General features: G+C 42.3%; 1 protein-coding gene across 1 annotated transcript; it reads left to right on the top strand.

Moving 5' to 3' along the window:
* The first annotated feature begins 110,784 nt into the window (after positions 1–110,784).
* On the top strand, positions 110,785–288,105 carry CDYL (chromodomain Y like). Its single transcript, XM_065399416.1, has 7 exons — positions 110,785–110,911; positions 189,450–190,116; positions 270,833–271,089; positions 271,816–271,988; positions 281,851–282,061; positions 286,012–286,155; positions 287,947–288,105. The coding sequence occupies exons 1-7, from the start codon at positions 110,888–110,890 to the stop codon at positions 288,103–288,105; spliced, it is 1,635 nt and encodes a 544-aa protein (XP_065255488.1). The 5' UTR covers positions 110,785–110,887.
* Positions 288,106–288,358: the final 253 nt, after the last annotated feature.

Here is a 288,358-nt window from a genome sequence, read left to right as displayed (position 1 = left end):
TAAATGTTTACATTTTTATTCATGAAAGAGAGATGAATACAAATATTTACATGCCAAACATCCTTTTCTGCCAGCCAACAAGGAGTTTAAGCTCTTGTTGGCATCATTCCACAGAGAAAATTGAGCAGGGGAACTTCCTCTAAGAAACCTCTTAATTCTAGTCCACCACCAGTTTCTATAGAGACAGTATCCTCAAAAAAATCATCTTTATTTGTGGCTATAAATAACTTCCACAGTGCAGTGCAGAAGTGGGGTTTAACCATAGATTCCACCATACATAAGTTGGACAATGCTTTAGAAATGAAGCTGTAAATTAAATGCAATGTTAATTGAATCTTGTTAATGAGAATATACGCACTCATGGGAAATGTGAAGGACTGCAAAAGCAATCTGTCCCCTAGTGATGCTGCCTCATTCTGAGATGATTGTACCTACTGCTGACATAGACCTGAGTGTTCTGTGTCGCATGCTTTGGCAACACTGTAATAGCTTCTTTCTATCTTAGGTACTTATATGCTCCCCGTTATCATAGTATTTGAGCACCTCACAGTCTTTTGTGTACTTTTTCCTCATAACATGCTGTAAGGTAGGGATTATTATCCTGTAGAGGAGCGGACTCACCCTTGCGGCGTCTCCTGCTGCTTACTTCCGGGAATTAGCTCTTCCAGCGTCTGGAGCGCCCCCTGCAGGCTGGTGATCCGCCTTACCTGTGGCCCCGTGTCCCTCCCAGGACCCTGGTGCCCTTGTACCTGGGGTGCTGTCCCCTGGCAGTAACCCCTCAGTCTTAGGGTCTCCCCTCCCTGGGGAACCCCCACCCACTATTCCCACCTCACCTCAGTATAAGGCTACTGCCAGTCATCGTCTAGCCCCACGCCCTGGGGCCTGGCTGCTGGGAAGCTCAAGGTACCTAGAGTAAGGCAGGGTTGGGGAAAGGCCAGAGGGGCTGGGGAGCTCCAGGCTGGCAACTCCCCAGGCTGCAGGGCCTTGTCCAAGGTCCCATAGAGGTACTGGGTTGCAGAGAAAGGCAGCAGGTCCAAAAACCCCTTGCCTGTGATGAGTGGCTTATACTGCAGTCTGCCCCAGGGAGTGGGGGCTAGTTGGTGACTGGCAGTAGCTTATGACTGAGGCGAGGAGGGGATAAGGTGTGAGGGTTCCCTGGGGAGGGGAGATCCTGAGACTGAGGAGTGTACTGCCAGGGGGCAGCACCCCAGATAATGGGGCACCAGAGTCCTGGGAGGGACATGGGGGCCAAGTGGGACACTGGCCTGCAGAGGGTGCTCCAAGGCTGGAAAAGCTAATTCCTGGAGATGACCAGCAGGAGGTGCCGCAGGGGTGAGTCCCACATGCTTACATCCCTACATTGCTCTTAACTCCTTTTGCATATCTGGCAGGTTGGTTTCTATGGCCAAGAGCTAATTGTAGCCTGTTACTGCCTTCTCACTATAGTCTACAATTACAGAGTGAAGAAAAAGCTAAGTAGTTGTAGGTTTTTACTGCTAACAAACTGAAAAAACAAGCTATTTCTATTTATCTATAGGGACATTCAAGCAAACATTGTGGATGTCAGTTTAAAAAAAGTCACAAATGTTTATTTGCAAAAAGTGTCATTTGAGCATCTGCCCGTTAGAATATGTCCATGCTACATCTGAAGGTAGCACAAGTGGGCACACGTGTGCTAGCTTTGGTCTAGCTTGCACAGGTAACAATAGTGTAAATGCAGTAGAATAGGCTTCAGCATGGCATAGCCAACACATTTACACTACTATTGTTAAACAGGCTAGGTAAACTAAAGTGAGCCTGGATATGCCTACCTCTGCTACAATCATGCCTTCGCTTGCAGTGTAGCAATAGCCATAGTATTGCAAGATTGGACATCCCTGTTCTCAGCAGGAGGAGTCTTAGACTCACAAGGCAAGGTCCCACGAGTGGTCTATATGGTTGCTAGTCCCTTTCAAACCTTATAAAGCTACAGGGGTAAATAAATATTGCGCTGGTAGAAAAATAAACATTTCATGAAAAAATTTGGATGTTTAAAGTGATTTTCATTCCACAGATTTTGAAAAGGAACAATTTTTATTTACTTGGTTTTTTTAGATAGTTTTCCTTTCCCCTCTTATTCTCCTCTTCCCCTGCTGCAATTTTTTTTTCATGTCACCCCTTTTATCACTTTGCCTTTTAAAAGGTGTGGGGGAGAAATGGAAGGAAAACTTATGAATTTTTCATTTTCCAGTTTTTTTGAAGAAGAAACAAAAAAAGAAAAACCTGAAACCAGTTTTTGCACTAACATTTCCAATTGTGAAAAATGGCCATTTTTGACCCCTCCCCAAAATCAAACCATTTTGACCAGCTCTAACGAAAGTACAGTCCGCCATAGACTGTTACAGATCTCAAAGAAGCATAGGGAGATCAAACACACTGAAGCCATGATTTAATTCTAATGTACCAAAAAAAAGTCTTATCATCCATGCCTTTCCAGGCAGGCAATTTAGTAAAGACATCATGAGATTAGAAATACTAGTCCAAAGATAACCTGTCACTGTATGAGTTGTAATCTTAATTTACTGCTGCAAACCCGGCATGAATTTCACATGATTCAATAACATTCTATTATTTCCAGGAGCTGTAGAGTGAACCTATATCAATTTCCCAATGCTAAACATATCAGGCTATGACAACCATTTCTATCCTTATGAATTAAATTATTTAAAATGTCATACTTTGGATGTACTTAGAAATATTCCTGCTACCAGCCATCCACAGCACACCACAGTAATGACTTCGGTTTTATGTAACATCTGAAGGCAGACAAGCTGGAAGCATGTATATAAAACATGTCTGAGGTTTCTCTTACATATTTCAGTCAATTGATCATACATACATTTTTTCCCCCCACATTTGGAGTTATTTTCCTTAAAGTTCCTCCATCCGTAGTAAACCACAAAAGAAACTGATTTTCTAGATATGCAATTGCTAATGAATTCCCATCACTTGAAATTCCTGTCACAAATATACCACACAGAGGAAGTATTTTTCCCCTCATAAACTTCACTCCCATTAGAGAGCATGTTATACATTGACTACAGAATAGGAGGAGACACTCCTATCTCCACCAACCTTTCCCTGATTAAGGGAAACAATTTAATTACCTATCTAAATTGCTAATGTGCTTCACTTGAGATACAGTTCTCATTCACAGACCGTACCTTCGCCTCCCTGCCTTGCTTCGATAATGTACTTTACTACACATAACTTTATATTTCTTTGTTTATAAATTATGTACAAATTACCTTCTACTGCCCCATAAATTGGGAAATAAAGCATTTTTCACAGTAAACTCAGTCTCTGTCCCTAAATACCTTTTATATTTCCCTAAAACCACAAAAGGGGCAATTCCCAAAGGCAGGGCCTTTAATTGTGGGAGCCCTGCTGCTGCTGGTTCCAGCATGTTCTCTCCTAGGAACTGCTAACAAGATCATCTGAGATAAATATAATGGTCACAATGGGGAATTGAACAAGAGCTGGTGTCTCAGCTAATTGGGCTGTAGGCCATTTAAGGCCTTTAACAGTATCACAAATGACTTGAATTGCACCTTGACATGAACAGGAACCCAGTGCGGAGATTTGAGCATAGCCGTTAATGTATATGCATTTTCTGTCTCTCTTTCTCCCTCCCCCCCCGCAGCTCAAAGTGAGCACTAGCTGGAGTTTCTGGGTAGTCACTATAGTGAAATGAAATAATTTTGCTTGGAATCGACAAAGGTGTAGATGACATTTACAAGGACCCCAATTAGACAGGAATGGCCAACCAGAGCTGATGAGAAGCACTACAAAGTATTGCTTTTACCTGAAAAACTAGCAGCAGCAACAAATCAAATAAAGATCTTGAGTATGCAAGTCATCTTGACAAGATGTGAGCATAGCTTTCCCCAACTTTTAAGCTTCCCTTCCATTTTATATGGGTTGTGGCCCAATCAGTTCACTTATACCCAGATGCTGATCTCAATTTACAGAGGCCACACCTAGTGGCTTGCCACACCTATTGTCTAACATCTCCATATATAAAGTATGCAGCTAAGACTTGAGGGAAAAATGACTAATACTCCACACAGTGTCAGAAGACTTCTTTAAAAACTAGGCATGCAAGCAATGTCAACCATGTAGATTCTCTGATCATGCATATTTGTGTGGGCAAGTAACTGATAAAGTCTTTTGAAAATACAGAACCATCTTAGTTACCCATAGTTTTATGTATCCACTACACAGATTAGTTTGGCAAAATAGTTTATCTCTAGATAGCTCAAGGTATTGATAACGAGTGTTAGGTCCTTTTTAACTTCTGAATTACTGATTCAAATCCATCCTAAGTCTACAATCACTGACGTCACTACCCAATATGAAATGAGTTGTAGTCTTGGTTCAGTTGCTTGATTTACACCACAAAAAATACTTTAATGTTAGCACAGATTGATATAATTTTTGACACTTTCAGAGGAGAAGCAAAGAACTATATTGCTCATTGTTCATGGCTGCAGTATGCTGGTAGGAAAGCATTCATTATACTACCCACAGTATCCTAATTCTGTGGAAAAATAATTAAATTTCCAGTGTTGTTAATCCAGTGCCTTTCAGAAGCATTAAATTAAGTTTTAATTAAGGATGTATCTGCAATCATTTGACTATCTTTGTTTACTACTCTGTTAAACTACTTTGTTTACAGGAAGTGCATGGAAAGGAAAATTCAGCATCTGAAGGAGGACAAGGAATTTATGGTTATATTTTGAGTGATCAGAGAACAATTTTGCAGTGGTATAAAATGCTTTTTGTTACACCTGTTTTTGTTCTTTTTATAGAAGTTGTTCCGTTATTTTTCCACTTATTCAAAACTTACAAAGGTTTCACTTACAATATGAAAAAAGACATTGTTCATAATATCTCAAAAGTAGTAAAATTTTATAACCAAATGTAAATCAGTTTATACAATTTATTATCATGTCACTTATGTAAAATAACATTACACTTTCCATTTAGAAGGTGAGATTTTCTAAAGTGCTCAGCACTGGCCTATCTCTGTTCCCATTGTTCTTATTTATTTGTGTAACCCCCAAGGAGATGACATAGATTCCTGGGACTCTGTCTGCTGGCAGCTCAGGGAGAGGCACACTGTCCCTGGTAGGGAGTGGGAGCCAAGGCAGACTCAGAGTCCGCCCAGCAACCAATAGGACAGGCCCTCCCAGGGAGAAGCCATTTTGTAGTCAGTCTGGAGCCAGCCAGGAAAAGGGCAGGACTGGCTGTGTGGGGAGCTGGTGAGTCCCAGGCCTGCATGCAGAGTTCCCCCTGAGAACAGGCCTCTAGGGACCTGACAGCAGATCCCTCAGCTGGGTTTTTCCTTCCCCACTGATTCCCAATTTGTAGCGTTTGCCGGGAAATTTCCCCAGCCAGACTGAGTTTGCACTCCAGCTCCCTAGGTGAGACCAGTCACCACATAGTCAGCTCTGCTCTGTCTGCTAGTCCAGGGAAGCTGCCTGCAGAGTGTGTGACTGGAGGCTGGGCTAGGAGGCTACAGTTTGGATGTTAGTGTAGTTGTATAACCTACACCTTGAGCCCTGCACCCCTTTGTGGTGAGGGGAAATCCAGGGACCGATGCCGCCTGATTCCTGACTGAGGAGGATCCCTGCCAGCGGACAGCAGCCCCTCTGCAGTGACTGAGGAGTCCAGCGTCATCTTCGAACTTGAGGATCATTCATGGTGTTTGTGAGTGCACCATCTTTTAGTTAGTTAGGGAATTTGTTTTGGGGACCCCCTACTCCCTGAACTGTGTCCTCAAGCCAGGGAGTGAGGGTTTGAGGATTTTATAACCTGCTGCATATTACACCGGTGGAGGGATTTACCACCTCCTCCCACTTGTGAATCCTTTGGGCTGTACTGAACCCAGTCAGCCACACTGTTAAAACACTGCAGAGGAGAATTTTGTGGTTATAGGTCATCAAGGGCCCCAGCAAAGTATGCATACCAACGGGACACTAATTTTACATTTGCTACATCAAGTCACGGGTATTTTCAGTGTGGGCACCGGTGACCCTAAAAATAGTGGTTCATCCTGTTATGTTGTATTTGTCTCCTGTTTAATATAATTATTGTGTTGAATATATTTTTATGTGTTTGTGTTGTTTCTTGGAAGTCTCCAACGATCTGGCAAGTAAGTGGGGATTACTCTTTAGTTAGAATTTTCCACTCAAGCTGCCCTGGTGACCCTGCCAGGAAGGAGCAAGGGGGGTGGAGGCACCGCCAAATAATTTCATAGGAAAAAAAGAAAGAAGATACACCCTGCTGAGTGGGTGGCAGGATCCAAAAGAACCCAGACCTGTCCATCAAAACCTGTAAGCGGATTGGCATCAAAGGAGGTAACCAGGTGGAGAGGGGCACTACAGTTATATTGCAGGAGCACCTAAAAACTCCAATTTCATTGTGCCAGGCACTGAAGAAACATATAAAAAGACAGACCCTACCCTGAAGAGTTTACAATGTAAGTAAAACTTCCATTGCCTTCAATGGAGCAGAATTAGGCCAATACTGAGTGCTTTAGAAAATCCCATCCTGGATATCTTGGATTCTATAAGGGCTTGGTTCAAAGACTGGAAAGACTGCCATTGACTTCAATGGGCTTTAGGGTAGGCCCATAACCATTCCATCAGGTGACAATGCTGACCAAGTGATTTTCAACAGTTTTCCTATTCAGAGACACCACATCAGCCTCTCCGTTAATTCTCTCTTTTGTGGGCCTTGGATCTAGCTGTTACATAAATGGATTCATCAATAGATGTGATGGATAGAACAGTCTTCAAATATCTGTAAGCAGCATCTGAATGAACTGTCCCCGGACAGCTAGTTGGGGAGGGACTTCAGGAGCAAACTGTATTTACATGAACACCAGGGCTGGCGCAACCCATTAGGCGCCCTAGGCGGTTGCCTAGGGCGCTACAATTTGGGGGGTGGCGACCACGGCGGTATTTTGGCGGCGGGACCTTCCGCCGCCTTGGGGGGGGGCGGCATTTCGGGGCGGGACCTTCCGCCGCCTAGGGCGGCAGAAAAGCTGGTGGCGCTCCTGATGAACACACTTACTCTGCGGAGGAATCTAGCAGACAGGAGCTATGTAGTGATCAAATTTGGCTGGTGTTGGGTTACAAATCACTTTAGTACTGAATGCAGGGGTAGTGAAATGTTATCAGTGTTGTTGTCTTTATTGTCTGAGTAAACGGGTGCAGAACTTTGCTTAACCCAGGGGTCGGCAACCTTTCAGAAGTGGTGTGCCGAGTCTTCATTTATTCACCCTAATTTAAGGTTTTGTGTGCCAGTAATACATTTTAACGTTTTTAGATGGTCTCTTTCTATAAGTCTATAATATATAACTAAACTATTGTATGTAAAATAAGGTTTTTTAAATGTTTAAGAAGCTTCATTTAAAATTAAATTAAAATGCAGAGCCCCCCGGACCGGTGGCCAGGCCCAGGCAGTGTGAATGCCACTGAAAATCAGCTCCTGTGCCCCCTTTGGCACGCGTGCCATAGGTTGCCTATCCCTGGCTTAACCTGTCCCAAATGAAGGGGTCACCCTCAGCTGAAAGGACCTCAAATGCCAGACCCCTGTGAAGGAGGGGGAGGCAGGGGCAGATAGGGGTCCCAGCCAGGAGGTGTGGGCTTTCCCTAAGGATCCCTGGTCTGGTTTAACTTGTTCCTCCTCACTGTTCATAGATAGAGCTAACTGGGCTTCATTAGGAGCCTTTTGTTATTTTAAGTGCTTAAAAGAGCTGACAATCACTTGTGGTGGGTAGAACCTGGAGACTGACCTGCAGAGGTCACAGCAGAGAGGCAGGTGGCAGAAGGTGACCAGCGAGTGGAACGGCAGCTGGCAAGGCCGCCAGCAGAGTGGAATGAGCAGGTGGCAGGTTGGCCAGAGGAGCGGAATGAGCGGCAGGCGGGACGGCCAGCGGAGAGGAATGAGCGGCAGGCGGGACGGCCAGAGGAGCGGAATGAGCGGCAGGCAGGACGGCCAGCGGAGCGGAATGAGCGGCAGGCAGGACGGCCAGCGGAGCGGAATGAGCGGCAGGCGGGACGGCCAGCGGAGAGGAATGAGCGGCAGGCGGGACGGCCAGCGGAGAGGAATGAGCGGCAGGCGGGACGGCCAGCGGAGAGGAACCGTGGCTGGAGGGGCAGCCAGCCAGAGTGAGTGCTCAGATGGCAGAGCAAGCAAGCTGACTTCTTCCCTGGGTGGGAGGTGAACTCACACAGATGTACCTCTGAACCCTGGGTCCTCACTGACCAAGCACAACCACTGTGAGTGGGGTCTGGTGAGGGAGCAGAGAGGGGCACAGAAAAGGAACTTTTGGTTGTAGAACTCAAGAACATGAGGCAAAAAACACTGTCCCATGCACTCTGCTCAGTTTTATGATTATGAATCCTGCTTGTGGCATTTTCCCTAATTAATGTCAGGAGACTTCCCTCCTTTCATTAAAAGTTTCTTTTCTACACTCAGACTCTTTGCTTGCGAGTGGGGAAGTATTGCCTCTCAGAGGCGCCCAGGAGTGGTGTGTAATTTTCCCAGGTTATTGGGTGGGGGCTCGAGTTGGTTCTGTGTTGTATTGTTGAAAAGGAACAACTAGATATTGAACCTGGCCCTGGTTGCTGCCAGTTCTATCTGGCAGAAGGGTTACATATGTAAAAGGTTGTTATAAAGAAGACAGTGATCGATTGTTCTCCATGGCCACTGACTGTAGGACAATAAGTACTCTGCTTAATTTATAGCAAGGGAGATTTAAGTTAGACATTAAGAAAAACTTTCTAACTATAAGGATCGTTAAGCACTGGAAAAGGTTACCTACTGAAGTTGCAGAATCCCTGTTATTGAAGGTTTTTAGAGACAGGTTAGACAAACGTGTCAGGGATGGGCTAGGAGGTTTACTAGATCCAGCCTCAACATGGGGAGGACGGACTAAATGAACTCTTTAGGTCCCGTCTATTCTATGAGTCTATAAGTGCTGAGCTGCCATAATGCCAATCAAATAGGAGGTGCAGATGCACCACACTGCTGAAGATTAGAAGTCTCTCTGGTATAATTGTAGATGATGAATATATTGTTTTTACGCTAATGAAACAGCTTAGTCAATTCCACCCATCCTTACAATTATATAGATGAATATTAAATTAAGATTATGTTATAGGTTCAATAAATAGATAAAGCAGAATTGGTGCCTATTAAATGGGAAACTATTCTAAATTATCCAATTGTAAAGGCAATACCATGATAAATAGGTGTTTCATCGCAGCTAAGTATCAATTTGGAAGAGCGTAGTGCCCTAAGTGAAGACGATGGCCTTCATCCAGCTGATCAGTAAGGGCCTGATCCAAAGTCCATTGAGCTCAATGGGAGCTTTTCCATTTCTCTGTATGTCATTATTTCTCTTATAAACTGTGAAAATAAAACAGTGAAGAAAAAAATTAAGTAATTTTCTTATTCTGTGTTGAACAGATGCTCTGCCCATTGTCATGGATACAGTGCTCTTTTTGCAGTCCTGGTCTTTTCCTAAATATTGAGACAGTCCAGTAACCAACAGGAAAGCAGGACTTAATTCTCAATTGTCCCCTAGATTTAGAATTGACAGCAATCCTATATTGGCACCTGGAGTGTATTTTTAAAAAGTCAGAAAAACTTGTCCGTTATTGTTTGGGTTTCAAATAAATCCGGTACCATCCTAGTCGCATTACAAAGGCTTTGCAAATATAGTTCAGATTTTCAAATTTTAAGTGAGAGCAGTAGTGTTTTGGCCTGGCTCAAATTGCCAGACCTCACTTCACCTCAGAACAGAAACAGTTTTGGAACAACTGTTATGGAGAAATTACACACGATCCTTTACCAGCTGAAATCCAACATTAATACTAATCCAAAGCATTAACATACTGCTTTCGTTGTCACTGGAAAACTTGGAATTGATTTACAGTCCCTGTATATTTAAACCAGAGTTTGGGTGGGGACGCATCAACAAGCTGTTGCTGGAGTAGGAGGTATACTGTTAAAGCTCTGCAGCGCCAATGATTTTTCCCTTTTTTTTTTTAATTGCATTTGTCACTGTGGTTTCTGGAGCATAGTTGTCAGGATTTAAGCTCTGGAAATGGGTGCAGCCTAATTATGTCTAAAGATGAAGCTGAAAGTGAAAACAGTATTCAAGATAAACTTCCTGTCATTAAAGCTACAGTGCAGCAGGCAGCCTTCTTTTCATGATCCCACAAAGGATTCCAGAAATGTACTAATATTATCAATGATGAAGAGTTAATTGATGCAACACTGTTATCCTTGCAAGACACTATTACTTCAATGAAAGTAGAGCTTCAGGATATGAACAAGAAGGCTGATATAGAAACAAAGGCCTCCTTGTGTGCCTTGCCTTCAAGAAATATGGCACAGTACTTTCAAAGACACTGTAACCACAGACACAAAGGGACAAAATCTGCCACATTTATGCAGATGGAGTAGTATCTTACACCTTAAGTAGTTCCATTGACTTGAATGGGATGATCCATGGAGTAAATTGCAATTCAGGGTGAGTAAGTGCATCTAATCTGGCCCTTAAATTCCCATAAAATAAATTAAAACTTAAGGATAACCAATGTTGTTATAGAAGCATTACGGAGTTTAGTTATAAACGCTTCTGGGCTGCCTTTAAAAAAAAAAAAAAAAAAAAAACCTGTCTGCCCTTAGCTGTAGGTTCCAGTAGTTAATGAGATCTATTAACTTTTTATTTTACTTCTACTATAAAGTTGTGCTCTTTAGGATGTATGAAACAATTTCTAGATATTTGAGATCTGTTGAAATATACACATTTCCAATTTTCTAAGAAATATAGAGCAACACTTCAAAAAATAAACAAAATTTAGTAGAGTAGCTAGTACAAATCTACCATCTTAAGGGTGGTAAAAATGCCTGAGGCATTGCAGGGACCAAGAGCTACTAAGATTAACACTCTCTACTAATTGAAACTGGAGGTTTCTTAACTTCAAACTAGGATTATATGATCCACTATCAATCAAGAAGTTTAGCTAGCCAGGAACCAATAATGTCTTGTCTTCTATGAGAGTATAAAAACATTGTCCAGAACCTGCTTGCTTTCTAAGTACTTCTAGGTCTCAGTTCTAGGGAAAAGAGATTACATTCCATTCAGGTGCCCAGGTAAATATTAGTCTGTAAATGTAACAACTTGCATAATGTGTAACAAAAAGTACGGTCAATTGTGGTGTTGCATTTTGTCCTCTCAGTTTATGTGACTATAGAAACTTCCCCTCCCTGCAATCATAAAAAGACACCTAATTGTTGGGCGTTGGCTGTTCTCCCCTGCCCACTTTTGGGGGGGGGGGGGAATAAAGCCTCAAAAGCCACTCTCTGTAAACTTCCAGCTGAAGCCATAGTTTTCTTGTACCGTAAACAAGAAAAATGAAAACTAAAACTAAAATATTTGTTCCTTCTTTCTCTACAGGAGGACTCATTTCCCCCTTTTAAAGTGTCTAAAGGAATTAAACCAATATTGCTGCATGAAGATGATTATCAGAAGCACTACCTTCAGCAAATTGCATGGCAGAGCACTTTAAAGGTACCACTCCTTTTTGTTTTGTTTTTTTAGTCCTGGAAAACTATGCAGCTCTGTGGGGGAAACGCAGGGAAATGTCACTGCCAGAAAATTTGTAAGGATGATAGAACAGAGAGGGGCAACACACGGTACTAAAAATAGTAAAGCTTAGAAAGCTATTCATACAAGGCAATAATAAAATACCCAGTAGAGCCACAAAATTACCATCTAAAAAAAGAGCATTTGGAAGGACTTTAATAGAAAATTGCAGATTAAAAAGTTATTCTCTAGTCTTCACAATTCTATTAGCTACTGTCTAGAATAATGATGATTCCGTCAGCCCACAAGACATCGACTGTTATTTGCTTACATCCTATTATTCAAACAAGATACTTAGGAAAGCCACAAAAGTTGTGTATATGTTGCTTCAGGGATTTGTTGTAGCTTGATTACACTAATTTTTTAAAGAGGAATCTGTGAAGATTAGTGAGAAAGTAGACCTACCTCAGGCCTTGATCCTGCATGCAGTTATGCATGTGCTTAACTTTAAGCTTATGCATAGTCAGTGACTTCACTGGGACTGCTCAGATGAGTCGAGTTAAGCACATTCATAAGTGTTTGCAGGTAGTCAGGACATGTTGTTTAACAAGAGGTTCATTTAAGCAGGTCCTTAATGTGGGGTCAAGGAGATGCAAACAGCCCTCCTCTCCTTCCTATAATGCTAAAATTACATTCTGGCTAGATGGATCTAGCTATTTTGAGAACCAAAATATACATATGTGTATTAAACGCCAGAAAATGCGTCTCACTTTTTATTGACAGATGATATTCAAAGGCTGAATAAAAATGGAAGATTTGTTAGTAAATATTCAGCTGAAATATCAGGGATAAATTTCTTTAGTACAGCTGCATTGTCTGATCCCTGTTACTGACATTTTCAGAACCATTATATAATTTTTGTATATGCGAATTATTTTGAAGTGGCATAATGTGGCATATTGGTTTAGCCACTTCAGATGCAATATTGGCCTTACTTCTCCAAATCTCTGGGTAATAATGTAAAAGATAACTAATCCTTCATCTTTCTTGCCTGGAAAAAGAGAATCCTTGGTACTATGCCAAGCAGGTGTGATGCCCAAACAGATGTGATACTAAAATTCTTTGGGAGTTTGAAAGGGGATATTCTTTAGAATCTGGTTCAAGTTGCTGGATCCTGTCTTGTAAACTTTTTTCACTACAACCAGTACCCATTTGATGGATGTCACAGGAAATATGGCACATATCTTTCAAGAGATGACTCCCAGGAGACAAAGATCAACCAATCAGAAAGATCTTATTTATAAATTACAATAGAACCAGGCACTTGCTGCATATAACAGAGTTCAGCTTACTTAAAGTTCCAAAGCTATTAAACTGCCTCAGTCTTAGGTTATGCTCCTCTATACTGGCAGAGATGAGGTAGTGATAGCTACCAACGTCTTCAACCTAAATAGTCTTTAAAAATAAGTATTATAATGGATCTTTTCAGCATCGAAGCATGGCGCTCTAAGGATCTTTCTCTGTACGAAAAATATAAAATTAACAAAAGATTGCCCGAAAGCTTATTCTTTAGATGAAGAAACTACATTTTCTATACACCCAGGAAGAAGAACATGTAATATTATTTTATTTATGTAAAAGGTCCCTCTAACAAATAATTAAAACAACCTTCATTTTGAAATTTTAGATTATTTAAAAAAAAAGTAGGTGATACCAAAAAGACTGATGTACCAAAATACTCAGATTCTTCCTTTGCATAGGATAGGAAATACTGGGTCAGGAAAAGAGCCAGCATAAGGACATCCTTATGGGGGGAGGGATAGCTCAGTGGTTTGAGCATTGGCCTGCTAAACCCAGGGTTGTGAGTTCAATCCTTGAGGGGGCCACTTGGGGATCTGGGGCAAAATTAGTACTTGGTCCTGCTAGTGAAGGCAGGGGGCTGGACTTGATGACCTTTCAAGGTCCCTTCCAGTTCTAGGAGATGGGATATCTCCATTAATTATTATTTATTATTATTATTATTATCCCTGCTAAGAAACCAGAAAAAGGCAGCGCTTAGACCTGAACAACAGCTTAAAAGGCCCCTGCCATCTCATTTCTCTCCTCTGTCCCTCTTAGCAACCACAGACACAGCAGAGGACACACCCTGCCAGGGAACCAGAAACACCCAGCAACTGGAGCCTGAATGAGAGCTTGAAAGACTGCTTTTCAGTCACATTTCTCTGTTTCCTTTCAGCAGTAACAGACCCAGGGTAGGAGTGGCTTCTGTAAACAAATGACATCGCAACCACTGCAACCCTTTAAAATGATATAACTGCCTTCTGCTGATGAGAAACACCCAAAACACAGAGAAACTCTGCCCCCCCCTCAGTGTCATTTGTGCTCCCTAACTACCAGCATGAACTGAGGCCAGAGGCTGCACCTTGCCTCACCTTAAAACAACCAAAACCCTTTGCTTATGTAAATAGGTTTTTGTTTTTTTATTCTATTCTAAGCCTATTCTATTTGGGAACAAAGCGTGGACCTTTTCCATAGCACAGCACCCAGAGGTGTGGAGCAAACTTGCTATGCAGTGGCCATCTTCCCAACCCCAAGATCTTCACTAACAACAAGCACCAATAACACACAACACTTCTCCAAACCAATCAAAGATCAGGAAGCAACACCCTCCCTCCCCCCCGCCACCTGTGGAATTCCACCAGGATCCGTCCTCTCTCCCATTCCTTTGAACATCTTTATGAAGCCACTAGAGGAGACAGAAACAGCATGGACTAAAATGCCAGCAATGTGCAAATGAGATTATACCCATCTCTACATCATCTTCACATCAGCTGCAAACCATCTCCCAGCTCTAATATTTTGACTAACTTCAGAAGCTAGATGAAAAGCAGCTGGCTGAATCTAACATCACCCTCCACTCAGGATACACTGCTCTACAGCCAAAATGCTTCTGAAATAAATGTAGTCAAACGTTACTAAGTCTGGGTCACTGAGAACGAAAATGATGCTTAAAATTGTTGATTGGCTCTAGTTTTCAAGATATGCTATTGGGTCAGTATATACGACCCTTGACTTGGGAATGGCGGAGGATAAGTGAGTTATAAAGGGAAGGGATCTCAATTTAAACCAGAAATGACTAAAATACATCTTTGACTGGATCTATGAATAAATCTAGGACTGGGTTTGGACAGTACTTGCTTTTTAGGCAAAACAATGAATGATGCAATCTGAAGCTGGTATTGCGTCATACATGATATGAATTGCATCATGTTATTCCTAGAAGTCATGGATGATGCAATCATAACGAAGCTTACATCACTCTGCTGAACAAATTGCCCTATATCAGCTCTAGAAATCATACAGTGTCGTGCTCTCTTATTTGTCAGTGTTTGATTTTCAAAGGGACACATTTCTGTTTAGCCAAAGTGAGCAGAGATGCCTCGTACTTGTGTGAACAGTGCAGATAACTTCTGCTGTGTTTGTGGTGAAGTGACTTTTGCATCACAAAAGCGCAGTATAACCACTATGGTTAAGAAAGCCTATCACCTTTATTTTGGCTGCAAAATTGGAGATCAGGACAAGAGGTGGGCCCCACACATATGCTGCAACACTTGTGCAACAAATCTTCGCCAGTGGTTGAACAGGAAAAGGAAATCTATGCCTTTTGCAGTGCCAATGATTTGGAGAGAGCCAACAGATCATACCAGCAATTGTTACTTCTGCATGGTGCCTCCAGTTGGGAAAGGTGTGTCAAAGAAGAAAAAGTGGACTGTGCATTATCCAAACGTTCCATCAGCTATACGCCCAGTACCCCACGGAGAAGGACTGCCGGTTCCTGATGCACCAGAATCATTCTCACTTGAGTCAGACGAGGAAGAGGAAGAGGATGAAACTTCTGGTCCTGAACCATCAATGTCACAGGACCCACATTTTCTCCCATCCTCCTCCTCCTCTGAACCACACCTCATAACACAAGGTGAACTGAATGACCTTGTCAGGGATTTGGAACTACCCAAGAGTAAGGCAGAGCTGTTGGGCTCCAGACTACAGCAGTGGAATCTCCTGGCAGGTGATGTTAGGGTTTCCATGTTCCGTGACCGTCAAAAGGATCTTGTCCCATTCTTCTTCATGGAAGGTGATCTTGTAGCCTGCAACAACATCGATGGTGTGATGGCAGCCCTCAACATTGTTCACGATCCAGATGAGTGGAGACTGTTCATTGATTCCTCGAAGACGAGTCTTAAAGCTGTTTTACTGCATAATGGCAATGTTTTGCCATCAATTCCAGTTGGTCATGCAGTCCATATGAAGGAAACCTATGACAACATGAAACAACTGTTGAGGTGCATAAACTATGACCAACATCAGTGGCAGCTTTGTGGCGATTTGAAGGTTGTTGCTCTCTTGCTTGGTCTGCAGACTGGATACACAAAGTACTGCTGTTTTCTCTGCGAATGGGATAGTCGTGCAAGAGATTCCCATTACATCAAGAAAGATTGGCCACTCCGACAGTCATTGGAGCCTGGGAGGAAAAGTGTTCAGCATCCACCACTTGTTGAATCAAGGAAGATTTTGTTACCACCCTTACACATCAAGCTGGGTCTGATGAAGAACTTTGTAAAGGCCATTGACAAAACACAAGCAGCTTTCAAGTACATCCGTGGAAAATTTCCAAGGTTAAGTGAAGCTAAGATAAAGGAAGGTGTCTTTGTTGGTCCTCATATTCGTGAACGTCTTCGAGATGATGCATTTGACCATGCGCTGCGTGGCAAGGAAAAGACGGCATGGAAAGCCTTCCAGTTAGTGGCAATAAATTTTCTCGGAAACCACAAGGCAGACAACTACAGGTTGTTGGTGGAAAACCTCCTCAAGGCATACAAAAGCCTTGGTTGCAACATGTCACTAAAGATACATTTTTTGCACTCTCATCTAGATTTTTTTCCACCGAACTGCGGAGCAGTGAGCGACGAGCACGGCGAGCGATTTCACCAGGACATTGCAACAATGGAGAAACGCTATCAGGGCAAATGGAGCCCATCAATGCTTGCAGACTATTGCTGGACAGTGACAAGAGATGCTCCATTTAATGAATACAAGAGACAAGCAAAGAAGCGCCGAGTAGACACTGAATAGGACTAACCTATGTACATAATAGTTTTTTGCCTTTTGTTTCATAATAAATTTTATTTATATAACCCTTTTGCTGATTTTAAAGTGTTACATAAACAGAACAGGTGAAATATTATCATGTAAAGCAACCATAAACACATGAAAAGACCTAGGTTTACAATTTATGATTAAAACTCTACTATCTACACAATATACATAGACATAAAATGTAAAAACTTAAATATCTTAGAAACAGTAGCCAATCAGTTGTTTTAATTGTCATATTTGAATTCAGCACATCAAAATACATAATAAATAGCACATTTTATCTCTGAAGCAGACGACTTCTCAAATTGTAGACCAGTGATATCTGTCCTCAGATCATTAATGTAGACTGCTGTCTTGATGTTTATCTCAATTCCTCACTACTTCTGGATTTTCTGACGGTTGTGGCTACAAAAAAGTATTTTCTAGATATATCTGGAAAGAAGGCTGTGCACCCTTTCTGTTGGATTTGGAATTAGGCTGGTGATCTACTCATTTGTGGCCTCCAAGCTTGATTATTGTAGTTCTTTGTATCTAAGTCTGAAAACACCAACCTTGAAAAGCTGAAGTTGCTCAGGACACAGTAACCCATCTGCTCAGCAGTACAGACCGCAGAAAAGACAACTTTTCTGTGCTCTATGCTTAACTGGCTCTCAGATGAATACTAGGTCAAATTCCAGGTTTCAGATCTCATCTTCAAATACCCCCATAGGATTGGCCCAAGGTATCAGATATAGCACCTCACCTTGCATGATCATGACTTCCCACAAAAGCTAGAACCCGCTGGAGCAATGGAACAGTCAATCTCAAGAGTCAAACTTGTATGTGCAGGAAAAAGAGATTCTTGCCAACTAATCTGGAGCTCATGGGAGAGATCAGGATGATCATGAACAGGGCCGGCTCCAGGCACCAGCCTGGCAAGCAGGTGCTTGGGGCGGCCGCTCCGGCGAGGGGCGGCACATCCAGGTATTCGGCGGCAATTCAGCGGACGGTCCCTCACTCCCGCTCAGAGCGAAGGACCTCCCGCCGAATTGCCGCCGCAGATCGCGATCGCGGCTTTTTTTTTTTTTTTTGGCTGCTTGGGGCGGCCAAAACCCTGAAGCCGGCCCTGATCATGAACACCAGCATGTTCACAGTAAAATGCAAATCCTACTTCTCTGACCTGCCTTCTGATCCACCCTTCAATAACACAATGTTATTTAAGAAAAGGGAAAACAAAACAAAAATCTATGCAAAACAAGCAGACTGCAGACTCTGCTGCCTATAGAGGAGGGAAGGGAGGAGAGAGAGAAATATCTATGTGTATATTTTATATTTTATGGAGATGCTCAAATACAGTGGTGGTACAGGCCATATAAAAACATAGGTAGATAAGTGGAAACACATAATGATTCAGCATGATCAGATGTGGCAAGACTATTAGTCAGGTGGGATTAGCTATTGCCATCTTCAAACAAAATTAAAAAATAGGTCTTTCTTGTGTATGCCTCGTTTGTAATAAAGTGATTATCTTTCTCATGACCCAGTGCAAATTAGATGACTATGTCTGTATATTGTATCCCTGTTAGCTAAAAGGCCACTACAAATCTTTAAGTGTTTCTAATGCACTCATTATCATCATAAAATTAGATGTGCATGATGCCTAGATTCTAACTGCAAAAGGACCTCAGCTCTGATGCTCGTTATAACTGCTGTACAGTCTAAGTAGGATCACATAGATGGTTGTTGTCCAGGAAAACACTGCTTGATCATTCTGTTCTCCAGTACTGGGGGAAGGCCTTTATTAATAGATGAGACTTACGATGTGACTTAAAATTGGCAAGATGATCCCAGGAAGCGCCCCATGCTGCCAAGGAAGGTGGAAAAAACCCCAAGGTCACCTGTCAATCTGACGTAGGTGAAAATTCCTTCCCGATCCCATATATGATGGTCCATTTGACACTGAGCATATGAGCAAGAACCAGGCAGGCAAGCATCTGAGACAAAGAATTCTCAGTACTACCTCAGAGCACTGGCCCACCCTGTCCAGTGTTCCATCTCAAGAGGAAGGAGATTAAAAAAAATAACCCCATCACCCCACCCCACAGTATACATTGCCAGGAAGAGAGGTAAGACCCTTCCTGACCCTTACAGGTGACCGGCTGAAGACCTGAAGGATGAGATTTTTAAGAACATCAGATATGAACCGGAAGGGAACAGCAGGGCTTCTGAGGCCTGTGCCCAATCAGACAATCCACGTATAAATTTGCCAAGCTCTATCTTAAACTAATTAAGTTGTTTGCCCCCACAACTCTTATTGGGAGGCTGATCCAAAACCTCACTTCTCTGATGGTTAGAAACCTCCTAATTTCCAGCCTAAATTTATTCATGGCCAGTTTATTCCCATTTGTTCTTGTGTCCACATTGTCCTTTAGCTCTTCACCCTCCCTGGTGTTTAACCCCCTGATATATTTAAAGAGGGCAATCATATCACTGCTCAGCCTTCATTTTGCTAGGTGAAACAAACCAAGCTCTCTTAGCCCCCCTCGTAAGGTTAGGCTCTCCATTCTGGAAAACTAATATGATGCAAATTCTAGAAGTTTTCATGGAAGGGAAGAAATGTGAATTAAGGAAATCTGGGTGGATCCAGGCTCCTTAAGGGAGTGCACTGAGGGTCTAAATACATAGGTTAAAGGTGCAATAGTTCTTCAAAAAGTTTCTTCAGTTCACCAAGGCAGGTATTGGGGTAAAAGGGAAGCTACTTTATGAATATAGTGTCAGAGTTGTATATTCTTACAATGAACAGTACCCTATACTTCAATTATCCCATTGGTTTCAAGGACAACATTTAATTTTTATATTTTAGACAAATTATAGTTTACTATTATATATACTTTTGTTGTTTAATTTAGAAATTTTATTTTGATATTGTTTTTTTCAGCCTGCTTCAATGCTCCTTTCCTATTTTTGTACTTAATATAGCCCTTATCAGAGTATTAGACTGAAAATAATTTCTATTTCTCTGCTTTTACTGGACAGGACTGTTTTTCAATGTTATCAAAGGACCCAGGGAAATGTCCTTAGTCCTCATGGTTTTTAAACACTGAAAATAAAGGTTCATTTGGTGGCAGTGAAAATATAACTCATTTTACCCTGTACTGACATGATCCACCAAATTATATTGTGTGGCTGGTTGATAAGGATCAGAGGTTGTCCATCACACCAGCTTCCTTCCATTCATCCAGCTTCCCATTTCCTACAGATACTAGAACAGCTGGGAAACAACATCAAAACTGGATGGGCAAGAGACATAGAGCTGAGTGTGGTCAGCACATTGCTGGCATTGTAGCCCATGATGTCACACATTTTCTCCCAGCAGTCTTGCACTGGTGTTGAACAGGAAGGGTTAAAAGCTATGGGCAAGAAAAGCAGCTATACATCTGCTAGGAATGATCAAAGCCAGCCTAAAGTGTACCCATCTGCCCCTGTGAGGTCTTGTAGGCAAGTCTGCAGTACCTCCTTGATCAAAGGTGTCAAAGATAGCTAACAGGTTGAGGAGGAGGAGTAGCGTGAAGATTTTGATTGAATAGTCAGGTTGGCTGTTGTCCAGTCCCATTCCTCAAGGGCTTTCCAACATGTGGGGTGAGGGAGTTGCTGGTGCCAAACATTGTGATCTGGCAGAGTAACAGAACTATGCAGGACAACATATGTCTGAAAGCTCAGAGCCCATGCAGGACTTCCCTCATACGAAGAGATACACAAGAGCCTTTCAACATTTTTAAATGAAAACATTTGTCAAAATTGCCTTTTTTAAAAATGCAAAAAAGTCAGCATTGTCAAAAACTTCCATTTTCTCACAATTTTTCCCCCCCTTTTCCCCCCCAAAATGCTTATTGCATATTGAAAATCTTAACAATTTTAGTTCACCAAAACCCAGATTTTCAGTCAATGAAAATGTTTTATAATTATTTCAATCATATTTTTAATTTTAAAAATGCAACCAAAAAAAATCAAGATTTTTGAAAATTCTAGAAAAAACAAGTGTTCAGGTTTCAACCAGCTTTAATACTGATGTCAAGTTTGGTTGTTTGGAGAAAGGATCTTGTTCCAAGAAAGTGGAAGCTTTTTATGTGAGCACTTCAACATAAATGCAATGCTTCCATCGTTATTGCAACAACTGGCATTCAGAACTCCATTCCTTATGTTAAATTGTTTATTGGGATACAAGTACAGAGAAGCTACCATGCCAGTCTTCCCTTTTAGCCAAGTTGCTTCACTGATTTCCCATAGCAATGTTTTCCAAAGAACACCATGATCTAGTGATTAGAATACAAGACTGGAAATTAGGCTCCCTGTGTTCTCTTCTCAACTCTGCCATTGGCTAGCTGAACGACCTTGGACAAGAAGGTTCCCATCTCTGTCCCTCAGTTTCCCTGTCTATAAAACATCCACATTTATTAAAGTGTTTAGGATCCTCTAATATAAAAGGACTATATAAATGCAAAGTACTACTTATTATTACTGTATGTTGCATAATCAGTCATGTTTTCTTACTAGTTTTAAATATGAAATCAATTTCTTAGCCCTGGTCTACACTACGAGTTTAGGTCGAATTTAGCAACGTTAGATTGATTTAACCCTTCACCCGTCCGCACGACGAAGCCATTTTTGTCGACTTAAAGGGCTCTTAAAATTGATTTCTGTACTCCTCCCCGACGAGGGGATTAGCGCTGAAATCGACCCTGCTGGGTCGAATTTGGGGTAGTGTGGACGCAATTCAACGGAGTTGGCCTCCGGGAGCTATCCCAGAGGGCTCCATTGTGACTGCTCTGGACAGCGCTCTCAACTCAGATGCACTGGCCAGGTAGACAGGAAAAGCCCTGCGAACTTTTGAATTTCATTTCCTGTTTGGCCAGCGTGGTGAGCTGATCAGCACAGGTGACCATGGAGTCCCAGAATCGCAAAAGAGCTCCAGCATGGACCGAACGGGAAGTACTGGATCTGATCGCTGTATGGGGAGATGAATCCGTGCTATCAGAACTCCGTTCCAAAAGACGAAATGCCGGAATATTTGAAAAAATCTCCAAGGGCATGAAGGACAGAGGCTATAACAGAGACCCGCAGCAGTGCCGCGTGAAACTTAAGGAGTTGAGGCAAGCCTACCAAAGAACCAGCGAGGCAAACAGCCACTCCAGGTCAGAGCCCCAGACATGCTGCTTCTATGATGAGCTGCATGCCGTTCTAGGGGGTGCCCCTACAACTACCCCAGCCCTGTGCGTGGACTCCATCAATGGATTCTCCCGCAACAGGGATGTGGATTTTGGGGACAAGGAAGATAGCGCACAGCAAGCAAGCAGAGAAACCGTTTTCCCCGACAGCCAGGAACTGTTTTTCACCCTGGATCTAGTACCCGCCCAACCCACCCAAGGTGGGCTCCTGGACCTTGAAGGCAGAGAAGGGACTTCTGGTGAGTGTACCTTTGTAAATATAATACATGGTTTAAAAGCAAGTGTGTTTAATGATTAATTTGCCCTGACGACTTGGGATGCATTGGCGGCCAGTACAGCTACTGGAAAAGTCTGTTAATGTGTATGGGGATGGAGCGGAAATCCTCCAGGGACATCTCAGTGAAGCTCTCCTGGATGTACTCCCAGGGTCACCTGGTTGAAATAGGGGAATTTTATTAAGGGGACATTCAGAGGTGGCCGTTCCTGCTGGGCGGTTTGCCTGTGGCTTAACAGAAATCATCCCCGCTGTTAGCCACGTGGTGGGGCGAGGGGTGAAGCGATCATCTCAGAGAATTGGGTGTGTGTGTGTGGGGGGGGGGGGGGGTTAGTTGGGTTTGTGCTGCACGTTAACCTGAAAACCGCAGCCCCTCCTTTTAAATGGACAACCCATTTTAAATGGCCAACCCAACGGGTGCTTGGTATGGGAAATAAGGGTACTGCTGTTTGAAACTAACCTTCATAAGATGTGGGGATGAAGAAGCCAAAAGACTGTGGCTTACCATGTCTGCCTGCAAGCTGAATTCTGTTGCCCGCCGGCCCTGCGTGTGTGATCTCTCACACTGGCAGGCCCTCAATATAAGAGGCAAAATGCGACCTTGTAAAGAAAGCACACGTGCTATGTAATATTAACAGCTTGGTTCACCGTGAAAGAGTCTACCCATTGTTCTCTAAAATGTGTCTTTTTAAATACTACTCTCCCTTTTTTTCCTCCCGCAGCTGCAAATGTTTCAATGCTCCCCGTATCATCTCCGTCCCAGAGGCTAGTGAAGATTAGAAGGCGAAAAAACTGCACTCGTGACTAAATGTTCTCTGAGCTCATGCAGTCCTCCCACACTGAAACAGCCCAGCAGAATGCCTGGAGGCAGACACTGTCAGAGTGCAGGAAAGCACAAAATGAATGTGAGGACAGGTGGCGGGACCGAGAGGAGAGATGGCAGGATCAAGATGAGCGGTGGCGTCAGTGTGATGAGAGGAGGCAGGAAGCAATGCTTAGGCTACTGGAGGATCAAACTGATATTCTCCGGCGTATTGTTGAGGTGCAGGAAAGGCAGCAGGAGCACAGACCACCGCTGCAGCCCCTGTGTAACCAACACCCTCCTCCCCAAGTTCCATAGCCTCCTCACCCAGATGCCCAAGAACGTGGGGGGGGGCCCTCCGGCCACCCAACCACTTCACCCCAGAGGACTGCCCAAGCAACAGAAAGCTGGCATTCAGTAAGTTTTGAAGTTCAGTGTGGCCTTGTCCTTCCCTCCTCCCCTCCTCCGCCACCCCTCCCAGGCTATCTTTGCAGTTATCCCCCCCTTTATGTGATGAATTAATAAAGAATCCATGAATTTGAAACAACAATGACTTTATTGCCTCTGCAAGCGGAGATCGAAGGGGGGAGGGGAGGGCGGTTGGCTTACAGGGAAGTAGAGTGAACCAAGGGGGCGGGTTTTCATCAAGGAGAAACAAACAGAACTTTTACACGGTAGCCTAGGCTAGTGATGAAACTGGTTTTCAAAGCTTCTCTGATGCGCAGCGTGCCCTGCTGTGCTCTTCTAACCGTCCTGGTGTCTGGCTGGGCGTAATCAGCGGCCAGGCGATTTGCCTCAACCTCCCACCCCGCCATAAAGGTCTCCCCCTTACTCTCACAGATATTGTGGAGCACACAGCAAGCAGTAATAACTATGGGAATATTGGTTTTGCTGAGGTCTAACTGAGTCAGTAAACTGCACCAGCATGCTTTTAAACGTCCAAATGCACATTCTACCACCATTCTGCACTTGCTTAGCCTATAGTTGAACAGCTCCTGACTACTGTACGGCTTCATGAGCCATGGCATTAAGGGGTAGGCTGGGTCCCCAAAGATAACTATACGCATTTCAACATCCCCAATGGTTATTTTCTGGTCTGGAAAGTAAGTCCCTTGCTGCAGCCGTTCACACAGACCAGAGTTCCTAAAGATGCGAGCGTCATGTACCTTTCCCGGCCATCCCATGTTGATGTTGGTGAAATGTCCCTTGTGATCCACCAGTGCTTGCAGCACCACTGAAAAGTACCCCTTTCGGTTTATGTACTGGCTACCTTGGTGGTCCGGTCCCAAGATAGGGATATGGGTTCCATCTATCGCCCCACCACAGTTAGGGAATCCCATTGCAGCAAAGCCATCCACTATGACCTGCACATTTCCCAGAGTCACTACCCTTGATAGCAGCAGCTCAGTGATTGCGTTTGCTACTTGGATCACAGCAGCCCCCACAGTAGATTTGCCCACTCCAAATTGATTCCCGTCTGACCGGTAGCTGTCTGGCGTTGCAAGCTTCCAGAGGGCTATTGCCATTCGCTTGTGAACTGTGAGGGCGGCTCTCATCTTGGTATTCTTGTGATTCAGGGCAGGGGAAAGCAAGTCACAAAGTTCCATGAAAGTGCCCTTATGCATGCGAAAGTTTCGCAGCCACTGGGAATCATCCCAGACCTGCAAAACCATGCAGTCCCACCAGTCTGTGCTTGTTTCCTGGGCCCAGAATCGGCGTTCCACAGATTGAACCTGCCCCATTAGCACCGTGATGTCCAAATTGCCAGGGCCCATGCTTTGAGAGAACTGTGTCCATGTCCTCATCACTCTCATCACCGCGCTGCCGTCGCCTCGCCTGCTTTTGAAGTTTCTGGTGCTGCATATACTGCAGGATAATGCATGTGGTGTTTACAGTGCTCATAACTGCCGCGGTGATCTGAGCAGGCTCCATGCTTGCCGTGGTATGTCGTCTGTGGAAAAAAGGCATGAAACAATTGTCTGCCGTTGCTCTCACGGAGGGAGGGGTGACTCACGACATGTATTACAGGGTTGGCTTACAGGGAATTAAAATCAACAAAGGGGGCGGGTTTGCATCAAGGAGAAACACACACAACTGTCACACCGAAGCCTGGCCAGTCATGAAACTGGTTTTCAAAGCCTCTGTGATGTGCAGCGCACCTTGCTGTGCTCTTCTAATCTAATCGCAAACAGCCTAGTCAGCAAACAGCACCAGCGAGCTTTTAAACGTCCAAAGGCACATTAAGAACATTATAATGGCCATACTGGGTCAGACCAAAGGTCCATCTAGCCCAGTATCCTGTCTACCGACAGTGGCCAATGCCAGGTGCCCCAGAGGGAGTGAGCCTAACAGGTAATGATCAAGTGATCTCTCTCCTGCCATTCATCTTCACCCTCTGACAAACAGAGGCTAGGGACACCATTCCTTACCCATCCTGGCTAATAGCCATTAATGGACTTAACCTCCATGAATTTATCCAGTTCTCTTTTAAACGCTGTTATAGTCCTAGCCTTCACAGCCTCCTCAGCCAAGGAGTTCCACAAGTTGACTGTGCACTGTGTGAAGAAGAACTTCCTTTTATTTGTTTTAAACCATTCTACCACCATTCTGCACTTGTTCAGCCTATAGTTGAACTGCTCCTTACTACTGCCCAGGCTTCATGAGCTATGGGTAGGCTGGGGTAGGTGCCACTGCGCAGTGCTGCCGGCTGGGAGAGCAGCCTGAGGCAGAAGCCTCCAGCTGGCATGATATTCCAGGCAGGACTGAATCTCCATTAGATGAAACTTAAAGAAGAGAATGACCTGGAGCCATTCCCATTTTTGTCTAGGCACCCCCGACCGACCTCACCAAGGTCGGCCAGGAGCACCCATGTCTGCCCAGGCGCCCCCGACCGACCTCACCGAGGTCAGCCAGAAGCACCCACGAGGAGACGACGATGACAGTTAACAGTCGTATTGCACCGGCTGCCACCAGCAAGGCAAGGCAAGGCAAGGAGATGCTGCTGTGTAGCACTGCAGTACCGCGTCTGCCAGCAGCACCCAGGAGATGTACGTGACAGTGAGCTGAGTGGGCTCCATGCTTGCTGTGGTATGTCGTCTGCACGGGTAACCCAGAAAAAAAGGCGAGAAACGATTGTTTGCCATTGCTTTCACGGAGGGAGGGGGGGCCTGGCGACATGTACCCAGAACCACCGGCGACAATGTTTTTGCCCCATCAGGCATTGGGAGCTCAACCCAGAATTCCAATGGGTGGCGGAGACTGCGGGAACTGTGGGATAGCTACCCACAGTGCAACGCTCCTAAAGTCGACGCTAGCCTTGGTACTGTGGGCGCACTCCACTGACTTAATGCGCTTAGTGGGGACAGACACAATTGACTGTATAAAATCGATTTCTAAAAAATCAACTTCTATAAAATCGACCTAATTTCATAGTGTAGACATACCCTTAGTGTCCCCATGTTATGTATTACTGGACTGGATGAAGCAGGCAAATCCTTTGCCTTCCAGTTACCCATTTTCATGATATTTACAAATTAAGCAGTGCTTTTTTTTTTTTTTTTTTTTTTTTAAAGAAGCTTTGGAAACTTAATGGGAAAGTACCATACAACAGTATACTGGCCACATGCTGTTGCTATATAAATTCAGAATGTATATTTCTAACTGCTCTTGGAAAAGAAAAAGCTAAATTTCAACTGGGAGCAACATTCACTGAGATTAAAAGCAAAATTCTAGGCCTCATCTACTCAGGTTGTACCAATTTAACTAAAGTTGTGATTTTAAACAGAGTTAGTGCAAAAGGCTGTGTGGACACTTATTTTGGTTTAAACCAATCTTATTTTAGTTTATCTTAAGTCAATTAGGAATTGGTTTATGCTAAACTAAATAGGTGTGTCTACACAGTGGTTTGCACTGGTTGAACTAAATAGGTTTAAAAACTGATTTAAGTTAAGCAGGTGAAACTTCCTCACAGAGCAGCTAGCCTGAAAAGGCTCAGTTGTCCCTCTTGGAGAGTGAAAGGCAGATTGAAGATATTTGTTTGATTGTGTAAGTTACATGCATGGAATCTTCCACCAGGAGTATAGAATAAAATAGCCCAAGAGTTAGGATGATAAAGAAATAGTTAATGGTTCTAGCTCAACCTAAGTTTGTTTTGATATACCCATATTTTTACTGAAGTATTAGTTCATCTGATAGTTTTGTTTGTTTTTTCAACCCTGTTTCAAGTTGCCTGTTTCTATTTTTGAAGCCTTTTATGTGGCCCAATAATAGTATTGGACTCTAAATAAAATTTATCACTTTATCTAGTTTTATCTGCCTGGCAGAATATGATTTATTTTAAACAGCTAGAGGGATATAGTGGAGGGAAGAGGATCTAACATCAACCTTAGAAACACATTAATCAATATTGAAAGAGGAATCCAGGTGATAATCTTCAGCCCTGAAGAACTTAAAATACTTAATTACATTTCAATTAGGTGGCAGCAAAAAGTATAAGTATTAGACCCTCTAATAAAAGGAGCCTCTATATTGTATTGCATGGCTGGCTGATGAAATAAGAGTCAGAGGTTATCATAAAGCAACAAAACTAGATGTAACATTTGAGATGTGACTATACCATTGATTTATACAAAGCCATAGTTATATTTTTGTGAGCTAGTGAATAGCCTGTACCAGGCCAGCCATCAATAGTAATGTTCTGTTCCCTTTCCCTTTGTGTTCTCTTTCAATTGCTTGTTGCCATATAAACATTTCATTGTTGAATGGAGGAATTATGCTATCTCATGTCAGTCAGCCATCATCTCTGTAGGTGTTTATATGGCCTCCATCACTGTTGTATCTGATCACCTCACAAACATAAATTCATTCATTAATCTTCACAACAGCCCTGTGAGATAAGGAATTTTATTCCTATTTTGCATGAGACACTAAAGCCCAGAGAAGCTAAGTGATTTGCCCTAAGTTGCATGCTGAGTGTAGTAGAATTGGGTGAACAGATGAACTGAACCCAAATCACCTGAATCCCAATCCAGTGCTTAATGCTCAAAACCATCCTCCACCACTCTTTCTTGTCACCAGTGGGACTGTGATATATCAAACATAAATCAAGCAAACATCCTCCCATCCCTTCTCAAATTTATTTATAAATCATAATCCTGTTGGTTAAACTGTTTTACAGTTATTACATCTTAACTGTTATTAAGAAATCTTTGATGGCACTAGAGAAAAATAGTAATTCAAAGAACATCATACATTGAGAATATCCATAATTTGGCTATCACATGGGGATAAATTCTGCCCTCAGATACACACCTTCTACTCCAGTTATCTTCAGTGCAAGTTGCATGAGTGTATCTCAAAGCAGAATTTGGTCCCAAGTTAAATTATACCACAGAACCAAAAATTAATGGTTAGCTGGGTACAAGTGATCACTATATGGTCGCATCATTAGGTGCTGTAGCAGTGCGTGGCAGGGCCCCCTTGAGTCCTGCCTCTGCTAGGTTCACAAAGTCACTCTGAGACCCTGGGGTTAGAAACCACTGGTGCTGTTTATTCACAGACTTGTTCCCACCACTGTTTCACCATATACATTTGGCCCTTCACCAGCTGCAGGCAGGAGGGAAGCACTACCGCTCTGCTTTCACTCCCTGCCTTTTCCATTTCTTTCTGCTCACCCCTTGGCTGCCTTCCCTGAGGCTTTTATACAGCCCCAGGCTAATTAGGCAGCTGCTGTCTCTGCTTCCCCAATTAGGGTCAGGTTATCTCTGGCCAGCTCTAATTTATTCCCCTAAATGGGAGCTGGCCTGACAGAGGGCTGAATCAGCAACCCTTTGCCCAGCACCCTGTCACAGGTGCAAACAGAATATTCCTGACTAGAAACATATATTTACTTGGCAGTGTAAAAGGGCAAATTTCATCAAGCTGAAAACAATTTAAAGCAAAACTGATTGGAAGGGGAAAATTGAACAAAAATATGAATGATAATTGAGAGCTGTTCGAGACTATTTTATTATATGCTCAAAAACACCACAGGTCTGTAATCATGAGAGAAATTTATTTCATTTAAAAATCCATCCTGGTTAAGAAGAGAAATGGGGGAAAGAGGAAGTTGATAATAATGACCAAGTTATGAAATGTAGACAATTGATAAGGAAAGCTAAAGGTATCAATGAAAACTAAGCCCAGTAGGCGTAAGGACAATAAGGAATTATTTAAATATATCAGGAACAAAATAAAATGTATACATGATATAGATGCATTGCTGGATGGAGACAGTAAAATTGTCAGTAATAGTGCAGAAAAGGTGGAACTGTTCAATATATATTTCTATTCTGTATTTGAAAAGAAGCTGGATAATGTGTGCATGTCTTGCACCTAAATGAAGTCTCCAGATTTTCAAAAATGCTCAGCATCCACCATTTTTCTCAAAAGACATATTAATAAAGCACTTGGGAAAACTGGCCATGTTCACTTAGGTGCCTGACTAGGAACTGAGTTTTTTTGAAAATCTAGCCATGAATGTCTGGCCTACAAGAAAAATACAAGTCTGACAGCTAATAGATATTTTCCTCAACTCATTGGCAAGAGGCCTGGATATAACGAGCAGAAGTTCCTAAACAGTCTATTCCCTGTTCAGTATATGTGCAGTTTAGTTGATAACCATTGTGCCTGCCATAAAAGTAGATGGCCACAAATTTATTACTGCAGGATTTTACCTCTAGCTTTATGGTTGCTACATGTCTTTTAAAGCTTCTATTGAGGGACCTTGTCAAAAGGGGAAATGTAAATAAATTACACAGAATGGTTCCTCTTTATCTTCTCACTTATTTATCTTCTCAAAGAATTCTAGCATGAACAGAGCTGGTTTGTTCCTATCAGAGTATATTTATCCAGGTAGTTTATTAATATGCTTTTTGTGACGCTCTCAACTAATTTCCCCTATTAAAACAAGGTTCAAAGGTGTGTAATCGCCAAGATTGTTCATTCCTTTTTTTTTTTTTTTAAAGATAGGCACCACACTGGCCCCCTTCTAATCCTCTCAGATGGTTCCTGTTTCTAAAGATGTAGTACAGGGGTTCTCAAACTTCATTGCACCGTGACCCCCTTCTGACAACAGAAATAACTACATGACCACAGGAGAGGGGACTGAAGCCTGAGCCTGCCCAAGCCCCGCCGTCCTGGGGTGGAAGGGCTAAAGCCAAAGCCTGAGCCTCAGCACCCCGGGCAGGGATGCCAAAGCCGAAGCCTGAGGGCTTCAGCCCCAGGTATCGAGGCCTGTAACCTGAGCCCCGCTGCCCAGGGCTGAAGGCCTTAGGCTTTGGCTTCGGCCCCAGGCAGTAGGGCTTGAGCTTCAGCTCAGGCTTCAGCTCTGGCCCCAGGGCCCAGCAAGTCTAAGTCAGCCCTGGTGACCCCATTAAATGGGGTCACGACCCACTTTGGGGTCCCGACCCACAGTCTGAGAACCACTGACGTAGTACATATCTTGGTTAGGAATCATCATAATAATACCTAGTAGAGTGGGGAAAATGCAAAAAGTTCACCAAAAATATTTCATTTTTATTATTGTTGTCGTTGTTTTATTTATAGTTTTATTGAAAAGTTTTCAGTGAAAGTCATTCAACCAGCTCTAGTTAGTAGTTCAGCTACTTATTTTTTGTTTATTTTAGTTCCTTTGAATTTCTAGCACGAATAGCATAGGCTCTAGGGATTTGCTCCTTTTTAACTTCTCACAATCATTATTTCTAATGTCTTGTCTTGGTTATTTATAAAAAGTAAGAGCATATTGAGATTATCCCCTCTATCCGCATCAGCAAAGGAAGATGTGAAATATTCATTTTCCCCATTAAAGCCTCTTCTGCTAGCCTTTTATCCTCTTAATAGTCAAGTGTTAAATACCTACAGATTAACCTACAATAAAGACTCTCTACTTCTCATAATTTTAATGTCTCATCATTTGTCTTGATTTCTTTAGCTACTAGGCCCTTTACATCTTAAAATTGTTCTCATTACCTCTCTCCTACATTTTTCTTCACATAGTTTCCATTCCATTTTGTAAGCACTTTTTTTTCCACATTGTGTGTTCAGCTCAAAGTACTATGATTTTGTAAGGCATGAAATCCAAATATTAAGCTACACTTAACTTGTGTGTGCCATATGATTGTGGAAATTTCTGATCCCTGTGCAATCAGGATCCCACACACTGCAAATCGGTGGATCTTTTAAAGAGAGGAACAAGATAAATAAAGGTTTCGCTATCACCAAGTTAACCCATATATTTAGTGGCTAAATTTGCCAGGGCTAACGGAGTCCCTTTGGACATCTCTGTAATATGAAGTAGTATGCTTTGCAGGAAGTCACATTTTGTACAGTACTTTTGCCACAAATAAGTTAGCGGATGATATTGCCGTACTTGGAGTCACTACTGACCAGCTACAGCAAATGATGGAAGAGCTGCAAAGAACTGCAGAATCTGTAGTGATAAAACCAAGGCTATGCATGCCTCCTATACAACAGAAACAAGTGGCTGACCCACGCTGCATGTAGATGGAATGATATTGAACAGGTGAATAGTTTTATGTATCTGGGTAGTCGGTTGACAGCAGAAAGTTCTGTATTCAAAGAAGTCATACTTTGGATTGACCATGTGGCAATAGCATTTCTGCATTTTCAAAGACTTCTGTTTGGGCAGCAAGATTTCTGTGTGACAGCTAAGAGATGAGTGATCCATGCAGTGGTGATGACAATTCTTATATGGAGCAGAAACACGGCCACTAAAAACAGCTGAGGAGAGGAAACTAAAGGGTTTTCAGTGTCAAATTTTAGTGTATTCTCAACATCCATTGGTCTGATTTTGTCACAAACAAGATGATACTTAGAGAATCCTGGCAAGTTGCAGTCTTGCATCAGTTGATAACAAGACGACTGCAAAGGTAGAGTCATGTCCAAGATGCAGAAGAAGGTATGCTTTTACAGAAGGCTTATGGGGCTGCGGTCAAAGGAAGTAGAACACAGATGCAACCATGAATGAGGTTGGAAGATGCAATTTTGAGGGATTTAAGAAACCTAAATCCTCCCATACTGACTCTTGCCAAAGGAAGAAAATTTGTAAGGGACTGTTCAAGATGGAAGTCCATTCTACATTCCATCACTGCTACATCATAGCCATGTGAACCTGCTGCTGCTGCCCCCAGTTAGAGTGATAGACAAAGAGTAACAGACAAAAGATTAAATGTATTTATAGAGTTTAACACTAGTAAAATGTTCTATTTAAACATACTAAATTGGGAAAAGACAACAAATTAATTAATAAATGAAATAATTCTTAAGCATATACAAGGCTAAAATTAGGTTGTATGTAAACAATAATAATTTCTTATCTAAAATCATGAAATCTTATTTTTATCCCCAGTTACTATTTTCAGAACTGGAAGTGCTTCACCTTCAGTTGTCAGACCTAAAGCTTGCCACCCTGACTCTAGAGAGAGAAGGGGGAAACTGCAGGGCAGTTACCAGCATCCACTTGTGATGTTATAGACCCACTCCTACTCATAGAATGTGAAGCAACAGAACGGAAGAGAGTAACCACTCAACTCCCTCTCACCCACTGTCTAATGTGTTGGAGCACATGTTCTGCTTCCCTTGTCTGTGTGTGATGTCCAAGTAGCAAGGCCTAGGATGGGAGAGCCTGATCCCCACTCGCCAGGTACTTTGTTCAGCCTCCTTGAAAAGAAAGAGGAGGGTTTGGTGTGCTTTGAGGAGTACCAACTATTTACCTTGTCACATGACAAGAAGGGCCATCTCTTTTCAAGAAGGATGACTGGGGAGCGAGCTTTCCTGAAACTGCCCCCTCTAGCCAAGTGTCAGAAAGTGAACTGCCATAAGAAGGGAGGAAGATGTCTGTAAAACTCTCCAGACTTCACTGCAAACTGCAGGATCCTCTGAAGTACCTGCAAAAATAACAGGAGTACTTGTGGCACCTTAGAGACTAACAAATTAAAGTACCTGCTTTATCAGTGTGCTTGTGAGGAGGGATGGGATTGTATGTGTATATAATTTATACTTATGAGGGTGTCAGAATTTTGCCTTGCTTATGAGGGACAGAGCACAAAGATAACAGCTAATTTGTATGAAATGGAGCAGAGATTGCAGGTCCCCTCCTCTTTAATGATGAAGCATGGCCTCTGGCCTTGACTAGTCCTGTCATATGATACCACTTGAAAGAAGATTGAGCACTACATGTTTGGACCTGTTTTTCCACAGGCCACACCTCCACATTAAAGATGAAGGTAGCTCTAAGCCACACTAGACCTGTGTGGGCTGTATTTGGTCTGTAGGCTACACTTTGGCTACCAGTGAGCTAAGCTTACATTAACACATCATTTTCTTCCAGCCTTCCTGGAATACATGTGTCAGGAAAGAATTGCTGCTTTGACCAAGGACATTTGGGGGGGAGGGATAGCTCAGTGGTTTGAGCATTGGCCTGCTAAACCCAGGGTTGTGAGTTCAATCCTTGAGGGGGGCCACTTGGGGATCTGGGGCAAAATCAGTACTTGGTCCTGCTAGTGAAGGCAGGGGGCTGGACTCGATGACCTTTCAAGGTCCCTTCCAGTTCTAGGAGATGGGATATCTCCATTAATAATTATTATTATTATTATTTTTAGCTGTGAAAAGGAATGGGAGGCTGAGAGGAGAAGCTGCAAACCTCTAATCCAAACATCCACAAAGTTTAATAATACTCAATTCTTGGATTTTGATTTAGATCATTAGAGAGACAGGGACAAGCCATGAGGTTTAATCCTGATCCAGACCCAGACAGCACAAAAGTTCAGGGAGGTTGGTTTAACTGCATCTATCTGAAGAAGGGATGTTTCTGAGTAGTGCAGAGATACTTTATTTATGATGATTCCTCAATGGGCAGGAAGGCGTGCTGGCACATTTCCCCCCAAAGCTGAGCCCTAGCATTTTCCAGAAGTACATGGGCCAGGAGGTAATCTGTTTTACTTGATAAAGAAAACTAAGCAAACACTGACAGAATTAAATAAAAGGTAAAAGGAAACAAAACTTGAAAGAAAGGAAAAAGTTAATTCAAGGCCACAGTGGCTCCTTTCTGTCCAAGAGAGGTGATGGGATGTGGAACTCTGTCAAATATAATATGGGTGAGTCCTCAGAGTAGTGATTGATTAAATCCAAAACTACATGTGGGGATTTCTCAAAGAAAAGGGAGTTACTCAAGACCATCTGAATTTACATGTAGACCAGCAATGAAAGGGATATGTTAAGAACACCTTAGCCATTCATATTAAATGCAGATCTAAAAAAATAAAATAATCTCAGACACCTGATCTTATTCATGACCAGAAGGAGATCATAAATCAACACCACCTCATAATTACAGTCTCTAGTCTATACCATATCCAGGCCTGAAACTCAGTTGATAGGTGGGAGATGAGTCCTGAGGAGACCAGATATTGGTGGAGTTGCCTCTCAATAGCCTTCCTCCAAAAAGGGAGACTGGAGACAGTGAAATAATTGGAGAGCTTGCCAGCATCAGAACTGGTTTCTTAAGCAAGTCCTATGTAGGTATTAGATGTCTATTCTATTAGAGGTCTTTTCTGAAAGGAAAACAAAATGTGTCAACATTTTAAACCAACTCTACTGCTGTGTTCAAAGTCCAGCATGATGAAACTCAGTTGCCCCCTGTCCCTCCTCACTTTTCTTTTTCCCAATGTCTGCTTTCTCATTCTCTTCCTCAGATCAGCATGTCCATGCCGCTGTCATTCTCTTCTCTTGCTGGTCGACAACACACAGCAGAATGCTTTTGCTTTTGCATTTGAGGGTGCATTATCAGCAGAAACAGACAGAATACACTGAGGATCACAGACAATACAGGACATGAAACAATCAGGTTTTTACTAATACAGATCAATTTCCTAGAGTAAGGTATATGATTCTTATATTTGGTTGTGTTAGTTAAAAGTGAAATTATTCCAAACACATTTCTTCTCTTTTCACCTCCAACTCCTCTCCTTCTCTTTGTTAACTCTGGTCTTTTCAGCATGCTTTTTCTTTTTTTGTAATACTTCTGTACATATTTAGTTTCTACCTACGAGGGGATTTTTACATGGTAATGTGAATAGTAAATATTTATTCCAAAGCATTGTGCCAAAAATCAGAAACAAGCTCAAAGAATTGTTTTGGCAATGTATGTATGTTTCTTAACTGACTAACATTTTTGTAAACTTGATAATCCCCCTTTTGAGACTAACAGTTGCATTTAGAAGTGTCTATTTACTTTGCCCCAATATAAGATAAATGAACAATGAACTAAAATATTCCTTGCTGTTCAAGCCCATAATTCTAAATTTATAATACGCTTTTTGGTCTTCACCTATATTTTGATCAGAAAGGAACCCCAAACAGGAGTGCACCAAATAATTTGTTCTAATTAAAAAAAAAAATACACTGCCTTCCAATTCTTGAGAGAAATGAACAGATCCCAGAAGAGCACAAAGGAATATGGGAGAAATTCATCCCTGTGCCAAGACCCTGCCCAAAGGTTAGGCACTATTTATATCCTATCTTGAGTGGGATTTAAGTGGTACATAGCCCTTGTGCTGCATAGGAGTGAATTTCACCCTATATGAACTGGAAAATCAGAAACCTCTGTAGATCTTCCTCCTAAGCAGGCGTATTGATCAACTAATGACTAGTTCTAAGGCTTAGAACCTAAGGTAACCAGGGAGAGACTTCTTCATCACAGAATAAAACCAATTCCTTGGGCACCAAGAGGTGACTTTATTTCCCTTTAATAATAATGTTCAAGTGACTAGTGTAGCCACATTTTACTAGTTCATATCTGATAGGCTCAGAGATTGAATCTAAGAAAGGAAATCTGCGGTTCACTGTCTCTCAGCAATTGTAGCCTAAAATGGTGTGTCTGCATTTTAATGTAAATCTTAATCAATACCAGAAATTATTTTAATGCTACTTTGCAAAAGATTAAAAAGGAATGCCTGAAGTGGACAGTGTAAGCATGGAAGGATTATATTTTAATAAAATTAATCCCACCTAGAAAGGAGACCTGTGAGAGTGTCCATCTGGACAGATCTAATTTAACTTTTCTGAGAACCAACATTAAACTTGAGACTCAGATCCATAAAACTCTTGAGATTGCATGAAGGAAAGGACCAGTGATCCAAGGATTTTGTAGGCTACAACTAACCAAAAAACTCTGATTTTCTAAAAAAGATTTTAAATCCTGAGAGATTAAACTACTGGGACAAATCACCCATGGCCGCTAAGAACAGGACCATGTTGTTATAATGCTGACTTAAGGTACTTCCAGAAATTTGAGGGTGGGGTGGGTTTTGAATGGACAAATTAACACTCTTATCAACTACACCTACAAAAGAAAAAAATCCAAGCAAATGGCAGAATACAAGTTACTTCACATCACAGCTGGAGGTGGCTGGTAAAAAGTCTGGATCCCCTTGATCCCCCCCCTCTTTATCGAAGATGAAAATGCTTTAATTTGAATTAGCAATTGCAGGTATAGTCACTAAAACATTACCCAGGCTTTCAGAATAGATACTAAATAGGGAAATAGTGTTCTCTCTCTCTCTCTCTCTCTCTCTCTCTCTTTTTAAATGAGAATACAAGTCGAAGTACAAGGAAGTTTTGCCTCTTGCCAAGAAAGAAGAAATGAAGGTTGCTCACCTGTAACCGAAGTTCTTCAAGCTGAACCTCTGCATATTCACACTGGTTGGGACCAATGCACCTGTGCTACAAGCCTCTGGATTCTTGTGGAGAGCAGTGTCCTTTGGGGCCTTTCACAACCTGGAGCATTCCAAGGGTAGAAAAGGGAGAGAGGTTCCAGCCTCCGCAGGTGCACCAAGCTCAGGTCGCATGCAGTATCCTCAGCAATTCCCTTGTTGTTGTTTTTCCCCTCTTCTTCCTTTTGGGGGACAATTTTGTTTAACTGTCAGTTAGTCAATCAGACTTCTTCAGAGATGAGAGGCTTGTCTGGCACAGGCTTTGTCTGGACCCACAAGAGCAGGAGGGCTGCCTGGCATAGCCATACTGATGGGGAAGGCTTTTCAGGCCCGATTGATTCAGTCTGGCAGACTGGTAGTCAAGATCAATTTAAGAATCCATTCATCATCAACATCCTTCGATCTGTCCAGGTTGACTAGGAGGCCTGGCTGTGTGCCTAAAGTGGCTTGTTGATCTCTGGATCTGGCTTCAGAAGCATCTGGATATGCAAAGCCAAGATCAAGCTGCCAATCTCAACTCAGAGGCAGGAGATCCAGTAGTTTGGAAAGCAGAAGTTTTAATATCCTACACAGCATTCTGATGCTGTCTGAACTGCCAAGCTTCAACCCTGGTGTGTGACAGCAACTTGATACCAATTTAGCTGATGTTCAAAAGCTCTTCCAATTCGACAGAACCAGAGGGAACATGTAGCAAAGATCCTGCTTTTGATTCAGGAAAAGAAGTGCAATATTAATGTTAGGTCTTGCTTGTCCTTGAATCACAACCATAAAGATTGTGTGTTATCTTAGCTGGTTACACCACTTGTAGAAAACAGAAAATACAAGATGTGGCCTTTGATAGAGCACTTGTACTATTGAGTGAAAACTCAGCTTGAAGAGTCATCGTCTTTCCCTGGTAGATGAGACACTGGATCCATCCAGTGAGGATACTGAACTTTATGAACAGAAATTTTCTCTGACACAACTGGCTACACCAACACACCCCTATAATAGCTAGTGTAATGAATCTCCATCATGCTGTCCATGAGAATTTAGATTTTGATATCATAAAGGAGAAAAATTTGCAGGTTTGAGAAATAGCTCTCAGCTCTAGTATCTTCCTTTGGCGCACATCTCCCACAGAAATCCCAAACCTAGGAGTGGATGGTAATCAAGATAAATAATTCCTTATCTTCAATCAGAGATATGTACACAGAGGCTTGCATATATATATGCTCCTACACAGCATATATATATAAATATGGAAGCCACTTGTCTTTCAAGACTGAGCTTTTGCATTCTCTTTCCATTCTATAGCTATCATAGATTATATAAAGGAAAATTGGTCAATTTATATTAAATGAAAAAAATCTTTAAAACTAACTGTAGTCCTGCTAACCAAGCTTTTTCTGTCCTAACAACAGATCCGTAACTCTATGCCTTAGAAGTCATAGAATATCAGGGTTGGAAGGGACCTCAGGAGGTCATCTAGTTCAACCCCCTGCTCAAAGCAGGACCAATCCCCAACTAAATCCCCAAATGGCCCCCTCAAGGATTGAACTCACAACCCTGGGTTTAGCAGGCCAATGCTCAAACCATTCTTGGATAACTTAATGATTGACAAAATATTTACTTCATACCTAGGTCCAGAACTTTCAGTGGTTGACTTCAATGGGAGCGTTGCCTTCATAAAAAGTGACCAGAAACTACAGGAGTTCTCCCACTGTCATTATTTTGTTACTCCGGTCATGGATTACCCAAAAATTTAAACTTCCACTGTTCTATAAATCTGGTGAATTTTCATTCTGCTAAACGCAGCAAATGTCTGTCTCTTCTTTCTCATTCCTAGTGCTGTGTACCATTGATAGTACACAATTCATATTTCGTAGGCAATCAGGCAGCAATAAAATCAATGTCTTTCCCCTCTTCAGCTGAGCCTTAGCCTTTGCAATAAGGAACAAGCATCTAGCCTTGTGAATTTGGTGTTAAGATTGATGACATGCTTAGAGACCAATTAGTTGAAAAGCCTTATAATACATGAATTCATGAAAGACTGTTACTTGAACCTAATCTTACATATTAAGGAAAGCTCTTACTCTAGCAAGCCAAATTGAGTTAGTTATTATTAATGCAATGATGGTTGCTGAGGGAAATACTTAGCTCATAAGAGTGATTCTTATTAGAAAAGGTCAAGAAAGCAGAATTCAAACAGGATAAATAAAATTTATTGCTTCTGCATAAGGCACCATTGTTTCAAGCCAAAAATCCCAAACCTGTATTCATGTTTCATTTCATTTGCTAGCAGTTGTACCACATAAGTCTGTGATCTCATCAGCACTTACAAACTCAGCAGGGTCAAACCAGATCAGTACTTGGATAAAAGACCTCAAAGAGAGCCTAAATAATGCAGGAAGTGGTGTTGCCACTTGCTGAGCGAGCAATCTTCCCCTGAGTCAGTACCAACCCAATACATTAATCTGGTGTTGGGGGGACGGACACTGGGGTGACAGGGGTGCTATCTTTGAATAAGATAGAAGATAAGAGTTTTCAACCACTTCTGTTTATTAAAAATTCCAAGATGCCACTTTTCATGACAGGGGTGTCAGTCCTGGGTAGAATTAAGAGATTCTACTAACACAGCCTCTCCATATAAATAAAGAAATTCTGTGCAGTTTCCCGTAAGAAGGTGCAGCCTGGAGGAGAAGGAGCAAAAAAAATATTCCTGGATTCTGGGGCTGCTGTTGGGGGGGGGAGGAGGGGGCAAAAACTGTGCAAGGGTTTCAGGATCTAGCCCTATGAAATTAAAAAACAAGTAAAAAAATGTTTCAGATAGAATGCAAGGTAGGCAACACGATATCCAGTCACATCTTGGATGCTCATTTTCATGTCTGCATTCGAAACCCTGTGTCATTTCACAGTCATTTCTTACTAGAACCTGTGTCTGAATTCTATGAACAAGTTCAAAGACTTGGGTATGCTTCCATGTGCAGTTCTAGCCCACACTACATTGTGCTTTACAGGCAAGAGTTGTGGATAGCTTTAAGTGTAGCAGATTTTTTAATATATTTGGGATAGTGTAATACGCTGGCCACTTAAATGTGGCCAGCGTATTACACTATCCTGATTAAATTAACTCTCAGGGTTCCATACTATCCCGGTCTAAATGCCTGTTCCTGTACCCACTCAAGTTAAGAGTTTTGCCACTGATTTCAGTGTAAACTGGATAGGGCCCTCAACTCTGTTTCTGCTTGTTGAAGCACTACTGGACATAAGGAAATTTTGGAAGAAAGTGGGAGACTTCTACTAACTTGCAAGTCATACCCTGTTCTCAATGTTCTCTCAATTATTTCATACAGTTCTAGTGTCTGAGTTCTCGGGACATAAATTTAGATATACTTGTGTATAAACTGAGTTCTCTATAGTATATTTTTCATGCAGAAAGTGACGAATAATTTGGGGTAGGGAGAGGAATTAAATTGATGTTTCTACTTCTTGACTTGCTGGAAAGAATAAGAATCTCCTAGAAAAATATTCATAATATTTTGTATCTAGAAAGATGCAATAAGTAGATCAAATTCCACTGAATATTTACCAAAAACACCCCAGACAAACTGACTGCTTATGGTATCGCCCCTTGGAGAACTATATGTGTGCCATTTAACAACACCAAAGTGTGATACAATTGAGTGAATCGAGCTTCTAAAGAATAACAAATTATCTTGAACATATTTGAGGGCCAAGATTTTTGAAAGTACCTAGTAATTTTTGGTGCCTAGTATGTGACACCTGAAGAGACCCTGATTTCAGAGGGGTAGTGTACAATACTTTCTGAAAACTGGGCCCCTTTAAGGTGTCACAAGTTAGGCACTTCAAAAAATCTTGGTCAAGAACAAGAGAAGGTTTGTCTTATATTTTTCATATCTCTCTTGCTTTAGTTCAGGTTACCAGGGCTCCAGCTCTGAAATTCTTTTATCCAGTAAGGTACTATCCTGTAAGGTTTATCTTTTACTACAGCCAGACTGTGAGCCATTCTGGAAAAGAAATATTGCCAACAAACTTGCTGAGAAATACAGAAAATTCAGACCAGACACCATAAAGGACATCCTGATATTAACAGTAGTTGTAAGGTAAAACTTCTCTTAGTCTTGTCCTTTCAGCATATTCTAAAGAGAGGTATCACTTTATATGTGATTACATTTAGTGACATTTATATCTAGGAAAACTATTTTTAAGTAACTTTTGGAGGTGTTACTGGACCAAATTTTGCGCTCTTGTGCTGGTGTAAAACAGAAACAACTCCACTGCAGAATGACTCGATATGTATACCAGCAAAATTTGATCGAATAGTGGCAATTTTCTTTTTCCTTTGCACCTTAAACAGTCCAGTAGAAGAAAATGAAGATAGCTGGATTTGTAGGCAAAGGGATTAAAAAGAGAGACTTCTGTAAAAATTAAAATATCATCCAGTATTCTTCAGTCTGTCTACATGTTTCTGGCAAGGAGGTGCCCAGAACTACATGCTCAGAGGTATAATGGGAACAATGTAAAAACCTAAATAGAACAGAACTCGTCCACATTTTGGCAAGGGTCTATTATTTCCGTGCTTCATGATTTGCTGCTCTCTCACCTTGTAAACTCTTCACTAATTTGCTTACTCTCAGCCCACATTTATTCCAGTAGGAGCATATCTGAAGATTTCTCCTCCCACTTAATGTTTCTGATTCTTTCCCCCTACCCTCCACTGGCTTATCCTTGTGTGGCTCCAAGCTGAATCCCACTGGGCCATTATTTCTTTGTAACGGTCTCTGTCCTCATTGGCGTTCACCTATCTCTCAAATTACCATCTGCAAATGTCATCAAAAATGCTACACACTTCCTCGTCCAGAAGATTGATGAACATTAATGAAGATGTTAAGGGACCTAACATTCTTTTGACTCCCTACTAAGCAATATAGCATTCAGAAGTCCTGACTTATAGGGCCATTATCCTCATTGACCTCCTCAAGCTTGTTGGATGCCGTTGTTAAGGGAATTCTTTCTTTTGTTTACATACTTATCAACTCAGTGCTTGCCCAAGTCACACAGACTATTAAAATCACCGTCATGTCCATCAAATGAAGCAATGCTCTGGGCAGTTAATTAAAAATCCATTTCTTAGACTCTGAAGAATATCAACCTGTTTCATTCTCATAAGTCTCATTGTTTTCTTGTACTCCCCTGTCTGTCTTTTATTTTATCCACTGGTGGTCTGGCTTTTTATTTCATTTATTAGCTTGTCCAGGTTTGTTAGTATTTCAAAAGCACTTTTCAACTTCTAAACTTTCACACTGATTGGTGTTACCTTAGCTCATTTCAATTAATTAACACAATCTACTTCAAATCTTCCCAGTCTGCAATGACACGGTGGTTCCTTTATATTAACATTTTGTTACGCCAAAAATTTCTCTTGCTCACTTAGGACTCCAACTTTTTTCACTCATTAAGCTTCTTAAGATGTTCCCTATGTGGTATCTGGAACTTTATAGATTCCCCTCACTGCCTGCTTGTTCCGCTATGGCTCAACTGCTCTTCATCTCCATCTGCTTTATGGGAGGGAGGGTGAGAAAACAGTGGTGCATGAGTGGGAGGCAGGTAGCCCTAGCAGAGGCATGGCAGCTGATCAGGTGAGAGGGGGCCATGTTGCCTGGGCATTTCTACACCCTTTCCTGCAGACTTCCTGATTCTTCTGGTTATTTGTGAAGTGTAGCAGTCATTGAAGCCCACCCAGACATGCTGCATTAGAAGCTGCTGCTGTCAGCGACCTTGATGTCAGAAGAGGTATTTCCAGCCACCTTCCTGCAGAGCCCCAAGTTTAGAATTCCATAAGCTGAAATTTAGGGATAAAAATATCCTTTTTTGTTGTTATTGCTCTGAGTAGGAGATCTGGGAGAACCTGCCTGGCAGCTTTTGGAGACAAATTGAAGTGGCTTTGTCTTCAGAGACATGACCATTCCCAGCCTGCCTTGACTGACGGCTCTTGTTTTGCCTCCAAGGAACTGCAAGCAGAGATAAAACCCATTGACATGGGTCAGTTGATTTCCCTGTGGAGAATTCAGACATTTGGACCAACTCTAGAATTGACCAAATTTTTCAAGAAGGAAAAGTTCCCAAAAATACCTGCAGTGTTTTTTTTTTAAGTTACATGCAAACTAGCTCCTTGTAAAATGTATCCAGCACTTTCATCCTAGGACTCTGGATTCCGCATCTATTTAGTATATCAGATATATTTGTTTTAGTTTGATTCAACAACCTGACTGGTGATGTGCTATTGTCCATATTAAGCACCTTAAACGTGACTGCTAAATCCACTGTAGTCAATGGAGCTACACAGATTTCCACTTCCCGAGAATCTGACCCCTTATTTTGGCCCCATGGAGTTTACAGTCTAAGGCTCCAGTCCTTCAATTGATGACTCAGGTAGACTGCTGTACCCGCACTCCATCAATTGCAGGATCAGAGCCTAACGCTAGATATCATAGGATCAGTGTGGAGTAACAAACAGTAGGAAGGGGATGTGGTAAAGGATTTGTAGCAAGAAGGTCACCTGATTACTCTATTCAGGCATATGTAGGTCCTGATGACTCAAAGGCTGGACATTTTTTTCCAATTGTTGGCTCAATTCTTGTGTGGTCATCATGGAAAAAGCAAATCTTTGACCATTTGGAACTTCAGGGATATCTTCCACAGTTTCCACACTGAGGCCCTGGGAATAATTGAAACTTCTAGCCGCGTGAACTCCTCCTGATCCTCTTCTCTTGGTAGCCACAGTCTGCCCGTATTTGTCTGCTGTGGCCAAGTAGAATGCTGCCTCATCCTCTCACCTTTGGTTGTTACAGCAAGTCTCCCTTCTGATTTCCTCTTTGATCTCTTGGTGGTCGTTTCCTTTCTTCTTTGAATCTGGGACAGTGATGCCTCCTGAATCCGGTTTTCTAAGAACTCTGCAGTCTCTCTGATATACCAAAGTGTCTGTACTTGTCCTTCCAAACTAAGAACCTTTTCTTCCAGCACAGCCACCAACTTACACTTCATACACAGAAAATCCTTTCTGGCTTCAGATAGGAAAGAAATGTGGCACATCTTTTGCAGGTGACAACCACTGATCTATCACTGGCCATCATACTATTGAATGTAGAACTGTATCTAGAATAAGAACCTCTCACATTCTTTGAAACTCCCCTGTTTGCCTCTCTTGTTTGTTGCTCTCAGTTAATGGAAAATGCTCCTCTTTGCCTAACTATTGGAAGCAATCAGCATATGGCACTATACTTAAGGGAATACTGTAAACACAATTGGCTAGTTCTTCTTCGAGTGCTTGCTCATATCGATTCCAATTAGGTGTGCGCGCGCCGCGTGCACGATCGTCGGAGAATTTTCTACCCTAGCAACACCCGGTGGGTCGGCTGTGGAGCCCCCTGGAGTGGCGCCTTCATGGCGCTGGATATATACCCCAGCCGACCCAGCGCCCCCTCAGTTCCTTCTTACCGCCCATGACGGTCGTTGGAACTGTGGAGCACGGCATAGCTGTTCTCCACTCTCCCTAGCTTTACTCATTAGTTCTTCTAGATAGTTGTTAATTGTGTTCTTTAGATTAGTAGTTCGTTGTTAATAGTTTGAAGAGTAGTTATAAATAGTTGTAAGTAGTTAGCGGGGGTTAAGGGGGCTATTATCCCCCCTTTCCCCTCCCCCCGGCACACAGCCGGGCTCATGCCCAAGGCTCCTGGCTTTAAGCCGTGCACGACCTGTGCTAAGCCTATGCCAACGGGAGACCCCCACGACTCTTGTCTGAAGTGCTTAGGGGAGTCTCACCAGACGGACAAGTGTAAGATCTGCAAGGCTTTCAGACCAAGGACCAAAAAGGAGCGGGACTTTAGGCTTATGCAGCTCCTTATGGAGGCGGCACTTAGCCCAGATCCTCCTTCGGTGCGCCAAGTTCCGGCACCGAGCGCCTCGGTGCGCAGCGCCCCAGCGGCACCCTCCGGTACTGCACCGCGAGCAGACGCGGATAAGGCCCCATGGCACCGTCCTCCCTCAACACCGCGTCCGCCGCAAGCCCCTCGGCGCCGGTCCCTGTCTCCGGGACATAAAAGGCCCCGCAAGACCCAGGACGCTGCCATCCAACAGGCACCAGCTCCCCCCGCACCGGTGGTAGAGCCGCGTCCGGCTTTGGAGCGCCAGAGGGTGCAAGTGTCATCAGCACCGTTGACTCCGGCACCGGGTGTAGGGCCGTTGAGTCCGGTGCGGACTGGCTCACCGCCTCGTCCGGTGGTGGAGCCCTGTCTCCCTTCTACACCGGAGACGTTTGCCACGGCGAAAGACCTCATCACCCTCACAGAGCCGGCGCCGTCTCAACCCGCGGCACCGCATGCCCTTCGTACTGTGCAATCCAGGGGCAAGCCTACCCTGATATGCCCGCCATCTCCGAGCGTGGACTCGCGGCACCGCTCCCGGTCTCAGAGCAGGTCCCGACGCCGCTCGCAGTCCCGGCACCGATCTTCATCTTGGCGTCGGTTGTACTCACGGCCCAGATCTTCCTCCCGGCACCGGTCTACTTCTCGGCACCGACCTGAGCATCGGTACCGGTCGGAGTCCAGACGCAGTTCTCGGCACCGGTATGAGCGCCGCTCCCGTTCGCGAGGCCGCTCCCGGCACCGAGTCTACAGACGGTCTTCGTCTCCCCGATCCAGATCCGGATCCCGGTACCGACATGGCCATCGGCACCGTTCTCGATCCTGGTACCGTTCACAGGCACCGCGCAGAGACCGCTCGCCTGTGGACCGGCACCGCTCGGCACCGTACCAGGACGAGCCCCTGCAACCACGCTCGGCACCGCCCTGGCCCTCAAGATCGGCGTCTCGCTCGTCGGAAGGGGCTTCCCGTTCAGCGTACCCTGCTCAGGGTCAGGCTGCAGACGACTTGGGTCATTGGCAGGAGGGGGCAGAGGACCCTAGATAGGTCCCTGGTCTTTCTGGATCCCGTGGGCGTATCACCAAGCTCAAGGGGCTCCACCAGCGGCCTCTCGCTCGGCACACTCTGAGCCCAGGGTTTCCTGAGGCCACCATCTCCCGTCCTCCCCCAGGGGGCATGGAGGCTCCGGTGCCGACACCCACGCAGGCCCCAGACCCCGGTGCAGGGGATCCTGCACATCAGGGACCCTTGGAGCCGGACCCGCACATGGATCCTTTACCCCCTGAGGCGTCCTCCTCATCTTCCCCAGATGAGGCAGTGGCGGGTACAACAGCCTCAGGCCCACCTCCAATAGACCTCCGTGCCCACCAAGACTTGTTGCGTAGGGTGGCACGAAATATGGACCTACAGGCTGAGGAGATAGTGGAGATGGAAGACCCGGTGGTGAGCATCCTTTCAGCTGATGCCCCATCCCGGGTGGCGTTGCCCATTATCCGTACGATCCAGGCTAACGCTAATGCCATATGGCAAACCCCGGCCTCCATCCCTCCCACTGCCAGAGGTGTACAGAGGAAGTACTTTGTCCCCTCTAAAGACCATGAGTACCTCTATACACACCCTCCGCCGTGTTCACTGGTAGTCTCCTCAGTGAACGCCAGAGAGCGCCATGGCCAGCAGGCAGCAGCGCCCAAATCGAAGGACGCTAAACGCTTCGATTTGTTTGGACGCAAGGTTTACTCAGCGGGAGGTCTGCAGCTCAGGGCTGCAAACCAACAGGCGCTCCTGAGTCGGTACAATTACAACTCATGGAATTCCATGGGTAAATTTAAGGAGTTGGTCCCCCAGGACTCGAGGGAGGAGTTCGGGGCCCTTGTGGAGGAAGGGAAAAAGGTGGCTAGGACCTCCTTGCAGGCCTCCTTGGACATTGCGGACTTGGCTGCCAGGACACTAGCGTCTGGGATAGCCATGCAACGCGTCTCCTGGCTCCAGGTTTCGGGGTTACCGCCAGAACTGCAACAGACCCTGCAAGATCTGCCATTCGAGGGCCAGGGGTTGTTCTCGGACAAGACGGACACTCGGTTGCAGAGCCTCAAGGACTCCAGAACCATCATGCACTCCCTGGGGATGCATGTCCCAGGACCCCAGCGCAGGCCCTTTAGGCCCCAGCCACAAAGGTTCTACTCTCCTCCTCCTCGTCCGAGACAGGACTTCCCCAGAAGGCAGGGACGAGGTGGTAGACCGAGGTCAACCGGCCCCCAACCCGGTCAGAACCAAGGCCCTCCTAGGCCACCTTCAGGACCTAGGCAAAACTTTTGAAGGTGCGCCCGAGGACGGCACACCAGCCACTACCCAGGATCCATTTCCTTTCTTTCGGGATCGCCTCTCCCGTTTCCACCATGCTTGGTCCCTTATAACTTCGGACCGTTGGGTCCTTCACACGGTGGAGAGGGGATACGCTCTCCAATTTTCTTCATCCCCCCCCTCCCCGTCCCTCTTCAGGGACCCTTCTCACGAGCATCTCCTTACACAGGAGGTTTTGGGGCTCCTCTCTATGGGGGCCATAGAGGAGGTTCCCCCAGAGTTAAGGGGCAGGGGGTTTTACTCCCGCTACTTCCTGATCCCCAAAGCAAAAGGGGGTCTGCGACCCATTTTAGACTTACGCGGACTCAACAAATTCATAGTAAAGTTGAAGTTCCGCATGGTCTCCTTGGGACCATCATCCCTTCCCTGGATCCTGGAGACTGGTACGCCGCCCTCGACATGAAGGACGCATATTTTCATATAGCAATCTACCCCCCTCACAGGCGCTTCCTTCGATTTGTGGTAAACAATGTGCACTACCAATTTGCCGTCCTTCCCTTCGGATTGTCCACGGCTCCGAGAATGTTCACCAAATGTATGGCTGTCGTGGCAGCATACCTTCGTCGACAAAGGATACAAGGTGTTCCCGTATCTAGTCGACTGGCTGGTGTGCGGCCGCACCAGGGAGCAAGTTCAGGCACACGTCCAGATAATACTACAAACATTCCATGAGTTAGGCATTCTACTCAACAAAGAAAAGTCCACTCTGGAGCCAACCCAGAGAATAGAGTTTATCGGGGCAGTTTTAGACTCCAGACTCGCCCGAGCTCTTCTGCCAGACACTCGGTTTCACACCATCGCAAACATCATCCACGGACTCCAGGTCTTCCCAATTACCACAGTAAGGACGTGCCTCAGCCTGTTGGGACACATGGCCTCTTGCACTTATGTAACCAGGCATGCCAGGCTTCGGCTTCGCCCACTTCAGGCCTGGGTATCGTCGGTGTACCGTCCTTATCGGGATAACCTAAACATGGTGGTCACGGTTCCGACCTCGGTCTTGACCTCCCTCACCTGGTGGCTGGATCACAAGGCGGTTTGCGCAGGAGTGCCATTTCACGCCCCACAACCCTCCCTGCACCTGGTCACGGACGCTTCATCTCTAGGGTGGGGCGCTCACCTCGAGGAGCACCATACCCAGGGCCTGTGGACCGCATCCCAACTAGCTCTGCACATCAATGTTCAAGAGCTGATGGCGGTGCGCCTAGCGTGTCAGGCATTTCTCGGTCTCCTACATGGCCGTTGCGTGTCAGTCCTCACAGACAACACCATGGCCATTTTCTATATCAACAAGCAAGGAGGAGCCCGGTCGTCTCTCCTATGCCAAGAGGCCATTCGCCTGTGGGAGTTCTGCATTGCCCACTCGATACATCTCATGGCATCGTTCCTCCCTGGAGTCCAGAACACTCTAGCGGACCGTCTCAGCAGATCCTTCCAGACGCACGAGTGGTCGATTCGCCCGGATATCATCCATTCCATCTTCCAGAGGTGGGGATTTCCCCAGGTCGACCTGTTCGCCTCACGAGCCAACAGGAAGTGCCACGTGTTCTGCTCCCTCCAAGGACAATCTCCGGGCTCCCTGTCGGACGCTTTCCTCCTATCATGGAGAGACCAGCTGTTCTACGCTTTCCCTCCATTCCCACTGGTCCACAGGGTGCTGCTCAAGCTACGCAGAGACAAGGCACGTATGATTCTAGTCGCTCCAGCTTGGCCAAGACAGCACTGGTACACCATGCTTCTGGAGCTATCGGTACAAACTCCGATCATGCTTCCCTTGTGCTTGTGCTTCCCTTCCTTCCATGCTTCCCCTTCACTTGATCTCTCAGGACCACGGCCGACTCTGTCACCCCGACCTGCAATCGCTCCACCTTACAGCGTGGATGCTCCATGGCTGAATCGGACAGAGCTACGATGCTCACATCCCGTGCAACAGATTCTGCTGGGAAGTAGAAAGCCCTCTACAAGGACTATTTACTTAGCCAAGTGGAAACGGTTCTCATGTTGGTGCGAGCAGCGGGCCACGCCCCCCCTTACAGGCATCTATTCCTCTTATACTCGAATATCTTCTATCCCTGAAACAGCAGGGCTTGGCGATATCTTCAGTCAGGGTTCACCTGGCCGCTATATCGGCGTTCCACCCAGGAGAACACGCTTCCTCGGTCTTCTCTAACCCGATGGTCGTCAGATTCCTCAAGGGCTTAGACCGGCTATACCCACAGCAACGCCAACCCGTTCCGGCGTGGGATCTTAACCTGGTTCTCTCCAAGCTCGCAGGGCCCCCGTTCGAGCCATTTGCTACCTGCTCACTCCTTTACCTATCTTGGAAGACAGCCTTCCTTGTAGCCATCACTTCAGCAAGGCGTGTTTCTGAACTCAGGGCGCTCATGTCTGAGCCTCCGTACACAGTCTTCCACAAAGACAAGGTGCAGCTTCGCCCCCACCCTGCCTTTCTTCCCAAGGTAGTATCAGCTTTTCATGTGAACCAGGATATATTTCTCCCGGTCTTCCATCCTAAGCCGCACGCCACCCATCAAGACCAACGTATGCACTCCTTGGACGTACGCAGGGCCCTGGCTTTCTATATTGAGCGTACGAAACCGTTTAGGAAGACGACGCAACTCTTCGTTGCAGTGGCCGACCGGATGAAAGGCTTACCGGTCTCCTCGCAACGTCTCCTCTTGGATCACGTCTTGCATTCGTGCTTGCTACGACCTGGCCGGTGCCCCGACGCCGCGCCTCACCGCCCACTCCACGAGGGCCCAAGCCTCCTCGACTGCCTTCCTGGCTCAAGTCCCGATCCAGGACATTTGTAGAGCTGCAGTTTGGTCATCAGTCCACACCTTTGCCGCTCACTATGCGCTTGTACAGCAGTCCAGAGACGATGCTGCATTCAGATCAGCGGTTTTGCACACAGCGATGTCTCACTCCAACCCCACCGCCTAGGTAAGGCTTGGTAGTCACCTAATTGGAATCGATATGAGCAAGCACTCGAAGAAGAAAAAACGGTTACTCACCTTTGTAACTGTTGTTCTTCGAGATGTGTTGCTCATATCCATTCCAAACCCGCCCCCCTGCCCCACTGTCGGAGTAGCCGGCAAGAAGGAACTGAGGGGGCGCTGGGTCGGCTGGGGTATATATCCAGCGCCATGAAGGCGCCACTCCAGGGGGCTCCACAGCCGACCCACCAGGTGTTGCTAGGGTAGAAAATTCTCCGACGATCGTGCACGCGGCGCGCGCACACCTAATTGGAATGGATATGAGCAACACATCTCGAAGAACAACAGTTACAAAGGTGAGTAACCATTTTTTATTTTTATAAAAACAAACAGCAAGGCTTGAAGGACAAAATTATCTACCTTCTAAATGCTGCATCAGTAATTCAGTCACAGCTTCCTGCTGCCCTGCTTTAAAAAAAACACTGACTTATTTTAATATAAACATAACCACTTTGTTTTGACCTTACAGTAGCTAGTCTGTGCCCAGTTTCCCCACCATGATTGTAGGCACATACGCACAAAGTTTCCTTTGATGTGCCATTCCAAGGCCACAGTGAAATTTACAAAAAAAAAGAAAAAAACACTAAGCATTTCAAAAAGCTGACCTCTTCACATTACAATAAAGCGGGAGCGGGCACATGAAGGTATCTACAATTAAACCCCTATGCTCCAAAGTAAATCAAGTGTTTGACCTACTAGCCTTCACAAGGTCGTCTTAAATCCTATGATCCTTGAACAAGTCAAGGAAACAGAATTGTGAAAAAGAATCAGTAAAGAAGTAAAAGATGGTAGCTTAGTTAATGTCACTCACCATGTTTTATGGAAAATAGGTTGTGTCAAACAAAAATATCTTACCAAGGCTTCTCTTTCTCACACATCCCCTGCCCTTAATCAGTCCATGTGGGAGGGGAGTGTTGGGTTTCTCTTCTGCTATTTCCAACCCCTCCTCCTTCCCACTCTTTCTCCTCTTTTTGACAGCAGTGTAACCGACTCTTCTCTCCTCTCTCTTTTCTGTTACTGTCATCTACCATCCACCCAATTCCTCACCATCAGCCTTCCTCTCTGATTTTTGACTCCTGGCTCTCTCACTCCCTCTCCTCACAGTCTCCTGCACTCATCCTCAGTAACTTCAGTGTTCACGTTGACCTCTGAGCTGTATATCTCCCCTTACATCTTCATTCAAACTGCAGCCCTGGTTCAACTCCCATGCTCACTTTCCTTTGACTTGCTCTTCCCCAAGCACTGCTCTCTGATCTTTCTGTTGCTGAGTTCCCCCTCTCTAACTGCTCTTTCATCATCAGCCATCTGCACACCCACCCGTACTACCTGTCACTTGACCTTTTGTGGATTTCCAGTCCATCAGCGTTGAGGACGTCTCATCTGCTCCGAGTCCTCTTCCGTTATTTATTCATTTATATGGTTGTTGGTTCTCTCCAAGCTTCACTCTCTTCCACCTTTAACTCTTTTGACTCTCTCTCCCATTGCAAGATCTTTCTTGCCAATCCCCATCCCTGGCTCACACCCAACATCCATTTTCTCCACTCGTGTTTTCATGCTGCAGAGTGTCTCTGGCGGAAATTCTGTGAGAAGATTGAGTACTCCATCCTCATCCTTCTTGACCTGTCAGCCACATTCAACATAGTCAGCTGTGCTCTTCATCTTGAAATGTTGTCCTCCATTGGCTTCCATGACTCTTGTTCTCTCCTCCTTCTCCTACCTCTGTGATTGCTCCCTCAGCGTGTCTTTCAGAGGAGCCTCCTCATTTCCCCTCCAACTTTCTGTGAGGTTCCACGGGGCTCCATCCTTGGTCCCCTTGTTTTCTCCCACTACACTTTATCTCTGGGTAATCTCATCCACAAACAAAAATTCAGGTACCATCTTTATGCTGATGATTTAAAGGCTGCAAGTGATGGAGAATCTATCACATCCCTAGTTAAGCTGTTGCAATGTTTAATTACCTGTGCTGTAGGTACTTGTAGACCACTATCAAGTTATCTCTTAATCTTCATATGGTGATAAAAATGAGTCCAGCTGCTGGAGCCTTGTCTACGTTTGGACTTCTGCTGATACCAACACCAGTTCAGCTGACCCAAGGAATGACCCAAGTATGACCCCTTTGGATGAAATTTACTTTCTTAACCATGTATATAGTAGATGCTATGATGATGGATGCATTAGAGAATGGACAGACACACAGGAACTGTGAGGTAGTACTAGTTAATGGCTCATCCAATCAAAATCCAGGATTCTTGCAGACTCTTCTACAATTAAACAAGTTATCTCTAAATACACAATGGTAGTTATTCTTAAACTTCTCAAACTATTTCAGTTACAGACAGTAGTTAATATTATGCTTCTAACACCCAGTATTCATCCTTTAATACTAATCACATGCACACACACAAAAACTTCCATGCTACCTAGTAAAGACAAAACAAGGGTAAGCTATAAAAAGCCAATTCTTATAGTAAAATCAGAAGGTGAATTGTATTTAGTAGTTAATTATAAAGTTTTCCTGTGGCTAGAAGGAAACCTTTCTCCTAAGGTATATACATATACATTTACAAATGTCTTTATAATGAGGAGTCTTAAATGTATCTTCCTTTCTTTTTTAAAAATTGATTAAAATATAGAGTTTATTTATGGTGAAACAAACATTACTTGAAAAGTGGATCAAATACAGTGGTCCCCAACCCTTTCCAGGGTTGCACTCCCCTTACCCCGGTCCATGTCCCCCCCCCCAGGCCCAGAGTGGGGCTGTGGATCTGGGGGGCGAAGGGGGGAGACATGGACAGGAGTAAGGGGGCAGAGGCTGGGTCCACAGCTGGAGGCGGGGCCAGAAGCAGAGCCCTGCCTGGGGGCCAGCAGCCAGGGTCCCAGGAGCAGAGCCCTGAGTGCCGGGACTACAGTTAGGGCCCTGGGCGCGGGCCGGCAGCCAGGGCTGGGGCCAGGAGTGGAGCGGGTGGTGCTCCCTAACCACCCCCAGTGGGGGCTGACCCTGGCTGTCAGGGTTCCCCCCCACTCTGAACTCTGGGATACTGATGTGGGGACCCGCATGAAAGACCCTCTAAGCTTATATTCTACCAGCTTAGGTTAAAAACTTCCCCAAGGCACAAATTCCTTTCCTTGTCGTTGGATGGTATTGTTGTTACCACCAAGTGATTTACACAAAAATTCAGGGGAGGGTCACTTGGAATCCCTATCCCCTGAAAATATCCTCCCAAACTCCTTCACCCCCTTTCCTGGGGAGGCTTGAGAATAATATACCAACCAATGGGTTAGCAATGTGAGCACAGACTAGACCCTTTGTCTTCAGGACACTGAAAATCAATCAGGTTCTTAAAACTTCTTTTATAAACTTTATTTATAAAGAAAAAGTAAAAGAATCACACCTGCAAAATCAGGATGGAAGGTAACTTTACAGGTAAATAAAAAGATTTAAAACACAGAGAATTCTCCTCTGGCTCAGCTTCACAGTTACAAAAAGAGGAATAAAACTACCTCTCTAGCATAGGAAAATTCACAAGCTAAAACAAAAGATAATCTAACGCATTTCCTTGTCTACTTACAATTTCTGTGGTTTTAGATCTATTATTCCAGGTATATTTTCAGGAGATGTACCTGCTTGGCTTCTCCCTCTGTCCGGAGAGGGAACAGCAAAGAGAGAACACAACTAAAACCTCCCCCTCAGATTTGAAAGCATCTTCTTTCCTCATTGGTCCTTCTGGTCAGGTGCCAACTAGGTTATTTGACCTACTTAACCCCTTACAGGTAAGGCAATTCAGTACCGCTGCCCAGGAGGGATTTTATGCTACCCTTCTCTCTATATTTATGACACGGGCCCCAGCCACACACCCCTGAATGTTACTCCACACACCCCAATGGGGGCGCGCCCCACAGTTTGGGGACCTCTGATCTCATAGGTGTGGAGTCTTATGGCTTTTTGAAAAAGATTTAGTGTGGAAAAGATTTTAAGTATTCGGTTTTTTTATTCTTTATGATGTAGAAAGAAGGCATAAGGATATTTTACTGCTACTATTTTACTTTAGTACAGTAAAACCTCAGAGTTACGAACACCTTGGGAATGGAGTTTGTTCGTAACTCTGAAAAGTTTGTAACTGAACAAAATGTTATTGTTGTTCTTTCAAAAATTTATAACTGACCATTGACTTAATACAGATTTGAAATTTTATGATACAAAAGAAAAATGCTGCTTTTAACCATCTTAATTTAAACAAAACAAGCACAGAAACAGTTTCCTTACCTTGTCAAATCTTTTTTTAAACTTTCCCTTTATTATTTTAATAGTTTACGTTTAACACAATACTGTACTGTATTTGCTTATTTATTTATCTATTTATTTGTCTCAGCTGCTGCCTGATTGTGTACTTCCTGTTCCAAATGAGGTGTGTGGTTGACCGGTCATTTCGTAACTTTGGTGCTCATAACTCTGAAGTTCCACTGTATATCAATAATGTCAACTTTTTTGTTTCTTAGTTGTGCTGGAAGACTCGCTGGTGAGCGTAGTGGTTGTACATAGTTAACTCTTGTACTGTAATTGAAGGCTAAGGTGTTAGGTACTTTTGAAAATTTTAAGCTAAGTCACTTAGGCCTGGTCTACACTTAAAAGTTTTAGCAACATAGCTATGTTGGTTAGCAGCATGGGAAAAATCACTCCCCTAAACAATAAAGTTATACCGTCAAAAGCCCTACTGTAGATGCAGTTATACTTATGAAAAAATGCTTTTGTTAAGGGAACTGGCATAATCTAGATTAGTAAAAGCACTCTTTTTCCAGTATAAATTGCATCTCCACTAGTAGAGTCTGCCAGGATTACTACACCATCAAACCCCTTCTAGTGCAGACAAGGCCTCAGAAGTCATTAATGGGATTTAAGCTCCAAAGAGATTTACCAACAACTGCCTTTAGTTAAAGTGGTAGTCATTTAAGTTAATTAGGTGTGAACAAAAAAACTAAACAAGATTACGTTTTGAATCATGATTTAAACTCCTTTCCTTTCTCAATTACTTGTTTTTTTATTCTATTGGCTCTCATGATGACACCTTCCCTTTAGTTCTCTAGTCATCATACACTCTGTCTACACCTAGTTTTTTTTTTATACCAAAGTTCCCAATGTTACTACCTTGTCCACTAGTGGTAGCAAGGGTGGAGCCCAAGTATAGATAAGGTTTTAAGCATTGAATCATATAAACCTACTCCAAGCAGGAATAGGAAACATGAAGCTTAAAAACACCAGTGGCCACCCGGAGTCCTATCCAATTAGCACACTCATGTTGCTACCACCAGTGAGCTAAACCAGGAGTAAGCAACGATGGGAAATTTTAGCAAAAATTTGTTTACTAGTGAAAACGGTGAGAATTTTCCAGGACAGACAGGACCTGAAATTTTTAATGTAAAGCAAGCAAAAAGAAATGAACAAAAACAAAACAAAACCCCAGGTCTTTTTTTTTTTTTTTTTAAATCCTACTTTTAGACCTCATTCATTTTAATCAAAGAGCACAGCTCCAATTTTTATTCTGTTTGGAGGTCAGCTTTCAAAGCTTCTGTTATGAGCTTGGTGAAAACTTGTTTATGGGTTGAGTTAAAGCCTCATTGAGATTGATGAGTGTGAATGCATCCTTCAATTAATGTAATAATAAGGATAAATTCGTCAAAATTCCCATCTAAGACAAAAGGGTATATGAACCTCCTCAGGAGTTTTGGACAGTGTGGGAGGATGAGGTTTTGCTAAGTATTGTTTTGGGTAAGAGTCTGAGGGTGTGTACAAAAGAAGAACACAACCAGAGACAGACAGAGGCAGCAAGAAAGCCAAACAGCAGCCTGTAAGGATGGTGTGACCCTGAGAAAAACTTAGAGAAAGAGATTCTCAGACAGGGATGCTGGCTGAAAAAAAGCTTGGGCCTATAAATTAAGAAACTATTCCTTTTGCCTTTGGTTCCTCCTGCTTTTGGAGAAGTAGGACTTTGTATGTAAATAAACAAGACTGAATCAAACTGCATCATCCAGCTCAGACACCTTCATTAATTTCTGCTCCCAACTGCAACATCCCCAGGGCTCCTAACTTTGACTAGCAACTGGGGTCAAAAAGGGGTAACACCGGTATGAGGAGCACGATCCATGGTCAGAGGGGACAGATTGCGATCTGGTATTCCTGTTGAACCAAAATGGAACAAATAATAGGGATGTTTTCAGAAATAAAAAACGGCCAGAAGAATTTAAAACAAGAGCAAAGGGGATTAAAACAAGACCTGAAAGGAGAGCTGGACACTTCACAAAAGGAATTAAAGCAGCATCTGGAGGTGTACCAGAAAAGGCTCAGATATGACTTGCAGGCAGAGGTGAAATTTCTGCTGGAGCAACAACTACACAACTTCTGGACAGACTAGAAATCCCAGCAGCCAAACTCCCAGGCTAGAATGGTAAAATGGATTGATTAGGTGACCAACAACATGACTGCCATAGACCTGAAGTTTTTCCACAAAATAGTGGAGATCAAGCACACTTTAGCCCACTTGGAACTTGTTAACAGAGGTGAGCTGCAGCAAGGACTTAGAGCTGAATATTCAGCTCCAGAAGGAAACCAAAGGGACACAGACTACAGTGGAAGATAGCTGTCTGGATTAGGCATTGAGCCAGCCAGAAAACCTGGGTAAGACCAGACATTGACAACAGTTTTCTACCCCATTTGTAACCCAGAGGAGAAAGGTCAGGATGTTACAGCTCAAATAATGCAAAAGTCTATCATGTTTGAGGGGAAAACTCCCTGGGAGTCTTGTTTGGCTTGTTTCAACATTATAGCTCAGATGAATGGCTGGGAAGATGGACAGAAAGGGGGACTACTAGCAGCCAGCTTGAATGGCCCAGCTCTGACCTTCCTGAAGAACTTACCCCCAGGAAAGAGACTGAGTTATCCAGATCTTGAAATGTGGTTTGGAACTTGCCATCAGTCTGCGCTAGACAGTGCACAGCTAAGATCTAGAAGGAGAGGAAAAGAAAAAACCTGCACCCTGTGCTCCTGGCATTCTCAGTTACCCATGGGGCCTTTCGGGATACATTGGTGATGGACAAATTTGTAGTTGCTCAACTGGACTTGGACTTGATCAGTGAAAGGAGGCCAAAGACACTCTGAGACACTGGAATTTACCACAGAACTTGAATCTTTTGTCACAGCACTTCACCAGAAGAGAAAGCAGCTGCTGGGGAGGAAGATGGAAGTTGATTGTCGTAAGCGCTGTAAGTACAGCTCTGTGTCTAATATATAAGGCCCTTCATTATTAATTTCTAATTTCCTGGGAATTTATCAGGTTTTGTTTAAAAATGGGCAAAAAATCTCTAAAAACTGAAAATAAAGCGTAGGGGATAGGCGATGCGTAGTATTCATGGAGGCCTGGAGCAGGGGAGGGTGCCTGATCCCTTCAGCAGCTGGGGGATACTCACCATGTGGCAGCTGAGGAATCCTTCCACTCCCTGCAGCAGTTGGGTGGTCTTGGCTCCCTGCCCTTCTTGCTCCCCCACCCCCAAAAAGAGGAAGCGAACAGGGCCATACTGAACGGCTGGGGTCAACGTGGGAGCAGAAGGCAGCACCTCATAAGTACCGTCCTCCATGCTGGACAGAACCCACCGGTCCTTCAGCATGCTTCCCATGAGAAAAATCCCCAGGTCCTGAAAAAGCCAAAATTCAGATGAGAAAAATTAGTAAACTCCAAATTCTGGCTTTTTCAAAAACCTAGGAATTTTTTTTTGGGGGGGGGGGGGGGGGGAGGGGAGCTCAGTAAATGCTGATAATAAAGGATCTTACTGATATGCATGATGAAAGAGGGGATTCTTCATGACCATATAACTCGATTAGAACAAATGATGAATTTAGTTTGCAAAACAACAGAAGCTGGCAATAATGCAAAAATTAAAGAAAACAATTCAATTTAATGCAGGTACTGTGACAAACCTGGCCACAAAAAGGATTGTTATACATTTAAGGAAGGCCAAAACAGTGTGACAAGTATCTAGTGAAAAGCTGCTTTCCCAGCTCAGGAAATGGGGAAACACAAAGTTGAGGAGACAAAGTTTGGAGGTACAAGGATCAACCCCACAGTTTTTGTTTAGGTCTGGCAGTTAAACAACAGGAGTGGTTTGGCTGTTGAGTGTACAACAGGATCTTTAACATGCACAGTGGTGATTGACACTGGCTCAGACATTAATTGTTAACCCAGACATGCTAAAAAGGCTAGTGAACAACCTAATTGGTCTCAAATGGGGAGAGTGTCTGGGGGTAAGGTTACCTGTCCAACACTTGGGAAAATTAGGTTTGAAGATTGGACTTCTGGAATAGTGGCTGAGCTAATAACTGGCTTGAATTTAATTATGGCTAATAACTGTGCAATAAATGCCAGGAAAGATGTCTTAGGAATTCAGTCTGTGGAAATTCCCTTTAAAGATATGGCCCAGGTGAGACAAAATTTGTAGGCAATTGATTTGCAGTATACGAGTTGTCCTGCCCTCAGAGGAGAAACCATTATAACAGCCACATTCTGTGGTAGCTTTCTAGCAAGTGTGACAGACCCAGACCAGTGGGGTACAGGAGTCTGGTAGAGCAGGCCTGCACAACTTGTAAAGCGGCGAGGGCCATATTACTCCAAAGAAAACAACTGAGGGCCGAAACCCCCCGGCCCCGCGGAAACACCCCCCCCCCCCCCCCCCCAGCCCCGCGGAAACAAATCCTCCTTCCCCAGCACCGCCCCGCCGAAACAGCTAAGGTTTGGGGGGGAGGGTGTGTGATACTTTATTAAGAATTTTTCAATTAAATCAAACAATTTTTTTAATTATTTTAATGTTCTTTATTAATCATGGAAAAATTAAAAACATCTGTTCCGTTGAAAGAAAACATTTGTACTTTTCATAATTACCTTGCAAATTTAATGAGAAATATTACATCTCTTTTTGGCAACAAGCTTGTCGCATTCGGGGGTCATATTTGAAGTGGATATTTTCATAATGTCTTCCAAATGGTCGTCAGTCAGAGAAGAACGTTGCTTGTTTTTATTCATGTTCATGATGGAAAATGTTTGTTCACATATGTAAGTGCGTCCAAAAATGCTGAACGTTTTCAGTGCAACTTCATTGTCCAGACTTTTGTAGAAGTCCCGCAAGCTGCTTTCTCTGTGCTTATTTCAGTAAACTGCTGAACACTGAAGTTCAATAACCTCCAACTGCAAATCTAGTGGCACTTCCTCTGGATCCACAGAAAAGGGATCTTCAGTCAGCTTCAACTGGACGTCTTCTTCTTTAGACAAAGTAAGTCTTCTGTCAAATTCTTCAATCAAAAGAATGATGTGCTTTGCGTATTTTTCTCCTAACTCGGCGTGTTTGTGCTGAGGGATACGCTGTGCACAAGTGGGAAAGTGACACATTTCACCTTTTGACAGCTGACTTCTGAAAAGTTTCAATTTCATTTTGAAAGCTTTCACTGCTGCACACATTTGAAATATAAGTTGATTTTTTCCCTGAAGTTGAATGTTGAGATCATTCAGGTGTGCTGTAATATCACAAAAGAAAAAGAGATCTTGATTCCAGGACTCATTTTCAAGCTCTGGGAATTTTATTGGCCCATTTTCTAGGAATTTTGCTACCTCCTCTTTCAAAGCAACAAAACGCTGGATCACTCTTCCTCGACTCAACCACCTCACTTCTGTATGGTAGATTAAGTCATTGCACTCGGTGTCTACCCCTTCAAGAAAGGCTCGAAATGTCCTATGTTTTAGTCCTCTAGAACGGATGTAATTTACAATGGAAACTACCACTGACATTGCATGCTCAAATTTTAAGACTTTGCTACACAAAACCTGCTGATGCATAATGCAGTGATGTTTGGTTATTTCTCTCCCGATAAATTCTTCAAGAAGAGTAACTGCTCCAACATTTTTTTGGCACATAGCTGGAGCACCATCAGTACAAATGGCCACCAAGTTTGTGAAATCTAATCCTGACTTATCATTCATGCACTTTATCACTTCACTGGAGATTTCTTTTCCGGTTGTGCGACCCGTCATGGAGCACATGCCAGCAAGTTCTTCAGTAATTTCAAAGTTTTTATCAATACTTCTAATAAAAATAAGAAGTTGGGCGGTGTCTTTTAAATCGGTGCTTTCATCCATAGCTAGGGAGTAAAAGCAGAATTCACTGACTCTCTGCTTTAACTGATCACTTAAATTGGTAGAAATGTCAGCTATTCTTCTCCGTACAGTCATGCGTGATAGACTGACATTCTCAAATATTCCCCTCTTTTCTGGACATAACTCAGATACAGCAATCAACATACACTTTTTTAATAACTCGCCTTCTGTCAAGCATTTCCCAGCAGCAGCAATTTCCTTAGAAATTTTAAAGCTTACTTTAGTAACTGTATCGTTCTCAGTGCTCACTTTCTTGAAAATTTGCTGTTCTCTACTAAGGTTTTTCACTAAACTGGCTGCTTTAATTATTTTTTCATTTGGGCTCAATTTGGCGAGATTGGGATGCTTAGTTTCAAAGTGCCGCCGAAGGTTGTATTCTTTCGGAACGGCTAACATTTCGCGACACACGAGGCACAGTATTTTGTCTTTGGAAATAGTACATAAGTATTTATTCGTCCATTCAGTGTTGAAAACTCTGTGCTCTGATTCTATTTTTCTCTTTTTCTTTTCACTCATGGTATCCATTATGAAGCTCAAGATTTTGTTGAATAAATTCACACACAACGGAAACACTCACAGTCACACACAAAGAGAAGAGATATCTCACAGCGCATGGCACACTAGCAAGGCACTGACGGTGTGTGGAAGCCTGTAGGTCCAGGGGTCACTATATTACTGCACACAGCAGTCAATCAATGCAGTTGTAGATAAATCTCTGCATTATGCATTTTTGTATAACTTTTATATGACTTTGTATTGAACCTTGGTACTATGTTATAGCGGGCTCCTAAGATAGTATAATTAAGGTAAAAGAAAAATTTCTTCTGTGCAAATTTTTGAAGCAGAGTTCAAATTTGTGTGCCATGATGCAAATGCGCCCAAGTGAGTAAAATGCTTATACATTTAAAAAGTTTTAATTTGCAATTTGTGTCAATTTATATGGGTTTTCAGATAGACATCATAAGTAAAAAAAGAAAAACAAAAGTTTGTGTTTTAAATTGAAAATTTTCCTAAAAAATATCAATAAATGATTATCAGCCAAGAATAAGATATGTAATTACAAATGCATTTTAATTTCCTTATTGGTCGAAATGTCAAAGACGGCTAAACTAACCTTACTGTTTTTCCCTGCGATCTTTTTCATTTGCCCATTCAATATAAACTCTGTCCAGATCTATCAGTCCTCAATCCAGCTGGTAACTCTTAATACACATCAGCACCCCACATAGAACCCCCCACTCGCTAGTTTCCCAATACACACAGATTTCTCCTCCCTCCCTCCCAGTGCCCTTCCCCACAGCCCCACCACCACAACTAAACAATGCCCCACACAGACCCCCAGTGCCCTGACACACCCAGATCTCCCTCACTGCCCAGCACCCCCCAACAGGCCCCCACTGCCTAGCACCCCAAAACACACAAACCTCCCCCACTGCCCAGCGCCCTCCACACCCTCACAGCCCAGCACCCCCCGCACATCTCCCAGACACTCACTCCACCACACCCTTCCCCCTTCCCTGGCCGCACTCACCAGCCCTGCTGGGACGTCTCTGGCTCCTAGGGTGAGAGCGGCAAGGGGAGTCTCCAGTGGTGAGCGGGAGCTGGTTCGCACCGGTTCGCGGGAACCAGTTGTTAAATTTAGAAGCCCTTTTAGAACCAGTTGTCCTGCGTGGGACAACCGGTTCTAAAAGGGCTTCTAAATTTAACAACCGGTAAGTTGAAGTGACCAGGACCATAGCTGGGGGGGAGCAGAGGGAGCGGCTACTCCCCCTGAGCACATTATCCAAAAGTGGCGCCTTAGGAGCCGACCCCATGGGTGCTCCAGATCTCCGCCCCGCTCCCCGGCCCCAGCTCACCTCCGCTCCGCCTCTGCCTCTGAACACTCTGCCCCGCTTCTCCCCCTCCCCCCCCGCTTCCCGCGAATCAGCTGTTCGCGCGGGAAGCCTGGGAGGGCAGAGAAGCAAGTGGTGGCTTCGCGCTCAAGCCCAGGGAGGCGGAGATGGAGCGGAGGTGAGCTGGGGTGGGGGGAGCCGCCCGCGCCACAGCAGGTAACCCAGGGGGAGGGGCGCGGAGGGGAACAGCTCCCCGCCCCAGCTCATCTCCGCTCCGCCTCCCTGGGCCTGAGCGCGAAGCCGCCGCTTGCTTCTCAGCCCTCCCAGGCTTCCTGCGCGAACAGCTGATTCGCGGGAAGCGGGGGGGCTGCAAGCTCAGCCTGACCCGGTGCTCCAGGCACTGCGCGGTGGTGGCGTGGCCCGGCTCCAGCCGAGCGGCGCGGCTGTAGCGCCGCCAGCCACCTCCAGGCAGCGCGGTAAGGGAGCAGGGAGGGGGTGTTGGATAGAGGGCAGGGGAGTTCAGCGGGATGGTGGGGGGGTGGATAGGGGTCGGGGCGGTCAGATGGCAGGGAACAGGGGGATTGAATGGGGGCAAGGGTCCCGGGGGGCAGTCAGGAAGGAGCAGGGGTTGGATGGGGCGGTGGGAGGCAGTCAGGGGCAGGGGTTCCAAGGGTGGTCAGGGGACAGGGAGAAGGGGTGGTTGGATGGGGAATCAGGAGAGGAGTTGGATGGGGCGGCGGAGGGCAGTCAGGGGACAGGGAAGGGGGTGGATGGGGCAGGGGTCCCGGGGGGGGGCATCAAGGAACGCGGGGGGTTGGATGGGGCAGGAGTCTCATAGACTCATAGACTTTAAGGTCAGAAGGAGCCAATATGGTCATCTAGTCTGACCTCCCGCATGATGCAGGCCACAAAAGCTGACCCACCCACTTTCCCTTAACTCAGCTGTTGAAGTCTCCAGATCGTGATTTAAAGACTTCAAGTCGCAGAGAATCCTCCAGCTTGCGACCCCTGCCCTATGCTGCGGAGGAAGGCGAAAAACCTCCAGGGCCTCTGCCAATCTACCCTGGAGGAAAATTCCTTCCCGACCCCAAATATGGCGATCAGTAGAACCCCGAGCATACAGGCAAGATTCTCCAGCCGGACACCCATTTTACCAGCGATGGCACGTTATTGCCTAATTGATTAAATCACGTTATCCCATCAAACCATTCCCTCCATAAATTTATCTAGTCCCGGGGGGGGGGGGGGGCAAAAAGCGCTCAGGACAGGGGCTAATTAGGGCTCCGTGTCCCGCTTGGGGCCGGGGGGGGGGGTGGAGGCGCGGCGGCGCGCGAGGGCTCCATCCCCGTGTCCCGCTTGGGGCGGGGGGGGTGGAGGCGCGGTGGCGCGCGAGGGCTCCATCCCCGTGTCCCGCTTGGGGCGGGGGGGGGGCCGGCAGCGCACGAGGGCTCCCTGTCCGTGTCCCGCTTGGGGCAGGGGGGCCGGTGGCGCGCGAGGGCGCAAAAATATCCTGGCGCCGGCGTTGGGTCGGGGGGGGGGGGCGCCTGAAAGCCCTGCCCCTGCAGCTCTGATTGGGCTGGACTCAGCTGCCCGCATTGCTGGCTCCTGTCGGCGGGTAGGCACGCCACCAGGAGCTGCCCCAGGAAGCGCCGCCACGCCAGCCTCGGGACTTTGTGTGCGTGGGGTTTAGAATCCCCCCACGGGCCGCACAGTGCGGCCCGCGGGCCGTATGTTGTGCAGGCCTGTGGTAGAGGGCAAATATACTGGTCACTGGATGAGTAGTTCTTTGTTCCCTGAGTGACCAGAGCAGGGGCTGCACTAGAGTAATCAGGAACTTGCTAGAACCAGTTAAGGCAGGCAGGCTAATTAGGACACCTGGAGCCAATTAAGAAGAAGCTTCTAGAATCAATTAAGACAGGCTAATCAGGGCACCTGGGTTTTAAAAAGGAGCTCACTTCAGTTTGTGGGGCAAGTGTGAGGAGCTGGGAGGAAGAGTCGCAAGGAGCTGAAAGTGAGAGGGTGTGCTGCTGGAGGACTGAGGAGCACAAGCGTTATCAGACACCAGGAGGAAGGTCCTGTGGTGAGACTAAGGAAGGTGTTTGGAGGAGGCCATGGGGAAGTAGCCCAGGGAGTTGTAGCTGTCATGCAGCTGTTACAGGAGGCACTATAGACAGCTGCAGTCCACAGGGCCCTGGGCTGGAACCCGGAGTAGAGGGCGGGCCCGGGTTCCCCCCAAACCTCCCAATTGACCTGGACTGTGGGTTCTCCAAGAGGGGAAGGTCTCTGGGCTGTTCCCCAACCCACATGGTGAATCTCTGAGGCAAGAAAATCCGCCAATAAGCGCAGGACCCACCAAGATAGAGGAGGAACTTTGTCACACAAGGGAAAGATGGGGAGTGGCTGAAAACAGTTTTAACCCAGGGTCTCAGGGGAATCTTAGCTGGTAAATCTCCTGTGGATCTGAAATGAGAACTGATCCCTGTTCATTTGCTGAATGTTTCTGACAAGCAACAAATAGTAAAAAAAGAACCGTGGTTGCAGAATATGAACGGGTGGATCTGGTAAATGCTGGCACAAGGAAAACTACAAAGAGGAAGGGGGTGAAGGTGAGTGCCCAGAGTTTCTGCTGGAGCTGTTCCAGTGCAGTGCTGTATACTTAAATGAGGAAGAGCAGGATGGTCTAAAATACTTTCTGGTTAGGAATCAAGAGTAGTTCTCCCAATCCAACAAAGATATAGGTTGTACAGCATTGGTGCAGCACAAGATTGATACTGGGTGAAACCAACCCATTAAATGGCCACATCACCATTTACCAGTAGCAAAGAGGGAAGAGGCACTACAGACCATTGAGGAAATGTATCAAGAAGTTCTGGTTAAGAAAGGGGATGGAAACACTAGATTCTGTGTGGACTATAGAAAATTACTGAAAGAAAATTATTGAAGTCACTTTAAAGATTCTTATCCATTACCACAAGTAGATGACACCCTGGATGAGGTAGCACGTTCAATCTGTTTTTTTCCACACTGGATCTTAAAAGTGAGAAGTGAATCCAAAAGACAGGGAAAAAACTGCTTTCACAACAGGACGAGGGTTGTGGCAATTTAAAGTAATGCTTTTGGCTTCTGCAGTGCACCAGCCATATCTGAGAGGCTAATGGAGAGAGTATTACACGGTATGCCCCTCTTAGCCTGTCTGTCATACCTAGATCAGTGGTTTTCAACCGGTGGTCTGTGGACCCCTGGGGGCCTGCAGACTATGTCTAAGATTTCCAAAGGGGTCCACACCTCCATTGAAAAATTTTTAGGGGTCCAAAAATTAAAAAAGGTTGAAAACCACTGACCTAGATGATATCTGGGTGCAATGTAAAACATTTGAGCTGGAACTAAAACATTTACAAATGCTCTGTGATAAGCTGAAGGCTGCCAATTTGAAACTGAAACCAAAGAAATATGGGTTGTTTCAAAAAGAGGTAATTTACATTGGGCGTACAATTAGTAAGGAGGGAATTTCCACTGAAAAAAAGAAAATACTGTACAGAAGCTAGCCAACTCCTCAGACACTTAAAGATGCGCAGAGTTTTATAGGGCACTGCTTCTATTACAGAAGGTTCATTGGTGGGTTTGCCAATATTGCAAAACCACAGTGTAGGTTGGATGAGAAAGGGAAACCATTTCAGTAGACATCAGGATGCGATATAGCATGTGCAGAATTGAAAAAGTCTATTTTGACTGCTCCTGTCTTGGCCTATCCATATTTCAAACCCCCTTTCATATTGGAAACAGATGCTAATGCTTATGGTTCGGGGACAGATTTTCAGTTTTGCTGCCCCACCCCTCACCCCACCCCACGCACTCTGCAACTCCCCTCAATCTAAAAGTCAAGGCTGGAAAATTTTTAGAGGTGAATTCCCCATTAGAACAATGGACAGGGTCTGCCTCAGACAGCGAATTCCACAGAAACAACATTCCTCAGGGGCTAATTGAAAGGGACCCCTCACTGGTGACTGAAAGCCCATCAGGGAGCAACAATCCCACAGGGATTTGGGTGGGCATAAAAATCAATTTGGGTTGGTGATGTGAAAACATCTTGACAGACACTATATACATGTACGTAGTTAACCTTGTATCAATTGTATTTTGTAAAATTATTTATTTTCTTGCTGGGACGGTGTGACCATTTTAGGCCTCATTTGGACTATGAGCAAAACTGAGCTGAGGCAGGGAGTGTTAAGAGTTGGGTGAGACCTTGTTACGGGGGAGAGAGAACCTCATTGTGACTAATGGGTGTGAACACACCCTTCAATTAACATAATTGTAAGGATAAATTAATGAGCTCCCCAACTAAAACTAAAGGAAGGGAGAACACAAAACCAGAGAAAGGCAGACAGCAAGAAAGACAAACACCAGCCTATAAGCACAGTGTGAACCTGAGAGAAACCTAGGGTATGTCTACACAGCCGACATTATAACGTGGCTGTGTAGTCGCGGCTCCAGCACTGGGAGAGAGCTTTCCCAGCAGTGTAATAAAATCACCTCTGCGAGGGGAATAGCTACCAGCGCTGGGAGCACGGCTCCCAGTGCTGTAGCACAGTCTACACTGCCACTTCACAGCACTGAAACTTGCATCGCTTGGGGTGGGAGGGGTTTCACACCCCTGAGCCCCTAAGCGAAGAAAGTTTCAGTGCTGTAAGTGGCAGTGTAGACAAGGCCTTAGTGAGAGAGATTCTGGCCTGGGAGTGCTGGCTGAAAAGAAGCTTGGGCCTGTAAGCTAAAAAACTACTCCTTTTGCCATTTGGAGAAGCAGCACTTGGATGCAGTCTTTATTTACAAGGAACGAACAAAGAAAATACAGGGAAACCCCGCTATAACGCGATGATTGGGGTCCAAAAAATTTGATCGCGATAAATGCGAGGTCGTGGTATAGCGGGGTTACGAAAATTTTACCATTTCAAGCCGGTCAATTTCTCTTGGGCAGAGAGCAGGGGAGACGTGCAAGGGGCAGAGGAGGAGCGAGGAGCAGCTGGGGAGGAGAATGGCTCTTCCCGCCAAAAGGAGAAGCGGGGGTAGAGGGGAAGAGGCAGTGGGGAAGGCACGTTCCTTTTTTTTTGTGCTTCGGCGGCTCTCCGGCCGCTTTTTGTTTGTTTGTTTGGTGCTTCGGTGGCACTCCGGCCACTCTTTTGTGTGTGTGTGTGTGTGTGCTTCGGTGGCGCTCCGGCCGCTTTTTTTTTTTTTTTTTTTGTGCTTGGGGTGGCGGGAGCCACCTTATGATCGCGTTATAGCCGAATTCGCGTTATCGCGGGGCACGTTATAGTGGGGTTTCCCTGTACCAGACTCCATCATCAATTTCTACTCCCAACTGGAATGTTCCCAGGACCCCTAACTTTGACTAGCTGGTCAAGCCAAAAAAGGGTGATGCTGCTTTATTCCAGGATTGCTAAAAACACATTGAAAATCTACTGTCATGAGTACTCATAGCAATACATATTCAGTACCATCCTTAGGGCTTGGCTACACTGGCGCTTTACAGCGCTCCAACTTTCTCGCTCAGGGGTGTGAAAAAACACCCCCCTGAGCGCAGCAAGTTACAGCACTGTAAAGCGCCAGTATAAACAGTGCTCCAGCGCTGTAAGCTAATCCCCTCGTGGAGGTGGAGTACCTTGTGGCGGGAGCACTTTGAAGTTTTGTGTAGCCACGGCCTTAGAGAACAATGCAGAAAAACTGACCTGGCTTGTTCCTTTGAGGATGGGAGCAGCTATTCTTGTAGCCATAGAGAAGTAACCCCAAAGCACAATTAATGTAGGAACAGTATGGTCTTGGGAAAGCAGTGTGATCTAATAGAAGAGGGCAGTGGCTCTCAACCTTTTTTACTGGTGACCCCTTTCACATAGCAAGCCTCTGAGTGTGACCCCCCTTATAAATTAAAAACACTTTTTTATATATTTAACACCATTATAAATGCTGGAGGCAAAGCGGGGTTTGGGGTGGAGGTTGACAGCTCGCGACCCCCCATGTAATAACCTCGTAACCCCCTGAGGGATCCCGACCCCCAGTTTGAGAACCCCTGGAATAAGGGAATAGATTAATAGATTCCAATGCCATTGGTACCATTGTGATCTAGTCTGATGTCCTGTATAACACAAGGCAAAGAACTTCCTCAAAATAATTCCTAGAGTATATATTTTAGTAAAACATCCAACTTCGATTTAAAAATTGCCATTAATGGAGAATCCGTCACAACCCTTGGAAAACTGTTCCAATGGTGAATTACCCTCTCTGTTAAAAATGTCTGCCTTATTTATTTCCAGTCTGAATTTGTCTAGTTTCAACTTCCAGCCACTGGATCCCGTATTACCTTTCTCTGGTAGATTGAAGAGCCTATTGTATATTTTGATCGTCAAAGTACCATGCCCTGTTCTTCATGGCACAGTGCCCTACTCACTGTGACCTTGACAAGTCACAATCTTTCCAAACAGGACTAGGTGACAAGGTGGCAAAAAACAGAGTGGGCACCCTGCATTACTTCAAAAGAGCAGTTTCCACTCCCCTTGGAAACTGGCAAGACTCAGTATTGAATTAAATTCCCACAATGAATCTAATCCTCAGGAAACTCTTTCCTCCTAATTAACAATTGAAACAGCACAAACACATTTTGCCAACCAGCTCTGCTGAACAGAACACCCCATGGCCCATTAGCTTTTCCAACAATTGTACTTTCAGATCATCTCTGTAATTGTTTTTGAAGTTAGCTCTTTTAGATTTTACAGCCAGCCTTAGAACTCAGCACATTCCAGGCAATAGATGAATTCTCTGAAGGATGCTCAGAAATTCTTACAGCTAGGAAGACAAAATATTTGCTTACTGAAGAATGACTGTTTCCAACTCTCAATTTTGCTGCTGACTAAGGACCTGATCCCACAAGCTAATCTGTGCAGGGGGGACTGTTATGTCTGCATGAAATCCCACTAACATCAATACGGCTCCACGGTCTGCCCACATGGGATCAGGACCCAAAAGCAGTCTTCTTAAAGGTGTAAAAGATCTGTAACCCAGAGCACACTGCCTGCAGATAAATTATACACACTATGCACCATTTAATCTGGACACCCACTTATAGCCAAGTTCTCCCTTACTCACTCCCTTCTCAGCCACAAAGTGAGCACAAAACTAAGCATCAGCTCAGAATTTCCTCCTAATCACTCTGCTGAATCAAAGGTGACAGACTTACCCTCCTACAAAATGCCTCCCTAAAGGAGCTCAGGACCACCCAGGGGCAGACCCACACATCTATTTCTGCCTGGCTTCCTACCCTTACCCCACTTTAAAAAAAAAAAAAAAAAAAAAAAAAACTTGGAGAAGGGAAAGAGAGGAAGCAAATGGTCTTTTCCTTTAGTCAGGGCAGGTGCCTAAGAGAACCAATAATTGTAACACCCAGATAGACTGATCCAAAGGAGTCTATCACATCATTAAAACAATCATACCATTGTAACTAAGGTCAAGAAGTCACTATTACAATCACATGAAGATTAAGGTGAAGTTGTTTTCACTTGATGAAAATATATTTTTATTTTGTTTGATCAGAAACCTCACCTAGTCTTTTACTAAAGTATCCCGCAGCTAGTGACCGGGGCAAGAATCACAAAGATATTAAGGTGCTCAAAATGCAGATAGGCACCTAAGGCCCCTATTTAGGTGCTGTCTTTTAGAATGATAGGCACTGCCTTGTCATGCCTATGCACCTTAGGTGCCTTTTTTTTCAGGCACCAATCTTCCAGTTATTTACCACCATGAGCATTTTATGGTACATGACTATGTCAATAACACCATAAAATAACACACTGTCTCTAAGACCACATTCTACAGGCCATTACCCTCTGATCCCACTGAGGGTTACCAAAAGAAACTACACCATTTGCTCAAGAAACTCCCTGAAAAAGCACAAAAGGAACAAATCTGCATAGACACACCCCTAGAACCCCGAGCAGGGGTATTCTATCTGCTACCCAAGATCCATAAACCTGGAAATCCTGGATGCCCCATCATCTCAGGCATTGGCACCCTGACAGCAGGATTGTCTGGCTATGTAGACTCTCTCCTCAGGCCCTATGCTACCAGCACTCCTAGCTATCTTCGAGACACCACTGACTTCCTGAGGAAACTACAATCCATTGGTGATCTTCCAGAAAACACCATCCTGGCCACTATGGATGTAGAAGCCCTCTACACCAACATTCCACACAAAGATGGACTACAAGCCGTCAGGAACAGTATCCCCGATAATGTCACGGCAAACCTGGTGGCTGAACTTTGTGACTTTGTGCTCACCCACAACTATTTCACATTTGGGGACAATGTAAACCTTCAAGTCAGCAGCACTTCTATGGGTACCCGCATGGCCCCACAGTATGCCAACATTTTTATGGCTGACTTAGAACACTTCCTCAGCTCTCGTCCCCTAATGCCCCTCCTCTACTTGTGCTACATTGATGACATATTCATCATCTGGACCCATGGAAAAGAAGCCCTTGAGGAATTCCACCATGATTTCAACTATTTCCATCCCACCATCAACCTCGGCCTGGACCAGTCCACACAAGAGATCCACTTCCTGGACACTACAGTGCTAATAAGCAATGGTCACATAAACAGCACCCTATCCCAGAAACCTGCTGACCGCTATACTTACCTACATGCCTCCAGCTTTCATCCAGACCACATCACACGATCCATTGTCTACAGCCAAGCTCTAAGATACAACCACATTTTCTCCAATCCCTCAGACAGAGACAAACACCTACAAGATCTCTATCAAGCATTCTTAAAACTACAATACCCACCTGCTGAAGTGAAGAAACAGATTGACAGAGCCAGAAGAATACCCAGAAGTTACCTACTCCAGGACAGGCCCAACAAAGAAAGTAACAGAACACCACTAGCTGTCACCTTTAGCCCCAACTAAAACCTCTCCAGCTTATCAAGGATCTACAACCTATCCTGAAGGACGATCCCTCACTCTCACAGATCTTGGGAGACAGGCCAGTCCTCACTTACAGACAGCCCCCCAACTTGAAGCAAATACTCACTAGCAACCACACAACAAAAACACTAACCCAGGAACCTATCCTTGCAACAAAGCCCATTGCCAACTCTGTCCACATATATATTCAAGGGACACCATCATAGGACCTAATCACATCAGCCACACCATAAGAGGCTCGTTCACCTGCACATCTACCAATGTGATATATACCATCATGTGCCAGCAATGCCCCTCTGCCATGTACATTGGCCAGAATAGACAGTTTCTACGCAAAAGAATAAATGGACACAAATCAGACATCAAGAATTATAACATTCAAAAACCAGTCGGAGAACACTTCAACCTCCCTGGTCACTCAATTACAGACCTAAAAGTCGCAATTCTCCAACAAAAAAACTTCAAAAACAGACTCCAACGAGAAACTGCAGAATTGGAATTAATTTGCAAACTGGACATCATTAAATTAGGCTTGAATAAAGACTGGGAGTGGATGGGTCATTAGCATGGGGAAATAGTTTTTACTTTGTGTAATTTTCCCCCTACTGTCACTCACATCTTCTTGTCAACTGTTGGAAATGGGCCATCCTGATTATCACTACAAAAGTTTTTTTTCTCCTACTGATAATATCCCACCTCAATTGATTAGTCTCATTAGAGTTGGTATGGCAACACCCATTTTTTCATGTTCTCTGTGTATATATATATATATATATCTTGCTACTGTATTTTCCACTGCATGCATCTGATGAAGTGGGTTTTAGCCCACAAAAGCTTATGCCCAAATAAATTTGTTAGTCTCTAAGGTACCACAAATACTCATCGTTCTTTATGTCAATAAGCTCACTGCTCTTTTCATAGGCAGGGCCACCCAGGGGGGGGGCAAGTGGGGCAATTTGCCCCAGGCCCCGGGCCCCGCAGGGGCCCCCACGAGAATATAGTATTCTATAGTATTGCAACTTTTTTTTATGGAAGGGGCCCCTGAAATTGCTTTGCCCCAGGCCCCCTGAATTCTCTGGGCGGCCCTGTACATAGGTTCATTCCTAGGCCTTACTATTGAAATAGCTGCAAGGAAGTTCTCTCTACTTTTTGGACTACTTGCCAGAATTAAGGTCACTCAGTATTATTGCTAGTCAAGAGTTTTCCAGCACAATGATTTTCCGATGGAATATGTTTCTGCAAAATTTAAATTTTCCACATGAAAATCTCAATTTTCCTGAAAAAATTTGCAGAAAAATCAAAATGAAATATTTTGTTTCTGGTCAGTTTGACCCAAATCCGAATATTTCATTTATTGAAGTGACCAAAAATGTTGTTTTTTTTTTCAAATCAGTTCCATAAAACACTAAAGTGCATATCACTATCAGCGCATTATCTTGTGAGAATGGTAGTTCAGGCTACCATTTCTCTCCAATGGGCTGAGCTCCCTGAAGCAACACATCTTCCATAATGCAATGCAGGTTTTTCTCTGGCCAAGCTCTGCATGGTGCATCATAGAAGAAGGGGTCCAGACAAGGAGCCTGGTCCATGGGGAAGAATAGGAGCGCCAGGCTCCCAAACTACAGCTCCCATGAAGAAATAAGCCATAATGAGTAAAAGCAGTTTAATGTTTGAACTGGTTAGTTCAAAAAACTGAAATGAAATGTTTCATTTCAATCAAATGTTGAAATGAAATGCTTCAACTTTCCAAACCAATTTTTTTTTCAAAATTTGGGATGAAAGTGAATGTTGGTGTGACGGGTTGGATCACAGAAACCCCCTGGGAACTGCCAATTGATGTGTTGAGACTACTTCTGCCCCTGCTTTCTTGCCCTGGCAGCTTGGGACTTCAGTGCCCTGCCTGGTTTGAGCCAGACCCGCTAGCCTGCTGCAAACCCAGACCCAGGTCTGAACCACGTCCCCTAACTGCTGTAGGCTTAAACTGAAAGCAGCTTAAGAAGTGTTCTTGTCTCTAACACTCAGATGCCCAACTCCCAATGGGGTGCAAACACCAAATAAATCCGTTTTACCCTGTATAAAGCTTATACAGGGTAAACTCATAAATTGTTCACCCTCTATAACACTGAGAGATATGCACAGCTGTTTGCCCCCTCCTTCCCCCCAGATATTAATACATAGTCTGGGTTAATTAATAAGTAAAAAGTGATTTTATTAAATACAGAAAGTAGGATTTAAGTGGTTCCAAGTAATAGCAGACAGAACAAAGTGAATTACCAAACAAAATAAAATAAAACACATAAGTCTATGCCTAATACAGTAAGAAAACTGAAGACTGATAAAACCTCACCCTCAGAGGTGTTCCAGTAAGCTTCCTTTTACAGACTAGTATCCTTCTAGTCTTGGTCCAGCAATCACTCACGCCCTCTGTGGTTACTGTCCTTTGTTCCAGTTTCTTTCAGGTATCCTTTGGGGTGGAGAGACTATCTCTTGAGCCAGCTGAAGACAAAATGGAGGGGTTTCCCAGGGGTTTAAATAGACTCTCTCTTGTGGGTGGATCCCTCCCCCGTGTAGAATTCCAGCTACAAGATGGAGTTTTGGAGTCACATAGGCAAGTCACATGTCCATGCATGACTCAGAATTTACAGGCATAGGCGCCGACTCCGTGGGTGCTCCGGGGTTGGAGCACCCATGGGGAAAAATTGGTGGGTGCTTAGCACCCACCATCAGCTCCCTGCCTCACCCCCCGTCTCAGCTCGCCTCTGCTCTGCCTCCACCTCCTCCCCTGGGCGCACCGCATGCCAGCTTTTCCCCCCTGGCTCTTAGCGCTTGTGCCGCGAAACAGCTGATTCGCATGGCAAGTGCTGGGAGGGAAGGGGGAGGAGGGGGAATGTGTGCTCAGGGAAGAGGTGGGGCTGGGGAGGGGATTTGGGGAAGGGGTCCAATAGGGGCAGGGAGGGGGCGGAGTTGGGGCGGGGACTTTGGGGAAGGGGTTGGAATGGGGGCAGGGCAGGGAAAGGGTGGAGTTGGTGCGGGGCCAGGGGTGGGGGGATGTGAGCACCCACTGGCGCTGGGGAAAGTTGGCACTTATGCTTACAGGTAGCAGCCATGGTTCACATGCTACCTTGAACGTCCTCATGTAGACTTCTTATGTGGATTGGAGCCTTCCAAGATCCCTTGTCCGTTAAGTGCTTCTTGATTGGGTACTTAACTTGCAAATTCCTTTCTAAAGAAGCTGACCAAATGTCTTACTAAGGCTATTTAAAATCAAACAAGTATACAGCCAGTATCCATAACTTCAAATACAACAATGACACATACATACAAATAGGATGAATATATTCAGTAGATCATAACCTTTACATAGATATGTTACATGGTATGTGTAGCATAAAACATATTCCAGTTATGTCATATGAACATTCATAAGCATATTCCCATAAAGCACTGTGGGGTGCAATGTCACAGTTGGATTTTCCCACAGGACGAAAATTCAGAATTTCACTCAGCTTCACTCAGCATTATTTCCAAAGGAAGAATGGACACACCTATCTCATTAGCATAAGCCTAAAATGTAGGAGTGACGTTCCCCTCTGGTGTGATCTGGACCAGTGATCTGCTAGGTCACTCCAATCCTCTACTCTGGGAGTCAGCTTTACCCTGCTCTGCTGTGAGAACCCCCACTCCTGGGCTGTTCACGCATAGCCTCTAGCATGTAAACTGCTCCTTGGATTGTGCAGTAGAATAACACTAGCCAATATGTCCGGTCCCAGACACAACAGTAGGAACCTCCGTCTTGCAGTGTCCAGTTATACCCGCTGGACACCGCAAGCTTATATGAGTTCATCAATTTAACAAAGAAATCGATATGTACCAGGCTTGTTATCCCAAGGGGAGCCTCTGACACGCTTCAAACCAAATGCACTGCTTCAGGTAGAATAAACAAACAAATGTATTAACTATGAAAGACAGATTTTAAGTGATTATAAATCAAAGCATAACAAGTCAGATTTGGTTAAATGAAATAAAAGCAAAACACGTTCTAAGCTGATCTTAACACTTTCAGTGCCCTTACAAACTTAGATGCTTCTCACCACAGGATGGCTGGTTGCTCTTCAGCCAGGCTCTCCCCTTTGATCAGCACTTCAGTCGCTTGGTGTGGTGTCTGTAGATGTAGGTGGAAGAGAGAGAGAGCATGGCAAATGTCTCTCCCTTTTATCATGTTCTTTCTTCCCTCTTGGCTTTGCCCCCCCCCCCCCTTCAGAGTCAGGTGAGCATTACCTCATCGCAGTTCCAAACTGACCAAAGGAAGGGGGGTGACTCACTCAAGAGTCCAACAGATTCTTTTGTTGCTGCCTAGGCCATTGTCCTTTGTTCCTGTGAGGCTGGGCTGTGTTTGTCCCATACCTGCCCTGATGAGGTCTGAACTGCCTCTCTGCTCTTAGAGAGTTTTTGCCTGGGCTTATTTTAAGCCATGAAGACACATTTTCAGCCTCATAACTATATACATGAAATTATAACCTATAACATTACTGTATCATCACTATAACAACAATGCTCAGTGCATCATGAGCCTTCCAAAGACACCCGACATGACAAACTTTGCATTGGATGCCACACAATCATTTTACAAGGATGAACATGGTGGTGCTGGGTGTTTCCCCCCAGGTACAGAGCATCACAGTAGGCATGTCAGCACCGTGCCTAACCTGCTATGCCCTGCAGCAGGAGAGCCACATACAACTGGTTGACCAGCAGCATGGTACACTTTCAAATGAGAGCATGACGGGACAGGAAACCATGGCAAATGTGAGAGAGCCAGAGAGATGGAGCATGAGCTAGAAAGACAGACATTTAGAGAGCAAGAGAAATAAGTAGGTAGGTTGTAGTTAGCTTGTCGGGATGGTGACTAGGATAATGGACTGGAGGTTAGTGGAGCAGTTAGAGAGATAAGGTTAGAATATAGGGACAGCGTAGGTAGTTAAATAGGGTGGAGCAGGGGATAGCTGGGTAGGCAGGGCCAGAGTGCCGGGAGGGCTACTTGTGGGCAGAAGTGGGAGGGGAGAGACTGGCGAGCAGGAAGACATGTGGAATTAGTTTGTAATAGAGCAGATCATAGAGATGGAGGAGAATGTGGGGAAGTGCAAGGTGGTGGATCAAAGAAGATGCCAATACATCCACCTTTGCACCTAAGAGCCCTGTAGCAGCTTCCTCAGCTTCTCTGAGTAGGTTTTCATACAGAGGTACAGGCTCAACCAGGAGTTCATTTCAAAACCTTTGTGATCTACTAAATGATGATCTCACATCTGCGACACAAAGAAGCCATGCCCTTTCAGTACCCTTCAGGGTCATCACTGCACTTGGAATCCTGGCCATTGGATCATTTCAGAGAGTTATAGAACAGACTAGATGTGCCAGTCAGTTCACAGTTCCTATATTCGGTGCCTGAGACACATTGTACTACATAGACTTCCCCAGTGATAGGCACACTCAGCAGAGGAATATTAAATTGCAAGCATCCCATTGTATCTGGGAGTTGTGGATGACACACACATTGTCCTCAAGAACCCAGGCAGACATGCAGACACCTACATCAACAGGCATAGGACCTACTCAGGGAACATGATGATTAGCCTCAAGATGTGCTTGATATTCATGGATGTGGTGGCCAAGTTCCCAGGCTTGTGTCATGACTCCTACATTTGGCACCCTCCAGGCATATCATTGTAGGGGCGCTCCCACAAGACTCGTGGCTAGAAAGGTAAGAAATGAATTATTTTCCTCCATTAAAGGATCCCCATTCTACAATAAGCAGAGTCCCTTCCACTCCTAGCTGCAATAAACCTCAATGATATGTACATTCTGATCTTATCTTACATTTGCTTCTCACAGGAAATAGAAGATACCCTTTCCCTCCCTAAATCATGACAACAATTGTCTGCCCTTACAATGCAATCGAAAGACCTCATGATGGTGCTCACAAATCCAGCAGAACAGTAATAGAGAGAGCCTTTGGCATCCTAATGATGCGGGGAAGGTGTCTATTGTGACAAAGTTCTGTCCTTGACTCCATGGGTCCTGCGTTTCCTGACGGATTTTTGCTAACCTCAGAGGCTCACTGTGACCCTCCACATAGCCCTTCTCTCTCTAGAGGCAAGGGTCACAGTCTACTGAGCCATTTTCATCATAAGCCAGCAAGGGAGGTGAGGAGAAACAACCCTCCCTCACACAGTCTCTGTTGTCTCCCAGTATCAGTGATTAATCAGGGAGGGGAGGGGGGAGCCCGGGCCCGCCCTCTACTTCGGGCTCCAGCCCAGGGACCCTAAACTTAGCAGCTATGAAAGCTGACTTTTTGGAAATAGGGCATGTACAATTCCCTGGGCTACTTCCCCACAGCAGCCCCTACTCAATATCTTCTTCACAATTACCTCAGGGCTTCCTTCCTTGCACCTGATATGGATTCGTACTACTTCGTTCCTCCAACAGCACAGCTCCCTCCTATAGCTCCTGACACCCACCTCACACTGACTAACTGAGAGGCTTTTAACTAGTTCCAGCCAGTCCTTAATTGGCTTCAGGTGTCCCAATCAATCTAGCTGTCTCTCCTGCCTTCTAGAAGGATCTTAATTGGCCCCAGGTGTCTTGATTAACCTGGAGCAACTGCCATTTGGTTACCATGGTACCAGGGATTTGTTTAGCATGGGGCTAACATACGTGTTCCTCACTACTTTACTGTAGCCATCTGGCCTTGCCCCATCACACTATCTGTCAGGTGACATGCTACAGTATAGCTTTAGAAAGGTTAATAAGATATTCTTGCCATGCTGTATTCTTCATAATATAGCAATGCAACATGGAATACCTCCCACTGAGGGGCAAGACATGTAGGAGGAAGTCCATGACCTATCAAGACATCCGTCCAGAGGACAAGGTCTCAGAAACCCAACCGGAACTACCAGGTAGCCATGAGTGTGACTTCATCTGCTATTGTTGTCAGAGATGCAAGTTGGCCGTCCTGCTTGTCATTCAAAGCAAAAATGGCCTCTTTCACCCCACTCAGCTCAGGCTGAAAGAATTATCTGCAAATTTGTGAACCCTTGTGCATGCTCCCTTCAACCATGGACTCAGTCTGGGTAACTAAGACCTCTATATGACCTCTGGTTCTGGACCCATGGATCTGAACTTGAGTCTCATGGGGCATCACCTATAGCATCTCACACTACTCTCCTAGAACAGGAAGGGGGTGGGGAATCAGATGGTCTTGAAGTGGGAGTGATGGATAATGAGTAGATAGCTAAAATGGCATCAGATTGTAATGGTGTTGATTTTCAAAACTCTACAAACAGCAGATACGATAAGTGATGTTTGTGCCTATTATAAACTGACTCAAATGAATGTGCATAACAATATTAAACTGTGCTGATTAGACATACCTATTGTGTTTTCCATTGCAGTATGTACTGCAATTCTAACTTACTTACTCGGATTGCTATGCCTCATGGGGATATGGGGCAGGGTTAATGGTCCAAATATGAAGTTGTTTGTGCAAGAGGTTTCTAAGATACCATGCTAAGATACTAAAAATAAAAAAGTCAGGTGACATCAATTTTTATGGTTCTTATAAGATTTTTTGTCCACACTTAGGGCTCAAACTATGGGTCTAATCCTTCCCAAACTGATATCACCTGCTCGGGATTGATCACAGTTTGTGCCTGGCACCCCTGCCTCTATTTTGGGAAAGCAATATTTGAAAAGTTATTTACTGGATCTGCAATGAGGTTCCAGCCAAGCTGATGCGCCAGAGGGAGTCATTTGCGCACGTGCAGCAGGACTGGGGCTCTGTTGTAAGAGCATTTGCATGCAGTGTGGTGTCAGAGTAACTGGATGGCTCAAGGTGACATGTTGTGGCCCTTGAACTCAAGTAGCACCCATGTATTGTGAGGAGAAAACAAAATATCGAAAAGCTCATTGAATGAGCACTGTCCATCCTGTGCTCTGAATGACATAGTGGTGGTGATGCTGGCAGTCCGGGTGCCAGCTCTTGCCAAGGCTTTAGGCCTCAGTCAAGCACTGACAAATTCATTGCTGGAAACCAGTCCAGGTCACCTGTGTTAGTACGGTTCAGTTGGGTATTGTACTTACAACAATGTGTTGAGACTCTACGAAATGCTTGTAAATTGTTGCATGCAATAATCCCACTTATAATTTCTTTATCACACATCATAAGGTAATATTTAAGTTTTGGCTTTATAACTGTAAAAAAATTGTTTTGCTCTGAAACTATGAGCCCAGCCAGGAGGGATCCTCTCCTGCCCATCAAGAAGACCTATCAAAACTAAATGGGTCATTGTAGGACATCACACTACAAAGACTTTGTTAATTGCCCCTTACACCCATGAAGAGGCTATGTGCAAAAGGGCTCGTCCCATCAGCTTGAATTCTGGAAGAAGGAAATAAAAATAGCCAACAAGAAAATTTTTCATCTCTTATGCTGTTTGGACTTTCACAGGGCCGGAGCTATGAAATGGAAGCAGAGATCCCCACGGTCAACCTGGATTAGTCCTAAAAGACATTCAGAGCTAACAGATTACTGCAACTTTGTCACCTTTTGAAACCATAGACTATAACTCATTTGTGTATATATGTTTACCTGCTTTAATCTTGTAATAACTCTGTCATTTCTTTTCTTAGTTTACTATAGGATTGGCTACAAGCATTGACTTTGGTGTGTAGGGTTGCATCCTTTCCGGATTTTACCCAGGCACTCCAGTTTTTGGCTTCTGTGTCTCGGGTGCCATTTAGGGTTGCCAGGTGCCTGGTTTTTGACCCGAAACTCCGGTCAAAAAGGGAACCTGGGAGTGTCTGGTCAGATGTACTGACTGGACACCAAAAGTCTTGTTACTGTGTGACGGGGGAGTCACCAGGTCATTAACCCACACCAGTGCCCTGCTCAGCAAGGACCACTTCTTATCTGCAGGTAGGCTCCTTGACAGGCTGCAGCAGCTCCCGTCCTAGCCCCAGAGCAGAGGGTGCCAAGCTGGCGTGAGGGGGTGGAGATGATCCAGTGAGCAATGGGAGGAGGTGAGTAGAGGAGCAAGAGACGGAGGCAGGGCCTTGAGGAAAGAGTTGGAACAAGGGGCAGGGGCTGGGAGAAGAGGCTTGGCAGGGGTGGGGCTTGGGGGAAGAGGCAGAGAAGGGGGTCTGGGCCTTGGGGGAAAGAGGCAGGGCAGGGGACGGGGTCTCAGGGGTCTGGTTACCAGCAATTAGAGAGGTGGCAACCCTATTGGTATGAGAGCTAAGTGACCGGGGTAAGTGACTGATCTCTTGGGACTGGGAGCAACCTGAATATTTTGTGATCTTTGTAGTATGACAACCAACCATCACTAAGTCCAGCTTGCCTGGGTGGTAAAGTAGACTGGAATGCCCAAGAAGACTGTCTGTGACTCCAGGGTAAGAATGTTTTAGTGTTTTAGGAGTTCATATTTGTTACTGGGTTGGTGAAATCTAATTATAGACCCAGTTTGGGGTCTCGGCCCTGCTTCTTGACAGTTTGCCCTGAGGTTGGCACTCACAGTCGTAAACCACTTCAGGCAGCGTGATTGTTGCCCTTGCGGGGAGGGAGAAATATGTGATTGTGAAATTAAAGATTGTATCAATGCATATAAGCAATAGTACTGAATGAAGGCCATCTTAATTTGGGCATTTCCTAACTTGGAGTACTTGACTTTGCAACCTTAATGTTCTTTTAACACAGTTTGTGTGTGTATGTAACAGTATGCAAGTTGCTTGACATTTTTGCTTAAATGTTTTGGGAAGGATGAGGGAGGCAGAGGCATATGTGTGTTTGTGTTGTGACAGACCCAGACCAGTGGGGTACAGGAGTCTGGTAGAGGGCAAATATACTGGTCACTGGATGAATAGTTTTCTGTTCCCTGAGTGACCAGAGCAGGGGTTGCACTAGAGTAATTAGGATACCTGGAGCCAATTAAGAAGAAGCTGCTAGAATCAATTAAGGCAGGCTAATCAGGGCACCTAGGCTTTAAAAAGGAGCTCACTTCAGTTTGTGGTGCGAGTGTGAGGAGCTGGGAGCAAGAGGCGCAAGGAGCTGAGAGTGAGAGGGTGTGCTGCTGGAGGACTGAGGAGCACAAGCGTTATCAGACACCAAGAGGAAGGTCCTGTGGTGAGACTAAGGAAGGTGTTTGGAGGAGGCCATGGGGAAATAGCCCAGGAAGTTGTAGCTGTCATGCAGCGGTTACAGGAGGCACTATAGATAGCTGCAGTCCACAGGGCCCTGGGCTGGAACCTGCAGTAGAGGGCGGGCCCGGGTTCCCCCCAAACCTCCCAATTGACCTGGACTGTGGGTTCTTCCAGAGGGGAAGGTCTCTGGGCTGTTCCCCAACCCACATGATGAATCTCTGAGGCAAGAAAATCCGCCAATAAGCGCAGGACCCACCAAGATAGAGGAGGAACTTTGTCACAGTGTCTATAAGCAGAGTGACAATTGTAAGAGACACAACATCATAAAATTTTTCTTCACTAAGACTCTGAACATGCCAAGGACTCTTGAATGTTCTCTTGATGTTGCTAATTGACACCTGCAAAGCAAAAAAAAAAAACCTCCTAGCAATATTTTATTAGTTGTGTAAGCTCCAGTGCCACAAGACATGATTGGGCACAACTCCCTCTTTTCCTCTATAGGTGAGAAGGGGAAAGCCAGCACTGTCCAGCTTCAATTACGTAGAGACTATACTTTTGTTTACCCATAATTCCACCTACAGAGTTTTTATTGCTTTGATTGGAATTTGTTTGTTTTGATTGTATAAATGATAAGATGATGATTATTACTGTATTTATGAAAAGGTAAAGGAATTGTGCAATATATGTCCTGGAATGAAGTGACCACCCTGAAGGTGACTTTGGTTTGGTAATGGAGTCCAGGCTCTACAGAGAGGTAGAGGAAAAGGGCTGTGTCCTAGGAGCAGGGATTCTGTTTGAAGGTCCAATTTAAAGAACCCAGTTTTGCTCTGGGTTCCCCCCTTGGAGATTCTGCACTTTCTGTGGAATGAATCCGTGGGACTGGACCAGATCACAGTGGAAGCAGCGATGCACAGTTGACTTTGCAGTTAGGTCTGACTGGGATGGTTGTGCGTATTTGATTTCATGGTGAGGTCTGACAAATGGCGGCAGCACTGAAATGCCTCTTCAGTGCCCCAGCCCACCAGAATCAGAAATGATATCATAAATTGGACCAGGAAGCTGCACATAAAAGCAGGTCATGGCAGTGTGGTTCTTTCTGGACTAGAGCATACTGGCAGAGGAAAGCCATCCCTTGATGCTCTTTTACTACCACTGAATCTAAGTGGACTCATGGGTGGGATTTTAGGTGAGTGGAGGTTGTGGTGGGACTAAGAATGGTAATCTTCATAAACTGGAAAAAAAATATTTGGAACTGTGGGGGATGATCAAACTGTTGATGCTGGATTTGGGTTGCCCACTTTCTTGTATGTCAATATATCAGGGTTTTGATGTTCCTTGGATTTCCCCTCTTCCCCAAATAAGTTACTTGAGTTTCATGTTCCCAAGGGATTGCTGCATGCTTGTGAGTGGGATAGAACTACCTGCAAAAGTGACTAGCCAGGTTTTATTTTAATTTCCCAGAGTTTGAAATTAGAGTATCATGCTAGGTGGGGACTCCAGCCATAGGTTTACTTATTTTTAGAGAAAAAAACACTAGACAGAATGAATCCAGCCCTTGTTGCTGCCATGGGCACCCTGTGGAAGGGTTACATTTTGGGGATCTCTGAGTTAGTACCCCTTGCAAGAAGAGTCTTGGGCTAGCCCACTAATTAGGGAAAGGATCATTTTGTTGTATTTTGGGAAATTTATATTGGCATTATGGCAGAGTAGGTGTTAGAAGATTGGTACAGAAGAATGCATAGACCCCAAGCAAGCCCTTTAGACTGCGTGTAGCTGAAGCTTACAATGAGGGCACTGCTGAGACCACCTTGCAGGTAGCTGTAATGTACCTGGGCAAGTGCAAGGTGTGTGGGTTCATCTTTAGAAGGGAGGAGGAGGATTATACATCATTGTGTGAGCTGCCAGCATTAATGGAGCACCTATAGGTTTCCACTGAGAAAACAGCTTGTGGAAATCTGTAACCTCTGGATGCCAGCCCTTTCCTCCCTCCTCCCCAGCCCCCCATTTATCCGGGTATAGAGTTTTTTAAAGAAAACGTCAGCTTTCTTGGAGAAAGAGAGGCAAAGATTCTGAGATTCTGGCAGTTATGAAGGGCTTGTTGAGCTTTAATTCTCAGACCCATCCCTGGGTGCTACTCTGTCACCTGATAAGTTGGCAAAGGCTCTGGAGAAAGCATTAGGGAAGATTATGCAGACCCATTCAGAGATTGTGCCTTATCACAGCAGAGGATATTTACAGTGGATGCTGTTGCATTGCCTGGTGAAGAGGGCTTTGACACATGGCTTGAACATGTCTTTAAAAGATTACATCAGTGGCACATGCCAGATGCAGAGAAAAGAAAGCTCCTAGCACAGTGGTTTTCAAACTGCGGGTCGCGACCCAGTACTGGGTCGCAGAATGTAAGGCACTGGGTTGTGGCAGCTCTGGTCAGCACCGCCGACCGGGCCATTAAAAGTCCCATTGGCAGTGCTGTCCGGCTAAGGCAGACTAGTCCCTACCTGTTCTAACACCGTGCTGTGCCCCGGAAGCGGCCAGCAGCAGGTCTGGCTCCTAGGCGGGGGGGCCACGGGGCTCCACGCGCTGCCCCCGCCCCAAGCACCGGTTCCACACTCCCATTGTGAGCTGGTGGGGGCAGTGCCTGTGGGCGAGAGCTGTGCAGAGTGGTTTGCGCGCATCTCTGCCTAGGAGCCAGACCTGCTGCTGGCCGCTTCTGGGGCACAGCACAGTCCGCGGTGCCAGGACAGGCAGGAAGCCTGCCTTAGCACCCACGCTGCACCACTGACCGGGAGCTGCTCAAGGTAAGCCTGTGCCCCAATCCCCTGCCCCAGCCCTGAGCCCCCCCAAACCCCAAGGCCCCTCCTACACCCCAAAACCCTCATCCCCAGCCCCACTCCAGAGCCCACACCCCCAGCCCAGAGCCCTGACCCCCTCCCACACCCCGACCCCTTGCCCTGCCCTGACACCGCACCATAACAACTCTTACTCAGGAACCAATCCATGCAACAAACCTTGATGCCAGCTCTGCCCACATACCTACACCAACAACACCATCACAGGACCTAACCAGATCAGCTACAACATCACTGGTTCATTCACCTGCACGTCCACCAATGTTATACACGCCATCATGTGCTAGCAATGCCCCTCTGCTATGTACATTGGCCAAACTGGACAGTCCCTACGTAAAAGGATAAATGGACACAAGTCAGATATTAGGAATGGCAATATACAAAAACCTGTAGGAGAACACTTCAACCTCCCTGGACACACAATAGCAGATGTAAAGGTAGCCATCTTACAGCAAAAAAACTTCAGGACCAGACTTCAAAGAGAAACTGCTGAGCTCCAGTTCATTTGCAAATTTGACACCATCAGATCAGGATTAAACAAAGACTGTGAATGGCTAGCCAACTACAAAAGCAGTTTCTCCTCCCTTGGTGTTCACACCTCAACTGCTAGAAGAGGGCCTCACCCTCCCTGATTGAACTAACCTCGTTATCTCCAGACTGATTCTTGCCTGCATATTTATACCTGCCTCTGGAAATTTCCATTACATGCGTCTGACGAAGTGGGCATTCACCCACGAAAGCTTATGCTCCAATACATCTTTAAGGTGCCACAGGACTCTTTGTTGCTTTTTGGTGGACCAAGTTGCTGAACTCCAAAGTCCTGTTATTGCCTCTCAACCTTCAATGTATAGGGAGCCATAAGCTATAGTTACTAGGAAGAAACTACCTGAAAACTTCGTCCTTTGTCCTTCAAGTATGGCCAATATAAACATATTGTTTTGAGGTGCAAAGATACAGTGAATTCCACCCTGGTATATCAAGGACAAAAGTTTGACTCATCCTGTTAAAACTGGTGTTTGGGCTCCCCAAAGAACCATTAAGGCTATCTGCTCTCTTTTCATTTTTTTTCATTTTCTCTTGATAATCATTAAGTGTAAACAGTTAGCTGACTATTAGAAAGGGCCTCCTCCCTCTTTCCCTAGGTAAGCAGGCTCTGTGGCCCAGTTAGACCCAAAGATTGAAATATTCAGCCCATTTACAGTACAGAAACACCATGCTAGTGACAGATCCAGATATAGCATTAATAGTTACCGGTATTAAAGAACACTTCTGCATTTGTCACAGTCAGATTTTTGTTCAGTGCCATTAGAAGACAACATAAACGTTGGTAAAAACAAATTAAATTAAGGCACCTGAATCCTAAACAGAGAGAACTGGTTGCAATGATTTCAGATTTCCCCAGCATTCCAAGACATGCTAAAAACCAACATATTTGATCTTATAAAGAAATGTTGTCATATCAAGAAATAATAAAATTTAACCATTAAAATATTTATTTACTTCCTGACAACTCAGGGGGGAGCATGATTTTAAGTATACTTTCTCAACTGAGATGAAATGATGTAATAGCTACTGTCGTTGTGTGTGTGTGAGAGAGAGAGAGAGAGAGAGAGAGAGGGTGTTGAGTCTTTGCAAAAAGAATGTCCAGAGCGTTAGTCCAGTAAGGCCACAGCCTCTTAGTCCTTGTAGTGGGCCCTACCCATGTGGACCTGTCTACTTGGTTTATTGGTGGGGGGGGGAATAAAGGTGCATGTTCAACACAAAACAAGACCATCCTGGGCTCAATAAAAAGCAAAAATGTCTGAGGCACTACCTTAATTCAGAGGTGCCTAGATAGCTGCTTGGTTGGAGTCCTTACTGCTGAGTAGCCAAGTCAGTCTTTACCTATTGGGCTTGCCGCTAAGGTTTGCTGGATTCCTCGCAAAGCCAGGGGGGTTCTGGCATGAAGATTCCTTCTGATATTTCAGGAGCCACTCCAATCACTCCCTTCTCAGAGCTCCCCCCTTGCAGACTGCAGCTTCCTCCTTTGAAATCCCTCCTCTCTACCATGCATACTTGGCAGGGCTGGAGGGGCAGGGCTACCTTAGCACACAGAGCCTCCCAAGCTCCTTCCCTGTCAGTGTGAGATTCAATACACCCCATTACAGTCCTCTTTTCAAACAAGAATATATTCTGTTCTATAGACGCTCTTGTTTTGCTTTCATCATGGACCTTTTTTTCTAACATGAAAGACAAATACATTCTTCATGATAAAAATGTAACAGTGAATAAGGTAGTTATTTTAGTTTTCTGTCCTGATGATTGAGAGGTATTTTCAACATGTGCCTATGTTAGTGTCCAAAGGATGAAGGGAATTTATGGGGTGAAGGTTAAGTATTTTCTCTTCTCTGCTATTTCCAACACTTTTTTTTTTTTTTTTTTTTTTTTTTTTTTTAAAGGCAGTGTTTGCATACCTCTCAGAAGTCCCAGGTTTTGAACACTTGACCAGATAAGCTAAGAATTGTGGATTCCAAATTTAGGATTTTACAGCAGAACAGTTTTTGTGTTCTGCAGAACTTAAGCTTTTCATTTAAAAACAAACAAACAAACACAATCTACTCAACCTTTCTAATTTTTCCTCTCACTGCAAAAAGCTTTTATAATGTAAACTGATGCATTGCTGCCTTGCTAAGCCTTCCTTGCTGGGGAAAAACAAGATCAATTTCCAGTAAAGTCTTACTAGACTGTTACCCTATGTCGTTCCCAGGCCAACAGTACAACCTGTACGGTGGACACTTCTTATAGCAGTGCCCTTCAGAGTGCTCTCATGCAGCCTCTGCCTCTTCCTTCACTATTCCCGAATGTTCCAAGTGAGAGGCTATAAAAGGGGGTGGAGTGCTTTGGCTACCTCAGTACCAACCATGGTAGCAGACAGATCAGAAACCTTACCGGGTCAATCCAACACAGATTCATCAGAGTGGATTGTTCTCAATGTCACTTTAGTAAGCTAGTTTTTCCATTTGTTTAGATTAGATTTTAGAACATTTTATAATCTTATTGTACTTACTACCTTTTGGATTAATTTAACTAGTAAGAATATTGGATCTCTTGCTTCAGCATGGATCCATGGTTTCCATGGTAGAACTGGAGGAAGAGAAGCCAGGGTTCAAGAGGTATACCTCTTGCCCTGCTGTATTCCCTGCCTCAGACACTCATGTACAGTGTCTGGCCTGCTTGGAGGAAGGCTGTTTTCCATCACTCAGCTCCATATGCAGCACTTTCACCTCTAGATCCAGAAAGGAGCAACAGAACTGACTCCAGGCCCTTCTGCTACAAGATGTATGTTCCCAATCTGCCTTTCATCAGGGAAGGGGAAGATACAAAGTCAGGTCAGTCTTGACCTGATTTAGCATTGCATTGTGTATCCAACAGCAGATCTTGCAGGGGAGGGGGGGTCTGAATGGGAGACACTACTGGCCTTGGTAAACAAAGGACTGAGAAGGGTGACAGATATCCATGTACACCTGTACTTAGAAATTGTCTCATTGAGGCATCCTCACAGAAGGAACTAATAAGAGGTATGCTACAAACATGTACCATATTCCAAGAAATAGGGCTCAAGATAAACTTGAAGAAGTTGCACATAGTCCTTACCCAGATTATACCTTTTTTATAGGCAGGTCTGGATTCTCAACAAGGCAGAGTTTTTCTCTCTGAAGTAAGGTTTCTAAGAATCCTTACAGCAGTAGCAGTATTACAGGAGAAGTTTGCCAAACAGTGATGTTCTTCTTCAAGCTGATGGACTTCATACCTTTGGCCACTTATGAAACCCCATGTGCTTGCCCTAAGATGAGAACTCTTCAGCACTGGCTAGCAAAACACTACCTGCCAAATACCCAGTATGTTTATGAAATTGACACTGTGGGCCAGGTGGTGGAGCTAGGGGGAGTGCATCTATTCCTCACATGGTAGACTCTAAATGTCATTAGAGGGATAGCATTCAACTCTCCAGCTTTGTTGGCTACCATCCAGCTTCACTGGCTACTAATGCTTCCAATTTGGACTGGGGGAGCTCACTACAAGAACCTGACAATTCATGGTCGTTGGAATCCCTGGGATCAATGTACTAGAATCAACAGCTATTTGTTGGGCTTTCTCCCTCATCTGCATAGTCATTTCTCACTCATCTGCACAGCAGAGTGGTACAGCTAGAATCACAGACAATACACTAGCAATGTTCTTTGTGATCGAGCAAGGGGGAGTTCTTTTCAGCCACCTAAACAAAGAAGTTATGGCATTGTGGGACTGGTGCAATCAGCATTAAATTAATTCTATAGCTTTCCATATTGAAGTCAAAGGCAAAATTTGTGTGTAACAACTGAGTGAGGATGTTTGAGATCAGCATGAAAAGTGAAGGAAGAACTCTGTGGCAGACAAGATCTTCTCTTTCTGGGACTATCAGAAGATAGAGCTATTTGCAACAAGACATAATTTCAAATGTTGAAGGTTTTGCTCAAGAGCAGGAGCACACAGCCAGTCCATACCGGATGTATTTCTACTGCAGTAAGAGGATAAGTCTTTGTTTATGCATTCTCCCCATATCTTTTCAGAGATTCGTCAAGAAGATAACACAAGACGGGCGAAGATTGTTTTGATTGCTCCCATCTAGATGAGACAACAATGGTTTTCAGACCTTCTACAGTTATCACAAGGGATCTATCAATCTAGCCTAGTAATCATAGATGTATTGACACAGCAGAACATATACCCACACTCTCTTCACTTGACAGCACAGGCCATAGGACTCTGACCTGGAAATGTCCTGCACAAAAAAAGTTCAGGAGAGTCTTAAACTCCAGGAAACAGTCAACCCACAGATCTCATGATGTTAAGTGGAAAATGCTTTCTCTATGGGCTAATAATATTAACTCACTGTCACCTCCTATTCAATCTATATTGGCATGCCTATTTCATTTAAAATCCTTAGGGCTCTCTATAATGTACATAAGAGTGCATCTTGTAGCTGCCTCAATTCACCACATATTAATTGACTATAAGACTACATTTAGTCATGACAGAAAAAAAGATTCCTGAACTGACTAATAAACATCTATCCTCTAGTCAAAGAACCTACACCAATATGAGATCTCTTACTTGTACCTACTCAGCTGATACCTCCCTTTGAAACTTTGCGAGAATGTTCCCTATTTCACCTTTCAGGTAAGACAGGCCATTACATCTGCTAGAAAAGTAAGCCAGCTACAAGCTTGTCTGGCTAACCTGCCATTTACAGTGTTCCACAAGGATAACGTGGCCCTCTACCTACACCCTAAATTCTTCCCATGACGGTAACAGAATTCCATCTCAATCAGTCCATTAACTTGCCAATATCTTTCCCCCAACCTCATTCTCTCCCAGGTGAAGGAAGTTATACATTTTAGAGGCTAAGAGAGCATTAGCTTTTATATGAATAGGTATAAGAAATTCAGGAAATCATTGAGGCTGTTTATCTTTTATGTGGACAATAAAAAGAGGGAGGCAACTATATCAAGCTCCATTCATACTGTTTCAAAACACTATTTCCTGGATCTGGTATCCAGAGTGAATGCTCATTTTGGTAAAGCAGTATTACAATTGCTGTTTAACTAGACCCTGGCATCCGTAGACAGGAGTGCTGCTAATCAAACTATCCCAAGAGTGGGAATATGCAGATGCCACTCAAAGAAGAAATGAAGGTTACATACCTGCAAATGGAATTTTTCAAAATGGACTCTGCACATTCACACTCCCCACCCTCCTTTCCTTTTTCCTCATCAGAGTCATAATTTCCATTTTTGGACCTGCGAAGGTCGTGAAAGGAACTGAGGATGCCAAAGCACAGGATCATGTTACAGTCTTGCCTTCAGAATGTGCAGTAAGGGAAGCACAGGAGAGGGCATGCGAAAATTAGGAGTAATGATACTGACCTCCTTTGTAAAATGCTTTGAGATCTACTGATGACAAATGCTATATGAGAGCTAGGTATTATTCTTATTATTTTATTTTGCCCAGGTTAAACAATTAAAAACCATTTAATGGACAGACTTTAGGACCTCCATGCTTTGGAGCAGGGACTTGAGAAGGCAGAAGAGACATCATAGTATCATGGCTGTGGCTTTTGCTGTCCCTGTGAAAATGTGCCCCAATTAGGCCAATTCATAAGTGTCTGAGAAATCTGTTTGCACTTGCTCACTAGAGACTTGTCAGTATGGCAGCTAAATTCTCTGTAGATTTTGTTGGCACTGAGCGTACTCCAATACCTGGCAGCTCCTATATGGTGGCAGACTGTACATGCACTGTCCCCACAGAACAAATAAGCAGGCTCAAGTCCAGGGTTGCAGGGACTTAGCAAGACTTTCCTTCCAGTTGCTGTTCACAGCTGTTGCAGGCCACTGTGGCACCAGACCCTGAACTGAGAGATTTTCTCCTGTGACCACAGTGCTCTTGTCAGCCAGGCAGCATGTAGGAGAAGGAGGAAGTTGCCTGATTTCAATGCAGAGGAGTGAGGAGTGGGTGCATGAAGGGGAAGAGATGGTGGGCAGGGTCACAGGGGTAGAAGCATGGGGGAGAGAGGGTTTAAGAGTCTAGGAGAATGGAGAGTTAGAAGCAGGAGCTAGGAGAGGGGTGGCAGTAGCACAGGTTGGGGGGCAGAAGATGTGGGGGGAAGAAAGGAGGGAGAGAGGGGCAGGAGCCAGGGATAGAGGAGGATGGGGGAACATGGAACAGGGAAAACTAAGTAGATAGAGGATGGATAGCAGCAGGAAAGGGGACGAAGAGGAGCTGTGGAAATGGAGATAGGAACAGAAGGTGACAGGAAGACAAGGACAGAAGGGTCTGTAACAACTATAGATCACTTCCCTCCAGACCCTAGGGTGACCAGATGTCCCGATTTTATAGGGACAGTCCCGATTTTGGGGTCTTTTTCATATATAGACTCCTATTACCCCCCGCCCCGTCCTGATTTTTCACACTTGCTGTCTGGTCACCCTACCAGAGCCTGGCATTGAACCCATTATTTCTGAGTCTCCACTTCCCTTTGCTGTCTAGCTAATAGCTGTAGAAACCCACTGGCAAAGTGTCTCATCCCCTTCTAGTGGTTGGTCTGCATAGTAGATAGAGTATCAGGCTATCAGTTACTCCATTAGCTCAAGTGGTAGAGGACTGTGCTCTGGATCTAAAGATTCCAATCCTGCCAATGACCCATGTGGAGTGAGGCAATATGATCCCACAGGATGAAATTTTTGTGGGTTTTTTTTCAATGTTTTTTAAAAACTTAGGAAATTACACACAATAAACTGTCTAAAAAGAACATTATTACGGTTGCAAAGTCAAGCCCTGAAAAGTTAGTAAATACCAGAATTAAGGTTGCCTGTGCAACCTGAATTTGGTCCCCTTGTGCATATGTATTATGATTCAGTCTTTTAATTACATGATCACATACTGATTTTTCCACAAGTCATCTGCCTCATTCAGTGCACAGGATGGACCTACTCTGGGGATGAATCAAGGTTGTGTTATGGAGGATACTGTTGTCTGTAGGACCTCTGCTTCATTTATTGCTATAGACTGCCAAGTACTTTGAAAATCAGGCCCTAGGCTTCTTACATTGGGCAGACAAAATTAGTTGACACTTCTTACTTGAGTCTTTGTGTCTCAGTTCCTTTTGTGGTAACGTGGTATTATCCCCATATTATCTTACAGGCATGTTGTGACGACACATTAATTAATGTTTGTAATGAAATCAGGACTCATCTATATGGGGTACAGTCAGGAAAGTTAATCCAAAGTAACTTTCAAAGTGTATTAGTTAAACCACATTAACTCTCTGCGTAGATGCTTTTATTCAGAATTAAAGTTGCCTTGGTTCTGTTTAGCTTAATTCAATGTGAATTAAGCAAACCAAATTATGGTGATTTTAATTTTGAATAAGAGCATCCACAAAGGGATTTAGTGAGGCGTGGAGAATGTTAGGGTATGTGTTGTGTTTTATACCATTTTGGGATATGGGAGGTAAAATATGTGGGTGGAAGTGAGATAGTGGTTTGAAACCTAAGGACTCTGTGAGGGCCCAAGGGGTTGCTAGAAGCCATCTGGAATGTTTGTTCAACAGTCAGCGGCTGGAGGGGTGAGAATGGACACTGAAGGTGCTTTGGTCTGGGCTGGCTGATCTTGCTAAGAAAGGTCTCTCCAGACCCCCGAGACTGGTCCATCAGGGATGATCGAGGTCTGGGCTGCTGAGAGGGTGAGACCAGAGTGGGAGAACATCAGACCCTGTGGCTTCTGAAATTGAAGCCTGAACCGGGTAGGAAATAAGACTTTCCAGGGCTTGAAAAGGATAGTGAGCGCTCCCAGTGGATCAGTACTGGAGTTCATTCATATGTTAATTGTAAATAATAAATTACAAGTTTATTAATTCAGTCCAGAGTAGACCTGTGGTGAATGGGGATTTCTGCAGTGGCTTGGGGATAAGGTCCTTGTAACAAGGGAGCAAAGGGAGGGGGTGTCCCGAGAGAGGAAAATTTCCAGTGAAAAGCTTAGTGGTGGCAGCAGGTAGCAAAGACCAGGTTGTAGTAAACCTGGGGTTGTGACATAAGGTTTAATTAATCCATTGTAAATTCACACCTTTAGTTCATTTGAATTAATTTTCTTGAGTGTCCCTATATAGCCAAGCTGTAAGATACTACAAGGAGAGTGCCAGGGAAAAGCCCACGAGGAAATCAGTAATTCTTTATGGAGTGCAAGGCTTGGATGGTGTGCAGTAAATGAGGCATGAGACCACACACTAAATGATGGGGATAAAAAGAAACAATATATAGTTATCCCTCAGTGAGCCAGGTTCCTGTGGAAAAAATACTGTGCGGTTATATTATTGATGACTGTATCATACTACTCATGCACAATGGGGCTAAATTTAAGATGCACAGGCAACCTTATTCTGGCATTTCCTAACTTTTGAGTGCTTGACTCTGCACCCTTAATGTTCTTTGAAAGTAGTTTTTTCGATGTAATGTGATTGTACAGTCCTTGGTTGAGGAACCACATCTTTATCTATAAAGCAAAAAGCATAATGGTGGCACTCCACAAAAATTACCAGAATATATTCTGCACTCTGTAAACAGAATTACCATTCTTTTATTTTCAGTTTCTTAAACCTACATCCTGATTATGCTGCCAGATTAACATATTACTTTCGGGTCAGATTTATGCAGTTCTACTCAAACGTTATCTGACTCACTCATTTGGAGATTCATTTTCAGGGCAATGTTCAAAAGTCTCCCCATCTGATGATGAAAATTTTTGGTATATGAGTAAAAGAACCATTTACAAACTCGCTCACTGTTTTTACTTCAAAGGTCCCGCGCTGAAGCTGCACCCAGAGCATCTTAAAACACACAGCCCTTGTTACTGTGTTGGAAAGATATTGGCAGTGTTATGAAAAATATTTTCTCCTTCATTTTTAACTTTAAATATTTCCTGACCATTGAGAGAAGGTATGAGGTGAGAGAATGAGAAGAGTTTAGGAGGAGATAGAGCACAAGAGGAATATGAAGAAGAGGCGGAGGGGGAGGATTAAGAGAAAGACCAAGAGAAGTTAGAGGGGGAGTCAGACTAAGAGTCAGAAAAATGAGTAAATTGAGGAGGATGAGGTTGAGGAAGGATAGACGCAAAAGAATGAGGGGGCAAAGGGATAGGAAGTAGGGGAGGGGATCAGAGTAATAATTTTATACGAGGAGTAGGAGAATGAGGAGGTGGAGGGGGATCACAATGGGGATGGGTGGGAGAAGCTGGAAGATGAGTAGATGGAGAGGATCATGGCGGGGTTGGATAGGAGGAGGAGGACAAGGTGAAGGGGGATGGTGGTGGGGATGGGTACAAGGAGCAGGAGGAGGATGGGTAGGAGGACCAGGAGGATGGGAAGATGAAGGGGGATCATGGATAATAGCATAGAGCAGGCCTGCACAACATACGGCCCGCGGGCCGCATGCGGCCCGCGAGGGCTCACTGTGCGGCCCGCGGGGGGATTCTAAACCCCACGCACACAAAGTCCCGAGGCTGGCGTGGCGGCGCTTCCTGGGGCAGCTCCTGGTGGCGTGCCTACCCGCCGACAGGAGCCAGCAATGCGGGCAGCTGAGTCCAGCCCAATCAGAGCTGCGGGGGCAGGGCTTTCAGGCGCCCCCCCCCCCCCCCCGACCCAACGCCGGCGCCAGGATATTTTTGCGCCCTCGCGCGCCACCGGCCCCCTTGCCCCAAGCGGGACACGGACAGGGAGCCCTCGTGCGCTGCCGCCCCCCCCCCCCCCGCCCCAAGCGGGACACGGGGATGGAGCCCTCGCGCGCCGCCGCGCCTCCACCCCCCCCCCGGCCCCAAGCGGGACACGGAGCCTGCGCGCAGCGCCGCACCCCCCAGGCCTCAAGCAGGATACGGAGCCCTCGCGCGCTGCTGCCCCTCCCCACTGCCCCAAGCGGGACACGGGCACGGAGCCCTCGCCCCCCCCCCCAGCGGGACACGGGGCTCAGCCACCGCCCCTGTCCTGAGCGCTTTTTGCCCCCCCCCCCCCCCCCCGGGACTAGATAAATTTATGGAGGGAATGGTTTGATGGGATAACGTGATTTAATCAATTAGGCAATAACGTGCCATCGCTGGTAAAATGGGGGTCCGGCTGGAGAATCTTGCCTGTATGCTCAGGGTTCTACTGATCGCCATATTTGGGGTCGGGAAGGAATTTTCCTCCAGGGTAGATTGGCAGAGGCCCTGGAGGTTTTTCGCCTTCCTCTGCAGCATAGGGCAGGGGTCGCAAGCTGGAGGATTCTCTGCGACTTGAAGTCTTTAAATCACGATCTGGAGACTTCAACAGCTGAGTTAAGGGAAAGTGGGTGGGTCAGCTTTTGTGGCCTGCATCATGCGGGAGGTCAGACTAGATGACCATATTGGTCCCTTCTGACCTTAAAGTCTATGAGTCTATGAGACTCCTGCCCCATCCAACCCCCCGCGTTCCTTGATGCCCCCCCCCGGGACCCCTGCCCCATCCACCCCCTTCCCTGTCCCCTGACTGCCCTCCGCCGCCCCATCCAACTCCTCTCCTGATTCCCCATCCAACCACCCCTTCTCCCTGTCCCCTGACCACCCTGGGAACCCCTGCCCCTGACTGCCTCCCACCGCCCCATCCAACCCCTGCTCCTTCCTGACTGCCCCCCGGGACCCTTGCCCCCATTCAATCCCCCTGTTCCCTGCCATCTGACCGCCCCGAACCCTATCCACTCCCCCACCATCCCGCTGAACTCCCCTGCCCTCTATCCAACACCCCCTCCCTGCTCCCTTACCGCGCTGCCTGGAGGTGGCTGGCGGCGCTACAGCCGCGCCGCTCGGCTGGAGCCAGGCCACGCCACCACCGCGCAGTGCCTGGAGCACCGGGTCAGGCTGAGCTTGCAGCCCCCCCGCTTCCCGTGAATCAGCTGATCGCGCAGGAAGCCTGGGAGGGCTGAGAAGCAAGCGGCGGCTTTGCGCTCAGGCCCAGGGAGGCGGAGCGGAGCTGAGCTGGAGCGGGGAGCTGTTCCCCTCCGCGCCCCTCCCCCTGGGTTACCTGCTGTGGCGCGGGCGGCTCCCCCCACCCCAGCTCACCTCCGCTCCATCTCCGCCTCCCTGGGCTTGAGCGCGAAGCCACCGCTTGCTTCTCTGCCCTCCCAGGCTTCCCGCGCGAACAGCTGATTCGCGGGAAGCGGGGGGGGGGGGGAGGGGGAGAAGCGGGGCAGAGTGTTCAGAGGGAGAGGCGGAGCGGAGGTGAGCTGGGGCCGGGGAGCGGGGCGGAGAGCTGGAGCACCCATGGGGTCGGCTCCTAAGGTGCCACTTTTGGATAATGTGCTCAGGGGGAGCAGCCGCTCCCTCTGCTCCCCCCCCAGCTACGGTCCTGGTCACTTCAACTTACCGGTTGTTAAATTTAGAAGCCCTTTTAGAACCGGTTGTCCCACGCAGGACAACTGGTTCTAAAAGGGCTTCTAAATTTAACAACTGGTTCCCGCGAACCGGTGCGAACCAGCTCCCGCTCACCATTGGAGACTCCCCTTGCCGCTCTCACCCTAGGAGCCAGAGACCTCCCAGCAGGGCTGGTGAGTGCGGCCAGGGAAGGGGGAAGGGTGTGGTGGAGTGAGTGTCTGGGAGGTGTGCGGGGGGTGCTGGGCTGTGAGGGTGTGGAGGGTGCTGGGCAGTGGGGGAGGTTTGTGTGTTTTGGGGTGCTAGGCAGTGGGGGCCTGTTGGGGGGTGCTGGGCAGTGAGGGAGATCTGTGTGTGTCAGGGCACTGGGGGTCTGTGTGGGGCATTGTTTAGTTGTGGTGGTGGGGCTGTGGGGAAGGACACTGGGAGGAGAAATCTGTGTGTATTGGGAAACTAGCGAGTGGGGGGTTCTATGTGGGGTGCTGATGTGTATTAAGAGTTACCAGCTGGATTGAGGACTGATAGATCTGGACAGAGTTTATATTGAATGGGCAAATGAAAAAGATCGCAGGGAAAAACAGTAAGGTTAGTTTAGCCGTCTTTGACATTTCGACCAATAAGGAAATTAAAATGCATTTGTAATTACATATCTTATTCTTGGCTGATAATCATTTATTGATATTTTTTTAGGAAAATTTTCAATTTAAAACACAAACTTTTGTTTTTCTTTTTTTACTTATGATGTCTATCTGAAAACCCATATAAATTGACACAAATTGCAAATTAAAACTTTTAAAATGTATAAGCATTTTACTCACTTGGGCGCATTTGCCTCATGGCACACAAATTTGAACTCTGCTTCAAAAATTTGCACAGAAGAAATTTTTCTTTTACCTTAATTATACTATCTTAGGAGCCCGCTATAACATAGTACCAAGGTTCAATACAAAGTCATATAAAAGTTGTACAAAAATGCATAATGCAGAGATTTATCTACAACTGCATTGATTGACTGCTGTGTGCAGTAATATAGTGACCCCTGGACCTACAGGCTTCCACACACCGTCAGTGCCTTGCTAGTGTGCCATGCGCCGTGAGATATCTCTTCTCTTTGTGTGTGACTGTGAGTGTTTCCGTTGTGTGTGAATTTATTCAACAAAATCTTGAGCTTCATAATGGATACCATGAGTGAAAAGAAAAAGAGAAAAAGAGAATCAGAGCACAGAGTTTTCAACACTGAATGGATGAATAAATACTTATGTACTAATTCCAAAGACAAAATACTGTGCCTCGTGTGTCGCGAAATGTTAGCCGTTCCGAAAGAATACAACCTTCGGCGGCACTTTGAAACTAAGCATCCCAATCTCGCCAAATTGAGCCCAAATGAAAAAATAATTAAAGCAGCCAGTTTAGTGAAAAACCTTAGTAGAGAACAGCAAATTTTCAAGAAAGTGAGCACTGAGAACGATACAGTTACTAAAGTAAGCTTTAAAATTTCTAAGGAAATTGCTGCTGCTGGGAAATGCTTGACAGAAGGCGAGTTATTAAAAAAGTGTATGTTGATTGCTGTATCTGAGTTATGTCCAGAAAAGAGGGGAATATTTGAGAATGTCAGTCTATCACGCATGACTGTACGGAGAAGAATAGCTGACATTTCTACCAATTTAAGTGATCAGTTAAAGCAGAGAGTCAGTGAATTCTGCTTTTACTCCCTAGCTATGGATGAAAGCACCGATTTAAAAGACACCGCCCAACTTCTTATTTTTATTAGAAGTATTGATAAAAACTTTGAAATTACTGAAGAACTTGCTGGCATGTGCTCCATGACGGGTCGCACAACCGGAAAAGAAATCTCCAGTGAAGTGATAAAGTGCATGAATGATAAGTCGGGATTAGATTTCACAAACTTGGTGGCCATTTGTACTGATGGTGCTCCAGCTATGTGCCAAAAAAATGTTGGAGCAGTTACTCTTCTTGAAGAATTTATCGGGAGAGAAATAACCAAACATCACTGCATTATGCATCAGCAGGTTTTGTGTAGCAAAGTCTTAAAATTTGAGCATGTAATGTCAGTGGTAGTTTCCATTGTAAACTACATCCGTTCTAGAGGACTAAAACATAGGACATTTCGAGCCTTTCTTGAAGGGGTAGACACCGAGTGCAATGACTTAATCTACCATACAGAAGTGAGGTGGTTGAGTCGAGGAAGAGTGCTCCAGCGTTTTGTTGCTTTGAAAGAGGAGGTAGCAAAATTCCTAGAAAATGGGCCAATAAAATTCCCAGAGCTTGAAAATGAGTCCTGGAATCAAGATCTCTTTTTCTTTTGTGATATTACAGCACACCTGAATGATCTCAACATTCAACTTCAGGGAAAAAATCAACTTATATTTCAAATGTGTGCAGCAGTGAAAGCTTTCAAAATGAAATTGAAACTTTTCAGAAGTCAGCTGTCAAAAGGTGAAATGTGTCACTTTCCCACTTGTGCACAGCGTATCCCTCAGCACAAACACACCGAGTTAGGAGAAAAATACGCAAAGCACATCATTCTTTTGATTGAAGAATTTGACAGAAGACTTACTTTGTCTAAAGAAGAAGACGTCCAGTTGAAGCTGACTGAAGATCCCTTTTCTGTGGATCCAGAGGAAGTGCCACTAGATTTGCAGTTGGAGGTTATTGAACTTCAGTGTTCAGCAGTTTACTGAAATAAGCACAGAGAAAGCAGCTTGCGGGACTTCTACAAAAGTCTGGACAATGAAGTTGCACTGAAAACGTTCAGCATTTTTGGACGCACTTACATATGTGAACAAACATTTTCCATCATGAACATGAATAAAAACAAGCAACGTTCTTCTCTGACTGACGACCATTTGGAAGACATTATGAAAATATCCACTTCAAATATGACCCCCGAATGCGACAAGCTTGTTGCCGAAAAGGGATGTAATATTTCTCATTACATTTGCAAGGTAATTATGAAAAGTACAAATGTTTTCTTTCAACGGAACAGATGTTTTTAATTTTTCCATGATTAATAAAAAACATTAAAATAATTTAAAAAATTGTTTGATTTAATTGAAAAATTCTTAATAAAGTATCACACACCCTCCCCCCCAAACCTTAGCTGTTTCGGCGGGGCGGTGCTGGGGAAGGAGGGTTTGTTTCCGCGGGGCTGGGGGGGGGGTGTTTCCGCGGGGCCGGGGGGTTTCGGCCCTCAGTTGTTTTCTTTGGAGTAATATGGCCCTCGCCGCTTTACAAGTTGTGCAGGCCTGGCATAGAGAGTACACTTATAAAGTCTGCAGACGATACCAAGCTGGGAGGGGTTGCAAGTGCTTTGGAGGACAGGATTAGAACTCAAAATTATCTTGACAAACTGGAGAAATGGTCTGAATTAAATAGAATGAAATTCAATAAGGACAAATGCAAACTCCTACACTTAGGAAGGAATAATCAATTGCACAAATACAAAATGTGAAATGACTGCCTAGGGAAGAATATTAAAGAAAAGGATCTGGAGGTTATAGTGGATCACAAACTAAATATGAGTCAACAGTGTAACACTGTCACAAAAAAAGTGAATATCATTCAGGGATTTATTAGTAGGAGTGTTGTAAGCAAGACATGAGAAGTAATTCTTCCACTCTACTTAGCATGGATAAGGCCTCAACTGGAGTATTGTGTCCAGTTCTGGGCACCACACTTCAGGAAAGATGAGGACAAATTGGAGAAAGTCCAGAGGCAAGCATCAAAAATGATTAAAGGTCTAGAAAACATGATGTGTAAGGAAAGATTTCAAAAACTGGGTTTGTTTAGTCTGGAGAACACTGAGGGGGGACATACCAGTCTTCAAGTAGGTAACAGGTTGTTATAAAGAGGAAGGTGAAAAGTTGTTCTTATCCATTGAGAACAGGACAAGAGTAATGAGCTTAAATTGCAGCAAGGGAGATTTAGATTAGACATTAGAAAAAAATTCCTAACTGTAAGGGTAGTTAAGCACCAGAACTTCATCATTGGCAGATTTAAGAACATATTAGACAAACACCTGTCAGACTCTAGATAATACTTAGTCTTGACTCAATGCAGGGGACTGGACTTGATGGCCTGTCTAGGTCCCTTTCAGTCCTACATTTCTATGCTTTCATGTGCAGATGGGGAGGAGGAGCAGGATAATGAGTAGGTGGAGGGGTTCATGGCAGGGAGGGGAAGGAGGAACAGTGGGACCATGGTGTCGATGGGTAGGAGGAGCAGGAGGAGGAGGTGGAGAGAGATTGTGGTTGGAATGAGTAGGAGAAGCAGAAAAATGATGAGTGGATAAGGGGGCTTGTGGTAGGGATGAATAGGAAGAGCAGGATGATGATGAGTAGGTGGATGGGGATCCTGGTGGGGATGGGTAGGAGGAGCAGGAGGAGGATGAGTAGTGGAGGGGATCATGGTGGCGATGGGTAGGAGGAGCAGGATGATGATGAGTAGGTGGATGGCGCTTATGGTGGAGATGGGTAGGAGGTAGGGCTGTCAAGCGATTAAAAAAAATAATCGCGATTAATCACGCTGTTAAACAACAATAGAATACCATTTATTTTAAATATTTTTGGATGTTAACTACATTTTCAAATATATTAGTTTAAATTACAACACAAAATAGAAAGTGCACAGTGTTCACTTTATATTTATTTTTGATTACAAATATTTGCACTGTAAAAAAAAATTATTTTTCAATTCACCTCACAAGTACTGTACTGCAATTTCTTTATCATTAAAGTTGAACTTACAAATGTAGAATTATGTACAAAAAAACCTACATTCAAAAATAAAACAATGTAAAACTTTAGAGCCTACAAGTCCACTCAGTCCTACTTCTTGATCAGCCAATCACTCAGACAAACAAGGTTGGTTACAATTTGCAGGAGATGCCTACTTCTTGTCTACAATGTCACCTGAACGTGAGAACAGGGGTTTGCATGGCACTGTTGTAGCTGGCGTTGCAAGATATTTACATGCCAGATGCGCTAAAGATTCATCTGTCCCTTCATACTTAAACCACCATTCCAGAGGACATGCGTCCATGCTGATGATGGGTTCTGCTCGATAACGATCCAAAGCAGTGCGGCACAGGAGCCGGCAAACAGGACTGCTAACAGGGGAGTTTGAGTGGGAGTTTACAGGGGGAGGTGGAAGGGGAGGCAGGAGGGCGCGGTGTCCCGTGTGCTCTGTTCCCCCAGGTGCGGAGGGCACAGGTGAGCAGGCGGGCCCAGACAACAGCAGCCATGAGCCAAGCAGCGGGGGACACAATGCAGATGATTGCATGTGGCAGCTGCGGTATGTACATGGTCCTAGCGGGGGTGCCTGACCAGAGGTATGTCTGCATGAAGTGCCACCTAATAGAGCTGCTGGAAGAAAAGATCCGAGGTTTGGAGATGCAGGTAGATACCCTGGTAGAGTTTAGAAGGGGGTTCGAGCAGCTAATGGAGCAAAGGCAAGGAGTGGCTGAAGGGGAATGCTCAGGGGTACAGGTGGAAGCAGGGGCTAAGGTCTGTGAGGGGGGAATGTCGAGGGGAGAACAAGGGCAGTGGAAGCATGTGACCGTGAGAAGCAGGCCAAGGAAAAGGAGGGCCAGTGAAGGAGAAATAGAGCTCAGGAACAGGTTTGGGTGTTTGGATAACGAGGAAGGGGTGCAGCAGGTGGTAACTGAAGGTGGGAGGGTGAGGAAGAAGAGAAGAGCAGCTAGTCCCATAGAAAGAGAGGAGGAGTTGATGGAGACCGCACCAAATCTGGGCCCCGGGAGGATACAGGATGGCATAAGGGGGATTATAAGGGAAAATAGGAACGGACAGGGGTTGCGACTAGAGGGAACAGGGGATAGATTAGTAGATCGCACTGTCACCAGGCAAAGGCAGGTTTATGTGATTGGGGACTCCTTACTGAGGAGGTTAGACAGGCCTGTGACCAGGGCAGACCCAGAGAACAGAAGGGTGTGCTGTCTACCGGGCGCTAAGATACGGGATGTGGACCTGCGGTTGAAAAGGATCCTAAAAGGAGCAGGTAAGAACCCCTTGATCATCCTTCACGTAGGAACGAATGACACGGCTAGGTTCTCGCTAGAGAGAATCAAGGGAGATTATGCCAGGCTGGGGAAGACGCTTAAGGAAATCGAGGTTCAGATCATCTTCAGTGGGATTCTGCCTGTTCCTAGAGAAGGGCAGCAAAGGGCTGACAGGATTGAGATGATAAATAGTTGGCTAAGGGAGTGGTGCTATAAGGAGGGCTTTGGGATGTATGGCCACTGGGAGGCTTTCAGGGACAGACAACTGTTCTCATGGGATGGACTTCACCTAAGTAGGGAAGGAAATAGACTTCTGGGAGGGAGGCTGGCTCATCTCATCAAAAGAGCTTTAAACTAGGAATTTGGGGGAGACGGTTGGGAGATGTCCAGTTAATCTCCACGCCAGATTACAATATTGAGAAGGAGGGTGACGAGATAAGAACGGATATAGCCAGGGGGAAGAGATTGGACATAAGGAGGAGGGGGGGGATGGATACTAGACTAATAGGTCATACTGGCAGTACGGTGTCCATACCAAATTGGATAACAAATGTGAGAGAGGCTAAACGGCATAAATTAAGATGTTTATACACCAATGCGAGAAGCCTAGGTAACAAAATGGAGGAATTGGAGCTCCTGGTCCAAGAAATGAAACCAGATATCGTAGGAATAACCGAAACGTGGTGGAAGGGTAGTCATGACTGGAGTACAGGTATGGAAGGGTATGTGCTGTTTAGGAACGACCGGAACAAAGGTAAAGGTGGGGGAGTAGCATTGTATGTCAATAATGAGGTAAACTGTAAAGAAATAATAAGTGATGGAATGGATAAGACGGAGTCTGTCTGGGCAATACTCACACTGGGTAAAAAAACTACTAGAGCCTCCCCTGGGATAGTGCTAGGGGTGTGCTATAGACCGCCGGGATCTACCCTGGATATGGACAGAGAACTATTTAATGTTTTTAGGGAAGTAAATACTAATAGGAACTGTGTAATCATGGGAGACTTTAACTTCCCGGATATAGATTGGGGAACAAATGCTAGTAACAATAATAGGGCTCAGATTTTCCTAGACGTGCTAGCTGATGAATTCCTTCATCAAGTAGTTGCTGAACCGACGAGGGGGGATGCCATTTTAGATTTGGTTTTGGTGAGTAGTGAGGACCTCGTTGAGGAAATGGTTGTAGGGGACAACCTTGGCTCGAGTGATCATGAGCTAATTCGGTTTAAACTAAATGGAAGGATTAACAGAATTAAATCAGAGACTAGGGTTTACGATTTCAAAAGGGCTAACTTTAATAAATTAAGGCGACTAGTTAGGGAAGTGGATTGGACTAATATATTTACGGATCTAAAGGCGGAAGGCGCCTGGGATTATTTCAAGTTGAAGTTGCAGGAGCTGTCAGAGGCCTGTATCCCGAGAAAGGGAAAACGGTTCGTAGGCAGGAGATTTAGACCGAGCTGGATGAGCGAGCGTCTCAGAGGGGTGATTAAGAAAAAACAGAAAGTGTACAGAGAGTGGAAGAGGGGAGGGATCGGCAAAGAAACCTACCTTATTGAGGTCAGAGCATGTAGAGATGGAGTGAGAAAGGCCAAAAGCCGTGTAGAGTTGGACCTTGCGAGGAGAATTAAAACCAATAGCAAGAGGTTTTATAGCCATATAAATAGGAAGAAAACAAAGAAAGAAGAAGTGGGACCACTGAAGACTGTAGATGGAGTGGAGATTAAGGATAATCTAGGCATGGCACAATATCTAAACTAATATTTTGCATCGGTCTTTAATGAGGCTAATGAAGGGCTTAGGAATAGAGGCAGCGTGACAGAGGGGAATAAAGGAGGGGGGGTTGACATTACCGTATCCAAGGTAGAAGCCAAACTCGAACAGCTTAACGGGACTAAATCGGGCGGACCGGATGATCTTCATCCGAGAATATTAAAGGAACTGGCGCGAGAAATTGCAAGCCCGTTAGCGATAATTTTTAATGAATCTGTAAACTCGGGGGTGGTACCGTTGGACTGGAGAATAGCTAATGTGGTTCCTATTTTCAAGAAGGGGGAAAAAAGTGACCCGGGTAACTACAGGCCTGTTAGTTTAACATCTGTAATATGCAAGGTCTTGGAAAAAATTTTGAAGGAGAAAGTAGTTAGGACCTTGAGGTCAATGACAATTGGGACAAATTACAACATGGTTTTACGAAAGGCAGATCGTGCCAAACCAACCTGATCTCCTTCTTTGAGAAAGGAACAGATTTTTTAGATAAAGGAAATGCGGTGGATCTAATATACCTCGATTTCAGTAAAGCGTTTGATACGGTACCGCATGAGGAATTATTGGTTAAATTGGAAAAGATGGGGATCGATATGAAAATCCAGAGGTGGATAAAGAACTGGTTAAAGGGGAGACTGCAGCGGGTCGTACTGAAAGGTGAACTGTCAGGTTGGAGGGAGGTTACCAGTGGAGTTCCTCAAGGTTCGGTTTTGGGTACGATTTTATTTAATCTATTTATTACTGACCTCGGAACCAAATGTAGAAGTGGGCTGATAAAGTTTGCGGATGACACAAAGTTGGGAGGTATTGCCAATTCGGAGAAGGATCGGGATATCCTGCAGGGAGACTTGGATGACCTTGTAAACTGGAGTAATAGTAATAGGATGAAATTTAATAGTGAGAAGTGTAAGGTGATGCATTTAGGGATGACTAACAAGAATTTTAGTTATAAGCTGGGGACGCATCGGTTGGAAGTAACGGAGGAGGAGAAGGACCTCGGAGTCCTGGTTGATCGCAGGATGACTATGAGTCGGCAATGTGACATGGCCGTGAAAAAAGCTAATGCGGTCTTGGGATGCATTAGGCAAGGTATTTCTAGTAGGGATAAGGAGGTGCTGCTTCCGTTATACAAGGCACTGGTGAGACCTCATTTGGAGTACTGTGTGCAGTTCTGGTCTCCCATGTTTAAAAAGGATGAACTCAAACTGGAACGGGTACAGAGAAGGGCCACTAGGATGATCCGAGGAATGGAAAACCTGTCGTATGAAAGGAGACTCGAGGAGCTCGGTTTGTTTACCCTAACCAAAAGAAGGCTGAGGGGGGATATGATTGCTCTCTTTAAATATATCAGAGGGATAAATACCAGGGAGGGAGAGGAATTATTTCAGCTCAGTACTAATGTGGACACGAGAACAAATGGATATAAACTGGCCGTCGGGAAGTTTAGGCTTGAAATTAGACGACGGTTTCTAACCGTCAGAGGGGTGAAGTTCTGGAACAGCCTTCTGAGGGAAACAGTGGGGGCGAAAGACCTCTCTGGCTTTAAGATTAAGCTTGATAAGTTTATGGAGGGGATGGTTTGATGGGATAACGTGATTTTAGTCAATAGATCAATAACGTGCCATCGCAGGTAATTAGTATCAATGGTCAATGCAGGTCTGGCTGGAGAATCTTGCCCACATGCTCGGGGTTCTGCTGATCGCCATATTTGGGGTCGGGAAGGAATTTTCCTCCAGGGTAGATTGGCAGAGGCCCTGGAGGTTTTTCGCCTTCCTCCGCAGCATGGGGCAGGGGTCGCTTGCTGGAGGATTCTCTGCGACTTGAAGTCTTTAAATCATGATTTGGGGACTTCAACAGCTGAGTCAAGGGAGAGAATTATTCCAGGAGTGGGTGGGTCAGCTTTTGTGGCCTGCATCTTGCGGGAGGTCAGACTAGATGATCATAATGGTCCCTTCTGACCTTAAAGTCTATGAGTCTATGAGACTCGTGTTCATTTTCATCAACTGAGTCAGATGCCACCAGCAGAAGGTTGATTTTCTTTTTTGGTGGTTTGGGTTCTGTAGTTTCCGCATCAGAGTGTTGCTCTTTTAAGACTTCTAAAAGCAAGTTCCATACCTCGTCCCTCTCAGATTTTGGACGGCACTTCAGATTCTTAAACCTTGGGTCGAGTGCTGTAGCTATTTTTAGAAATCTCACATTGGTACCTCCTTGCATTTTGTCAAACATGCTGTGAAAGTGTTCTTGAAACGAACATGTGCTGGGTCATCATCTGAGACTGCTATAACATAAAATATATGCAGAATGCGGGTAAAACAGAGCAGGAGACATACAATTCTCCCCCCAAGGAGTACAGTCAGAAATGTAATTGATGCATTATTTTTTTAACAAGCGTCGTCAGCATGAAAGCATGTCCTCTCAAATGGTGGCCAAAGCATGAAGGGGCATACTAATGTTTAGCATATCTGGCATCTAAATATCTTGCAACGCCAGCTACAAAAGTGCCATGTGAATGCCTGTACTCACTTTCAGGTGACATTGTAAATAAAAAGCAGGCAGCATTGTCTCCTGTCAATGTAAACAAACTTGTTTATCTTAGCGATTGACAGAATAAGAAGTAGGACTAAGTGGACTTGTAGGCTCTAAAGTTTTACACAGTTTCATTTTTGAGTAGTTATGTAATCAAAAAAAATCTACATTTGTAAGTTACACTTTCACGATAAAGAGATTGCACTTCAGTACTTCTATGAGGTGAATTGAAAAATACGATTTTTTTGTTTTTTACAGTGCAAATATTTGTAATAAAAAATAAATATAAAGTGAGCCCTATGCACTTTGTATTCTGTGTTGTAACTGAAATTAATATCGAAAATATCGAAAAACATCCAAAAATATGTAATAAATTTAAATTGGTATTCAATTGTTATAAGTACAATTAATCACAATTAGTTTTTTTAATCACGATTAATTTTTTTGAGTGAATCGCGTGAGTTAACTGCGGTTAATTGACAGCCCTAGTAGGAGGAGAAGAAGGATGATGAATAGGTGGATGGGGATCCCAGTGGGGATTGGTAGGAGGAGCAGAGGGATGATGAGTACGTGGATGGGGATCATGCTGGGGATCGGTAGGAGGAGCAGAGGGATGATGAGTAGGTGGGTGGGGATCCTGGTAGGGATGGGTAGGAGGACCAGGAGCATGATGAGTAGCTGGATTGGGAACAAGGGGGGGATGGGTAGAAGGAGCAGGAGGAGGAGGATGAGAAGGTGGATGGGGATCACAGTAGGGATCGGTAGGAGCAGCAGGAGGATGATGAGTAGGTGGTAGGTGATCATGGTGGGGATGGATAGCGGGAGCAGGAGGATGATGAGTAGGTGAATGGGGATCCTTTGGGGATGGGTAGGAGAAACAGGAGGATGAAGAGTTGGTGGATGGGGATCATGGTAGGGATGGGTAGGAGGAGCAGAAGGATGAGTAGCTGGTTGGGGATCACGTTGGGGATGGGTAGAAGGAGCAGGAGGAGGATGAGAAGGTGGATGTGGATCAGGTCAGGATGGGTAGGAGGAGCAGGAGGATGATGAGTAGGTGGATGGGGATCATGGTGGGTATGAGGAGGAGGAGGAGGAGCAGGGGGATGTTGAGTAGGTAGATGGGGATGATGGTGGGGTTGGGTAGGAGGAGGAGCAGGAGGATGATGAGTAGGTGGATGGGGATCCTGGTCAGGATGGGTAGGAGGAGCAGGAGGATGATGAGTATGTGGATGGAGATCACAGTGGGGATTGGTAGGAGGAGCAGGAGGAGGATGAGTAGGAGGAGGATGAGTAGGTGGATGGGGATCACGGTGGGGATGAGTAGGAGGAGCAGGAGGGTGATGAGTAGGTGGATGGGGATCATGGTGTGGATGGGTAGGAAGATCGGGAGGAGGATGAGTAGGTGGATTGGGATCATGGTTTGGATGGGATGGAGGAGCAGGAGGATGATGAGTAGGTGGATGGGTATCACGGTGGGGATGGGTATGAGGAGTAGGAGGAGGATGAATATGTGCATGACGATCATGGTGTGGATGAGTAGGAGTAGCAGGAGGATGATGAGTAGGTGGATGGGGATCACGGTCGGGATGGGAGTAGAAGGAGGATGAATAGGTGGATGGAGATCATTGTGGGGATGGGTAGGAGGAGTAGAAGGATGAGGAGTAGGTGGATGGGGATTACGGTCGGGATGGGTAGGAGGAGTAGGAGGAGGATGAATAGGTGGTTGAGGATCATGGTGGGCATGAGTAGGAGGAGTAGGAGTATGACGAGTAGGTGGATGGGGATCATGATGGGGATGGGTAGAGGAGCAGGAGGATGATGAGTAGGTGGATGGGGATCATGGTCGGGATGGGAGTAGGAGTAGGATGAATAGGTGGATGGAGATCATTGTGGGGATGGGTAGGAGGAGTAGAAGGATGAGGAGTAGGTGGATGGGGATTACGGTCGGGATGGGTAGGAGGAGTAGGAGGAGGATGAATAGGTGGATGGGGATCACGGTGGGGATGGGTAGGAGGAGCAGGAGCATAATGAATAGGTGGCTGGAGATCACTGTGGGGATGGGTTGGGGGAGCAGGAGGATGATGAATAGATGGATGGGGATCATGGTGGGATGGGTAGGAAAAACAGGAGCATGAAGACTTGGTGGATGGCGATCATGGTGGGGATGGGTAGGAGGAGCATAATGAGTAGGTGGATTGGGATCATGGTGGGGATGAGTAGGAGGAGCAGAAGGAGGATGAGTAGGTGGATTGGGATTATCGTGGGTATAGGTAGGAGTAGCAGGAGGAGGATGAGTAGGTGGATGCGTATGAGGGTGGGGATGGGTAGGAGGAGCAGGATGATGAGTAGGTGGATGGGGATCCTGGTGGAGATGGGTAGGAGGAGTGGGAGGATGATGAGTAAAGGGATGGGGATCATGGTGGGGATGGGTAGGAGGAACAGGAGGATGTTGAATAGGTGGATGGGGATCGTTGTTTGGATTGGTAGGAGGAGCAGAAGGAGGATGAATAGGTGGATGGGGATCATGGTGGGGATGGGAAGGAGGAGCAGGAGGATGATGAATAGATGGATGGCGATCATGGTTGGGATGGGAAGGGATGATGGGTAGGATGAGTAGGTGGATGGGGATCATGCTGGGGATGAGTAGGAGGAACAGAAGGAGGATGGGTAGTTGGATGGGGATCATGGTTGGGATGGGGAGGAGGAGAATGATGAGTAGATGGATGGGGATCATTGTGGGGATGAGTAGGAAGAACAGGAGGATGATGAATAGGTGGATAGGGATTATGGTGGGGATGAGTAGGAAGAACAGAAAGGTGAGTAGGTGGATGGGGATTATGGTGGGGATGGGTAGGAGGAGGAGGATGAGTAGGTGGATCTGGATCATGGTGGGGATGGGTAGGAGGAGGAGGATGAGTAGGTGGATGGGGATCATGGTGGGGATGGATAGCGGGAGCAGGAGCATGATGAGTAGGTGGATGGGGATCATGGTGGGGATGGGTAGGAGGAGGAGGAGGAGTAGGTGGATGGGGATCATGGTGGGGATGGGTAGGAGGAGGAGGATGAGTAGGTGGATGGGGATCATTGTGGGGATGGATAGGAGGAGGAGGATGAGTAGGAGGATGGGGATCATGGTGGGGATGGGTAGGAGGAGGAGGAGGAGGTGGATGGGGATCATGGTGGGGATGGGTAGGAGGAGGAGGAGGATGAGTAGGTGGATGGGGATCATGGTGGGGACGGAAAGCGGGAGCAGGAGCATGATGAGTAGGTGGATGGGGATCATGGTGGGGATGGGTAGGAGGAGGAGGATGAGTAGGTGGATGGGGATCATGGTGGGGATGGGTAGGAGGAGGAGGATGAGTAGGTGGATGGGGATCATGGTGGGGATGGATAGGAGGAGGAGGAGGAGGATGGGGATCATGGTGGGGATGGGGAGGAGGAGGAGGATGAGTAGGTGGATGGGGATCATGGTGGGGATGGGTAGGAGGAGGAGGAGGATGAGTAGGTGGATGGGGATCATGGTGGGGATGGGTAGGAGGAGGAGGAGGAGTAGGTGGATGGGGATCATGGTGGGGACGGATAGCAGGAGCATGATGAGTAGGTGGATGGGGATCATGGTGGGGATGGGTAGGAGAAGGATGATGAGTAGGTGGATGGGGATCATGGTGGGGATGGGTAGGAGGAGCAGGAGGAGGATGGTGAGTAGGTGGATGGGGATCATGGTGGGGATAGGAGGGCGAGAGGGTTTAGCAGGGGTCCCGTCTCCTGTGAACTCTGGGACTCCCCACATGGCTTTGCCTCATCTCCCAGGTTGGCTGAGTGTGGCGGCCCCTTTGCCCGGCCTGTCCCTTCCTCCCCAGGACGGTGCCAGTGGGGCACACACATTCTTTCCAGGGCTGGAGCCAGGCAAGCGCCTCAAAGCGCGGAGCCAGCCCATGGCCGCTCTGCCAGGACGTGCCGCGCCCGGCCACGGAGCTCGCGCGCCTCTCGCCCGCCGCCGCCTCGCGGTGCCCTCCGCCGCGCAGACAATGGGAGATCAAAGGGGGGGAGGAGGAGGAGGATGGTGCGAGAGGCGGCTGAAGTCGAGCCGGAGCGGGTTGCGTGTGGCGCTCTCTCTGCGCTCGATTAGTGATCCTGGGGAGCGAGCCGGGGACAGAGGGGTGGGGGTGCGGGGAGCCGCCGTGTGGGTGAGTGTGTGACCGGGTGAGTGTGCGAGCGAGTTGCGCAGCTGCTCTGCGCGCAGCCCCCGCCGCCGCAGCAGCGCTGGCATTTCGTGCGGGGAGCGGCGGCCAGTTGCACCGGGGAGCGAGAGGCAGCAGCGCGCAGGAGGAGGAGGAGGAAGAAGAAGGAGGAGGAGGAGGGAGGCCACACAGACACCAACTGAAACAAAGTATCTCCAAACCAGCCCCCAACTCCACCTTGTGAGACTCCCCAGCATGGCTTCCGAGGAACTCTACGAGGTAATGACCCAGAGCACCAGCCCTGCCCCCCACCCCGTCCGTACACACACTGCCCGACCCCCCGCCCTTCTTTCGGGGCTGTTTGAAACACTGCAGGCTTGTCACCACACTTGCTCCTGCTGTTGTCCCTTCTCTGCAGGGCCCGGCGGGTGCAGGGTTCCCCCACCCGCCGCCTTCCTCCCCAGTTTTGCTGGAGGAGGACGGAAATATGACTGAAAGGAGGAGACGGTAGAGTGTTACCATTGGCCTGTGCTCCCCCAACAACACTTTGACTCTAGCGGGAGGACGGGGCGGGGGGAGGGGGAGGTTGCTGGATGGTGGGGAGTCGCGCTGACAGCAGCGCCCAGTTTAGAGTGCAACACAAAAGTGTGCCGCTTGGTAGTGTGCAAAAATGTGTGCAAAGCCGAGTTATGGCATGTGTTGGGGGAGGAGGGGGTTTCCTTCTGTGTGTATGTTTGTATCGAAGTACCACCCTGTGCCTTGGCCATGCAGCAAGCTCAGGTGATGCAAAATATTAAAATTTAAACTGCTCATCCCCACATGCTTTAACAAGAAGGTTAAAGGTTGTAAGAGAAGCCATGAGAGCCAAAGTTAAGCCTCTGACACACCATCATTCACCGGGTTCTTGAGAAGTGCTTGAAGGGAGCAGTCATGGCATGAGTTGGGGGCTTGGGGTGAGGAGAGGATGAGATGAGATGATAGCCTTAACTTTGAATTTCCTGTCTTTTGATGCCTCAGTTTTACATCCTTAACCTTAATTGAAAAGCAGTATGGTTTCTCTTGGATTTAACTTCCTTGTTTTTATTTTTACAAGAAGCCATCCTTGGGAGTGTAGAACAGTCATTATTCTGGAGACATTCTGATTTCTTCGATAAATATGTATTCACCTGAGACAACAATGGTTTTGTCTCTTGGGAGAATACATTTTAAGGCAGGTTTTTTTTTTAAAAAAAAATAAGACTATTTGTAACCAGAGGTTGGAATTTTGTGTCATTGAGATCAGTTGTAGAAGAGTGCACAGAAAGACATTTTTTTCTCCTGCTGGTGCATATATAAAAATTGCCCGTTAATAGAATTACATATATGCAATGATGGAAGAATAGACACAGAAACCAATGAAAAGTATCTTGTGTCCACTTAAATTTATAAGTGAGCTTTAGTGGTGCTGAATTGGTAGACCAGAAAACCAAAGGCCTCTATTCCCAAGTCAGATAAATCATAGTTAATAGCTTTTGCAAGTTTTTCCACCTTATTAATGTGGCTCAACTGAGATTTGAAGGGGTCATTTCTAGAAGTAAGAAGATAAATTTAGGGATCAATTTGGGAAATTCTCTATGTGCAAAACTTACATTGATTTTGGTGGGTGTTCTGCTGGTAAAAGGATTTGCGGAATCAGGCCCTTAGACTCTATTCTCATTACAGTATTTGTCCTCTTTGGAGCATAAGCATTTCTAATCTGGTATCCTGTCTGATACCAATATCTGATGCCTGAGACTGTCATATAGAGTACCAGTTTTGATAGGTGTCAAAATCAACCAACCTCCCCCGCTCCCTCCATTGCGTTCTACTAGGAATTGCATCCAGTCTACAAATTCATACCAAGTGGGCCACTGAGCTCCACTATGATAGTAATGCATTTTGGTCACTAGACAATGTGTTTGAAATGGTGACTTAAGTGAAAGACTCTGTATCTCATTGCCAGTCCTCTGAGCAGTCTAGTTATTCCACCTGTTACTCAAAAGCCTGCTTTTTTCAAAGCACCAAAGGTGGTTGGACCATATCATTATGGATTTACTTTTTGTCATTCTTAATCTGAAAATAAAATTAATTCTTTAATTATACAAGTGCAGAGTATGCAAAGGGCAACAAAACTTTTATTTTAAAGCTTGTATGACTTATAAATGGACAAACTGTCACTGATATTTGTAATTTAAAAACAAAATTGCTGTTCAACCTTGCCAAGTTTCTTCTGGAGGAGGAATTTGCATGGCTGTGCCACCAGTGCCTGATGCTGAACCATCAGAAGAGATGAGATGTTGAATGGAACTCATTAAACTACAATGAGTACTTCTAACTCGGCTTCTAATTTTTGTTTTTTGCTTTTTTGTGAGTTATCTTTTAATTAAGGTGCTATATGATTCTTTGCATTCAGTAATATGAAGTCCAAAATCATGCCCTATGAAGTGTGATTACAGCCCTGTTTTTCCAGTCTAATCCTGTGTTTTGGTCAAGAGATGATAATCAAATATCTGAGAATGTTAATCAGTCTAACAATGACAGTCAAACATGCTGGTGTCAAAAGACCCCGGTTCTTCTAAAATAGAAACCTGAATTGAGAATTTTGTTGCAAGTAAGATTAAAAATTCAGAAGCATTGGCCATTCAGTCACTGTATTGGAGGATTTATTTATTTATTTATTTATTTTTTACTCTTGTTATTGAGGATATTTTCTCTGGAGACCGGAAGAATGGTTATAGGTCAAGATTTGTAATTCAAACGCAGACAACTTGAAAGACCCCAAAACTTAGGATCCACAGCTTATCCAAAGTAATTCTTCCAATCTATTGTTAGTTCATGAGCTTTTATAGGGGCCTTTTTAATGGTAACTAATTGCTCAAGAAAGAATGCATGATCAGAAGAAGATCTTAAGCATTCATTGAGGAGAGACCTCCGAGATCAGTTGTGTTTTGTTTTGGTTTTTTTGCTTTATTTTTTCTCTTCTCTTCTGGACAATAAACCAAAGATGTGATCTTGACTGTATCCATGGTCGCGACAAGTGAGTGTTTTTCCTTCTAAAAGCCTTACCTAATTTTTCAAGTGATATTACAGTTGGGGATGGACCTGGGGCAGTTGGTGGACAAGACAAGTGACGGAAAGGTTCCTCTCACTTTTTCCCAAATTTGTCCACATGGGAGGGTTTGACTTGCTCTTTTTTATGGCATCTCCCCTGCCCCCCACCCTCCCAATGCACTTACCTTTTAGAAACTCCTGTGCATATTTGCAGCTGTTTAAGCAAAGATTAGGGCTAGTTTCTCCTCTAGTTTGGTTTATTTCACTCTCATCTCTTCAATGTTTATGAAAGACCTTGACCAACTTTCATTGCTTTACTGACACCTGCCTATTGCAAGATGATAATCAATAGTTTTTGTTGGGTCAGCAGGGGAACTAGTGATCCCAAATTATCCAGACAGCTCAACTGCAAAGCAAGTTGCAAGTACTTCGTAGTGCTTTGCCTAACCCCTTCTGGCAGAGCTCTGTAGTGGTGATTGGGATTAAAATAATTCCAAATAGTTGGTGTGTGAGAGATTTGTTTTTGAAACATGAAGGTTATCCCATTTAAATGTTTCGGGTACAATTGCATATTAACAGCTAGCTTAACAACAACAACAAAAGTCTGGCATTTAGTAGGCAGTTCCCCCCTCCCCCCCAACTTGTTGCAATGGGTTTGGAAAACACTGTTTCTAAATTTTAGTGCAGTGGACTTTGTGCAGTGGAAGTGATGTGAATTATTTTGTGGCTTTTGGAGACTGTAGTGTGATTAGATACAAAGTGTTTCCATTCTGCCTATAAACATTTCTGTTGATGTTACAGCTCTTTGATTTGTCCCATCGGATGAATTTCTCTTAATGAGTAAACATGGTCCAGGTCTGATTTTGCTTTTGTTAAGCCAATGCTTTTGGGTTTTATCAGGAAGCAACAGAAACCAAATCCACCCGAATTTAGCCAATGTGTAACATTCCTGCTTTTCATTTTGTATTTCACTTTGTCAATGTTCGTAAACCTGATCATCATATGTCTTAACATCTATCAAGTCTTTTTCCATTAAAAATATTAAAGCTTTACATATTTCAGCCAGTGCAGTCCACATTTTCAGACTGACTTTCATGCTTATAGTAAGGAAAGAACAATATTCAGGAGCCTTTTAAAATTATATTTTCATCCTTAATATATTTCTTGAACATATGTAAGACTTTGCTTAAAAAGACAATATGTAATCTTAAAAAAAAAAAATGTAAAAATCTGCACAGGCTTAGTGAAATCACAAGTTGGGGCTCATTACATGAGTAACTGGATGAAATTCTATGGCCTGTGTTATATAAGGGGTCAGACTATACAATTTCTTATCGTTCTAGCCTTAAAATCTCTGAAAAATCACACACTGTGCATACAATTTTGGTCCTAGGCATAAAATATACTTGGACTACAGAGGACTACTGCTCATATGCTTATTTCCAAAATAGTGTTTTCAAATTTTTTTCTCCTCCATGGGAAATACCTACTTCAACACATGGGGCTTTCCATATATTGTGGTGCATTGGTATCTGGACCATAGTCCAAGTTGATCTGTTTTATCAGGAAATTTAAACCTCTTATTTTATTAAAAAATCTCATGAAAATGGCAAAAACCAAAACACACAATATAAACTTTGAGTACTACTGACATTTTTCTTGGTGGTTTGATGAAAAATGAATTGATAGTGAGAATGAGTTACAATCCCCCATTTGGGTGATTTTTATTTTTTTTTCCAATGGAGTGTCTCTCACTTTTTTCTCTGCACCCCTCTAGCAAGCAGTATAAAGTACTCTGGCACCTGTCCTTTGGCCACATTGTTGCTCCACATGTGCTGATTCCTAGAATATCAGTTAGGTATTGTTTGTCTGTAAAGTGGTTTACAACCTTCTAGCCATACTGGCAAAATGGTGCACCACGACAGACCAGTCAAATGTTATTTGACAACAAATGTGCTGTGATGGAATTGCCATTTCTCACTTCCAAGGGGGGCAGAGACTTGCTTTCCCATCCTCCAACTAATCAGATACCACTGTAGCCTAGCGGAACAATTCCCAAGCTTGCAAAGAAGACACAAGGTGTTCAAATTTCACCTCTAAGTGCTGTTTAAATTCTCATGTAATTAACTACCCTTATTGAAGACAGCCAACCTAAAAAATAGTTATGGAAGAGCCACTCCTCCCTCCCATTTTTTTAAAGTAAGTTAACAAAGAACTTACACAATGTGGGTTCTGTGTATACAGTAACATCTCTAACATGACAAACCTGCATCTTATCTACTGCACCGCACAGTGGCTAAACCAGTTTGGGTTATCCAATCTCTAACCACTATAATTCACACTCCTCCTCTCCCAGAACAAAGCATGGAATCTAGGATTCCTCTTCCCCAATATTCTACTGCTGACTACTAAATTGTTTTGCAACCCACTGTGAAAGTGTGCCATGCTCTCAAGTAGCTAGCCCAGAAAGGCACTAGCAGTTACTTCTGTGGCTCAAATAGTAAGGGCCTAAGCTAGGATTCTGAAGGTCGAGGGATTCAAATCCTGCTGTTGCTCTGTGGGAGGATGGTATAGTTACATGTGAATCACAAAATGGAAAAACCATGTTAAAACAGTTTTTGTACTTGAAAACAATGTTAATCTGTACATGATATGTATAGCCAAAGTACACATTTCACATTTTATTATTTTGTCACACATTTTCCTTTAGTTACCCCCTAATTTGTGTTATGTGCCTCTCTTTGTGCCCAGTCCACAGGGCATGTGAGCCTGTGACTGCTCATGCTCTTTAGCTCAAGTTGTAAGGGCTCCATGTTTTTTGTTCTAGAGGTCACTGGTTCAGTGTTGGTCAAGATGGTGGCCATGACGCTTGCAGATTACATAGACTCTTCACAGAAATTCATTCCAGCTGATAGGTTATTTTATCATGGAGAGTTGCTCTGGCTATACTTACTTGCATTAACTTTTCAATGAGAATAAAATATTAGAGACACACTATTTACTAAAGCACATCACATCCTGTCATGGTCTTCAGGAGGGCTAGTCAGGAGCAGCTTCAGCAGCTCAGTTTCTTTCTCTGATTACGAGACAGATGCAGCTCTGCTTCTCCCTGACTCTTGGGAGCTATCGATTGAGATACACCAAAGGTGTACCTAAAACCAAACAACCCCTAGGAAATTAGGGGTGGGGAAAAAAACCCTATGTTTAGTGATAGTTAAGGTTGCAGCTGGACATACCCCATCTTCACTAAACTTTTCCCCATGTTTTTAAGGTGGAAGGGGAAAGACTTGTGTGTTTCTTTCCACGCCCACCCCCCCAGTTGCCTGCAGCACTGTTGATGATACACTCCAAGGCTCCGTAAGACTTTCACTTCCATCGTAAATAGATATCCAAACGCACAACATACCCAAACCTCAGCAAATTTGCACTCAAACAAAACCTTAAGATTTACCTCAACAGTGTTAAGACAAAATAACTTTCTGAATGTGTGGCAGTCAGATGTGCTGATCTGTTGATATAAAAGCATATAAGGTCACTCTTAAGGTTTTATGTTAGAATGCAAATTTGATGGGATGGGGGGGTTATGTATTGCTTTTGGGTATCTTGTCAAGATGGAAGTGAAAACCTTATGGAGTGTTGGTATGTTGCCTACCACACTGCCAATAATATGAGGGTGGAAAGGAATGCACAAACCTTTCCCCTTAACGTCTTATTTTCTGTGCTTTTAAGATTTTGGGTGAATGAGATGTCTTGCCGCAACCTTAACTGTCACTTTTTCTCTTCTTTCTCTTTCTTTGCTTCCTGTCCATCAACTCCACAGCGACGATGGGTCCGAACGAGTTTATTCTCTGTAAATCCTCCTGGGTCAATGCTATGAGGTCAATATCATCTGTGAATCTAAGGTTATTCACTGTCCTCCCTCCTAGCCTAACTCTTCTCGTTTCATCTCTCAGTGCTACAGACCGTACTGCTTCCAATACCAAGTTGAACAAATCTGGCGATAACATGCATCCTTGTCTCACTCCTTACTGTCATTCTGAACCAATCCTTCAGCTTCTTGTTTACTCTTGCTACACTCTTGGTCTTGCTGTAGATGTTTTCTATTGACTTGATCAATTTCAGCTCAGGGATGCCATACATTCTTAAGATTTGCCATTACCCTTTCTACAAAATGCTATCAAAAGCCTGTTTGAAGTCTTATAGAATTGTTGAAACAGGTTTGGTTGTGTTCTATATATTTCTCCAATATCTGTCTTATCAAAAATAGCTGATCTGTTATACTTCATTCTGGTCTGAATCCTACTTGTTCCTCTGTAAGCCCTGCTTCCACATACCTCTTCACGAGGACGTTGCAGAGGGGAATGAATGCTTTTTCCTGGAATGCTCAATCAGATGATTCCTCTGTGGTTCTTGTGCTCACTCGTATCTCCTTTTTTATAGGTTGGTTCTATTATCACTCCCTCCACCCCCGTTCACTTGGCACTTGCTGTTGCATGTAAATCTTGTTGAATAGCTTGTGCGTTGCCTTTACTGTGTAAAATGTCACTAAACATTTTTTTTGTTTGCTAATTAATACTAAAGATGGACCAGTGTTTCCCTTTGGTATATAGTCTTACATTTTGTACACACTTTATCTTGACCTAGAATATTGTTAGTCATTTATGTATCTTTCATGATCAAATGTAGTTTCAGTAGCCATAACACTTAATTTTGTGTGTAAATTTTTTTTCTTGATGGACTTTTCTTAATATTTACAGAACAATTTGGTATTCTTTGATCTGTTGTCAGTATTAATAGAAAAACAAAACTAGCATAAGACTTTCCAATGCAGGTTGGTCCAATATACTATGAAGACAACAGTATTTACTGTTTTGGTAAACATCCTCAATACACTTGCATGTGCCTCTTTAGCGCTGATCTACTGTAGCTCTTTTGCATTAGATGTTTGTAAAGATGGATTAATACATATGGATATTAATGAAAACTATTCTCTTAACCTAAGGTAGGTTTCTGTTTTTAATGATTTTTATAGCCATTTTGTTAGTATAAAATGTGAAAGAAAATCACTTGCATATTCACTCAATACCTTTTTAACTGTCTACTTCTCTTGAATAATGAAACAAAGTAATTACTGTAACTATCAATTTGTTTGTGATGTTTCAGTGACACTTTGTACATTTTAAAACCCGTTGTATAAAATATAATGATAAAATGGGTTAATGACTGTCAGGGTTCTCCTTGCCTCAAGGCCATGTTGCTTTGAATTTAAGTGGCCCAGCCACATTTACGTAGTACACAGCTATGCAGTCCCTTTTAAAAAAACAAACAAACAAAACTCAAAATAAGAAACATCTTAACTTCCAGATTTCCCTGCTTTTGAGACACACATTGAGACCATTTAAGTTTTTCTCAGGACTATTCTGAAATATTGTGTGGGGAAAACACTAATTTTTTTAACCACATGACTTCTTTTATGCTTCTGGTATCCAGAATTGTGTGTTTTGTTTTGTTTGTTTTTGCAGACAAGGTAAATTCTTTTTACTATTTTGGTAATCAACAGTTATACAAGTGGTTGTTTTCTGGAATAAGACTAGCTTGTGTAAATCACTTATTTAATGGCATATTTCAGATTTGGCTTTTGTAGAGAGTGTCATGATTTAAAGTCCAGTTATATTAAACATCTTATAAAAGGTGTTTTATCTCGGCAAGAATTTGTCCATAAAAATATTATATAGGTATGCATTTCAGATTACATTAAGCCTAAATTATAAAAACGTTTTAAAACAAAGACTCTGGAGTTGTAATGTGCTGACTGTAGTGAAACAAGCTTCTGTGGGTTTAGATGTGTGTTGTGTTTTGTTTTTAAAAGTGTTGTTTTCCTATGAAAAGTAGTTACATAAGTTAATATGATAAAACCTTCATAACAGATATGTTGTCTATTGAAGTAATAGCTGCTTGCTTTAGTGGCAGGAATAACTTTTCCTCCAGTTAGCCCTACAGAGTCAAAACAGCTGCAAGAGAGTGAGCTGGATTTTATTCTGGCCTGCTGCTTGTTAAAGTTGTTAACTACATGCAACTGCAGAAGCTGATCCTGCACAATTGTATTCAATGCTAATAACACTTGTCCACCTCTAGACTAGACCACATATAGGTTTGTGTGTCTGTTACTGCTTCTGAGCTAATAGATCTGGGATAAAATTCTGGATCTAATGAAGTCATTGGGATTTTTGTCATTGTCTTCAGTGGAACCAAGATTTCATCCTTGCTCCTTTAGCTGAAGCAGTAGAGGTTCACACTTTTAGATGCAGATGTTCTAGGTTCATTCCCGGCCAGTGACCTACTCAGGGGCAGAGCTTCACAATCCCAGTGAAGACTTGTAAAATTTGCAATTGAGACAAGATTAGTATATGTGATCCGTATAGCAAAATAAGATCTAGCTGTCTTGTAAGACCAGACTTTTGGTGTAGAACATACAAATGTCTATCAGAAAATGAAAGAAAAAGGTCATGGGGTTACAGTAAAACAAATTGTAGTAATGAATTCCAGAATCTATTACTGGGTATTTGAAACTGCCAACCACCATAGTAGATAACCATAAACTTCGATTTTATTATTTATATTTCAGTAAGTTAGTCTTCCTTACCTACAATGATAAATGAAAATTAACTTTGTTACAGTTTGGGTTTTAAAAAGAAAAAAAGTCATGTCATTTTTTTTGCCATACAGAAGCCAGGACTTGGAACACATTGGCAGACCAGTACAAATGTTTTCAGGGCCAGTGTGTTTTTTCAAGTGCTTGTCTTGGATCACTGATCAGGAAAGAATTTGATCTCTGATTGGAAACATGTTTTAAAAACAAAACAAACTAGATGCAGTGAAATTTTCATCCTCACGGTTCATTGTATGCTTTTTTTGTGTAGTATGGGAAATACTTGGATAAGACACTAGCTGTGGGCTTCTAAAAATTTTGTCACATCTTCTGGTTTTCTGGAGGCATGGCTTCAGAATAAATATGTTGAAAAGCTGTATTTTTATCCAAGCTACAGATGATCAATATGAACAAGGGAATTGCATTCCAAGGTACAAATTGCAAATAAGTATCTTTTTGTTCTGAAGGATCAGTATAAAAATGTATTTTACTCATGTAAGAGAAATGTCTCTTGGCAAAACTTATGTGAGAAAGATAGCCTTTTACTTCATATTGCAGGATTTTGTTTTTATTTTGTTGTCTGTCATGTTGGGCTCATTGTATCTCTCAAGGTATGCTCTTATTTGGCTTCAAATTCTTAACAAAATATTTGATTTTAAGAGATAAGATATAAATTCAAGTGTTGAAGGACTTTTCTTTGGGACGTGGTGTTCTAAGGCTGTTGACAGAAAGATTGTTGAAATATGGAAGTCGGTGCATCAAGAAGTTGTTTGCTTTGGCAGTTTATGTCCATGACTGCAGAAAAATAGTGATATTAAAGACCTACTATTTCATGTTTTCAAAACCATACACCTAAAACCTGTTTGTTATCAAGTATAGTATAGTAAAATCTTGCTAATTTGCACATAATGAATCCACCCCTTCCCGGCTTCTTGTCCCAGTTTCCTTGTCCAGCCAGTTCTCCCCCTTCCTCCCCCCCACCCCCAATTCGGGTCTGACTCTTGTCTTCTCTGCAGTTGATTCAGGCAGCTACCTCCTCCATGCTACCTGGTCATCAACAGGAGGAGGTCATTGAGAGCACAAGAGAGACAGGCTCCCTGATCTCATTTCTTGGGCTTGGACTTGCCCTGGTGTAATCAGGAACTGTAATTATAGGGAAAGTCCTGCTAGGCCTCCTACAGCCATTGGTTGGAGCATGCTTGGTGGGGATGGAATCTTTGGGAAATGAAGCTACAAAGCTCTATCAAGTCTCTATGGAGTAAGTGCAAATTGCAGTTTTTCAGAAAATTATAAATTGACCAAATTTGGGTGGAATTTCATGGGGATGGCAAAAGGTACATCCTTGCTCCACAGGCTATCCCACTGCCAAATTTCAAGTTCTTGTTCCAATGCTTGGGGTTACTAGAGCTTTTCAAAGAAAACCTCACCAGAACAAAACAATATATTTTTCCTCAGACTCATTCTTGGAAGTAGCTGAGCTGCTTTGTCTGAAATTTCCCCCCTCAAATCAGTCTGATGTAGATGCCTTGCCTGGAATGTCTCAGTCCAATTAGTTAAAGTTATCAGCAACTGAAAACAGGGTCTAATAATGGGAAGTGTTGGGCAACCTTAATAATAGGCAGTGCTACCAGTCACATTTATAATAATAATATGGTATATGTATGCACGTGTACAGAGGCAGATTGACTGGGTCATATGCAAGGAAACTGTATCCTAAGCACAAGCCACAACAGAAATGCCTCCTCCCTACCTTTCTCTCTCTCCTCCCCCTCTGCCACTGAGAAATTAGGTATTTGCCATGAAGGCAAATGCCCATGCCTTCTATTTCACTCATCTGGTGCAGGATGATCCACCCTTCTATCCACTGCTGGCATGGTCCTGGAGACTGTGGGTGATATTAGTGGATGAATGCAATTGAGTAGTGCTAGTGGTGCTGAAACTTACTGAAAAATTAATGGATCATGAATGCATTCATCCTAATCCCACCAAAATGTTTCCTTGCCTTGGCAAGAGATAAAAAAATCTTAACTGATATTTTTAAATCTTTCTTTGTAGTTGAATGTTGGTTAAACTTCAATAGTTTTGGGAAACTTTAAGAAAACTTTAAGAAAAGTTAGTATTTGTCCTTCAACTAGTTCTAACTCCCAACAAAATCTGAGAGGACATTGAGTCCCATGTTGATGGTGCCATCACAAGTAGCAGTGCACGTACAAGAGGAACTACACATCCCAGTGAAGTGGACTTGTATTTTCCCCCTTAAGTCTGATTTTTTTTCTTTCACTATAACTTCACTCTTTCATGTGACAATGGGAAATTTTCAGGAACTTTCAGGACTCATGTGGTCTCTGACTCTTTCAGAGCTAAGATGTATAAATGTTAACATTTCTCTGAATTTTGTGTGAAACTATTGAGATACACATAATTAATATTAATTCACCATAAACATTTTAGAAAATAAAGTTTAAAGCATGGTAATCATGTAGTTTATTAAAAGTTCTGGATTTTCCCCCTCTTGGAGAACATTACCAGAAATATAAATTTTGCAGATATGTGAAATCCTACTATATTCCAGTTATGAACTCAGAAACCTCTGCAAACCCAAGGTGAAAACCATTGGATTGCACAGGTGTAACTAATGGTGCAGTTTGCCCGATAGAGTCTCTGTTACAGGTGGTGATATGCAAGATGGAAAGTACCCAGCTTGATTTTCCCAGCCCAAGCTGAATTGGCCATGGTGACGGTTTTTAAAAACACCTTTTTACTTAAATGCTAGGCATGCTTAGATATGGAAATCATTGATAAATACTGAAGGTGGAATCCCATGATGCTTTTTTTTTTACTCACTTTTCAGGGTAGATCCACGTTCTAAAAACAAGTAGTTCTAATTACCATCTTGCATTTCCCCTCCAATTCATTTCCAGCATCATTTTGGTAGTTTGAGCTTCGGATTATTGTATTCAGAATGTGATTTGAAGTTCTGATTTTTCATGAAGCCCCAGAATAAAAAATATGTTAAACCCAGCTTTCCAGCGATATTCAACTTTCCAGTGTTGTGTAGAACTAATTTCTGTATCTGTGGTCTTGAAATGGTCACTGCTCTCTCACACCAGGCAAAAATATAATTCAGGCTCAAGGTTTCATGAATGGAAAGAATCAAGGTTTCAAGGGATGTAGAGAAAAGAAATTCCTTAATTGCCAGTGTACCAATGATAGAAGCCTGAGTAATGAATACAAAGAATTTCAAGTGCTCATTTATTAAAAAAATAAATTTGACACAATAGATATTACTGAAACATGGTGGGAGGATTCACATGATTGGGATGTTAAAATCTCTGAATACACACCCTATTTAAGAAGGATCCTGAAGACAGAAACAGAGCAGGTGGTGTTCTATATCAAAACTACCATTACGTGCTTTAGAATAATTGACAGTTCAGAAATGCAGGAGCTGGCATGCTTATAGATCCGTGTTCTGACAAATCACACGATGGGGTCCTGTTTGGAATCCATTATAGACTACCAAATCAAACCAGCAAACAGGATGAACCATATTTTAAACTAGTTATGTGTAGAAAAAACTGCACTTTCTATCATGTATTTCAAACTGGAGGTCTTATACTGACAGTAGTAAAACTTCTGTGGAGTTTCTAAAATTTTGATGATTTTCTATCACAAAAAGTATTACATCCTAGTTGAGGTAATTCTATATTAGATCTCATTTTGACAAAGATGAAATCTAATGAGAAATCACTGAATGAAAAATTAGTGATTGCCTAGATAAAACCGATCATGACCTAGTTACATTTGTTATGTCCAAAGAGAAACTAGTCCTGACTAATTTTTTATACACACACACACACACACACAACACACACACCCTGGCATTTTTTAAAAAAGGGTCAACTTCCAGAAGCTGACAATAACAACAATGGACAAAATTGATTTTATTTAAATTTTAAATGTGGATGATTGGGAGATTTAAAAAAAACATCTTTATAAGAGGTCCCAAAACCACGATTCTGCTATCAGAACAGAAGTCTTCACCCTGAGTAAGAAGGGAAGTGAAAGCAGCAATGAAAAATAAAATAATCTATAAAAAATACAAAACGTGTAGGTGACAACAATGGCTATAAATGAGCAGTCATGAATTGCAGACAGTTGATAAGGGAAGTGAAAGGAATTATTGAAAAACCCATGGCCAACAGGGTAAAGGACAATATGAGGGCTTTTTAAAAACTATATCAAGAACAAAAGAAATCCTAGTAATGGTGTAGGTCTGTTGCTAGAAAGGGATGATAAAATTGTCAGTGATGCAGAAAAAGCAGAAGTAGTCAATAAATATTTTTGTTTTGCATTAAGAAAGAAGCTAGATGTATTCAGTTTACAGTGGTAAGGAAATAATTTATATTCCAACAGTAACTAGGGAGGATGGTAAACTGCAATTGCTAAAGATAAATACTTTAAAATCTACGGGACCAGATAGCTTGCATTCAAAAGTTTTAAAAATTGGCTGAGGAGCAGTCTAAAGCTCTGATTGTTGATATTTAACAAAATTTGAAATATTCGGGAAAGTTCCAGAGAACTGGAAAAAAGCAATCTGGGCTCATTCAAACAATGTGTGTTTTAATACAGCTAAAGGGAAGGTCATGTGTCCAGGAACCAAGATTGTAGGGCACACTTATAAAATGAGGGATTGTATTTGGAAATCCCTAACTCAAAAAAGAATTGAGGGGTCATGATGGAAACCCAACTGAATGTGAGGTTGCCATGTGATGTGGTTGGTAAGAGCGCATGTGCAATCCTTGGATGAATAAGCAGGGATTTTTTAAATTAAAAGTGTGGAGATGATGTTAGTACTCAGTCTACAGCATTAGTCTGACCATTGTTAGAATGTTGTGTCCAGTCCTGGTGACACAATCTAAAAGGGATGTCGACAAATTGGAAAGGATTCAGAAAAGAACTAGAAGAATAATCTGAAAAATCTGCCTTACACTGAGAGACTGAAGAAGAAGCTTCATCTATTTAGCTTAACAAAGAGAAAGTTAAGAGGTGACTAGATCATGGCCTATACGTGGGGACGTGATTTCTGATACCAGAGAGCCCTTTAATACAGCAGACAAAGGCATAACATAATCCAGTGGCTGGAAGCGGAACATAGACAAATTCAGACTAGAAATATGGTGAAAATGTTTAACAAGAAGGGTAATTGGCCATTGGAACAGTATACCTGGGGATGTGGTTCTCTAGATTCTCTATTGCTTGAAATCTTGATTTAAATATTGGCTGTGGGTTTGATGCAGGGATTACTGGGTGAAAATCTGTATCCTTTGTTATGCAGGAGGACAGATTGGATGATCATAATAGTCCCTTCTGGCATTAAAATTTATGAGCCTATGAAAAATACAGGCTGTCTACCAACACTGGCCAAGGTGCTTTCAGCATCTAACACATCCAGGTTTAGTCAAGGGGTGTATATGTGTAAAATATATTTGAATATAGCATTCTATATACATAGCAATCATATAAGATAGAGAAAGGAAAAACTTGGGTGTGCATTTTTATAGTGTGTGTGTATTCAAATGAAAGAAAATGTAATACCCCAAGCAAAGTGTACATCTTCTGCACATCATTTTGAAAACATTTTCTCATAACAATTGCATAAATTAGTAACCAGCTGGGAACAATATAGTGCTATTTGTTAAGGGAGATGACAATACATTTCTTCCAGACAGGAAAGAATCCACATTGTTAGCAGGTGACCTGATAGTTCAGCTAATTGAAAAGGCAAATATTTTGACCAGGAGAGGAATTTTTCCTGTATAGCAATGTGAGCGGCAGTATTTAAGTTGTATAGCTAATTTTAACCACCTCAGTTTTTGCATCTAGCCTTATTTACTTTATAAGCAGTGTAAAAAGTTCAAAGTAGGTCTTAATATTTTAGTTGTAGACGTGTCTGCCAAAGGATTTTAGGAAGACAAAGTGGGTGAGGTAATATCTTTTATTGGGCCAACTTCTGTTAGTGAAAGAGACATGCTTTCGAGCTGCACAGAGCTTTTCTTCACAGGATTGTCAGAATCTGTTTTGGTTGCATTTTCTGTGCAGAATACCACAGAAAGCATAGTGTGTTGTGCTACTTACTCATTTTTAATTGGAATAGACATCGTTTTTATGTCTTATTGCTGGGCATAGGCCATATTCTGTTCTGTTACACTCGAGAAACTTTATTCAAGTCAATGAGTTTACATGGGTGTAACTAAAGGCAAGATTTGGCTCTACATGTGGAGTGAGCAAAGCTTGTTTTGGGGTCAGAGGTTAGTTCTAGTAGTAACTGTACCTTTCTGTTTTAAGTTTAACCCCTGTTTTCTTGGATGTGCAGGGGTCCATGCCTCCAGAAGGAATTTGTAGTTTGGAATTTATACATAGGTTTCAAATATTTTCCTCCCAATTTCAGATAGTAGCTTACTGAAAAATAGAATTTAAATAGAGTCCTCTTTTTTGCTAAGATGTTCTGCTATGTGTAGCATTTGAACATCTTATTTTCTTCATATATTCACTAACTTAGACATCTAAAATGTATATAAGCTTTATTCTAATATTTTGATCTTCTGGGTTTAATTTTTTAGTTTAAGTGACTCACACTTTGGCTTGGAAAGCTAATAAAGTTTTATATTTGAGTTTTGGACAGATGGATTTTGCACACTGGTATAGCTCTTCTCACTTCTCTTTAGTACCGTTTTCTTTCAATTTAATGTTGTGTAAAATTCTTTATATTATCTTCCATGTTAACGTTATTCAAATTACTAGGCTGCTTGTTAACATACACCTCTACCTCGATATAACGCTGTCCTTGGGAGCCAAAAAATCTTACCGCGTTATAGGTCAAACCGCGTTATATTAACTTGCTTTGATCCACCGGAGCGCACAGCCCCCCCCCCCCCCCCCCCGGAGCACTGCTTTACCGCGTTATATCCAAATTCGTGTTATATCGGGTCGCATTATATCGAGGTAGCGGTGTAATTGTTACAAGTTTAAAAAAATTAACAAACTTTAGACAGATGAGGTTCTATTTTCAAGAGGTATGTTTGCCGTGTTTTGACACAACCTCAAAGGCTATGTATGGTATTAAAAGGAAACTGTTCATCCTAGCATTTAAAATTGCATATATTAGTATGCAGCATTATGGATTTAGATGATTCTTTGATATTATTGCAAGGTGCAATGTGACTACAAAATGACATTTTAAGTGGTGGTGATTGTGTACTGTTGTGATTGCTGCTTATTGAGGTCTGATTGTGTACTGTTGCTATAATCTAATCTTAATATGATTTATTTGGAATTGTTTCTTACAGTGCACTATAAAATGAATGCTTACTCCCTATGCATGTGTGTGCATGCATGTGTATATAACTCAACCCATTGGAAGAAAGTGAGACAAGATGATTTGTTTAATTGCCTCTTAATGAGGTTGAAATTTGTCTCCCTTTCTTGTGCTGTGGGTTTAATGCACCTTTCCTTCTTTGGTAAGGCCCAGATGGTGTTCTGCACTTCTTTTTCCCCCCGAACATCTGTATCTATCAATATGGATAATTTTCTAGTGTACAATTATTTAATTAAGGTAATTACAATCACTAAATAATAAGGTGTGCTCAGCCCTCTGAACCATTCCCCTGCCTTTAAAAGCACATACTAAAGTAGTTGTGGAAACTTAGTGTCTGGAAACATAGCAGGTTATTGTCTTCTTAGGGCTTGTCTATACGTAGAGTGCTTCAGCAGCGCAGCTGCAGTGCTTAGCGAAGATGCTACCTATGCCAATGGGAGAGCTTCTCCCATCGGTGTAGATACTCCACCTCCTCAAGAGTCGGCAGCTTTGGTGACAGGAGAAGCCCAACATAGTGCTTTTTACACCGGGAGTCCACACCCCTGAGTGACGTAGTGATACCATCATAAATTGGTAGTGTAGACCAAGCCTTAGTATCTACCTGTATTAAATTTGGTGATATTTTGTTTTAATTATTCATATTTCAGTGGGAAGGTTGAAGATTAGATGTGTGTTATCTCTAATATTCAAGGAAGTCAACTGAAAATTTTAACTTATTCTGAATGTTACTAATGTTGGAGAAACATCTCAGGAGATCATATTAAAACAATTTAAACAATAGTTTCCTTGACACTGTGTATTTGACATTTTTTTTAGTCATTATAAACATAAAAAGTAATTCAGTGCAATTGAAACTGCTGTTAGTCTCTTGTGACATGGTTATTCTATAATGTTTACTCTGCAGTAGTTCAGAGGTTTTGTTCAAGAATTCAACACAAAAAACCCTTTTATGTTTAGATACTTATAACTCAAACAGCACTAAAACTAAGGGATTGATATTTTCAGCATGGGTGATCTCCAGTTGTTGCCTACAAGTCAACCACATTTACTAAGGGTATGTCTACACTAGGAAATTTATTGAAATGGTTATTCCAGAGGAAAAGTTGCCCCCTCCCCCAATTTAACTTAATCCATTACCAAAGTGGAATGAGAGTGTCCACACTAGAATTCATACCAAAATCATTATTCTGGAATTCTATTTCAGTTAATTTCCAAGTGTAGACAAGCCCTAAGCTACTGCAGAGCAACATAGTCTGACTGCATTGCTTCTGCAGTATAATTTTGAAACGGACATGCCTGTGAATTTCAGAATTATGAGCTTTTCAGAACAAAGACCTTATGCAAGTCTGTCTGTCATTCTCAGTTCCTCTCACTCTCGAAATTACATTAAAAAAAAATATATGTTAAAAAACCATTACTTATGTTGCAGAGTCAAGCATTCAAAAGTCATAGGTTCATAGATTGAGACCGGGAGGGACCATTGTCATCCTCTAGTCTAGTCTGACCTCCTGCATAACACAGGCCAAAGAACTTCCCTGAATTATACCCTGTTTTGAATTACAGCATATCTTCTAGAAAAACATCTAGTCTTGATTTTAATAATTGCCAGTGATGGACAATCCAACACAAACCTTAGTAAATTTTTCCAGTGGTTAAATACCCTCCATTAAAAATTTGTACCTTATTTCTAATTTGAACTTGTCTAGCTTCAACTTTCAGCAGTTGGATCATGTTATACCTTTTGCTAGATTGAACAACACAATTTCAAATTTTTGTTCCCACCTAGGTACCTACCTGCGCTGCAGGGTTAGGTTGATGTAAGCTGTCTTGCGTCAACCTAGCTGTGGAAATGTCTTCACTTAAATTTGGCTCCCACCAGCGTAAGTGCCTCTCTACGTCCACTTAATAACACCACCTCCCCGAGCAGCATAGACGCATGGTCGATGTAAGTAGGTGGATGCAGGGTCAGTATAGACACTGCATTGCTTACATTGACTGTTACTGGCTTTCAGGAGCCATCCCACAATGCCCCACACTGACAATACCATTGATACAAGTGCTCCTGGTGAGGATGTGCATTTCTGACAAAAGGAGCCAAGTGTGTGCACATACACAAGCGATTTAATAACTGCAGTGGCTGTATGCCGACTTAAGTTGGGTCGACATAATGTTGTAGTGTAGACATGACCTAAGACTGATCAAATTGACCCACAACCTTCTCTTTGTTAAACTGAATAGATTGAGCTCCTTCAGTTTTTCACTATAAAGTGTGTTTTCTAATCCTTTAATCATTCTGATGGCTCTTCTCTCAACCCTCTCCAATTTATCAACATCTCCCTTGTATTATGGACACCAGAACTGGACACAGTATTCTAGTAGAAGATGCACCAGTGCCAAATACAGAGGTAATATAATCTCCCTACTCCTACGTGATATTCTCCTGTTTATAAATCCAAGGATCACATTTGCCCTTTTGACTGCTGCATCGCATTGAGAACTCAGATTCAATTGATATTCCATGTTCCCAAGTCTTTTTTCTGAGTGGCTGATTGCCAGGATAGAGGCTCCTATCTTGGAAGTGTGGCCTACATTCTTTATTCTTAAATGTATAATTTTACATTTGGCTATATTAAAACACACATTGTTTGCTTGTGCCTAGTTTGTCAAATGATCCAGATCAATCTGTATCACTTAGCTGTCCTCTTTATTTTTTTTTTATCCCTCCCACATTCTTTGTGTTATGTGCAGACTTTATCACTGATAATTTTGTTTTCTTCCAGGTCATAATAAAAATGTTAAATAGCATAGAGTCAAGGACTAATCCCTTCAGGACCCTATTAGAAACACACTTTTTTTTTATGATGATTCCCCATTTACAATTATATTTTGAGACCTATCAGTTTTCATCCATTTAATATGTGCCATGTTAATTTTATATTGTAGTTTTTAAATCCAAAATGTCATGCGGAATCAAATCAAATGCCTGACTGAAGTCTAAGTATATTACATGAACTCTATTACCTGTATCAACCAAAAATGTAATCTCATTTGAGGGAAAAAAGTTTGACTGGATCTATTTTCCATAAACTCATGTTGATTGGCATTAATTATATTATCCTCCATTAATTCTTTATTGATCAAGTCCTGTATCCATTTTAAATAAATTTAAATTAATGGAGATATCCTATCTCCTAGAACTGGAAGGGACCTTGAAAGGTCATCGAGTCCAGCCCCCTGCCTTCACTAGCAGGACCAAGTACTGATTTTTTGCCCCAACTCCCTAAGTGGCCCCCTCAAGGATTGAACTCACAACCCTGGGTTTAGCAGGCCAATGCTCAAACCACTGAGCTATCCTTCCCCCCATTGTCTCCATTATCTTGTCTAGGATTGATGTCATGCTGACACGTCTATAATTACCCTGGTCATCCTGTTTACCTTTATAAATATTGGCAGAACATTAGTTTTCTTCCAGTCTTTTGGGATGTCCCAATTTTTCCAAGAGTTATTACAAATCAACATTAATGGTTTAGTGAGTTTCTTGGCCATTTCTTTTAAACTCCTGGGTGCAAGTTATCTGGACCTGTTGATTCAAAAATATCTCACTTTATTAACTGCTGTTTAACATTCTCCTGAGTTACTATTAGAATGGAAAGTGTTTCATCATTTTCATATGATATGATGACATCATTTGTCCCCCCCCCCAACACAGAACAAAAATATTTATTAAACACATCTGCCTTTTCTGTGTTATTGACAAATCTCTCATTTCCATCTAGTAATGGACCAATACCATTTCTAGGATTCTTTTTGTTCCTAATATACTTAAAACTTATTCTTATTATAGTTAAGTCTGCTGCCTCTTTGTGTCCTTTTGCTCTTTGTGTTCTTTTGCTTCCCTTATCAATTTCTCCTTTCTTCCATTTGTCGTATAGTGGGTTTTGATTTTGGGTTGGATTTTTTTTTTATCACTTCCTTCACTTCTCCTTTAAGCCAGTTTTTTTTTTTTTTTTAACCTGTGAGATCTTCTTTCTCAATTGTTGGACTGTGGTTTTCTGGGCATCTGATAAAATGTTCTTTTTTTAGATCATCCCAATTATCCTTTGTATTTTTCTGTTTAAATTATTTCTCCCAACTGATCTGACTCATAATTGTTTCAGCTTTGTAAAATTGGCTCTTTTAAGACACCAAGTATATAAGTTACTGGTTTGGACTTTATTCTGTTTGAACATACAAATGTGGTCAAGTCATGATCATTTATACCTAAGCTACCCCTAATATTTAGTTCTGTGATCATTTCCTCTGTTCATCAAGACAAGGTCTAATGTAGAATTCCCTTGTGTTGGGAAATGCCATGTTGAAGGTTGCCTGTGCAACCTTAATTCTGCCTCTTTGTATACCCATCTTGTGCACTGAATGAGGTCGGAGTCTGGGAGTGGGGGAGAAATACTATATTATCATTAGGGCCCTACCAAATTCACGGTCCATTTTGGTCAAGTTCAAGATTATAGGATTTTAAAATTTGTAAATTTCATGATTTCAGCTATTTAAATCTGAAATTTCGTGGTTTTGTAACTGTAGTGTCCTGACCCAAAAGGGGGTTGGGAGGGGGGGGTATCACATGGTTATTGTAGGAGGGTTGTAGTATTGCCATCTTTCCTTCTGCACTACTGCTAGCTACAGCGCTGCCTTCAGACCTGGGTAGCCGAAGACCAGTGGCTGCTGGCCGGGAGCCCAGCTCTGAAGGTAGCACTACTTCCATCTGCAGCAAGAAGTAAGGGTGGCATGGTATGGTATTGCCAACCTTACTTCTGCACTGCTGTTGGCGAGGCGCTGCCTTCAGAGCTGGGCGCCCGGCCGGCAGCCGCCACTCTCTGGCCACCCAGTCCTGATGGTAGCTCAGAAGTAAGGGTGGCAATATTGTGACCCCTTCCCCATTACCCCGTTTTGGATCAGGACCTCCAGTTTGAGAAACAGTGGTCTCCGCTGTGAAATCTGTATAGTATAGGGTAAAAGTGCACAAAAGACCAGATATCATGGGGGAGACCAGATTTCATGGTCCATGACGCATTTTACGTGGCTGCGAATTTGGTAGGGCCCTAATTATCATATAAGTAAAGACCATATCATAATGCATTGCACAAGGGGGTTAGAGAAAGCCAAGCCCAGTCAGGCTCTTTCTCTCTGCCCCCTCTCTCATGAGTTGGGGGGCACTCCACAGTGTGGTGCTCCAGAGGGGAGAATGTGTTGCTGAGGCCATTAGCTGAGTGTGGGCTGGGGAGTTTGGCTTGAGTCTGTTCTCCACTCCATTCTCCCCAGCCACTGCAAATGCTCTGACAACTCCCAGGCATTCCCAGTATTATGTGTGCTGCTGCTGTTTTGCTGCTGCTGCTTTTGGCAGTAATATGGGCCTGGCTCTTCAGAATGTTCACACCCAGCTGTCATTTTGACATACCACCAGAATTTAGAATCATAGAACTATGGGGTTAGAAGGGACTGCAAGGGTCATCTAATCTAACCCCCTGCCAAGATGCAGGATTTGTTGTGTCTAAACCATCCAAGACAGATGGCTATCTAGCCTCTTTTTGAAACCCTATAGTGAAGGAGCATCCATGACTTCCCTAGGCAGTTTGTTCCATTGTCCTACTGTTCTTACAGCTAGGAAGTTTTTCCTGAGATTTACTCTAAATCTGCTATGCTGTAGTTTGAACCCATTGCCTCGGGTCCTGCCTTCTGTGGCAAGAGAGAACAATTTTTCTCCATCTTTTTAATGGCAGCCTTTCAATTATTTGAAGAGTATCCTGTCCCGCTTTTACTCTACTCTTTCTCCGATCCTTCTCAGCAGTGCATCTGCCAAGCCTATTATCTCCCATTCTGTATTTGTGCATTTCGTTTTTTCTTCCCTAAGTGTAGCATCTCACATTTGTCTTTGTTGAATTTAATTTTGTTGTCTATAGCCCAGTTCTCCAATTTATCAAGCACCCTTTGAATTTTAGCTCTATCCTTCAAAGTGTTTGCAACTCCCTTTAGCGTTGTGTCATCAGCAAATTTGATTATTCTTTCTATTCCTACATAGAGGTGATTAATAAAGATGTTAAATAACACGGGACCCAGAACAGATCCCTGTGGAACCCCTCTTGTGATACCATTCCATTAATAGTTACTCTTAATTTGCAGTTGTTTAACCACTCAGGTATCCATTTAATGGTAGTATTACCGAGCCCACATTTCTCCAGCTTACTTATGAGAAGATCATGTGGGACTGTGTGAAAAGTCTTGCTAAAGTCCAGGTATATTATGTCCAACGCATTTCCCCCATCCACCAAACCAGTTACCTTGTAAAAGAAGGAAATCAAGCTAGTTTGGCATGATTTGTTCTTACATCGGCAATACCAGGATGGATGAGCTGGAGTGCCGATGAGAAGCGCAGTCAGGAAAGTAACTGAAATACTTTCCTCATGGACTGTATTTTCTAAATGGACAATCTACTTAATTCTCAATTACTGAGGGACAATCTCCACTCATTGATATATTTTGCTTTCCACAATCAAATCTCTGTACAACTTTTCATGAGTGATGTACCCAAGTATTCGGATTCTCATATCGAAACTGTATTGTTAAATCTATTCACCTTTGGGTTATTGCAGATTATGTACTGTATGTATCATATGACTTTTAAAAAGAAACTTAGTATTTGTGGATAATCTAAGCACTATACCCAGATGTACAGACACTGTTTTCTCAACCTATGTATTATATAATTTTTTTTTAACATTAGCTTTAATAAAAATTTTATATCCATGCTGGCTGCTAGTGATCACCCCTTCATCCTCCAGGTATTTGCAAATTGAATATTTTATACGTTGCTCTAGTAGCTTCCCAGGTATCGAAGTCAGGCTGACTAGTCTATAAGTCCCCAGCTCTTCCTTTTCCCCCTCTTTAAAAGATGGGCATTACGTTAGCCCTTTTCCAGTCTTCCAGGATATCTCCTGTCATCCATGAGTTTGTGAATCATAGGACTGGAAGGGACCTCGAGCGGTCATCTAGTCCAGCCCCCTGCATTCATGGCAGGACTAAGTATTATCTAGACCATCCCTGGCAGGTGTTTGGCTAACCTGCTCTTAAAAATCTCCAAAGATGGAGATTCCGCAACCTCCCTAGGCAGAGTGCTTAACCACTCCGACAGGAAGTTTTTCCTAATGTCCAACCTAAACCGCCCTTGCTGCAATTTAAGCCCATTGCTTCTTGTCTTATCCTCAGAAGTTCAGGAAAAAAAAATTTCTCCCTCCTCCTTGGAACAGCCTGTTATGTACTTGAAAACTGTTATCATGTCTCCTCTCAATCTTCTCTTCTCCAGACTAAACAAACACGTTTTTTTTTTTTTTTTTCCAAACTTTCCTCATAGGTCATGTTTTCTAGACCTTTAATAATTTTTGTTGCTCTCCTCTGGAGTTTCTTGAATTTGCCCACATCTTTCCTGAAATGTGGCACCCAGACCTGGACACAGTATTCCAGTTGAGGCCTAATCAGCATGCAATAGAGTGGAAGAATTCCTCTCATGTCTTGCTTACAACACTCCTGCTAGTACAGCCCAGAATGATGTTTGCTTTTTTTGCAACAGTGTTACACTGTTGACTCATATTTAGCTTGTGATCCACTATAACCACCAGATCCCTTTCCTCAATATTCCTCCCGAGGCAGGCATTTCCCATTTTGTATGTGTGCAACTGATTGTTCCTTCCTAAGTGGAGTACTTTGCATTTGCCCTTATTGAATTTCATCTTTACTTCAGACCATTTCTCCAGTTTGTTCAGATCATTTTGAATTTTAATCCTATCCTCCAAAGCACTTGCAACCCCTCCTAGCTTGGTATAGTCCACAAACTTTGAGTCATTGATGAAGATATTGAACAGAACTGGACCCAGAACTGATCCCTGTGGGACCCCACTCGATATGCCCTTCCAGCTTGACTGTGAATCATAGATAACTACTTTTTGGGAATGGTTTTCCAACCAGTTATGCACCCACCTTATAGTAGCTCCATCTAGGTTGTATTTCCCTATTATTGCCAGTGGCTCTGAGATTTCTTCAGCTAATTCCTTCAGCACCCTTGGGTGAATAGCATCAGGCCCTGCTGACCTGAATTCATTCAAATTAGTCAGAAGATCTCTGACATGTTCTTTACTTATCCTGATCTGCATCCCTTTCCCTTTAATGTCTATGATAACTTTGCTAGTCGTCTGGTCACATGTTGTTTTTTGTGTGAAAACTGAAGCAAAGTAGGCATTCAGCAGCTCTGCCTTCTTACCGTCTTCCGTTACCAGCTCACCTTCTCTATTGAGCAGTGGACCCACAGAATTTTTGTCTGACACATTTATAGAACCCCTTCATGTTGTCTCTAACATGTCTTTCCAGTTGTAACTCCATTCTTTACCTTAGCTTTCCTGATTTTGTCCCTACACATTTGTGCTATTCCCATGCATAATTCAATTTTCTATATGGATCCCTTTTGTTTTTAGATCGCTAAAAAGCTCTTTGTGCAGCCACATTGGTCTCCTGTGACTCTTCTTATGTTTCCTCTGCACTAGAATAACTTAACGTTGAGCCTCCAGTATTACATCTTTTAGGAACTGCCAGTCCCCTTTGACTCCTTTTCTTCCTAATTAGTTTCTCCATGGGACCTTTCCTACTATTCCTCTGAGTTGGTTGAAATCTGCCTTTTTCGAAGTCTAGTGTCCTTGTTTTGCTGTTCTTGTGTCCTCTTTTCCTTAGGATCTTGAATTCTATCAGATCATGATCACTTCCTCCCAAGTTCCCTACCACCTTCATGTTCTCAACTAATTCATCCCTTTTGGTCAAAACCAGATCCAAAATGGATGACCCCCTAGTTGTTTTCTGAATCAGAAAGTTGTCCCCTACACATGCTAAAAACTTGCAGGACATATGTTTTGCTATATTAGTCTTCCAACAGATATGAGGGAAGTTAAAATCCCCTATTAATACTAGCTCATGTGTGGTAGCTAATCTTGTTACCTGCTTGAAGAATGACTTATCTACTTTCTCTTCTTGATTTGGTGGTCTATAATAGACCCCAATCATAACATCACTGCTATTCTTTTTCCTTTTGATCCTCACCTAGATACTCAGTAGGTCTGCCACTCCCTTCCTCTTGAATCTCAGAGCAAATGTATACATTCTTGACATACAGCGCAATGCCTCCTTTTTTTCCATACCTATCCTTCTGGAATAACTATATCCCTCAATGCGGGTACTCCAATAATGGGTGTTGTCCCACCAAGTCTCTGTAATGACAATTAAGTCATAACTTTCATGAGTAATGCAAGCAAGAGTAGAGAAATGGTGACTCTTAAGTTTACAATTCAGCCAAACCTGAATAGAAGTACATGAGACAAGTGAAAGGCATGTCTCTATCCCCAGGGCTGTCTTCCTCCCCAAAAAGGCAATATAAACCAACGCAGCCAGGTCAGCTAGTGCAGCCTCAGATCCTCGAAGGGCAGAAGGAGGAAAGGGATGAGAAAGAACAGCTTGTTCCCACTGCAATCTCCTCATCGTCTCCTGATGAGGAAGTACATCCCTCAATACCTTCAAGGCATTCCAGAGCCTCTACAAGAACACGGCAGAGACTCAAGATATACCTCTGGAAGTGGTTCAGAGGAAACCTCACAAACTGTGCCTAGTAGCATCGTCATGCCTATGAATAAGGGATTTTTGGAGCCTACCAAAGAGCTGTGGCATGTCAGGGTCCATTACAGCCACATCCAAGTGAGCTGACAGGATATATCAAGTCCTTCCCAAGGAAGCTGAGTACTTTTATTCCCGCCCAGTACCATGGTCACTTCTGGTAGCTATGGTCCAAGAAAGGTCAAAGCAGCATAGGCCTCCCAATTCTATACCTTGGGAGAAAAATCCCAAAGAGACTGGACTTTTTCGGGTGCAAAGTCTGTTCATCTGCCCACCTCCAGACATGTGTAGCTAATTACTCAGTTCTTCTGTGCAAATACATTTATTTGCATATGACAAACTGTCTCAATCTGACAGGTTAGCTTCTCTTGGTGTTGTTGAGGTAAAGATTGTCATGTCTAAATGCCATCTGATAGCCTGCATGGTTTGTACATGTCCGAAACAGTGGTGAATATTATGGCTACATCGGTGGCTGTGAGAAGATCTACCTGGTTCTAGTGTTCAGAGGAGTCCAAACAACAAATGAGGACCTTCCCTTTTTGAGGGCAATGAACATTTGATTCAAAGACAGGTAAGGCCCACTCTCTTCCTTTAGGACTTGAGGGTGACTCTACATTCTCTGGACCTCTGTGCTCCGGACACAAGAAGGAAATAAAAGAGATTGCTTTCAGCAGCATTCCTCTACCTAGTACTATTAGCAGCCTCCAAAGGACTTTTGAGCCCCTGAGACAGAAACAGAGATTCCAGCGATGACGACTCTCTGCCTCTTCTTCTTCTGTTGTATAGTCTGTGTCTTCCACCAGAGCTTTGTGGAACCTCCTAGTTGATCTCTTCCCTCCAACCCCTCCCTCCCACTTTGGGAAGCCTGGACTCAGACTTGGATTCAGTAGGTCTTGGAAAATGTAAACAAAGAGAGGATCCTATCTAATTACAGTCTACTCTTTACCCTGCCTTTCACTGTCTCTTTTCAGGGATCCGTGTCATGAGATACTGTGAAGTGGACTCCCTTATACAAGTTGGAGTAATGGAGAAGGTGCCCTGGGAGTTCAGGGTCAGGGATGTTTATTCACATTACTTTCTCATCCCAAAGGAGAAAGGGGGGTTTGGTCTCCCATGCTGGACTTGACATCTCAAGAAGTTTATCTGTCATTTTAGGTTCAGGATGGTGGCGCTTGCGTCCATAATTCCTTTGTTAGATCCTCAAGACTGGTTTGCAACTCTTGACCTCCATGCTGTCTCCCCACCCCAGCAATGACAAAGGGGGATTTTTGCCTGCTCACCCCCTAAAAGAAGAAAATAGGACTGAACTGTACTCCTGCTATGACATTTTCCCAGGCACATCAGAGATCCACATCTTTATAGGGTCGAATCAAAGCTCCAGGCTACTTCTCCCCTTTATACTGGCCAGCAGATCCTTAGATGTCTGCTGCCAAAGGCACAGCATCCCCTAAAAGGAAGCCTTTAGATAAAGAGTTTGGCAACAGATAAGGATGGGGACATGGCAAAGGCTGATTTCCAGGGCCCTCTCCCCTCCCTCCCTCCCTCCAAGTTTGGGTAAGGAGTATTTTTCCCTTAAAGTAACTTCATGGCTCAACCAGATGTTTGTAAGGCTGGCTCTGAGTCTTATTCCTTCTTTCTCTGCCTTCCCCAAGAAAGCTTCCTCCCCATGCTGCTTCAGTAGCTCTAGCTACAAACAGCTAAGGAGTGTCTGTATCAGGAACTTGTTTGTTTACAGTATCCCCAAAGTGTCTCAGCTGAGGAGAGGAGCCTTATTAAGAATATCGTTAAGACTCTTACAGTGCAGTCTCTGGTGGAAACGGAAATTACTTGCTTGTAATTGTGCTTCCCTTGAAGATATCCATGCACCTTGGTCTTTGCCCCCAGCCCAAGAGAGCCTGGCAGTTCCCCAGGTCTGGCTCTGAGGCACAGACAGGCTGGCTCCATCTGAAACCAACTACCAGCACCTCCATGCCACTTCCCTTTGGGATATTGTTTCAGTTCCTTGGTGAGCAGGAGCAGAGAGCACCCCAAATTCTAAGTGTAACAGATGCCCAGATAGTATTTACAATAGTATGACACCATCACAAAAAGCATCCGTCACTGTAAATTCTAATCTCTTTCCCAACTTTGGCCCGTATCTAGTAAAGTTCTTAAGCACATGCTTAACTTTAAGCCTATGAGTAGTCCCATTGAGGTGATGTGCTTAAAAGTTAAGTATGTGCTTAACTGCCTTGCTGAACTGGGGCCTCTGAGCAGAAGCAGACAAGTGAGTGTGAATCTAATCAGATAACCACCTTCGGGGCAGTGGAATTACAAGTGAGGCGAGTGTCCCTTCTATACAGATACCATAATACCTGGATTACTACTTCCAGAGACTCAAATGCTCCAGGGGAGTCAGCACAAACTCATCGACTCCTTCATGAAGGAACAAAGAAACTGTAGGAGACAGATTCATATGCCCAGAAGTCTAATGGAAACTTCCCAAATCTCTATTTGCAACAGAATGAGGGAGTGTTTGGTGAAATATTGAACAGGTGTAAACACCTAGCGGCAAATCCATGTGGTTCTCAGGATAAAGACATTATAAGGATTGTATTGCAAGGCAGACATACAGAAGGAAATGCATTCCTTCATATTAACCCTAGCTCAGGCATTGGACCAGATGCTTGCAAAGAGGTCCAGAAGACTTCACTATATCAAACATCATGAAAGCGTTGGGAAAGGGCCAAAACAGTTTGTAAGAACATCCTCCCTGAGGGACTGTTTTGAGAGAATATCCTTAAGTAGGATAACCTCATATCTAGCATTTAGATAAAATCCCAGTGCAATTCAATAAATTTAAGCTATGTTCCAATGTAAAAATAATTCTTGCTTACCCTGAGGGAATTGACAGGAAGAGCTTTAGACCATTTCCTCAGAGTATCCAGAAAAACTTTTCTTTTGGAGGGCTGTCACACTCAGTCTGATTTTTTTTCTTAATACATAAATGAACAGCTGTTAGTGTTGAATGCATATGCAGTAAATACCTCTGGTTAATCAACATTGATATAGGGAAATAAATCCTGTCAAACTAATTTGATTTTTTTTAATGAGATTACATGGTTGGTTGATAAAGGTAATGGTGTAGTATACTTAGAGTTCTGTAAGGTGTTTGACTTGGTTCAGCATGCTGAACCAAGTCAAACACCTTACAGAACTCTAAGTATACTACACCATTACCTTTATCAACCAAACACCAAACACCATTACCTTTATCTAGTATTAAATCTAGAATGATATAAAACTAACATGGCACACATGAAATGGACTAGAAGCTGGCTAACCGATATAATTCATTTTGAGACCTAAGTGGGGAATCATCATAGAATGGGTAAGTTTTTAGGGGGAGTCCTGTAGAGATTGGTTCTTGGCCCTATGCTACTTTAACATTTTTGTTAATTACCTAGAAGAAAATATTAAATTATCACTGATAAAGGTTGAAGATGATAAAAAATGGGGGAGTGGTAAATAATGAAGAGGACAGCAAACAATACAGAGGGATCTGGATCACTTATTGAACTTGAGCGCAAGCAAACAATATGGGTTTTAATATGGTTAAATACAAATGTATCCATCTAGGAACAAAGAATGTGGGCCATACTTACAGGATGGAGGACTCTATCCTGGGAATCCCTGACTCTGAAAAAGATATAGGAGTCTTGATGGATAATCAGCTGAATACGAGCTCTCAGTGCGATGCTGTAGCCAGGAGGACTATTGTGATTCTTGGACGTACAAACAGGAGAATTGCAAGTAGGAGTTCAGAGGTTATTTTATCTCTGTATTTGGCACTGGTGCAACCACTGCTGGAATGCTGTATCCAGTTCTGGTGTCCACAATTCAAAAAGGATATTAATAAAATGGAGACGGTTCAAAGAAGAGCCACAAGAATGTGTTCTAATCCTTTAATCAATCTATTTAGTTTAAGAAAGAGATGGTTAAGGCGTGACTTGACATGAGGAGCAAATATTTAATAACGGCTTCTTCAGTCTAGCAGAGAAAGCTATAAACGGTGAAACTGGACAACTTCAGATTAGAAATAAGGCATACATTTTTAACAATGAGAATAATTAACCACTGCAACAATTTGCCGAGGGTCATAGTGCATTTTCAATCACTCACAATGTTTAAATCAAGATTTTGCTGTTTTACTAAAATATATGTTCTAGGAATTATTTTGGGAAAGTTCTCTGGCCTGTGTTATATAGGAGGTCACATTATATGATCACGAAGGAACATGGTACACTTAGCAAGAGAGTTTTGAGCTCTGAGACATAAAAGGTGTACAATTGCATCAATCTCTTGATGCGCTTTAATGACTTAATAAAGCGACTGGAGCTCCTCAGCACTTCATCTACATGGAGGGGCTCTGTGCCAGTGCCTTTTATGTTAAAATCCATAACCTTGGTATGCCTTGTGCCAAAATGCTGCTTTGTGTCAATGTGTGGGCTTTAGGTTCAAAAGCGGTTCTGAACTGATGTTCCAAACCTTGAAAACTTCCCACATCAAAGTCTCTCTATGAAACAGAGAAGCAAGGCTGCACATTGGGTTAGTCATCCACATTCTTTCAGGGCACTCCTAGTTAAGGATGATTTGGACTCTCAGGAATCCCATTTAGATTTAGAGTCTCGAAGAACTTAATTTCTGTGTTAACATCTCGAATCAATGATGTGCTTCGAGGCAAAGGCCAGGATACTCAGTGCAACTCTAGACCTGGTAGTTCCACTGTCAACCAGATCTTTACCTTAAGATAAATTCATCCATCTTCTCAAAAAGCTATTAAGCCATGCACAGCGCTTATTATAGGCTTCCACTGGGCCTTTGAGTCAGTGCATCGAGCAAGTTTGTGGGATCTGATGAGGCATCTCTGCATCCCTGGGAAGATAGCATCATTTATAAAAGAACTCTATGATAGAATGGAAGTCTGCGTTTGAGTCAGTGGCAGATGCACGTCATCATTTCCTACCTCTGCAGGAGGTCGGCAAGGTGATGTTCTGTCACCATCATTGTTCAGTATTGGCATCGATCGGTTGATGGATAAGCTTGAGGAAACCGCTGTCGGTGACATCGAGCTGAACACTAGTCCTCTTCAAGATCTTGAATACACTGATGATGTTGTCTTGTTGGTTTAGTTTGAATCAATGCAGCTAATGGCAGTTCTGGTCACGCAAGAAGCAGGGTTATTAATCTGGATAAAACTAGGTCCCTGGCCATTACCATGAAACAGCCTCCAGCTCAAGATTACAACCAGCTCAGTATTAACCTGTCCAGATGGGACATCAAGTAGGTGGCAGCTGTCAAATACGTGGGCTGCATCATCAACGATGCTGGAGGATGTTTGAAAGATGCAGAAGCTGATATAGCAGCAGGTGCTGCGATGTTTCGGGCCCTTCAGTGGCCTCTGTTGTGATGACATGACATCAATCTTGCTACAAAGCTGCGGAGTTATATGAACCACAGTTATACCAACTCTGTTGTATGGAAGGGAAATGTGGGCGCCCAGGAAGGCTAAAGAATACTGGATTGACATTTTTTATTCTCATCGTCAGCTGCTCCATATCAGGTAGCAGTACAAGATCAGAAACAAAGATATTTAAAGTCAAACCCAGCAGTTGTCTCCATCGGCACTGATTTGGTTTTGGAAGCTTCCTTGGTATGGACATATAAGAATGAAAGACTAACTAATTCTGAAGAGTGTGTACCAAGGAAAGCTGCTACGTAGCCAGCAATCATATGGGTGGCAAAAGCTTTGGTGCTGCGACAGAATTGCCAGTGATGGACATAAACTGGAAAAAAGTAGGAAGACCAAGGCACAAAATGAGATTAAACTAACTAGAGACACAAAGGATAAGAAGAAAACATTCTACAAATACATTAGAAGTAAGTAGATGACCAAGGACAGGATAGGCCTGTTTTGAGGGGGGGAAAACAATAAAAGAAAATATGTAAATGGCAGAAGTGCTAAATTACTTTTTAGTTTGTGTTCACCAAAAAAGTTAGTAGCGATTGGACATCTAACATAGTGAATGCCAGTGAAAATGAGGTAGGATCAGAGGTTAAAATAGGAAAAAAACAAGTTAAAATTACTTAGAAAAGATAAATGTCTTGAAGTGACCAGGACCTGATGAAATGCATCCTGAAATACTCAAGGAGCGGACTGAGGAGATAACTGAGCCATTAGCAATTATTTTTGAAAAGTCATGGAAGACGGGAGAGATTCCAGAGGAGTGGAAAAGGGAAAATATAGTGCCTATCTATAAAAAAGGAAATAAGGAAAACCCAGGGAATTACAGACCAGTCAGCTTAACTTCAGTACCCGGAAAGATAATGGAGCAAATAATTAAGCAATCCATTTGTGGACACCTAGAAGATAAGATAAGTAACAGCATGGATTTGTCAAGAATAAATTGTGTCAAAACAACCTAATAGCTTTCTTTGACAGGGTAACAAGCCTGGTGGATGGCGGGGTGGGGGGGAAATACGGTAGATATACTATATCTTGACTTTAGTAAGTGAGGCTTTTGGTACTATCTTGCATCATCCTTTCACAAACAAACTAGGGCAGTGGTTCCCAAACTTGTTCCGCCACTTGTGCAGGGAAAGCCCCTGGCGGGCCGGGCCGGTTTGTTTACCTGCCGCATCCGCAGGTTCGGCCGATCGTGGCTTCCGCTGACCGTGGTTCGCTGCTCCAGGCCAATGGGGGCTGCGGGAAGTGGCGCGGACCGAGGGACATACTGGCCGCCGCTTCCAGCAGCTCCCATTGGCCTGGAGCAGCGAACCGCGGTCAGCCGAACCTGCGGATGCGGCAGGTAAACAAACCGGCCCGGCCCGCAAGGGGCTTTCCCTGCACAAGTGATGGAACAAGTTTGGGAACCACTGAACTAGGGAAATACAATCTGGATGGAGCTAGCGTAAGGTGGGTGCATAAGTGGTTGGAAAATTGTTCACAGAGAGCAGTTATCAGTGGTTCGCAGTTAAGCTGGAAGGGCATATCAAGTGGGGTCCTGCAGGGATTAGTTCTGGGTCCAGTTCTGTTCAATATCTTCATCAATGATTTAGATAATGGCATAAAGAGTACACTCATAAAGTTTGCAGATGATACCAAGCTGGGAGGGGTTGCACGTGCTTTGGAGGAGAGGATTAAAATTCAAAATGATCTGGAGAAACTGGAGAAATGGTCTGAAGTAAATAGGATGAAATTCAATAAGGAGAAATGCAAAGTACTCCACTTAGGAAGGAACAATCAGTTGCACACATACAAAATGGGAAATGACTGCCTAGAAAGGAGTAGTGCAGAAAGGTATCTGAGGGTCATAGTGGATCACAAGCTAAATATGAGTCAACAGTGTAACACTGTTGCAAAAAAAGCAAACGTCCTTCTGGGCCAATGGTTCCCAAACTTTAACAACCTGTGAACCCCTTTCACTAAAATGTCAAGTCTTGCGAACCCCCTCCTAAAAATGAATATTTCTAGGGATCGTCTCCTTTACCTGAGTATAAATTATAAAAGCAGTGATCTTGGAAATATAAAATTTGTTTTTATGACATGCTTATTACACACTATTATTAATTATTTATCATTACAGTATTTTTATTACATTATGAAAACAGCAACACTCTTCCAAGATCTCACTTTCGTAGCTTGTATCACTTTGAATAAGCCTCTTATAAGACAAGGCTCCTATGTTTCATCAAGGAGCATCAGATGTGAAACAGCATGAAGGTATTTAGGAAGCCAACTCAAAGAGTTCCTCCTACACAAGCATTCAGGTCTTGAGCAGTCCAGGCAAACAATGCACGTTACAACAAAGCTTAAACTTGTTCTTCATAATAATTTTAAAAACAATACTAGCTGCCTATTTAATTTTAAAAACAGCAAAAAATATCCATCTCCCTTTCCATTTCTTATAAGGAGTCTTGAAGTTTAAATCTCCTCAGTGTGATAGATATGCTTGCTTTGATCTACTTAGCTCTTGGAAGTCCAGGGGCTCCAGGCTGCTGGCCCCGTGCTGCCCTGGGTCCCTAGGGACAGCTCTGTCCGCCATCCCTCGGCCCGCGCCGCTTCCCGCAGCCCCCATTGGCCTGGGACGGTGAACCGCAGCCAGTGGGAGCCACGATCGGCCGAACCTGCGGATGCGGCAGGTAAACAAACCGGCCCAGACCGCCAGGGGCTTTCCCTGAACAAGCGGCAGCCCGACTTTGAGAAGCACTGGTCTAGATAATACTTAGTCCCGCCATGAGTGCAGGGCACTGCACTACTTGACCTCTCGAGGTTTCTTCCTGTCCTGCTAGTCTATGATTAAAGAGACAAGGTGGGTGAGGTAATATCTTTTATTGGACCAACCCCCTTCTGTTGGTGAGAGAGACAAGCTTTGAGCTACAGAGAGCTCTTCTTCAGCTCAAAAGCTTCTCTCTTTCTCACAAACAGAAGTTGATCCAATAAAAGATATTACCTCATCCATCTTGTCTCTCCTAATATCTTAGGACCAGCACTGCATAAACTGAATAGTTTATCAGACCACCTTAAACACCTTGCCAATCGTTTCAAGTGGTGCTCAATTTTGAAGAAGGCCACATCCCCTTTGGGATGTGCCATGATGAAGATGGAGATCTGAGGCACTCCTTTCTATCCGGAGAGCTTGGGATAATGTTTTCAGGAGAGGAGAGATGCCCCAAAAATATGTATTCTCTTCTAGATTCTGCTGGAGTGATGTTCAGAGGTAAGGACAGAAGAAACGGGGAATGGAAACAGTTTCCATGCACCTACAGAAAGGCACCAAAGTTAATACATAGATCAGTGGTTCTCAAACTGTGGGTCAGGACTCCAAAGTGGGTTGCAAACCCCTCTTAATGGGGTCACCAGGGCTGGCTTAGACTTGCTGGGGCCCAGGACCAAAGCCCGAGGGCTTCAGCCCTGGGCATTGGGACTCAGGTTACAGGCCCCCTGCCTGGGGTTGAAGCCCTTGGTCTTCGGCTTTGGGCACCCCCACTCCCCCAACCAGGGGCTCAGGCTGGCTCAGGCGTCAGTCTCCCCTCTTGGGGTCATGTAGTAATTTGTATTGTCCAAAGGGGGTCGTGGTGCAATGATGTTTGAGAACCCGACTTAAATAACTTTACACTTGAAGGAAGGCATCAAGGTCACAGAAGCACAGAGTTTTGAGAAAGTAACTGGTGCTGTGAAGAGTTATGCTGGGACCGAAAGGGAAGAACAAATCAGAGGATACAGAAATACTGTCCAAACAGAAGCTGAAGTGCATGGGGGTTACAGATCTGGAATTGCCTTGGAAGCCTGAAGTTCTGATAGGATGTTTCAGTGAGCACAGTCAGGAAGGAGCAGAAAATAGAATAAGGCATTCATAGGTGAGTGAGGGAAATGAAAAGTTGCCAATTGGTAGCCATTTAGGTAGAGAGGAGAGCCCGTTGTCTTAGACCATGTTCAGTAGATCTTTCAAAGGGAGATTTGATGGCTATTTCCTTTTAGGAGTTTGAAAAGTTGAGGATTTCTTCGTTTCAGCTCATAGACAATTCAGAGAACAGGATGGTGGTTCCACCTGGATCAATTTCCATGTCCCAATCCAAGAATGTTGGTTCTAGTGGTTTTTCCAAGCATTTTTAACCAAATTTTTTCTAGCTGGAAGTTAGCTGATTACGCTCTGGTCATTAGTTAAAATTGTATGACAGTATATTTTATTGTTTGAGAAACGGCACGTAATCGTACACTTAGAATGTATCATAATGTATACACACAAGGGGAGGATTAAGGTTTTGCATGCCATCTCAGACTCTCGCAATTCTCAATAGTTCAGTGCTTACTATACAACCGCAACACTTTCTTAGGCCTGGTCCACACTAACCCCCCACTTCGAACTAAGATACGCAACTTCAGCTACGTTAATAACTCTCACGGAGCAGGAGTACCGGTGTCGACGGCGAGCACTTCCGGGATCGATTTATCGCGTCTAGACAAGACGCGATAAATCAATCCCAGAAGATCGATTGCTTACCGCCGGACCTGGAGGTAAGTATAGACGTACCCTAAATGTGGGTCCAGAAGATGCAGCTAAGTTTTGAAAGAGCACCAGACTGTGGTGGGATTTTTGTTGTTCTTGATGACATTATTCGGTCAATATGTCAACTATCAGAAGAGAAAGTCAGTCACCTAATTCTCACTAATTTTTGTTAAATTACCAGAATAGTTACCTGAAACAGACAAAGGAGCTAACACATCTGGGAGTAGTAATCAGCTCACGGAAAGAGCATATCTGGCTCCTTACAGGTTCCAGGATCTCCAGGCCACCGCAAACCAGATGCCCCGCCTACACTGGACTGCAAAAATTAAGGATTTCTTAAGTTTTTGGTGTAGTATGTTGAGCTGCACCAACATACTACCCTGGAACTGCTGGAGAATGAAGGCACTGCAGCATTATCTATTCTGACGGTGCCCAGCCCATTCCAGGAGGAAAATGTGATCCAGATTCTTTAATCAGACTGTGGAATAGTGGACATTCCCATGAAACTTTTCCAGATCCTTATCAGGGTGACTCTCAAAATAGATGTAAATTTGTGACGATGAGGGAACTACAGATTTTCTGACTCTTGTGCTAAGAGTGAAAGGTCACAGAGTATAAATCTCTTGGCATTGAAAGCAGTCAAACTTGATGGTCTTGCAGCAGCACCAAACCATATTAGGTAATAAATATCTTCTGGTGAGATATGCCAGTACTATGTTGTTACTGGATATTAACAAGGGAAGGCGCCAGGCATCAGGATTCAGAGGAAAAAAATATTTGTTATTTCAGTGACCAGAACATCACGTATGATCCATCAAGGCAGTTCACCATTTTTTTGTCTGAAATACGAAGTAATTTTATGGAATTTTGATCGTGACACCTAGGTTTTCTAGGGCATACACAATATTGACTATGATTTGGTGTGGTTTCTGAAAAAATTGTGTGTTGGAATAAGCAAAAATTTACAGTCAAGTTATTGTTAACCCAGGAAATCAGACTAAGAAATAAAAATGAAGAGCAAAATTCTTCCCTAACGTTAATTTTGTTGCTCAAGGAATCTATATTAGGGATGAATTTGTCTGAAATATTTATCAGAGAAAGGACAGAATTTAGTGTTTATAAGCGATTTCATTTACCAAGATACAAGTGCCAAACACAGCAAACTCCTTAGATCTTTGAAGGATAACCTCTTATATCAAAATATTGAGAATATGCCTTGGACTGGTAGCAACCAATAAAAAGGAAATAATACACTGGAAAGTAAGCAGTTATCTGGAGAAAAGTGGTAATGAAATAATGAATTTAGGTTAGTAAGAAAGAGAAAACTAATTTTGGAAAACGAAGAACATTAGTGGTTAGTGTCCATGGATAAGATATATTAAGAAAAAAGATTGAAAAGGATTGGTAGAGTGCGACATAACTTCTCCATTTAAGGAAAATGGGAATCCTCATGCAGAAACAAATATAAATGACAGCTGGGGTGATCCAGGACAAACGAATTAAAGAAATGAATCTATAGTCTTATCCCCAGTCAGAGGACAGTAACATGAGAAAGATGCAACAATTGTTCATAATAGACTATCATTTTTTTATTTAACTACAAGGGATCTTGCACAAAAGTAATACAGTTGACTTAATTCATCTTGCCTTAATAAATGTTTTGATACCGTGCCATATTTAAAACAAAAAAAAGTAGAGAAGTTGAAAAAGATTATCTGAATAGACATACCATAGAGGAGGTTTTAAAAAAAAAAAAAAACCATGGCTAACGGAATTCAAATAGTGAATGAGTAATCATGAGGGAAATGCAACATCTGAGTTTGCATAAGTTAAATCTCCATATTTTTTCATTCTGTTCTGACAGGCAAATTGTGTACCCATACCATAATCTTCTCCTGCCTTGAACTATGGCAGTCTTCTCATCTCAGTTTTTATTCTTTAAGTAATCTTGACCCTTCCCCCCCCCCATCCAAAATCATTTTCCTTACCTTTTTTTTTAACTGTTACACCATCACCCCCAACCTCAGTCAATTCCCTAACTCTGTGTTGTTTTGAACATCAAGTGAAAACTACCACTTCTTGCCTTTAAGATCCTACATGCATGCAACCTTTTATACAACTGATATGGCCTCCTTTTGTATTCTTTGGCTTCTCTGCTTGGTCTGTGGCACCAACCTCCATTTCTTTTTAGCTAGCTTCTTTCATGAAAGTCTGCATGGTTCCCTCCCTTCTGATTGGAACATCCTCCTCTAATCCAGTTTCCCAAGCCACCATCCTTGTTTCATTCAGATAATTCCAAAAAATGAAAAATGACATCTGTTGTTTCATCTACAAGAGCTGAAGATGGGTGGCGATGGAGAAGAATAAATTCTTTGCAAGACCTTTACATTTCTCAGTGAGTTTATCTGGTGAGCCTTTTTACTGGCACTCTGTCCTTCCTTTCCCTTCCTTCTTTCCTCACCCTCACTCCCCAGTTTTTGTATTCTTAAGTCATTTGGGCTACTTGTGTAATTAAGTGCTCACCAATGGGAAGCCGGGGGTGGCAGGGCTCTTTCCACTTCTGTCCCTTCCCGCCCACCCATGTGGGGAGTGGATGCAGTGGTTCTGGTGAGCCTGCTTCACTTCCTGCACTGTTACCTGTGATGCTGGTAGCTGATGTTGAGACACAAGGGATGCTGCTGTGCTAGCTAGCTATTTGGCCCTCAGGCACTAAAAAGTAGAGAATATATTGTTATAGTAGGTGTCACTATATGACGCTGTAATCATAGTCTTTCAAATTCTTTTTCTTAGCACATGAGCAACTGTTCAGTCTTAGGAAGGCATGTTATGTTAGTTTTGTTATGCAAGGTTATGTATAGAAGGTGTGTGAACAGCAGGAGAGTTTGGTCTCTGGAATCAATTCTTGAGTCAGATTTACTCTTTGGGAACTGAGCATTGATGTTGGGAGGAGATTTTTCAAGGGAGGGATTACCTGCATGCTGTTTGTGACAACCTGTGTTCCATGTTTGTGTTTATATGGGTAGATGAAAATGATTACACTTGGAATATGCCTAAAATCTATGTCACTGATTTCTCCTCCACTGGGAAGCCAACATACAAATCCCTAGACATCTGCTGCATCTTGACAGAGAGGAAACAACATTTTGATTTCAGGATGATGATTGTGTTTTTAAATGTCCTCCTGAATTAACTCTTTAATTGTTCAGGTTAAAAATAAAGGACAGATGCTGTCAATGGCTAACATACTATAGGTGCAGGCAACAAGTACAGCCTTCAGGTGTTCTTGACAAAGTATGCATGTTACTGGATGATAATCAAGAGTTGTTCTGAAATTAGATTTTGGTAATAAAATGTGGGTATCAGATTCAAAAACATATGTTGATCATCTGTTATAGATTGTGAATTATAAAAAGTCAGTGGATACAAAAGTTGAGGTTCTCAGAAAAACTTAATGTTATCCATGTTGCATATTCCTTTTTCTTTATCCTCCTGCACCCTCAGGTGCATAGACATCCACCAGTTTCCATCATTTATTTCTGTCTTGTGCTGGTCTTTTCATGCTTTCGAGTGTCATGTTGATGGATTTAGCGTCTTTCTCTATTGTTCCGCACACTGTTTCTCTAGGTAGCTCTCCTTTTCTCTTTTCTCCAAATGGTGTGCATGATACCACCATGTGGAAGTTGCGCTGTTGGCATCCTGAAAGCGTGTCCTAAATAAGTCCATTGTCGTCTTTCCATGGTTGGTGCTTTATGCTTTAAAAACTAGCAAACTCTGATAGGTCTCAAAATGTAATTGTAAATGGGTAATCATCTTTGTACAGGTGTGTTTCTAGTGGAGTATAAATGTATACATCTAGGAACAAAGAATGTGTTATACAGGCAATGACACTATATCAGGGGTGGGCAAACTACGGCCTGCGGGCCACATCCGAGCCCCCGGTCCCTCCCCTGCTATCCCCCTGCCCCTGCAGCCTAAGCTCGCTTGCTCTGCCACTGGCGCAATGCTCTGGGTGGCAGGGATGTGAGCTCCTGGGGCAGCGCAGCTGCAGAGCCTGGCCTGACCCGGTGCTCTGTGCTGCGTGGTGGTGGCGGCAGCGTGGCCCGGCTCCAGCCGGGCGGCGCGACTGTAGTGCCACCAGTGCTCCAGGCAGCGCGGTAAGGGGGCAGGGAGCAGGGGGGGTTGGATAGAGGACAGGGGAGTTCGAGGTGGTTGTCAGGGGGTGGGGGTGTGGATCATGGTCGGGGGGGAAACGGGGTTGAATGGGGGCAGGGGTCCTGGGGGGAAGTCAGGAAGGAGGGGGGGTTGGATGGGGTGGCAGGGGGCAGTCAGGGGTAGGAGTTCCGGGGGCAGTCAGGGGACAGGGAGAAGGGGTGGTTGGATGGGGCACAGGCCCTGGGGGGGCCATCAGGAATGAGAGGAGGGGTTGCATGGGGCAGCGGGGGTCCGGTGGCAGTCAGGGGATAGGGAGCGGGGGGTGTGTGGATGGGGCAGGGGTCCCAGAGGGGCCGTCAGGGAACAGAGGGGTTGGATGGGGCAGGAGTCTGGGGGAGGGGGCCGATAGGAGGTGGGGGCCGGGCCATGACCCCCTCCCCTAACCGGCCCTCCATACAATTTACGAAACCCGATACGGCCCTCTGGACAAAAAGTTTCCCCGCCCCTGCTTTAGATGATTACAATGATCCCTCCTGGCCTTGGAATCTATGTATTTAATATGAGAGACTTAATTTTTTCATATTTCTAAATTTTAAAAATTTTACAATTTCAAATGTAATATTCCTTTGATGTAAGATTTTTTTTGTATCTAATTTTCTCATTTAACCCCCACCCCCTCACCATTACAGTAATGTGGAGTTGTGTAATTTTTTTCCTACAGCACTACAAACTGCAGCACTTTATTGGATTCACACAAACCCCACCTAAGTAACCTCTATTGTTTTCCTGCAACTTCATAGGTTTTAAACTATACCGCTTCATATATATAGAATAAATCTTAATATGATGTTGTGTAGTTCTGCAGTATAGTCTTGTAGAGTTGCACAACACTGATTACGCATGAGATAACAAACTTGAGATAAATATTTTAACATAAGAGTGTCCATATTGGGTCAGACCAATGGGCCACCCAGTGTCTTGTCTTCCAACGGTGGCCAGTGCCAGATGCTTCACAGAAAATTAACAGAACAAGGTAATTATCAAGTGTTCCATCCCCTGTTGTCCAGTCCCAGTTTTTGGCAAGCAGAGGCTTAGAGACACCCAGAGCATGGGGTTCTGTCCCTGACCATCTTGCCTAATAGCCATTGATGAGCCTATCTACCATGAACTTATCTAATTCTTTTTTGAACCTAGTTATACACAACATCCCCTGGCAACAAATTCCACAGGTTGACTGTTGTGTGAAGAAGTACTTCCTTATGTTTGTTTTAAGCCCGCCTAGTTCTTGTGTTATGCTAAGGGGTAAATAAAACTTCCCTGTTCACTTTCTCCACCACATTCATGATTTTATAAACCTCTGTCATAGGCCCCCTTAATTGTCTTTTTTCTAAACTGAATAGTCCATCTTTTTTGATCCATACTCCTGACAGTTTTTGTTGCCCTTCTCTGTACTTTTCCAATTCTAATGTATCTTTTTTGAGGATGTATTGCAAGTATGTGTAAAACTAGCTTTTGATCAAGTCTTTATTTTTAAAATGTTTTCTCAAATTTACCCATAGTCTCTAGCTCAATGCACTTAGGAAGTTTGAATTTTTAAGGTTAAGTAGTTTGTGTTGTGTTGTGTGCAGAAATAGTCAGAACATTTTGTTTTTGTTTTTGAAACGTATAAGTTTGTGCACTCCACCTCTTTCATTTCAGTCTAACTGAGGGCTTGTCTACAGACACAAATTGCACTGATGTAACTAAATTGGCTTCTAATTAAAGTAACTTCTTAATAAGCTAAATCTTAAACCAGTTTCAGAGTATCCACATAAGGGGGTTGCACTATTTTAATCAAATTGATTTAGAAGCCAATTTAACCTGCTGCAATTTCTGATGTGGAGACAGGGCCTCAGAAGAAGCATTGTAGTCTCTTCTACATTAGGAAAAAGTTGTTTTAAAGTTAACTAACATTTTTAATTAAGTGCGTAAAAAGTGCTTAAAATGTTTTTTAAAAGTGCAAGTACATAGTGTAAGAAAGGTTAATACCTTTAAAATATGTTTGTTGATCATGGTTAATCCTAGAGCGAGTCTATTGAAAAGTGTATAGAAAGGCATAGTTAAGTTTGAATGTACAATTGTGATTCTGCATTTCCTGACTCTTGCATGTTTAATTGCACAACTTTAATATTGCTGCAAATATTCCTTTCCCCCCACTTCCTTGAATAAAACCTTCCCCCGCCTGGTAGCAAAGCTCTGGCCTGGCAGAGTAATACTGTTTATAGTCTGTTTTTAAAAAATAACTGAAACCATTTCATACCATCTGGAAGGTCTGTAGTATTGTATTTGTTTAATAGGATTTGATTGGAAATTAAGATGTAAAATATAAAAATATAACTGCTGTTTATTCACAAATAAAATACTTTAAAATTTTTAGTATAAAGAGCAAAAATAGTGTAGCCTTTATAAGCACTAATATTAACCAGAGTGAAAACATTCACTCTCTATATTTCAGTACCTAGCATACAAGAGGTCTGCAAATGCTGATTTTGATAAGTCAGTAGCTACTGATAATCAATTGCTTGTTAGTATTAGGAAGTGTCAAGGTGGTTGTACTACGCCTCAATATATAATATTTAGTGAGGAACTGTTATAGTACTTACCCTCATAGCATTTTATTCTCACACTTGTCATGTCATCATATTTTTGATCTTAAAGAGGTCTTAACCCTAATTGGATCTATATAATAGGCTATTAAAAAGCCTCTGAAAAACTTTTATAGTCTAGTCAAACATAATGAACCCTTCTAAATAGTTCCAGATACAACAATTCTGTTATGGCTATAAAAACTACAGAACTGATCCTGCCGCCGTCACCTATGTAAATAATGCTTACTCATGCAAGTAGTCCCATTGTAAGACTTTGGAAGACTTAGTCAGATAATTGCAGGATCAGGTCAATGCATTGTTAACTTTATGTATACCTGTATTACAGTGTACAAAGTTTAGAAATAGAAGTAATCTATCTACAAATATTAGGTACATTTTATCGTGATAAATGAAGCAAATCATATGTTTTTCCCTGCATCTGAAAAAGCAGGTTTGGTTTTTTTTAAACTAAACCTTATATAATACTGTACTTATACCTGCTGCCCTTTAATGTACTTCCCTAGTTAAACTTCTCATTCCCCAGATTTAAATAGCTGTCACAGCTGTTGCAAATAAATTTATCCCCAACAATGGTCAGGAAGAATGACTGAAATATCGTGAAGTTTTTTAATTGAGAATTTGGTCCAAGTTCACTTTAGCCAGTGTTTACCTTTTTTATATATGTGCTAACATCTCAACAGGCTTTTAAGGTTAAGTGATAAGGCATATTAAATGGTGTATTTTGGAGTAATTAGTTCACTGTGGGTAGCTGTCAGAAACCTAAAGCTGAGAAATTTTAACCAGAGATATTTTACCAATGGGATCTACATGGAAGCAACAGAAAAGGTGTGGCTGGATGACTCATGAGCCACCTGGCTCAAATAGTTTGAAGAGGTCTTGAATTAGTCAGGGATGAATCTGTTACAGAACAGTGAGATGTGGTGATTAATGCTGATAGTTAAGAAGTAAAACAGAAACTAGGTAGTTGATGAGATTACATGACCTCTGCAAGTCTCTCAGAAGCTTTTATATTCTAAATGGGTCAGGTGTATTAAACAGATTAAGGGGTCGGACAGAAATGTACCCTAAAATACAATTCTTACACATCTAAGATAATTTGCTTTCTTTGATTAATCATTTACCAGAGGAGTACGTCCATGAGACAAAAATATTGTGACAGTGGGTCAAATGTTTCATGACATACTTTAAGGGAATCTTAAGACTATTTAGGAACTGCAGGAAGTGTAGTGGCGATTTGCTGTCACCATGAGGTGCTGTTTCAGGTTGAGATTACGGGGGTCTGACATGGAATGTTCAAGCAGAAACTGAAGGTTTGCTATTCCAGGGAACAGATCTGTTTAGCAAGAGCTAGATTTGATGCCAGTAAAGATAAAGGACACAAAAGTAACAATAAGGTCTTTGGCTTGACTCAGCTAACATTTGGGAAGAAGACCTTTTCCTTTTATTTGTATAATCTGTTTCTGGAATAATGTGATTTTTATTGCAGAATATTCCATTTATTCTGCAATAGGTATTCTGGTCAGCTTCCTCATGTAGGCAAGCTCTTAAGTTTTAGATTGTACTTCCCATTTCAGTGTGTACCCAAGATCAGTTGTGACGCTTCCTGGGGTACCCAGGGTTGTGAGGCATCTTGCTACAACCTGCCTGTCACACTGTCTGGAGTGGTTCATGACCATGAGTGCCAGCCTCAGGGCTGACTGTCTAAAAGCAGGGCAGAGATCCCAAACTGTTGGTATGTTCTATAATTAGATTTCACCAACTCAGTAACAAATGTGAACTCCTGAAGCACTATAGCAGTATTCCCATGGAGTCACAGACAGTCCCCTTGGGACTCTGTCTTGTCACACAAGCAAGCTGGACATAGTGATAGCTGGTTGCCGTACACCAAAGCTCACAAAATATTCAGGTTGCTTCCAGTACCAAGAGACCAGTCACTAGTCAGTTATCCCATGTTAGTTTGTACCTCAGATTTCACACCAGAGACAATGTTTGTAGCCAATCCTATAGTAAATTAATTAAGGATTTATTAACTAGGAAAAAGAAACGAGAGAGTAATTTACAGGTTAAAGCTGGCAACATATATACACAAATGAGATACAGTCTATGGTTCCAAAACGTAACAGAATTGTAGTAATCTGTCATCACTGAATATTTTTGGGGCTAATCCAGTTTTACCCTGGGGATTTCAGTTTGTTTCCTAGCTCCAGCCCTGTGAGAGTCCAAAGAGCAAAAGAGACAGAGAGAGAACTTTCTTGTGTCCCTATTTTATCCATTTGTTCCAGCATTCAAGCCAATGGGATGGGCTTTCTTGCAGATAGCACCTTCATCGGTGTGAGAGGGCTATTAGCCAATTCTTTGTATCATGACGTTCCATAATGGCTGGCAGGGTCCCCCCCCCCCCCGCCAGCCATTATGTCTGGGGTACAGATGTGGGGACCCGCATGAAAGATCCCCGTAGCTTATATTTTACCAGCTTAGGTTACAAATTTCCCCAAGGCACAAATTCCTTTCCTTGTCCTTGGACGGTATTGCTGCCACCACCAAGTGATTTACACAAAAAATCAGGGGAGGGTCACTTGGAATCCCTATTCCCCAAAATATCTCCTCAAACCCCTTCACCCCCTTTCCTGGGGATGCTTGAGAATATCATACCAACCAATTGGTTAGCCATGTGAGCACAGACCAAACCCTTTGCCTTTAGGACACTGAAAATCAATCAGGTTCTTAAAAGAAGAACTTTTACTTTTTCTTTATAAATAAAGAATCACACCTGCAAAATCAGGATGGAAGGTAACTTTACAGGGTAAATAAAAAGATTTAAAACAGAGGATTCCCCTCTGGCTCAGCTTCACAGTTACAAAAGAGGAATGAAACTACCTCTTTAGCATAGGGAAATTCACAAGCCAAAACAAAAGATAACCTAATGGATTTCCTTGCCTTACTTACAATTTTTGTAATTTTAGGTGGATCATTTCAGGTATGTTTTCAGGAGATGTTGTGCCTGCCTGGTCGCTCTCGCCATCCGGAGAGGGAACAAACAAAGAGAGCCACAAACAAAACCTCCCAGCAACATAAACATTACCCTTTAGGCCTATCAGGCACTGATCTCTCTCTTCAGGTTAGCGATAGGCACACTCCACCCCCCAAGCCCTCTGAGCATCTCCGTGGAGTGGCCAGCCCTTGTTCCACTAGACACTCACAGAATTCACAGATTCGCCACTTCCAAAAAAGCAGTACACCCCAGCTTACCAGTTTTACCTCAGATCACTGCTCCACTTAACACATGGCACTTAGATATGTTTATAGTGAAAACAAATAAAAGTTTATTTAACAAACTATAGAGATTCAGTTCAAGTGGTAGCAAGTAAAAGTATTGAAACAAATAGTTACATATAAAGTAAAATCATAACATGCATGCTAGAACCTAGACTTTATTTAACTAGATACTTTCATTTCTTATAAAGCAACGCTCACCTAAAGTCCTTCCAGCATTTTACAGCCAGGCTGGGCCGTGATCTTCTGTTCATGAGACAAGTCACACTGTCAGTTTGCCTCCTCTGTGAAAGATTCTTGGTGTCTCTTTACAGCCTCAGATATAGCAGAACAATCCACTATCCTTATTCATAAGCAGGATGCGCCCCACAGGTTGTTTTTCCCTGTATATTCTTTCCTTGTAGTTGTTGTAATCTTTCCATTAGCATCTGGCTCGGTATGAAAATAGGCATAAATTATAAGAAACATTATAAACAGTGACCAGACAGGGAGATAGGTTCTTTTCAGTCAGTGGTAAGAGACACTTATCTGAGACATGTCATCTCCAGGTTACTTGCCTTAAGAACATAATTTTCAGTACAGACACATAACTCCTCAAATATTATCCATACATGTATTTCACTATGATTGTGCTGACCAGTGGGCTACTGGCTCTCGTTAGAGACCTCAGATGCCACCTGTTAGTGAATTGTGCCTATATCTGACCAAGAGGATCCTTGTAAAACCCTGTGCCCTCTGCCAGTTGGCACCAGGGTTTTCTCAGTCACATCCGTTTAGGCAAGAGCAGATACTCTTCATGTAGGTATTTCAAAACTTCAAACTTGTTAACTCCCACCCACACAAAATGATAATTTACTTAAAAACAAACAACCTAATTCCTAGAAACTTGCAACATGTTCCTTTTGTCTTAGTACAGTAGAACCTCAGAGTTACGAACTGACCGGTCAACCACCCACCTCATTTTGAACTGGAAGTATGCGATCAGGCAGCAGCAGAGATCAAAAAAAAAAAAAAAAAAAAAAAGGCAAAGACGTACAGTACTGTGTTAAATGTAAACTACTAAAAAAATAAAGGGAAAGTTTAAAAAAAAAAAAAGTTTTGAGAGGGTAAGGCAACTTTTTGTGCTTGTTTCATTTAAATTAAGATAGTTAAAAGCAGCATTTTTCTTCTGCATGGTAAAGTTTCAAAGCTATATTAAGTCAATGTTCAGTTATAAACTTTTGAAAGAACAACCTAACATTTTGTTCAGAGTTACAAACATTTCAGAGTTAGGAACAACCTCCATTCCCGAGGTGTTCGTAACTGAGGTTCTACTGTATATTGTTACAGTAATGTTAAAATATACACCAAGCATCCTCTATTTCTTGCTTCAAATATTTCCATAAGCCTACATTTTTCCCTTTTCTGTTCATCTTGATTCTTACCCTCATTGCCTTCTAACTATTTATATTGCATTCAACCAATTTATATTGCAAGCTCCTTCAGACAAGGGCTCTTTTGTACTTCAAGTTCTTTCACAATTATTTAAAATAAAATCAACCTGGAAGGTGTTGCTAAAGTATCCAGTCATCTTTCAAAAATATCCAAAATTATCTGTATGTCCAAAATAATCAGTGGATAATTTGGACATACTTTTAACAAATACACCTTTTAAAAAAGTTTGTATATATCGGTAATTTTTGATGCTACTTTGTGATTGCTTATGACAGTATTTAATATTTTAGCCCTGTTATATTTTATTGTACTAAATTCTGTTCTCAATAACACCAATCTGTAGAGTTACTTAAAATTTACACTAACTCCATTGATTTCATTGGCATTACTTCAGTTTTACACTAGAGCAAATGAGAGCAGAATTTAGCCGCCAAAACAAACAGGTAATTTAGATTAATTCCAAGGCATTCATAAATTTTAAAGGTCATAACTGGAGACCACACCAAAACTTCTGTACTTTGTCACACAGACCATGACTCTGCAAATCCCAGACACTGCTTCTTCAGTAACACAAAACTCGGGGGTTTTCTCTTGCAAAGCGTACTATTTGCATCAGTGGTAATTTCTCACAGATAAGAGATCAGGGTATGTTCTCTGGTGCTTGGTTCATTGACTATGACATTAAGGCCTGGTCTACACTTACCCCCCAAGTCGAAGTAAGGTACGCAAATTCAGCTACGTGAATAACGTAGCTGAATTCGACATACCTTACTTCGAATTTACCGCGGTCCACACGCGGCAGGCAGGCTCCCCCGTCGACTTCGCGGTACTCCTCTCGCCGAGCTGGAGTACCGCAGTCGACGGGGATCACTTCCTGGTTCGATTTATCGCGTCCACACCAGACGCGATAAATCGAACTCGGAACTTCGATCCGCAGCCGTCGAACTACCGGGTAAGTGTAGACTAGCCCTAAGATTTTGCTTTTTCACCTATAATGGGAGAAACAAGTCAAGGTTGTCAGTATGTGGAAGGTCTTTCTGATAATTAATCCCAAATACAAGCTTCGAAAGGTCTATTGTAAAGTTAGTTGCAGAAATGTTTTCAAAGAGGACATAGATTTTGAGAGACAAACCCTGAACTAAACGATCTCCTGTAGAATATGTGGCAACTTTGAACATAATTGGCATTTTTGTTTTGGGGTGTAGCAGGGTTTTGTCTCTTCAGATGGAATGGATAGGCTTGAAAAACGTAATTCTGAGTTGTGTATTCTTATGATTGAGTACATTTCTATATTACTTTTATCTTTTTAGTCCATGTGCTTCAACTGTTTACCTGAAATCGTAATCCTTTGTTTATGATATCACACTTGATTGCTGTGAGAAAGGTTATTGTGATGTCAAAACAAAGGGTTAGGACTTAATCTGCTCCACTATTTATTTTTCCATACCTGAATGTTTAAAGAACAGAGATCCCATTTTCATGATTTCTGCTATTTTAAAAAAGAAGAGTAAAAAGGATTCGTACTCCTATACAATAAATATCAGCAGAAATGTTTCTGTGCAGATTATATAGGACAAATAAAATGCCAATCTATAAAAAGGGGAATAAGGGCAACCCATAGAGTTACAGACAAGGTGGATTTGATTTAAATCATGATTTAAATCACTAGTCAGGAAAACTTGATTTAATCATGGATTTCTACATAAAAGTGCAGTCCTACATATTCTTCACAACTCAGAGATAGATGTAGGTTTCATTTTTAGAAGGTACACACTATACATTTTTAAGTGATTTATTTTGAAAACGTTTCAGATTAGTTTTACAGCTATATCAGAAAATGAATGATTGTTTGGTTATTTCATTTACCAAAGGTAATTGAAGCAGTATTTATGAAGTCACTGGGAGGTGAACTATCTCCAATTCAACAGGTTAATCATAACTATTTGGAGGATTTTCTTGCCATGCTGTATTAGGAGGAGAACATCCCCAGACAGACATTTAAATTGTTTTATTTAGCTAAAACAAAAACCTTGTATATTCTGGATCTTTTTCTTCAACAGCAAATATATAATATTTTAACAAAATAAGCATATGAATTTTTGAATTTAGTTAAACATTCAAGTTTTTAAAAATCAGGTTTGTTTTTGCTAAAATTGTTTTAAACTAAAATAGTAAATGAAATATTTGTTTTAAAAAACCAAAAATTCAATCGACTATGTCAGCCAGGTCAACATGAGAAACTTAAAATATTGGCTTCTGCAGCTAACTCAGTCGTCTTCACCTTCAATTTCCTGTTTGTTCATAATCAGGACTGGAAAAACAAGCTTTCCTGCTTTTTCAGGTCCCAAACCATTTCTCAATTTGGAATGAATTAGTCCAAAGGAAGAAAATATTCTTTCTACATCGGCAGAAGGAGCTATTGCTGTTAAAAGTGAGATTATCACTTCAACAGTCTCTGAATCCAAGTGCTTAAGTGACTTCCACCAGTTCACTGCTGTGACTTTCTTTAAAACATCATCAGCAAACATATATTTCTTGAATGGTTTATTATAGTTGGCATTATGGAGGGATGATTGCTGGATGTCCATGTCATAGCCAACTCCTCTTCTTCAGCAGTTAAGGTTTGGTACCGAGTATTGAGAATATTTGCAAGAAAATGAGCTGGAGATAGTGCTTGTCCCATTCATTTTTTTAATGCTTGTAATTTAACTCTGTCATTGCATATTTCTCTTTTTAAGATCTCACTCAGTTCCTTCCAAATTTAAACAGCGTCAGCAAAAACAGCTATTTCCCTGCATTTTGTTCAAGGCTACAGAAATAGGCTTCAGCGTACACTGCATGTGTTCAACATTTCTCTTAAGCCCAATGTTGAAAACTTTGGTTGTGACAGTGCCATCTATTTTTTCACGATTTTGTTCACAAACCGTCATCAGATTAGGCCAGTTCTTGATATAGTGCTCAAAACAGTTCACTACTGAGTTCGATCGCATGTCTTGTGGGAGAGTTAGCTTGGTTCCTCCCACTTTTTTCAGAGCAGCTGCTGCAAAGTGGTTGTTTCGGAAGTATTTTGCAATTTCAGCAACATTAGCCTTTATTTCTGGAACACTGAAGTCTTTGGCTAGGAGTTGCATCAAATGAGCACTGCAATTGTATGTTGTTAGCTTGGGACTCTCTTCTAAATTTCTTCTCATCTTGGATACATTTGCAGCATTGTCTGTGACCAAGCTGTGTACTAGACATTTGAATTTTTTTTCACAGTTTGTTATAGGGTGACCAGATGTCCTGATTTTATAGGGACAGTCCCAATTTTTGGGTCTTTTTCTTATATAGGCTCCTATTGTCCCCCACCCCCATTCCGATTTTTCACATTTGCTGTCTGGTCACCCTAATTTGTTATAGCTTTTACTGCTACTTCTTGTAAGTATTCTGCTGTGTGTGCATTTCCTGACGTATCAATTGTTTCTGTAAGGAAGACATTCCCTTCTTCTGTTGTCACACAAGCACATACAACTGGATCATTGTGGAGAGTGCTCCACCCATCAAGACTCAGGTTAACAATTTCACCCTCTAGAGGGATTCTCCTAAACAAAATAAGTCAATGCAGTTATTTAATTATTATTACCATACTGCTCATTTAGTATTACTCATTGCATTCCCTGACACTCAGTACTACTTTAAAGGAGAAATTGTAAAAGGAAGATTTGCCTATTTCAGCTATTTATTTTTTATCACAACTGCATCTAAAATGATAGTACCATAGAGTAACAACTATATTTTTTGCTCAAACATGAGAATTCAAGAATAGTCCAGAAGGAAGACAGGCAGTCCTTAAGAAAAATGTATGAAATAAAAAAAGTTTACCAATCTGAAGATCCTGCATGTTCAGACATGTTCCTTTCATCATCTTCAACGCAGCTTCCTCCTGAGAAGGAACACTTCTCATGATGTTTCATTCGGGCAACTAGGCCTTGCATTTCTTTGTTGCCATGTTTGCATTTTGCACGCATGCCTGACTTACCCACAGGTAGAGGAACTTCATTAAAATATTCCCAAACTGGGTCTCTTTTACGGCCTGCTGCCATTATAGGTTTTCCTTTCTAGTGAGAGAATGGTATGGTATATCTCAAATCAATGCAGGCTATACTCAGACCTCAAGGCTTCTGGAATATGCTGCTCAAACAGTTTCATTTTTGTTTCTACTGCCTGTCCCTCCCTTCCCACATTTACCTCCAGACTACTTCTACTTGTCCAGATCTATTCCACCCCCAACAATCTTCTATTCATTGAACTTTCTGAAACTTTGCACTTTAGAGAGAGGTAAGGGATTGACTGTGTACACAAATTTGCAAAGGGGCAATAGGGTTGAGGTCTGTTATTTCTCACCTCTATATATTATTTATTTATGTTAAAACATTTTTGCTGTTAACGAGCATGTTATCTCTGGGGTCACAAATCCACAGATTGAGAACTGCAAAACTAAGCATCTCTGATGGTATCTTCTAGACTGAGCACTGAGACCCATTGGGTAGATAGAATGATTAACCTAAATAATCTATACAGAAGCCCCTGGAACCCTATAAGACCGGGTCCCTAATCCATGAACTATTGGAACTCATTTACAGAACTTTTCTTAAACATTACATGAATATATTGTCTCATACTATAGAATTAGAATTTATAATCCCTATTACATGATGAGATATCTTTGAGCTATAATGTATCTTAATTAAAACTATCTTTAGATTGCTTTTTGAGGGGAAAAAAGCTTTTTATCAAAAAAATCCAATTTAAATTTAAAAAAATCAGATTTTTTTTTTAAATCCATTGATTTTTATCCACCCTGGTTACAGACCAGTCAGTTTAAATTCAGTGCCCAGAAAGATAATGGAGCAAATAATTAAGCTGTCAGTTTGCAGACACCTAGAACGGTGGTTCTCAACCAGGGGTACAAGTACCCCTGAGGGTACGCAGAGGTCTTCCAGGGACTAAATCAGCTCATCTACATATTAACCTAGTTTTACAACAGACTACATGAAAAGTACTAGCGAAAACAGTACAAACTACAATTTCATACAGACAATGACTTGTTTATTCTGCTCTATATACTATACATTGAAATGTAAGTACAACATTTATTTTCCAATTGATTTTTATAACTATATGGTAAAAATGAGAAAGTAAGCAATTTTTCAGTTATAGTGTGCTGTGACACTCGTATTTTGTAAGCAAGTGGTTTTTAAGTGAGGTGAAACTTGGTGGTACGCAAGACAAATCAGACTCCTGAAAGGGCACGGTAGTCTGGAAAGGTTGAGAGACACTGACCTAGAAATATAAGGTGATAAGTAACAGCATGGATTTGTCAAGAACAAATCATGTCAAACCAACCTAATAGCTTTCTTTGACAGGCTAACAAGTCTTGTGGATAGGGGGGATGAGGTATATCTTGACTTTAATAAAGCTTTTGATACTATCTGGCATGACCTTTGCATAAACAAACTAGGGAAATGTAATCTAGATGGAGCTACTATAAGGTGAGTGTGAAACTGGTTGGAAAACTGTTCCCAGAAAATAGTTATCAGTGGTTCACAGTCAAACTGGAATGGCATAATGAGTGGGGTCCCATAGGGATCAGTTTTGGATCCAGTTCTGTTCAATATCTTCATCAATAATTCAAGTAATGGCATAGAGAGTACACTTATAAAGTTTGCGGATGGTACCAAGCTGAGAGGGGTTGCAAGTGCTTTGGAAGATAGGATTAAAATTCAAACTGATCTGGACAAACTGGAGAAATGGTCTGAAGTAAATAGGGTGAAATTCAATAAGGACAAATGCAAAGTACTCCACTTAGGAAGGAACAATCAATTGCACAAAAAATGGGAAATGACTGTTTAGGAAAGACAACTGCAGAATGGGGTCGGAGGGTCATAGTGGATCACAAGCTAATTCTAAGTTAACAGTATAACACTGTTGCAAAAAAAGCAAACATCATTCTGAGCTGTATTAGCAGGAGTGTTGTAAGCAAGCATATTTCAGCAAAGATGTGGATAAATTGTAAAAAGTCCAGAGGAGAGCAACAAAAATGATTAAAGGTCTAGAAAACATGACCTATGAAGGAAGATGGAAAAAATTGGATTTCTTTAGTCTGGAGAAGAGAACACAGAGAGGGGACATAACAGTTTTCAAGTCCATAAAAGATTGTTACAAGTTGGAGGGAGAAAAATTGTTCTTCTTAACCTCTGAGGATAGGACAAGAAGCAATGGACTTAAATAGCAGCAAGGGCAGTTTAGGTTGGACATTAAGAAAAACTACGTAACTGTCAGGGTGGTTAAGCACTGGAATAAATTGCCTAGGGATGTTGTGGAATCTCCATCGTTGGGGATTTTTAAGAGCAGGTTAGCCAAACACCTGTCAGGGATGGTCTAGATAATACTTAGCCCTGTCTTGAGTGCAGGGGACTGGACTAGAGGACCTCTCAAGGTCCCTTCCCGTCCTATGATTCTGTATCTTAATGGTTTCCACAAACTAAAAATGGGTGTATCAAAATGTTTTCATTTGGATGTAAGTTTTCTTTTGGGTGCAAGTATAATATGTAATTTAACTTGCAATCTCTTTTTTAGGGATTATTATCAAGACATTCAATTTGAAAATGGAAATTCCAGTTTCTGAGCTATGTTCAAAGTTAAATGATTTTATAGTTTGGAAATGGTAGTACATTAGTTGCATCAAAATTAATAAACATAGTAAGCATTATAAACCATGACAAAATGTCACTGTTTAGGAGAAAATTTTGTGCTTAATAGTTTATAATGTGGTGTGTGATTTTGAAATAAAAAATTAAAATGTGTTTTTCTTAATTAAGTGTTTCATATGTCTCGCTTTGAGTAAGTTTTGATGCTGTGGAGAGGAGCAGAGAGAGGTTTTGAGAGAAGTTTTCCCAGAAATATTTTAAAATAGTTCAAATGTATTTTTTTTAAATCAAATGGTGGTTGTATTATGGGCAGAACCCATTTCTACCCCTTCTACGCTGGAGGAAAAAACATCAAAAACTCTCTGCATCGCTCAAATATAAAGGAGTGGTGGTATTTGCTAAAAAATATATTTTTTCCAGTAATCTAGAAATCAGGGTTTCTTTCTGAAAATGAAAGTCGGGTAAAAGTAACTAACTACTTATCAGAGATTTTTTTTGTGTCCTAAAGACACAAAAATTGTAATATTTTTAATATTCCTTATCTTGGAAATGGACACTTTTGCACCATTACACTGAGGAATGTGGAAGAAGGCGGCAAATTTTCAAAAAAAAAAACCATAGAGTGCAAATGTTATGGATTGTGCCTCTTTGCAGTTCAGCACTATGGGAATGATGTTTTCCCCCTGTGTTGAGGAGCCTGCAAAACCAACTTGGAAGTGTAGTGTGCACTTGTAGAGAAGACAAGCCTCCTTCCAGTGTCCAGTAGTCTTCATTAAATTGATTTTGCCTGACTCCTTTTATCCCAAAGCATTGATAAATGAGATGCTTACGTCTTTCATTGTGCCTTCAAAGTTTCAAAGGCTCTAACGCTCCATATAGGTTCAGGCTAATAAAGCAGTCGTGGTATCCAGTTCACAGCCCACACTGCCATTTTCTCCCCCCTCTCACCATGTTGCCCAACAAGGTCTCCATCTACATCAGAAGGCTGTTCACAGGGCTTCTGTGAGGAACCTTTCCATTTGAAGCAACCTGTATATTCACAGAGGTATGTACTATTTCACATGAGCTCCATCCCTTTGGCTAATGAGGTTCTTTGCTGGTGTGGTGAAGATGCCGTTTATATTATGAAATTGCTCATCAAAACTTTATATTTAACATCTCCTTCATGAATAAACTGGGCTGTGAAGAAGTGGGGGTTTAGTTCAAAATAAGGTTGCAAAAGTTGGAACAGGAGGTGTTTTATTTTTTTGAAAGTGGGGGGAAAAGTTCTCTTTTTTTTTTTTTTTAAAGCAAAAGTACTAAATCATATTTGTTCATATGAAACAAAAAATCTTCCAGGCAGTAACCAAGCCTGGAAAATTTCATCTTGAAAGATGAGATTTAGGAAGTTAAGAGTAACTGAAAATGGGTGACTATAATAGAGACAGTTTTGTATCTTTACCTATAGTGTTCACTGCCACGCCTGCCATAGTAAGAGCTAATATGAAAATAAAAGAGACTGCTTCCAGACAATTAGTAATTAGAGGCATCTAATGTGTGTGGGAGGGAAGGGGCAGTATTTTTCGTTTTTGTTCTTAAACCAGACAACTAAATATAAAATAAATTTCTGAGATTCCCTGGGTGAAAGAACTTAGAACAAATCTTAAAGAATGAAATGGGGCAATTCTGGAATAATATGAAGATTTTTATCAAGACTCCTTCCCAGACTAGTAATTGATGTTCAGGAATTACTGACTCCCTTTAAGAATGTAATAGTGTTTGTATATAAAGGAAAGAAATGTCTGTGTTTGTAATTTAGATGGAAAAAAATGCTTAGATGGCTGAAAAAGTATCTGTAATCAGCTGTGTCTACAGGGGGTGGGGAACAGAAATAAATATCTTTTTACATAGAAATATGAAGTCTTAAATGGCACCTTTATTAATAGCATACAGGGAAGTTCATAAATAATTCTGATGCTTTGGTATAGTCCGGAATAGTAGATAACCTTGGATATACTAACTGTTAGAAAGCTGAGTTCATCTCTGTTGGCACTTGTGAGGGGCTGGGGGGAGGGAAAATAAACAAGAGACCAAAACGTTCTTTAAGTAAAAGATAACATAAAACAACATCATGTGTGTAAATTGTTGACCACTTCCTTCTCAGGAACAGATTTTAACAAGTCGAGTCAGAGTATCACACTGTTTCAACCTGAACAAAGACTTTAGCCACTTGCATAGGAAGGACAAGACTCTGCTTTTCTTCTGAATGTCATAGACACCGGCACAGATCATAGAATTGAAGAAATATTTCCTTAAACTTCAACCATGATCTTGCAAGAATCCTACCATTGCATCTCCTTTGAGGGCAATTTTCCAGATTTCAATCGCTGCTTCATGCTAGAGCTAACTTTGAGGTATTGTTTTCAAACAAGAAGGTGGGAAGGGTACAGCAGAGGTAGAGAATAACTATCTGATTCTGAAAATTTAAGGTCTGTGGCAGGGGTCGGCAACCTTTCAGAAGTGGTGTGCCGAGTCTTCATTTATTCACTCTAATTTAAGGTTTCGCGTGCCAGTAATACATTTTAACGTTTTTAGAAGGTCTCTTTCTATAAGTCTATAATATATAACTAAACTATTGATGAATCTAAAGTAAATAAGGTTTTTAAAATGTTTAAGAAGCTTCATTTAAAATTAAATTAAAATGCAGAGCCCCCCGGACCGGTGGCCAGGACCCGGGCAGTGTGAGTGCCACTGAAAATCAGCTCGCGTGCCGCCTTTGGCATGCGTGCCATAGGTTGCCTACCCCTGGTCTATGGCAAGTCAGTTTTTTGTTCCTTACCTGGATTGAATTTGTGAAGTTAATAAATAAAAGATTACTCTGAAGCATATTTAAGGAACTTGTTCTTCAAGACTATTTGTTAATGTAAAAAAAGTGTTTTCTGTTCAGCTCTTTCTTTTTTTATTAATTGTTTGAAATAAGTAGGAGAATTATCTAAACAGTCTGCTGTTACTGAAGCTGCCGTTTCCTGTGTCCAAAAATCACTTCTGTCACATTCTTTACTCCTGATGCCAATGCACACACAATTTTGAGATGGGACGGGGCATATTCTACCAGTTAACATCAGAATAATCAGTCTAACTTCCAAAAACTGCTGCACCCTAAGTAAACTGATGATGGAGAAGAAAAATAAATGCAGCTGCTGTATAGCAATGAAGTTATAAAGAGGGGCATGTCCAAAATGATAGAAATGTAGACGAAAATCCTATAGACATCAGAACTTCCTTGTAATTCAGGATCTTTAATATTAAGTGCAATGAATATAATTAATATTCTATTAAATGAGAAGACATGAATGACTGATTTTTGGAGAGTAAAAAAACCTATATTGTGTCTAATATATCAGCAACTTTTTAAGGAACAGTTAATTTAAGTGAAAATATACCGATAGTAATTCTGCCAAGGACCCATGCGCTTTCTATACCATTGCAATACATGCCAGTCATATTATTGGACAGTTGACCATAATAAACGAAAATGTGTGTTTGAGGGAAGGAAGAGTGTGTACATTTGAAGTACAGCATACCAAAACCTCCACCCAAAATCCACTATTGTGGGTACCTGACCATGACTGAAGTACACAGATTTGATTTCTAAGCTATTCAGAATACAGGTCAACAACTGTACCATGATCTACTGTTACCTTAACGTACAAATTAGATAAAATATTTTGAATCTGCATCAGTCATTTGATTTTATAAAAATAGTAATTGTATTTAAAAATTGTTGCAGGATCAGTGTCTCTTGCTTTGGAAGCAAATGTCTTCTTTGTCTTGATACTTGATTTTGATGAATTCTTCAGCTGCCTCTCAGCAAGAGACCATGACAATATTTTTATTAACATCATCTCTTACGTAAGTGCAAGTCTTGTAATTTAAAGTTGTCTCTTCTGTCTGTGGGACAGCTTTAATATATGTACCAAATGTTACCAAATCATCACATCCTGAGAGATGGACTTATTTGAATCTATGATTCTTGTTACCATGGTCATCTGTATTGCAAGACTATACTTTTCAATACAGTTTGCTTTGTTTTGTTTTTCCAGTGGAACAGTATTGGTTGTTCTGGGGCTCTGGCCTGAGCCCTCCATGTTGCAGTAGAGAGATGTGGGAACAGCAGGAGAGAGAATATTTGCCTATGAAAGAAGAGAACAACTAGTGTTATGAGCAATAAAAAGCCAAGTGAATTGAATCATCTTATGTTCTCTGGAGCACAGATTTCACTAATGAATTTAAGATGGGAAGAATTTCCTGAGGGATTTTATATATTGGTGATGAGATCCTTGGGTAACTGGTGATGAGAGAACTTGATAACTTAATGCGTATAGCACATTAATAGGTAAGCCTTCTGGTCTGCTCCAACCTTTACTGCATACCTGAAAGGGAAGAGTGGTAATTTTAAGAACTTCATTCTAATAAGAATACTGTCATTTAAGAGATCAAGCTTATTTAATGCTAATTTAACAGTCTTCCTTTTTATCTTTATTTTTAATAGAATAAAATGATACATAGCTTTTTTTGTACAGTGTACCATTGTTCACCATATATTATTGATTATATAAATATGTAGAAATGTATTCAGATGTTCTCTATACACTTTTACATATATTATAGGATTATATCCTACAACATATTTATTTTTGCTACATTGTTGTGTAAATAAATAAGTTTGAACTGTTCCTAACTGAGGGCTAGGTCAGTCACGAACAGCAAAATGAAGAGTAAGAGGTTGTATTTGTTCATAAAGGAACATCTAGATAAATACAATTAATGTAAGTTTCTTGATAAAATGATTCTGCAGTAGGTTTTCATTTAGTTATGCCACTACAATTTTGAGTGATAATTTCTATGTTAACCCTAAACAGGAAAAAGCAACAGAGAGTCCTGTGGCACCTTTAAGACTAACAGATGTATTGGAGCATAAGCTTTTGTGGGTGAATGCCCACTTCTTAAACAGGAAGATTATCTGCCATGCAGACATTTCATGTGAGTTTAAAAGGGTGACTTGTAAAAGAGTAAACGTTGGGGAAAGATGCTTCTCAATAAGGAAATTCACTAAATAAGAATGGTTACTTTACCACAGGTTTCTGTTACATTCTCTAGCATTTCTAGTGTGCCTTTCCTGCAAAAGGCTTCCAAAGACCTTTTCTTGTATTATTGCTGGCATTTTCAGAGGAGCCTAAAGGAATTAGGCGTCCATTGAAATTCAGTGAGAGCGTGGTGCCTAACTCCCTCCACTTTGAAAATCCCAGCCTATATACAGGTGCAACATGAGCAGCAGCCAGGCAATCTGTCAGTGGGCCTCAATTATGATTTCAGTGCTGGAGGGAGCACTAATGCTGGTGAGAGGGCACAATAGTACAGTTTCTAGTCCCATAATCTCTGTTTAGACCTCCAACAGGTCCCAATTGTGATGGTGCACTACAAACTTGACTGAGACAGTCATCTCAGGCACTCAGTTTCTACATGATGAGGTCCATTATAAGCACCTAAATCAGGGGGTTGAAACTTGTGAAGAGGGCTGAGTTTAAATTATAGCTATGGTCTGTGGTACAGGCTATAAAATGTAGGATTTCATAACCCTCTCAATCCACAGTAGAACTTCAATTGATAGAAGCTGATGGGATGGAGAACAATATGGAAAATATAATATCCTTATATAATTCAGTGGTGTGCTTCACTTAGAATGCTATGTACAATACTGGTCACACTGTCTGGAAAAGTATATTCCAGTATTATAGGGGGTTCAGAGATGGGTGATGAGAAAGATAAGAGACGAGGAAAACTCTCATACTAAGAGAGACTGAAAAGACTGGGATAGCTTACATTAATAGGGAGATGAATAAAAGGGAACATAAAAGTGTATAAAATAATAGTCTAGAAAAGTGGATCAGGAAGTTCTGTTCTCCCTGTCTCATAACACAAAAACAAGGGGCATTCAATGAAGTCAAAAGGTGGCAAATTTAAAACTGATAAAAGGCAATACATTTTCACACAACTGGCAATTAGCCTGTGGAACTCATTGCCGCAGGATGTCTTTGAGGCCAATAATTTACCCATATAACTGTCCAGTTCCTTTCTGACTCTTACTGAGAAGAATATTAACCATTGTAATAGTTGTTGCCAACAAAAAATGTTGGTTGGGATATTAAACCTCATGTGTCGTGTCTTAAACCAATCTGTAACTATAAGGGATTTTGAGGAGACCTCTGTGTTGGGAAGATGAGGGAGATTATTCCACAGTTGCTTACTGCAGGGCTCTTGTTCCTTCCTCAGAAATACCTAGTACTGGCCATTACTAGAGAGAGGATACTGGAGTAGATAGGAACTGCCATTCTGGATTTAAGTTCTATGTACTGATGATGTAGTAGGGAGGCTTACACCGAGATCAATGGTGGAGTATGGTCTTTATGTAATAACTAAGGCTAAGATTTTGCCTGTGACTTTTACTAAAAATATCCAGGACAAAATGGGGATCTGCAGATCCTCAAACCGCTTGAAGGGGGGCAGCTGCACAGGGACCAGGAGCTGCGGGGTACCCCCACCACCCACAGCTCCGGGGGCCCTGGGAGCTGTAGGGGATTCCCCGCTACCCCCAAGAGCAGGGGGGGTTCCCCCACTGCTTGTGAAGGCCAGGAGCTCAGGGGTTCCCCTGCCGCCCTGGAGCTCGAGAGTTCCCTTGGCGGCCGGGAGTTGCGGGGGCTGCCAGAGGCAGCGGGGGTACCCTGCAGCTCCCCGTGGGCAGCAGGGGACCCTGCAGCTTCCCACCGCTGAAGTCACAGAGGTCACTGGAAGTCACGGATTCCATGACTTCCATGACTAAATTGTAGGAATTCATTCAGTGCCTTATTGTTAAGTTCAGCTTCAGTCAGTCAGAAAATATGCTCCCCTATAAGACCACCGCTGTTTCTATTCTTTTCTTCCCTTCCTTCCCCATCCTGATTTCTCTCCCCCTTTTTAGTCTGTGTTCCCTCTGTTTTTATATCTTCCTTTCCTTTCCTGCAGTAGCACGCAGTTTTCACTTCTCCTGGCTTTCAGTCCTACCTACTCCTCCATTCCATCCACTAAAATAATCTGCAATGAAATAGTTAAAGTTGATATTAAAGTATAACCGTTGGGTCTTAGAGTTGACACCCCTATTAGGTTAAAGGGCCTGGGTTTTCACATTTCTCACAGCTATTATTTCAGGCTGTCTTGCAGATTCAGGCAGACCTCACTGCATTGGTTTACACTCAATTCACATTTATCTTTGCAACCAGGAGATCTAAAATCTTGGTTTTTAAAAAGTAAACACATAGATTCTGCAGAATATGAATCTTTCATGCAGGCCACATAGATGCATCAAGCAGGCCTGATTTGTCCTGTGAGCTGCGTGTTTGACAATAGCCATCAGATTAGAACTGAATGAATAGGTGAACAGGAGTGGCAAACAGGAAAGTTTTGGAGGGAGTAGCTGCAGAGCTTGTGCTTGTAGGTAAAGGGACTTGGTGAGTTTTGTGTTTGCCTGTTTGTCTACAGAAGGACCATAGGGCTGGGGGTTAGAGCCTCTGGTTGGCCATATGAGAAATGTCTGCTTGTTTCTTTGTGAGGACCTTGTGGCTGGAACCCTGGAGTCTTCGATCCGACCGAGTATTTAAAGTCTCTGATGGTATGTCTACCCTGCAAAAAAACAAACAAACCAAAAACAAAAAATATCTACAGCAGGGAGTCTCAATGAGTCAACTGACTCAGGCTCATGGGGCTCACGCTACAGGGCTAAAAATAGCCATGAAGGTGTTCATGCTCAGGCTGGAACCTGGGCTCTGAATCCCAGTGATGGGGGTTGGGTGTCAGAGCCTGTGTTCCTGCCCAGGCCCGACATCTACACTGCTGTTTTTAGCCAGCACTAGCCCAGAGAGCCTGAGGTTGTTGACCTGGGCTCTGAGTCTACCATGGGTCTTTTTGTGTGTGTGTAGATATACCCTGAGTGGTTAATCCCCCTCTCTCTACTATACTATGCACTAAGCCTCTTTGCATAGCTCCACCTCCTCACTGCCAACCAAACAGGTAAGCAGGCAACAGGAGCAGCAAACAGTGGTGTTTTGGAGGTCATTTACAGGAGGGAATGTGGTTGCTTCTGTTTTAGGTATAGCTCTATACCAGATAGCAGATATGGATGATGAGACCTGTGACCTGCCTTATACATGCCTGAAGACAGAAGAGATTTTCACCAGGTACTGATGACCTTCACCAGTACCCCTCCTATGCTTTGCTAGCTAGCAATTAATCCATATGCATTCAAGATTCTGCAGTTCAGAGTTATAAGTAACTCTAAAACAGGTAATGATGTCTTTACCATGGAGTGCCATACAACCCCACCTCTTTTATCCACTCCATCCTTTCTAAGCAGGTTGGCAACTAGAGATTAACATTCCAATCATGCGAATCATCCAGCCATGTTTCAATAATGCCAATTATACCAAACATTCTTACAAATGAGAATTTCATATTTCTCTTGCTTATTACCCAGCGTTAATATATGACGAGTTGTGCAACTAGGGACAAAAAGAAGATTTTAAAGTATATTAGGAACAAAATAATCCTGATGGCATAGGCCCATTATTAGGAGATGGTAAAATTGTTAATAATGATGCAGAAAATGCAGAAGTGTTCAAGAAATGTTTTTGTTCAGTATTTGGAAAGAAGCAGGATGTTGAAGTACTGTTTAGTCCATTAGCAACTAATGAGGATTTACTAGCTATAAACATTTTTCAGTCAGCAGGTCCTGATAACTTCTGCCTAAGAGTACTAAAATAATTGGCTGATGATGTTTCTGGCCTGCTGACTTGAATTTTTAATACGTCTTACTCTGCTAAGGTAGTTCCAGAAGACTGGCAGCGTGCTAATGTTGTGCTGATATTTGAAAAAGGACAAATGGGATGACCTGGGCAATTATAGGCTGGTTAGCCTGATATCAGTCCTGGGGGAAATTATTAATAAACTTATATCTGATTCAATCAATACAGAATTAAAGGATGGGAATATAATTAATGCCAGTTGACATGGTATTATTGAAATAGATCTCGTGAAGCAAACCTGATCGCATTTTTTTTATGAGATTAAAAATTCAGTTCAGGGAGATAACTGCATAGCTGTAATATATGTAGACTTTTGTAAGGCATTTGACTTAGTACCACAGGATATTCTTATTAAAAAAAATTAGTACTATGCAATATCAATATAGCGCACATTAAATGGACTAAGTAAGAACTGGCTAACTGATAAACCTCAATGGGGAATCCTCATTGTTGCTAGTGGGGTTCTGCAGGGATTGATTCTAAGTGTGAGGCTCTTCAGATCATTGATAAAAATATTGGAAGTAAATAGAAAAATCACTGCGGATAATATTTGTAGATGACACAAAGATTGGCAGAGTGGCAAATGATTATGAAGATAGGGCAGTCGTACCGAGCAATCTGGGTCACTTGGTAAGCGAGACTATTCAAACAATATGCACATTAATACAGGGGTTCTCAGGACAATTTTTTTGGTGGCCTCAGAGTGTGGCCACCAACTCTTGCTGATGGGCGCTCTCTCGCTTTTTCCTAAAATACACCTCTACCTCGATATAAAGCAGGCCTCGGGAGCCGAAAAATCTTACCACGTTATAGGTGAAACCGCGTTATATTGAACTTGCATTGATCCGCCAGAGTGCACAGCCCCGCCCCCCCGGAGCGCTGCTTTACCGCGTTATATCCGAATTCGTGTTATATCGGGTTGTGTTATATCGAGGTAGCGGTGTACTTGATTAGCTTTAGGATAACCAAATAAATATGCACATATACACCTCCAAATCATTGTAATTTGTTTATTGCTAGCTAGTAAATCTGTTGTGAAAAGTGATATTAACAAACATACACATATCACTTTTCACAGCAGACTTAATCAGCCCTGGCAAGCCTGGGGACAAATTAAGCCATTGATGGAGGGTTGGGGGAGGCAGTGGGGGCCAGGGGAGGTGGGCTGGGGCAGGCAGTGGGGGGCTGGAGTCCTGCAGCCAGAGCCCAAAGCCCCACGGCCAGAGGATGGCGTCCAGGGACAGAGCCTGAAGCTGTGTGGCTGGAGCCTGGGGCCTGCCACTGCGCAGCCAGAGCCCAGGGCTGGAGCCTGAAGCCCCACGGACAGAGCTTGCTGCCCCAGGGCTGTAGCCCAAAGCCTGAGCCCTGCCACCCATGGGAAGGTGAGAACTCGCTGGCTGCCTGCTCCAACAGCATTGTGCCCCAGGTGACTCCAGAAGGTGGGCAGGGCCCAACCCCTGCTGTTGGCCCCAGCATCCAGGAGCAACAGGGAGGGGGAAGGGTCTCTACTTTGCGCTCCCCCTCCATCACAGCCCAGGAGGCTGTGACTGCAAGAAAAGCCCCTGGTGGCTGCATTTGAGAAACACTGCTTTAATACCACCAAATGGTTGGTCATACATCTAGGAGCAAAGAATGCAGGGCATGCCTATAGAATGGAGGACTATATGAAAAGGATTCAGGGGTCATAATGGACAAACATCTAAACATGCACTTCCAGGGTCACGCTGTGACAAAAAAGAGCTAATATGATCCTTGATGTATAAATGGGGGAGTAGTGAATAAGAACAGGGAAGTGATTTTTACCTCTGTCTACAGCATTGGTGAGACCAATACTAGAATACTGCATTCAGTTCTGGTATCTGCCTTTCAAAAAGGATGTTGAAATTTGGAGAGGGTTCAGAAAAGAGTCACTAAATGATTCGAGGGCTGGAGAAAATGCCTTATAGTAATCCCTTAAATAGCTCAATCTGTTTAGTTTATCAAAAAGAAGATTGAGATGTGACTTGATTACGGTGTGTAAGTACATTCACAGGGAGAAAATACCAGGTACTAAAGGGCTCTTTAATCTAGATGAGAAAGGCATAATAAGAACCAATGAAGCTAGAAGCCAAAGCCAGACCAATTCAAATTAGAAATAAGGCACAAGTTTTTAACAGTGAAGGTGATTAACCCTTGGAACAAACTACCAAGGGACGTGATGAACTCTTTGTCATAAGAATATAAGAACAGCCATACTAGGTCAGACCAATGTTACGTCTAGCCCAGTATCCTGTCTCCAACAATGACCCATACCAGAACTTCAGGGAGAGTGTACAGAGCAGGGCCATTGGCGAATACAGAAGACAACCTGGTCTTCCCTTCCTGGCTTCTGACAATCAGAGGTTTAGGGTCACCTTGAGTATGGGATTGCATCCTTGATGATCTTGGCTAATAGTCTTTGATAGGCCTATGCTCCCTGAAGTTACCGAGTTCTTGTTATAACCCAATTATACTTCTGGCAATCACAGCATCCCATGACAAGGAGTTCCACAGGTTAATTGTGTGTTGTGTGAAGAAGTACTTCCTCTTGATTGTATTAAACCTGCTGCCTATTAATTTCATCGGGTGACCCCTGGGTTTTTGTATTGTGGGAAAAGATAACATTTTTTCTACACCATTCATGATTTTATAGACCTATATCATATTCTCCCTGAGTCTTCTCTTTTCTAAGCTGAACAGCTGTAATCCTTTTAGTCTCTCCTCATTTGGAAGCCATTCTGTACCCTTGATCATCTTTGTTTCTCTTCTCTGAACCCTTTCCAAGTTCTACTGTATGCTTTTTGAAATGGGGCAATCAGAACTGGACACTGTATTCAAGGTGTGGGCTCACCATGGATTTATATAATGGCATGATGTTAGTTCAGTCTTATTTTCCATCCCTTTTCTAATATTTTTTTAATATCTTCAAGTCAAGATAGAATGCCTTTCTGAAAGATAGATGCTCTAATCAAGCCCAATGTATAGGGCTTAATATGAGGTAACGGGGTAAAATTGAATGGCTTCTGGTATGCAAGAGGTCAACCTAGAGATGTAACAGTCCCGTTTTGCCTTAAAATCTATGAATCTCTGAAAATACAGGGAGAAAAAGGGGGAGGGGGAATTGAAAAATGCTATTTGTGCCTACTGAGTCAAAAGCCTTTGTAAGATTTATGAAGGCCTTGTAGAGAGGTTTTCCTTGTTCTTGACACTTTTCTTTTGGTTGCCGTAGTGCAAAGTCCATGTCAATAGTTGATCTAATGTCTCAGAAGCCCCACTGACTCCCTGGATACACACATTTGGCAAGAACTTGCAGTCTTTTGAGAATCATCTGTGCAAATGCCTTGCCAGCAACTTTAAGAAGAGAGATTCTTCTGTAGTCGTTAGTCACTTCAATCTCCTTTGTCTTTATACAGTGTTACGATGGTGGCATCAGTCATGTCTTGTGGTACTCCTCCTCTCCTGCAGCAGGGAAGCAGGACATTGTGCAGATGTTTAAGCACAATCTATCCTTCTTGCTTCAGTACTTTAGCTGGAATTCCATCTTTTCCTGTGGCCTTTCCTGGTGCTAGGAGACAATTGCCTTTTCAAGTTTGTTTATAGACGGTTCTATATTAAGTTCTTTGATAGTCTGTGTGACAGTCAGGTACCCAGGACTGAGAGGAACCTTGTTACCCCCAACCTCCAGTGAGAGGGAGTCTTGCCTGTGGTAGCCGAGTGTTAGCTCCCTGACACCGCCAACCTGTCAGCCACTCAAGCACTCTCCTCTTGGCTATGCCGGCACTATCTTTGCCTTGCAGGTTAACAAGAGATGCACCTGAGACCCCTTGAAGCATTCCCCTGTGATATCCAGACCCTGACACTCTCAAAAATCCCAGAGTCTCTGCTTCCAGAGGAGCAGTATACCCCAGTTTATTGGTTTTACCTTGAATCGTCACTCCTGTATAACATACAGCACTTGTGAGCACTTTTAATAAAACAAAAGAAAGTTTATTTAAGATAGGTTCCACTAGAAACAAGAGAGAGTGATGTAAACTTTACAATATGAAACAAAACCATAAAAAGTGTACTAGGACCTACACTTATTAGTATTACCTTTTCAGTCTAATAAAGTAGGTTTTCCCCCCCAGAGTTCAGTTCCCAGGAACCAGAATCCAGTCTTTTATGAAACACCCATGCTCAGCAAGATGTGTCCTCAGTGAACAGATGGAGTGTCTTTCCATAACCCGCGAATCAGTCTTTTGTCTTTATTTCCTGACAGGGCACTCCGCTGTCTGTTATAATGTTCCTTTTTACCTGCAAGTGGCTTTGATGTTTGTACTTTATCTTTGATGGTTTTCCATTGACCTTTCTGTGTTGTTGCAACAGTGAACAATTGAACAATACATTACATAATTGGCTAGCCAGAGAGGGGTGACAATTGCATTTTCAAGTTTGTTTATAGATGGTTCTACATTAAGCTCTTCAATAGTGTGTGTGACAGTCCCCAGTTACCCATCGAGATATATGATTCCCTGGAAACTAACTTTTAATCCAAGACTATAAGGCATAGTTTTCAAATATAGTTATATTATTCTTTAAATCTTCTTTCGCATGGAAATAGCAACATTTACAAGTTAATAGAAAGGTTGAAATCCACTTGAGAGCTTCAGGAACTGCTGAGTTTACCTTTGTCTATCTCCTGGAAATGAAAAGATGGGACGCTTGGTTCACAATGTATTAGATGGTTTGGAGGTCTCCGTGTTTACACTGTGGTGAATCCTTGATTCTCCATTTGTGCGTTATGTACTCCTCTTCCATGTAACGTGCTAACATGGTTGATGGTTGTCCACTGTCTTCAGCAGAGCAAGAAACCTGGCAGTTCGATGGTAGGGTCATCTATGAGGTGCTTGTTGTTTACATCAGAGCCTGCCCATTGCACCTACCAGGTGTCTTCTGAGTTGAAGTTGGACGACAGAAGAGCTTCTCCAGCTGTCCAGAATGGTTGGCAGGACTTAAGGCAAGTGTGAGGCGAGTGAATGAGGTTGTCATGGAGCGCGAGCTCCTGGTTAGCGATCGCTTTCTTGTACTCACACAACATAGTCCTCTCTCACTGGATGGTTGGGGGAAGGATGCTCGCAAGGAGTGATGGTGGCAACCTTCACATGGTCCTCCATATTCAGTATACTTTAATCTGTGTACATGAACTGTTGCCACTGCTTTGGAGACTGAAAGATCATTCATTGACCTCCTGGTCACAATTCCTTAAATATTACCCATACACACACCTCACAATAATTGTGTATTGATTACTTACAAGCATGCGGTAGGGACCTGGCGTGCTGCCTTCACGGATAAATACCATAAAATTGCTGTATTAAGTGTAGTGAGTTTGTCAGGTCTGACAAGAGTTGCTTGTAAAGAATAGTGAACCCTTTCTGTCTTGGCACCCATGAGCCTCTATATCACAATCTGGAACTTTGGGATCATGTTTTAGTACTGCTTCAGAAACAGTGGTTTCACATTAATAGCGTTCATGACAATGTTCCACCCAGCATTGCATCTGTTTGTTTCTGTCAATTGTGATGTCTCCATTTAGAGATTTGAGTGGGACAGTCTTCTCAGTTGAAGGACTAGTTGCTTTCTTGATTTTATTATACATACCTCTTAGATTTCCATTCTGAAAGAACGTTTGTATTTTCTTGCATAGTTAGAGCCAGTATGATTGAGCACATTGAATAAATATTAGTAATCATTTGCAGCAAAAGTGCTGTCATGAACACACCCAAAAGCTTTTTTTATGTGCACTTTGGTGACAAATAAATATTTGCATAGTGATAAATGTGCAAACAAACTGTAGGCTAAAATTTCTTCTCACAAACTATTTATTGAACAATTGTGAATAATGAATATATTTGCAAAAATTGTGGCATGTTTGTGGATAATTCAGAAACAGGAAAAAGAATTAAACTCATATGACATTCATAGTGAATAATTTGTCCAGTTATATACTTCAGCCAAATATTACTTTGTCTCTCTTACTTTGGTCCTGGTGACTTAAAGGCTAATTCAATTAACAATTCCCTGAGCAGTTCATCTGTCAATCAGGTTTTTATATCTTGTCCAAACGCCAGCACCTTCACCAAGGTTTAACTGCAACTAGCTGACCCAATGTTGACTTGTGTAGACTGACCAGTTAGACATGGTCAGCATTATGTCAGCTGATTCAGCTCTTGACCATTACGTTGGAACAATTTAAACGCAATACAATTTCCTGGGAAAGTGCTATGTAAAGTAAATGCTATGGAGACTAGATGAAAATCAAAAGGTGGAAAGCTAAGCAATTTAGGAAGGGAAGTTATTTTTTTTTAATAAGACTGTTTCAGAGTCTTTGCTTTTTGTTTATTGTTAACATCTATGTAGTTAAAATGACTAATGTGAATGCTTCAGAGATGTTGTGTTTGTTAAAGGTTCAACTCCATCCTTCTGTTACCAAGCAAGAGCTCACAATAAGCATCCTTGAAAGCTGAGAACCACCACTTCAAGGGAAAGAAGACTTGACGTTCTTGATTATTATAAGGTTTTTAAAAAAATCCTTGCAGGGGTGGGGATGAGAGAAGTGTGCGTGTGTCAGGAGGGAACTTTCATCATAAAAACTAGGAAAAAAGGGTCCAGAACCATTTACAAAATATTTTGCAGTCCATCCTGAAATACTGTCCCATAAAATGTGGCCTAGAATCCTTGTGCTTATATTTCTTGTGCAAACAATCTCTTTTAAAAAGATGCATTAATATTTAAATTTCAAATATTAGAACAACCTGCTGCTTAACTTTTAAGAAGTCTGGTTGTAGTGAAATTCTGATTCAGTGACTGAAAGTTGATCTGGAGTGCCAAAAAGTTGCTGGTAGAGATCCAAAATGACCTGGCAGTTTACAAGACACAGTGATTAAATTTCATTTATCTAACCACTTGAGCTGATACAAATAACTCTGAGGTTGTATCATTTTGCATTTCTTCAAGATTATTTGTAATAAGTAAATTGTCAATTGTTTGTTTTGTTTTGTAAATTTGTTTTGGCCTTTAGTGACTTGTGTTTATGTACCTTTGCCCAATGATCTTCTTACGCAACTAATTTATGACATAAACAGGAATTTAAGGATCATCCCAAAAAGCTGTGCTAAATAGTGTCAAGCAGGAGACCTGGATTCAGCTGGTAACGAGATTCTGCTTCCCAAGTTGACTGAGTGTGTTGGAGCCAGAAGCTCAACTCCCAAGTTGGATGTAGCAGTGTGCCACTGTGTGTGCAGCCTTTTTTGTCTGCGGTGTGGGGAAGCATTCACTAGAATTCGGAGTTTCTTTCTTTAGCCAGAAATACTAAGTCTAGTGACTGGCACTTGCAATTGGGGGGGAACATAATTACTTTTTTCATGGTGTAGGCTGAAGCACCCAAGCAAGGTTGATTTCTGTGGCTAAAAATGTCTTTTACTGAATACCTTTGAGGTAAAAATTGGGACCTCCTATCGTGCAAATCTGCCTACTACATAGTATGACCAGTTTACAGATGGGAAAACTGAGACACAGAGGTTAAGTGGCCTGCCTAAAGCCACAGATGTGTGTTGTCAGAGCTGGGATTAGAACTCAGGTGTTCCTGTGCTCTGGCTATTAGAACATGCCTCTCTTTATATAACAATGTACATTAATACCTCGAACTGAAACTGAATTGTGAGTGGTGGGGAAGGATAATTTAATATGTGTAAAAATAAATAAAACTAGGAAGTGTGCCTGTTGCCACCCATATCATGTTGCTTGTCTGACACATACCTTTCCTGCCCCCACCGTTAGTCTATCTTTGTCTTTTTAGAATATATATATTCTCTTCAGCGCAAAGACTGGATCTTCTACTTGGTGTTTGGAAGCCAATCTTTGGTACCACATTTTGGGCACTACAGCAATCTAAATAATAGCTATTCATAGATTCTAGGACTGGAAGGGACCTCGAGAGGTCATCGAGTCCAGTCCCCTGCCCTCATGGCAGGACCAAATACTGTCTAGACCATCCCTGTTAGACATTTATCTAACCTACTCTTAAATATCTCCAGAGATGGAGATTCCACAACCTCCCTAGGCAATTTATTCCAGTGTTTAACCACCTTGACAGTTAGGAACTTTTTCCTAATGTCCAACCTAAACCTCCCTTGCTGCAGTTTAAGCCCATTGCTTCTTGTTCTATCCTTAGAGGCTAAGGTGAACACGTTTTCTCCCTCCTCCTTATGACACCCTTTTAGATACCTGAAAACTGCTATCATGTCCCCTCTCAGTCTTCTCTTTTCCAAACTAAACAAACCCAATTCTTTCAGCCTTCCTTCATAGGTCATGTTCTCAAGACCTTTAATCATTCTTGTTGCTCTTTTCTGGACCCTCTCCAAGTTCTCCACATCTTTCTTGAAATGCAGTGTCCAGAACTGGACTCCAGTGGAGGCCTAACCAGCGCAGAGTAGAGCGGAAGAATGACTTCTCGTGTCTTGCTCACAACACACCTGTTAATACATCCCAGAATCATGTTTGCTTTTTTTGCAACAGCATCACACTGTTGACTCATATTTAGCTTGTGGTCCACTATAACCCCGAGATCCCTTTCTGCCGTACTCCTTCCTAGACAGTCTCTTCCCATCCTGTATGTGTGAAACTGATTTTTCCTTCCTAAGTGGAGCACTTTGCATTTGTCTTTGTTAAACTTCATCCTGTTTACCTCAGACCATTTCTCCAATTTGTCCAGATCATTTTGAATTATGACCCTGTCCTCCAAAGCAGTTGCAATCCCTCCCAGTTTGGTATCATCTGTAAACTTAATAAGCATACTTTCTATGCCAATATCTAAGTCGTTAATGAAGATATTGAACAGAGCCAGTCCCAAAACAGACCCCCTGCGGAACCCCACTTGTTATGCCTTTCCAGCAGGATTGGGAACCATTAATAACAACTCTCTGAGTACGGTTATCCAGCCAGTTATGCACCCACCTTATAGTAGACCCATCTAAATTGTATTTGCTTAGTTTATCGATAAGAATATCATGCGAGACCGTATCAAATGCCTTACTAAAGTCTAGGTAACCACATCCACAGCTTCTCCCTTATCCACAAGACTCGTTATCCTATCGAAGAAAGCTATCAGATTGGTTTAACACGATTTGTTCTTTACAAATCCATGCTGGCTGTTCCCTACCACCTTACCACCTTCCAAGTGTTTGCAAATGATTTCCTTAATTACTTGCTCCATTATCTTCCCTGGCACAGAAGTTAAACTAACTGGTCTGTAGTTTCCTGGGTTGTTTTTATTTCCCTTTTTATAGATGGGCACTATATTTGCCCTTTTCCAGTCTTCTGGAATCTCTCCCGTCTCCCATGATTTTCCAAAGATAATAGCTAGAGGCTCAGATACCTCCTCTATTAGCTCCTTGAGTATTCTAGGATGCATTTCATCAGGCCCTGGTGACTTGCAGGCATCTAACTTTTCTAAGTGCTTTTTAACTTGTTCTTTTTTTATTTTATCTGCTAAACCTACCCCCTTCCCATTAGCATTCACTATGTTAGGCATTCCTTCAGACTTCTCGGTGAACACCGAAACAAAGAGGTCATTAAGCATCTCTGCCATTTCCAAGTTTCCTGTTACTGTTTCTCCCTCTCCACTGAGCAGTGGGCCTACCCTGTCCTTGGTCTTCCTCTTGCTTCTAATGTATTGATAAAAAGTCTTCTTGTTTCCCTTTATTCCCGTAGCTAGTTTGAGCTCATTTTGTGCCTTTGCCTTTCTAATCTTGCCCCTGCATTCCTGTGTTGTTTGCCTATATTCATCCTTTGTAATCTGTCCTAGTTTCCATTTTTTATATGACTCCTTTTTATTTTTTAGATCATGCAAGATCTCGTGGTTAAGCCAAGGTGGTCTTTTGCCACATTTTCTACCTTTCCTGACCAGCGGAATAGCTTGCTTTTGGGCCCTTAATAGTGTCCCTTTGAAAAACTGCCAACTCTCCTCAGTTGTTTTTCCCCTCGGTCTTGATTTCCATGGGACCTTACCTATCAGCTCTCTGAGCTTACCAAAATCCACCTTCCTGAAATCCATTGTCTCTATTTTGCTGTACTCCCTTCTACCCTTCCTTAGAATTGCAAACTCTATGATTTCATGATCACTTTCACCCAAGCTGCCTTCTACTTTCAAATTCTCAATTAGTTCCTCCCTATTTGTTAAAATCAAGTCTAGATCAGCTTCCCCCCAGTAGCTTTTTCAACCTTCTGAAATAAAAAGTTGTCTGCAATGCAGTCCAAGAATTTGTTGGATAGTCTGTGCCCCGCTGTGTTATTTTCCCAACATATATTTGGATAGTTGAAGCCCCCTATCACCACCAAATCTTGGACTTTGGATGATTTTGTTAGTTGTTTAAAAAAAGCCTCATCCACCTCTTCCACCTGGTTAGGTGGCCTGTAGTAGACTCCTAGCATGACATCACCCTTGTCTTTTTACCCCTTTTAGCCTAACCCAGAGACTCTCAACACTTCCATCTCCTATGTCCATCTCCACCTCAGTCCAAGTGTGTACATTTTTAATATATAAGGCAACATCTCCTCCCTTTTCCCCCTGTCTATTCTTCCTGAGCAAGCTGTACCCATCCACACCAACATTCCAATCATGTGTATTATCCCACCAAGTTTCAGTGATGCCAACAATGTCATAGTTGTATTTATTTATTAGCACTTCCAGTTCTTCCTGCTTATTACCCATACTTCTCGCATTTGTATATAGGCATCTAGGATACTGGTTTGATCTTGCCTCCCAGTTTTGCCCTGACCCTCCTTTCTCTCAGCCATTATAGCCCACGCTCCCTCTTGTTTCCGACCCATCTCCCAGGCCTCCATGTTCCCCACTTACCTGTGGGCTTTGCTCACCTGTCCCCATTGAACCTAGTTTAAAGCCCTCACTAGGTTAGCCAGTCTGTGTCCAAATAGGTTCTTTCCCCCTCCTCGAAAGGTGAACGCCATCTCTGCCTAGCAGTCCTTCCTCAAATAGCATCCCGTGGTCGAGGAAGCCAAAGCCCTCCTGGCGACACCATCTTGGCAGCCAGGCATTCACCTCCATGATGCATCTGTCTCTGCCCGGGCCCCTACCTCCCGAGGGATAATGTATTCTGTGGCAGAAGATGGCTGGTTGTCTAGTAGCCAGTAGTTGCCAAAAGCCAGTTGTTTCCAGCATCTCTGGCATGAAGCCTACAAATTGCGAGCATCTAGCACAGGGGTCGGCAACCTTTCAGAAGTGGTGTGCCAAGTCATAGAATCATACAATATCAGGGTTGGAAGGGACTTTATTCACTCTAATTTAAGGTTTCGCATGCCCGTAATACATTTTAACATTTTTAGAAGGTCTCTTTCTGTAAGTCTATAATATATAACGAAACTATTGTTGTATGTAAAGTAAATAAGGTTTTTAAAATGTTTAAGAAGCTTCATTTAAAATGCAGAGACCTTCAGACCAGTGGCTAGGACCCGAGCAGTGTGAATGCCACTGAAAATCAGCTTGCGTGCCGCCTTTGGCACGCGTGCCATAGGTTGCCTATCCCTGATCTAGCATTTGTTATGCAAGTAGGGAACTGTGACTTCTGCCTTTCTGCCCAACTCCGTTGATTTGGACACACTGGTGAAATGAGGACAGACACATGGACGCATTTTAAGCAGTAGGCTGCAACTTTTATTAACTTAAACACAGGGCAAGGGTACTATCCGTCCATCACCCATACTTTCATACACTAGGCATTTAAGTGGTTTCCATGTCGGGGTTATAAGGCTCCAACTATATAACCCATAATTCAAGGTAGGCACTTCTCACTCTACACACAGGACTCACCTCATTCTGAGTCCTACCACACATCGACATTGTGAGGGGGACAGAGGGTGCAGAAAGGTGGTGAGCTCAGCCTGCAAGGGCCACAAGGTCTGAACTCTTCTTCCCAATACACCCATATCCTGTCTGTCTGTCTTGTCCACCTGCTATGGCTTGTCCGGCATCGAGATATTAGGCTCTCTGAGGTAGATACTGTTTTCTATTGCTTGTCTTTATGGTGCCCTAATCTTTGATTGAGATTTATAGGCATTATCATAATATAAATACAGTAGACCATCAGAGTTATGAACACCAGTGTTATGACTGACCGGTCAACCACACACCTCATTTGGAACCAGACTTACACAACCAGGCAGCAGCAGAGATTAAAAATACATTTTTAAAAAGCAAATACAGTACAGTGCTGTGTTACAAGTAAACTACTCAAAAATAAAGAAAGTTTAAAAAAATTTTTTTTGACAAGGTAAGAAAACTGTTTCTGTGCTTGTTTTCATTTAAATTGAGATGGTTAAAAGCCGCATTTTCTTCTGCATAGTACAATTTCAAAGCTGTATTAAGTCAATGTTCAGTTGTAAACTTTTGAAAGAGCAACCATAACATTTTGTTCAGAGTTCTTTTCGTGCCTTTGCTGCGTCTGTTCTACAAATCATCTGGATAGGAAAAAATTTTGTATTTATTGTTCAGCAATTTATCTGTTATGTCTTTGAGGTGTCTTTCTGTATGCAGGTGTAATTGCCTACTACTTTAAAAGAGCATGTACTTAGTAATTGGTCATCCTTGAAAGATGTAGCCCCTATTAGGTGTGTTCATTATGAAGATTTGAGTTAGAGAATATAAATTTCCTTACCGCTATTTGTAGCGCATCTTCTCTGAGGTTAGTGCTTTTTTATCTTTGTTTTAGAAGCACAAGAGAAAGATGGAGATAGGAAGACAGAGTCATCATCACTACTCTCTGACAATACAAGACCAAGATTCTGGTGTTTTTGTGTTCTTTCATCTTGCTTTTAATTTAACATTTCTGGTTTACACTGACAAGCACTTCTAGGCAGTCTGTGTCTTAACAATAGTTCTTGATAGCTTGTTCTTCCTTACATCCATATGGTAAACTTTCTATTCATTCACTCTGAGACAACATTTTTGTTCAAAGCTGGTTTCCATATATTGTTTTATGGAAAAGCGAATGCCTTGATTTCATATTCTGATGTCTAGCCCATTCTCCATCAGTCCCATGAATATATAAAAGAGTAATATAATCAGCTCTAAAATAAATTATAAATATTTCAAGTTTTCTTTGTTTAGCCATTAGAAAATGTCAGCAGTTAAATGTTTTGACAATTTATTTTTCACAAATTTTGTTTCAGTGTATTGAAATAGTAGTACCATATATTTGAACAGTAAAGTAATGTTTATTAAGGGAATTCTGGTAAAAAGCTTCTATTAGCTTTAGTCGAATGCAGATAAGTAAGAATGCTGGGTCAGACCAATGGTCCATCTAGACCAGAGCAAATCCAGTCCAGAACAGGGAAATTGAGTGATCCATCCCTTGTAGTCCAGTCTTAGCTTTTGTCAGTCAGAAGTTTAGGGACAGCCAGAGCATGGAGTTGCGTCCCTGACCAGCTTGGCTAGTAGCCATTGATGGACCTATCCTCCATGAACTTACCTAATTCTTTTTTGAACCCAGTTATACGTTTGGCCTTTGTAACATCCCGGAGGTTGGATATTTATGGTAGAGTACCTGCGGTCTATCACAAAGGTCTGTTACAGCAGGTCACATAGATTTTACTGTAGCTGAAGTTAAAATAATTATGTAGTCTAAATGAAACAAACATTTGAAGTTCAATACAATACACAAACATGCAATTTTAAATACATAAATTCAAAACTAAGAGGTACATTTAACACAATTTGTTGTCAGTAGCAATATGATTCAACAATAATGTTTGCACTTGTATATTGCCCTCCATTCTTCTAATCACTCCATAGACATTAATTTAGCTTAACCACACACTTGTGAATTAGATGTGTAGAAGTATCCTTCAGAGATAATCCTAGATACATGCATTCATATGGTCATATATGGGAGCCCCTTGCTCATGATGACTCAAAGCAGTAAAGTAAGAGTCCCTTTTAAAAAACAAAACATATAAACAAAAACAAGGAGAACATGGAAGAAAGGGGAGCAGCAGGAGCATCATAACAAAAATAGGAGAGGATGGAAGGGGTGAGCAACCACTTCCTGTGGGGGAAGTGGAACAGAAGAAACTGATAATCCTGTGGCTGTTCTTGCATTGCCTATAAAAGTAAGATATAATACTAGCCATTCCCATTCGGAGGCACAGTGATTTGCTCAGGGACACACACAAGTCTGGCAGAGCCAGGATCAGGACCAGTTCTCCTGATTCTCAGTTATTTGTCTTTGCCAGAAGAAAAGCCTTCCTCATGTAATGGCACATATCCTCCCTTGATTCCTGAGCTATACAGTGTCCTCGATCACCAAAGAATATATCATTAGGACCAATAACTTCACACATGACTCATGCTAAATAAATAGATGATCAAACAATATTAAACCAATATGTTTTGTAAAATAAACAGTTTGCTATCTAAACATTCTGTATAAACATATTAAGACATTTTTTCCTTGAAGTTAAAAGGACTCTGGCCCCATCAAAGTTAGTGGCGAAACATCTCTTGATTCCAGTGAGGCCAAGATTTCACTCAAAGTGGTAACTGAGATATGCTAGATTCAGATTCATGTACATACAAAATATTTTCTGAATCAGAACATTTTTGATATTCCAGACAGCTTTTATCAGATCGAAGTAACGAGCTGAGGTACATTAAACTGCATTGCCAGTCAGCAGTGGAAGAATACAATCTCACTGTAGAATCATAAAAATACTTTAATCTATATTCCTGTAAAAGTGTTCCATGTGCATCTAATACCATGTGCAATTGCTCTCTCATATTTTTTCCTCTTTACATCTAAATCCATGTTTAACTTTTAATTTTCCTTTCAACAGGTAGAGAGAATTGTCGACAAGAGGAAAAACAAGAAGGGAAAAATAGAATATTTGGTGCGATGGAAAGGATATGAGAGTGAAGATGACACCTGGGAACCTGAACAGCACCTTGTAAATTGTGAGGAATATATACATGAATTTAATAGGCGTCACAATGAAAAGCAAAAAGAAAGTACATTAACCAGGACAAACAGGACCTCTCCAAATAATGCCAGAAAACAAATTTCTAGATCTACCAATAGCTCTTTTTCAAAGACGTCACCTAAATCTTTAGTGATTGGCAAAGACCAGGAGTCAAAAAATAATCAATTGTTTACTGCCACCCAGAAGTTCCGGAAAAACAATTCACCATCTCTTTCTGGCAGGAAAAATATGGACCTTGCAAAATCAGGTATTAAAATCCTTGTTCCCAAAAGTCCTATTAAAAGCAGGACAGCAGTTGATGACTTTCAAAATGAAAGCCCTGATAAATTGGACCACATAGAACAGGATCAAGAAGACTCTGTAGCACCAGAAGTGGCAGCAGAAAAACCGGTGGGAGCTTTATTAGGACCTGGTGCAGAGCGTGCTAGGATGGGGAGCCGGCCAAGAATACACCCATTAGTGCCACAGCTACCAGTGCCAGTAACAGCCACAATTGCATCAGCATTAACAATAAATGGAAAAGGTAAGTGTATACGTTTGACATTTTTATGTAGATTAGCCTTTTGGCTGGACTCTTTTTTGTTATTTGTCATATGCAAACAATTACTTGTTCAGCTGACCTGTTTGAGCAGTATATTGATTGATTGAGAGAATAACTGCTGTACTAAACCAAATCTGGAGAATTTCACAGTTGCTTTATTTTAAAATAACTGTGACTGCAGAAGCCTTTGAGGGGTTTGCCAGCTTTTGCTTTCTTCACTGAATTCCACTGGCATTTGTGTTTTAAAAATCAACATAAAATACATCTGTGTTTGACTTGACATCAGTGTACCGTTCCCAAAGATTACATCATTGCTTTAAATTTCTCTAAATAGGTGAGACTCAAATTTGTCATGAATGCTAGGAATATAAATGATGGAAATAGTCACGTAATTTTTAGTAGGGGTTCTTTACAGTGGTTCTCTCTCTTTTGGTTTACATATCTTTTTGCCTAACTGTTGCTTGGATTAAAGCCATCAGAATTATATGGTTTAAATAATAATGTTCTTATGGTTGGTTTCTGTGCAAATTTGAGCCAATTGGGCAGATATATGCAATTTCTTTCTGAACTGAATTCTGTCTTGCATTTTGATTAAATTTAGCAGTATTTGGCTGTATATAATTCACTTTACATTGAAAGTTCATTTAGATTAAAGACTAAATTTACTAATATCTCAATGACCTACTATGAATTTATTCAAGTGGTTTTACAAAACTTGTAACACCATAAAAGGACAAACTGCTTTTTAATAATTGAAACCTGTTTAAAAACTTCATGTTCATCCCTTTAGTTTCCCAAGTCTTTATTCTTTAAAGGGGAAGAATAACTGTAAACATATTTAGACTGTTCTGTACAATTGTAAATAGTCTTGTGAGTGCACTTTTAGGGCTACATTTTCAAAAGTGTAAAATTGCGTCTGCAAACGTGATGCAGAGGCCAAAATCTGCAGGTGTACTATTGAGGTTGAAGGGGTGACAAAAATGTTTTGGAAACTAAGAATTGGGCCTCGCAAACGTAGCAGCTACAGGCACAACAGATGGGCACAAAAGAGATTGTTCTGAGGACTTCACTTCTGCCTGTAGCTCATACACATTGTTGCTCCTATTCAGAGTTTCTGAAAACCCAGGCCCAATAGGAGAGTTTGGAAAGCAGTGGGCAGTGAGGAACTCATTCTAGGAGCTGTGGTGTCAGGTCACAAATTAATCCACTGTGCTTCAGATGAACTAGGGAATCATTTTAATGCACACTTTGGTGGCAGGACTATCTCTTGCTGTGCATGGGCTGAATGTGGAATGTGAACCTCAAAGGACACAAACAGAAGCTGGAGATAAACATAAGAGACTGCAATGTATGAAACTTACTGTCAATAAGTCGCTGATGTAGATGAACTAGAGGTGTGTGCACATGCAATGGTTTTGTGATAACTGATATGGTGAGAAAGTGTTGTATGGATGCCCACTGTGAACTGACAAATGTACTCTCTCTTCAGTGTAGTTGCCTCCTAGCATCCAGAGAAAGAAACAGAGGAAACAAGGAACCTTGTCAGGCAAATCACTGGCCACAAATGACAAAACCATTTCCAAAATCCAGTCCCTCTACACTAGTAGCATTGGCAATATAGGGGACAGTACAGTGCCTCCAGTGAAAGTGGAGAGAGGAGAATTGCATGGAGTCTCACATGAATAGAAATGAAGGATGCTTCAGTCATGTAGAGGATAAGTGGTATTGTGTCAGGTGCTTATACCTGTCTATTTGCTAAGGTGTCACTGTTTCTCTCAACTGCTGTCTTGCATTTCAGAAGATGTAGATACACTGGCCAGGTAGTCAACATACTGTCATGTCAACCAAACATCATCTCAGGAATGTCTTCAAAAGCCCGCCTATTAACACTTAGGATTGTGGCACTGTGTGAATGTTCTGGCTCTCCTTTATTTCTTCACAGGTGCAGATACAATAGGACAAAAAGGAGGGGGGGGGAGGGAATGTAGTCAGGAGGACTACACCATGTGATATTTTCAAAACAAACTTATTATTCGAGCTGGCTGGGAATTTTCCCACAAAGTGTTTTTTGTTGGAAAATGCCAGATCGTTGAAACTGAAACTGTGGGAAATGGTCGATTTTTAACAAATATCTGGTTTCAAAAAGTTTTTGGAAAAAAGTTTCGGATTTGTCAGAGTGGGACGTTTTGACATTTTTCAAAACAAAACATTCAATTTTTTCAGTTCATAACTACTTTTAGTTTTAAAATTTAAGCTAATTATAGTAAAACATTAAATCACTAGGCTGAAGTAAAAATTAAATACTTCCAAATTATGGACACAAAAGGTTTCGATTGACTCATATCAAAATAATTTTCAGATTGTCAGTTCATGAAAATCTTCAAGATTTTGACCTTTTGGGACGGGAAAACCATTTACCCACCCAGCTCTACTTATCTAATGTACATTGAGAGCACACACCTTGAAACAATGCATGTGCAGAGGAAACCCAGGGCCTAGATCATCATTATTATTAATAATTTTATTTATTTGCATTACTGTAGCAGCTAGGATCACTAGTCATGGACCAGGGCCCCATGGTGCTAGGCGCTGTACAAACACAGAACAAAAGATGGTCCCTGCGCCAGAGAGCTTACAGTCTAAGAATATGGCAAGAGACAACAGATGGATACAGACAGATGGGGGAGTGTGAGGAAAGAATGAGACAGTATTGGTCAGCATGATAGGCAGTGGTCTGAGAACATAGCTGTTACCAAGTTTTTTGTAGAAATCATGGACAAAGGAGAAAGGGATGTGAAGGAGGATAATGAGGTACCTTTGTGGGTGTTTATGGGCAGTTCCTCCCAAGCATGAGGGATGGCATGCGAGGAAGCACAATAATGCTTGTTTGAAAATTTAATAAGTGCCCAATGGAGGCTGGCATCGTGGGCCGATCCAAGGCAGGAGTCAACATCTCTGTAGCAAGTGAGAGATTATGGGTATGGTGGGGAAAGTCTGTAAAGGGCCTTGAAAGTGAAGACAAATAGCTCCTGTTTGATGTGCAATAAAGAAGAGAGCTGGTGGAGGAATGCAAAAAGGGGTGATATGATCAAAATGACAAGCTAGCAAAATGATCTTTGCAGCAGCATTCTAAATAGATATGAGTGGGACAAGATTGCATTTGTCAAGTTGTCACCGTGCCTCAGTGGGTCACAACTGAGAATACCAGATTTAGGACAAACTGCTGAGAAATGGGGCAGACCCACCCCAAACTGGTGGTTGTTCTTCCATAAGATATACCAAGCCAGTAACAAAAGTAAACTTCTGTCTCACGACACTGGTTAACTAGAAGTGAGAAATGCAGTCTCTTTAAGTATCCCAGCCTTTGTTTTACCATCCAGACACTAGACTTAATGATGTGTGGTTATTGAAAACCAATTTAATCAAACAGGTTCTTCTAATCTCACAAGATCAGCAAAATAGCCAAGTCAATATAAAACTCAGATCTGACCCAATAATCACGCTGTTACCAATCCTTTAGTATCTAATATCTAAAAGTTCATTTATAAGCAAAAAGGAGGAGGAGAGAGTTAAAATGGTAAAAGGAATCAAATACATACAACCATTGCATAGTTCTTGTATCAGGTTTGAAGCAGTGATGGATTAAACTGCTGGCTTGTAACGTCTCTGGTAACTTCGAAAAGATTTGAAGGTCCTCAGTCCATTGGTTGGAATACTCCTTTTAGTGTAAGTCCATAATCCAGAGATCAGAGCAGGAAAGAGGCAAAATGGAGATGCTTCTAGGGTTTTTTATACCTTCTCCCATGTGGAGGGACTGCTCTCAGTCATGGTTTGTGGAAAATTACAAGCAGAAGATGGAGTCCAGGGTCACATGAGCAAGTGACATGCCCTTGAATGCTTTGATGAGTCATAGGATCAGCTGTTACTCACCCATATTCTGGCTAAGGTGTCCAAAGGAAGACTCACTGCTTCTTCTATGGCCCATTGTGTTAGTTAATGGTCCATTCACGGTGTGCTGGCTAGACAGTATGTAAATTACCTGGTGGGGGTTACCCCAGGAGCAAATACATTTGAAATACTGGTACACAGTCAATATTCATAACTTCAGATACAAAAATGATACATGCATTACCAAGAGGATAATCATATTCAGTAAATCATAACTTTTCCATTGACACCTTACATGATATACCTTGTACAAGATTTGTTGCAGTTGACTAACAGTGGCAATATTAATGATATAACTGGTCATGTTTCAATCATACAGCATCACACAAGTCCAGAGAAAAGAAAGTTGCTGTAATTGATAAGTGAGATGGTGAGAGCCTGGATAAGGTTTTAGCTCTGTGGATGGATAGGAAAGGCTGTGCCTTACAGCGGTTATGCAGAAAGAATCTGCAGGATTTAGACATAGCCTGGATGTGAGGACCTAATGAGAGGTTTGAGTTAAAGATGATGCTTAGGTTAATGGCCTGACTGACAGGCAGGATGGTGGTGGTGTCCACAGTGATCAAGAAAGGAGGTAGGGGTGAAGATTAAGAGCTCCGTTTTAGCCATGTTGTACTCTAGCTAATGGGTAGACATCCACAAGCAGATGTTAAAGGAACAGGCCAAAATTTTATTTTGGTCAGAAGGAAACAGGTCTGGAGTAGAGAGGTCAGCATAGAGGTGGAAGCTGAATTTGTGTTTGTGGATGAGAGAACCCAGAGGTTAAGTGTAAAGTCAGAAGACCGGGGGACCAAGGACAGAACCCTGTGGAACCTCCACAGAAAGCTATCAGGGAGGATGAGGAGGAATCTCTGAAGGACACACTGAAGGTGCAATTAGCGAGGTAGGAGGAGAACCAGGAGAGGACAGAGTAGCAGAAGACAAGATTTAAGAAGAAAAACATGATCAAGTCTGTCAAAGACAGCCAATGGGGTCAAGGAAAAGGAGGATGGGTACTCCTTCTGAGTTTCAGCTAGGAAGAGGTCATTAAAGAGTTTGGTGAGAGCAATTTCAGTGGAGTTGAAGGAGCAAAAGTCAAATTGTAGAGGTTGTAGGATGGAATAGAAAGAAAGGAACTCTTTTTTTTTTTTCCCCTCCCCCCCCCCTCAGAATATAAACATGCTTTAGTCTCTTCCATCTTTTTTTTTTTTTTAAAGGCAACCCACACGTGACCCACTTCCATCTCCCACTACTTTCCCATCTCCCTTTCATCTCTAAGTTCATTGAACATGCTGTCTACAATTGCTGTCTGGAATCCCTCTCCTCCAATTCCATTGAGGAGGTGGGATCCAGTCAAGTAGGAGAAATAGAGTTGTTTAGCCAGGAAAATGGCAGAACTGAAGGAAGAAAGAATGAATTTATAGTGGAGAAAATCAGGCTGGTCACGGGATTTCTGCCAGAGATGCTCTGCAAAGACAGAGCAGGAGCAGAGGAGGAGATGTTGAGGGTTTCCTAGGGCTGGGGATTGGCAAGGAGGACTTTGTTGTGGGAAAGGGGCAAAAGGGTGAAGGAGAGTGAATCATGGGAGAGAATCAACATAAGAACGGCCATACTGGGTCAGACCAAAGTCCATCTAGCCTAGTATCCTGTCTTCTGACAGTGGCCAATGACATGTGCCCCAGTGGAAATCAACAGAACAGGTAATCATCAAGTGATCCATTCCTTGTCGCCTATTCCCAGCTTCTGGCAAACAGAGGCTAGAGACACCATTCTTGAGTGGTAACAGCTAATTTAGACCCTTCATTTTATATGTATAATTGGGATTATGTTTTACTATGTGCATTACTTTGCATTTATCAACATTGAATTTCATCTGTCATTTTGTTGCCTAGTCACCCAGTTTTCTGAGATCCTTTTGTAGCTCTTCGCAGTCTGCTTAGGACTTAACTATCTTGAGTAGTTTTATATCACCTCCAAATTTTGCCACCTCATTGTTTACCCCTTTTTCCAGATCCGTTATGAATACGTTGAATAGAACTGGTCCCAGTACAGACCCCTGGGGGACATATTTACCTCTATCCAGTCCGAGAACTGACCATTTATTTCTATCCTTTGTTTCCTATCTTTTAACCAGTTACCAATCCATGAGAGGACCTTTCCTCTTACTCCATGAAAGCTTACTTTGCTTAAGAGCCTTTGGTGAGGGACCTTGTCAAAGGCTTTCTGAAAATCTAAGTACACTGGATCCCCCTTGTCCACATGCTTGTTGACCTCCCTCAAACAATTCTAGTAGATTGGTGAGGCGTGATTTCTCTTTACAAAAACCATGTTGACTCTTTCCCAACAAATTATGTTCATCTATATGTCTGACAATTTTGTTCTTTACTATAGTTTCAACCAGTTTGCCGGGTACTGAAGTCAGGCTTACCAGCCTGTAATTGCCAGGATCACCTCTGAAGCCCTTTTAAAAAATTGGCGTCACATTAGCTATCCTCCAGTCATTTGGTATAGAAGCTGATTTAAATGATACGTTACAAACTACCATTAGTAGTTCTGCAATTTCACATTTGAGTTCCTTCAGAACTCTTGGGTGAAATACCATCTGGTCCTGGTGACTTTTATTACTGTTTAGTTTATCAGTTTGTTCCAAAACCTCCTCTAATGACACCTCAATCTGGGACAGTTCTTCAGATTTGTCACCTAAAAAGAATGGCTCAGGTTTGGAAATTTCCCTCACATCCTCAGCCATGAAGATCAATGCAAAGAATTCATTTAGCTTCTCTGCAATGGCCTTATTGTCCTTGAGTGCTCCTTTAGCATCTCGATCGTCCAGTGGCCCCACTGGTTGTTTACCAGGCTTCCTGCTTCTGATGTATTTACTTTTTTTTTTTTTTTTCGCTATTACTTTTTGAGTCTTTGGTTAACTGTTCTTCAAATTCTTTTTTGGCCTTCCTAATTATACTTTTACACTTCATTTGCCAGAGTTTATTCTCCTTTCTATTTTTAATCTTTTCTATCAATGATAGAAAGGGAAGAGAGGGCTCAGAGCAATCAAAGTCATCAACACTGATGTACCGGAAGTCAGAGAGAGGCTGAGATATCTGGGCAAATGTCCCAGCTGTCGCTAACGAAATTGATAAACAATAGAAATTGTGTTCATCCCATGGCATCCCAGTGAGTTTTGTTTATAATATGAACATGTTCACTGATTGTATGTAATGAAAAGAGGCTATTAAGGAGAGTACAAACAGTCTGAAAAGCCTCCTAAAACTCCTTAAATCTGTGATAACCATATCAGAGAGAAATGTCTGGGATGGTGGCCTGTTAGTCTATGAGAGGGAGAATCTGCCCGAGGGTCTCATGGACAAACTGCTTCTTCATTGTCTATTGGGGAAAGGAGGCAGGTGTAATGTTTGGCTGTGTGCCTTCATGATTCCCTCACAGAGTAGAGAGGAAAACGGTACTAAATGATAAAACATATTTATTCAACTCCCACTAGACTTCTGTTTCCTTGCAGCCTTCAGACATGCTGCCTTGGTCTGCTCTCTGCTGTTCCCTAGATGCATCCAACTTGCCTGTTGTGTAATTGGCATTTGTCCACACATGTGATTGCACAATTCCTGTCAATTTCTTTGTTTCTTATGGCCCATATTAACATTTGGAGTATTTCCAAATGGCAACCATATTCACTAGGAAATAAGGTTTTAATGAATGCTGAAATAATTTGGGGATGCAAAAAGAAGTAGCACTTGTGAGGACCTGTTGTCAAAAGTATAATTTAGAGTATATGTGTGTGGCTATATTGCAGCTAGGAGTGAGTCTCCCAGCCCAGGTAGACAGACTTGTGCTAGTGGGGCTTGAGCTAACATAGCAATGTGGATTTTGCAGCTCAGGCTCTCAAGACCACCAGACCCCCCTCGGCTTGATAGCCTAAGCTCCAGCCCGAAGCACAAGGTCACTGGTACTCTTAGAGAACTAGCTTGAGCCCCACTCGCTCCCAGTTGCAGTGTAAACATACATTAATTAGGTTGCAGTTTTCAGTACAGAAAGCAATTTTAGCCTTAATTCTTTTCCACTCATTTAACACTAAGATAAAGAAAATTCTACCAACCCCAGGCCTTGAAGGTGACTCACCACAATTACTGATACAGACAGGCAGCCAGCCTACACTTCTACTGCAAGACACCCTTCCGTATAGTTAGAAAAGTGGGATCCAGAATCATCTTAAACAGTACCAAACCAAAACATTCAAGGGCATAGCTCAAGTGTCAGTTATGGCATACAATAGAACAGGTTGGTTATCAGTGCATATTCCAACTGGTTGTCTGCTACACACAGCTGGATGTGCTGAGCCTAAAGCATGCAGGAATTATACATGGAGTTCACTGCTTCTCACCCTTCCATAAATAAGTGTGTACAGAATATAAAAGCAACATTTTAACACTATGCACCTCTGTTATTGCAAGTGATTGTCTTCCCCATAAAGAAGACTGAGCATTTTTAAAACAGTGTCTGACTCAAATAATTTTAAGTCTGTGGTGTATTCAATATCACTTGTCCCTGAAGTGTCTCACTGTCCTATTTCCACAGTGAGTGAAAAAGACAAGGCTTATGGGGGTTTTGTTGTGATTATTAATGTTAGGTTGTAGCAACGCATTAATAAGAAGTGGGAAAGTGGTAGTACGAGGTGTTTAGCAGGATTCACAACCTTTAAGGCTGACAGGGACTGGCTTCCACCAGTTAAGCACCTACCACCTGGTGCAGATCAGTCCTGGCCTATGTGACACTGCCATAATTGACTCCTCACTGGAGTTGGCTCATCCAGAGACACGATGATCAAGTGGGACTACGTCACTGGCTCCAATACCTGTGACTGTGGCAGAGAGCTTCAAAATATGAATCATCTCCTGTGATGCCTGCTGCTTGAGCATGAATGCTCTTCCAGTGACCTGGCACAGTGCAATACTCAGACAATCATAGGTGCACGGATGTGGCGGGAAACAGTATGAGGACAGGATAAGAAGGTTAGCTTTAATAACATTCAGACACAGCTGTATTGTGAAGAAACTTGGGAGTCAAAATACTGCATATTAATTTGGGCATTATTCACACTAAAACACAACATGTAATGAAAAATTTATTACTAGGAAAATACTAGGCAGCAGAAAATATTGGCTTAGCAACTCTGAAATATCCCATGTAATATACGGTCTAATGCAAAAACTACTGTTTTGCCACCATTCCACTGACCCTAGTAGTTTGAAATTATTTTTTTATTTAATTGCAAAGCAAAAAAAAATCATCATCCAAAAATCAAACCTATAAACCTATCTAGAACATAAGTCAGTTATTTTACACTAAGCAGAAAAAACAGCTGCAGACAACAGTTCATAATGTGACTATCACAGAATCAAATAGAGCAGCATCAGTTTCCCTTTTTCCAGATTGTTATAAATCTGGGAGATATAAAGAGACTTTTGAGTTAAAAATTATATATATAAAAATCTCTTGTCTTTACAGTGTCTCAGTTTAGTAGGAAATAAGACAGCCATGATAAAGTGCACAGACATAAAATTACCATGAAGAAAAGTAACTTTTCTCCAAGCTTGAGGAACCTTGGCTACATCAGCAAATAAGTGTATTCTTTGCTCTTTATAAGGAATTACTTTTTTTCCCCTATACACAATTCATCAATCTCTGCCAAATCAATAGATGTGTCATAAGAAACAATAATAATAGAAAGTAAAGTCAGGGAAGTAGTTTTCAGTGTTACCTAGGCCCAATAATATTCAGAGGCTTCTTATGCAGATCAGATGACCAACCTTACCTAGTCTTGCAAGGAGACAGAGATTTTTCAGATAGGTGGTGATGTGCTACAGATTGGCAACACATTATAACGATTTTCCAGTATGTTCCAGACTATAATTTCAAGATCCTCTCAGACTAAACACCCCTTTAAATGTCCATACAAGACTATGCAATTGTCTTCAGCTATTTTGTTTTGCCATATTTTCCAAAGTTATTTTCAACCTGATTACACCCTTCTTTGAAAATGCTTAGCTGGTACAAATTTTATTTGCACCTGTTACTACAGACATTAGTGCCTTAGTAGCACAATGCCTAGGAAAATGGAATCCTTATTTCTCTCAATGTGTGCAAAATGTGCTGGATTTTTTAAGTTTGATATTTAGGTAACAGCTCCAGACATCTTACAATAATTAAATTTGACATTTTGAGTTGTTATTATTTCAGTGTGATTCTATTTGTAGTAACACAAGTAATAGAAAACCGCCACTACCTTAAATGCTTTAAATGACTTGCTAAAAAAACCTATATTTTGGTTTTCAAATTTAAATATTAGATGCAATATGTTTGAAAATTTGGTAAATTTGGACTAGAAATAGATATCGTGGTGACATTTTATGTAAGTAATTCAGGCAAAATAGGCAATTATAGATGGTATAGTATATAAGATAAGGGAGTCCTTGTTCACCTTTCTCTTTCTTAGAAATGATCGTGTAAAATTGAAGCAACATACTTACTTCAAAAATACAAATCGATCCAAATCTTTTATTTTTTTTAATATTAATATACTTAACTGATGGGTCCAAAGCAAAATCCCAGATCTGAACATTCCTTCACTTTTATGATTCATGACTATATCTACTATGCACTAGGGTCCTGATCAAAAGACCTTTGAAGTCAATGGAAAGACTCCATTGCTTTGGAACAGACCCTAGATGTGTTTTTTGTGGATATTATTTCATTCTTTAAACAGACAAACAATGTGTTCTGTACCCAGTAATCTCTAGAACCTTTTATTTTATTTCAGGTTCCATTGATGAGAATTCATATAACAATAAAAATAATTTCAATTTTTAATAAATTATATTGTCCGCTTATTTCATATCCACATAAACTGTATACAGTAAGCAGGTATGTACAGATGTACAGTAGATACATATATTTTCACTAAGAACTGTTCACAAATACAGTATTTTCTTCATGCTTTTCATATCTTGCCTCCATTATGAGGAGAGTCTGTCAGCACTACTAGTGTTTTCATATTAAATTGTTGAATAGTTCCTCATTTCTGTTCCCTGCTCTGCCACCAGTTTGTCATATAATCTAAGACATGTCATTTAATTTAACTGTACCTCCATTTACCCAATTATAATAAGATTAAACTTCTTCCCCACCTGTTTGGTGTGTTGTGAGTCTGAATGATATGTAAATCATTTTGAGATACTTGGATGAAAATCACTACTCAGTCTAAAGTGTTTATTGTATTATATTTGGCTAATGAATTTATTCATTCAAGCGTGTGATTATATCTTTGAATTGAAGACGTTATATTTTTATAGTAGTATGGTCTCTTTTTGGATTATAATTTTTTGGGGGGCTGGGACTGTCGTTTTCTCTGTTTGTACAGTACAGCGGGGCTCTGACCTGGTTGGCCTCAATATAACTATTTAATGATAAAGTAGTTTAGACACACATTTCATCTGCTATGAATTGAATTAAAATCTATTGAGTAAAGTCATCTTGGTTTGGTTTGGTTTTTACTTTCACCATTTTTGTCAAAAATATAATAGTATATGCTCTTGTGTATTCTCTGTTGTCTATGTGATAGCACTTAACTAATTCATCTAGAGCTGAATGAGCAAAAGTCCACAATGATGCCCAGGTCTTCTTCCTGAGTGGTTGCAGTTCATTTAGAACCCAGCGATGTGTTTGAATAGTTCAAATTATTCCTTCCAGTGTGCAGTGCATTGCAACATTTTAAATCTGCCATCCAGCTTGTCCGTTCACCTGTCTTTGTTAGGTCACTCTGAAGTTTTTCAGCTTTTTCTGTTCTTAACCAGAATAAAATGTGGTCCTGAAATGTTGCAACCACCTTGTTCACATTCGCTATTCAGTTAATTAATAAATGTATTAAACAACACGGACAGTCAACCGTTGTCATGCTGAAAATTAACAGTGTAGAATTAATTAAACAGTGAAAATGAACTGTTTGTTTTCTGTTGTTTAACCAGTTTCTAATCCAGGATGTAATGTTATTTAACTCCTCACCAAGGGTCTAAGAGCCTTTTAGAAGAGCTATGGTAACTTGGAGCTACACCCTTAACATGCATTTAATGAGAGCGGTTAAGACAGAGATGCACAATAGTTGGAAACAGTGTCTGAAGAGGAGAAGGCTGGCTTGCTGAAGGTTTTGTTTTGCTGGCACCCTGGAAGTATGTGGGTGGGTGGAGGGGTGTACGTTTTTCAGCTACTTTCCCTGTTTTTATCCAAATTTGATCAACAAATTAATAGGAACTATATACATATTGTAAATAAAAATAGATTCAGAAAGATTATACTGAAGTTTATTTTCATGAAAGAGAAATGTGTGGACACAATCCAGGGGAGAAATCCTAGATTTATTGAAGTCAATAGCAAAGATTTGGGGAGAACCAACTTTAATGGGACATAGACCACCTGATTTTTTTAATTGACTTTTAAAAAAAAAAAAAAATCCAGTTTCTGATAACCAGTTAAACAGTATGTCCATGAATGTTTTTTAAATAAATATTTAAAAGGGGGGTTTCTACTCTACCGTTTGTTTACAAAGGTCCTTTCATCAAGGGAGAAAGTTCCTGATTATACTGGACACAATGAAACTGACTATACACGAAGTGCTGTCAAATCCACAAAGTAAAGAAATGGGAAAATATATCCTTTTCCCCAACTTTCAGTTGTGTTGGGGAAAAGGATATATTTGATGCTATACTAGATACATTATTTTCAAACAAATATGATTTTCAGATTGATGGTGCACCTTTATAAATGTGTTGTCAAATGATTTTTTAAAATTGCAAGATTAAAAAAAGTCACAATCACAATTTTTATTGCACTGTTAAACAATAATAGAATACCAATTTAAATTCAGCATGGAAGCATGTCCTCCGGAATGGTGGTTGAAGCATGAAGGGGCATATGAATGTTTAGCACATCTGCCACATAAATACCTTGCAACGTCGGCTATAAAAATGCCATGTGAATGCCTGTTCTCTTTCAGGTGACCTTATAAAACAGAAGTGAGCAGCACTATCTCTCATAAATGTAAAGAAACTTGTTTACTTTAGCAATTGGCTGAACAAGCAGTAGGACTGAGTGGATTTGTAGGCTTTACAGTTTTACATTGTTTTGTTTTTAGTGCAGTTATGTAACAAAAAAAATCTACATTTGTAAATTGCACTTTCAAGATAGAGATTGCACTACAGAACTTGTATGAGGTGAACTGAAAAATACTATTTCTTTTGTTCTTTTTTACAGTGCAAATATTTGTAATCAAAAATAATAAAGTGAGTACTGTACACTTTGTATTCTGTGTTGTAATTGAAATCAATATATTTGAAAATGTAGAAAAACATCCAAAAATATTGATAAATTTTAAATGGTATTCTATTATTGTTTAATAGTGTGATTAAAACTGTGATTAGTCACGACTATTTTTTAATCTAGTTAATTTGTTTTGTGTTAATCACTTGAGTTAACTGTGATTAATTAACAGCCCTCGTTTACATATACAGACACAATGAAAAGGGATAATTCTTTAAGTCAATTTTCTTGTAATACACTATTCTTCAAAGCACCGGACTACTAGTTTGAATTTTAACCTATTTGGCAAAAGAAAAACAAACAAGCAAACATAGAAATCCCAAACAAAGAACACTATGCAATCTCCTGTACTTGTAGTTTTAAGAAAAACAACAACAAAAAACAATATTGTTTAAAATCCCATCACTTTCACCTTCATTACATTAAACTCTCTTCCTTACATTAATTTAAGAAAAAAAGGCTTCTAGTCTTTCTATTGATGGTTGCTTTACTCTAAAGAAGTGCTTCAGGCAGTTCAGGATCATTGATCTTGGAAGGAAAACCCACCACATGTGCCCATCAGAATAAATTTTTCTAAATGTTGAATAACTATTCAAATATTAATTGTGGAAATACACTAATCTTACCATAGATAAGCTTGTAATCAGCTTCTCAGTATTAGCCTGATTTTGGCCCACCTCTGTATTCCTCAAAAAAAGATCCTTTGCATTTGAAATTTAGTATGTTCTTTTTCGAAAGGATGATGTGTGGGATTTGGGGGTTCTCCCCCACCCCCAAATTTGAAGGGAATCTGTTCACAGGCATTTTCATGTTATGACACATATAACAAAAGAAAAAAAGAAAGTAAGTGGTGGTTTTTGCTTTTTAAAAATCTTCCAGTGCTTTTTTGTTGGGTCATCTTTCACTGATACTTGCTTGTCTTAGACTTTCTTTCCTAAGAGCCTGATAAAAGGTCCATACATAGACCTAGTTTGCAAAGCCTAAAGTGTTTCATTTCAGAGTTAATTCCTTGGAGTTTAGAAACCTGCCTTTAAGTTCCAACACTGTATATATTTATTCAAATTTCCAACTCCTTCTCCTCCCCTCCCTCCTCCCCCCAAATAAAGGTAGATTTCAGACTGCAGGGTTTTGTGAAATTTGTTTGCCATTGAAGCCTATAATAGTATATTAAAAGCTCTTCATCAGTCTCTACAGAACCTACAAACTCAGAGTTGGCAGGATACACAGGCTTTAGGTATTTCAAAGATCTGGCAGACTTTAGACAGTCAGAGGCCTCAATTCTGTACCATGCTTTGACTGCTTAGCATTGACCCACAACTGCAATGTGGTTCTAAATTGGGCACATCTGCCCTGAGAAGATCTTCCCTCTATAGGAGGATTCTTTTTACAGAGTTGCCATAAATCTGCTTCCATGCCAGCCCTTGCTTCTGAGGATGACGTAGGGTGTATGTTCAAAGTGGCATGGGGCTGATGACATCTGGTGTAGAAGACTGAATTGGGTGCAAAGCAGCCCCACAGTTAAAGAAATATGAAGGATTTATATCCCTTCCAAATGCTTTTAAAGAAATTGCTACTCTAACTCTGGAATTTTTTTTAAAATCCATATAAATGCCTGAGCCTTTTTTCAATCCTGCTGTGCTCTTAGCCTCTGATATACTGTAGTAATGAATGCTAGAGACTAATTGGAAGCTGTGCGGAAAAAATATTTCCTTTTTGTGAGTTTTGAATTTGGCACCTTTCAATTTGTTTGAATGCCTCTTGTCCTGTTCACCCTTATTCAAAATACAAGAAGTTTCTGATCTACTTTCTCTCTACCATTCATTATTTTATCATGGCCCTTCTTATTTGTCTCTTTTCTAAAGTAATCCATTGCAATCTTTTCAATTTCTCTTATATAAAAAGTTTTTCCATGCCCCAATAATTCCTGTTGTCATCTCTGACCAATGGCTTGTCCTAGATTCTCCAAATATGTTTTAATCTAGGAGTCAATTCAGAGATCTCACACACAGGACTAGTGTAGAGAGTGTTCAATTTCTGAATGCCGTCTAATGCTGCTATATCCTTTTTGAGATGGGGTAACTGAACACATTGATTTATTGTGATTATATTTTCCATATCAATCTCCATCACAATCCTTATGGAATCATAGAAATGTAGGACTGAAAGGCACCTCAGTCGGTTTTCTTATACATCCCCTCGTGCTGAGGCAGGATTACATATACTGAGACTATCCCTAATAGGTGTCTGTCTAACTTTTAAGTGGGATAACAAGCTTAGTGGATGGGGGGAAGCAGTAGACATGATCTGTCTAATTCTAGACCTTGTATTTTGTTTGCTTTTTTTGACTGCTGTTGCATATTGAGTAGAAGTATTGATTGAGTTGTCTAGTCGTTTTCCTGAGCAGAGAGTTAATTTAGAATCTAGAAAGGTATATGAGTAGTTCAAATTATTTCCTCCATTGTATATTACTTTTCATTTAACATTCAATTTCATCTTCCATTATGTTGCTCACCCACCTAACTCAGTTAAGTTCTTCTGAAATTTTTAACAGTATTCTCCAATCTTAAGTAACCTAAGTAAGGCGATATGTGTAAGGCTGACCTCTGTGAATTGACCTTGTGGAAAAACTGAATGCCTTGTCTTCACTGTATTTTTACTTTAGGATAGTTCACATGTGTTAGCTACCCTGAAGTAAAAACCACACCTTTTTAGCAGTGAATACAAAGCACGAATTGTAACATCTGGATTATAGCATATACAAAAGTTAGAAACTTTTTACAAATAAAATTAGAATTTGCAGAATGCAGCAATATTTGTGTAGAGACTAAAATCTCAGAACCTATATATGATTTTAGGTCAGTATGTAATGATTTTGTCATGCCTTTTGCTTCACTGAGTCATTGCTATCTCCCTCAAGTAAAATGCTCGGAGGACAGCAACCCATTTCCTGTCAGGCTGAAGAGGAAGTATGGACATTAGAGTAATAAAAAATAAGGGAGTTTCATTAGGCTCTGTTAAACAAAAATATCTCAGCAGCTATCTATAAAACATAAGTCAATTTAAAAGTGTTCTAAACTATTATCATACCTTTTGTTTTAAAACCACTTGCTTGTGGATGTTCTTCACTATTAGAATTTTTAGTTCTGTTTTAAAATAGCTGTATTCATTTTTATGAAGAAGGTGGGCAACTTTTCCTCAGCCTCTCTAAACTCAAATATGAACTAAGAGGCTGAACAGATTTTCTTCACATCTTCCATTACTATTCACTGGGCTGGGACTACGCATAGATAATTTAACCTGGGAAGATTGAATTTGCAGCCATTGCGAGTTGTCCTGAATAACTTTCTTCATATTTATTTGACTGAAAAAAATCTCTTTTTTTGATTGACAGTCCACTTTCCATGGCTTTGGGCATAGGTGTAACGTACAAGAATCAGGATGCAAATTTTTTAAAATTTTAAAATTATCTACCAAAGTTTCTTCTACAAAGTATGTTGTAATCCAGGGGTCGGCAACCTTTCAGAAGTGGTGTGCCAAGTTTTCATTTATTCACTCTAATTTAAGGTTTCGTGTACCAGTAATACATTTTAACATTTTTATAAGGTCTCTTTCTATAAGTCTATCTTATTTATAGTGAATCTGAATTCAGACATGGCCAAATACTCAGATTACTGGACAAGACAAACAGTCCCTAGCAAAGCAAGTAGGTGACAGAGAGATTTGCAGTGATGTTGATACATTAACACTTCCTGAGAATTATTTTAAATTTTGCTTTCCAGAGGTAGTAACAGGAATTTGTCTGCTATAAAAACACTTATCTTTGGGAAGAGTAAGCCATTCTATAGCCTGAATGGAGCCAAACAGGGTATTCCCCCATTGATAGCTAGAGCCCCGTGTGGATACAAAATTTGTATCCACATTCGATCTGTGCTCCACAAACAGTCTACAGATAGCCACATCCATGGATTTAAAGCAGATATCTACGATTTGCAGGGCTCTACATATAAAATTTGGATCTGAATCCATCCAGAATCCGCAAACATGGTCCATGAATATAAAGTGGATAGCCGCAGATTTGCAGAGCTCTGTGGATAGCTTCCCCCACATTGTTTCCCCAAGGAGCCTTATCTTTGCCATTATTTCATTTTCTGTCGGTTTCTCCCCTTACAAACTCCTTTGGTTTAACTGGGCATTGAGGCAGGTTAATATAAACGGATAACCTGATAGACATATGATAGTTATAAAAAAAAAAAATGCTACACAACTCCCATATTCTCCACATCCTGTATTAGGAGAACTATAACAAATGAACATTTTTATTCCAAGTTTTCCAATTAGTGACACTGCCCCTTGGAATATATAGAACTCTCAGTAATCCAATCAGTGAAAAGGTCTGTAAGTCAACTCTTCCTCCTCCATCACAATAAAATTGCTTAGTTAATCTGGTAATTTGATTAATACTGTCACTTAACTGTGCCTGACTAATGTGAATGGGCTCTATGGTACCAGTAAATTGCAAGCACAACAACATTGTTATATCAATTGTAGGGTTTTACAACAACTTCTGTTTTCTGCAGAACCGAAGCTTTAATTAAAATAAAAGCACAATAAGAAATAAACTTACACACCTCCCTAAATTTTCCTCCCACACTGCAGAAAGCCTTCATAACAACCAAAGTTAGCTAATAAAAAGATTGGAGTATAATTCAATAATATCTGAAAATATCTGGGAATACCTCTGAAGTGAAGGACAAGCAAAGGTGCATAGTGGCCTGGTTACTAACCGAGAAAAAGCACAACAGCTATTAAATACGCTATATAGCTAGTAAGGAATTAAATACGCTATATAGCTAGTAAGCTATAAAATGATACCTTTAATTATTATAATACCTCATATTGAAAGAAAATGTAACTACTATAGATATTCATTAAATACTTAACAATCATGGATATACAGATGGTGACACTAAAATTCTGCTTGAAAGGGAGAAAGAAGAAATGAGAACTGCAATTAGAACTATTCAAGTAAGTAAAACATGAAGCGTTCAGGAGGCTGGAGGGGAGGGGGGAAGAGCTTCACAAACACCATTGCTGAGTATAGTATTAAATTGCTTGTTTAAAATTGTTTAAAACTTATACTGTTTATGTATATAATGCCTTTTGTCTGGCAAAAAAAATTTCCTTGGAACCTAACCCCCCCATTTACATTAAATCTTATGGGAAATTTGGATTCATTTAACATGGTTTCACTTAAAGTCGCATTTTTCAGGAACATAACTACAATGTTAAGTGAGGAGTTACTGTAAAATATTTTGTAAACATCTAATAAACCATGGACCTGTCTTTAATGATTCAGGTGTCAGCTACTAACCACCTAATAAATTTAATCTTATTCAATCAGAAGGTTACATTTCAATCAGCACAATACTAATGAAGTACAAAAAGAGAACGGTCACCCATTAAGTAAAATTCTGTTGTGTCAGAGAAGTAGGATGGTTCTTAGTATAACTGATATAGTTATGTAACTCAGGGGTGTAGAAAATCTGATCTATCCCCCAGTGTAAACAGTGCTACGTGGACGGGAGGCCTTCTCCTGTTGACATAGCTACTGCTTCTTAGGAAGGTGGATTACCTACGCCGACGGGAGAAGTTCTCCCATCAGGGTATGTAGCATCTTCGCTAAGAATTAAAGTGGCACCGCTGCACTGCTGTAAGTGTAGACAAGCCCTTATTTTCTTCATCTGTAAAATAAGGACATTACCTTACTTGTAACGTTGTATAGATAGATGGTTTTCATCTTCAAAGAGTATTTGACTTACAGAGTATTAAAGTGAATTTTAGGTTATTCTCTTCTGTGAAAAGTCAGAGGAAAAACTTCTGAGTGCAGTACGAGGGGAGAAGAAACACTAAAATTCACTAGTATGCCATCATCCAGTAGCCTCCAAACTCCTGAGTAATTGTGCTGGGGTGGAGGAGGAGGTGGGGAAATGTGCTTATTGTTCTGCCTTTCCTTTCTCCAGTTGTGACTTTCTCTTCACCAATTTAACTGCAAGCTCCCCAGCTGGCCATCAGAAGTGGCTGCGTCTCATCCTTGTCGGGGACCAACTGAGAGGGTAACAGGCTGGGAAACGGCTGCCTGCAGCTTGCAGATCAACAGCCAGTAGGAGCCTTTGGGGGAGTCAGAAATGTCGGATTAGAAGGGACCTCAATAGGTCATCTAATCAAGTCCCTGCTCTGAGGCAGGACTAAGTATTATTCTAGACCATCCCTGACTGGTGTTTGTCTAACTTGCTCTTAAAAACCTCCAATGACAGAGATTCCACAACCTCCCTGGGTAATTTGTTCCAGTACAGATAGAAAGGAGTTTTTTCCTAATGTCTAAACTAAATCTCCCGTACTGAAATTTAAGCCCATTACTTCATGTCCTGTCTTTAGTGGATAAGGAGAAGAATTTTTCACCCTCCTCATTATAACAACCAATTACGTACTTGAAGACTGTTATCGTGTCCCCCATCAGTGTTCTATTCTCCAGATTAAAACCCATTTTTTTCAGTGTTTCCTTGCACATCATGTTTTCTTGGACTTTAATAATTTTTGTTGCTCTCCTCTGGACTTTCTCCAATTTATCCTAATCTTCCCAGAACTTGACCCAGTACTCCAGTTGAGGCCTTATTGGTGCTGAGTAGAGTGGGAGAATTACTTTTCGTGTCTTGCTTACAACACTCCTGCAAATTCATTCCACAATGATGTTCACTTCTTTGCAATAGTATTACCTTATTTACTCATATTTAGTTTGTGATCCACTGTAACCCCCAAATCCTTTTCTGGCATACTCTTTTGTAGGAAGTCATTTCCCATTTTGTATTTGTGCAATTGATGAGTCTGTCCAAAGTGTAGTACTTTGCATTTGTCCTTATTGATTTTCATCCTATTTATTTTAGACCATGTCTCCTATTTAAGAACCTTTTAAATTCTAATCCTGTTCAACAAAGCGCTTGCAACCCCTCCCGGCTTGGTATCATTCACAAACTTTATAAGCGTACTCTCTGTCATTATCCAGATCATTTATGAAGATATTGAATAAAACCAGACCCAGGACAGATCCCGGCAGGACCCCACTCTATAGCCCTTCCAACTTGACTATGAGTTATTGATAACTACTCTTGAGTACGGTTTTCCAGCCTATTATATACCCACCTTATTGTAGGTTCATCTAAGCTATATTTCCCTAGTTTGGTTATGAGAAGATCATGTGAGATAGTATCAAAAGCCTTACTAAAGTCAAGATATATCTCATCTACTTCTTCCCCACATCCACAAGGCATGAGATCTCCAGCATATGTCTCCCACCAAAGTGAACACATATAACGTATTTAGCATGTAACAACACACTTTTTCTCTCCACACATTACAGATAGGTGAACTAAAGTAATAAGTAACTCATCCTGTTTTCTAGTTTGATATGGAGGTTTGTAACAGACCTTCACCAGAACCCCTCCTGTGTTTTGCTAGCTAGCACATTGATCCACGTGTATTCAAGAGTCTGCAGTTCTGAGTTAGCTTTAGACATCATTATCCACTTTAGAGTTATGTCTGCACCATAGCAGCGCAGCTGCACTGCTGTAGTGCTCCATGAGAGTCAGTAGCTATGTCAGCAGGAGAAGCTCTCCCACTGACATACCGCTGTCCACACCGGTGCTTACGTCGATATAACTTATGTCACTCAGGGGTGTGGATTAGTTATACCAAAGTAATTCATAGTGTAGTCATAGTCACTTAGGCACTTCTGAAAATTTTACCACAAATCCTCAGTCCTTATTCAGGCAAAACTCCTAATGACACAAGTGTGAGTTTTGTCTGTGTAAGGAGTGCAGGATTCACATTATAATTACTTTCTTTTTCTCTTTATAAGTTTATTTAGAAAATGGGGAAGGAGAAGCTTGTTGGTTTGTGGTTTGATTGAGGTCATTGAGACGATGGATATTGACATTTCTTATAGCACAAGTGTGAATTTTGTTGATTTAATCTTTCGTCATCATCATAGAAACTGAGGATTCTTTGTACAAGTCTCCTTGTGGCTGCAGATTTGTTGTAATCACAAATCATGTGATGCAACTTTTTGACCATCTTTAATTGTGTAGTGTATCACAAACAGAAATTATTTGAATTAACACTGAATTAACTTAGCATGCCTTCATATAAAAATATAAACAAGAGATTCTTAAATTATTGTTAAATATTAGAACTATGCACATTCTTCAAACTGAAACGATAAAAATACTTGGTGTATGTGGGAGTGCCTTACAATTTTAATTATGTGTTGTATGTGGGTATAATGGGAGGATGACTCACTTGTGGTGCACTGCATTATACTTTCATGTGATAAATGAATTTCTTTGTATCAATACATGAGGATATATGTGACTTATTTTTTTAAATTAAAAATAGACTGCTTCCTGCTAGATTTAATAGACATTACACCATCTCATGGAAGTGGTAAAGATGTTGAGCAGGATCAAGAGTGTTTGACTTCCTGAAACCATTTGATTTTCTTTTTAAATTAAGTGTTTTGCTTGTGTGTAGTAATAGCATTTTTTCCGTAAGACCATCATGACATTTTTATATCCATTTTCTATACTTGGCAATACCTATGGGTTAAAATGACATTAGAGCTAATAGGAATACTATGAAAACAATGTGAAAATTATCAACATTCATGTTCATGCAGCAAAGTAATTTACACAGTAGTATTACTAATGTACAAGGATAGGGGTTTTTTTTCCCCCCCCCTCTCTCTTCAGTTGCACTGGTACAAGTGTAAAAAGTTGCACCTGATGAGAGAAACAACTTTGACTAACCTTAGGTCATAAGTAGGGCCCTACTAAATTCCTGGCCCTGAAAAACGTGTCACGGACCGTGAAAATCTGGATTCCCCTTGTGAAATCTGGTCTTTTGTGTGCTTTTACCCTATACTGTACAGTTTTCACAGAGGAGACCAGCATTTCTCCAAGTGGGGAGTCCTGACCCAAAAGGGAGTTGCAGGGGGGTTACAGGGTTATTTTAGGTGGGGTCGCAGTATTGCCACCCTTACTCCTGCACTGCGTTCAGATCTGGGTGGCTGGAGAGTGGTGGCTGTTAGCTGGACACCCAGCTCTGAAGGCAATGTCCCACCAGCAGCCGTGCAGAAGTAACGGTGCCAATACCATACCATGCCATCCTTAATTCTGCGCTGCTGCTGGCAGTGGCTCTGCCTTCAGAGCTGGGCTCCCGGCCAGCAGCCACTGCTCTCCAGCTGCCCAGCTCTGAAGGCAGCGCTGCTGCCAGCAGCAGCGCCGAAGTAAGGGTAGCAGTACTGCAACCCTCCCTACAATAACCTTGCAAACCTCCCCCCCCCCCCCCAACTCCTTTATGGGTCAGGACCCCTAAAATTACAGCACTGTGAAAATTCCAATTTAAATAGCTGAAACAATGAAATTTACTAATTTTTTTAATTGTATGACCGTGAAATTGACCAAAATGGACCACAAATTTGGTAGGGCCCTAGTCATGAGATTTGCCCATCAAATGTGTCTTTTTAAAGCTGAGACTGTGCTTTTTAAAATTTTAGTACTTTTTTCTTTAACATCTTCTGTAGCTTTCAAGATGCTTGGGTATGATTCCTCTTTGCCAGCACACAGTAACAGTACATTGATACTTCTGGTGATGTCATTTCCTACAGTGGCTTTCCTTCTCCATTAGCTGTTTCTCTCTTCATGTTATGGAGCATTAGAACCCTTTTCATCAGAGGAAAAGGGAACAGAATGGAGGAGAAAATTGAGTAGACCTCAGAGGATATCCAGGCAAACCCTGGTGTGCAGTTAACTTTGCAGCATCACATGAGGTACCTACGGGCTATCTCTCCCATACATAAAAGGAAGAATGGAGTAGTCCTAGAAGTGCAAGAGGAGTAGACCTGAGAAGTTTTGATGGTATAAAACATGGACTTGTACAGCTGCCTCTGAAGCATCATGTGAGGCATCAGCAGTTTATGGGCCTTCAGTCCCACATGCATTGAGCCAGGACTGCAGCTTGAACAATTCCTGCAGGGGCTTCAGAACCAGGATGTGCCCATGCTACTAAGTTTTTATACACAAAGCAGGCGTCTACACTGGGTCCCTCCTTGGCCCACGCCACTCTTTGTGGAAGTAAGAGATCTGGGACAGTAAGGCTTTGAGAATCTCCTCCTGAGAAAATGAAATAGGACTCAGAGGATTTTAAGCAGGCCTGCAAAGTACCCTGGAACCTCCAATGGAGTGAGAGCCAAGGTCCTGGCAGAAAAGGAAAAATTCTCTCTTTTAAATAGGGTTTGTGTTGCCTTCACCATGGACTGATAGTCTCCCCCTGCTTTCTACAGGCACTTCTGCCCCTAGCATTCCAGCTCCTCCAAGATAGCCAGTCCATGCTCCTTCCCCGTCTAAGGTCTTACTCCCCCCATCTGAGCATCTCTCACAAGAGCATTGTCTCCAGTTCCCAAGTGGTAGAGAATAGTAAAGTCACAGAGAGTTGGTTTCTTCATTGAACAAAGAACTTTATTAGAATGAGGAAAAAAGTGACATCTCTGAAACGTCTCTGTCTCATCCAGAGCTGGCACTAGGCATAAGCAGAGTAAGCAATTACTTAGGGCCCTGAGCAGCTCAAGGGGGCCCCCTCTTCACTTCTTATTATAAGAACTTGTCAGTTTTAGGATTGGGGGAGTAAGGGGACATTGTTGCTTAGGACTCCCAATAGGCTAGCACTACACTGCTGCTCTCACCTCACTGTACAGCTTTTTCTAGAATCTTTCCCAGCCCCTCCTGCCTTGCGTCCTGGTACAGAATTAAAGAAATGATACCCAATCCTAATATCTCTGTTCTGTGCCCCCCGTATACCTTCTTTTTTCCTGTGTAAGCAAGCAGAGTCATGTCGGAAGATTTACCTCCAAGGTAGACAGCATTGTTCTGACCTATCAGCCCACAAACAGCTAAGCTGGGGTTACTCCAATGTGAAAGTTGCACTATAGATCAGCTGAGCTAATATAGCGTTTGTCTACCATTCAAGCTGGAGCTGTGACTCCCAGCTCAAGGAGACATACCCGCGCTAGCTCTCATTGAACTACCATGCTAAAAATAGTCTAGCTGTGGCAGAGTGAGCAGCGGCATGGGCTAGCCACCCCAAGTTTGTACCCATCTGAGACTCTAGGCACACTCTCATGGCAGTTAGCCCATCCCTTCACTCCTAGTGTTGCAGCTACAGTCTGTTTTTAGCATAGTAGCTTGATGCGAGCTAGCATGAGTATGCTTCCTTGAGCTAGGAGTCACATCCTCAGCTCATAGCGTAGACATACCCATAGGTTCTTTTTAGTTGTAGAATTTTCTGAGCAATCTGTACTTCTCTCTTTCATGGCTGATGCTCTCACCACAGAATTGCACATCGAGTTTGATATTAGCCATTTTATTGTTTTGATGGAAAGTGGTCACCATATTTTTGTTTTTTTCAGAGTTGGAAATAATCCAGTCATGCTAAGGTTAGGGTTGGGTTAGGGGAGCAGCTGATGGTTTGGAGGCTTGTGTGCTGAACAACTAGGGCAATGTCATCCACATACATGAATTTCCTCAACTCTGTCGGTGGTATATCCACAGTGTATAGATTAAAAAGTATCGGGGCCAGGACAAAGCCCTGAGGGGTGCCCGAGTTAAGAGTTCTTTGTCTACTGATCTGGCCATTAAGGTGTACCTTAAAGTGGCGGTCCCCGAGCAACGCTGCCAAGAGACGGATTGTTCATCAGCAATAAATGACGCACGAGAGTTTGAGGAGGAGGCCTCTCTAGGCGATGCATATGCCGAGGACAAATCAACAAGGGCGATCCCTGTCTTCAATTTATGTTAGAATCCTGTCTCAATGTGGCTGGTGAGTGAAGCTACTTGGTCACAGCAGTTCCTCTTTGGGCAGAATCCTGCCTGCTCCGCTGGGAGGATATCTGTGATAATGTCAGACATACAACGGAGCAGTGCCCATTCCATGAACTTTCTGGTGGTTGAGAGGAGAGAGATGAGGCGATAGCTGGCTGCAGTTTTCCAGGGTTTCCCAGGCTTCAGTAGGACAAACACCGTTGCTTGTCACCATTCCCATCCCCATCTCCCCAGGTTCTTGAGAAACTCTGGAGGAATTACATCAACTCCTGCAGCTTTCCGGCTTTTGGCTTCCAACAACGCAACGTTGATATCCTCTACAGAGTACAGAGAGAAGAGTGGAGATTCCTCCAGGCATTGGTGAAGGTTTCTGCGGAATTCCCACTTTACCTCCTGGCATGTAATCTTGTTAGCTGCTTGCTATTAGAAAGAAGATGAGAGGCGACAGCATTTTGCGGTCACCTTTGCAGGGACTCGCATTACTGGCTGGGATCCTCCAAGTTGCCACAAAAGAGCCCATGCCTTGCGGCTCGAATGTGTGAAATCAAGGCTTTCAACAATCTCTTCCCAGGTGCACCGAATGCAAGGACTCGAGCAGCACAGTGGCTTTATCTGGGTCGTCACTTCTTTCATATTCCCTCAGGAGGGACTCGGATTCTTTTGTTCAGCAGCGGATGAAAGCTTGTGGTGACTGCACAGAATACTTCTTAGCGGTCAATTTTAGGATATTTGTAAAACTGCCAAAGTTTCTAGGTATCCGTTCGAGCTGTGGGATCCAATGTTCTGTTTCTGAAGCATAGGCAGGTCAGTCAGCCTTGTGGAAATTCCAAAGTGGCTTTGGCACCAACTGCAGAAGAGGCACTTCCAGGCCAGTCTGGAGGATAATTGGGCCACATTAGCTATGCGGGAAGTGACTCAAGATGGTTCTTGTTGTGGCTAGTAGGATACCTGTGTTGTTACAGGTCACTAAACACAGGCCAGGGTTGTGATCCATTGTCCACCCTGGAGACCGAAAAGATCTGCAATGCTTTGGATCATAGAGCTGGTGGAGATCTTCGAGGAAGGTCCATTCTGTGATCTGTTCCCCGGCTGTGTTGTTTGAGCAGTATCCCCAGTCTTCGTGATGGCTGTTGAAGTCACCTATGTAGATGGCCGGATGAAGAAGGGAAGGGAAGATGGGATCAGGCCACATGATATTAGATGGCTTGTATATGTTTACTAAAATGATGTCCCTGATTCTAACTCAGGAGTGGGCAAACTACGGCCCGCGGGCCGCATCCGGCCCGTAAGGGCTTTGGATCCGGCCTGCGGGATTCCCACCCCCGTGGCACCGCGGGCCCTGCACCGCTCCCGGAAGTGGCCAGCACCACATCCCTGAGGTCCCTGGGGGGGTGGGGGAGAGAGCTCCACACGCTGCCTTCACCTGCAGGCACCGCCCCCTGCAGTTCCCATTGGCCGGGAACTGCAGCCAATGAGAGCTTCGGGGGAGGTACCCGCAGGCGACGGCAGCACACGGACCCTCTGTCCCTTCTTTCCCCAGGGGCCGCAGGGACGTGGTGCTGGCCGCTTCCGGGTGCGGCGCGGGGCCAGGACAGGCAGACAGCTTGCCTGAGCCCCGCTGCATACCACTGCCACCCCCGAGCTGCTCCAGGTAAACGGCGCCGGGCCGGAGCCTGCACCCCACATCCCTCCTGCATCCTAACTCCCTGCCCTGAGCCCCCTGCCACACCCTGTACTTCTCCTGCACCCCAACCCCCTGCCCTGAGTCCCCTCGTACACCCCACACCCTCCTCCGCCCCAACCAACCCTTTGCCCTGAGCCCCCTCATACACCCCGCACTCCCTCCAGCACCCCAACCCCCTGCCCCAGCCCTACATTCATGGCCCTGCATGCAATTTCCCCACCCAGATGTGGCCCTTGGGCCAAAAAGTTTGCCCACCCCTGTTCTAACTAAAGTATCTCAGCATTACACTGGACCGGAGTTTCACCTTTCGACAACACCTTGAGAACACCCATGATAAGGTCAGGACTTGTGCCGCGCTTATCAGGAAATTGGCTGGAACATCATGGGGCTCCAGTCCACGGACCTTACGAACCGCAATAATTGCCTTGGTATATTCTGCGGCAGAATATTGTACACCAGTGTTTTCTCACAGCGATCACACTAAACTCCTTGGTACTCAACTCAATAACACCATGCGCAGAGTGTCAGGGACGCTCAAATCTACTCCAGTCAGTTGGCTCCCCATCCTTTCGCACATCCAGCCTCCACAGATTGGAAGAGCTGCCCAGACATCTTGCTTTCTCTTTGCAACCATGTCAATGCAAACATGAGGATCCTGTTGCGCAACAACCTGCAGAACCTGCCAAAGACAAGATTAAAATCCCACAACCCTCTATGGAACCTCATCAATACTCTTACATTCAACTTCGACACTGAGGCTCAATAGAGAGCCACGTGGAGTGTTTTGAGCTCTCAAAACAAACTTATCATTAACCGTACCGAGGAACCACTGTGTTTTGATTTATGTCGGAGAGACTGGTGCAGATTGAATCACATCAGGACATCTCATGGGAGATGTGGACAAACCCTCTTTAAATGGAAAATCAGGCAAACACCTGCATACGACTGTGGTCACCAGGCACAAATGATGGAGCACCTCATATCTGAGTGTCCCCTTCGTCCTTTCACCGGGGGCCTGAAAGACATCCACCAGCTCACTGCTGCGGCAATGGGCTGGCTATCAAATCTAGATATAAATTTGTAATCATTGCTACAACCCAAGCCATACGGAAGAAGAAGACTGCTCTCTCTCCAGTAAGCCATTCCCTTGTGGGTGATAGTAAGTAATATGCTTGAAATCATACTCCATCCCAAAAGGTAGAAATTCAGACCTGGCAAACTGTGGGCTGTGGTCAGTGACACTTTCTTCTGGAATGCGCCAATGAGAAAAGAGTCTTTTTAACTTCAATAGACCTACATGTCAACCCCAGCTGACAAAAAAATAGAATTTCTACAGCTCTAGAAATCCAGTGGCTATAGGACAAATACGTCCTTGTTTTTCATACAACTCTAATACAATTTTTTCCAAGGTCTACAAGATAGATGTTTCCTGTGTGTGCTTTCTCTATCTAGGCAGACATCATCCATTTGGATGTCTTTTATAGCACATTATTCTCACATTTTGACCAGGAAACACAATTCTTAGGGTTTTGTTTTGGGGTGGGGTAGGGATTGTTGCTTTGTCTTGTCTTGTTTTGTTTTTTGGAGGTGATAGGACTAGTTATGTTGCTTCTCTGTTTCCTGTGGAATTTTTTTGCTACTACTTCTTGCACTTGGCTATTGTACTTCCTTGCTGCATGACTTGCATTTTCATTAGCTCACATTGCTGGGTCAATCGCACTGCCTGTTCCAGAGGAGGCATAGACATTAACAGTAATTTTCCAGAAAGTTTCTTGATTAAAATCCAAATGATTAGACAGTCTTTTATTAGTTCTTTCTTGTTCCTATCAATACTTTTCTCTTTCACATATGTTAGCATAGAAACTACTATACGAGTCCTTTCTCCAGGCTGGTGCATCCTTTGGTAAAAGCATGTTCCTTTGCCTACTACATTCCTTTTTGGAAGGAAATGCTCACCCTGCTTTTAAGACACTGCCATCGCTATTTTTGTCTCCTTCCTCAGTGAAGGTAAATGATTTATAAATATTTTCAGTTTCAATCCCTATTGCATAAATTAGTAACTTGGCCAGTACTTCAGCTTTCTCTAAATTAAGATTTCTTGTGATTCAGAATATTGGGAAGCACTCCTTCTGTGCAGGCTGTTCCAGGAGCTTATCATATTTGAAAAGTTTGTGGATGGATGAACTTCAGCATAATTTTGCTTTTATACTGATTCCAAATGAGCCAACTTCTGGCACCGTATTATGTGTTACTGGTAAAGAATTGCAGAAAAAAATTGCATTTTTCTAAGACTGAACAAAGAACTTTGTTTGAATAGGAAAAACAATATTAGACCAGATTCATCTGTTGTAAATAGATGTATTTACATTAGAAATTAATATAGTTATATTAATTTCTGCCTAGAACTTTTCCCACCAATATTCTGTCTGGCTTTCTGCTATAAACTTAAAGAAACAGTACACACATCCTCATAACCTGTTGACTTTTGACCCAAAAGCAGAAGTCCTTTTCAATATAAAACTGCATGGTAATGATTGTCTGTATTTCCTACTGAAATGCCTTAAGCAATGAATCACTAGGTTAAGACCTCATGAATAACCTCTGTAGATATAAAACATAAGTGTAACAATAACTAAAGCCATTTTCAGGAAAGTAAGAAACTCATTTGACCTTTGTTTTTAGTCTGTAAATACTGGATTAAGATGAAATTTAGGGCTTGTGTACACGAACATTTCATTTGCAGCAAGCTGGTGTTAATCAACCCCTTAGTAGCCTGCCAACCACTAACTGTGTGTGTAGACCCTGCCGATGCTCACTAACAGTTCCTTAATGCGCTTCAATCTAGTCGCATTTTAAAGTGGGGCACGTTAAAGCACACTACGCTGCTTGTAATGCACGGCAGCAGGGTCTACATGGACACTTAGCATGCAGCAAGCTTGTGTGGGGTTTGTTTATACCCCAGCTTGCAGCAAACTAAATGTTCATGCAGACAAGTGTATAGTATAAAATTATTGCTCAGGCAAACTCATTAGTAATTCGTTGTCCGTCTTTTACTTTATTTTCTGTTCATTCTGTCATTCTAAATTTTTCATGTCTGCTGCTATTGGTTCAAGATACTGATCTGGTTTTAGTGGTTCTGAAACAGTACAGTTATATAAATGCTAATACAAATGTGGGAAAGGTAGCTGTTGTAGTTAATAGACTTGGAACTTCGCAGATGTTTGAGAGAAGGCTTTAGTGCGAATCCCAGCAAAGCTCACCCAACTGCAATTATGTTTGTCACTCTTCAGCTCTTCGACAGATTAAGATGCATAATTCAATATAATTTCAAACATTATTACAAACATACTCTTCAGCCTCTAGACCACACAGTGCAATTTAGACTTCCTTATGAGGCTTGTTAGAAAAGTGGGAGGGCACAGTGTCAAGGCAATTTTCCTTTAAAAAGTATATGCTTTGTATACCCTAGGAATAATGCAGTGCAGAGTGGGACTTGCGACACCTTTTAAAGAAGATCCCAGCAAAGGTATCCCAACTCATTGTGGAAACAGAAGACATATCCTAGCACACAGTCTGTCCAGAAACACCCATTCTGGTGCTTTTCATAGTTGTAGGCAATATTAGCTGGTCCGCCCCCTTTGTGCTCACCAGTTCCAGGAGACATTATGCCTGGTCCTGTGTAAGTACACTGTGGTGTGGTAAAGTTCCTTTCCCCTTCAAGTGCACCTGTGTAGAAAAAATCATACTTTAGTCCATGAAATGTAAATTTTCTGTGGAGAAGTTTCTGTTTTATTGATAGTTGATATATGTGCACACAGTATTGCAGTTGTGGGTAAGACCCTGTATTATTCATGATGGGGGCAGTAGAGAGAACACATGAAAAATATACATGATACTGTACATTCTGTTACTGAATTTGAAATGTTTGTTGGGTAAATGGAATTATAAAATACAATTGTTTAAAAAAATTTCAGCTTGCTGTAGTCACTCCGTTTACACAGTGCTGGGCAGGTATACTAAAATGCACTAAAACTCCTTCAAGGCAGTTATGTATAATCACATAGGTAGCAGGGCTTTCTGTTAAGTGTTCTTTAGCTACAAATCTTCAAGGAGACTCCTCTGCAGTCAGTATCTTTACACCAACTGATACTGACTGACATACAGAAAGATAAGCTATACCCATGATGTAGTAGTAAACACTGTATTGATCAGTTATGGGACTTTAGGGGTAGTGACAACTGAGAAGTTATTATATCAGAAAAATACAAATGGCAATGTGGAACTTTAAAAGTAGTTTTTCATATTATCAGAAACTTTAAATCACAAATAACTCAGTTTAGTCCCCAGTTATTTTTTGCAAATCTTTTTATTTTAAAACCAGTCCAGCAGTCTGGAGGAACTCCTGAGTAACCCAGAATTTAGGCAACTGTGCAGATACCTCTGCTAGACAGTTTTATGTCAGTTAGTCCATACATTATTATTTTTATTTGACTTGCTTCTTCTGCAGGTCCCAGTAAAGATTTGGGCCCCATTCTGCTAGACACTGTGGAAAAACAGTAAAAAATGGTTCTTGCCCAGAAGAGTTTATAGTCTCATTAAGACAAGATGTAGCAAGTGGGTACATCCAAATATCCCCACAGATCATACTTTCGTTCGCTCTTGCAGTTTGTGCAATGTGCTATGATTCCCTTATCTACTGTGCTATCTTCAATAGCAGCTTTTCTCTTTAAACTTACTGATGCTTGTCACACTTTATTTTTCTTGCTGCCCCCTTCCCATGGTCCTTTTCATTTTTCATATTCTTTGACATTCTGCTGAACAAGCCAATGTAGTTTGTATTGTGTCCCTAATAATGTATTCCAGCGTTGCTCCTGATTTTCTGAAGTTGCACCGTGAGTTTGTAAAGCACTTTGGAAGCATAATGCCACAGATCCTAATATTCAACCCTGAAAGAGACAAAGTGGGTGCAGTAATATCTTTTATTGGACCAACTTCTTTTGATGAAAGAGACAAGCTTTCGAGTGACACAGAGCTCTTCTTCAGGTCTGGGAATGGTAATCAGAGTGTCACATATCCTGGGGCCGACATGGCTGGAACACTGCAAACACTCAACCTTGAAGTCATTCGCTTGAGAGACTCCTGCTATGGGAACCCATTGATGGTCCTCGTTTTTTCTCTAATCAAACTCTGGAGTGTTTGTGGTCTTCCCCCTAAAAGATAAGGTTAAAAATAAGTCCTTAAATTTTCTTTATCTGAGTCAAATGAAATGTTCTCCCTTTCCGCATTTTTCTACTCTGTTTATACCCAGTGTAATAGGCATTTGTCCATAGAATGAACTGACCAAGGTGTAGAATAAGGTATATTCTACCTAGTCTATGAAGAACCAGTTTCTGAGTCTACTGTAAAGGATTTCTGGCAAATCTCTGGAGGTAGGGATAATATTCCCTTGGAGAATGGTATTGACTTTATTTGGTCCCTCCTTCAGAAGGAAAAAATCCCTAAGAGGTCTCTCCAGAATTTTGCATTTCCTCTGTTAATGCTTGCTAAAATACCATAGTTTACATGTAAAAATCCCTGGAGACTGTGTACAATGGCATGGAAAATCTGCTTTAAAAGGACCCATGAATCTAGTAATCTATTTTATAGTGCTCAGTGTGGTCATGCCAGAGACCCAAGTTCCATTTAAAGTTCCAGATGGCTTCTCAGTCTGCCAAAGCCTGGGAATGCTGCAAAGGCTTTGTTTATTTCTTAGAGTTTGGTAGTAGGAGTGCCTCATTCACTGAAGAGTAATTCTAGTTGCTGACCAGTGAGCGTCGTTGCCATGTATTCTTTTTTTCTCCCATTGGGATCTTCGTGGTTTTAACCAGGCACTTCTGTCTCCTGCCAAAGCCTATTTTACAGGATAGTAAGGACTCTGGAAATAACTTTGGTGCCTCCAAAATATTGACATTTCAGTGCAAAGAGCATTTATAAATTGGTTTATATATCTGAATGCATTTATTCTCAGCCTTTCAATCTTCAGATACTATGTCAGAATAGTCTGGGTGAGCCACAAAATCCAGTATTAGAATTATCAGGGTTTGCTACCTGACATTTCTAACACGTGAGACTGCAGGTCTGGAATCTCATTTACACTTGGGCACTTTACACTGGTAAATGAGAATCAGGCCCAAATGCCTGTATGACAGAAATGTGATCGTCTCCCCATACTCTACTCCACACCAGGGACGTTGGGTTTGAAAGTTTTGGTGATAGAAGAAAAATGTTTGACAAGATTTCTGTAGTCTAAAAAAAGTCCCAGGGCCAAAGTTTCTCAACTATTTCTGGATGAACTTTTTCAGGTGATTCATGTCTTGTCGTATGATTTGCTCACAAAATATCTCCAGTGACTGTCCTGGAGTTAGATTAATTCGATGCTGAATGCAGATTGCCCCTTGAGGGTGGAGCATTGCCAGCCTCTCTTTCTACAGCACAGATCACATAATTGGCACTCTAAATGTTTAATGAGATTTCTTCTGATAATCTGTAGTAATAGTTAAATTTTAGAACTCTTAGGATTCAGGTTTCTCTGTTTGGATATTTACAGCTAACCAAATATGCAGGCCACGTTGCTTTTTCACAATCACATTGCTAGTTGCGTGTTGCTTGGTTTTTTGTGTGTTTTTATTTCTTTAAGGCTTTTAATCATCTTTTGAAGTGAGATTTTAAATGGGAATGATTTTACCCCATGTAATGAGTGTACATTCATGTCAATGACAGGTGTTTGTGCTTTCTAATTATTAAAGTTGCTGTTATTCTTGTATTACTTAGGTGCTTTTCAGTCAAGTAGATGGTTCACCGTGCTCTGACCTCTTCCTATTAGAGAGCTACTGTACCTTCATATTTTTTTAATGATGTTGTGCTTAACTTCTGGAACAAACACAGAAGATGTAATTTTTATTTTAGTTAGTTTTTGTCTTTTATGCTTCTGACAGAGACTATAATGTCCAAAAACGGTTTGGTGTGATTTACTAGATAAGCTGGAGTAGATTTTAAGGGGTTGGGGTTTTAGGTTTTATAATTTGGGAGAGTCTGCAGTGAAAACACAATCTCTCTCTCTCTCTATTTTGTGAGGGGGATAGTGTTAAGTTCTCATCTTTAAATTTTTTTAATTGAGAATAGAATCTAGGTTTCCTGACTCCCAGTCCTGTGCTTTAACAAGATCACCTTTTCCTCTCAAGAAGCTGAGAGTAAATGTCAGCTGCATCGCTTACGTGGAATACCGTCTGTCAGGTGTCCTAGAAAATCTTTTTTGTTTGGGGATTTTTTTCAGTTATACAGCCTGCGCTCTTCTTTAACTAGAAATGACCTCACAACAGCACATGCCATTGTGACCATAAAGTTCTGTCACAGCAAAACCGGAAATTACAGAGCTAATGAGGCAGCCCTACTGCTGGTAACTTCTTCAGTAACCTATTTGCTCATTGGTTAGAACAACTGTGATCAGATTACACCATATTGAATTCTTTACACTGGCACACCGATTTTAAGTTGGTACTGTTGGATTTGAAAACTCTAAGTGACATTAGCCCTCTCACTGTTCAAGACCACCTGCTTGTGAGCCTTGTTTTGATGGGTGCTTCTGCTCTAATACCTACCCACATTATGGAATCCCACCATTATGTGTCAGGTATGCAGGGCATGGCACCTTACTATGTTGGCCCTTGTGGTATGGTAATTACTGCCCACAACAGTTCATCTCTCCACTACAAAACAACTACAAAAAACAATATCTCATGCTTTCCCCTATTTTTTATTTGATCCTTTTATTAAGCTTTTTTTTTTTTTGACTGCTAAGTGTGTTTTTAATGTTGCATTTTTATTTGTTGTGTTACCCAGTTTCCCAAGTTTCAAGAGGTGAAAGTTTATACATTATTATTATTATTTTATTATATAGTATTAGCCTAAGTGAAATCTGCAGAAAACTAGATGCTCTTTTCATTCTATTTCTAGCTCATTCAAAAGAGTTCTAAAGCTTCAAAAATCTACAATCTCTAAAAAGGTAAGGAGCAGTTTATTAAAGAGGTATATGTTTAAATCTAGCAAATCTTCACCTTATGGTATTAAATCTCATTCCCCAAGATCCATTTCAACTTCTTGGGAAGAGAAGAATTGAGCATCATCTAATGAGATCTGCAGGGCAGTAACTTGAGCTTCATCTCATCCCAGCATAAAGTATTATAAAGAAGCTGTTTCTTCCTTAACTAAGGTAGTTTGGTCTTTCAGGCAGCAGTTCAGTGTTTGAAATGTTTAGCTTTCTTTAGTATATCTACACTTGTTTTCTTTCCTTCCCTCTCTGGATGCTTTTGCTACAGCTATTGTGGGGTGTTTTAAACTGGTGAACCACATTTACAGGTAAAGAGAAAACATGTACTTTTTTAAACTTAAAATGAATTGATCTTCTTGTAACTTCATAAATTCCTTAGCATTGTACATTTGAATAAAACTAAGGAAGTAAAGTTCTACAGGCAAGCAGTTTAGGTGTCCAAAAAGACTTTTAGCGGAACTGTTCGTATGCACAATTTTGGTTCTTTAATTTTATTCCGATGATTGCAAAGAGAAGTAATAGAATTACTGTGTAAAGTGTGTCAGTAGGAAGTTGACTTTTTAGCTGATCAAACTGAATTGTGCAACTTGTAAATTGCTTTCGTGCAAGTACTTACTGTATTTTCTTCATAACTTAAAAGGGTATATTTTCACTATGGATGGCTACCTACCCTCTCATTTTTGTACTTGTAGATTGTGGTTGCCAAGTAAGAGACTGGTTTGATACCCCTTTGAAACTTTGGCAAGGTACTTTGAATGATACTTATTTCCTTAGAGCCATGTTATTGTGCCTGTAACAAGCCTGAGTTATCAGGCATTGCACAATGTTTCTCTGGTGACTCCTCCCCCCGCTCATCCCTTGGTTTTGGAATATTTGCACAGTTATTCCATGTCCACTACTGCAACGTTAGGGCTCCCATAGGATCTGTGCTCACAGCCTACAATATGTAGTGAGTTTGGCTCACAGATTCACACTATTGAAGATATGTATTGTATTTTGTAAAACCAATGAAGTCTTAATGTGATCACATTACTGCACTTTCCTGTTAAATATTTGCTGAGAAATGAGGAAAAGACATTTTTGAGTACAAATTATGGGATGTGCAAATTAGAGACATAGATATTAGCAAGGTTTCATAAAGGGGATAATACCAAAGTCCACATGGTAAAATAATCAGTTACACTGGCATAAAAATTAATAGTGAATTGAGTATAACTGACTCTCCTGAATCATAAATGCATGTGAGATAAGAGGATGAGAGAGACAAAGTGTGTGCGTGTGTGTGTGTGTCTGTGTGTGTGTGTGTGTGTGTGTGTGTGTGTGTGTGTGTGTGTGTGTGTGTGTGTGTAAAAAAGTGAAGTATCATTTGAATCATTGCTTAGTCATTACCTTGAAGAATAAGGATAATCCACAAATGACCCTTGTTACCAACAGCAAAATTGTTTTACACTCTGTACTTAGCATATCTATCAAGTGGACAGAAATACTTGACAGGGACTGGGTGCCTGAACCAAGAACAGGAAGCCAGTCTCTGTCCTGTGCTCTGAGTGATCCCTATGCGTTGTGGAGATGGAAGCTGCCTGATTTCAAATGCAGAGGGGACAAGAGCCAGACAGGGGTGCTGGAACAATTTGTATAGTGGGGGTGCTAGAGCCATTGAACCAAACTATAAACCAGGGGTCGGCAACCTACGGCACATGTGCCAAAGGAGGCGCGAGCCACCCCAGACCAGCAGCAAGCCCGCTGCTGGTCTGGGGTTCCGTCCGCCGGCCCCTGCCACCCGGGGTCCCTGATGCCGGTGCCGCTCAGTCCGCTGCCAGTCTGGGGTTCTGTTGGGGCCCCTGTAAATGTAAAATTTATTACTGGCACGCGAAACCTTAAATTACTGAAGACTTGGTACGCCACTTCTCAAAGGTTGCCGACCCCTGCTATGAACTCTGTGTATAATGGAAACCACTTCAAGCCAGGGGGTGCGGTAGCACCCCTAGTTCCAGCACCTATGGAGCCAGACCTGCAAGAGGGGGAAATGGGGTGAATAGATTGGGGCAATGAGCCTTGGTTAGAGGAGACTGGGACTGGCTGGTTAAGAAAACTGGATCTGGGAATCAGAGGAGGTGGGTGTGGAGTGAGTCTGAGTCAGGGAGGCGGAGAGGGGTGCAAGGTGTCTACCTGTTGTGAATACTGGGGCGGGTGGGCCTATGCCTACCCAGAAGTAAAGGCCCACCCCCTCACCCAAGGGAAGGAACCACTAAAACTCAGGCCACAACTGATGTCTTGGGGCAACAAATTAAAAAAAACAAAACAGGAAAGGGAGTGAGGATCGAGGGTTAAAAATCAGGGAACCGGAAGGGCACAATGAGCAGAGAACCTCAGACAGCTCCCACTGCTCTTCAAAGGCATCTAAGGAGTCCTGGAACATGTATAGGGAATGAGGCAGGGAATTGCAGGAAGAGAAAGATGGTCTCACAGTTAAGGCAGTTGAATGCCACCCTGGAGATTTAGATTCTACACCTGGCTCTGTGATGCAGGGTAAGTCATTTAAGCTTTGCTCAGGTTGTCACTAATTGTGTATTCCTAACTTTCTGGATGCCTGACTTGAGTCTCTGGGATCTGATTTGTAGAAATACTAAGCACTCACAACTGTAACTGAAATCAGTGGGAGGTGCACTTTGAACATATAAATGCTATATAGTGCTCAGCAGTCTGGAAAATCAAGTCCTGCATAGCTCATATTGAGCACTTAAAATTAGTAGATACTTTTGACCTTTCTCTCTCTTTTTTTCAGTTCTCAACATATAAAATGGGGATAATAATTCCCCATCATTTCACAGGTTTGTGAAAATTAATTCATTAATATTTATGAATCACTCAGATACTATATTGATAGAGTTAATAAATTTCCTCCTGGGTTTTTCTGTCTTGAGAGCAGGGTTTGAATAGAGTGCTGTAAATAAGGCAAGGCTCACAAGGTGAAAACAAAATATCCAATAGCTGCTCATTAAGTGAGCACCATCCATCCTGTGTAGTGAATATGAAAAAAACAGTGTGTAATCATGTAATTAAAGACTGTCTCATAATGCATAGGCACAGAGGAACTGAATTAAGGTTACAAAGTCAACCTAAATTCTGGCATTTCCTAACTTTTGAGTGACTTTGCAACCTTAATAATGTTTTTTTTAACCAATACATCAGAGCCAGATCATGCAGCTGTTTACTATGTGTAATGCTAACTACCAGTATAGGAAGGAGTCCCTTGATTTTAATTAAGCTCCTCAACATATAAGCACTGCACCTGGTAGTAAGGATTGTTCTTTGGGAGGGGCATGTCCTCTGATTTGCTGCCTCTCTACTGATTGGACCAGAGGCACCTGGAGCTGTGTCTCTGGGCAAGTTAGGGTTATGGGGTAAAGAGGAATGGGCTGCTCATCAAATTACTACCAGCTGTGTCTACTCCAATAGCAGGCAGCTAGGAACTCTGTTTATATTTTATTTCTCTGCTCCCTTGCCAACATTTCTGTGATGTCTTTATGCTCCCACCTCTTTTCCTTTCCTACAGAGCAGAATTTCCCACTCTCTGCCTGCTATTTTAGGCCAGCATCTACAAAATGGTAGATGGCCCAAAGCATAGCCAGTGCAAGGGACCCTTCCTCCACTCTTGTTCAGTTATTGAATGCTGCTTTGCGTCACAGAGAAGCTCCCCTGACAAAGTACTGCTTGAGTTGAGGGAAAAGGAGCAACTTGAAGCCTTCCAAGAGGGAACTAGCTCTGCAGTTACTGAGTCTTGTGGAGAAACTGGTAGTCTGCTAAAATTTGCTGTGGAGGAGCAGGTCAGTGCAGGAGCCAGAGCTACTACAGTGGTAGAGAGCAGTGCTGAGGGAGAGAGGCAGCTGCAGTACCACCAGAAACCCAAGAAGGGAAAGAAGCGCTCCAATCCAGGTAAAACCTCCCCTTTAGGGGGAAATCCGGGAAGGCAGCTTCCCCTTTAGCATAACTAGATGCTAATAAACTTCAACCTTCCTCCGTTGCAGTTGTCCCACTAGCAGTTATCACTGCTTTCCTTCCTTTGTGGTCCTCATTTGGATAGTGGTTTGGGGAGAAATAGGCTAACTTCACCTCTAGTGCTCCACCCCTGCCAAACTCCAAACTAACACAGAGTCTGGGGAAGGTCACCTCAGAGAACCATTCCACCAGCACCTATATTATTAACAAGGTCAAAAGCTGTCTTGGGAAGTCCGAAAAGGAGTCACATAAAAGGGCTTGAGCCCTTTCATCTGAATCCTCACAGAATTCATCCAATAGTGATACTGATATGTCAAAATGCTATTAAAAAAAAAACCCGACATGAGAGAGAGCAAGAAAGTGCTTGTCGCCTTCCTCTGATGAATGACTCTTGTGAGAGAGGGGAATTGAGAATCTGAATCTGATCAATGAGAAGTTTCCTCAGAGCACAGCTATTTTCCCACCATTATTTTGAAATGACAGTAAGGAGAGTAATTCTAGTTTGGGGCCTGGTCACAGAATCCAGTTTCCCAACTAGGAAACTTTCCATCTAGCTCAAAAACTGAAACTGGTTTTCCCATTTGCATGCATTGCAGAAGTGATCTGTTTAGAAAGAAAACAACAATCAAAAGGAAAGTGCCTTAGACAAGATAATGTACATTTCAGAAAAAAGTCCAAGTGCGGGTACCTAACACAGTTGTGGTTAATGGTCTTCAGGCAAAAGAATCAGCTGTACCCACAGAAGAGGATATTTTGCCCATGGCCAGGTGTGACATCATGGAGCTTGCTATGTAATAATCTAAGAGTACTAATATGTAACCTAATTATTGAGAGCGACTGTATAACTTACACTGGAGGTAGTGGAGTGTTTAATTAAACCTATAATGCTTTAATTCAGTGGGGACTGTGCAGGAGGGCGACACAAGAGCTCCCCAGATAAGAACGTCCTGGCACACACTTGAAAGACAATTTGGAAAGCTACTGACTTGGAGGATCCTATATCCTGTCTCCAGCAAAGATGCAAGCCTTGTTTTGTTAGGCTGGCAGCCTGGAGATCAAAAGGAAATGAAACAGTCAAAGGCTCTTGGAGGAGAAGAGAGGGCATTGTCAGTTGCCAGGGGCTGTCCATGAAGACAAGCTGACACAAAGAGAGGCTTATGGAGGAGTCTATAGGAAATTAGATCTACCAGGGCCTGCTTGTGGAATATGGTTAGACACCTCATAAACTAGACCTGTGTACAGTTCGCTTATTGTTTTAAGATCTGTTTTCTCTTAAATGCTTTGGCTCTAAATAAATAATACTTTGCATTAAAAAGGCTGTTTGGTTACTGAATATCACTGTCAGTACTTCTGGAGGGAACAGAACTCCAAGGTCTGACTCTCAATCAGGCCTGTGTAGCTAATCATGGTTAGTACCAGAGGACTGCAGCCAGGGCCTGTACTGAAAGTGGGAGAATCATGTGATTCCATCCCAAGATAGGTGATGGCTAGTAGTCTGAGATCTGAGATGCATTACACTCAAAGAGATCAGCAGGTATCAGAGGTGCTGTTAGCCCAGGAACCGTGACACCAAGTGAATAAGAAAAGAGAATTCTCACTGCAGAGGAATTATGAAGCTGCAGATGGGTCTGTTCAGTGCTCTGCTTCAGCTACCTTTTTTGCTTGAGCTTCCCTAGCTTGGTGCAGGGAACTAAGGTAACTGCATCTAGCCAAGGACAAAGAGAGACAAACCTTACTTTACAGTACTTGCATCATCTCTCATTGCAGATGCTACTGTTGATTGTCCAGTTCTCCTCCTGGTGGATATCAAGTGTAGTTATTTGGTGACCTGTGTGGCACCATATCTATAGAGTAGACCAATTAGCAAAACAGATGGCTAGTGGCTTTTGTTTTTAAATCCTTAAACACCATGATCAGAGAATTCTGAAAAGTAGAAGGAATCTCTCCCTTGCTCCTTTGAAGTAGCAAAAGAGATTTCAGAAAATTCAGTAAGGTCAACAATATTCTATTTGCTCCTGTAGGTGTTTCAGGAACAGCAGAAGAGATGAGATACCAAACAGGGGAAGATATTGGAAAAGAAATTTCAGTGAAGGAAAATCCCATTGAAAACAACGTGGTTATACAGGTGTCGCTGAAGGCATAATTTAGCCTGCTGAACCTTAAATTACTAGTGCTAGTGTGCAAAATGGAAACAATCCAGCTTGATTGTCAGAGCCTAGGTTGAGTTTGTGAGCCTGGAAGTTAGAAAAAATATTGTTACTTGTAGACTAAGGACATTTGGTACAGAAATAATTGAGATGCAGTAAACTGGGAATTCCACAGTTCAGTCCCTTTTTACAGTAGAACTGCGTTTAAGCCATGACCTAACAAACCTCTTAAGCACAGTGACTTCAATGGGACTGTTAAAGCTATTCACTTGTCTTAGTGCTTTACTGGATCAGGGCCTTAAAACTCATTTCTCAAGGCTGTGTTTTGCTAATAACATACTATTTCACACTGCATTGCTGGTATATGACTTTAACACAACCTTATTCCTTGGCTTATTTGCTGGTGGGCGGGGACTGAATGTGATTATCACCAGAGAGAATATTTAGTATCATTGGATTGGGTGGCCAGAAGTAATGGTGAGGGTGAGTTGTTTTCTTGAGCCTATGTGATGTCAGCTTTTTGTGGGTTGGGGGGTTTTTGTTTGTTTGTTTGTTTGTTTGAATTCTTATAAATTCACTCTGCTATGACAAAGATGGTGTGGTATTTACTTCAGAATAAATCACCCGTAGATGACTTGTCTAGATCAGTGGCTCTCAACCTTTCCAGACTACTGTATCCCTTTCAGGAGTCTGATTTGTCTTGCGTACCCAACATTTCTTGCATACCTCACTTAAAAACTACTTGCTTACAAAATCAGACATAACAATACAAAAGTGTCACAGCACACTTTTACTGAAAAATGCTTAATTTCTCTCAAGTATTATAGCGGTTTTGAATAATGTTTTACAGGTAAATATTGGAGTATTTAATGATAATAAATAAAATACAAATGAAAACTTACTTGATCCAGTGTCTGGACCTGATCTAGTGTTCATTAAAATCAAGATCCATTGAAAAACTATGCCCACAACCATCAGACCTAAATTTGTCATTTGGTTCAAGAGTTAAAAATAGTATGTACTTCCAGCTGAATATTTTTTTAATTCTCCTTTTTACTAGTTAGCCTTCAAGATAGTAAACAAATGTGAGTAGTAGCTATGTGTGTAAACCGTTCATTTGCAACTTTTTGATCATTATTGCAGTTTCAGAATTATTGATTTATAACATGGCAAGTACATTCATGCTTTGGAAGAGTGAAGGGTTGTATACCAATGAGGGAAGGGAGAAGATGCATAACTTGAGACAGCTCAATAAAGAGGAATTCAAAATTGTGAATGCAACTTGGAATTAAATTACCAGCCTGACATGAAACAAGAACATTTAACAAGAGTATATTGTCTTGAATCCCCAGGCAGTGGGTCTTTAATTCAGGAAACAATTTTAGGGCCATATTGTGAATCCCCAAATCATTGGTGAGCAAGTTACTCACATAAGTAGTTTTATTAACTTCAAAGAAAATACTCATGAGCAACCATTCACCTATGTGAGTAAGTGGTTAACAAACTTGCCCTTAAGATTTACTATATTGCCAGTATTGAAAATCTTTGCAATACTTGAAAATGAAATATGCAACCTGAGAAAAATATGAGGAGGTAAGTAGTGTTTGTCTCATGTTATTCACATAATACTGCACATAAATTTCATAAGGACTCATGCTCCAGGTAAAGAGCATACAGGTTCTTTTTCTCTTAGTGTGTCCTAGGTTTTAATGTACATTTTCTCTTCTGAGCCTTTTTTGATACAAGGTAAGGATAAAAAATAAAGTAGACCATGCAGAGCCATTGTAGTATAACCAGCATGTACTTGACTGGCTCAGTATGCCAGTCAAGTACAAATCTCTTTCAGAAATATGTGGCTGCTGAAGCAGTTTCCAAACAGTCTGTCTGAGGGAACCAATCTGTCATCTGAATCTGTAGGCTGTTGACAAGGGTGGTGTGAGATGAGGTTGTGGGTATGTTATTTCAGTCTGCAAGAACATCTAACTAAAAGTTTATTCCTACGTTTAGAAAAATATTTTCTGTTTTGATAAGGCTAGGAACATAGAAAGGACTTCATAACTCAGATGCTGATCTTCCTGCGGGAAGGAAGGGCTGATTAAGTATACCTCCATATTATTTAGGTCCACAATACCTCACTTTCCCCTTGACTCCATTAATAGGCACCCAGTGAAGACCCATCTCTTCAATAGTACATTGCTTAGAGAAGTGACATTATCTTGCTAGGTCTATTGTGCTGTTGAGAGTTAATGTAATGCTCCTCTTTTTCAAACTTGTCTATGTCACTGTGCCCTGGTCTACACTACAAACTTAAGTCAGTATCACTATGTCACTCAGGGGTGTAGAAAATCTACATCCCAAGTGATGCAATTATATGGCTCTAACTCCTGGTGTAGACAGCACTATGTTGGTGGGAGGGCTTCTCCCATCGACATCGCTACTGTCTCTTGGGGAGGTAGAGTACCTACGCCAATGGGAGAAGCTCTCACATCAGCATAGGTGGCAGCACTGTAAGGCTGTCTACTAGCACTTTTGGCAGTAAAACTTCTGTCGGTCAGGGGTGTGGTTTTTTCACACCCCTGACCGACATAAGTCACATCAATAGATGCGCCGGTGTGGACAGTACTACGTTAGTGGAAGACGCTCTCCTGCCCACATAGCTACAGCCGCTAGTTGGGGGAGGTTTAATTATGCTGATGGGAGAGCTCTCTCCCGTCGGCATAGAGCAGCTACACGGGAGAGCTTACAGTGACGCAGCTGCAGCTGTACAGCTCTGCTGCTGTGAGGTCTCTAGAGTAGACATGGCCTAAGTGGAGAAAAGCCCTTTGATTCTTAACTGTCGAGATCATTTTCTTGATTGCTATTTTGTCAGCTCACAGTGTCAGTTAAAACGTTGACACATAGCCTCCTTTCTTGATTTTTTTCCAGAATAAGGTTGTAGTATACACAGTTCATTTCTTTTCATATCTGTTTGAACCAGGAAATATTTTTTTGTCCCAATCCATTTTCAAATAAGGAATATGTCTGGCATTAGGCGAGCAATGAAATAAAATCTAGGTAGGGTCCTTTATCATCTGTTCATCCTCTTAAGTATCATGGAGGATGCCAAGCATCTAAAGCTATAGTTGCGTAGGGCTGGCTCAATCTTGCACCATTTGTAGTCAGTGGCAAAACTTTCGTTGACTTCAGTGGTTCAGGATCAGGCATATAGTAAGTATTGCAGTTCTGAATCTCATTCGCAAAGGGTGTCTCCTGCTCTTTGAATGTTAATAGTAATACTTAACCTATTTGTCTGTTTGAATTACTGTACCTCAGCTGCAGAAATAGGACTTTTACCTGAAAATGCTTTTTTGTAATATAATCCATATAGCGTGGTTGTCAGATTTTTCTCACTCAGTGAAAATTTTATCCAAAGGTGGTATTTTAGCTGCTTATGTTAATATTCACTAACAGCTATGTGACATTTTAATCAAGGCAGTCCTTCATTTGTTCAGGTGGGGTGCAGGGAACAGGAAAAAGAGAAAATGGAATATGTTGTCTTGTTGCTTCACAAGTTCTAACTTGTAACTCTTATTTACTCACTCCCCTTTGCATCCTTTAAATATTGTGCCTGACACCTTTATATTTGTTAAACACCAGTGTGCCATAAATGGTAAAGAAGAAAGCTATTTCTTAAAAAAATAACTGAAATGGAAAATCTTGCCAAATTACCTCTGTTCTCATGTAAATGTTGTTGTCATTGATACATTCTGAGTAAATACATTTCAAACATATTCTCCTGTTCACTTCCTAAAGAAATTTTGAGTTTTGCTAAAGCCTTTATAAACTGATTTTAAAATACTCTTCTATGACATTTATTAATATAATAAATTAATACCTCGTCTTCAAAATCCATTCCCTGCTTTCTAATATTGTCGGTGAGTTCTCTTTACTCACATGGTGTGGCGTAGTACTCTTTGAAGTAAGTTTCTACAGTACCACTAAATTTGAGTGATTTTATTTTCTTACCTACCAGCACAGAAATCCTGTTGCATACAGTTGTGTGGGATGGTATGGGATTATAGTCTTATTCACTTGGTCAGCCAATATAAAATATTAGCTTCTCCCCCCACCCCCTCACTAGAACATGTATTCACATATACATACATACCTATATTCCTTTTCTGTTTCATGTATGTGATTTAATATAGTTGTCATTTTCTATAATTTACAAATTATATCCAAGTGCAAATAGATAACAAACCACCTTTTCTAATTTTAATAAGAAGCTCCAAAGATATAAAGGGATTAAGTGTTCCATAATCTCTTTTACATTTATGGAGTCCCATTTTACTGGAGTTCAGGAATATTGTCAAATGAAGGCATATAACACCAGAATCGGTGTGACTTTAACACCCAGTTTCTTTTCAGATACCTTTAGTTTATCATGAATTTGCATAATAAGAGTTTCCTGAAGGGAAAAATTCAGCATGTTGATTACAATGAGAAAATGAGCCCAAATACTCACTGCAGTTTTGCTGATCAGTTCTCTGGAGTCCTCTGTAAAAGTTAACATTGATGTGTCTAAGGTTAAGACACCATGTTAACATGTTTTTTGTGCATGTAATTATTGTATTACTACACAGGGCAGTAAGTTTCAGTCTTTTAACCCATTAAGTGAATGCCAGAACTAAGATGAATGATAGGCTAGAGACTTCAGGGATTGTTATTACGCGGGATTTGGCTTTTGAAATACAGAGTGAAGATATTTGAACACTTGAGTTGAGAGATTATACCTTCAATTGCCAATTCTCTCAGATTTATTGTGTTCCATATAAGTGGGATGATCATCCAAGCAAAAAACAAATTTTCTCCAAATCTCTTCAGAGTGAAGAAAATCGAGAACAAGCAAGGGAGTTCAAGAAAGAATGTAGAAGGGAAAAGGATCATTTTGAGCATTGAATTGCCAGCTGTGATTGAGAGATGGCTGTTTGGATTTGTCAGTCACACTTAAGCAAATATGTGATTCCAATCTCCTAGGTTCAGAACTAGTAAGGTTTATTAGGCAGGCTTTAAATTAGGTAGGAAGATATATAGGGAGGTCTCTCATAACTTAAATATCTGGCATGAGGTACCAATTTTTTTAATTCAGTGGTATGTCTAAGGGAGGATTATGTACTTGAAAGTTGCTCCGCATGTTTACTTGCTGCCAGATAGGTGAAATTCATACGACAGTATAACAACTTGGATGAGAACAGAGCAAAGACCTTTTTTGGTGTCCCTAATTAACTCTTCTGGCCAATCACTAATCTTGGAGAGGGAAGGGATTTGAGACCGTACCCTTGGAGACATTGTCTTTACTAGAAAAAGGTGTATTTTTAATTTTTTGTATGGTCAAGGTAAACCCTAGGGTCTCTGTTACAAATACAACTGACTTGCCCACACTAGAATTTTAACATATGTATACAAATACACCTTTTCCCCTAGTATAGACTCATAGACTTTAAGGCCAGAAGGGACGATTATGATCTTCTAGTCTGACCTCCTGCACAACGCAGGCCACAGAATCTCACCCACCCACTCCCGTAACAAACTCCTGACCTATGTCTGAGCTATTGAAGTCCTCAACTTGTGGTTTAAAGACTTCAAGGTGCAGAGAATCCTCCAGCAACTGACCCGTGCCCCACGCTGCAGAGGAAGGCGAAAAACCTCCAGGGCCTCTGCCAATCTGCCCTGGAGGAAAATTCCTCCCCGAACCCAAATATGGCGATCAGCTAAACCCTGAACATGTGGGCAAGACTCGCCAGCCAGACACCCAGGAAAGAATTCTCTGTAGTAACTCAGATCCCACCCTAGCTAATGTCCCACCACAGGCCATTGGGCATATTTACCGCTAATAGTCAAAGATCAATTAATTGCCAAAATTAGGCTATACCATCATACCATCCCTTCCATAAACTTATCAGTCTTGGTCTTGAAGCCAGATATGTCTTTTGCCTCTACTGCTCCCCTTAGAAGGCTATTCCAGAACTTCACTCCTCTGATGGTTAGAAACCTTCATCTAATTTCAAGTCTAAACTTCCTGATGGCCAGTTTATATCCATTTGTTCTTGTGTCCACATTGGTACTGAGCTTAAATGATTCCTCTCCTCCCTGGTATTTATCCCTCTGATATATTTATAGAGAGCAATCATATCTCCCTTCAGCCTTCTTTTGAGCCTCCTTGAGTCTCCTTTCATAAGACAGGTTTTCCATTCCTCGGATCATCCTAGTAGCCATTCTCTGTACCTGTTCCAGTTTGAATTCATCCTTCTTAAACATGGGAGACCAGAACTGCACACAATATTCCAGATGAGGTCTCACCAGTGCCTTGTAGAACGGTACTAACACCTCCTTATCTCTACTGGAATTACCTCTCCTGATGCATCCCAAAACCACATTAGCTTTCTTCACAGCCATATCATATTGGCGGCTCATAGTCATCCTGCGATCAACCAATACTCCGAGGTCCTTCTCCTCGTCAAAAATTCTTGTTATTAATCCCTAAATGCATGACCTTGCACTTTTTACTATTAAATTTCATCCTATTACTATTACTCCAGTTTACAAGGTCATCCAGATCTTCCTGTAGGATATCCCGGTCCCTCTCTGTATTGGCAATACCTCCCAGCTTCGTGTCATCCACAGACTTTATTAGCACATTCCCACTTTTTGTGCCAAGGTCAGTAATAAAAAGATTGGTCCCAAAACCGATCCCTGAGGAACTCCACTAGTAACCTCCTTCCAGCCTGACAGTTCACCTTTCAGTACGACCCATTGTAGTCTCCCCTTTAACCAGTTCCTTATCCACCTTTCAATTTTCATATTGATCCCCATCTTTTCCAATTTAGCTAATAATTCCCCATGTGGAACCGTATCAAATGCCTTACTGAAATAGAGGTAAATTATATCCACTCCATTTTCTTTGTCTAAAAAAATCTGTTACCTTCTCAAAGAAGGAGATCAGGTTGGTTTGGCACGATCTACCTTTTGTAAAACCATGTTGTATTTTGTACCAATTACCATTGATCTCAATGTCCTTAACTACTTTCTCCTTCAAAATTTTCTCCAAGATCTTGCATACTACAGATGTCAAACTAACAGGCCTGTACTTACCCAGATCACCTTTTTTTCCCTTTCTTAAAAATAGGAACTATGTTAGCAATTCTCCAGTCATACGGTACAACCCCTGAGTTTACAGATTCATTACAAATTCTTGCTAATGGGCTTGAAATTTCATGTGCCAGTTCCTTTAATATTCTTGGATGAAGATTATCTGGGCCCCCCGATTTAGTCCCATTAACCTGTTCGAGTTTGGCTTCTACCTCGGATGTGGTAATATCTACCTCCATATCCTCATTCCTATTTGTCATCCTACCATTATCCCTAAACTCCTCATTAGCCTCATTAAAGACTGAGGCAAAGTATTTGTTTAGATATTGGGCCATACCTAGATTATCCTTAACCTCCACTCCATCCTCAGTGTTTAGCAGTCCCACTTCTTCTTTCTTTGTTTTCTTCTTATTAAAATAGCTATAGAACCTTTTACTGTTTGTTTTAATTCCCTTTGCAAGGTCCAACTCTACATGGCTTTTGGCCTTTCTCACTTTATCCCTACATGTTCTGACCTCAATAAGGTAGCTTTCCTTGCTGATGCCTCCCATCTTCCACTCCTTGTAGATTTTCTGCTTTTTTTTTAATCACCTCTCTGAGATGCTTGCTCAACCAGCTTGGTCTACAACTCCTGCCTATGAGTTTTTTCCCCTTTCTTGGGATGCAGGCTTCTGATCGTTTCTGCAACCTTGACTTGAAGTAAATCCAGGCCTCCTCCGCCTTTAGATCCACAAGTTCTTCAGTCCAATCCACTTCCCTAACTAATTTCCTTAATTTTTTTAAGTTAGCCCTTTTTAAATCAAAAACCCTAGTCACAGATCTATTTTTGTTCATCCTTCCATTTAGTTTGAACTGAATTAACTCATGATCACTCAAGGTTGTCCCCTAGAACCATTTCTTCTATGAGGTCCTCACTACTCACCAAAACCAAATCTAAAATGGCATCCCCTCTTGTTGGTTCAGCAACTACTTGGTGAAGGAATCCATCAGCTATCGCATCCAGGAAACGCTGAGCCCTATTAGTACTACTAGCACTTGTCCTCCAGTCTGTATCTGGGAAGTTAAAGTCTCCCAGGATCACACAATTCCCATTAGTATTTACTTCATTAAAAACATTAAAGAGGTCTCTATCCATATCTAAATCGGATCCCGGCAGTCTATAGCACACCCCAAGCACTATCCCAGAGGAGACTCCAGTAGCTTTCTTCCCCAATGTGATTTTTGCCCAGACAGACTCTGTCTTATCCATTCCATCGCTTCTTATTTCTTTACAGTCTGCCTCATCATAGTTCAGAAATGGAAAAACAAAAGGCTTTTTCCCCCCTCCTGTATCAAAATTTGTATTAAATTCCAGCATAGCACAGAGTGAACCACACATGTGCAACAGTTTCCATTTTGCAGCAGGATCAAAATAAAACTTTAGGATAGTCCAAATAACTTCAGTAGGCTCTAGCAACAGGCAAATGGATTGTGTCTCAAAGATTTGCTAATAGATCTCAGTTGTGTGGCTTTTTCTCACAAGGAGAAAACTGTTTCACTACTCAGTAGTTTTCAAAATTCAGATTTCCTAGATGTCTGCAATGGATTGGGGTCTGTAGTTTGCTGGGCTCCAACTACAAGGGTTTCTCCTTTCCTTCTCCTCCCCGTTTCCCATCCCCCCATCCTTTCTGGAATACATAAAGAACAGGCTTTGGTCCTGCTATTAGGACTTTACTGACCATGTTCTGTTCTCATGAGTTGGGCATGGATGTCCAACATCAATAACTCTCTCTTGAAACATAGTGACTGATTCAACAGAAGTTACTGTTTTCTCTTTATCTCTTTAATTGCATAGTCAGCCATTACCTCCCACTCCCCAGCAGTGCTAAATGATGTTCCAGTTTATCACAAGACCTAGCCCTTAAGTTCAAGTCTAGCAGCAGCCCACCCTCTTCTAATCATATTTCTCACTTCTTTGTAGTCTGTAGCTCATGATCACCTACTTCTAAACCAACATGGTAACCCCAGCAACCGTGATGTGTCTATTTCTCAACTCTGTCCATTTCCCTAAGGTTTGATGAGCAGAGACTGTTTTGTTTAATTGTAGACTATTACTTTCAACAGTCTGGATAAGGTGGTCCACATATCAGTTCTGGGCTTCCCTGCTTAGATCACAGAACTCCACCTAAAGCTTTTGAGCTTCTTTTTCCAGACATAAGCCTTCCATATCTTAAAAATACAATTTTAAATCTCGGAAAATGGTCCGGACAATGTTTTTATCTAAAACATTCTAATCTGTGGAACAAGTCTGATAACGTTTTTGTTTGACTGTCTCATGAAAAAGTATGGTACACTCAAAGTCCACTTTTGCCTGAGGAATGAAATGCTTCCATTTCCCAGGCAGTCGTAGAATCTTCTTTGGGATTTTGGGGATCATTTTGCTTATATATAAATATATGAGAAACATTTTGCATGGAGAAGCATCATCTCTCTAAAGAAGAAACCTTTTACAAAGTTGCTAACTGGTCATCAATAAATTCTTTAAGCATTACAGAAATGTGTTGATATCCTCTTTGGATGCAATTGTCAGGCAACAAATCTGAACAGATCAGACTGTTCTCAGAGTTTCAGGATGCAGAGGTATATTATTAAAAATGGTATATTATCTGTGTGTGTGTGTGTGTATGTATATATATAAAGAGAGAGAGAGAGAGTGTAAAAATTATTCCTTATGGGAAGCTGTTATTTTTCAGTACATAGCTAATGAACAGTATTAACAGCACTTTTAAATCTCAGATTAATTCTGGCTGTGAGGAATTTTCAATGATAGTTTGTCTGAATCCTGGTCACATATATTTGTAATGACTTTTTGCATTTGATCATTCTTATTACCCACTTCTTGTGACTTTTCATAAATTATTACTTCTGTTCAGAATGATGGTTCCAATGTAGGAAGAAGGCAAAATCATTTTTTTCCCTTTAAATTTGTTTCCTCAACTATGGATCAGAATGTTAAATGGGGGCAAAAGGTCATGACATCAGTACAATGGGCATGTTTTTCTTCCATTTAAATTGTAATAATTGTTCTAGTTTTGTGTTGCAACAGAAGAGACCAAATTTACAAGCAATCCCTCCACCCCCAAATTTCCCTTTCCTTAAACTATGTTACTGCTTTAGGGACAGGTTGTATCCCAGCTTGTACAGCCCCCTTTTACTCCCTTGCACCGGTTACCTAGATTGCAGGCGGCAGCTCAGCGAGAAGAGCAGCCTCTGTAAGGCTAGTGTTGCCCCTTCCGCCCAAGTGGGCAGGACTGTGGAGAATGGAAGGAACCTTGTCTGAATCCACAAACATGCCGGCTAGTATAACAATGCCAGCATGCTGATGGAAGTACGCTGCCTTGGGTGTAGAACTGGTGAAGGGTACTTCCCCCTTGCTGTGAGGGGAAACTCAGAAAACAGATTGCAGCTCTGAGTCACAATCTGTGCTGGTCTGCTCCAGGGCCCAAATAGCAGTTTGCTGCTCCTTGCTCGGGGCTCATGGCAAAGCAATCTCTTAACTAGGAAAAAAAGATTTCTATATCAAACAAATTAAATGTCATATGAATTGGAGAGCGAGAGAGGGAAATTCAACAACTATGTTTTGTTGATTGTAATGATTTAAAACAATACATTGTGATTTCAAAGCAGTTCATATGTTTTCAATAGAGTTTAACTGAGCTGTGGGAAAGTAAGTTTGATAATGCAGTGTTTTTTGTGAGTTATTCAGTCATATAGTGAAATTTGTCTTTGTACGTTGTGCAGTTGAGCCGCAATAGACATTTTATGTATTCACAAGAACTTCTATGTAATTACATGCACAAAGAGTGTATTTTATGTGGAAAGTCTCTCTTTATGTTCAGTTTACAGAAAATAGCAAGAGAAGTCTTTGCTGCAGAATTGTTTGGTGATTTTGTAGACACAGGAACATTCCCTGAATGTGAATCGGAAAGCTGTGATGCCGAGTTTGGTAAAGCTCTGTAGAATCAAACTTTCAATAAAAGTGAATGTTACTAATCTTGTAAATGTCATTGAACCATACAGTATTTTTGAAATGGTAATTATGCTACTGTGTAGCATTACTACATCTCTAGTTACTCTACATACTTCGCTGTGTTCATTCTTAAAAAAAACAACACGCACACATTCCCCCATTGAGAATATCTGAGATTCTCTAAATGAAAAAAATTGCTGTGTGGTAGCTGCTTTGAATTTTTTATGCTGTCATCAGTAGGCTACAAATAGTAAATTGAGTTGACAGTGTCCATAATGTGAGATTTTCATACTCCATAAAGTCCCTCATTAAATGTGCATTTTTTAATAATATAAACTGAAGGGTTACACTGGTCTACAATTTTTCAGAAGTCGTCTGCTTCAGAGATAAAATGTGCTATTTATTATGTATTTTGATGTGCTGAATTCAAATATGACAATTAAAACAACTGATTGGCTACTGTTTCTAAGATATTTAAGTTTTTACATTTTATGTCTATGTATATTGTGTAGATAGTAGAGTTTTAATCATAAATTGTAAACCTAGGTCTTTTCATGTGTTTATGGTTGCTTTACATGATAATATTTCACCTGTCCTGTTTATGTAACACTTTAAAAATCAGCAAAAGGGTTATATAAATAAAATGTATTATGAAACAAAAGGCAAAAAACTATTCTGTACATAGTTTAGTCCTATTCAGTGTCTACTCGGCGCTTCTTGGCTTGTCTCTTGTATTCATTAAATGGAGCATCTCTTGTCACTGTCCAGCAATAGTCTGCAAGCATTGATGGGCTCCATTTGCCCTGATAGCGTTTCTCCATTGTTGCAATGTCCTGGTGAAATCGCTCGCCGTGCTCGTCGCTCACTGCTCCACAGTTCGGTGGGAAAAAATCTAGATGAGAGTGCAAAAAATGTATCTTTAGTGACATGTTGCAACCAAGGCTTTTGTATGCCTTGAGGAGGTTTTCCACCAACAACCTGTGGTTGTCTGCCTTGTTGTTTCCGAGAAAATTTATTGCCACTAACTGGAAGGCTTTCCATGCCGTCTTTTCCTTGCCACGCAGTGCATGGTCAAATGCATCATCTCGAAGAAGTTCACGAATCTGAGGACCAACAAAGACACCTTCCTTTATCTTAACTTCACTTAACCTTGGAAATTTTCCACGGAGGTACTTGAAAGCTGCTTGTGTTTTGTCAATGGCCTTGACAAAGTTCTTCATCAGACCCAGCTTGATGTGTAAGGGTGGTAACAAAATCTTCCTTGATTCAACAAGTGGTGGATGCTGAACACTTTTCCTCCCAGGCTCCAATGACTGTCGCAGTGGCCAATCTTTCTTGATGTAGTGGGAATCTCTTGCACGACTATCCCATTTGCAGAGAAAACAGCAGTACTTTGTGTATCCAGTCTGCAGACCAAGCAAGAGAGCAACAACCTTCAAATCGCCACAAAGCTACCACTGATGTTGGTCATAGTTTATGCACCTCAAAAGTTGTTTCATGATGTCATAGGTTTCCTTCATATGGACTGCATGACCAACTGGAATTGCTGGCAAAACATTGCCATTATGCAGTAAAACAGCTTTAAGACTCGTCTTCGATGAATCAATGAACAGTCTCCACTCATCTGGATCGTGAACGATGTTGAGGGCTGCCATCACACCATCGATGTTGTTGCAGGCTACAAGATCACCTTCCATGAAGAAGAATGGGACAAGATCCTTTTGACAGTCACGGAACATGGAAACCCTAACATCACCTGCCAGGAGATTCCACTGCTGTAGTCTGGAGCCCAACAGCTCTGCCTTACTCTTGGGTAGTTCCAAATCCCTGACAAGGTCATTCAGTTCACCTTGTGTTATGAGGTGTGGTTCAGAGGAGGAGGATGGGAGAAAATGTGGGTCCTGTGACATTGATGGTTCAGGACCAGAAGTTTCATCCTCTTCCTCTTCCTCGTCTGACTCAAGTGAGAATGATTCTGGTGCATCAGGAACCGGCAGTCCTTCTCCGTGGGGTACTGGGCGTATAGCTGATGGAATGTTTGGATAATGCACAGTCCACTTTTTCTTCTTTGACACACCTTTCCCAACTGGAGGCACCATGCAGAAGTAACAATTGCTGGTATGATCTGTTGGCTCTCTCCAAATCATTGGCACTGCAAAAGGCATAGATTTCCTTTTCCTGTTCAACCACTGGCGAAGATTTGTTGCACAAGTGTTGCAGCATATGTGTGGGGCCCACCTCTTGTCCTGATCTCCAATTTTGCAGCCAAAATAAAGGTGATAGGCTTTCTTAACCATAGTGGTTATACTGCGCTTTTGTGATGCAAAAGTCACTTCACCACAAACATAGCAGAAGTTATCTGCACTGTTCACACAAGTACGAGGCATCTCTGCTCACTTTGGCTAAACAGAAATGTGTCCCTTTGCAAAATCAAACACTGACAAATAAGAGAGCACGACACTGTATGATTTCTGATATAGGGCAATTTGTTCAGCAGAGTGATGTAAGCTTCGTTATGATTGCATCATCCATGACTTCTAGGAATAACATGATGCAATTCATATCATGTATGACGCAATACCAGCTTCAGATTGCATCATTCATTGTTTTGCCTAAAAAGCAAGTACTGTCCAAACCCAGTCATAGATTTATTCATAGATCCAGTCAAAGATGTATTTTAGTCATTTCTGGTTTAAATTGAGATCCCTTCCCTTTATAACTCACTTATCCTCCGCCATTCCCAAGTCAAGGGTCGTATATACTGACCCAATAGCATATCTTGAAAACTAGAGCCAATCAACAATTTTAAGCATCATTTTCGTTCTCAGTGACCCAGAATTAGTAAAGTTTGACTACATTTATTTCAGAAGCATTTTGGCTGTAGAGCAGTGTTATCTGTCCTCATTGCCTTTACCTTTCTCAACCTGGAATTTTGTATGTAGTTATCTTCAGCTTTCCTGTGTTTTTAAAAAACTAAATGATGGTAATGCTTAGATTAATTTTATATTACCATATATTAATTATGGTTTTTTAGACTTTATGTTCAGTGAGTTCCTTAAGTTAATTAAAATCAATAAAAGCAGGGAAATTTAGAGGGCTGAATTTGACTTTTTAGTAGGTGAAGTAATACTGTAGAACAGCAGGACTAAACCAGTGGCTTTCAAGGCTTCACATGCAGCTATGAATCTACAAGTCTGATGCCTGTGACCCAGAGCAGCACTATGAAAATTCAGGCCTACCACCCAACTTAGTCATGTTTCTAATGTGTGGGCTGGTCTGTACACTGTGTTAACATTTGCTCCAAGTGTAATTGGTTGGGATCGAGGCTTCTGGAACAAAAGGTAGGGAAGCAGGTTGGCTCAACCAAGTGAAGTCAACAGACCAAAGTATTAGACTTGTCATTTCTGGTTGGATAGTCCCACTTTTACCCTAGTGTCTTGCTCTAGTGGTGCTCATGAAGGGGAATCCACCAAATGCTATTGATTTGTATGTGTAGAACCATGAATGTAGGAATACAAAAACAGCTCAGAGGGGAAAAGGAATGGATTCAGGTCTTATTTTGCAGAGGTCCCTGCAAAATCCAGTTGTGTGTATGCACAATCCCCAGCCTGCATGTGTTTTATGGGCTATTGCATACTGAAGTCAGGCACTTTCTAAAGTACTCAGGCTCTTTTGCAAAATCTGTCCTCTTTGTCAAAAGTTGTATGTTACTTGTAATCAGGTTTACCAGCATGAGCAGTAGGCTCAATGATGTGTGTTTAATTTATTAAAACTTTACATTATCAAATATATTTCATATTTTATTCAAATTAATATTCTAGCCATATAATTTCAGATTTCTATGCTGAGCAAAATAGGGGCAGTTTTTCGATTGAAGACATTTAAAAACAAAAACTGAACTATATCAGAGATAAGTGTGGAATATTTAATATAAATTCATGAGTGGCGTGGAGAAAGTGAATAAGGAAAAGTTATTTACTTGTTCCCATAATATAAGAACTAGGAGCCACCAAATGAAATTAATGAGCAGTGGGTTTAAAACAAATAAAAGGAAGTTCTTCTTCACACAGCGCACAGTCAACCTGTGGAACTGCTTGCCTGAGGAGGTTGTGAAGGCTAGGACTATAACAGAGTTTCAAAGAGAACTGGATAAATTCATGGAGGTTAAGTTCTTTAATGGCTATTAGCCAGGATGGGTAAGGAATGGTGTCACTAGACTCTGTTTGTCAGAGGGTGGAGATGGATGGCAGGAGAGAGATCACTTGATCATTACCTGTTCTGTTCATTCCCTCTGGGGCATCTGCCATTGGCCACTGTCGGCAGACAGGATACTGGGCTGGATGGACCTTTGGTCTGACCCAGTATGGCCATTTTTATGTTCTTATTATAGAAAACTCTGATTTAATACACATATGTAATGGTATAAAATTACACAAATACTGAGGAAAATAAACAACAAATAGCAAATGAACTGTTGGAAAAGGATGAAAATTCTCCACTCCAGCCAAGATGGCTGTCTTGGATATTGCTCTTGACTGCTTTTCTGCCCCAGTAGGTCTTAATATTAATAGAGCTCTATTATACATGACTTTATGAAAGCAGTCTTGAAAACAAATAAACTGCAGTTTGTAGGGTACTTTCTCCACTCTGTCTGAAATTATATCTGTGCTAATCAGAATTATATTACAGAAGATACCCTTCAAGCTTGCTTGTCAGCAGCTTGAATTATTTTACTTATAACCAAAGATGGACAAGTTTTTTCCATGCAGGATATCATGTTTGTGTGCTTCTAGTCGTACTATAAATAAGCAATTTTGCCATATTGCAGCATTGTAGCTTGTGTGTGTGTGTGTGTGTGTGTGTATACACACACACACAGTATATTTTTTATTCAGTGTATATCCCTTTTGGTTTCTTACGGCATGTCATTTTTTCTTTATTTTTTTAATCCACATATGTAACTTTTGTATTCCATTTCAATCTTATTTTCTGTCTCAATCTTCTGTCACTTATCTCTTATTTTGTTTCATAGGAAAAAAATTGTGTTTTAGCATCTGTAACTATGTATATTTCAAAGTTTTTGCATTTCTAATACTCCTCTTTATCTGTTTTAGCATCTCCCTGTATTCTTCCCAGTGTTCTTTACTACTTATTTTCTTGTAAGTATAGCATATTCTATTTTCCCCCTCAGTTTCTTACTGACCTGTTTAACGATGTGGAGTTCATTAAAGCTGCATCTGACTTCTGAAGAATATATTGTAATTACCGTCTACATTTAGTCAGACCTTTTTCCCCCTATGACTGGAGTACCTGATATTTGTCTAAAACCATTTTGTGTAATATCCTTTCACATCTACAGTTATCTAAAATTGCACAGTTTTCTTCTGATAGTAATTAAATTTGATTTCCACATCACATTTAATCATATTGTGGCCTCTTGACAGTATTGTCCTATTTCTGGTTTATTTATTCTGCTCTCTTCAGTGTTTGGAAACTGATCTAGACAGGTTGATCCTTGACAAGTTTCAGGAAGCAATCATTTAATTCATCCATCATTGTCTCATCCATACTACATTTTGAAATGGGTTCCAAATGAAAATTGGACTAACAATTATGCATATACTTAGTCTTGTTATATGTGCATGTACAACTTGTATCTTATTAAATAGCAATTCTTATATCTCACTTTTAGATAGGGCCCTTTCAGTGTTTTGGTTTCTTGGCTAAGCTCAATTTAACTGTTTCTCAGGGAGGGACTATCCTCAGAAACCATGTACTGAATGTGCAACTACACAGTGCCTGTGGGCTTTGCTGGTCCTGTTCTGTGAATAACCTCCCCCTTCCCACCGCCACACAGACCTTTATGAACTCAATTGATGGGCTGTCATGATTCCCCTACTATTTCAAATGATCAGATTAGGGACCCAAACCCTCCTTTGCCTCCCACTGACAGGATCTCCAAGACTACCTCTGTACCAGCTGCCAAAACTCTTTCTGGTTTCCCAATGACAGTTGCACCAATACCACTCCCACTTTGAAAAAATTGCTCCTGCTCCTTCGCCCAAAGAGTCATATTAACTTTACCCTCCCACCCCCAACTAAAAACATTCTATACAAGTTACAGAAGTCTGTCTCTTTGAGGCTGCTGCTCACCTACTTTGTTCCACAGAACCTCAGGGAGTTTATATATAGTGCTTGTCTTGTAGTAGCTAAGCCCTGTCTCAGGGTTTAAAACCTATCACCATAGGCTCCTAAGCCCTGTCTGAGGCTAGGTCTACACTGCAGCGGGGTTCCGACCTAAGATACACAACTTCAGCTACGTGAATACCGTAGCTGAAGTTGCGTATTTTAGGTCGGCTTACCTAGCGGTGAGGACGCGGGAAAGTCGACCGCTGCCACGCTGCCGCCGACTCCGCTGCCGCCTCCTGCCGAGGTGGATTTCCGGAGTCGACGGCAGAGCGATCAGGGATCGATTTTACCGCATCTTCACTAGACGCGGTAAGTCGATCCCCGAAAAACCGATTGCTACCCGCCGGATCGGCGGGTAGTGAAGACAAAGCCTTAGGAGTTAACTTTTGTTTTTCTTGGTTTTCATTCTTTCTGGAATTTGCCCTAACCCCTGTTTTTCTCTACCATCTGTTTTTCCCCAATTTCTTGTTTACCAATGAGTATCTCTGCAAGGTTATGTTCTTAATATTGTACTACTTAGCCACTACAATTTCATATTTAGTTCATTATTATTGTGTAATACAGTACATTCCCTTTAAATATCATGGGGCGGGGCGGGGGGGTAGTTCATGTGTCATCTCCTTGCTGTTTCTTCAACTATAAATACATATTGGCTAGCGATACAGTCTTAGTATTTCCAGTAGGTACATATTTAATTTAGATGCATACAGTTTCTTACTCCAGGAGACTATTCCAGTAGTCCACAAAACCAACAGCTGCTTCTGGAGAAGAGTAGTGTATTGGACTAGGAACCAGGGCCATCCACAGGTCTAATCCTGGCTTTGATATTGACTTGATCTTTGAACATGGGCAGTTTTATACTATAGAATTTCTGGGGAGGGGGCATCACATTTGTTAACATAGTAGGGTTCAGACCATGTTATCTGTTGAGTCCTACCTACGGTTACCATATTTGAACATTGAAAAAAGAGGACACTCCATGGGGGCCCCAAGAGGAGAGAGGGGCAGTGGGTAGGGTTATCATACATCCGTATTTTCCAGACGTTTTTATATATTTTAAAAATCCTCCCGGACGGCGATTAACAACTAAAAAGCCTGACATGTCGGGAAAATACGGACATATGGTAACCCTAGTCCTACCAGTGTGAGATCAATCCCACTAGATCTGTATATGTATCTCCTTGTTTCTGTGAAGAAAGGGGGTTTTAGCCATTACTGCAGTATCTATGCAGTGTCAGGGTAGATGTGCTAAATACACTTCTCTACTCCAGTCCCTCCACTGCTGGGCACCAAGCAGGAATTGGCTAATAAGAAAGTATGCCCTTAAGTTGTACAATGTTTTTTCTGAAGAGATTTCCCTCGCAGCTGTAGAACCGACATGGACTTGCATACCTTTGATGGATGTGGGTCAGGGTAGTAGCCGGCCCTTGCAGCATGGATCCATTGATGGTATGGTGGCCATAGGACCCAGTGTAAAAGCTCTTGTCATCCATGCAGATAGCCCAGGTTATGGGGGCTGATCCTCCTTGCTCTTTACATGGTAATAGGGATTAATTTTTGCTCTCGCTCCCAAAGGAGTGATGTGGGGGGAAATCAATGACTTGAAGCTCCTGGAGTTTTCCTTTCCCCTGGTTCTCTTGTACTGATTTCCATTTGGAGTGGGGAGTGAGGTGGCCCTATGTTATAATCTCTGTATCTGAAATTAATAGAACTGGTGATGTGAGGGCTATTTAATTAATGTTTGGAAAAATACTTTGAAGATATAAAGTGTTTCAAGTATTAAGTATTATCATTATTGTTCAATTAGTCATTCATTTACAGTATGTTTTTAACCCCCATTTGGCTTGTTTTCCTTCTTCGCAACTATGACATTCTGGGGTGCAACCCAGACCAGTAAGGGGCTGTTAGTACCTGCCCTGCAACCTGGGGTGCCTCACAATGCTTTGTTGCTGTAACTTTCAACAAACAGTCTAAGAGCATTCACACCCTGAATGTCTGTGTATAGCCACAGCATTGGGCCAGCAACTCTGACCCCAGCAGCCTGTCAGCATACAATGGCCAGACTTTGGCTTCCAGCAGCCTTGGTTACTATTTTCAGGGTGACCCTAACACACTCCCAATGTGTTTCCCCCTCAAAAATGTGTGTTTCTGCACTGTCCAGCCCTCTCCTGAGCAGTCCAGATATATTAGGTTTGTTACCCCTCTAAGAGAATCAATGTACAGCAGTTTGCTACCCTAAATGGAGTTACCCACGCAGTTCAAAACACTGGATTAGTTATGATTAAAAAATAAAACAAGCTTAATTAACTACAAAGAGAGAGATTTTAAATGAGTACAAGTATAAGGCATTAAAGTCAAAAATGGTTACAAGAGAAATAAAGATAAAACGCTTTCTAAACTTAACAAACGAGACTTGGGTCAAGGTGAAATTCTTACCCCAGGTTCCCAGTAACGTTGCGGACCAAGTTTCAAGTCAGGATCTTCTCCCAAAATCCATAGGCTGTTTCTTTTATCTTTAGGTGGAAAAGAGAGAGATGGATAGGGAGAGCCCTTGTGATGTTTTTACCCCTCACCTTTATAGTCCAGTCCCTCTTTGAGATGCATTTTCCTGAAGCTTACCCCTCATCAAAGTTTATTCAAACAATAAAGGAGACATGGTGTCTGAGGGTGAAAGAGGTTGCATGCTGTTTCTTCTCACCTCTGTTTGCAGAAATGCAGATTTTCCTTGACTCCTTTCTCCCCCCTCTTTCTGCCTGAGGACCCTATTTACAACTTATATGTAAATTGAGGTAAACACACATTCCTTTGTTTAAGACCTGCTTGCTCGGTTCTGCCTAATCAGGGCTATGTGGATTTGAACATATGCTACAATTATCATTGATGTGGCATTCATAACTTTACATAGAATGTTGCTACACACATTTCATCATGATATTATTGACCAGAGAGTTATTAGTTTTCAGATGGTGCCTCAGAAGGCATATTTTGTACAAAGTGTATAGGGTGAGAATATAGGGGTGCACTCCATCACACCTCCCCCCTTGTAAAGTTGGCTGACTTGGGGGCAGAGGGTCAGAGCCCTCTTTCCTGTACAGGGCATCTGCCACCATGTTTTCTTTTCCCTTTGTATGCACAATTTCCATAGCCCCCTACACAGTGTCCCAAATAAGGAATTTTGGCTACTCCAATTTTATGGAGGCTTTTGTAGTCAGGCCTGCCTCTTCGAGCTTTTACAATGCAATTCCCAAGTGTGTTGCTGAACACTTGTATCTCATTGACATAGACCCTCACAAAGTCCTGTAAACCTTTTTTACACTTGGTGGACCAGCCTCTGAAAAGTGGCTCCTGCATTAACTAACCCAAATGGTAACACTTTGAATTCATATAATCCCATATTAGTAACAAAAACAGATTTTTTTCTGTGCATCATCATCTAAAGGTATCTGCCAGTACCTCTTAACTAAATTAAAAGAACTGAGATATTTAGCTTTGCTTAAGATATCCATCATATCATTGATTCTAGGCATAGGATAAGCTTTATGTCTGTTTACATGTACCAGTTGTGAGATAGCATTACTATGAGGCTTTTAAACATATGTATCTTCATTCACCGATTCTATCGCCTCAAAAGGTCATTCCCAAGAATTTTGCATTTTGTATTTTTTTCCCCCAGAGCTTAACACTAACACCAAGTCACCTATTTCAAAAGAGTGTTTACAAGTATGTTCAGTCAGGGTGGATGTGGTCCACTCCCAATAATTGATGAGGAGGTGTCAGTACCAAGGGAGTGGACCACATTCACCCTGACTGAATTGGCCTTGTCAGCACTGATTCTCCACTTGTAAGGTAACTCCCTTCTCTTCATGTGCCAGTATATTTATTCCTGTATCTGTAATTTTCACTCCATGCAACTGAAGAAATGGGGGTTTTTTTACCCATGAAAGCTTATGACCAAATAAATCTGTTAGTCTTTAAGGTGCCACCAGACTCCTCGTAGGTATTCAGTTACTGGCTCTCCCACTGCCTTAGTGTCCCTTTCCTGTGAGTCTCTGATGAAATCTAGGGGTCCCTCACTTTCCTTCCAGATAGAAGATGAGATGGGGAGAAGCTGATTGACTCTTGGGGCACCTCCCTATAAGCTAATAGCAAATATGGTAATATTTCATCCCAGTCTTACTCTCTTATTTTCATACATTTCCAGCATAGATTTTAGCGTTTCATTGAACCTTTGCACCAGACCATTTGTCTCTGGGTGATATGGGGCAGCTTTTAGTTGTTTCTTTCCACCCAACTTCCAGAACTCACTGAATAGCTGAAACATGAGATTTGACCTACAGTCAGATAAAATCTCTTTAGGGAAACCCACTCTGCTAAAAACAGTGAAAAGGGCTGTTGCCCCAGAACCAGCTTCTGTGTGGGTTAGAGCAACTGCTTCAGGATATCTGGTGGCAAAATCCACTTCCACCAGGATATGTTTCTTCCCCCTTTGAGTAGGACATGCCATTGGTCCCACAGTGCGCATTGCTAATTCCCCACGTGCTGGGCAGGCACAACGAGCTGCTTGTAGGATTTTCCAGGGCTCTTATCATTTCCCATGGGAGCTTCCCTGTACAATCTCCCTTTCTCTTCAAAAAACCTTTCCCCCTTTCCCTTCTTTTGGGCTCCCTTTAAGACATATCCCCTTCTGCACTCTAGAGTGAGGTCTGCAAAACATTGGCAGCTGACAACTTCAGTAACAGGGATTAATTCCCCCTCCCCCCCAGCACTGAGGACATGCTTCTTTCGTCTACCACAGAGAAGCTGACCTTGGGCTCTCCCACACCTGGAAAACACAGTGATTTCTCCTGCTGCAGAGATTGTGGCAGGACCTTCCCCTCCTCTCTTAACAGTTTTACGGTCTTTACCATTTTCCTCTGGAATCCCAGCACACTATTCCCTTTTACTATGGGTTAAAACATTAACAGCCTTAGCCATATGCAAAATATCATTCCCCATGAGCATTTCCTTAGGGATACTATTCAGAATGTCAAGTCACCCTGTAAGCCTTCCCATTCTGAATGAACCTTAGCCCAAGGCGCAAGGAATTTTGTTTCCCCAGTGCCAGAAGCTCTAACTCCTGATCAGATAACAGATCAGTCTTCTGGAGCACGCTTTCCCTGACCAGAGAGATGTGAGCACCAGTCTCTCCACCCTATATGTTCTTTGCAATTAACCTTGGTGACTTTAATAAATTCCATATCTACTCCCCAGGGTCAGACCTCACAAAATTCAATAGAGCCCCTGCAAGTACCTTTTGGGGTTGTGTGTTAAGGATAGTTGCTTCATTCTGGGCTGGATGAGACGTGGGTTTACTTTCTTTTTAGCGGAGGGCAATGATTTCTTAGGTGCTCAGTGAAGTTACACTAGAAGCACCTTCTGTCGCCATGCCTGGTATAGCGGAGAGGGCCAATCTCAGGTCAGACTATCAAAAAACTGGGCAGACTCCCCCACTCTGGTGGTATATTCTATATATACCACAAGCAACAAATGTGTGCTCCTGGATCGCTATACCAGCTTAACATGGAGCCACCGACAATCCCCTTAGACACTCCGGCCTATCTTTACCACCCAGACAAACTGGACTTCTGTGATGACAGGTTATTAAAACCAAAAATCACCACACATTAGGTTCTTCCAGCCCGAGGGGGCCAGTCACTTACTCAGGTTCTCAGGACCTTAAACTAAAGACAATGCTGTAGTCAGTCCTTTAGAAAACTCACTAAAGATTTATTAACTAAGAAAAAGAGATGAGTTACTAAAAGGTTAAAGCAAATAAAATACATTACAGTTGGATCAAAGTAGATAGTCCAAAATGATAGCAGGGATGTTAAATGTGCTAGTTTTCTAAAAGTCTCTCTGGGTTGCCCAAATAGTTTTTGGTAACCTCCGTCCTTTTGTTCAAAATTTCCCATCAGAATTCATCAGTCCAGAGATGGGGTAGGGAAGAGGTGGCCAGGGCCTTTGTTCTCCCTCTTTATATCATGATCCTTTTTGCTGGAAAAATCCTTGCTGTGTCATGGGGGCAAGCAGTCCCATGGTTTACGTGCTTTGCCACCAGTTCTTCATATGAATTGCAAATTTTTGCTTGCACATTCTGCATACGTGACATTTGAGGTATCTTTGGACATGACATGCAGGGACTCTTGTTTACAGTTCCTTTGTTATCCTTGAAGAGCTAACCTGTGGGCGTTTCTCAGACTCACAATATGTTTGAATTACAAACATATAGCAAAATTTCATAATTCCACACACAATGTCGATATACACATTATAACCAGATAATAATACTCAGCAGGTTACAACTTTTCCAGTACCTCACAAGGCATACTTTATACAAGATTTATCACAATTTTGTAAAAGTGGTGACCGTGAAAGAGTAGACGGTCATCTTCCCCTTTAGACAGGATCACACCTTCTTGGACCCTTTTTTTGCACAGGAGGTCTGTGATAGAGATTTCTAGGAGTGGAATTCTGGGGAGATATGTGCCTGGGCTCCCAGCACCATCCTTCCTGGGGGTAAAATGGGATCCCCCCTTTACAGTGGGTTTGTGCCCCTTCTTCTGTGTCTTGCACTCATTAGATATTCAGGCTTGCACAAAGGAATCAGGCAGGATGGCCATTTTCTGTACAGAATTTAAAGATTTATCCCATAATGCATCTCTGACCTCATCAGAACATATACTTAGGAAATGTTCTTGAGCAAAAAGATCAAGTAATCAGTCATAGTTCTTAACCCCCTTCCCTTTGCCCATTTTTTTCCATTGTCACACATTTTGTAGACATACTGTGACGCATGCCAACACTTTTCCTGTGATTTCTACGTTTCAGCCTATACACTTCAGGGGTAATTTGAAACCTTTGCAAAACAGCACTTTAAAATTCAGGATATTTCAAAGCCTCTTCAATTGGCATTTTATTAAATCCATTTAAAGCTTTACCAGAGAGTTTTGCGATCAGTGTGGGGAATTTCTTGTCCTCTGGAACCTTTTGAATCTCACATAGCCTTTCAAAAGTGGTAAAGTATTCTTCAATACAGTTTGTTTCCTTGTATGCAGGCCACAACTTGTCACAATTGAGTGTTCCTTGTATGAAGGGAGCGACTGGAAACTCTGGGATTTGTCCTTGCCTTCGTGTCCAGAATATACTGTCTCTCCTTTTCCTTTCTTAGGGCTTCTTTGTCTTTCAGCTCCATGACTCACTGGTGTGTCTTCCTGCTGTTGTCTTTCTGGCTCCCTCTCCTTGGCTCTCATCTCTGCTTACCACTTTTGGTGTTCACAATCTTTGTCTTTCTGTTCTTGCTCCAACCTGGTCAGTTCTAGCTGCATAGCTGCTTTGTTGGCACTCATATGTATGCTTTACTGTTTCTATTTCCCTTGCCCGAAATAAGCAAGCAGAAAACAACAAACTAACCTTTCTTTGACTGTTCCCAGCCAACACATTCGAGATTCACTTGAAACTGTTACACCAGTGCTTAAAGGGTAAATCTCATGTAGAATAGCAAGCTGTGTATAAATCCTGTTTAGACTAAGCCACTCTGATATTCTGGGGTACAATCCAGACCAGTGAGAGGCTGTTACACCACCTGCCCTGCAACTTGGCGTGACTCACAATGCTTTGCTGCTGTACCTCCCAACCTCGGCTCCTCACAAACAGACAAACAGCATTCAGGCCACACCCTGTGTGTCTGTCTATAGCTATAGCTCTGGTCCAGTAACTCTGATCCCAGCATCATGTCAGCAAACACCAGCCACGCTTTGGCTTCCAGCAGCCTTGCTTACTACTTGCAGGGTGATCCTAACACACTCCCAGTTCCAGGTTTCCCCCAAAAAATGTGTTTCTGCATTGTCCAGCCCACTCCTGGATAGTCCAGATATATTAGGTTTGTTGCCTCTCTAAGGGGATCGGTATACAGTTTTTTACCCTAAATGGAGTCACCCACACAGTTTAAAGCACTGGATTAGTTTGTAGGGTTTAAATACAGAGGTGCATTTCATCACAACTACTACCACTCAACTTTTAGACCTAACTGCCAAATCTCTCTCTAAATTTTACATTATTTTAGCACTGAAATCCTTTTTTTGTTTGTTTGTTTCTTAATGTGTATCCCTACTAGTCTTGTGGATGCAGATAATGCAAAGTAACACAGTCCTAAGGTCACGGTTGGTCTGAATCTACCACAAATACTGTTAATCCATATGTTCCATCCATTTTAGAGTAATTTACTATTCGAGTTCCTTAAGGAACAGATGCTTGCATAGTTCAAAGTTCTAGCCTCAGAAACTGAAACTTAAAAATCCTACAATTGCGTAATGCAGAGATTCTTAAACTGTCCTCCATGGAGCCCCTGGTTCTGATCTGCTGAGACTTGGCTGGTAACACAGTGCTAGCTGCTCCTTCTTATTTCCAGCTACTAAATGACATTAAAATATAGCTGAAAATACACTCATTACTGTCTTAATATTTCTTTTCTGTGTAGTAGCCACAGGCATATGTGTGCAACTGTGAACAGAAGAGAAGATGTCCTTGACACAAAGTGAGACTCTGTGCTAGGGTGACCAGACAGCAAGTGTGAAAAATCGGGACAGGAGGTGGGGGGGTAATAGGAGCCTATATAAGAAAAAGACCCACAAATCGGGACTGTCCCTATAAAATCGGGACATCTGGTCACCCTACTCTGTGCTGAGCAGCCCAAGGATTGGTGGGGAAGGGAACACTAAGGAACTAAGGATTTTCATTTCTGGGATGCTCCAGGGGCTTGAGCAGTTCTGGGCCAGTTCCCAGCTGCTTTGGAATAACAGTGGTTCCACCCCTTACCATCCCTCCCACCCCCTGCCACACCCACTACAATTCTCTCCCAGGCACATTAGGGCTTTTAGAGCCACTTTACAACTGCTTCTTACCCAGAGGCTGGAGCAACCATGAGAATCTCACTCATAATCTCTATATTAAAATCTTATCCATACGACGAGAAACAGCTCCTGGTATAATTCTTGTTCCTGGGAGAGCAAATGTCAGAAGTATTTACAATACACTTTGATATGGACCAAAAGTGTTTACCTATGACATACAGGTGGGATTTCTTGTAATGATTATACACTCTTTTTTAGAATAGCCAATAGTATTTTGATAGTTGTTCTAAATCACAGTTACCAACTTTCATGTGGTAAATAAGCACCCCGACTTTCACAATAAGTCAAAAATCAAGGTAATCCCATTTCAAAACAAGCCAATCCCTAAGAACCCCAACACTATGTGACTAGATCCCCCCAGCATGCACTCTGGGACTGTGGTGGGCCCGCTGTGCACCCCTGATTTTCTTGCCCCTGCTTGCCAGGAGCCTATCTCCCCCCCCCCCCAAAAAAGGCAACAAGCTACAAGCCAAAAACTAGCCAACAAGCAACTCACAAGCCAATTAAGCCAAAAACAAGCCCAATTTCTGCATTTTTTCCACAGGTTTGGCATGTCTGTTCTAAATCTCTTGTTTCAGCTAAATTGCCAAACAGTAAGTCTAAAACCTAGTAAAAGAGAGGTGAAAATTGCCTATGTGCCTTAGGCCTGGTCTACACTACGAGTTTAGGTCGACTTTAGCTGCGTTAAGTTGACTTAAGCCTGGACACGTTTACACGACGAAGCCCTTTCTTTCGACTTAAAGGGCCCTTTAAACCGGTTTCTTTACACCACCTCGACGAGGGGATTAGCGATAAAATCGGCCTTATGGGGGTCGGAATTGGGTAGTGAGGACGGAATTCGACATTAGTGGCCTCCGGGAGCTATCCCACAGTGCTTCATTGTGACCGCTCTGGACAGCACTCTCATCTCAGATGCACTGGCCAGGTAGACAGGAAAAGCCCCGCGAACGTTTGAATTTCATTTCCTGTTTGCTCAGCATGGAGAGCACAGGTGACCATGCAGAGCTCATCAGCACAGGTAACCGTGATGGAGTCCCAGTCCCAGTCTCAGGATCGCAAAAGAGCTCCAGCCTGGACCGAACGGGAGGTACGGGATCTGATCGCCATCTGGGGAGATGAAGCAGTGCTGGCCGAACTCCGAAACAGTAAAAGAAATGGCAAAACATTAGAAAAGATCTCCAAGGCCATGAAGGACAGAGGCCATAACAGGGACGCACAGCAGTGCCGCGTGAAAATTAAGGAGCTAAGGCAAGCCTACCACAAAGCCAGAGACGCAAACGGAAGGTCCGGGGCTGAGCCGCAAACATGCCGCTACTACGAGGAGCTGCATGCCATTCTACGGGGTGCAGCCACCAGTAGCCCAAGCGTGTGCTATCAGTCCCTCTCTGGAGACAGGGAATCGGGTTCGGCGGACGAGGAAGATGAGGATGGAGAGAACATCATAGATAGCTCACAGCAGCAAGGAAGCGGAGAAACCAGTTTCCCCAACAGCCAGGATATGTTTGTCACCCTGGACCTGGAACCAGTAACCCCCGAACTCACCCAAGACCCTGTGGGCACACAGGGGACCTCTGGTGAGTGTACCTTTGTAAATATTACACATGGTTTAAAAACAAGCGTGTTTAATGATTAATGATTAATTTGCCCTGGCAATCGCGGCCAGTACAGCTACTGGAAAAGTCTGTTAACGTGTATGGGGATGGAGCGGAAATCCTCCAGGGACATCTCCAGAAAGCTCTCCTTCATGTACTCCCAAAGCCTTTGCAAAAGGTTTCTGGGGAGGGCTGCCTTATCCCGTCCGCCATGGTAGGACACTTTACCACGCCAGGCCAGTAGCACGTAGTCTGGAATCATTGCATAACAAAGCATGGCAGCGTATGGTCCCGGTGTTTGCTGGCATGCAGACAACATCCATTCCTTATCGCTCTTTGTTATCCTCAGGAGAGTGATATCATTCACGGTCACCTGGTTGAAATGGGGCGATTTTATTAAGGGGACATTCAGAGGTGCCCCTTCCTGCTCTGCTGAACAGAAATATTCCCCGCTGTTAACCACGCGGTGGGGGGGAGGGGTGAAGTGTCCAACCCAGAGAATTGGGTGTGTGGGGGAGGGGAGTTAGTTGGGTTTGTGCTGCATGTTAAACCTTAAACCTCAGCCCCTCCTTTTACATTGCAAACCCATTTTAAATGGCCAACCCAACGGGTGCTTGGTATGGTTAATGAGAGCAGTACTGTTTTAAACCATCCCCACTTGTTAACAAGGTTAAAAAAGCCCAAAGACTGTGTCTTACCATGGCTGCCTGCAAGCTGAAATCTGTGGCCTGGCACTGCGTGAGTGATCTCTCACACCAAACCGGCAGTCCCTCAATGTAAGAGGAAAAATGCGACCTTGTAACGAAAGCACATGTGCTGTGTGATGTGAACAGCAAAATCTAACGTGAAAGAGTGTACCCATTGTTCTAAAAAATGTATCTTTTTTAAACAACTCTCCCTTCTCCTCCACCAGCTGCAAATGTTTCACCTTCACAGAGGCTAGTGAATATTCGAAGAAGGAAGCGAAGGACACGTGACGAAATGTTCACTGAACTACAGACTGCCTCCCACGCTGACAGAGCACAGCAGAATGCGTGGAGGCAGTCAATGACTGATTTTAAAAAAGCCCAATATGAGCGAGAGGAGAGGTGGCGGGCTGAAGAGGAGAAGTCGCGGGCTGAAGAGCAGAGGTTGCGTGCTGAAACGCGGGCTGAAGAGGAGAAATGGCGTCAGCTTGTACTCAGAAAGCAAGAGTCGATGCTCCGGCTGCTGGAGCATCAAAGTGATATGCTCCTGCGTATGGTTGAGCTGCAGGAAAGGCAGCAGGAGCAGAGACCGCCGCTACAGCCCCTCTGTAACCAACAGCAGGAGCAGAGACCGCCGCTACAGCCCCTCTGTAACCACCAGCCCTCCTCCCCAAGTCCCATTGCCTCCTCACCCAGACGCCCAAGAACACGGTGGGGGGGCCTCCGGCCACCCAATCACTCCACCCTAGATGATTTCCACAGCAATAAGTTTTAAAGTTTTAAAGTGCAGTGTGTCCTTTTCCTTCCCTCCTCCCCCACCCATCCCGGGCTACCTTTGCAATTATCCCCCTAGTTGTGTGCTCAATTAATAAAGAATGCATGAATGTGAAGTAACAATGACTTTATTGCCTCTGCAAGTGGTGCTTGAAGAGGGGAGGGGAGGGGAGGTTGGGGTGCTTGGTTTACAGGGTAGTAGAGTTAACCGGGTGCGTGGGGGGGGGGGCTGCGATTTCATCAAGGAGAAACAAACAGAAGTTTCACACCATATCCTGCCCAGTCACAAAACTAGTTTTCAAAGCCTCTCTGATGCGCACCGCGCCCTGCTGTGCTGCTCTAACCGACCTGGTGTCTGGCTGCGCGTAATCAGCGGCCAGGCGATTTGCCTCTACCTCCCACCCCGCCATAAATGTCTCCCCCTTACTCTCACAGATATTGTGGAGCGCACAGCAAGTAGCAATAACAATGGGGATATTCTTTTCGCTGAGGTCACAGCGAGTCAGTAAGCTGCGCCAGCGCGCTTTTAAACGCCCAAATGCACATTCCACCACCATTCGGCACTTGCTCAGCCTGTAGTTGAACAGGTCCTGACTCCTGTCCAGGCTGCCTGTGTATGGCTTCATGAGCCATGGCATTAAGGGGTAGGCTGGGTCCCCAAGGATCACGATAGGCATTTCAACATCCCCAATGGTTATTTTCTGGTCCGGGAAGAAAGTCCCTTCCTCCAGCTTTTGAAACAGAAGAGAGTGCCTGAAGACGCGAGCATCATGTACCCTTCCCGGCCAGCCCACGTTGATGTCGGTGAAACGTCCCTTGTGATCCACCAGGGCTTGCAGCAGCATTGAAAAGTACCCCTTGCAGTTTATGTACTCGGTGGCTTGGTGCGCCGGTGCCAAGATAGGGATATGGGTTCCGTCTATCGCCCCACCACAGTTTGGGAATCCCATTGCAGCAAAGCCATCCACTATGTCCTGCACGTTTCCCAGAGTCACTACCCTTGATATCACCAGGCCTCTCATTGCCCTGGCAACTTGGATCACAGCAGCCCCCACAGTAGATTTGCCCACTCCAAATTGATTCCCGACTGACCGGTAGCTGTCTGGCGTTGCAAGCTTCCACAGGGCTATCGCCACTCGCTTCTCAACTGTGAGGGCTGCTCTCATCTTGGTATTCTGGCGCTTCAGGGCAGGGGAAAGCAAGTCACAAAGTTCCATGAAAGTGCCCTTACGCATGCGAAAGTTTCGCAGCCACTGGGAATCGTCCCAGACCTGCAACACGATGCGGTCCCACCAGTCTGTGCTTGTTTCCCGGGCCCAGAATCGGCGTTCCATGGCATGAACCTGCCCCAGTAACACCATGATTTCCACATTGCTGGGGCCTGTGCCTTGTGAGAGGTCCATGTCAATTTCCTCATCACTATCGTCGCCGCGCTGCAATCGCCTCCTCCTCCTCAGCTGGTCCTCCTGGTTTTGCTTTGGCATGTCCAGGCTCTGCATATACTCCAGGACAATGCGCGTGGTGTTCATAGTGCTCATAATTGCCGCGGTGATCTGAGCGGGCTCCATGATCCCAGTGCTAGCTATGGCGTCTGGTCTGAAAAAAGGCGCGAAACTAGTATCTAAAGACCAGGGGAAGAAGGGAGGGAGGGAGGGAGGGAGGGAGGGAGGGGCGGGCGACTGACGACATGGCGTACAGGTACAGGGAATTAAAATCAAGAAAGGTGGCTGTGCATCAGGGAGAAATACAAACAACTGTCACACAGAATGCCCCCCCCCCCAGAGATTGAACTCCTAAGCCTGGGTTTAGCGGGCCGTTGATTTGACGGAGGGAGGGGGGAAGGAAATGAATAAAACACAAATCTATTTTTTACATCTTAAGACGACAGTGCAGCATGACTGATAGCCCTCGGCATTTTCTGGGTGCTTGGCAGCCAATACTTGGCAGCAAATAGTATACTACGACTGGTAACCATCATTGTCCAACGAGGACGGTTAAAGGCAAGGGGTTGCTGCTGTGTAGCAATGTAGCCCCACGTGTGCCAGCCACATGTCTGCCAGCACCCAGATCGCCCTCGGCCTTTTCTGGGTGCTTAGCAGACAATACTTGGCAGCAAATAGTATACTACGACTGGTAACCATCATTGTCCAACGAGGACGGTTAAAGGCAAGGGGTTGCTGCTGTACAGTAGCCAGAAGGCTCGGTAAAGGCGCTCAGGCTACAATAATCTATGAGCATTTCAGGCAACCTCTAAATTTACTTGCTTTCAGACCTGAGGAAAGCTCTTCTTTCAGATCTGCTGAGCACCCAGATTGCCCTCGGCCTCTTCTGGATGCTCAGCAGACAATACTGACAGGACGGTTACCAGTCGTAATAAACTATCTACTGCCAAAAGGCAAGGGGCTGGTGCAATGCAGCCCTACGGCTGCCAGCCCCACAGCTACCAGCATCCCGAGCGCCGATGAAGGCTACTACTCATGCTGCACCGTCTACCGCCAAAAGGCAGTAATCTGCTGCTGCTGTTTAGCAATGCAGTCACACGTTTGCCGGCACCCGGAAGACATATGGTGACGGTGAGCTGAGCTGAGCGGGCTCCATGCTTGGCGTGGTATGTTGTCTGCACAGGTAACCCAGGTAAAAAGGCGCGAATCTATTGTCTGCCGTTGCTGTGACGGCGGGGGAGGTGCGTGACGCAATGTACCCAGAACCCCCCGCGGCACTGCTTTGCATCATTCGGGCATTGCGATCTCAACCCATAATTCCAATGGGCGCCGGAGACTCCGGGAACTGTGGGATAGGTACCCATAGGTACCCATAGTGCAATGCGCCGGAAGTCGACGCTAGCCTCGGTACTGTGGACGCGGTCCGCCGACTTCATGCACTTAGAGCATTTTATGTGGGGACACACACAGTCGGCTGCATAAAACCGGCTTCTATAAATCCGGCTTCTATAAATCCGACCTAATTTTGTAGTGTAGACAAGCCCTTACTGGCATTAGTAAAGGGCAGAGTCTTGTGGTTTGAACAATTTGGACTACTTATTTTCTCTTTAAAATTTGAAAATAAATGAATCATACAATGAGTGATTGGTACATTTTGATAATCTAGCAGGCACAATTCTTAGAGGTGTGTTTATTTTTCATGTAAAATAACTTGTAGAGAAGTCATTAAGTAGCTTATGCATGAAAATGTATAATTCTGTTTCTGAGTTAGTAAAATTATTCCAGGTCAATTTTTAAGAACTTAATTCTCAAACTGTGTTAATACCATCAGTCCTGCTGTTTTTATGGGCATAATACTACTAAGTGTCTATCTAATATACTGTATGGTAATTTAATTAAAACAAAAAAGTATGTAACTGTTTCAATTCTATTATTTCCACCAATGTAATTTAAAATGCCCAAACTCTGATCTAAATTTAAGGTGAGGAAATGATGTACGTCTTCTGCCAGATGGCCATCTTGTGGGTGTTCAGGAAAGCTCTGGTTAACCTCCTTTCTAGTAGAGAAATGTGTGGAAATAGACTGTTTTTATTTATACAATATGCACATAGCTCCCATTATTGTTTTGAGAAGGAATGACATTAAACAGCAAATGCAGCAATATAGGCTACAAGATACTGATAGCAAAGGCAAGCAATAATGCTGCTATCATTAAAATTGTGAAGATATTATATTGATACTGTGATGTAATCAGAGAGAAAATAATTTCCCACCTGTACATTGAGTCTGTACACTAGTGTACTGCATCCTGATACAGAACCTAATACTCTAAATATGGCATGAGAGTCTAAATAAAAATTGGTGCAGGACATGAATCAGAATTCTCTGCCTGGAGAATATTTCTTCTTCTACACCTACACTTAGGTTCACTTTGTCTTCACCCAGTTCCAAAAGTAATACTTTATAAAAATATAGACTTTAGAAAACGCTTTATTCCACAGTAATGTTGTTTAAAATTCACACAACATACAGCAGAGAAAAGAAATCTGTCACATGTATTTCCATAATGTTTCCTGAGGAAACCAATTCCATAGACATTAAGATGGAAATGGCCAATTAATTAAGTCATCCAGCCAGTGCAAGATTATCTTAATTGTGTAATATTTACTTAGGAATTGCTGCTATTTTTATAAAGTACTCCCACAAAATTTTCCCGCTTACTCTGTGACGAATCCAGTGTATGGGATTCTAGGTGGCATGTTTGCAGAAAGAATGGCTGAGGGACCAGGGTATGTATTAGGGTTTAAACAAAAACACTTTCTCAAAAATAAAAATAAGGAAGGAGACAACACAATTTGGAAACATCCGTTTGCTGCCCATCTTTACACCTTGTTTCTGAAAGCTATACTGAGTGTGGATTGACAAGGTAATACAATATTCAGCTTTGTATAATTTGAAGGAGTATTTTTGTGCGTTGTCTTTGACAGAGATGATTGGGGTGAACATCTCAAGCTTCTCTTCTGTTTGGTGACTGTATTTTAACATGCGGTTCCTTCAGAATGTTACTGGTTGTATAAAGAACAGGAGTACTTGCATCCGAAGAAGTGGGTTGTAGCCCACGAAAGCTTATGCTCTAATAAATTTGTTAGTCTCTAAGGTGCCACAAGTACTCCTGTTCTTTTTGCGGATACAGACTAACACGGCTGCTACTCTGAAACTGGTTGTATAGGTATTTTGTGCACTATGCCAATACCAGTATGCTGGAACAATACACATATTAGTACAAACTGTATTTACATACATGACTGACAAACTTTTGCTGATCACTCTTACAGAACAAAACATTGATTTTTGCCAAAAATATACAATAAAAACTGTACTTCAAAGTTTTCTTGGCTATGGTAAAAATAAGAGCAAGGAATGGGGAAGAGATCTCTGCTACTCTGTCCCCTTCCAACTTCTGTATTTTGGGTCATCTTTCCCCGTGAATGACACCTGTGCCTGGCTTTGCTGATGCTCATAGTTTTTCTGTCAGCAGCAGCTGAATGAAAATGGAGGTTCTTTGCTGCTGCTGAGTTCTGAGCAGTAGCTGTGAAACTGATAGTCTTGTTAATTTCACTCTGCCTTTGCACTGCAAAGCTTTAAGCTGCAGAGACAGCACTGAAGCAACACTCCATTTACATTTACCCATCAGGGTTAGAATTTTTTTTTTTAATGCTTTCTAATATATTTTTCAAAGAATTGAAATGGAGAGAATATCTTTCTGTTTGCCTTTTGGTGAAAAACAAATTCAGAATTTGTGGTTTAAATATTGTGATGGTATTAAATTACTTGGAACTAAGTGACACACATCTCATGTTAATTATGCAAATACAATTCTAAGATTTGTCCATGGTATATTTGTTTGATTCTTTTATGCTCATTTGCTGTAACAAAAATCTGAGACTACTTCAGGACTGTGGTGTAACTTGATTAATGCGTGTGTATTTTTACTTGACATAATGTAGTGCTTTACATTGAATTTCTGTAATTCTTTTCTTCAGTTTTATGACTAAAAGCCATGAGAAACTGTACACTACATTTCAAGGTCCAGTAAATCCTATTGTGTACCGTGGTGGTCCTATAACCAACATGTGTTAATAGATACTGATCCAGTATTCTTGATCTATGAATGTAATTTTCTGATTAAAAGAAATTGGCTGAAATTCCTTGCCAGAAAAATACGCACTTTTTTCTTAAGTCAGCAAGTCTGTGGCCCTGGTCCATTAATATAGTCAGAATGTTTATTTGTTTTCAGCGATTAAAAGTGGACAACTATTTAAACCAGTGGTTCTCAAACTTGGGCCGCTGCTTCTTCAGGGAAAGCCTTTGTTTACCTGCCGCGTCCGCAGGTTCGGCCAATCGCGGCTCCCACTGGCCGCGGTTCGCCGCTCCAGGCCAATGGGGGCTGTGGAAGGGCGGCCAGCACGTCCCCCAGCCCGCGCCGCTTCCTGCAGCCCCATTGGCCTGGAGCGGCGAACCGCGGCCAGTGGGAGCCACGATCGGCCAAACCTGTGGATGCGGCAGGTAAACAAACCAGCCCGGCCCACCAGGGGCTTTCCCTGAACAAGCGGCGTCCCAAGTTTGGGAAACACTGATTTAAACCATAGATCTCCTTCCATTTAAGTGCAGCTGCCCAGTTGTATTTTGTCTTAGGTTTTGAACTATACCTACCATCCAGTGCTGTAATATATGTGTGCACTTCCTCGTGTGTGTTGTCCGATAAGCAGGGAAATTGCTCTTTGACCTTTATATCTTGGTCTACCTTGACAAAGAAGGCTTGAGGTTTGGGGGGGAGTTTTTTGGGGGGGAGGGTGTATGTTAAGTATCTCATTGCCTCTAGAATCTCTAAAGCAGTTATTTGATACAAGAGGACATCTTTAGTAGTATAAGTTATGAGCAAAAACCTAAGTTCTCTACAGTTTTCCTGAATGTTGTAATTTTTGCTGTTCTGTCATGACCTCCTAAGTCTCAAAGTAGAGGTGATTTTGAATTGTATTGATTTACCCTTCATAATGAAAACCAAATCATTGCAAAAACTAATACCACTTCATCTTCAGTTGCTAATGAAAAACAGAATATTGTGTTCTTGCAACTTCTCCACTATAGCAGCGGTTCTCAACTGTGGGTCTGTGGACCCCAGGGGATCTGCGAAGAAGGATCAGTGTAAGATTGGCTGAGGACCAGGGCAGAAAGCTCAGAGCCCAAGCTGTGGTGCCCTGCAGATGAAGCCCGAAGCCCTGAGCCTTGGCACCCTGCAGCTGAAGCCCCAAGCACTGGCGCCCTGTGGGTAGGATGTCAGAGCACTGGAGACCCACAGGGCAGAAGCCTTGAGGCGCCCCGCACACACACACACTCCCCTCACTGAAGCCCGGAGGCTCCCCGCGAATGAAGCTCTGAGTCCTTCCTCCCCCCAGCCCCGGAATTTTTATAACATGGTGGGGGGCCCTCAGAAAGAAAAAGGTTGAGAGCCCCTGTTCTATAGAACTATGATCATCCTGTTGTGTTTTAAAAAGAGAAAAATATCTGATGTGAACTCCTACAAGCAATTTCAAATTTTGTATTCATTATTAAGTTTTATTTATTCTGCTGAAGTGAAAGAGAATTTGATAAACTGGAAAATATAGGAATAAATGTGAATCTTCTATGACAACATAAAATAACATCAATCTTCCACATTACTTTTCTCCCTCTATCCTCTTTGAAAAAAAATGGATTCAGTTTGTGGACCATTCTCAATCTCTTCCCTTTAAATGACTGTGGAAAAACCTTGAATTCTCTTTATCTTCTCCATACAAATTGTTATAGAGAGAGAGCAGTAGATTATTAATGCTATAAGTCACAGGATACAAAAGATATTAAAAAGTAAAATAAAATTTTTCAATTGAATTGACAATTTACATAATTAATCATCTTATGGGGTTTTTAATCAGAAGTACTTTTATTTGCAAATGCATTACATACGAAGTGCTACATTTATTTTTTTAAGGGTTCTGTTTGTTTGAAAGAGAAAAGTAACGAAGTAAATGTTAGAGAAACTGATGCACTCTCAAAGTTTATTTTATTTGAAATATCTTTTTATTAGTGCAGTGTAATTCCTAATTCAAATCTGGCCAAAAATAACAAGTAAATATCCCAATTACAGTAATAGTGTAGCAAACTATTTAGGTAAACGTACATAATGTCCTCATGGGACCCACAAGTCTCCCACACATACTCTTTTAAAGTGACAGCACTATACATTAGTCACAGTTTTTAAATATCTCATGTAGCTACTTCAGCTAAACAGGATGAATTATTCCAAGGGAAATTACAGTAATTAAACAAGATCCACCACTGTTTTGTTTTGTTTTGTTTTTTATTAACGCTTGTCTATAAGTTTCATTTTAGCTATCTTTAAGATATAATATGTACAATTATGGGTCCTGGGGATCCCATTGGGGGATCAGGGCCATAGTTAATCTTTAAATATTTGACAAATGGGCTCTCGTCTTTTGTTAAACATGAAAATATGAAAAAAAACAGATTTGTGGTTTAGCCTGGTAGTACACCTTTCCAGTGTTTCTGCTCTTCATATTTGAATTGCAGCTTTACACAGGTTTCAGATGGCAACATGCAAATCTCTACTGAGAAATGTCCCTTTATCTATTGGAGAGACAAGGTAGGTGAGGTAATATCTTTTATTGGACCACAGGCACCAACTTCTATTTTACCCTGAGGGTGCTCCGCCCCAAGTCCTGCCTCTTCCCTCCCCCGGGGCCCTGCCCTCGCTCCACCTCTTCCCCAAGATCCCCGTCCATCACTCTCCACCCTCCCCCAAGCTCCTCCCCAAGCCACCAAACAGCTGTGGCTGATAGGTGCTGAGCACGGAGTCGGCACCTATATATTGGACCTCCTTCTGTTGATGAAAGAGATGCGCTTTCTAGCAACACAGAGCTCTTCTTCAGGTCTGGGAAAAATACTCAAAGTGTGAGCTAAAGGTGGAACAGATTGTTTAGCATAAGTCATTAACACATATTGCCAGAGACCGATCAAAATGAACTGGCCCATTAACACCCCTGCTGCCATAGAACAAAAAAGGGAAGTTAGTGATTAAAGATTGTTGTAATAAGTCATAAATACAGTGTCTTTATTAAGACCATGAGTTTTAGTGTTTAGCAAAGTTATGAATTTAAGCTCTAAGGCTTGTCTTTTAAGGTGTTGTGCAGGGTTTCTTTGAGGACAAGGACTGAGAGGTCAGCTATGGAGCGATCGTTTTGTGAAAAGCATTTGCCCACGGGTGATACAATGTTTTTGTCTTTTATCATTTTTCTGTGTGAATTCCTGCAAGAATGTAGTGATCGGTGTCATCAACATAGTTGTTATTGGGAAATTTAGTGCACTGGATGAGGGTACACCACATGCTGTGATAAGTACGTGTAGGACCCATGGATCTTGAAAGGTGTGTAAGCTCCTTTATCTACTGGACATGAATATCTCTCATAATGTTCTTTGCACCTCCCATAAATGTTAATTTAGACAATATTACATTCACAACATGGAATGTAGAAAAAACCTGATACTTTCTGTGACTCTCTGGGTGGCTTGTTCACTTGCATTCTTTGAAATTCCACCAATTAAAATTTTCATAGACTCTCAGATTCCAAGGCCAGAAGGGACCATTGTGATCATCTAGGCTGACCTCCTGTGTCACACAGGCTATAGAACTTCCCCAAAATAATCCCCATATAAAGAACAGATCTTTTAGGAAAACATGCAGTACTGATTTTAAAATTGTCAGTGATGGAGAATCCACCACGACCTTTGGTAAATTGTTCCAATGGTTAATTACTCTCACTGTTAAAAAATGTACACCTTAGTTCCAGTTTGAACTTGTCTAGCTTCAACTTCCAGCCATTGGATCCTGTTAGATGAAGAGCCCCATTATTAAATATTTTATCCCCATGTAGGTACTAATTGACTGTAATCAAGTCACATGTTAACCTTCTCTTTGTTAAGCTAAGATCACTTTGAGCAAGATCAGAAAGGCAAAGTATTAATGGAAAGAATTATGTAGGTCAAGAAGGGCCATATTTCCATGTCTCCCATTACACCCTTCCACTTCAGAGATTGATTCTGTATCTTTCTCACTAAGACTGCCCTGTGTTCCCTGTTCTACCTTTCTGTAAACATTCATATACTCTATATGGTCTTGTTAGTCCAACTCTTTTACTTGATTTTTGTCAAAGGTGTGAGTTTGGTCAGGAGTTTGAGTTCCCACTTTTGGTTAAAACAAAGCCCTTCACTTTCTCTTTTGTATATGGTTTTAAAGATTTTAGGCCACTTAGAGGAGGGGAAAAGCAAATTTCCTCAGGTAGTGCATCTTTGTCATTTCTTTTATTTTAATATATTTCTAAAAATGTCTTAATTGTACTACTGGTAGGATCCCCAAGTAAAGAGTTTTCCAGTTTTAGGAATAATCAGATAAAAGAAGAATGGGCAAAAATTATTCCATTTAAAAATTTCTTTTCTCATAGCCTTAAAATTCACGCTTCAAGTATTTCATCCTTTGCAGTATTTTGCTTTCAGGTTTGGTTCCATGTACAATTTTTTTAAATGTTTGCCAAATGGTAGAGAACAAAAGCACTTGTTTTTGTATGTTATCATAGTATGCTTTGACTGACATGTCTCCATGATAAGAGATTTTCCAGCTATAGAACTAAATTAATAGAACACTGTTGTTTCAAACTCTTTACAGGTACATCCACCTTTATTGAAGCATTAGCAGCCAACGGTACAACCAACATACAAACATCTGTAACAGGAGTGACAGCCAGCAAAAGGAGATTTATTGATGATAGGAGAGACCAACCTTTTGACAAGAGGCTACGTTTCAGCGTGAGACAAACTGAAAGTGCTTACCGGTATAGAGACATTGTTGTCAGGAAACAAGACGGATTCACGCACGTTTTGCTATCAACAAAATCATCTGACAACAACTCACTAAATCCAGAGGTTAGAATGTTTGTTTTATGTGGTTTGATTTGTTTGTTTGCTTGCTTTTGGGGGGAGGGGGGGGGTGGTACAAATATTTTCAATAATTACAGTATTATTATTAATCACAGAAATATGAAAAAACAACTTATAGTTCAGTAGGTTCCAGAAAAGTCATACTAGTGCATTTAAAGTATTATAAATGTGTAAATATTATACTTTCTTGCCTTTTAAAATCTGAATCTTAGTATGTTTCAGTTTTATTTATTAACACTGTACAATACACTACATTATCTGAATATTTAGAGTTGGAGCCTTTCATAATAAACTTAGTGGTTTATTAAGTGCGACTTGAAATAAACTTCAGCCTAAATTCAAGTCATTTTTCTGAACTGGTTGCATATGCCACCTGGTGTTCAAATTACAGAAATACTGAGAGAGTGCTATAGCAACAGATGCAGACTGCTGGATTTCTTCCTAATGATTACATTATCTCAGTGTAATCATATTTGTGATCTGCACATTTTTTAACATACATTTCTAGACTCTCTTTTCCTTTGGACAATGAAAAATTTGAATGTGTTTAAACAAACACCTGCAGCAGAATTTGCAAGTATCCCAGATACTAGGGAATACACAGGAATGTAAAAGTTCAGATTCAGACCTGTCAAAAAAGAACAACAGTTTGTTACTTTTTAATAACACAATAAAAAGAGTCTGACGAATTTAATTCCTGCTGATTTTCAGGTAATGAAGGAAGTCCAAAGTGCACTGAATACAGCAGCTGCAGATGACAGTAAACTTGTGCTGCTCAGTGCAGTTGGTAGTGTCTTCTGCTGTGGTCTTGATTTTATTTATTTTATACGACGTTTAACAGATGATAGAAAAAGGGAAAGCACTAAGATGGCAGAAGCTATTAGGTATGTAAAATTGTTTTCAGTCATTTAAGTGTTGATTTTTTTCATTGTCTAAACTAGTTTATTTTTAATGTATCTCATAAAAGATCTAACTATATTCTTCTTAGTAGGAATTTAGTGTGGTCAAACGTTCAGTTTTGATAATATACAGTGTGCATAACTTGTTTATATTGTACCTTTCTGTTCAAGTTTACATTTTATTCATAGCTTTTTACTCCATTTTTGCCATGTTGAATTAGAGCCCCTGTGTCTGATAAAAACTTAGCATGATAGTGTTCCTAATATAAACAACACAGACCTGAGAAATGCTTTTAAAAGTTTAATTTAAATGTATTGTTCAAAAGCAGTACAAACAATATATAAATGTGCTGAAAGAATAGATTGAACAAAGTCCATATAAAAAAGGTAGAATGACAGACATTCTAAAGGGATGGCTTAATCTTTGTGAGCAACATCCTAGCTAGCTGTCAAATTCCATATTCAAATAAATGAACTTAATTGTCTTATAAAGCATAATTTTTAATGAAAGAAACATGCCGCTGAGATGGACACTTTGCCTGTGTTGGATTATAAGCATTTAATGTGTACCTCTTACAATATCTCAAGGATATTTTTCCCCATGTAACTTGTAAACTGGTTTCCTATTACATTTTGATTACCTGAATGTTTACATGTAGCATAAATATCCAAAAATATAGATGGAAGAACTAATGCTCATAATTCACTCTTAGCTTTCTTGAAAAAAGATAAAAGGTTTCAAGTGTTCATTGATTATGTAAGTGGTGAAGTCATTTGAAACAAGTGGCTAATAAGGGCCTGCCTACATGGGGAAATTATGCCTAGAAAAGGTAGAGTGAGAATTTAAAGTGCTATAGCTGTTCCAGAATTACTCCCTGTTTGGAGACTCTTATTCTAGAATAAGAATACCTTTTTCCAGTTTTAACTTAATCCACTTCAGGTCATATTTTATTGTCTAATAGAAATAGCTATTCCTATCAGTTTCCCCAGGAGACCAGCTCTAAACCCAGCTCCTCAAAGGTATTTAGCACCTAACTCTCCAAGAACTAGCTTCTTTTTAAATAGGGTTTCTTTGTCCGTTTCACCAGTAGTGCGAAAGTTTTCCCACAATTCTGTCTGGCAGGAACATCAGGGGTTAAAAATCACTCAACACTGGGAACACCTGACCTTACAAATGTAGGTGTATTTGAGAGTTCTTTTAGTTTAAAACATTTCCTAAAAAAATACTGTTGATGCCAGATTCTTAAACTCTGTTTGGGCCTGATCCATCTTCCATTAGAGTCTGTGGGAATCTTTTCATTTACTTAAATGGATGTTAAATCAGGCCTTCGGTTTTAAAGGTTGCCCTTCTATCTTTTAGTGAGGAAAAAATTTGATATTGCCTGCTATTCTGAGATTCTTGAATAGCTGAAATAAGAAATTTCAATACAATGTTTATTCTAAATGGGCAGGCAGAAGAAGCTACAGAAATGCAAAGAGAAAACAAAAGGTGTCAAAATACAGGAACTCACTACCTACTTAGCATTAAAATATTACAAGAAAGAATAGGTTATAGAAGGCTAACTATAACCTAACTACAGTAGGACGGTTCGTTGTTTTCCAACAACTGCATTATGTTGATGAAACGCTGTAGCTATGGCCCAAATTCTCAAATTTTTACAAACATTTTATCTTCTATTTTTTTTAATTATGAAGCAAAAAGGAGCTCCTGTACAATTCTACCAGCTGAAAATTGGAGAAAACCATTGAGGTGAAGGGGGCAATCTCCATTCTGCCTTATTTAAGTCATATAAAATCTATTACAACTTTTGTTCTGGAATCATGGACTTTAAGCACAACGTGACTGAGACTAATTAGATAAAAGGGGTAGAAATGCCAACCCTGAAAGACAGTTTTTCTGCCCTTCCCTCTAGGAGAGTGATTTTTTGCTCTAAGGAAGGGGCATATAGGCTCAGCCTTCTAAAACCCTCTTCTGTTAAGCTGTTTCTGAGCCCAGTCTGCTGCCTAGCTGTTGTGGTCAGTATGTATTACATGGCCAAAAGTGTTTTCAGCTGAGTTCATTGACATTAAGATGCCTTGCTCCTCCAAGAAAGCCAAATTAGAAGCAATAACACAAGATAATGGTTCATTTGTGGCTAAGTTTTGCATCCTCTGCTGAAAATGATAGCTAGCAACGCAGTGACCAGGAGGAGTGTTTTATGGTCTAGAATAGTGTGTTTTCCTTCAGAATTTGTACTGATGTTCATACCAGTCAGGGACCACCATCTGATAGGACAAGACCTTAATCAGATTCTGAGATACCATACTGGACCAAAAGGTCTTCCCTTTCCCTACAATGCCAAGCTGTCTTCCTCATATTTTCCTCCTGAGATGAGGAGGCTTTAGAAAATATCTGAAATTCAAATCCTGTCTTAGGTAACACCCTTTCTGACAGCAAAGGAGTAACAGCCCAGTCTGTGCATTCCAAAACATCTTAAAGAAAGCTTTGGCACTTTGCTGCCTACTTCTCTGCTCTTAGGGCTTTGTTCTAAGGAAAAGATTTTTTTTTATTTTTATAGTGGGAAGAAAATCAAACTAAGGAAATATAGGTACTTTTTTAATATCAGCAGGTTTCTCCACAGAATTCTTTTAATGTCAGACCCCCTTCTGTCTTGAGAAAGAGGAGGTTACTTACCTGTAACTGGAGGTTCTTTGAAATGTGTGGTCCCATTTTGGATTCCAAATGTAGGTGCGCAGGCGTCCCATGCGCCGGAGCGAGAAGGTTTTCGTAGGACTGCCCGTTGACCCACATGTGCATCATGCATCATCCTCGTGTTTGCAGCCAGGGCTATAATAGGATGTGTGAGTCGATGCCACTCCAGTATTCCTCTTACCACTAAGTAGTCTAGGCCAAAGCAGAGGGGATGGAGGGTGGGTCTTGGAATCCAAATAGAGACCACACATCTCAAAGAGCCTTCTGTTACAGGTAAGTGATCAGCATGGAGGTGGGTGTGAGGAAGTGTGATCTGGAGTACAACACGGCCTGTAACTGCATCTGCAGCTGGTGCCAGGACGATGGCATAGTGAGACGTGAAACTGTGAACGGAGCGCCATGCTGTGCGGCAGATGTCTTGCCACAGAACGTCCATGAAACAGGCAAATGTGGTTGCTGAGCGCTCAAGTTAGAGTGCGCCGTGAATCCAAGAGGTGGGGGATATCGGTGCACATGTAACATTCATGAATGCACCCTGAAATCCACTTGGAGATTCGCTGTCAGAGGGCTAGACCTTTGCATCCATCGGCAATGGTGATAAAGAGTGTTGGTGATACCCAAAAGGCACAGGTGCATTGTAGGTAGAGCGCCAGCGCATGTTGGACGTTGAGGGAATGCAGTGTTCTGGCCACATGGGAGGCGTAGGTTTAGGATAGAAGAGTGGGAGGTGACTGCACTGATTCAAGTGGAATTCTGCTTCCACCTTCAGGAAGAAATTGGGGCGCAGCCACAGCAAAACTTTAACTTTTTGTGGAAGACAGTGTAAGGAGGGGGTCAGCTATTGTGGCCATAAGGTTGCTGACCGTCTTGCCGAGGTAATGGCAACTAAGAAGATAACCTTCATGGAGAGGTGGGAGAGAGAGCATGTGGTGAGGGGCTCGAAGGGCGGTTTTGTGAGGGTGGAGAGGACCAGGTTACAGCCCAATGAAGGTGGGAGTTTGAGCACCCGCGAGAAGGTATTAAGCAGACCTTTTAGGAAGTGTACAGAAATGGGGGAAAAGGGCACTAAGCACTGCCAGGTGGACCCGTATGGAACTGATGGTGAGGTCCAACATTTAAAGTTCAAGGAAGTAATCAAGGATGATGAGTATGGAGATCGTCTCCAGTGGGTGGTGATGGCGGTGCACCGATGAGGGGAAGCACTTCTACTGCTCCCAGTAGCAGGTGGTGGACACCCTCCTGCTTTGCATAAGGATATGGCACACTAGGGTCAAAAACCTCTTGTCTATCCCCAAGCTCCATCCAAAAACCAGGTTGTGAGGTGGATAGGGCCTGGATTGGGATGGCGCTGAGTGAAGAGATTCAGGCATGTGCAGAGGCAGAGTGGTGTACGAGCGGAGAGGCAGAAGAGGTCTGTGAACCAATACTAACGAGGCCAGAATGGGGCTACCAGGATCACCATAGCTCGGTTCTTGCGAATTTTGTGTAAGACTTGCGGGAGGAGGGGAATGGGGAGAAAGGCATAGCAGAGATCACCCATCCAGGGGAGGAGACGGGCATCTCCCTGTGAGTCAGCGCCCATGGCCCTCTCTGAAGCAATAAAGGAGCAGTTTGCGATTCTCTCTGGTCCCAAAGAGGTCCCTATGGGGGATGCCCCCGCTGCTGAAGAGCTATTGGAGAGTGGCGTTGTGCAACTCCCGCTCGTGGTTCACGTGAAAGGACCTGTTGAGCGTGTCTGCGAGGGAGCTTTGGGTGCCTAGGAGGTATGTGGCCTGGAGTGTGACTTGGTGTTTGATGCACCAGTTCCACAGATGGATGGACCCCGCACAGAGGGAGGGAGACTTGGCCCTGCCCTACTTGTTAATATAAACAACTGCTGCGATGTTGTCTGAGAGCAGTTGAATGTGGCAGGACCATATGAGGGGAAGGAAGGCACGGCATGCGAAACAGACCGCTCTCAGCTCCAAGATGTTGATATGCATCCTGGCATTGGGCTCTATAGTGAGCCAAGTGGGCCCCCTAGCCCGTGAGGGAGGCATCTGTAGTGATGGTGGCTTGCGGGGTAGGAGGAGAAAAAAGGGGAACCAGTCATGACCTTGGAGGGGTCGGTCCACCATGTAAAGAAGACTAGGACCGTCTGGGAAAGTCGAACTCTACTGTCAGTATGGTTTCTGTGTGGTTTGTAGATGGAGAGGAGTCACATCTGAAGACACCGCATGTGGAGGCGGGCATGGGGCATTACGTCGGTGCAGGCTGCCATATGTCCCAGAAGGGAGAGACAGTGGCAGATGGTGGTGCGGGATTGGCAGCGTAAGGTCATGATTGAGGAATTGAACATAGTGAAGTGGTCCTCTGGGAGCAAGGCATGTGCCACGATTCAATCCAGTCAGGCCCCAATAAGGTTGATCATCTGGGAAGGGACGAAGACTGACTTCTCCTTGTTGATGCAAATGCCAAGGGAGGTAAGAAGGGTGCGAAGAGGTAGGATGGCTACGATGAGGACTTGGGAAAGTGCAATGAGGAGCCAGTCGTCTAGGTAAGGAAACATGGGGTAGCCCAGGCATCGCATGTGTACGACTTTTGTGAGGACTCATGGAGCTATAACTGTAATGAAGGGGAGCACTCAGAATTGGTAATGGTGGTGTCCCACCATGAACTGAAGAAACTTACGGTGGGCCAGGTGAGTATCAATGTGGAAATAGACATCCTTCATGTCGAGACCTGGCTCCCTAGTGGGGAGAGAGGATAATCAACGCGAGCGTCACCATGCAAACCTTGGATTTCTTAATGAATCTGTTGAGTACTCAGAGGTCCAGGACAGGTCTCTAGCCTCTGCCTTTCTGCGGGATGAGGAAGTATGCAGAGTAAAAGCCATATTCCCTGTAGTGAAACAGGACAAGCTTTATGGCACCCTCGAGGAGAAGAGTATTGGCTTCTTGTTGGAGGAGGGATTAATGGGATGTGTCCCCCCAGGGGGTCCAGGGTGATGAAGAAACAAGAAGAATTCTATGGAGTTTCCATGATAGATGACCTCAAGTACCCGTGGTGATCTTGCCCCAATTGTGGGAGAATGGGGCAAGACGGCCCCCTAAGATGATATGGGGTGCCGCAGTAGGGATCGGGAGTGGTTTGTAGATCTTGACTAGTGTGTCAAAACTGCTGTTTTGACTGCTGCTGGGTCAAGGAGGTAGTTGTGGCAGAGGCCATATATTGTGGCCTGTGTGACTATTGACCTCAACGTTGTGGTTCCTTTTACTGCTGATAATACGGTGGGTAGGGGGCGAGTGGTCAGGGGCAGAACAATTGTTTCTACCTGCACCTCAGGGCTGGGGCATAGATGCTGAGGAAGTGGAGGATAGCTCACGAATCCTTTAGGGAATGGAGGGATTCATCCATTTTTTTTCGTTGAATTGTTTTCATGTATCGAAAAGGAGGTCTTCAGTGGTGGTTTGGACCTCCTACGGGAAACCAAAGAACTACAGCCATGCGTCTCTGCGGAGCACAACACCAGTTGCCAGTGACCGAGAGGCTGTGTCAGCCGCATCCACAGCAACTTGGAGGCCAACTTCGCCCTGAGCTTCCCCTCATCCAAGAAAATTTGGAACTGCTGTTGCTTGTCTGCTGGCAGTTGATCTTTAAACTCAGCATGTTTTGAGAAGTTAAGAAAATCATATTTCGCAAGCAGGGCTTGATAGTTCGCGATGTGAAATTGGAGCCCTGCTGAAGAGTAGACCTTCCTGCTGAGCAGGTCAATCTTTTTTGCCCCTCTGTCCGGGGGAGTGGAGCATTGGGGTTGCTGGTGGACCCACTCCATTGCTGCGTGGATCATTAGAGAGTTGGGAGATGGGTGGGTGAAGAGCAAGTCTGCACCCTTGGCGGGGATGAAGTATCTCTATTCAGCCCTTTTGGGAGTGGGAGCACAGGAGGCGGGGTATGCCAGACCGCTTGTGCTGGCTGTAAAATAGCCTCGTTGACAGGAAGGGTCATGCAAGAGGGTCCCTGCAGTTGGAAGATGTCCAGTAATTGATGGTGTGTGTCCTGGACTTCCTCCGCCAGGATTCCCAGAGCCATTGCCACCCGCTGGAGCAGTTCCTGCTACAGACGCCCTCCAGGTTACGCAAACCCAACTTACTCAAATCCGCACTTACGGGAAAAGTTCCGTAAGCTAGAAATAGGAGGGTTTGTTTGTTTGTTTTTGTTTGTTTGTTGTTTTGGGGGGGGTGTTTTTGTTTTTTTGCGTAATTGTCGGGTATACGTTTCCGACTTATGCAAAATTCGAGTTACGCAAGGCATTCCGGAACGGAATGCTTGTGTAAGTTGGGGAGCATCTGTATTGACAGTAGTTGTCAGGTGGGGCGAGCAAGGCAGGGATAAGCGCCTCATCCAGGGAAGAGGAGGCCACAGTCGGGACCAGCGGGACCGGTTCAACGTCTGGTTTGTCTTCCTCGTAAACAGAGGTTGCCAGATGGGGAGCGGGGGATGGGTGATGGGAGTTGAGTTTGGATCACAGGGCAGCCTATAAGGCCCGAAGTAAGAGTCTCTGCCTATCAGTAGGTCCCATGGGTGAGTGGAGAGGAGCTGTGACCTCAGTAGAGAGCAGTGGGTCTAGGCGACCAGAGGTGTGGGGTGTCGTGGGGTGGCCCCGAGGGTCCAGGCGGCATTAGGTGAGCTGGTGGGATGGGCAGTAAACGCAATGGGGAGAGCACCGGCGTGGGCACAGGTGGAGCCGACAGTACCATTGGATCGTGTTTCTTTTTTGCCTTACCCTCAAGTCTGGGATCCTTAAGTGGTGGAGTGGTCAGGTCAATGCACGACTTCTCACCCGACTTGGCACAGCTCAGGGAGGGAACGCTGCGTCCTGGTCGGGGATCTGCTCTAGTGGCCATGGCTGTGCTTTTTCCCCTCATGGCAGGGCTTCTCCGACAGCCACGGTACCCGTGGATCCGGTGCTTGGAGGAGCGCTGGTCACCGGTTATGGAGGGAGGGGTGTGTGTGTGCACCACCAGTTCTGCCAGTTCCAGGTCTGAATGCACACACGGGCACATGGCCTCCTCCATGAGGAACTTCCTGTGGTGATGATCTCAAGGCCCTTGCATTCAGGCCTGGAACACTTTGCAAATGCTGCAATGGATGGCAACATGGGCCTCTCTGAGGCAATACAAGCAGTGTTGCTGCTCGTCGCTCACCAAAAATGAGCATGGGACCAATGCACAGTTCTTGAAGCCAGCCTCACAGGGCATAGTCCCTGTATTTGGGTGGCGGGGGGTTGCCCTCCAAAGAGGGAGAAAACTACACTAACTCTACTAACTGCAAGGAAAAACAAACTATTTACAACTATATACAGATAAAAGGGCAAAGATCACTATCTCAGCGGAGCTAAGAGCGTAGAGGAATGGGGGTTCCAACTCCAGTCATGCAGCAGTAGGAGGGAACTGGAGCGGCATTGACCCACACAGCCTATTATAGCCTCAGCTGCAAACACAAGGGAATGCACGATGCACGTGTGGGTCAACGGGCACTGCTATGAAAAACTTCTGGCTCTGGTACATGGCACACCTGCACATCCACGTTTGCAATCCGTATATGGACCATCACTCAAAGAAGCAGCAAGATTATATACAGATGTGCAAATTGATTTGCCACTATTTTACAACTACTATATTTCACTGTTTCAAAACATTTGTGGTTTCAGACAGTACAGTGCCTAATCAAGCCTGTTTCCTTTTGTCTCATCATGTTCATTTTTGTCTCCATCCTTTTTGGCCTGATTAAACAATAATATGTTGACTTTACTGAATTTTTCTAGCATAAACAATGCCAACACTTTTGGAAGTGCTTGCTGTACTTGTACCGCACCTCGGCAATAGTGCATGAGGATAGCCAGCACCATTGCAGGGCTATTGTGAACAGAAAGCTGCACCAGTATAATGCTTTCATGCAGTACTCCTACCCCAGGCAGTCACACCTTTGAAAGTGTTGATGGTGGTGTTCTCTACTGCAGACAAGACTACTCAGCTTTTTCAAGTCTATCCCAGACCTTCTCACTTAGGAGTAATTTTTAATGTAAAGCCAGAATCAGCGAGCTAAACAGAAAGGGCTGTTGTCCTGAGATGTTTACATACTTGAGGGTTGCATGCTTTGTTGCATCCCTCCATTTCTCCCCCATCCCCACAAGTTCCGTGTGTGTCATCCTCCCATTTCCCTCTATTTCAGGAACTCCCTACAACCCCTCCCTCATGCCAGGGGCTCTCTTGCCCCCTCCCCACAATATAATCCCCCATCTTCCCTTCCCAATTCTAAATTAGGTCTCAAAAATATTACACATTTCAATGTAATAGTTGCTTGAAGGTGCTTCGTGTTTGCGAGGTAATCAAGTTTGGAATAAACTTTGGATATGGGAAGAGAGAAAATTTCACCAAATCCAAATTATGTGATACGTTGAGAGGTATTCTGAGCTGTTACCCTATAAACATAAACATTTAAATGGCCACTGTCACCCCCGGGCTCTCAATATTTTATTTCCTCTTCATTGCCATTTCCCTGTGATTGATTGCATGCTTCTGTCTTATCCAGATGCACTTATGGTACACATTTGAACTCCACAATTCTACATGGAAACCCATGCGTCATCCAAGCTTTTGACACCATTGGGCACTGAAATAAACTGATGTTGTTCTGGGTGGCTAAAGGAAGATGAGTTTGCTTATCCTTAAGGCACCTAGACCTCTGAGGATCATGATGAACATGGAAGATCAAGGGATGAAGGGGAGAAGGTTTTAAAGATCTGTGATTGATAATGGGGCTGAAGTTATTGATGGATCTTTTCCCACTTGTTTCCAAAAAGCAGATTTGTTTTTTCAGGGAAGGCTCCCCTTCCTCTCTGTTTTAAGATAAATCTGGGAATGCTGTCTGAGCATACTCAGTAATGGTCTGCTACCAATGGTGTCAATTGCCACACACAACCACTCCATAAGGACCGGGTAGGGTCGTGGGAGGTCTGCAGATACCCAGTGGTTGTGTTCTGCAGAGGGTGAGGGAGTAGAGCAGGTTCTTGAAATGTTGTTTACAACTAGTTGCTGTTTATTACTGAGTGCTGAGTGGCTGATACATTTTGCTGCTAAAATGTGTAGTGATGGAGTGTTCATTTCTTTTCAGGAATTTTGTGAATACTTTTATTCAGTTTAAGAAGCCCATCATTGTAGCAGTAAATGGCCCAGCCATTGGACTTGGAGCATCAATATTATCTCTCTGTGATGTGGTTTGGGCTAATGAGAAGGCTTGGTTTCAGACACCGTACACTACTTTTGGACAGAGTCCAGATGGATGTTCATCCCTCACATTTCCTAGGATAATGGGCCTGGCTTCTGTAAGTAACTTTAATAAAAATAAATAATCAGCTTTCTGCCCCGTTAGTGCTTTATCTACAGTGATCCTGTCATGTTTTCATTGGTGTGTGGATTGTAATTGTTTTATGAAAATGGTTCATGAGAAATAAATATATTTTTTGCTTATCTACTCTGAGTAGACTGTGACGAGGCCTCCATGGGTATACAAAAGAGGAGCGAGAGGGTGCATGGGCTAATTATAACCCTTCTCCTTGTGCAAGGCTAACTGGTTGTAGTGGCAGAGGTCTCCCCAAAAGGGAAGGAGAAGGGAAAACTGGGCCACAAACATGCTTCCTCTCCCTCCATATTAGCCAGCAGATCTGGGCCAGCACATGAGGGATTACATGCTGCATCCTGTAAAGGCGTGAGGCAGAGACTGCTCTGTTCCCCCAGTGCTCCTAAAGGCATAATGCCTAAGTCAAGCACAACCATACTGGAGTATTGCATTTCTAGCTGCCACCTATAGTTGCTTACTTCCCACAATCTTACCTTAATGTGTAAAATATGTCCATGTATTTTCTCTGTTTCTCTCATGAGTAGCCTCGTCAAACTTTCCTAAGATGCACATATCAGTTGAAGTGGCTTTGTTTAATATTAACATATTAATAACCTGATATTTTATTTCTCAAGTGTTCCAATAAGACACTTTTATTTGTCACTCCTAAGTGTTATGCCAGGGAAGTGTGTAGTCTGTAGGATCAGTAGGTTAAAAACATGTTCCCATATCATGTTACTGCTGAAACTGCTTAAAAAAAAAAAAAAGTGAAGGGGCAAAGTTTAAAAAAAGCTGAAAAAAGCCACAGTTACCTGCATTATTTTTCATTTTGCTTCATACTACTGTGTATTTTATTTCATAATATATATAACTAATTAACAGACCTCATTGTGAGACTGCCAGATACAGTTCTTTAATAGAAAAATTTAAATGTTAGATTAATAATTTTTTCATGCTGGTGTCTACTCTAAGTGAGCAGTCATTCCTTTCCATTTGTATTTGGTTTCTAGTTTTGAGAAAGTTTGTGACTGATAATTTTTTAGAAAGTTTGAGTTTAGATTGCATGAACTTTACATGTTCCTTGGGGAATGTATTGATTTTTCTACTTGTAGCAGAAATTATTCTTAAATTAGCTGGTTCTGGATAGCCAGAGACTGAATACTGGACTAGATGGACCATTGGTCTGATCCAGTATAGAAATTCCTATATTGTTGGGGTTTTTTAAAAATAACCACGTTCTAGAACATATTGTCCCCTAGAATCATGTTTATAACCTGTTGGGAGAGGGGATCACGTGCTAATTGGATTTTTTAAAAATAAGGACAAAATGGATAGAGGAATTGGAACAGAATGAGTAGGAAACAGAGGAATGAAGGAACAGTACGTCTGCATGGCAAAAAAGCCCCATGGCAGCGCATCTCAGAGCCCGGTTCTACAGCCTTGGGCTTGCGCTATAGCGCTAAAAATAGCCATGTAGCCATTTGGGCTTGGGCTCTATATCTTCGGGAGAAAGGGGCTTTCAGAGCCTGAGCCTGAGCCTGAACGCCTAGAGTTATTCGTAGCACCATAGCTCAACCCTGAGTCTAGAGCCCTGGGCTCAGACTCACTGCTGTTTTGTTTTGTTTTGTTCTGTGTAGACATACCCAAAAGCGAACTTACCACTCAGAGTGTTAGTGAAATGTATTGTATCATTACTTTTTACATTTTATTCTATTTCTATGGGAAATGGCCAATAGCGCTGTCAATTTTCAGAGCAGAAATACAGGTGTTGGTTGCAGAATATTGTTGACAGCAGGACTCTGGTCAAATTGCTGTTAACGTTTTGGCATGTATTGGAGCTAGATCAAGAGCTAAGTGCCAGCCCATAGCAGAAAGCATTCCCCTTCAAAACCTGTGAAACCATAACACTACTGAGTGCTTACTTCAAGTTGGAGAGGCTCTGCTGTTTTGTAGCTTGTAAGTGAGATTTAACATGACCACAACATTTTTCATTACAGTTCTTTCTTGTTGAAAGAGCTCAGCCAGATCTATCAGGTTCTAAAGGAATAAAAAGTCACTCTGGCATTCATACACTCCTACAGATGATAAATACTTAGACAAATTACGTTTATAAACTCCCAACTAGATTTGTAATTACAAAAAGTAAATTCAGTGTTGGTTCAGAAGTTCTTCACTTTGTACCTTCTCGCAAAAGATACTTCCTTTTCCTGATGTGTTCACTTGACATCGAGTGCGTATAAGATAGTCCATGATGCAACATTCTTATAACTCTGTTTAGCTACAATTTTGTCAGCTAACAGCTATCACAAATATACTTTCCAATTTTGCAAACAGGTTCATAAACTTTTTGTTAAACTTTTTACACAAGGTGGATTATAGGTGGATCTACCCAACACTTTCTCTTTTTGTATATGATTCATAGCTTTCTTTCTGCAACTTGAGATGGAAATCTATTTACAGTGTCTTCCTTTGGATCTGCAAATATAGTGAAACTATTCTATGAAACCTCTCAATACATGGTGTAGTCTGTGTGTTTAGTGGACTGGGCATCAGTAACTTTATTTGTTAGCAAGAACTCAGATCTTTTATTTCACTGTATCATTAAGTCACTTAATCACGCCGGGCCTTAAGTTTCCCCATCTGTAAAATGGGGATAGTGATTTGTAAGTTATTTGAGATCCTTGGATGAAAGGCTAAGAGCCAAGCATTATTCAATTGCTTATCTTAAAAAATGCTAAATCTGTCAGATCCGTGTCATATTTCTTCTCTGTATTCCATGAGCTCTGATACAATGGCCTTGTCATTGAGTAATGTTTCAGTTGCAAATAAATTTACTGAATAGCCTTGTGATTTCCTTTAATGTAGAAAGTAGCAACTCGGTATTAAAGAAAGACTATCGATGCAACAGCTACTAAGAATGGAATAGAATGTTAAAAGATAGAAATATTTGTGCTTAAAGTTAAGGGCAAATAATACATTTTACCATATTAGCATAGGTGTATTTAACATTAGAAAATAATACACATTATTTATAATAGTGCACTAACTCCTGCATGAGAGAATTATCCTGCACTCCAATATATTTTCTCATTCCATGCCTATAATCCATTTCATAAAAATACTATTTAAAATTAGGCCTCAAAGATTCAGAAAAAACAGAAGCTCTATCCACCTACTCAAAACAACTGTTTTTAAATTAAGTATTAAAACAAAATATGTCTGAGGTTAATAGAAAGGAGGAAATACTATGAACCGGATCAAAAGTTCATTCAAGTTGCTGTAAAAACTCCTACTGACTTCAGTGGACTTTGGGATCAGGCCCTGTGAGAATATCACATTTTAAATATTTAAAGTCCCAGTGGTAAAATTTTTAAGCTGCAAAATCTGTTGCTGCATGACTTAAATATGCTTTCTTCCAACACAGAAAATGAGTCAACTGAATGGTGATCTGTGGAGGAATGTTACTGTTTGTTAGTGCTGCAGAAGTCAAAATTAAACCACTAAAACTAATCAAACACAGGAGATGCATCAAACTGCTATTTGTAATCACTTCCATCTATTTTCCAGATTTTTTTTTTAATGTTGCAATCTAATTATGATTTATTTTTAGTATGAGTTATAAATAGCACTATTTCAAGTGAATTACATCTTAACCATTCATGAATGGAAAAAGTGTGACTTTTCTCAAGTATTTATCTGGTGATTTCTTATTTAATCAGACGCATCTCTGATTAACTACTGAGTTATGATAGTTGGCAACACAACAATTTTAACATCTATTTTCTTTTTATATATTACTGATGTATTTGGATTAACACTGGAGAGCTACAGTACAACCAAGCATCCCAACTAGTGCAGGCATTTTATTAACATTTTCCTTTAAACTTTTCTTTTGTCATTACATTTCATATCAGAAATAACTTTTTATCCCCTCAGGCAAATGAAATGTTATTCAGTGGAAGGAAGTTGACTGCGCAGGAAGCTTGTGCAAAAGGATTGGTATCTCAAGTGTTTTGGCCGGGAACATTCACACAGGAAGTAATGGTTCGAATTAAGGAACTTGTCACATGTAATTCAGTTGTAAGTTTCATTTTATTTTCTTCCATTTTATAAATAGATTAATAATGAACTACATCATTCACTCATCTTTCTAGAAACAATTCGCATGGAATACTTGAGATAAATTATGTAGATTGGAGCACAAAGTTTTAATAACGCATTCCAATATTATTAGGCTCATCATTAAAGAATAAAGAGGTCAAGGAGAGAGGCACCTCTCAAATTATCACACGCTGTAATAGATTCTAGGATTAATAACACAAGGCAAAATCTAAGTTATTAAGAGTATACTCCACATAGAAAGAGACTAATACTAACTCACTCCAAATTAAAATAGTTGCCATAAGAACTGAGCAGAAATACAGAAATGAATGGCAGGTGTATTTGTGGGGGGAGGGAGGAGGGGAGGAAGAGAAGAGTCTTTGCTTTAACACCACAGTGTGGCTAACTCCTCTGTGTTTAACAGTAGCAATAGTGTAGTCCAGGGGTAGGCAACCTATGGCATGCATGCTGATTTTCAGTGGCACTCATACTGCCCGGGTCCTGGCCACTTGTCTGGGGGGCTCTGCATTTTAAATTAATTTTAAATGAAGCTTCTTAAACATTTTAAAAACCTTATTTACTTTACATACAAAATAGTTTAGTTCTATATTATAGACTTAGAGAAAGAGACCTTCTAAAAACGTTAAAATGTATTACTGGCACGCGAAACCTTAAATTAGAGTGAATAAATGTAGACTCAGCACATCACTTCTGAAAGGTTGCCGACCCCTGGTGTAGTCAATAAAATCAGTCAAAAAACAAACAACACTGAAGTTTCCAAATTTGGATGGAAAATAATCCGTGATTTTTCCTTCATCTCAACAGCTGGCTATAAATACTAATAAAACCAGGGTGGGGTGGGGTGGGGTGGGGTGGGGGAGGAGAATTTTTTAACCATCTTTAAGTACTAACAGTCTCAGTCCCTTAATGACATACCTGCTCAAAGTAGCTTTTGGGGTCAGCACTTCATTTGCCCTAGAAAGAAAGAACAGACTCCGCCACTTTCACATCAAAGAACCACTTACACAATGTAACTTAAATATTTACCAACATTTTATCACACATCAAGAGACTAATATCAATATACCTGTACATAAGAACCAGGAGTATAAAATTCTGGACACTCCATTAAATTAGGTTTAAATTCTCAGAGATGCACATAGTAAGAAGATACAGGAGCCTTTCTGCTCCTGCCCACAGGTGGCGGTTGCACTCCTGCCAGCTGGAGTTTTACCAAAATGCAAAGTATATTTTAAACTACTAGATAGTCACAATCTTCACAACAAATCAACATCAGTTTCTGCTCTTATGAAGTCTTTGTTTTCGGAGCAGGGCAAAATAATTGTCTAAAAATCATCAACTTTAGCATTTAAAAGCAGCCTATGAAATTTTACTTAAAAATTTAAAAAAGCTATTTTTTAGATGTAAGGTCTACCAGGTTATAATTCGGACAATCCTGGAAAACACAGTGTTGTGATCAGAATTTACCAAGTTGTTATGATGACTTCTGTCTCTTTTAATACCATCTGTAAAGTCTGGTTCATACTCAAATATTTCCACTTTTATCTGGCACAGAATGAAGAAGCTCCTGTATTTACTTTATGGAAAAGTAACTGCTCAATGTGGGACATATTGTCCCCTAGATTCATGTGCATAATTTCTCTTAGCAATATTGGGATTTGCCCACATACATCTACAGGTGACTATTCCACTTTACTAACAAACATTTAGCACAGATTACTAATATCATTTGTGGTTTTTGTGTTACAGGTGCTTGAAGAATCCAAAGCTTTAGTCCGTAATATCATGAAGGTGGACTTAGAACAAGCAAATGACAAGGAGTGTGAAGCTTTAAAGAAAATCTGGGGCTCTGCACAAGGAATGGACTCTATGTTAAAATACCTGCAAAGGAAAATCGATGAATTCTGATGAGATGTGCACTGACACTGGAATTGTATTTACCTGGACATCTGGGGCATAAAAATGCCCCAATTTTATTTTGAAAACCTGTTACCAAGTCACCCATAGCTCAAAGCTTGGGGATGGGATTGGAAAGACCCTCACGCTTATTGTCAAGGGGTTGTAAAGTACTGTATCTTAAAAAAGAAATGAACAAAAAACTCTCCCTATATATATATATATATATATATATATATATATCTTTATATACACAAACTAAAAA

Source organism: Emys orbicularis, chromosome 2 (assembly GCF_028017835.1).
Source record: "Emys orbicularis isolate rEmyOrb1 chromosome 2, rEmyOrb1.hap1, whole genome shotgun sequence".
NCBI lineage: Eukaryota > Metazoa > Chordata > Testudines > Emydidae > Emys > Emys orbicularis.
This window is presented reverse-complemented; position numbering and strand designations above follow the sequence as displayed.

What these genes read in the sequence shown, in the direction of transcription:
- CDYL (XM_065399416.1), top strand. Translation starts at nt 110,888, where the DNA reads ATGGCTTCCGAGGAACTCTACGAG. An exon ending in CTTCCGAGGAACTCTACGAG is followed by an intron (nt 110,912 to 189,449) that starts GTAATGACCCAG and finishes TCCTTTCAACAG; the next exon opens with GTAGAGAGAATTGTCGACAA. An exon ending in ACAACTCACTAAATCCAGAG is followed by an intron (nt 271,090 to 271,815) that starts GTTAGAATGTTT and finishes GCTGATTTTCAG; the next exon opens with GTAATGAAGGAAGTCCAAAG.